Genomic DNA, 221,801 nt, shown 5'->3' with positions numbered 1-221,801 from the left:
CACTTACGCACTTGATGTTTGCTTTTAGTTATTGTAGTTTACCGTGTATGTTGGCCCCCGCTCCACTTCCTTCAACTTTCGTTACGCTAAAACTTTGACGTTTGGCATCAAAAACTTTGGCAAATAAATTAATTTAGACGCTGCAACGTTGCCGACGATGAAGTTCCTTCGCCATCACCACCATCGTGATCGTCCTGTGGGAGTCTGGCGTTGAATTCAATTTGCGCTTGCGGCATATAGTTTTAACCTGACTTGGTGCATACATATAAAAAGTAATAGATATGCATACATAAATTTATACATTAGAAGTAAGTGTTTGCACTCTGTGTGCATGTGGTCCTGGAAGTTTGCTTATTGCTGGTGAAACAAATTTCCGGGAATATCAATATTTTTTTTATTGCCTAACATGTTTTAGATGTCATGAAAAAAATTGATTTATGGGTCCCTATCAATTTTGAATAATTTGAATTAAAAGGGGTTCGAAGATAGATTTCTAAATTCTTCATTTTATCACTTTACGAGTGATTGTCTCTATGACTTTGATAGAAAATTCTTCTGCAGTTGCTACACTTTGGATCCGCCATTATAGGATCTTGAACCTATGAGATCTTTGAAATTCTTTTCTAAATAAACTTTACTTTTCGCTCTCACTTTATAGAGTATTAACAGAGTTGCTTTTGAAAGATTTGAATGTTTTATTTCACATTTTCCCCTTTAGTAAATTGCATTTCTGTTTTTTTGCATTAGGCTTTTGTTTGTATAATCAAGTTCACGTCAGGCGCAGAGAGTAAATTGATTTGTTAAACAATTTTTAATTGAAATGAAAACGCCGCTGGATGAAATGTCAAATTTGTTTGCCATTTCATATGAAGTAAAAGTTGGTCAAGTTGTTGAGAGCCGTCAGGCATTTTGCAGGCATTCATACATGTACATGTACGGCAAACCCCATGCCAAGGTTTAAGGAGGCGGCTAAACTACAACTACACCGTTTGCGGATGCAGATGACTACAACGATGACGAGAACGAGGACGAGTACGAGGACGACGAGTGTTGAATGGCAGCCAACAACAGAGCAAGTGACAGCGAATCACTGTGCTGAGATACAGAGTCGGTTGAAATCAGCATATTGAATTACAAATCAACAATTGCGGTAGTAGTGAGAAAGAGGAGGTAGAGGCGTGGCAGGCCTGCGAACGATACCATTTCAATGGTATCAAGCGAATAGTCATTTTTGGTTGCAATTTTGCATTGGGACATAAATAGAAATTTGCATGGCACGACCAACACAAACCAATCCGATTAGATCATTCTATCAGTAGTGACACTAAATTATTTTATAATTTATTGTGCATAAATTGTGTGTGCATTGCATTCATTTAGCTATCTATACTAATAGTTTACGCATATTGCAATATTTTTGTTTTTTATTGCCGTTCAATTGTGCAAAGTGATAAACATAAATGTCTAATAAATGTTAAAAGAATATTCATTGAAATTCTATGTCTAAGGATGTGCTCCTAATATTGCCTAACTGATTAGTTGGTTGAAACTTGATGAAAACTTTATGAAAATAGTTTGCTATAGTTTTGGGGTTGCCACTCTACGCCACTTTGATGTACTAAGAATATGTATAGCGATATAAATGTATGTGTGTAGGCTCTAGCTGAGTTTGACGCTTGGTTGGATTGTTTGCTAAAGTTTTTCGCAGTTTTCTGTGTTTGCCAAAAGCAGCGGCACGTCCCGTTTTCTATTTTCTGTCTCTCATTCGTTCCACTCCCTCTGTGTATTTCTCGAGTACCATTCACAAATAAATGTCTCAGGCTCGGGCATTTAGGCAGCCGCATCAACCAAGCTGGTAGCAAAATGGGAAATGGGAAAAATGGCGCTTTTACTTTAGTTCCTTCGGTGTGCTCCTTCTTTTAGTTCTTTGAGCTTCTTTGGCAAACAACAATTGGGACAGTTGTGCAGGCAGTCGAGCAACTACAACGCCAGATACTACATGGAAGATACACATTCCCATCAACTCGAGTCGAGTTGAGTCTTCTACTCTAGCAAAGAAATTTTTGCCTCAATGCAGATAAGAATATTGCTTCAGATGGTGGCTGCTGCACAGCCACAGACACAGGCACAGACATACTCACACACACACCCCAGTAACAAAGAAAGAGAGAGGCGGTGAAGTCTCAAGGAAATAAAAGAAAAAGAGGCAGCGAGAGAAAGAGAGAGGCGGAAAGTTTTCCCCAACACAAACACACTGACAAACAATTTCTCCCTATTTCTTTCAATATAGTTTTTATAATTTCTTGCTTCTTCATACCCTTTTTATTGCAAGAGAATATTCATTATACATATGATTAAATTAAGTTTTATCACCAGAAATAGTTATTTTAAAAACTAAACAGTCTAGGACTCGAATTAGCTTCAGCGAGGACAACCAATGAACAATTTTTGTTATAATTTATTAGGCACAAAATCTGAAATAACTTTGAAAGCTGGTAATCAAAATTGAATAATTTCATAAGTCTTTCTGGTCCTCAACTATTAAGGATCTAAATTTGGCCAATATTCAAGGAAACCACTTACTGCCTAGTAATTTAAGTTCAAACATTCAGTCGTAGTTGTAACATTCGTTGAAAGTGTATTATATTCTCGGTTTGTCTTCAAAATGTTTCATATCGTGTTTGGTTTTCTTTTTAATTTGCTGGTGCAGCAGCATGCAATGAAGTAAGAGCAGCAACCGCATCAGCAGCAAGAGTAGAAAGAGCAGCTTCACATACATAACAACAAAGAATGCCGCATTTCTTCCCATTTGGCTTCTTATGTATACGTATGTGTGTTCTATGTACATATACCTAGCTAGTTTGCTTTTGTTTTTGTTGCCAAATCATTTTGAAATAGTATTAATTGGTAACGCAGGTGTGGTACATTTGCTGGATTTTTAATTGCTGCCAGCGCAGCGCAAAAACTTTTTTACCCCATTCCAGTTCCTTTTTCTGTTTCTCCTTCTCATGGTTTCTTTGAGCTTAATAAGCGTAATTTAGGTGCATTGACTTGGAAACGCAGGCGATATGGCCAACGAAAAGAAAAATGCTTGGTTAATAGTAACTAAAAGTTGCCAAAGTCACTAGAGAGAGAGAGAGAGATAGAGGAAACCATGGAATGAGTAAGAGGGGAAAACAAGAGACAGAAGTGGAGAGTAAGTGAGTGAAATGGCTACTTCTTGTTGAAGTTCCGTTTTTATGATGCAGCATAGGCCAGGTGAGTGGGTGGCTGTTTGGAATGGAGGATTGTGTAGATGCTTATGACAGGTCGAAAAGTATTTTCCTACATAAAACTACACAAGTGAAGAGGGTTGAATTCTGAACACTGAGATGCCATTAAAGTCAACTGAAGTGGCATTTATGTGAAGCATTCAGAGATAGATAGGTAAACAAAACACATAGAATTATAATTGTGCTTGAGTTAATCACCTGACTTTTGATTAGACTTGTATTGTTTGTCCGAATAATGCTCGACATAATATTTACTTCGACAATTTGATAATTAAATGAAAGTCCATAGGACTCTGCTATGAAGACAATTCATGCTAATTTAAAGACAAATATTAAGCAAACTTTCAAGAATACCATTGTACTTTGCTTAATTACTCGTATTTTAGAAGGTATTAAGTATTTTTAGTATTCCTAACTAAAGATTTCATTACGTAGCTGAATGGGTTGACGAAATGTCAAAACTTGAGTAATTAATTAGATATTTTATTGCTAAGCATGGGCAATTTTAATTTTAAGCGTAATACCTTTATTCTCATAATTTTAGTTGAGGCCTTAGCAATTTCCAAATGATGTTTGTTAAGCAAATTTTCTTTGTTTTAAATTTTGCCCCTACTTACTTAAATGTTTAAAGTTCTTCCTATTAAAAACCAACTCTTTTTCCATATTGTAGATTTTATGCATTGTCTTATATAAATTTGTTAAAGCTTGCTGATGATTTAGTCCTTTTTACTTTGACATCTCATGCATTTTGTATTAATTATGCTAAACGAATGTTTAGTAGGTTTATTTTTTATGGCAGTTTAAGCCTAATAACACAAGGGGCCTGCCACATGATTTTATATACACTTAACGCTGTCACAACCATTTCCATATCCACTCGTGTTTAAAAGCCGCCTTAAATTCTCGAGACTCTCCTGAGTCTAGTCCATGCGTTTGGGGCTTTTACTTGGTCGTGTTGGAAGGCTGCTGGATTACTACGTGCTTGCCATTAAAACTAGATGCATACCTGTGCACACGTGCCTTTCACTCACAAAACTAATTACATAGCTTACGCAACTATTTTCTCACGAAGAAGTTGACTTTGATGATGGGACGAATGGCAGATATTTGTCATATTGAAATTTTCAATTTTTCAGGCAAAATCGAGAATAAGAAGCTTGCAAATGTATGTATGTTGCTTTTTGTTTCGCTTTTGACTTTGAAGATAGAGAGTTCTTACTTTTATGCACGTAAAATATTTGCCTGTCACTCCATTTGCACCTACCTTAGGGAGGTGGTCAGAGAACGTGTTTATAATTATTTTGGTTAGAACAACTGACAGATGACTTATTGATGGCTTCACCTGAATGAGGTGAAGGACACAGGAGATATGCTCTTAAATTATTTTTAATTGCAAATTTTGAGGTTTTCTTGCTTCTGTCTCTCTCTCTCTCACTTCTGTGTGTGTGTGTGTGTGTGTCGAGGGCAAGCCATTAAAATGATGAGTAGGAATTAGCTTAGCCTTGTGGCGATGATAATGGGGCTGCCAGTCAGCTGAGCCGTGCTGAGTTGAGCTGAGCTGAGGTAACGTCTTGTTGCTGACATTTAAATGGCAACACACACAGGCGCTGTGGCTGCTGCTGGTGCTGCCTGTGACATATATTTTATTTTTGGACCGACAAAAAAAGAGGCAAATATATATACAAAAACCATGTGTGTAGGCGTCAAGGGGGTGCACGAAAGGGGTCTGCCTGTATTGAGGGCACTCAAGTGCAAAGGCAAACAGACACAGTTGCTGCCAAGAGATATGGTAGTAACTATGTGTTTGTTGGTAAAGTCGAAGAGATACAGTCTGCACTGCAAATGCAATGCCAAAACGAAATTAACCCCACAACCTACTACAGAGTAAAAGCAGCATCCAAAATATACGTATGTGTGAGTGTGTGTGTATGTGTTCGTGTGTCGGTTATACTAAAAGCGGTTTATGCCACTCACATGTAAAACCCTTTTGCCTTCCCATCATGGCATTTGCTCCAAGTGTTTTTGCTGTGTCAAACACCCACACACGATTGTTGTGTGGATAGGTCGTGGCTTTGCGTGTTTCTACTCAGCCGTTTCTCCCCCATTCATCCATTTTGCCCCTCATTCCGTTGCTGCCTACCTTGGCTTGGTTACATTTTTTTCTGTTTGCTTTGCTCTGTGGATTTTCGTTACGTTTAGTTGGTAGTTGGTCCAACCGACTTCCCAACCCGCCTCACTCTGCTGCTTACTTTGCCACCAGTTCGCATCCCTCAAAAGTATGCTTCAACTTTTTGTTTTTCTTTTTTTCCGAATGTATTTTGTATTTGCTTGTATATATTGTATATAAGAGCTATTCCGGGGGTGTATATTTGTTGGTTTCTCTGCAGACCTCTTTTGCTATTTGTTATTCTGTTTCTCTCTCTCTCTCTCTTTCTCTCTTCTACACACGCACACGGCATCTTTTTCTCTCTCAAAAACTCTCTGGCCTCGAAAAGCTTTTGTAGTAGAGAAAAACGAAACGGGTTTTTCAGTGTGTGTTAAGTAGTTTCTCTTTTAGTTTATTTTTTTTGTGCTTGTGTGTGTGTGTTTTGCGGCTTTGCTGTGATTGTTTTCAGAGTGGCCAGACTTTTAGTTCATTTCTCGTTACTTTTTGAATAAATTTATCTTGTTACTGTCGTGTACCTTCCATATATAGCAGTTTGAAATCACAGAGTACCCTAGTAAAATTTAGCAAATGCCATTAATTAGCCACACATTTAGTTGTATATGTTATCCATCAGATTTGCAATGGTGTCAAGGTTGTATGTGTGGGTGCGAGTGTTAATACATTTTCACGCCAATTGCGATTAGCTATATAGTTGCAGTTGTTGTTGTTGTTGTTGTTGCTGTTAGCGTCAATCGCAATTAGCTTGGGCCAAGGTAACGCGCTTATTTGCTTGTGGCATTAATTGTCAATAAAAGCACTTAAAAGGTAATTTACCGTCTAACGGGCTAGTCCCAGGCTCACTGGAAGCTTACCTTTGAACCCCTCTAAGCGGCTTATGATACACGCAAGACCAACTTATGCATAATTCAAAGCAGTCAAAACAATGGCATAAACAAACAACAGCATCGTATCAAAACCACAAAAAAAAAAAAAAAAAATCAACACTTGCCTGGTACTCTTAATTTTTTTTTTGGGTTTTGTGTCTACTTTTTGCCCTAAGCTGTGGCCAAGTTCAGCTACACCAGTAAAAATTCAGAATATATATACATACAAACAAGTCAAGAGGAAAATGTTAAAGAACAGAAACCAAGCTCAAAGTACCTACTTACGAGTTTGTAAGTTTTTACTATTCCATTTGTTTAAACTTCTTATGCTGAATCGTTTTTGAAGAGTCTGAAACATCCTATTCGTTGTGTTATTAAACTGCAACTGGTTTTTATTTCGACTAAAAATAAATCAAATTCAATTACGCCATTTTGATTAACAAATTTGGGTCTATAAAGCTATTGATTGTACTTTTAATCAACAACGAACAAAAAACAAAATGAATGATAAGTGAATTGACTATTTGATCAGTTGCCCAGTTTTCATTAGTTGGCATTTTAAATTCTTGATAATAATTGTAAATATTATTGAATTAAAAAGGTCATTCGAAATTTAAATGAATTTTCGTGATGTTTGTGGGATTTTGTACGCTCTGTTGACTTCTCTTGAGGTATTTTTGCGGCATTGCCAGCCAAAGACCCGGTATGCTTTTCATTATCGGGACACACCACAAAATCAGAAAAGCAAAGCGCACAAGTTGATTTCTTTTTTTTTTTTTTTTTTTTTGGTTTTTTGGTTCTTGCTTTTCGAGGGTCATTTCGCTGGTGATTTTGATTCGCATTTACGAATTGAATTCCGTTTCATGCAGTGCCCTGAGAGCTGTGAACTCAATTTGTTTCGCTTGACAAAATCGAATGACAAAGAATTTTTCCTCTCCGGAAGTTTGTTATTAGCCGCTCGCATCCGGCTGCGTGGGATGGATAAATTCAATGCCCAGTATCGAGTATCGCAGTTCTATCCTCATTCTCTCTCACTCTCTCGCTCTGCCCCATTCAAGCTCTCTCTTTGGTTTGCTGCAATTTATCATAATAAGAGTCACAGTCACTCCGAGAGAACACTACCGTGCGCGTCAACTCTTTATCCGCGCAGGCGCCATACATTGCGTATACGTAATATAGTACGTAGCGTGTTTTGGCTTTTTAGCTTGCGGCGGTTTTGTTATTTGCCTTTGCTGTGGTTGCGGTAGCTGCCACTGCCGCTGCTGCTGCGGCTGTTTCTGCTTCTTGTTAAATGCCTTGAAAACCATTTTGAAAATGCATTTATTTAGCAGTGTTTTGGGGCATGGGGCATATCGCTGTGACAGTTGATTGCCTGTCAGCGGGCAGGCGGTCAAACTGACCCACATAAATGACCATGTGTGTGTCGATAAATGAAACCGCTGAACCGCATATTCTACGCAAGCGAGTATGAGCATGAGTAGGAGTATGAGTATGTGTGCTGAAGTTGATGTAGCTTTTGTGAATGATGATGGCCACACTCACTCACACACACACATACACGTCATTCATGTCAGGCAAACCTTTAGGCTTCGCCCGCTCTCTTACTCACTTACTAACTGCTGGTTAGCTATTCTGCCTATCTTGGCCGCCTTTTTTATCAATTGTAATGCGTTTTTAATGGCAACGCTTTATCTGTTTATGTCATCGGGGTCAGGTTATTAAAATTATTCATAATGCCTCTTTTGAAGTGGTCAGCCCCTTACCCCCTATGCTCTTGTCCACCCCTTAGTCGACACTTTGATATAGACAAACATTTTTCACAAACTGTGTGAGTGTGCGTTTACCTTTTGTCTAGGCTAAAAACTTTCTTGTTTTTGTTGCTTGTTGGCTGATTCTAACCATTGCTAAACCTTTATCATTCATAATGTTTGTCTGTCATGCCAGTTGGCGTATATTTTTACGCTTCGTTTTATTTTTTGATCTAGGTTTCCCTTTCAGGCGGGTTCGCTTAAACACTTGCACATGATTGGCATTTTTTTCATTTATTGGGTATGGCATGTGGGCTATTTTTTGAGGGATCTATTGTATTAAAATATGTTCCTATATATACATATGTACGTATGTATATATTGTATATATAAGTGCATTATATAAGTTTATTGTTATCGCTCGTCGACAGAATCACACACAGGTGAAGCTGAGTGTGTGATTGGATAATGTTAAGGCTTAAGTGGTTTTAATCAAAATAATTTGAATACCTTACATTGACACCATTGTTGGCTAAGATGTGCAACTAATTCAGCTAGATATTTGGCTAATGAATTTCTGTCCAAACCTTATATTTCCCTAATTAGTTTTTCCATCTTATGAAATCAATTCTAAGCTTAGAAAATCGATATTAGCCCAAAAAAGACAAGTTTAGAGCTAATTAAATTTAAATCGATGTTGCTATCAATTATTGTAGGATTTTAAATACGTTTGGTTATAATTCTAAACTATATTGCTGTTATATGGGTATCCATTAGAGTCTCATGTCCTGGATACTCCACTCTATTGACAAGTTCAAGTCCGGGCAAAAATGAAATTCACATCTGGCAATGCTCTGACAGTCCACCCAGCAGACTGACGTCCCAGCAGCATAAAGACTTTTGCCAGCGTCAGTAGCTGAGGCAGAGACAGCAGCAGCGACAGCGGCAGCAGCTGCGTTTCGTTGTCGGCGGCGCATCAAACACAATTCCCTAAATCCCGATTGCCAATTCTTTTTTTTTTTTTCTTCCTTTATATTAAATAATTCAAATATATATGTATATACACATTGGCATATACACACACCCACACACACACTCATACAGATGTTCGTACAAAAGGAAAGCCTGTCAAAGTTTTCTCAAACGAAAAAGAGCTTTCGCTCCCGTAACATTTGAATTTTCTTCTTTTTTTTCGGGAGAGCCGATTGTGCGTTGCCTGTGTATATGTGTGTTGACTGTATATGTGTGCGTGAGCATGAGTTTTTGTGTATGTGTGTGGAGGAATTTGCTCCAATTTTGTTAAAACTTCGGCTCACTTCGTTCTTTGGCACTTGGCTCGGCCCGTGTTAGCCCGTTTATACAATTTCAATACGCAAAGTTCAGTTGAGCGCATCGGACGTTGTTGTCGTGGTCCTTCCATACACCGAAACACTTTCAACTCTCAACTCTTGTACGTCATTATTGTCGTTCTTTGCCCGTTAACGTTAAATATCATCGTCATCATCGTCGTCCTCCTCGTCGTCGTCGTCGTCGTCATCATCGTCCTTTGACTTTTTGTGTGTGTCTGTGTAACTGTGTGTGTGTGTGTGCGTAATAGTATTTCAACGCCGACATTCTGTATATACCTGAAAAACTCATGGTTGGCGTGTAGTAAAAGTCATTAAAAAAAAAGAAAAGAAGAAACTTATTCAATAGTATTTCATGCCTCCTCCTACATACAAAAAGCGCGCGCTCTCATCTAACCAAATTTCGCCACGCATACGCGAGTTGCCCTTTGAATTTATTACACAAAAAATCAACAAAACGAAAATTGCTAATAAATTTTTTAATACTGCATTAAATTGCTAAAGAACCGCCATCAAAGCACTCGATCAATAAAACCATTGAAACGGTAGTCAATTAAATCTTTCTTGGCACACAATATACATATCTACAAATATATATACACATACAAATGAAATCATTTGATTTAAGTCTAGATACAAATGTCGATGAAACAAATGAAAGCGCTTTGTCTTTCTCTGTGTGTGAGTGTGAGTGTGTGTGTTTGTTTATGTGTTAAACAAATCCAAGGAAAATTTATAATAAAATAAACCCATTACTCTAGGACATACACACAATTTACTTGGATCCATGAGCAAAGAGAGAATCATCATCATTTCTGCATTCTTACTCATCTTCATCCGAAGGCGTCTTGAGCTACAGTTTTTCTTAGTCCTTTTCTTATTTTTTTTTGGGGGGAAGATGTTCTGTAGTAGAAGAATGGGGGCGACGGTCTGCCTGTCATATTGTCCCATATAGAGAATTTTTTTTGTTGTGTTGCTAAATGCGCGCGCTCACGCCCCCAAACACTCACACACTCTCACAAAAAAACCCACCTACCCACACCCACACATCCACACACACACACTCAGATACACGTATACCCAAAACGTCAGAGTAGCAGACGCACACACTTAAGGTTCAACAGCCCGACGATTGCCAAGCGGGTGGCCAGCGGAACGGCAGAGAGAGTGTAGAGGATGAGACAGAGAATGGAGGCAGTCAGTCAGTTAGGCAGCCCCCAAAGCAGCCATTATCTTCGACAACGTAACCCCACGTAACTTGGGCCCAACAGCAGCAGCAGCACCAGCAGACACATTGCGTATACGCCGCGTTGTGTTCTGTGCTCTCGCTTCCAGCTCTTCTCCTGGGTTTTTCGGAGCTCATCTTTTGTCTGCAAAAGTGGCAAAATGTAATTTTTGGCATTTTCTGCTGCTACTGTTGTTCGGTCTTATCACGTCTGTAAAGTCCACCCACTGTTCTATGGTTTGGGGATTTGGCCAACGCGTAACTAGAGAGCTTGCTAACGGTATTGTTTATGAATTTCTAGCGAAATGCGTTTTGTTTCCTCCCCTCTCTTCAGAAAACATTTCGTTCATTTTATGCTGAAGCTATGAGAAGATGCAGACCATTAATTGGAAGGAGAGAAAGATAAGATGGCAGGAAGAACTTTTAGCCAAGAGTAATTACTCTTAGCTCATTGTAAAGCTTTAATTAAAAAAAAACCCAAAATACTTAAGAAAAAGAGGAATTTAATGTTGAGTATTAGTCTTTGATTAAATTGAAACTTCATTTAATTTGAAAGTACAATTTGTAGACTTTGACTTTTATGGCTCAAATTAATAATTCTACAAATGCTTTGGTTCAACTTACTCAATTGATGTGAGTAAAGCTTGTGAATTTCAAACACACACAGTGGAACACTTTCTGTTATAGTACAGTGGGAAATCACAGAAAAACGTCAATTGTTAATTGCTTTTCTTTACATTTTTGTACTGAAAAGTAATTTCTTATTACCGACTATCCAGGTACACAGTGAAACCAAGTCCTTGCTTTTGCTTACTTTGGATATGTATCCTTAAAATTTGATAAAAATTTCAATATCTAGACCATTAATTAAATTTTGCTGTTGGCATTAAGTTCAAATATCGTCAGCCATTCCGTTGGTGTTCTGATTCTGGGTTTTTAATTTCAAAAAGCCTTTTTTTATGTTGTAATATGAAGAATTTTTCAAAGGGAGGCCCTTGTGGAAAATGGGAGTGGGGAAATAGAAGACAGAGGGAGTATAGAATGCTTGCCAGACCGCACTTAAAGTGCCGTTTAAATCAATTGTGTAGAAATTTTCAAAACGTTTGCCCTAAACTGTTTGGGCCATGACAAGTAAGATAGAGAGAAAGAGAGAAGGAAAAGAGTGAGATGATGCCCCGTTTTAGCCAAGTGAAGCGTGAAAGGCAAACATAAATATTATTCGCTTGGCAACAAAAGGCAGCTAAAAAAGGAAATCACAATCATGTATACACACACAAACACACACACACACAGATACAGATAAAAAGAGTGAGTGTGGGTGACTGAGTGAGTGGGAGCATTGTATATTATATGGTTATCATAGCTTTTGTATGCTTATAAAATAGAAATCGGATAAAATGAAACAATTGGTATTAAGCCGTAAGACGTGTATGGGAACAGCAACAACAACCAAAAACTGAAACATATCAAATTATAACTTAAGTAAGAGTTACGAAACCACCGAACCAACACCACCTCTACATCATTACCAACTATAACCACATCCTGACACAACGAACTAGAAACGAACTAAGCGAAAATAAATAAATAAATAAGCTGCGAAACAAAAATCGAATACGAAATCGTTGTTGGAGGCGGCACAACGCGAGGGCAGAGAATCGTCGTGGGAGGCGTGAGGTGCGGAAACCATCATTTAAATTAGAAATATAGCCCCCAGACATAGGGTCAGGTTCTGAGACTGTGTGAGCTCCCCCAGCTACCGCTTGGACTCACTCACGCAACTGGGCCACTAGTACATATACCACAGATACATCATTTATATATATATCTATATATAAATATATATACATATATATATGTTCATATGTTTGCCACGTTAAGGCAAACGGAAAAAATTATCTCGAGTAGATTTTGACATTTGACTGAAACAAGAACAAGTTGGCTGCAACAAAATTAATGTGTGATAGAGCCACCACAGGATGTTTCCTGACCCGAAGCAGCAATCGCAAGGTGAGTGTGACTATGTGGGTGTGTGTGTCGAGCTTTGATTTGCACAAATTTGTTTATTTATAGCACATTAACAAATGATGCGAAGGCATTTCGTTTTTTTATTCCTTGGCGAGACCTTGTCTCTTATGAGAGCAGACATAGTCATATACATAAGGTCTTAATTCATACATACATAAGCATATAAACGTTCGCGCTATAGAATACTGTACTGTTCTCTTCTTATACATAGGCAAATGGAATTTAACATATTTGTTTGAAATGCAAAAATGAAATGTCCAAGCAAACAGTCTTAAAAAAAAGGGTAGATGAAAAATAGAGAAAGAGCGACATAAATTTGATTTTTAACTGAAGCAAACAAAAGTCTTTAAATTAGATCGCAATTTAAGATTTCTTTTGAAAGGAAATTGAATTCTAGAAGTTTGTTTTTGTCAAAAATATTTCCGTCATTTGATTGTGGAAAATGGCAAAAGTTTAGTCATAGTATTACGCATCATAAACCGCAACTAAACTGCCATAAATCCGCTGGCCAAGCACATCACATCAAAGGACAAATATATGTACATGAATTTCACTTCTTCAACTTTTTTCTTACCCTGTAAACAGCGAAGAAAATAATATGGATTTAATATAAACTAGGCTAGTCTGTTCAAGTGAAGGTATTTTAATTTATAGTACACAATTCTTGAGTCACTTAAACACCTCTTAATTAATGTAAAATCAAATACATATGTGAAATCTATTTTGAAGTTGACTTTTAGGAAGCAACTTGCAAGGGTAACTTAAAGGTCGAGGCTCGTAGACAATTCGTTGTGAATATATTTCTTTTTGCATTTCACTTGAATATTTATATGCAAATATTGCTTTGAGCTACCACTGTTTGCCGCCATAGCTTGCCACATTCTCATACATTTATTTTTTCTGTTGCTTTTTTTGTTACATAAACGATTTACTCGCCCTCTGAGCTTATTTCATTTTTCACTTTCTTTTTGTACATTCTTTTTGTTGTTGTTAAAAACAACAAACAAAATATGTATTAATGTATTTGTTTCCCTGTGTGTGTATGTGTGCACATTTATGCGGATGAATGCATAAATAAATATGCGTAAAATAAATAAAATTGCATATTTTATAAACGAGTAGCAAGGGCAACGAACCAACGAAAGAACAAACCAATCCACCCACTCAAAGTCCATGCCCACTGGCACAAGCACTTCAATCCGCCCACTTCATGGCAAAACTTGAAAAAAATAAAGTTGAAACAAAGTCGAGAGTGGAGTTGAGTCGAGTTGCGGCCACGGCATAGGCGGGACCAACGTAACGAAAACCCACTTAAATACAAATTATTAATTTTTTTCATATACCCTTTAAAAAAAAGGACTATTTTCTGTTGGTTAAGCAATTGGTGACAAGGGAAACAATAAGTAAAAAGTCTACTTAAAAAGTTGTTGGATTTCTGATCTTTTTACCTGGTTATTCTTATTCCTTCAAAGATGTTTCAAAGTTGGAATAATTAGTTGTATTAAACTTTTAGAAAGAAAACAGAAATGAAGGGTATAAAATATTTGCATTTATGGTTCGGTTTTTCGTGTAATAATTTACTTGAAATGTTGAAATTAAATTTCATTTAGTATTCCAGTGTAAAGCAATGGGGTGAAGATTTATTTAGCATCCGAATATACTTATATATAGAGCTGGAGGGGCTTGAATTAAACTTGAAGGGATTAGTGGAGGCGGAAGAAGTGGCCACTTCTTTGCTCTTTACGTTGAGAGCCTGGCAAATAATCGGTATTTTTTTCTTTTTGTGTGTAGACACATTTAGCCACTCAACAGTTTTGACGTCACGCTAAACTTATTTGATGTCCATGTGATAGACATTGATCCTGCCTGGGTCCCTTTGAATCTAATTGCATAAGGGGCACTCAGATTGTCTGTGTGTATGTGGGTGTGTGTCTGTGTGTGGGAGGGTGTGCGTATGTGCATTGCTTTTGTTTGCCAACGTATTTAAATTTAATCAATACATCACGTATACGCCTTGTGGGCCTGTTTGCCTCTAAGTGCGGGTAATGTGTCCTGCCCACAGCCCTATTGCTGTTGTTGTTGTTGCCGCCTTTGTTGTTTGCCTTAATTTGTGGTTATCTTAACATTGCCCAGTCTCCAGACAACCCAAACTTACTACCAGCCATGGCACGTCCTTGCCATGGCAGTGTCTCAATTGTTGTTGGTCTGACATGTCCACCATGTCTTCGGTTGGTTTTGTGTGCCATATATTTTGACATTAGCGCAGCAGCTGCAACTGACAACTATTATTAACATTTGCTATTGTTGTTGTCGCTGTTGTTGGTGTTGTCTGGTGGGTTTTGCTCGCTCTCTGACTCTGACTATGGCCATATTTGCTTCTTCTTTGCATTTTGCGTTCTGTGCTGTGCTGTGCTGTGCATTTGGCATTTAATTGTTGTCAGTGAAATTCCTGAAATTCCAACCAAGTGACATGTAATTGGCATGGAGAGCAACAGCAACAGCAACAACAATGGTAACAGCAGCAAGGACATTGCCAAGGGACATTTCGCTTCGTCCCATTTGTACAAAAGACATTTAAATTTATAATTATGTGGCTTGCGCTGCTGATGACGTTGTTGTTATTGTTGCTGCCTGTTCATTCTTTTGGGCCACAAGGTGAAACATGTAAAAAAGTGGAAAAAGGCTTAAGCCTAAAGCTTAAGGCCAACCAATTTGTTTGTGCAATTTAATAATTTCTTAAATTCTTTCAACAAATTACACGAATTAAGCAAATTTCAGTCACATTTTTAGTGCAAAAGTTGCTCAAGCACGTCAAGACCATCAAAAAGTTGACCAACTTCTAATTATGTTTAAGGAAGGAAAACTGTGGTGCTTGGCAGCTTCCACCCAGCTTGGGTGGTGCCGATGTTAGGGGGCGAAGGCGAATGCAAGTTTTTGGTGACATTGTGGTACTATCGCTTTAAGAACCATTAGACAAATGGCCTGATTTACAAAAGCAAATATTTATTAATTATGCCAAAGTCACAGCCGATTAATAAATGAAACCAGACAAAAATGCAAATGCCTTTTAAGCCTAAGCAATTATTCACTTCAGCCTCAAATGGCTATCAGTATCTTTCTATGTACATATATATCGGCGCAAAAACAAAGAAAAATAAAAAAAGAAGAAATGAATATGCCAAGTCACATGTTCCAACAATCAATCAATGTATGCGATAATCAATCACAAAGGACATATAGAACCCTCCTAATAGAGCGAAGTGATTGGTGGGTCAAAATCAAAGACGATAACAACAGAGAGAGGGTACATTAGGGGTTAGAGGAGTAACAGCTGGAGATTCTGGTAAATTGTACCTATTTAGGGTGAAGCCTTGACTTGGCCGGTCATTACAATTATGGTTAGTCAATTATTGAAAAATGAATTCACGATATTTTTTCATTGTTGGTTGTTTTGTTTGTAGTTTTACTTAGCTCGAAGGTGTTTGCGTGTGTAAATGTGAGTGTGTGGGAGGGTTCTGGGTTCCAGTGAACTGGAAACGAATCAGCTAAAACTGAAATGGCCGCCATTAATGGCGTCTACGCTGACATAATTACAATTCAACTCAATTTCCGTTTTGGACTTGGATGGACGTTTATTTCAGTTTTAGTTTTTTGTTTCGTTTCATTTCGTTTTGTTTTTGTTTTGCTGTTGTTGTGTTTTTGGGGGCACTAAAAATGATTTTATTGATTTGTGTTGTCACGCAACTTCCGCTAATGGTTCTCTTAGTGGCAGGTTGCTGCTGCTTTTCTTCCTCTCTCACTGTGTCTCTCTGTCTCTCTTAAACCTTCTCTTGCTTGCTGTGGGCAAGAAGAAAACTCATCAATAATTAGAAAGGAAAACCACCATGTCTTAACAGAAGAAGAAAAAGAAGGAGAAGGAGATGGAGTCGTCTGTAATGTGTTGACTATTTTCAATTAGTTGTCGCAACAGGGTTGAGGTTGAGCAGCTGCTTAGTCAGCAGCAAAAAGACAGAGCCATAAAGTTTAGGTGAGTTTAAACAGGCAGTAGTGTTAGAGCCGAGGGTTGTTGTTGTTAACGTGGCTCGAACATGACTCACATCACATGTGGCTATGAATGGGTATGTGTGTGTGTGTGTGTGTGTGGTGGTGATGGCAAATTCAACTTGTCTTGCCAATTTGCATATTCTCTTAGCCAGCGGGAGCTTTCTTCTTACTTCCTACTTTTCACCCATTTCCAGCTACTTTAACTTATTGGATTTGCCGGTTAATAAACTATGCACTTTCCAATTAAGCTAGCGATTCCCCGCTGCACAACATTTAAGCATATGCCTCCCCTGCCACCCTGGCTGTCTGTCTGCCTCATAACTTGCTCTTGCAGGCCAAACATAATGAATTAATAATTATATTCTAAATTAGTTAGACAAAACTATAACTACGTATACATGTATTTACATATATGGCAAAGAATTTTTTAGGTCCCTGACACTTTCTGGGATAGTTATATAGATATTAAGTGCTGCCGGAAGCTGTCATTGTGTTTTCTTAGTCTATTTATAATGTTTACCAAATGTTAGATTCGTAAAATACAGGCTAGCCAAAAAGCTGAAATGGTTATAAAACTTCTGACAACTTTAGATAAATACTAATTAATGATGAGCTTAAACTTTTAGATTTGTGATTATTTTGAATAAAAATGTTCTTGCAACTTCTGCTAATAATTATTAAGCACTAATAGAACAACAAAACTAGCAGCTACTAGCTATGTATATAATAACTTAAAATAGTTTTATTTGCTGTAAAAAAGAGAAGAGAAAAGGAGACAAAAGAGAAAAGCCAAAATACACTTCTCGCCTCGTATATTAGTTTGGGAATGATAGCTTGAAATTACACTTGAATATATTTTGTGAATAGTTATGCATTTCAGAGTTGGCCAACAGTGAAATGTCATTATAGTAAACACACTTTAATAGTTTAATGCGAATATACCCAAAAAAGTTGACTTTGAGAGCAGGAAGCAACACAGAAAAGAAACAACAAAAAAACTTGATACACAAGCCACAAGGACTATGCATAAAATAAAGTCTGTTTTGTTAGGTGAAGAACAAAAAGGGAGAGAGAAACGGAGAGAGAGAGAGAGAGAGAGCTGGGAGCTGGGCCGAAATGGGGGGATAGAGACAAACTTCAATGACAGCTGCACAAGTTTGACAAAGTTCCGCAACAATGGCTGAGAAGAGGCTGCTGCTGTGGCTGCTACTGCTGCTGCCGCTGATGATGGTGTATAGAATGGCTCTTTCTCCTTCCAACTCTCTTCTCTTGGCCAACACATGTCAAAGTTTGGCAATTTCATAGATTTTGTTATTTTTTTCTGCCTTTTTTTGTTGAAGAGATATTTTGTTGTTGCTAGCCAACAGACATGAGTTTTTAGCCAAAAGTACAGGCTGCTCTACACGTTGGCTGACCGCAAAAAAGTGTTGGCTTACTCTGTAGTGCCTTGTAGTCGTTGCTTGGGCATTAATCCATTAAAAAACTTCGTTTTGCTTTTGGCCAACAACTTCATTTACAAGCAATTTCGTGGAAAATCAAAGTTATACATTGTGGCCAGAGGCGTGTGACATCATCACCACCACCAACAACAACAACATCACGTGCCACATAAAGTGGGTACAGTCGCCATCACCTTTTGAGGTTGACAGAAATTGCAGTTGGCGTGTGCTGCTTGGACAGAAATCCAAGCAAGTTGAAAATGATTGCCTACTTTTCGGGGCGTCATCATCATCATGATGCATATAAGGATAAGGAAATTCACTTTGATTGACAGTGGCAGCAGCAACGAGGTGGATAGCAGCTGTGAAATTAGCTTAATTAATGCAAAGCTAAATCTTTTAGCGCGGCTTAAGTGGGTTGTTGGCTGGCCAGCTGGCTAGTAGTTTGCCACGTCACACAATTAGTTTAATTTATGCAGCAGCCACTCATTGGCACTTCACTTAAGAATATTTGCATTAAAAGCGCGCTCTGGCGTAGTATAGAATAATTTAAAACTGAAATCAACTTTTATGCATTGCAGGAGAATGGCAGATCAGTTCCTGATGTCACCGCCAGCCCGGGACGTGCTCCGCCGGGCCCGCTGCCCGCCAATCAGATGTCCTCGCTGGGCAACCAGCAACAGGGCCAACAGCAACATCATCATGGCAACCAGCAGCAGCAGCAACATCATGGCAATCAGCACCAGAACCGCGGTCAAAGCGGTAGCATATCAAATGCGGCCGGCGTTAAGGATCCCGTGCTGCTGCAGGGTGACTTTCGTAAGGTCAGCGGCATCAGTTCCGAGATCTTTCGCCAGATAGAGGCTGTTGAGAATGATCATGATCCGAATACAGCCGCCGCCCTGGAGGCGGTTGAGCGGCGGGGGAGATGATTGTGCGCATTTTGGAGCCACGTTGCATGGGCAGCAAACAAGCAGTCGATGCGGCCCACAAGCTGATGAACAAGGCCGATGGAAGACATACAGTGCAGTTGGTTGAAATTGTGAAGCGTCCGGGCCAGACATTGGGTCTTTATATACGCGAAGGCAATGGAGCTGATCGTACCGATGGTGTCTTCATTTCCCGCATTGCTTTGGAATCGGCAGTCTATAACAGCGGATGTCTAAGGGTAAGATAAAGAAAAGATAATCAAGTAGACACAACAGAAATAATTTTGTGTCCATTGCAGGTGGGCGATGAAATACTTGCCGTTAATTTGGTGGACGTCACCCATATGTCGCTGGACGATGTTGTTATCATCATGTCAATTCCCCGTCGTCTGGTTCTTGCCATACGTCAGAGACGAGGCAATCGGGGCACTGGCTCGCCGGGACCGCCAACGTTATCACGGCCAGAACAGAAGCCGCCACCGGTGGTGGTCATTAAGCGAGACCTGAGGGACGAGGATCTGGATGAAACGGATCGAATGCCGCGGCCGCGGTCATCACGTGAAAGACGTACAGGTAGTTTAAAATGGAAGCCACATTTGAAATGCTAATCCGTTTCTCCTCTCTTTCTCTCTGTGTGCAGGTGATGGCCGTGAGATGACCGAATCGCGCTCCCGTCTTGGTCTAGGCCTGAATAATTATAGTCCGCAATCGGAACAGCTGGATATGTACTATAATTCGCGAGGGGGACCACCAGTGAATGTGAATGCAATGGGAGAGCCACCGAATTGGGGCTATAAGCCGCCGCCACCGCCATCCTCGGTTATCACAGAGCAGCCCACTAAGGGTCATGGTCATGCCTTTGCTCCCTCACATGCCTACTATCAGAATGCTGGGACCTTGGAGAGTCTGGCCGAGAAAGTGCATTCGTTTTATCCGGGTGCACCTGGACCAGCTGTAGTCGGAGGTCCTTCCCGCCGGATGTCCACAGGGACTGGTAATGTGGGCATTGTCCAACAGCATGCACGATTTCCCCGTTCCGGTTCGGATCAACACTTGCCGCGTGTTGAGTATGCAGACTATTCCAATTCCCTGGGCAGGCATTCGTTACTACGTTCCAGCCTGAAGCCAGGCACAGCCGGAGGACCACCAATGCCTGTCGCAGTGGGCGGTACTCTAGGTCGCTACGGCCGTTATGAGCAACAACGCGGCGGTGTCTCCAAATACGGTCCTCCAGCGGCTGGCGCTCAGTCGTTGACCCGTCGCTCGCGACCAAATCTCGACTACTCCAGCGATACAGAGGCAACTATTGGATCTCGTCCAAGTTATTATTACTACAACAGACCCGCCATTGGAAGCATGCCTCGTGGAGCTGGCCATGTGGGAGCCGGCGGAGCAGTTGCAGCAGCTGCCATGTTGGCGGGCGCAACAGACCTCAACAAATTCAATTCACTGCCGCGGGAGAGGCCTGGAGTAAGATTACAGGGGATACGGTCACGAATCGGTGATCGCATTATGGATGAGAATGATGGCAATACATCCGCTCCGGAGTTCGATGCGAGGCGTGGACGAGATCTCAGACAGCGAATTACGGCCAGCCCCTCAATCTTCACGGCTGATGAGTATCGCGCCTGGTTGCGAAGGGCACCAAGCAGCTCGGCAATTGCGGAGCAGATGCGCATGACCCGTGATATGTTTGCTCAGCCGCGATCACATCGATTCTCCTGTAGTGCCGAGAACATTCACGATGCCCTGCGGAATGTAAGTCACCAGTTTGAAATGCTACGCCTTTCTGTACAAATTTACTGAACTATTCAATCTCTTTCTGTTTCAGACCGAAAGCATCTACTCTAGCAGAACGGGAATTCTAGGTGCTGGCACTCTGGATCGTAATATGGGATTGACTCGCCCCATTTCCGCTTTACCAGTGCGTTCGATGTCCTCGCAACATATTGGTGGAGCCGGTTCTATCCGGTCACCTAGCATACGACGTATGCGACAGCTCCTGGAACTATCAGCTGGTCCGGCAAGCCCAAGTGGTAGTATTATGAGCACTGGTGGCCATCAGAGTCCAGCGCCAACGCCCAGTGCAACTTTGCCGCGTCAGCATCGACAGATTGACATTAATCCGGCGGAATTCGCCAAATACAAGTTAGACAAACCAATCGTAGACATCGGCGGAGTATCGGGAATGCTGTGGATTCATTTGCTGGCCGGACGGGGATTGCGAACGGCTCCAGAGATGGCTGCAGGTGGCCAGCATGTGGGCGTGGCTCCCGGTGCACCGCCACCAGGACAGACCAGAGATCTGTACTGTGTCATTGAATGTGACCGTGTGCACAAAGCTCGCACAGTGGTCCGTTCAGGTGACTTGCAATTCGATTGGGATGAATCCTTTGAGTTGGATTTGGTGGGCAATAAGCAATTAGATGTGTTGGTCTACTCCTGGGATCCACAGCATCGGCACAAGCTCTGCTACCGAGGAGCCATCTCACTATCGGCTGTCTTACGGCAGTCACCACTCCATCAGTTGGCTCTGAAGGTGGAGCCACGGGGCACCATCTACATACGGATGCGGCACACAGATCCATTGGCTTTGTATAAGCGACGTGGCCTGCCCAGCTTAAGGGCCGGTTATCCCACACTCTTTGGAGCTGATCTGGAGACAGTCGTCAATCGGGAATCCAAGGGAGCGCCAGGTTGTGCACCAGTGCCCATTGTGTTGCGACGCTGTGTGGAGGAAGTGGAGCGACGTGGTCTCGATATAATCGGATTGTATCGGCTGTGTGGCTCGGCCACGAAAAAGCGCCTATTGCGTGAGGCCTTCGAGCGTAATAGTCGTGCCGTGGAATTGAGCCCGGAACATGTTCCTGATATAAATGTCATTACCGGCGTGCTAAAGGACTATCTCAGGGAGCTGCCCGAACCGCTCTTTACCCGTTGTCTCTTCCAAATGACGGTGGATGCCTTGGGTAAGTGTTTCCCCGTATCTCCACCAGCTTTCTCTCTAATTGTATTCCTCTACTTCCAGCTGTTTGCCTACCAGACGATCCTGAGGGTAATGCGAAATTGATGCTTAGCATACTCGATTGCCTGCCAAGGGCGAATAGGGTGAGTGCAGCGCATTGTTTGCCATCTTTAAGTGGATGACTCATGTTGTCTGTTCCACAGGCTACTCTCGTTTTCCTGCTAGATCATTTGTCGTTGGTCGTTTCGAATTCGGAACGCAACAAGATGTCCGCCCAGGCGCTGGCCACAGTGATGGGTCCACCGCTGATGCTGCACTCGGCTAGTGCGCAGCCGGGGGGCAGATATCGATCATGCCCAGCCGATAGCGGTATTGAAGTATCTACTACAGATATGGCCACAGCCGCAGACGCAGCATCAGCAGCTGGCGCAGCACATGACCACAGCCGGCAGTATGAGCAATATGGCTGGCGTTGCTTCAGGTAACGTACTCACTGCCCAATTACAAATATGATCCATTATATCCCAGATCCATCCACACACCAAAAAACACACAAACACTTGAAGAACTAGCAGTACACACACACACACACACACTCACACGTTTTGCAAGAGTTTCCTTCTATTTTTCTGCTTTGAATGACCAAAAATAAAAACAAAAAGTGCAGCAATTGCAGCAGCCGCTGTTTTGAGTCCAATCTATCTTTCTCCATCTCCATATTTCTCTCTCTGTCTTCACCCCACCGTTTATGAACACTTTAACACAATCTGACCCACTAAACCACCCCCAAACCACCCACCCACTCACCCTGCCTCCTTACCCGCCATTCACATTAATATTGATTAATACAGAGTCCTATGTAGACAGGTCGGCGCGGCGAGTCAACAGGGCAGCGTGGAAGCAAAGTCAGTGCGTTGCCAGCGGACAGACAGCAAATACTACTGCAGCAGCAGCAGCAGCTCATGGCGGCGGGCAATCTTCTACGCTCGTCCACTTCGGTAACCAACATACTCTCCCAAGGCCATCATCAGCTCTCAGCCACAGCCAACACTCATCTGTATCAATCAGTAGTGGGTCAGTTAGCTCAATCGCATCGAGCCTTGCAACAAGCGGTGCAACAGGTAAACAACAACAACAACAACAGTAACTGAAACAAGAAACTACAAAACAACAACAACAACCACAATAACAGCAACCACAACATTAAAGAGAGACTAATTTTTGTTTTATTAGGATCATCAGAAATTAACATTAAAACTAAACAACTAACTCATATGCATTTTCAACACTAAACTAAACACAAACTAATACTGGAATGACAGAAATATTGTTTGGAAACTATTTCGGCCATTCTGTCTAAACACACACACACACACACAAACAAACACTTACACTCACATATAACACACACTCACAGAGCAAATCAATGAAAATGAAACATGATCATAACGATTTTTCTTGCTCTTCTATTACTCTTCCTGTTGACCGTTTGCAAAGCATAATTTATATATACATATATACTTGATATCTGCTGAATTAACAAACTCTATACATATATGTATATTGAAGTCTTCTCTGTTGTTCATTTGATTTGTACGCTTCAATTCAATTAATTCATTATTTGCCCATATTGACGTTGTGTAACTGTGAAAATGAACATATATTTACTGAATATTGTCAATTAAATTGTATATCGAAACTCTTTCGATACAAACATTGTAATCGCGAATGGTAATGATGATGGTTTGAGCGATGTGATTAATGTTAACGGCGTGTTGAAAGCATGATTGGCCCACTACTGGTAAAACTATTTAAAAAAAACTAAACTATACATAATGACCACACCCTTTCCCCCCATTTTTGTATCATACATATAAATATGTCTAACATTCGAATCAAAACTATGTGTATATACCATTCCACGGCCCCCAGCCCCCGTCCCCGTCCACATACGATTAACTGTATGTTAGAGAGTTAACTAACACATGCTAACAACTATCAACAAACCCAAATCGTCCACCACACGCTAATTGCCTCTATGTATCATTACATTGTACAAATGCATACATACATACATATGTATATCTCTTGAAAACCATCATTGTACAAACTTCATCAATCATTGACCATTCTTAATCCCGCCATTAGTCTCCCTACCCGTCCCCAACTAGGACAAATTCCTTAGTCAGTCGGTTGTGTACAGTTGTTTAACGATGCAAAAAGTTTTGTTGTTGCTTTTGTCCACTTTGAGAATATTAAGCACATCACCACTAAAAGCACCAAAAATAATCAATCCAACTAGCCTAAGTCTTATAGTCTTAAGCGGAGTAACCAGTTGAGTACATTTTTTGCTTAGTCACTTGTCTTAAATTGTTTTATTTGCATATATATGAAACCAATCCCAGTCAATATATAGTTTTCTAATAAGCTTTCTTAAAAGTTCTCGAAATTGATAAAAGAAACTTAAAAAATAAACCTTTAAGTTTTAAATATATTAACTGTCTATATATAAAGCATTTATTAATATATTTAATACATTTTGATAATTAATTTCATTGTGTAGATGAATGAATATTCAGATCAAATGTTTCGAATGTTCTTTCTAAAGTTTAGGTCTGATTAAAACTTAAAGAATCACACAAATTATGTAGAAGTTTAAAGATATGAAAATTGAGATACTGATTTGTAAGAAAACAAAAAGATTAGAGTCAGAAGAGATTTGATTTGATTTTCCCACTAAGCTTAGACTTACTTTAAGAATTAAATTACACAATTTTAAAACAGGATTGTAAATAATGAATTACAAAATGAGGCAAGTTTGTTCCCTGTCCCTTTTGAGACATGTAACTGTTATTTAGGACGATTTTTAAAAATTAAGTATTGTAAATTGTTTAACTGCTTTAACTAACTTCTACTTGGTCACCCGCACCCTGCATGTTTAGCACAATTCACTTATATCCATTAATTCACCAACAATCACAATAAGTATTCACATAGAAAACATGGATCAGAGATTGGTTTACGAATTGGCCGCACCCCCGAATCAGCACCAGAACACCGAAACAGTTTTGTCTTTGTCCTTTGAATGTTCGTCACACACATACACAACATCACCTACTAACACACTCACAAGCAAACCCACACAGCCAAGAAATTTTTGTGTCAAAATTGAAAATTCCATTATATACACTGCACGTATTGTGTCTCCTTGCTCCCAAGAAACCCCACGACAAATATTTGAAAATAACAATTAAATAATTTCCATGCTTTGTAGATTAAATTTTGACCAATTTTCTTTCTTTTTTGTCTTGTCTTTCGTTCCTTCCCTCTGTTCGCCTTAACGTTTATTGCAGCCCTATCAATTGGCGGGCTCAGCGGGCTCAGTAATTCCCGACCAATCGCCACTGCCACTTCCAGGCACACCCTCCCCAGGCAGTAGCTCGGCTTCGACGGGCTCCGGCTCGGGATCGGGTTCGGGATCGGGTAAAAGTAAGTAGCCCAAATGATGACTCTTGACACTTGTGATTATTAATAACGATTGTTACCCCTTAGGCACTGATACAATTAAGCGAGGTGCTTCACCTGCATCCGTCAAACATGTGAAAATTATCGATACTGCCAGCCCCTATTCGATTGTGCAGAAGAAGCCGCCACTACAGAAAGATGTTCACATTGATCTGACAACGCCCACCACCCAATCGGATGCTCAAGGCAAGGGCCTAAGTAGCACCACAGCAACTGCAACTCCACTTCGCAAGGGCAATGTCGATTTCTATGAACCGCACAAACGTGATGACTCCAACTCCAGCTATAGCTCCTCCAAGTACGCCAGTCTGGATGCCAAAAAGACCAGTTACGGCAGTAGCAACAACAACGGCATTAGCAGCAGCAACAACTACACGCCCAGCAAGTCGAGCATTTCTACTGAAGATTACAAGGCCATACGAAACAAGTCGAGTGCCACCTCCAGTTCGAGCTCATCTCAGGCCACAGTGCTGAGTGCGGCAGGATCAACGGGTACATCGGCACCCACCACATCCTCAGATGACTCGGACGATCTCGTTTCGTACAAATCATCGGCCTCTACCAATGCTCTGCTGGCCCAATCTCAGGCCATGACCACCAGCCAGCTGATGTCCAAGTATTTGAAACGTGAACCGCGTGTCCAATTTACACCCATCAAGTCACCGGAATCACCATCACCGCCAGGAGGTGGCGATGGTCTGCCCAAAGGTACCTATCAACTGATAGCATCAGGCGGCAGCTCCTCTTCCTCCCCTTCCGTGAAGCCTAGTGCCACAACGGGAGCCATCAGCAAGTACACAACATCATCATCCGCTGATACCAGCAGCCAGAGAATGCTCTCGTCACCATCACGCCTGTCCAAGGATAACAACAAATCCAATACAAGTGCAGCAGTGAGTAGCGCTTCCACCTCGTCGTCCATTGTGTCGACGGGACGTCGTCTATTCGACAGTCTGGCCTCGTCATCGTCCTCGGAAACGGAGACCAAAACCTACATTGGCGGCACCACAGTGGCCAGTTCGGCAAGCACCACCACAACCTATACGAATGAGAGTAGTAGCCATAAGTCAGGTTCGGGTTCAGGTTCGGGGGCGGGTTCGGAGCACAGAAGTTTCGGTAGCACACTATTTGGTAGCAGTGGCTTGGGCAACGGTTCGTCAAGCAATCATTCTAGCAGTAATAACCATCATTCTGGCACGAATGGCAATGGCACTCACAATGCCATGCATCTGTATGGAACCCTGCCAAAGAAAGATGGACCAAGTGCCGGAGCCGCTCTCTTTGGCGGCACAGCCAGTTCCTCATCATACCATTCCGGTGGCAGTGGCTCTGGTACGGCCAGCAGTAGTGGGGTTAGTTCCATGACTGGTTCCACCAATAGCTATGATTTCTATACGAGCAGCAGCAGCTCCCACACTAGCAGCAGCTCTCGTCCCTTTGCCAACGGGGGGTAACAATTACCATACACTAGGCACATATAGGGCTCAGTATGCGGCAACCAATCCATTTCTCGATGCCTTTGACGAGAAGCCCCACAGCAATGGAGGCGGCAGTGGCAGTAGTAACAATGGACACCACATCAGTGAGGATAAGCTAGGCGCTGCATCGGTTGCCGCCGACAAGCGAACATCCGTAATGTCTGCTTTTCAGTCGTCGGGTGAGTCGTCCAAGAACGGCAGCGATGAGTACGATGATCTCAAATGAGTGAACCGTCGGAATAGGACAGAGTATCATTCAATGCCTATAATGCTATAGCTTAACCGTTATTCATACATAACAAAACCATGCTGAACGTGTTCTTTTGGAGTATTTACAGTTTACAAATTTACACAGAATTAAAAAAGAAAAACAGAAATTTAAAAAATAAATAAATATGCTAAAAAGCTAATAACAAAACAATCTAATAGAATACTATTAATTATGAATAACTAAAAGGATAATGAAATCTACATAATATCATAAAGAAACCAAATGGCAATCCACTGAGAGACCGATAAAAAAGCGAATTTGCTTCAATAGCTTTGCCCCTAAATAAAGCAGCTTCAAAAATTTCAGTCAGTTGCCTGAAACGAAACAAAATAAAGACCCAGGACATTATCGAACAGTATTTTATAAACAAAAGACATAAGAAACTAAAACAAAAACGACAACTTTTACAAAACATAATAATAATAATAATAATAATGCTAATAGTAACGATAACAATGGAAACAGTTTAAACAAAAGGTTGAACACGCATTTAATTTACCAAAACAAACAAACAAACTACAGACCCAGAAGACCCTCCCAATAAATACAATTTGACCCAAAATATGGATATATAAGGATTCAGCAAATTTAACAACTACATTTCCAAGATTTCAACCTTCCTCTCAAAAGCATATGTACATATATACACATCTAACATATACATACATATATCGATTGTATATATGTTTTGATGTGTGACCAATTCTTGACTCTCTCGCTCTTTACTATCGAACACTTATTATTGGACAACTTTTCGAGCAATATATACACTCATTATATATGTATTTGCCTACAATCTTCAAGTCCTCTTATACATAATTATATATATAATATATATAGCCCTATATATTTCTATACAGACACATCATCATCGTATGAATGAATATATATAAACAACTGAAACTAATTCAAATCAGGCAAAGCGAACGCTAAAAAGTATGCTACTAAAATTAAACAAACACTAACTTGGACAAAGAAACGAACATACACACTCACACACACACACCCACATAGAAAGACACACCCAAACATACTAACAATACATGAATTTATGGACGAATCAATGTGCTTAGTTTTTTTGTATGAAACAAAGTCTGATATACACACTAATATACAACAAAAAACAAAAAAAGACAGTATAACATTTAACAAGAATAAAAAAAAAAAACAAAAACGTAAGATAACAAAATATACAACAAATAAAAAACCAAAAAAAAAAAAAAAAGAACAACTAAAATTATGATCTATATATAATATATATATATATAAATTATATGGATAACAAATTAAAGAGGCTTTGCAATTAAGACAGTTTTTACAGGCATTATGTTTGAATGAAGCTTTTTTTTTTATACATAAAAAACAACAACAACTACATACTTACTTACATATATGGCCAACTGTGCTTAACTCGATATAGAAATCAATGCGAAATCAATATATACATACATATAACAACTCTGCTACATATAAACCATTATTAAATTGATCTTCGATAACAAAAATCTAACATAAAAGAAACTGTAAATACCCACAACGTTTGTGCTTTAACTATTGTGTCAGTCAGTCAGTCAGTCAGTCAGCCGATCGGTCAGTTAGTCAATGTTTGTCAGTTCAATATAGTTTCTAGTCAATCTAGTGATAGGCTTTGGGCATATATCTAGCATTATTTAGAGTAGAGTTAATTAATTATTATTTATATTTATAACTTAGTCAGCCAGGGAGCAGAGCATATAGTAAGCAATAAATAAACTAGCCTAAACCAATTAATTACAAGCTATTCGAAAACACCAAATTAAACAAAAAGGAACGAAAGAATCGAAACAAGAGCATTAAGCATATAATAGATAATATATTGGAAAATGCAAACATAGCAAACAAAAAGAAGAAATAATTATCTGATTTATTTTAGTTACCGAAAAACCACAAATCATAATCATTCGTCTTCATGAAAAAAGTACAACTTCCTAGAGCAATGACACACACAAACAGACACCAAATCATATTCACATTCAACTTGAGATTCAAATTCAATTAACAAACCATACATATACATATATACATACCTACCTACCAATATATATACACACATATATATATTTATAGCCAAAATTGTGCATTATTTGTTTAAAAACTATAAAAACAATTAAATGGATAAAGGACAAAATAACAAATGGTAAAGAAAGCGCAGCCAAGTTGAGATTTTAAATAGCAAATTATTCAGTTAATTGTTGTCAAAACTTTTATTTTTGATTTTTAAATGGAAAAGCTAAAAAAAAAAAAACAAAATAAGTAACCTTGAACGTGTTAAACATGATATATGATTCTCGAAACCAAAGAGTTAAGAAATTAAAGGCTTAAGAGCAAAATGATTTTTATATAAAACAAATAGTGAATTGTTGATTAATACATTATCTAGAAAGTAGAGTTTTTAAAAGTCGCGAATGAAACAAACGTAAACAAACAATTATTGTGCCCCCATCCTAAATGATTTTAAGAATTTTCAAGAAACCAAAGAGAAAACAAAAAACATTGTTACTACAGCTGTCGCCTTCTTGTTTACTAAGATTTTTAACTCGTTCCCCTTTACATAAATATAAATATATGTATCCTTGCAAATCTAAATTCAGCTTAATCTGACATCATGTCTGTCCGAATCAAAAGCTTAGTTAACTATACTTAGAGTCAAATTAATATCGTTTAACCATATCATCAAGCTAACGACGGTCCAAACAGTAGTTATACTTGGAGAAAGTCTTCTTAGACTGGAGTTGGAATAACGATTGAAAACAAATCGGTCTTAACTATATATAATTTAAGTTGTGCTTATTGCTGTTTAATGTTATTTGCAAGGATATCAAGAAATCAAAAAATACTGCGGCTTAGTCGTCGAAATCTCCCTTTAGTTTTCGTTTCCCTGTTTTTATGATTTGTTCCCCCAAAAGCTTTAATCGTTGAACGACCCTAAGAAAACAAGTTACAAAACGAGCATCCAAAAAGTGTATTCTAACTAAAACAAAAAAAAAAAAAATTCGAAACATATAAAAATATAGAGCAGCAACTTTTCAATTGGTTTTGCAAAGTGTTGTGGCTTTTTAGTTAATGAATATATATACTTATATACATACACATAGTTAGCATAGCTTTAAGACAAAGGCAGAGGTGGATTCGTAGTGGATTTGTGGTGGTGGTGGTGATGGTGGTGATGGTGGTCGATAGGGATGTAGTTGTCTGTAGGTAGTGGAAATTTTTGGTTATGGTCTGGGGCGGGGGGTGCTTGAATTGCTGCGTGGGAATAAATGCTGCTACTGCTTGGGCTTGGGCTATATGTGTTGTGTTGGCTTAATCCTGGCATTTGTACTTGTACTTCTATATGTATGTGTATATATAGAAATATATATTACTTATAAATGGAAAATATATCACTGTGTCATATCGTACATTTAAACCTAAAAACAGAAAGCAAATTCGACATTAGAAGTGCAAAAGAAATTAAACTTAAATAAAAAACGATAAGAAAAGAGAATACAAAACACAATAATTAAATACATAAATTGTTAAAAAGAAAAAAAGCAAAACCAAAGTATTCACATAGCGCGTAAACAAGTAAATTAATAGCGGCAGAGCAGCAACTATAGTTAAATAAAAAACCAAAAACCAAAAAGAAATGTCAAATTGATTGGCCGTCATACCAAATACTACAAATTGTATATGCATTTAACTTAGACTTAATAATGATGAAATAATTAACTAAATTAATGGACAAATTACAAGGCAAACTCACAGACACAACCACACACACACACACACACCTACAGAAAAACACTATGTTGAAAGCAAATTTGGCAAGCAAATATGAATTGATACATGAATAATACACAATTTAGGATTTAATGTTAGTTAAACAAAAACCAAGAAAAAAATAAATAAATAAATTAAAAAGAACCGACGACAAAAACGAACTAATTTACTGAAATGTATTGCACAATATCGTACACATTATAAATACATAAATAACTACATATTTAGCGAAAGGGAACTAAACCAAACAAAAAATATAAAATAAAAACAATGTAAGGAAAGTAAACACGATAGTGACGCTAGCAGAAATTACACACACACACACTCACACACACACCCACATACACCCATAGAGATATGTTTCGAATTGGTTTTCATTTCTCACCAGATCGGTTGTATTAAGGTTTTGGCTAAGTTGCCCATACATCCCATACAGTAAAACATATGTATGTATATGTGACGACTTGATGCACATACTAAAATGTGCCTAATACTAACTAAACGTTTACTTAACTCTTTGCGAACTTACTTACACCCGGATTAATTACTCATTTCTTGTGAGAAACCTTTGATACACTTTTCGGGGATTGATTTTCGGTTTCTTCTCCCTTTTTTTTTTGTTCCCAAGGAATTAGTAAAATTGATGAACTTAACACAGTAAATGGAGACCAAATGCTCAGGGCTTTAGCGAGTTATAATAAGCAAGAAAACAAAAACCAAGAAAAACAAAAATATACAAAAAAAAAAAAAAAAAACAATGTATACAATGTATCAAGAAAAACTGAAAACAAAAAGAAAAACTAAGAACTAAGTATTACACTTATCATGAGCATGCTCCATCAATGTTAATACATAAATTTAGTTGAAACTTTTAGCTCTTTGTCAAAATACACACACACACACATATACACATACACAAGCAGAAACAACAAACAAAATAAAGAACAACAAGAACAATCCAAGCAGCAAACAAATTTACAAAAGCAAGCAATCAATTTGTTAATAAGACTGAAATCACCATAACAACAACAACAAAAACAACTCCCTATGCCAGACAGAGAGTTTTCATCTAACACCAACACACACACACACACACACAGACAAAACATCCACAGCAAGATGGATATCTTACTATTTTCGAAAATCCCCAATATGAAAAGTATTTAATTTCATTATTTTCAGTATGAAATTAAGTTTTCAAATTTAATTTACATTTGAAATATTCTAGCGCGTCATACAATTCCTAAAACAAAACAAAACAAACAAAACCAAAATGTAATAGAGAATTATTAGAACAAATAATAAAATACAATAATGAGAAACTATTAAAATGAATACAAAAACAATATTACCACCAGCATTTTGCTAACTACTTAATACGCCAGTTAAATAAATCGAATGCAATAAAACAAATGAAACGAAAGAGGAAAATGTTTAATAAAACAATAAATAGTTTACAATTAAATAGTTGAGAATCGAAACAAAAATCGGAGAAAATAAAGAGATAATGGCGTTATTAGCTGGAATTTTGCTAGTATACAAAGTAGAGGAGAGTAAACAAAAACAAAAAAAAAAAACATATTAACAAATTACAAGTAACTAAAATCTATTTAAAAACAAAAACAAATACCTTATTCTAATTGTATTTGAAAATCATTTTCTAAAACCCACCACACATATACGAAAAACAACAACAACCAAAATGAAATTATTGATGAGAATGTATTTACCTTTTTTCTTAAGAATTTTCACCCTTCCCCCCTTTTAATCCTTATTCCAACTAATTGCATATGTATGGAAACCTTGGCCTGATTCCTTAAACGCAGCAATATCTCAATGTTAGTTATTTAAATAAAAAACAACAAAAAGAAAACCAAACCAAAATTTCAACAATTTCAGCAGAAAAGGCGATCAAGAGAGGGAGATAGAGAGAGAGGAGACAAGTGTATAATGAATGTAGAAGGACAAGACCAGATAATACTCTGATTTACCACTGCCACAAAGTAAAAAGTAATTGAAGTAACATTAATCTAGACATAATACCAACAAAACAAATAATAAGGATACATTCATAGACACACACACACACATACACACACACCACATACATTATATATGTATAAATACTTTGCATATAGCGTATAACATAATTATTAACTATATTGAAAATCGACAAATATTACAAGAAAAAAAAACAAAGAAACTGCATTCGTGTTTGCTTGCATACATACATACATACATACATAGGACAGCGGTAATATTGTATCTAAATGCATAAGTAAACAAGAAACAAAAAACCTAAACAATTATTATTATTTATTCCGAACAACAAAATGATAATAACAATAACAATTATCTTACAAGAAACCCAAAACAAAAACTAAATCCGAAACAGTTCTTTGCGTGAGAATAAAGCGATGTTACATTATTTAATGAAAATATATACATATAAATAAAAATGATCATACGTGAATTGAGTTTTTATTTCAAATATTCAAATTACTTTCAAAAATGAGAAAAGTGTAAGTATATTTAACTGAAAGCTAAAGCTATCCTTGGCCATGTTGCTCATACGACATGTTGCATAGCCACCAACATGTTGCTCAACTGACATGTTGCCGAGTGTTCATGTTGCTAGATGGTTTAACATCTTACATCCAACATTCTTTCTCCTCTGGGCATCAGGAGGATAAAAAAAACAAGCCCATAACATTAACGCCTTCTGTTAAGAAAAAGTTGAGACACATTCCATATTGTTGAAAAGCTAAAAAGCTTCTTGAAGCTTTACTTTCTCCATGTTGTTCTAGTAAGACTTAAAACCAAGTAAAAGTCTTTTATTCGGGTGAAACACATTCACCAAAATATCTTTCAAGTCTTTTGTAGAGATTTGACAGGAAGTTTTTGTTCATTTTCCAAGAACTACTTATCTACATATATTTGAATGATAACTGTTTTTGCAAAGAAACGTCTTTGTAATTTTTAATGATTTTTGTCAACTTAAACCTTTGGTAAGTTAGCAAGAAATAGAAACATATGAATACCATGCATCGGAAGTGTAAAAGGAGTACATTGAAGTCTCCAAAAAGGCTATAGAAAGCTTTTCCAATCCCATGTTCATAGGAATGTACAAATATGTATATTCTCGATCAGCTAAATCGACCAAACACCTAGATTTAAGAGAGTATAAAAGCAAGTAGAGACTTGATAATGGATGTGTCTCTTTAAAAGGTTTTTTTTCAAGGAGTCGTGGTTTTTAATCCTTGATTGAAATTTTTCTACTTTTTATGTATGTATGTAAGTGTTTATTAAATTTACCGTAATTATTTTATTCCAATTCCCCCACAGCTGAAATTTAAAACAAGCAAAGTTTGTATTATTTTCATTTTACATTTTTCTGTATTCGATTGCAAAAATTATTTCAAATAAAAGTTGAAGAGAAAAAGTACAAAATTATAAATTAAATTATAGATTAAATGCGACAATGATTGTAAGTGTGTGTGTGTGTGTCTGTATGGGGAGTGTGAATGTGTGTGTGTAAACCTTAAACTATATTTATATAAAATTTAGTTTGTCTTTAAACTGAATTACAATAAAAGAAAAAGTTTAATTAAAAAAAAAAAAAATTGTTTCTTTTGTGTGTGTGTGTTCCTCCTTCTTTTAACAAAACTTAGTGGCTAATTAATATTATATAACTGATAATAAAAAAACTATGCTTAAAGAAACTGACAATTAAAAAATTAAATCATATAAAATTAATTGCTTAAAGATTGAAGAAAATAGCATTCTATGTTTGTTTTTGTTGAATGATTTGAATCATTGTTTTTTTTTTTTTTTTTTTTATATTTATTTCTCAAATATTTTCAATAATAATTAATATTATAATAATTAATTAATTAATGCTTGTAACATAACAAATATTTTTTTTTCTCATTTTCTTTTTTGTTTCTCTCAATTTTTTATTTGCAATCTCTCTATAATGCGCTCAATTGAATGGATCGGCGTGTATGTGTGTGTTTGAGTGTGTGTGTGAGTTTATGTTTGTATCATTTTCATTCACATTTTGATCTCGCTTCACATTGGTTTTTTGTTTAAGTTCTAATTATCATTTTTTATCGGATCGGCGGCTTATTTAATTCCCTTCCGAATTATCAATTTCTAGATGAAAATGTGAGTGTTTAATATTATTATTTTTCCTTTTTTATATATATATTTTTTCCTTTTTCGTTTTGTTTACAAATCAATAAAGATACGCACATAGCAGTTGGTTGATTTTTCTTCTTTTTTTTTTTGCTTTCAATTGAATGTTTTGTGACAATTTTTTGTTTTGTTTTTGTTTTTGTAATATGCCTAAACTTTCACATTTGCAACACACATTGAAATCTAGATATATATTTAAGATGTATATATATATATATGTATATATATCCTGTTTGCTTGATTTATATATACAATACACATAAGAGACTTGGTTGTAGTAAAATTTGGTGAGAAAATTCTAGCATTTTGCGTTTTTCTTTTCATTTTGTTGTGGTTGTGGTTGTTGGTTTTGCTTTATTAACCTTTATGTTGTACAATTAGAGAGCACAAAAGTTAAAAAGTATTCCATAGCATTTTTTTTTTGTTTTTGCTTTTGTTTTTGTTGGGGGTGTATAATTAAAAAATATTTGATTTGATTTAACCAATGTTTTTTTTTTTTTTCTTTGATTGTTTCGCGTGTTTCTCCCGTCGTTCTCTAACTTTTAATTGTTTTTTTTTTTGGTTTTTGTTTTTTTTTTGTTATTAATTAATTCCGTTTATTATAGAAATAGAAGTTTTAAAAGTCAAGGGGAAGTGAGTGGAGAGAGTTTAAGTAAGAAAATGTTTTTGCTGATTTAAGTTTAAGTATCGATGAGAAAGAGAGTTTATTGTGTTGTGTAGTGTAGTGTAGAGAATAAGTGTTGTGCTGTTTAGTGTATCGATTATGCATTACCTTTTCGCTTTTGCATACTGACATTAAAGATCTGTTCGAGGACTTTTTGGGTACCAATCTATCAAGATAGAAAAGACAAAATCATAAGCCATAAAATTTTCTTGACCCTTTTTGTTTCATTAAGTTTTAATTTAGTTGTTGTTGTTCTTGTTGTTGTTGTATTATGTGTTTCATTTTATGCATTTATTTTCATTTTTTGGTTTTTTTGTTTTCTTTTAATATTTAAAACTTGGACCCTAGTTAAATTTTGCCATAATGTCTCTTCTCTGACTAATGTTAAAGCCGCTCATAATATACGTCACATATCAGATAAATATATATATGTATGTATGTATATAGATCGATCTGATGTTTTCATAGACGACAACGGACCAAGAAAATGAAATTTGTTTGGTTTTCTTTTTTTATATTTTGGGAAATTAGGAAAAGAAATGGAAATTAATAGTTGTTGTTGTTGTTGTTGTTGGGTGTGTAAGTAAGTTAAATTCACTGTTGCAAGTATCTTTTGTTGCTTTCGTTTTCTCTTAAGTTGTTTTTATGTTTTGTTTATTAAACTTTAATAATTTTTGTTGTTTGATTTTTACTAAAAAGTAGGAACTTCTGCCTTCTGCTATCAACTTTTATATGCTGTTCACTATTATGTTTCTGTGTGTGTGTGTGTGTGGTGGTGTGTGTGTGTGTGTGTGCGTAACCTAAAATTTAAAAAACAATTCAATATCAAAGAAGTAGCACATAAAACATACAGATTTTGCTAACTATATATGTATATATATATATATTGTATATGTATATGTATAAGTACACCTATTTGTATACTTGTTGTCCTTCATATTTGTCTTGTCTCTTTTCAATAAAACATTCTAAAAAACGATAGACAAAATCAACTAAGACTAAGCATCCTAATGCAAACATAACAATTTTTATTTTCCCTTTCTCTTTTATTTAAATTCCAAACAAAACAAGGAAAACAAATTTTAAAAGCGAAAAGAGCAAAAACATTTAAAAATTGGCATTTACTTTTTAAAATTTCAAACATTTATTATAAAAAATTTCAATATTTTTGATCTTACTCACCAAAAAAAAAACAAAGAAACGAAAACAAACAAATTAATTTAACAAATTTTGCTAAGCTTCTTTTTCTTTTCTTTTTCTTTTCAATATGACTATTTTCGATCTCGATGTGGGATCTCGGTCCGTTTTAGCCTTAATTTAAAAACTTTAAGTTTGCAGCTGCATTTCAATTTTAGTTTTCTATAATTAAATTGACTGATTACTGAAATCAGTTTCAATCTTTCTCTGTGTGTGTATATAATGTGCGTGTGTGTGTGTGTACTGTTCAAATTACCAAAACAACAAAAAAAATGCGTTTATAATGTTTACTCATATGTCAAATAATGCTGTTGATATGTTGTTGTTCATGTTTATCATTTATATATGTATGTATATGTTTGTTGTGTGTGTGTGTGTATGTGTGGGTGTTTGCGCATAATGGATTCGATTTCATTCGATTCAATTTTTGATCCTTTTTTTTTTTTTTTTTAGAATATTTAAACAAAACCCGTTCCTGTTTTTGCTTTCAGTTTTCCAACCTCTTGGCTCTTTCTGTTTTCAACTTTGACTCTCTCTCTTAAACTATTTTTCTAATAATTTTCTTGGTTTTCCATTTTCCCCATATATATATATATGTATATTTTATAACTACAATTACATATAGTCCATAAACACACACACACATACATACGATATATGTATATGTATTTATTTTCCTCTCTTTAACCAATTTAGTCAATTCATTTGAGTGGGCTAAAAGAGAGACAGATCGTCGTCTTCTTCTCCTTCTGATTATGCCTCACTTGCATGTATGTGAATATGTGTATGTATGTATGTGTATGCATGTATGTATATGTAAATCCATATTTAGTCTTGAATTTATTTATGCTTTAGATTTGCATTTTGGTAAAATCGCATTTGAATTTTCTTTTTGGTTTTTCGTTTACTTTTAGTTTCGCTTTCTTTACAGCTCGAAATTTACAACTTATCTAACACTTCTTTCCCCATTTTTGTAAGATTCTTTTGCGATTGATAACAACAAAGATAATGAGATCCGATCATCATTTGTTGGCGGTGACGACGACCTAAGCGATTTTTGTGTTTTTAAGGAGGGGGCGGGATCATTTTGAGGAGGTTGGGGGATCTATTAATTATTACTATTATTTCAATTAAATTGTAAATTATTTAATTAGTTGCTGTATCTCTTTTTGTTTGTTTGCTTGTTTCTCTACTTGGTAAAGTAATACTTTTTTCCATCATTTTGTTTGTTAGTTCTGTGTGTGTGTGTGTGTTGGATGCATTTGCTTTTGTTTCTTTTGTTGGTTGTTTACTTTAAGTTTTAGATCTATTAATTCTCGCTTGCTGCTGAATCGGTGTGTCTTCTTCTTGTTCTTATCGATAATATCAATAATTGTTTAATTAATCATCAATATGATCAATATTTACACGCTTCTTTCATTCTTTCGGGGAGCGTAGAAATTGTATCTAGATTATCGTTGGGCTAAATATTTGATTACGCTTCATTTTCTTATTTTGTTCTTATTTAATTAATGTTTCAATTAATGTTCTATGTTTGTATCTCTCTGTGTGTGTGTGTTTGAGTGTGTGTTTGAGTGTGAATGTTAGGTGTGGGTGAGAGTGAGAGTGTCTCTAGCTTTACAGTTATTTATGATTCGACTTGGTTTCTTTTTTGTTTTTCTTATACATTTCTCATTTTGTTGTTTAGTTAGTTCTTGTTTTTGTTTTGTTGTTTTTATAAGTTAGTTAGGTTTTAGTTAGTTTAATACTTGTATGAAATTTTGATTTGTCAAGAGTTGTCATTTGAAATTCTAGCAGTCGTGGGTTTTATCTTCTGTCGTTCAGATTCTCGATTTGATATATATCGTGGTTTACCTTGTATCATTGTTTGATGCGCGTAACAAAACGTGTATATATATATATATATACATATATATAGATAAGAGATATATAATGATATATATATATATATATATAAAGTAGACATAGACATAGAGCACATTTGAATGTATGCATGGTTTGTTTCATTTTTTGTTTTTGTTTTCTTCTTGCCATCCATTTCGAGTGATTAGTTTAGTTATTTATGTTAAGATAGTTAAGTAAAGATTAAGATATAAGATAGTTGTTCTTGTTGTTTTGTTTGTTTTGTTGTATTATGTATATGAAACGCTAGAGTTTTGTGAGTTTTAAACATGTTCTTTTCCTCATTTTGTGTTTGATGATTGGGTTTGGTTTTTTTAAGGGGTTTCTGATGGGTTTGAGCAGAATCCGGGGTGTGGGGTGGGGGAGTTTGGGTGTTGAGATTTAGTTGCCAATTTCCCATTCCCACCTTTCCACCGCCAACGTCTCAAACCTCCCTCTGTTGCTTTCTACTTTTCTTGCCCATATATATATATAGTAGTTGTAGTTGTTGTTGTTGTTGTAGTAGTAGGTATGTATGTATATAGCTGCTTGTTTTTTGTTTTTGACTTGATTTTTGATAACTCTGTAAATATAATGCCTTTAATAAATTTTACATTTTACAATATAATTTTACTGTTGCTTTTCATACACGTTTCTTTGCATTTCTCTTTCTTACTATTTTCATCTGCGTTTTGGTTTTTCTCTTCTCGTCTCATATAATTTTTTGGGTTTTTCTTTTGTTTTGTTTTAATTTTAAATTACGATCACTGCTACTTGTATGCTTAATTAGCTAAATTTATATCAATTAAGTTACAATTATAATTAATTTTTGTTTTTGTTATTAATTTTTTGTTTGTTCTTTTGCGCCAACGTATAAATAATTCCATTTTCTAAATATATATAAACTTTTCCCTTTTCATATATATATATATATATATATATATGTCTTGTCTGTCATTGTGTGTTAAAATTGATGCAGGTGTTAGTGTGTGTGTGTGAGTGTGCGTGTGTGTGTGTGTATGCATGTGGTGTGGGTGTTTGCTATTTTGTAAAATTATCAAAAAATCATCATTTTTCTGTTTTGCCTTTTCGCTTTTGGTTTTTCTTCTTTTTTTTGCTTTTTGCTTGCTAAAACACATATACATATATGTATATATATTCATATGTATGTCGTCTTTCTGCTTATTCTTAAATAAATTTACCTTTTGTTAGTTTTTGTGTTTTTTGTTTTTATTTTGTATTGAGATTTTATTTGATTTATTCGTAGCTTAAAATTTGTTTAATTTCCTGTTTCATGGTTTTCTTGTAGTACTTACATTAAAATACATATACATCACTAAGTAGTATATATATTTTCTTTCATTTTCTTTGTTTTTTTTTTTTTTTTTTTTGTTTTTTGTATATTTTTTGCTAGCTTAACAACATTTACATTTACATATACACACACACATAAGAGTTTTACGTACGTGTTTTTGCTGCTGTTGCTGTTGCCGTTTTTTTGTTTTTTGTTCTCTAAACAAACAAACAGATATACAATTAAATTTACCATTTGTTTTGGGGGCGGGGGAGGGGGATCAAAGGGGGCGGGAGATGATATATCAGCACATTAAATTAATTTGTTGTTGATTTATTCAATAAAAATTTAATACATTTAAATCTTACTTAAGACTCTGTATGTTGTGTGGATGTGTGATTGCATGTGTGTGTGTGTGTGTGTGTGTGTGTGTGTGTGTGAGTGAGTGTGGGGGTTCTGTGTGTGTGATTGATTCTTTGTTTGTCGCAATTTTTGTATTTTTTTTTTTAATTTTTGTGTGTCTCTCCTCAACTTTTAAACACTAACAAAACTGAAACGTAAAATCATTTAAAATCTACATATTTATGCACTCGCAGTTTGTTTCTTCTATTTTTTGTTGTTTTTTGTTTTCTTCTTTTGCATTTATATATATAAAAATCATTTAAATTTAAGTTGCATTCATTTAAAAGTATAATATATAATATAACAGCATCATATACACATACATAGTAAAAAGTTGGCTTAATTCAGGTTTTATTTTCTTTTTTTTTCTTTCTTTTTTAACATAGTTTTATTTTTTTTAATTTCCATTCATTATTCATTTTGTCTTGTTTTTTGTTTTGTTTTGTTCTTTTTGCCGAAACACAATACAGTGCACACTAATGTATATATATAATATATATGTATATATATATATATAATAATAACTTAAACTAATGCTTCGTCCTTTTTGCTGTTGCTTTTCTCAATGCTCTCTCATGCTATTCGAGGGCATTCTTCTCTCTGTCTGTCTGTCTGTCTGTCGGTCGGTCTGTCTCGTCTTCATCGAGGCAATTTCCCCTTTCAATCTATAATCTTCATCTTATAATCTATAGTATTAAGTTTAAGCTTAAGTTACAGTGTTACTCTCTGATTGTTTAGTGGGCTCTCTTCCATTTTGTTTTTTTTTTTTTGTTGCAGTTGCAGTTGCTGCAGTTGCAAATTGTTTTTTTTTTTTTCTGCTATGTTGCAGTTGTCTGCGTGTGCGGCATAAATTGAAATGCTATTTTATCGTAGGCTATAATTGTAGTCCGTGTATTGGCATTTTGCTTCAGTTTGTTTGTTTTTTTCTTTTCTTTCTTTCATTTCTTCTTCATTTACATGTACATAGATTAATTAAATTTTCTTCATTTTCTTTTGTTTTTTCGTTTGTCACTTCATTAGAATTAAAGAGTTATTAATATACTATAATATATTGAAAACAGTTTACAATTAGTTTATTTGTTTGTTGTTGTTGTTGTTGTTATTCAGTTTGTGTTGGTGTATATTATAACTGCTATATAGCTCTTGCATCGATTGTTGCTGCTTGGTAAACGGATCGGTTGGGTTGCATTTGAGTTGATCTTTTAGATTGCTGGGTCTCTGTTTGTGTCTTGGGGGCCGGGGGAGGGGGGGCTCTGCCATTATGCCAGTTATGTCGAGTAGTGTAGTCCATCGCTCAATCAATTAAAATGGACATGACCAAAACGTTGCATGCTCCTTGTACTACGTATTATAGATTGTATCTGTTGCTGCCAATAGAATTGTAGCTGCTGTTGATTGCGGGCGAATCTCATGTTGTTGCTGCTGATGTTGTTGCTGTTGTTGTTGTGGAAATTGTTGATGATGGTGTTGATGTTGTTACCACTACTACTGCAATGTTGCTGGTGATGGATGTTGTTGTTGCTGCTATTGTTGGCACTCAGGCTCAGTCAGGTTCAGTGAACCTGACCGCGAATCGGATTCTAGATATTCGACTTGGAGAAACTCACACGCAAATGATTGGATTCAGATAGCTGGTGATTGTGCATTTTGATCAATGCCAGAACTGCTTCCTCTACGGATGACAATTGCAGCAGCGCCATTTTGCGGTCCTTGCTGTTGGGATAAAGAAGGGAAAAATCTTAGCATAAAAGAGAGAGAGATGGCAAATTTTGGTTACTTACGGGAAAAATTTGAATGCTTTGACTTCGAAATTGTTCGAGGTGAAGGCCTCTTTGATGTCATCCTCAGAGCAGGATGAGCTGTAAATAAAAATTGGTTATAAATTAACAGCTATCGATTTACGTGAAACAGAGCTGGGTAAGGATGGAAGGAGAGTTTCGTTGTCCTTTCTTCGATCTGCCTCTCGATGGGGGGTCCCCCGTCTAACAGGAGGAGGCTCATAAATTCATTCGGCATACAAAGGCGACGTGGGGGGCGCTTTGTCATATTTGGCAGACAAAGCGCATGGCAGGGTGCCTATTGCTGCTCAAAACGGTAATTGTAATTGCCTTGCACACCCAACCATCCACCTACCAACACCTCAACTCCCCCCCCATGGTGGGTGTGATGGGGAAAAAAAATAAGTTTTCCTCTCCAGCTGTTCTTTAAACACACATCTCATGGAAAAGATTTCTCGCTCAATACTTACGGAATGTTACTTAAATGCAATGTGGCCGATGGCGGATATATATTCTGATAGTTCTTGCTGCCGGGTTTCTTGAAGCGATGCAATGGGTTCTGTGAATAGTCACGTGTCAGTCCTGCGTCTGGTTGGCCCTCCTTGGGTAACTGCACGGCCTGATGTTTGCTGGCCATGACACGTATCGGCTTGCCCCATAAACGTAATTTATCAAGGTGAGACATGGCTGAAAAGAATAGAGACGTGAAAGTTTGTTTAAAATAAAGGCGCGCATAGATGCCAAACTTATAGAGACAACAACAAGAGGGAGAACTGACACAAGTGTATCTGCCAATGCAATTTATATGCTCATGCTACAAGCCATAAAAATTGTTTTTGGCGTCCCTCTCCCACACCCACACACACACACACATGCACATACAAACAAACAGCAATAAGTGCTGGCAAATATTTACATACTAAAATGTAACTGCAACTTTATCAATGTCGTCTGCCTTTGGTGATTTACAAGCTGCAAACGGTTTCCGATTTCTTTCTTTCTATTTTTTTCGCCCTGCCCTCCCTCCCCCGCTTAAAAGTTGTCTTCAGGCATTCTGTAACTCTTTTTGCTTATAGCTTCTTTTTCTCTACCCCTCCCCCCAGCCCTTTTGGCAAAAGGCAGCACCTGCGGCTCAATTGCATTGCTCCTTAGCATATGCAATGGTTAAATACAGTTTACTACAAATATTTCCATTTCGATTTTGTTTCCCTTCAATTTCAATTTCGATTACATACTCCTTGTTGTATTTTATTTAATTTTTCTTTTTTTTCGTCAAGTCATGGCAAGGACTTAGCACAACTGTCCATAGGACGAAAGCACTTGGGTTTTTTCTTTGCATTATTTTAATAAATTATATATTAAATTCATTCATTTTATCATTGTGGTTTGTGTGCGCAGTTGTCATGACTTGAAAGGACACGGTAGAGCGTCTGTTTCATTGTAAAATAATATGCTTACTCAGCCGTTTATTGTTTGCCTAATGGATTAAATGATTTTCCAAAAAAAAAAAAAAAGGAAACACAAAAAAATATAATAAATTGTAAAATAAAAGGGCACCACTTCAAAAAAAAAAAAAAATAAAAGGAGTCACGAAAATGAAAGGTGGGAGCAACAGCAACAGCAGTGACAAAGGCTGCTGCTGCATTATTCGACCCTTTTGTACTTGAATGGAATGAAAGGGTATATTGAGTTAACATTGCAGATGAAAAATATTCTCAATTTCCTGACTACAATTCTTTGTTGATTTCAAATCGTTCTATAGGCAAAATCATGGCATGCTGAAATGCCTTTTAAAAGGGTAACAAAGTAGTCGACTATTCCATTCCATCAACTGTCTCTTTCTTTTTATTTTTTTGTTGGTTGTCGTGTATTATGACAAACACTTGTAATAAAGATTAATGTGCAGCCGAGACGACACTTTTCTTCTTTGTGACTAGGCACCAAGCAAAGCCGTGGAACAACTTTGCCTACCGATTCCTTTCCCTTGTCCACATTTGTCGTCTATATACCCAAAGAGTGTTGCAGCTGCTACCATAGATGATGGGCTCGATGGGCAACGCCGTTCCCAACTCAAAAAGTATCTTAAAGTTTTAATTACAGGGCTGACCAACAGCAGCAGCAGCAGCAACAACAAATCATTATTAACTTACAAGGCATAAAAAAAAAAGGAAACAACCAAGACAAGTGAGAGAGAGAAAGGTGTGAGGGAGGGATAGACGAAGTGTTGCACAGCTGAGCGCAACCCAAAAAGGAAGAGAACCTTTCCCAGTGCCTTTATCTTCTGCTCTTCCTCCCCTTCTCTTTCAAGTCTGTCCTAAGTTCTTAAGCATATTTCCCCACCCGAATCTATGTGAGATTCTCTTCATTCCGGAAATGTGACACAGGTGAAATGGTTGAATGTAACTTTCATGATTTAGTTTAAACGATTAATGCCTTAGCAAATTCCTTGACTATGATCTACTGCAAATGTAGCTGCATGATGTGGGTGTGTGTGTGTGTGTGTGTGTGTGATGTTTTTGGTTGTTGGAGACCCACTTTATTATCTAAACTATGCAAAACATCCTGAGAACTTTTCCAACATTAATTAATTGTAAGCACAATGCCAGGGCGAGCTTCAAGTCATTCAAACAGTCACTTAGCATAGTCAAAATGTAGCAAAACTTTTACCAATACAGACACTCACACACATGGCGTATGCGTAATATATGTAAAGAGAGAGAGGAAGAGAAATGAATCTCTACCTTCCATACATGTGTGTGTGTGTGTGTGTGTGTGTGTGAATGTTTTTGTTTTTATTGTAAATGCCTTTATGCGTATATACGCTTATGCAAAATATTTTGTAGTAATTTTGTATGGAAAAACAGGAAAATTTATTTACGCAAAATTCCCCAATAGAATAAAATTCGGTGCGAAGAAGGAGAGAGAGAGAGAGAAAGACAGTTGGCAGTCAGATAGAACGATTGGGCAGGCAGCAGCTGTTTGGCCTTGTATGTGTATGAAATGACTCTCTCCTCTCTGGGTCTCTGTCTATAGAGTAGTTTGTAATAAGTTCAGCAAAAACTTAATCCCGCCCTGGCAGTCATTTCCCCCCACACAACCCGAACAAATGTACCATTACAATAACACATACACACAGATAGCAGACACCTCAAACTGCCCATCGAGTGAGTAACATTGGACACACTGGACACGGGGACGAGAGACCAAAACCAAATCCGAGACTCAGACCTTTTTGCTTATGGGCATTTCTCTCTATTCATTTCCATTTCCATTCCATTTTCCACATGCTTGGCCTTTTGCTTATTGTTTTTTCATTGTCTCTTGTCTTGTTGTTACTGTTGCTTTGGTCAATTTTTCGTTTTGGCTTTGCTTCTTGATTGTCCTCTCCCCCTCCATGCCATCCTCTTACAGCACGCAAAAAAAAAAAAGCAGGAAAAAGTTTTGTTGGCGCCTTTACGCTGTAATTCGTATGCTGAGTGTGCAATTGTAGCCGTATTTTGTGTGGACCCACCTCCCTCAAGCCTGGGCCAACTCCATCCACCATCAAGACACTTTCATATGCATAGGATACCATAGTGAGGGTGAGGGTGAACCTGGCCAGCTGCTGCTGCTGCTGCTCCTCCCAACCTTTTGCTGTTGTTACTACTCTTGTAATCGTCTTTGTCGTCGTTGCTAGCAAACAGAAGGAGGAGTAGGAGCAGAAACAGCGGAAGTTGCTGAGAGGAGTTTGGGCAAAGTAACGAATGAATTTGTTAATATTTTATGAGTGCATAAGTGCGCACTCCTCCACCCAACCAACCAACCAACCAACCAACCAACCAAACAGTCAACCAAAGTCTCGCCATATCTAGGATGTACGTATATGTATATGTATTTTCCACCTGGACGCTGGTCGTGGCGGAAGTGTTTGCCATTTGGCAGCCCTTGCGGCACATTAGTAGTCTATATGTTGCGGCACAGCCATTAATATTTTCACAAGCCCTAGAGAAAGACAGGGAGAGACATAGGGGCGTAGACTGTGTAGTAAAAGAGGGATTGCTGGGGGGTGAAAGAGCTCCAACTCCTAACATAATTCCTGGCACTAGAGTCAAATGACTGGCTTTGCTTTTGGTAAATTCTGACAATAGTTTTATCAACTGCTATTAATGTTTTACCATCTCTTCACCCTCTCGTTCTCATGCCCTGCGTGTAAATTCAATTAACATTACGCATACGCCATGTTGCATATGCTGTTTCTGCCATTGACAGTCGTTTGTGACCCTGCGGCAACAATTTTGTGCATCTCACACAGACAAAAGCAAAAACGGAAAAATGGAATAAACATGTTCCTAGATTAGCTTTGTCAAAAACTATGCCTGAAACAATCAACGAGGCATTACAAAAATATTACATACATAGGGGTTGGCGTTGGGGTTGGGGGGCTGTTATGGAGAATGGTGGATGGATGGATAGGTAGCAGACCAAAAGGTTTTTACACACAAAGTTGGAATGCTATTGACTTGAATTGCAAGCCCCCAAAAGGAATGCAAATGGACACAACAGACAGCGACAAAGAGTTTACAAGGAAGACAGATAGACAGAGAGGGAGAGAGAGGAAGAGAGAGATGCAACAAAAATATGCAACAAATATGTGTCTTTTAAAATGACATCGAAAAAATATTAATTGAGTACAGCACACAAAGCATATTTTCCGTACAGGCAGAGGCAACAATATCAGCAACATATGTTGCCTGTTGCAGGGCATATTTGTTTGGATTGAATTACATTTTTTGCAAAACATATTCGTACTCATTCTTTGCTTTATTGGCTCATTTATTAATTGGGCGTTTAATTATCGTTAAGCCAATTTTCCTTAAGACAATTCTCAGGCAACGGGTATCAATGTGTTCGCATATTCCCTTCAGTTACTTAAAAGCTCTTATTACTGATTTTATTTGTAATATTTATTTCGTATTTTTCTTCTTTTGTTGTTGTTGTTGTTGTTGTGTCTGTTACGGTTGTTGTTTTTAATTTAAATCAATAAACAGTTGATGGCATTTATAATGCATGTAGCTTTACGTTTTTGTCGCCTGCCTGCATGCAATTTGCTGCCAATTTCCGTTGCGATCGCGCGCACATTTCACGCATTTATTGAGCAGATTAAATTTATTTAAAAAAGAAATGAAAAACTATATTAACACCAGCACAGCAGGCAGAAAATATACATATATACTTACTATATCTGTATGTATATCATAGTATATGTAAATGTGCGTTCCATAACCCACACAACAATTGGTGGCCCAAAGCGGCTTATGGCCTTATAGCTTACATCATCTGTGCATCATTTTGAAATGCAACAGCAGCAGGTCGCTGCTGCTTTCATTAAGCATAAGCAGCTAATAAATTCAATGGCAACAGAGATTCCGATTGCTTCCTTCTGTCACACCTTGCTGCCCCCTTCTCCTATGTGACACAATCAGTTGCAGTGGCTTTCAATTAAGTTGCCCATGGGCAGCAGCAGCAGCAGCAGCACGAGCACTTTGACAGCTTTTGAGTTATTTTTTCAATGAATAAATAATACAAATGAACGACAGGCAGTCGGTCGGTCAATCGTGAGAGTCCATTGGTTCGGTTGGTCGCCTGTGGATAGTTGTGGGCTGTGCGTTAAATGGCATAAAACCGAAACAAAATTGAAAAAGGTGTCGCTGTCAGCGAACTGTCAACGGTACTTTCAATCGCCTTGCAGTTGCTGCTGGCTGGCTGGTCGGTGGTGGTGGTGGCTGCTTTTGTTTTTGTAATAAAGTGGAATTTGGCACGTCACTTGGTTACCATCTCCCATCCATATCTCCCCTTACTCCATCTCTCGCTCTCGCCTAAAAACGCATTGCAGGTTCTCGACGATTTTCATTTCGTTTAATGCTCCAGCACAAATAGCCTCAGGTGCGACCATTGCCCACCCGCACTCATCTACCTCCTGACAATGGCAAAGTGCGCACAAATAAATGCAATAAAATGATTGGCATGTCTCCCGCTGAGCAGCCTTTGTTGCTGCTGCTCTTCTTCTGCACCGCACACCATGTCTTTTTGCCAGGTGTTGCGTCCTTTCGTTTACTGCTGTTGTTGTGCCCCGTCCAGGTGGGCAGCAGCAAGGCGCTTATAAAATTTCATTTATGCGCACGGCCAGCCAGCAGTCCTTCTACTTATCCCACTCTCTCTCTCCTTTTGGTTATGGCATTTGTGGCTCTCGTCATGCTATCTCTTTCGTCTTAACAATTTTTATTATTAATACATTTTACTGTTTGCTGCAATGGTAACATGCGCTTCGTTTGGCAAAAGGTATGCGATACTTGCCTCCTGTTGCTGCTGCCGGCTTGCCATTTCGGAATTTCATGTTTCTGGAATTTTCATTTAAACAAGCTGCAAATTGCAGTTGTGCAACCCCAAACCATCCTCACATCCCCCCACATTTGATATTTTTTTGACCCTACCCACCCCCCTTCATGTTGTTGTTGTTTTCGTTTGTTGCTGATTTTTTCATTACTTTTGGTTGCAGAGTGTGAGAAAGGAAAAGGTGACTTACCCAAATAAGCTTGCTGTGGCTCCGCCATTTGTATAAGTGCCGAGTCCTTTTTGTTGTACAAAATCTTTACACGTTGCACATCGCCGTATACACCTGCGAGAGAGAGGGAGAGAAAGAGAGACAAAATGAGAAAAAAATTATAGGACTGATTACCAAGAGTGTATGCAGGATTCACTTTATTATTGCATTTGCCATTAAAATTATAAGCAAGAAAATGAAGGTATATTAAGAAAGAAAAACAAAGCAATTTTCATGGGACAAATATAAATGTCAAGATCTTTATGGCCAACATTATTCAGATAGGCTTATTATAGCAATGGTAACCCCCTGCCTCCATTCCCATTGGGGATTTATTCTAAGCTCTCTCACAATCTACAAAGTACATAGATGATTCTCTTGTTTGGTTCTTTTCCTGTAGTTGAAGTAACAGAGAAAACATTTTCGGACAGCTTAAATCGCGTTTTATGCAACGCGCAAATGTTGCGGCCGTTGCAAAAAGTTTTACACGCCCCAAACGGAAAAGCTATAACACGAACCACCAAAAGATATAGTCTTGCTGTTTCTTTTTTTTCTTCTGCCCACCTCATCTGCAGATGCTGCTGCTGCTGCCTCCTGCCTCCTACTGCCTTCTACCTTTCCTTGCCTGAGTATTATTGCCGTGGGCGACGCCGTTAGTATCATGTACGAGAAACTCATAACTAGCTCAATAAGTTTTTGCTGTGCTATTTTTTACGAGCTTCAACTCCCAGCTTCAGCTCTATAACTGCAGCCGCCATGGCTCTGTATCTGACTGTATCTTTTTTAAGGCTGCGCCATGCCGCAGATTTTACAACTGTCTGACAAGGTGTGTGTGTGGGGTCTGTGTGTGTTTTGCCTCCTCGTCTTCTCGCGTTATTGAATTGTATTTTATGACTTTACTTATGCCGCAAAACTATGCAATATGGCCACAAGAAGAATCAGTAAAGGGAACTTTAAGGAATTTAAGTGGCAAGCAAAAAGAAAGGAAACGAAAAGAAAGTCCAAAATAGAATATGGAAGGAGATGTTCTCTCAATTTTAATTCACAGAAGTCTTGAACTTCTGTTGCTTTGACAGCACCTGAGTGTTATCCCCTCTCGCTCTCTTCTATGGCCAATCAGCAGCGAATTTGGAATAGGGCGCAAATTGCCATCAAGCATAAAAAGTAGTTGCCAGAGGTTCGCCCAACTAGTAGCCAATGCAAACAATGTAAAGTGCAGGGCCACCAACAAACACGTCTCACCTCCCAATGTCTACCAATTGCTATGGTTGCCCAAGACAACAAATCGAATAATGCGAAAAGTAAATTTTCAACCGGCACAACGACCAGCGACCCACAAAATACAAGTGCAGGAAGGAGAACAAGCATGAGAGATGTGGCCATAAAAAGCAGGATGGGGCAGAAGATGGAGAAGGTGGATAGCGCAGACGAAGCGTAGCATAGCAAGCGGAGCGCTAACAAGTTACAAAAGTAGCAATAGAAAATGCAGGTAGTAAATAGTGCGGGAACCAGAGCCACAGTTCAACAGTTGGCAGTAAATCCATTTTATACAGACGACTGGCTACCTGACTGAATGACTGTTTCCCAGATCAGAGCTCAGCCCACCTTCTTCTTCCATCCATTCCGCACATCCTCGAACATAGTTGCGATGCCATCGTCAATTCTGCAGCGGGGGAAACTACCGAGAGGAACTAAGAACTTGACTTATGCCAAAACACCGAAAAAATTTCCTTTGGGCAAGAGAAAAGAATTTTGTAGTAGCAGCAGCAACAATTGATGCAATGGCAGTGGCACTGCAGGAGCAGGAGCAAACCAAATCCAGCCAAGCATGCTGAATGGCAGGCGCCTGCTGCAACCAGCATAACTTGCCGTCCAACAGGGCGTATGAGCAACAGCAGCAACATCTGCTGGTTGCCATGCAAAGTGCCTGCTGCCAGTTAGCTTCAGACAGAGAGAGCAAGAGAGACGACGACTTGATAATAATTTATTATCGACTTTATTTGTACTGCGGCTACAAAATTCAGTTCCCAGCTCGTTTTTTGTACTTTCTCTTTGTGTGCCAGCGCGACAGAAACGTATGTAGACAGCGGACAGCAACAGCAGCAGCAGAAACAGATTCCCCGATGGCCCATTAGTCGTGTGTTTCGAGCATATTTTAGATGAAGAAATATGTGGCGCGTGCTCGACGACCATTCTCAGAGGCTGACTGGTTGGTTGGCTGGCTGTTTGGCCAAGGCAATATTTGAATTTGCATAAAAAGCAAGAACAAACTTAGCCGCTTTCCCTTCATTCTATGTCTATGAAGTTTATTTAGTTGCCAATTGGAATAAAGTTTACTGATATTGATCAAGATAAAGGTGAACGACGTTCTTTATCCGCGTATCTGAATGCTAAACAGCAGATGGCAGATTATTGAACTTATATATCATAATGATTGAAGATAATAGCCTCTCACTCTCTCTCTGAAGACTAGAAGAATCTAGGCGTAAAGAGTTTTTGTGGTAATTGGTTTTCGCTTTAAGTGTCTTTTAACTATGGAATCGTTTTATATTTTCCATTTGGCTAATAGAATCAATCGTTCTGTGTGTGTGTGTGTGTGTGTGTGTGTGTGTGTGGGTGAACAATAAAACAATTGATGGCAAATTATTTGCGCATATATTGGCAATATGCTTTCATTCCCACACTTTATCAAAAATTGCTGCATGTAGCGCATAAAATTTTATGAAATTATTTTCCGCTTCAGCAATAACCAAACACACAAATACACTCAATACTTAATCGCAGCACGCCCACCCACCTCTCACCCAACGGCATGCACTCTCAGTCTCTCTAAACGCATAAAAATTCAATTAAACACGTATCGACAATATTTTTGGGGTAATAATATAAATTTTTAGCACGCCATTACAATTACATAAGCAGATTACATAGCCTGATGGGTGATTTTCTCTTTCTATGTGTGTGTGTGTGTGTGTGAAAGAGAGTGTGTGTACGCGTTTGTTTACCAGACGATTTGCAGACTGATTAAGTTTTCTTTTATTGTTATGCAAAAAAGAACACAGAGCCAAATAAATATCGAACCCCAAAAAGTAGGCAACAATTTGTGTACAGTATACGATGGAGAGAGAGAACTAGTTGAATGCTAGGATAGAGAACCCAAACCTTTATTGAATGCTTGACATTCTAAGCGGGATGTGTCAAGTGTTTAAAGAGCATGCTCTAGAGACCCAACCCCAGCCCCCTCACCGCCCTTCCACCATCCCAACAAGAAGAGGCCGTTTTCAATTGAGTTGTTGTTGTTGTTGGGCCACACAAAGCGCTGTCAAAACTAATAAAATGTCTGACTGGTTGGCACCAAACAAAACGAAAACGAAACAAAAAAAGAAAGTGTAGCAGCAAAGGGTTTAGATTTAGTCCCTTTTTAGGCTAGATCAATCTTTGATGGGTGAAGGGTGGGGCACTGGAGTAAGGGGCAGCAGAATTAGAAAGCCCTGCGTTTGAAGTGCGTTGAAGCGTAGAGCTGCTGCTGCTGTTGCTTGCCACTTTTATTATTTGATATGCAAACAACACACATATCACCTCTGGCTCTCCACTAGAGCTTTAAGCAGAGGAGTTAAATTTGCCACCTAAATGTGTTCGCGAATGTGGAAATTGTTGTTACGTGCCCACAACCAAGCAACCAAACAACACCCTCCTAAGCATGTGTGTTTGTGAGTGTGTTGGGGCCATTAGCATAACAAAAGGAACTGTTTGCTGTTTTGCTGTTTGCTGTGCTTGTTGCCAACCAGCCTCAAGTGTCATTGGCTTTGCTATCCTCTCACCTACTTGGAAATTCAAAAGGTTATTACATAAAATTTTAGCTTGCCATTTGGCTGATTGCTCGTTTAGAGACAGACAGATGGACAGACAGCGCTTGGCTGACTACCGACTACCGACTACTGACTACTTGACTGGGCTATTAAAGGCAAAAAGTCAAGAAGCTGACGTCAATTACGCGGTGGCAAGTTTATCTAAATCTATTGGCACCCAAGCCAAGTCAAGGCAATACGCTAAGACGCTTAGCACGAAGCTTTATCAACTTATCGACATCTTTTATCACCCCTCCACCTCTATCTATCTCCCTCTTTGTGTGCAACGTGGCGTATGATGTATCTAAGAATTTTCTACTGCCAACGAACTGAGCGTTAAATCAGCTATCTAAGCTTTATTAGCACTGGTTTGGGGGCAAAAGGGATCGAAAGGGCAGCAGCTGCCAAATAAGCCAACCAACCAAGCAAGTAACCAGCCAACTTTGAACTGTGGAGTAAACTGATGCACTGGGCTGATAGGATTTACTCTTGAGCTCAGCTTAAGCCCTTGCCACCGATGGACTTCGTCTCGGACACAGACTCGCTCTCTCTCTTTCAATTTCTATACTGTCTCTTTCACTGTGTGGTTTTGCAATTTTTAAACAATTAATACGACAAATTTGTAGTTTAGGGCAAATGCCCCCAGTTCATCCCCGCACCGTCAAAAACACAACTATTTGTTCTCTGTTAACCTTTCTACCTCTGCCTCTCTGTGTCTATGTGTATCTCTTGTGTTTGAGTTTTGTGTAGATTGAATGTGGTTACGTTTGTTTGGCAAAAGTTTATATTTGGGTATTTAAACTCAAATTAAATACATTTGCATGTAAACAAAAGAGAGAAACACAGAACACAGCACAGATGCAGATCTTATCCACGTGTGTGTGTGTGTGTATATGGTAGTGTGGGCAGCCGCAAACAAACCGTTTTATGTCATCAGAGACAAAAGCAGCAGCTACATACATATAGAGAAGAAGATTTAACATTGTTGCAGGCAAGACATTTTAGGGAAAAAGAAACACCTACCACACTCTAGAGATATGCCTCTAAATGGGAGAAAGGGAGATAGCAAAACGAACTATTGTGGCAACAAATCCATTATGTTGCAATTATGTGCCACACTTGGCAAAAACTATGGCAATCGATGTCGTTTTGGGTAATTGAATCAACTCTAGGTAAAAAGACCTAAGGACTGACTTATGCAGCGTAAGTGAAAAGTCAAGTTACAAGAGACTATAAAATAATAAAACACATACACACATATAAAAAGAGAGAGAGAGATAGAGAGAGATTTTAAAGGGATGAGAAGGAAAGCTGACAGAGCAATTCAAACAGCAAACCCCATTAACTTTACAAAGTTAGTTAAATTCATTTGGCAAACAGACGACGGCAACGACAAAAACCAAACCAAACGAAACGAAACGAAGCAGCCCAGAGCCAACGAAAAGTCAAAAGTAAATTTTATTTCAATTGTAAAAAGCCAGCAAAAACTACAAACTACGACTTTTCTATTGTGTGTGAGTGTGCAGTGGAAGGAAAAGGGAAGTAGAAAGGGCAAACTGAAGCAAAAGAGAGTATAGAGGAGACCACACACTCACACACACACACATACACACACCACAACAACACTAGCAACAACAATGGCGACAGCAACAAGCGCAATGATAACTAAATAAATGGACATTTTTATAGCTATGCACTTCCGCACTCAATCTTTTGTTGTATGCGTGTATGTGTGTATTTTGTGTGTATGGTAGTCTGGATGAGCACATGTTGAGCATGTGTTCTCCATATATGTATATGTGGGGACAAATCCTGGCCCTTAGACCGAGATGCCGCAGCAACTAAGCTGAACAATGGAAAGAGGCGCCCAAGCCACGAGCGCACTTAATTCATGTAATTTTACATACTCACAAAACATTCACACACACACACAAAGAGGAGAACGTGCTGTAGACAACCAGAAGGAGCAACAGGATGCACAAGTGTATGCGGTTTCACTTGTTGCCGCCGCTCTCTAACTGTGTGTGTAGGGGGATTTTATATGGCTTTCTATATATGTATATGAATGAATATATATTGTGTTTTTTTATGTAAACGAGAGAGAGTAAAGTATATTTTCATTTTCATTTTCATTGTTTTACAATTTGTAAGCACAACTTATGACAGGATAAATGCACAGGGACAACAGCAGCTGCAGAAACTGCAACAAGGCAATGCAAAAGCAAGTGGGATGAGATTCCACCAAGATTATGTTCTCCACATATACCACTCACACACACTCAGATGTGTGTGTGTGTGTGTGTGTGGGAAAAACTATTTCAATTTCATGGCTGTTGCTGATGGATTTCTCTGCTTGGCCCCTTCAGGCAAAAAGCTATTAGAAATCTATTTCGTGTTCTCTACAACTTGAAATAGAAATGATGTACCAACTACACTGTGAACCGAACCGGTCCGAGTACAAATGGACAAACGTTGCCATCATTTCCGTTTCTCCCTCCCATCCCACTCTCTTGCTCACATAAATATGAAGACATTATGTCGTGATCTGGGGTTTATTGGCTTTGGAATAAAGTTGATGCCATCTCAAATTGGCTAATAGAAATTTGATCGTTCCCAAGAAGATAGTGAGAGAGAAAGTGAGCCGAGTAAAGGAAGGAATTTTAAACATTTACATTTCAAGCAATTCCTGCAGCTAAATGTCGCTGAGAAGTAAAGTGGCACATTTTTTTCTGCTTTTCTTTTCTGTTTTTTGTTAACATTTTCCCACACACAAAGATTGAGAGAGAGAGAGAACATATATAAATAATTCATGCCACTTTTGCTGATTGCACGTAAATGGCGTAAATTTCAAACGGAAGTACAACAGCATCTAGAGATCTATAGAAAAGGAAAGGAGGCGTTGGTGGTGGGCAATGGCTGGATGATTGTGTAACTTTTTGGTAACAGTTTCATTTTCATTTCGGCTTTTCTATTCTTAAGGTGTAAAATTCAATGAATAAACAAGTAAACTAAAAACACTTATAGAATGGTCAAGGGATAGACATATAGTAGATACATATTTATATAGAAAGTGAGTGGTAAACTGTGGACACAGGAGCAGGGGGAGGCGCATGGTGGGTGATAGGTCCAACTACATAAAAGGCAAAGTATAAAGACAGAATAACAGGGAGAGAGATAGAGAGGGACAGTGGAGTGGAGAGTGCATGTGTGTGTGAGAGATAGAGACAGATCTATTGATATATGTAGGTTAAAATTGAGCAAAATTAAAAGGTAATACATTTCTCGATCTCACACTCTCACACTCTCTCTCGCATACTCTCTTTCTCTCTCACCCCGTCTTGATTGCGCGCTCCCCTTTCTCTAGTTTTGCCCAATTTAGCCATACGAAATAATAATAAATAAATATAAGAAAAAATCATACAAGTACTACTAGTATTACGAGGAGTATTTCGCATGTTTTTTTTTTTTTTTTTTTTTTGTGCAGACGTACCAAAGAGGGTAAAGAGAGCATCAGGCGTGACCATCTACAGAGAAAAAGAGAAAATAGAAGATTGTTGTCAGTTAGCGAAAGTTTTGTTTTAGGTGTGTATACAAAAAAATGAAAAATAAAGTAAAAAATTAAATGCAAAATAAAATGAAATTAGTTAGAAATGTTCGAGAGAAACATAAATGGAAATTTACAACTTTTAATTAAAGTTCTTAATTTGAAAATATTCACAAATATAATTAAATTAAATAAATAGCTTTTTAAGTAGAGATATTTAATGTGAAAAATATTGCTCAACTAATGGGAAAAAAATTTATAGACGAAATATGCAAACTAATTTTACTTTTGTGACAGACAGTTGGTTTAAGTTAAGGATTACACAGAGGAGAAGGAGGAGGAAGAGTAAGGGGCAGCAGCTGGGTCGTGGTCATGGTCGGGGTCGGGGTCGGGTTGTTAAGGGCAAGTTGTTCAAGGAAAACTTCATTATGTATATTAACTGAATTGTATACTAATTGATGGCAGCACATCATTTGGGGCTGAACTTACCTCTTCATTTAAATTCGAAACGAGCAACACATTGGAATAACCTCGCATGGCAGGGGCTGAGGTTTGTAGAGCACCGCTATTGGCCAATGAAAAGGCGGCCAGATTTGGCAGGGTATTGCTATAGCCACCGGTTAGCGGTGTACCCAATCCCAGGGCAAATGGCGGCAGTACACCAGGAGCACCCAGTCCATTGACTGCAAAGAAGAACAAAACAAATGCACCGGAGATACACAAAACAGAGATATGATTATAGTCTTTATTGAGTTTAGATTAGTTTAGTTAGTTATTTGCATGCGGCGAATGTTGCGAATCGATAGCAAGTGGTAAAGGCAAAAATAGTTGAAACATAATCAATAGATTTCAGTCGAATTGGTCATATATATGTAGTATATATGATTGTGTGTGTGAGTGTCTTGAGATTGTGTGAGAGCAACTTTAAGCTTAGCATATACATAGTATAAATGATAAGTGAGAAAAAATTGAGGAAATTGTTCCGATGTGTGTTACCTATTTTATCACCTGTAAGTGAGGGCCTCTGCCGGGCGGCTATTAATAACAGATCATTGGTATTCATTAGACCGCCGGCAGTGGGCATTAGATCCACGCCCGGTTCACCTGGCGGCAGCGCCGGATTCGTAAAATCGCGAGATTTATCATTATTATATTTAACATTCAATGCGGTCAATTTGCTATTATCAATGCGCAAAGTGCAGCAGCCATTATAGATATTTTGGCCATCCAACAAGGATTTGGCATGCTGGGCGGAGTGGGCATCCGGATACTGGATGAGAGCCTGTGGAAGGAAGAAACGGAAATGAATGAGCATACAATTAATCCCAAACAATCAACCCTCGCTCGCTCTACTCACCTGGAATGAATTGTTCTTTGTGAAGGTGACAATTTTCAGCACCTTGCCATAACGCTGGAATATCTGATGCAATATATCCAATGTGACGGGATACATCAGCGATTCAACGATTACCCGAAGGACCGTGTTTGGACCGCCGGCTGCATTGGTATTATTTGCCGATGCATTAACCGCATTCGTGTTATTTTGCAATATGCCAACGGCACTGCTGTTGCTGTTGTCGCCGCCGCTGCTTGTATTGTTGGCGTTGTTGCTGGTGGCATTGGCAGCATTGGCAGCGCACAGAGGCAATGGAGAGCCCCCGGCAGGTGACTGAATGCGGTAGTCGCTCTGGACAACTGAGTTTTGCTGCAAGCACAAAAAAAGAGAGAAAGGAAAAGTGTGAGAAATATCTGTGTGTTAAGTCAATTTTCTTCTGGCAAACTTTTATTAGTTAAACGGGAAAAGTTTTGCGCATTAATCAAAGCAGAACAACTACAGAGAAACGAGCAATGCACAAAATTTATTTATGCAGCTTTAGCAAGTTTTTCAATGTAGAAAGGTTCGCGGGAGAAGCGGAGGTAAAAGTGGGTGGGCAGAGTGATATGCTAAATATATTTAAACGGCATGCCAAAGTAACAACTTTTTGTTATAGCACAAACACACACACAGACATCCCATATAAATCTCAATCAAAATCAATAATATCAAGTATCGTAATAATAAGAAGAGGATATAAGACAAGAGGGAGGGACAATGGATGGATGGATGGCGGTGTGTGTGGGGATGGAGGTTGGCTTCGTCCACCAAATAGGTAACATCTACAGGATGCTAAACGTTTGAGAAAAGAAAGAAGTAAACTTCTTGCGTGAAATATACACGTTCTATCGGAAAACAATTTAATGACATTCGGAAGTAAATTTATTCCTATTCGTGCTGAATTTTGATTTCGAAAATCATAACGTAAACACATTCAGCAGCCCTCCACACAACCACCATTCTCACCCACCACCCTCCCCCACAACAATACCATCGAACATTTGTCAAGAGGGTGGGTAAAGGGGGGGATGGAAAAAAAGAAACTTGCTCCTAGATGCTCGTCGTCTTCGACGTCGTCAATCCTCCCCAGGCGTGCTATTTGTTTTTGCTGCTTTTTGCTAGATAAATTCTAGCAAACGAAACAAAGACAACGACAACCACGATGAAAACGAACAGGAGGAGGTTGGGCTGTGTTCTAGGAGCAGGAGCAAACGTGAGGCATGACTTTCAGTCGTCGTCTCTTCGCTTTTGGCCTGCCAAGTTTGTAAAAATAATAAAAATTGATTAGAATTGCCAGCGTGCGCGCCGTACGCTAGGTACACACTCACAAACCTTCACACAGTCGGCTTGATATGTTAGGTGTTCGAGGTGTGTGTGTGTGTGGCATCTTCGATTGCCATTCCAGGTTTTCCTCTACCCACTTCTGTGGCTGTAATTTGATACTTCACTTTGGCTGATTATTATGATGACGACGACGAGGACTAGAACGATGACTACGAGAGGACGACGATGACTACGAAGACTACGAGAGAAAACGTTGATTGTGTAAAAATTGTAATGTAATTGCATCGCTTGAAGAAAAGCGTTACATCATATCAAACAACAATCTATGAGAAGTATTTTTTCTCTTTCTCTCAATGTAATCTGCTGTCATGGGTTTAAACTTGGTTAACATTAACTGACTGCCAAGTGGGCAATTGCCTAACGCTTAGGCAATCCTCTAACTCGCTTTCTCTTCCCGTCTCTCCCTTCTCAGTGTCTCTAGTGGGTGGATTTAATTCTGGGTGGTCAAACATTCCCGACAGTTGTCTGCTATTTATGGCTTTATAATAATGCCATAGCAGACACAGGCATGCATGCATATTAGTCTAAGCTATTCTAATTATCTAACAGGGTGAGAGAGAGATAGAAAGGAAAATAACCAGAAGGCGAGAGAGGATTTAGTGAGAAGGTGGGTGGTAAGGAGTCCAACCAAAGCTACCACTACAGACACTGTAACAATGCCACCACCACCAACAACAACAAGAGGCGTAGGCAACATCATTAAACATTACAAATCGTTTGGTTGTTTGGTTGTGTGTGTGAGAGGTCAGTGGTGTGTGTATGTGTATGAGTCCGTCTGTATGGTCGCCTTTACTTGTCGCGGTTTTGCCTGTTAATGAGTCAATTGTGCAATATTGCCTTGCCCCTTGTTATTATTGTTGCTGTGGGTTGATTGTGGCATTGATTAGATATACATACACACATAAGACACGCACACACACACACACACACCTACAACACACAGAAGAAAACTTTACCACATTGTTATATAATTTAATATATATGTAAGTATATAGTTATGGGTATATACCCATGTATGTAGATGTATGAGGTATAAGGTCGCGTTTTCACAAAAGATAACGTTTTTGAAGATAATAATGATGATGATAAACCGCATTGATAAGCAAAATTATCTATCCCAAAATGTATATTAAATGCTGATAAGTGCAATTATCGATCGATTCATTCATTCACACTGTCAGCAACAAAGTCATCATAATATGGACTGTCGATTAAAGTTTTTGCAAGTATTTTTTTTTGACACATTTGCCTTGAAACGGGAAAACGAACATTTGGGGGATACCCCCAGAGAATTGTCAGACCCAACTTCCCATTGTATCCCTATAGGCTGCTTCTCCTCCTCCTCCACCTCCTGACTGAGCATCGTTTAAATATGACAAAAGCTTTTAAGCAAACTTTTCAAATATTTACGTAAAACGGCAACAAGAAAGAAAGAAATATATATATAGACAAAATAAAAGTGAAAGAAAAAGAAAAAGGGCTGCCTGCTCGGGGGATAACTGCCATTTTTTCCTATGATTTTTATGTGCCCAGGTGATGGAGGCAGCCAGTCAACCGTTTCTACCTACGTTCCCGTTGGTTGCTTGGTTTGTAGTCAACTCTATAAACCCACCGGTTTTTGCATAAGAAATAAAGTCAGCATAAAGTGGGGGAACTGTGGAAGAATAGTCTGTCGCCGTGCTCTCGACAGGCGTTAAAAAATATTGGCGCAGCTTTCACTTAGAGTTTTGCATAAATATTTTTGTTTCATAGATGCTTTTTCTTTGCATTTTCGTTTTTGTTGTCTTTTTTTTTGGTTGTGGTTCCACTAAAGTTTATTTTCATTGCAATGTCACACTGAAGTGTAGTGCAGCCGCGGCGCACTCTTTAAAACTGCAAAAAAGAGCTCTAGGGTGAGAAATGAGAGCATCTTTGGTTTGGTTCTTACTTTTCGATGTTGTGTGTTGAGTGGTTGACTCTGAGAAGCGGACAAGTTGCTGAGGCTTAAGTGGTGCAGCAGCCACCAAGTGGAAAAGAAGTAAAGCAGCTTCTTCTGCTGCGGTTGAAGACCCCAAGCCCATCTCTGAACTCACTCTTCCGTGTTCCTTTCTTTGGCTTGCATGCATGGGCCAAGTCCCCTCGCAAGTAGCTTCCTTATTCCTGCCGTGTGCGTGTATGTGGTGGGAGGAGGGAAAAGGTGGAGGGAGAAAAACTTTTTTGGCAACTACAAGTTATGAACTTGTGCAGTTAAGTTTTTAAAGCTAAGCTGCGGATTATGTATTACTTTTGCCATGGTTGGCCAACTGGCTAACTGGTCCAGCTGACTGACTCACTCTGTTTCGTTCTCGTTTGTCTGTTGTTTGCGTGGTTTTTATGGTCTGGCCAAAAGCCGGAACTTGAAGCAACTTGCCGTAACAGTGGGAGGAGGCAGGGAGAACAGTGAAACACAGCAGCCAAAGTCAAATAATATTTGCCTTATTTATGTAAAAGTGAGCAAAATGTTAGTATCTACAAACCATGCAAAACCGTGTTAAAAGCCTTTTTAGGGGGAAGGGAGGAAACATTTAACAAAACAACAAGAAAAACTTTAGATAAATAAATACCCAAAAGTAAAGAAAATCCAACCATCCATCCATCCACAGCTTTTTGCTTAAAACTAAGTAAATACGCATTAAAAAAAGAGCAACCAAAGTGAACCAAGTCACACCGAAAGGCAGAAGGCAAGGCAGGGCAAAAAAAAGAAACAAACAAAAGAGGGATATATGGTAGGATGGATGGAATAGAGGGAATATTTGTGTAGCATACTTTTAGGCAATGATAACACAAAACTAATCAATACAATGAAAATATTGACTCTGTGGCTGGGAAAAGTCACTGCATCAAGTTGTCAGTTGCCACAGTTGACAAGTTGCCGCCGAGTTGCTGCCTCACGTATTCAATTCGCGGTGGGGGCAAACATATACGTATCTACGCGTGTGTAAATGTGTGTGTGTGTGTGTGTGTGTGCTTGTGTATCTTCTACGAATCGTATGTGAAACAATGTAATTTAAATCCATTTTCCAACACGTCACCAATCAAAATGGCAAAAAGCTTTGCAACAACCAACAAGTATAAGCAAATATGCCACACACAAGAGGCAACGGCAACCGGAGAGCCATAACTCAAAGGATCAGGCGCCAGAAGAAATTGCGCGGCGCTGTTGTGAAAACAATAAGATTAGCTCTTGCTTTCAACAGACGACGATGACTACGAGACTAGAAGGAGTATGGTGAAAAGTAAACGTGGAAATAAAATAAGAAAACAACAACAACAGCAGGCAAAGCTAAAGAAAAACAAAAGCAGCGCATAGAAGAAGCAAAAGCAAAAAAAAAGAACAAATATATAAACAAGGGGTAAAGGATAAGACGTGGAGTGAGCGGTTGGGGTGGTTGACACGCTGAGAGATAGAGCCGCATATGTGAAGTTATTTGCCTTGGCGAAATCCTTTAACTGCACACGCCTGAGAGTTAGACAAATAGCGTGCGAAAGAAAAGGCTCTATAAGCTGCCACCTTGTTGCTCCTATAAGAGAAAAGCAAGAGCTATTCGATGGAAAAAGGAACTGAGTCGATGGGGTAGGTATGTTGGCTATGTCACACATCGACAGGCTGTCAAGACAGGCAAAGACACGCGGCATTGGCTAGGCAGCAAATTAAATAAAACATTGATGTCTTTGTCTCTCTCTATCAACTTCTCCCTTTCTCTGTGAGCTAGGCTCAAGCTTATTAACACCAAATCAAATAAACAGGGAAACATATTGTCACCTCACCTCACCAGATTGCTGCCTGACCCTATATGGTTTAGGTTGAATTCCAAATATAGTTTCGTGGATCATTGCATTAAAACCTTTCACTAATCAGTTTAATTCCTTTTGCGGCTTAATCGTCGTCTGACGTTTTGTATTAGTTGTCGCCAGCAGGCAAATGTCAAATGTATAACAAATTAATCTCATTTCGTGTTTCGCCATTAATTTCTATTTAGTTTTTCTTTCTCAGCTATTGTTTGGGGTAAGAGAGGGTAAAGAAAAAGAATTTATAGCTATCTATTTCACAGACCTGTTTCAGCTTAGTCCGTGTCACTTTTTCTTTATTCTAGGCAAAAAGAAAGACTATCTAGAACCCATTTTCCCTGATGAATGGATATCTTTTTTTAGAGTTTGAAAATTGTAAAAAGAATACAGACAAAAAAAAAAAAAAAAAGAAGTGCGTATGAATTTTTTGCTTATCTATTTTAATGTTTATATCGTCCTACATGATCTTTTACAGGGATATCAATATAAATATAATGAGACCAGCATCTGATTTTCTGTTCTCAACTGTTTCAAACAGTTTCTGTAAATAATATTACAAATCCTTTAATGATGTTAAACTTTCGAATCATTTTTGTTTTACATTTTCAAACGCAATTGCAAATGAAATGTGAAATCTTTTTACACCAATATTACATAAGGGTATGGTCATTTTTGTCTGTTTGGTGTTTTTCTCTGGCCCTGTAGCTTGCAATTTAATTTAATTACAAGGTAACCTTACCCCAAAAGGGAAAATGTGCAGCTGCAGCAACGCCTTCACACTCCCACTATATCGGGGCTGCTACCTTTCAGAGTTCAGAGTTTGTAATCATTGCGGCATTTGGAGCAGCCACAATGGCAATCCACCGCTCCAACCGAATAACTGCTGCATTGCGTCCAGGTCTCACCTATTTGATTGAATATTACATTGCATAGTATATGAAGCATTAGCCATTGGCCCTGCCCCGCGCATTGTTTGCCAGCCTGCCTCGGTACAAGTATCAATTATGATGATTACCTGAAATTACTGTTCACACACATTGCCACCACTGTGGCCGCTGTCCTATTACCTCATTTTGAAGCAGCAATGGAAGGAAAAGGGACAGGGCAACATCCAGCTGCAGCTCCAGCTCCAGCTGGGCATCATCAAGTAGATGGGACAATTGTCCCAAGTTTACCAATTGGCAAACAACAATTAATCAATTGCATAAATCTAATGATGGTAAAATGGTAGAGGAGGATCAAAGCCTCGCAAATGTTACACAAGAGACACACACACAATGTGGCAGAACTTTTGTTTTGAAATTAAATTTCAATCTATTTCATTCTTTTTTTTTTTCTGTACGTTTGTTGTTGCGGGTTTCCCCAAGTGGCTGTCAACCCTTTTTTACGGGCAAAAGAAGAGCCAAGAGCCTAAAGAGGGGGGACAGCTCAAAAATTAATTTATCAAAATTACAGAACTCACACCTACGCCCACATATACAGACAAACGTACAGCATTGCGGCAGCTGTGCTTACTCTTAGCGAGATGTAGACAAAAACAAAACAATCACATGTCAAATTTGAGCCCAATGGGATGGGCGATGGTTGGTTGTTTGAGTGGGTGAGTGGTATCTAGTCTTGCGGCCAGCTTGTTGTGGTTATAAAGACGACAACGCCGCCCGTGAACTTTCGCCAAGTGCATTTATCTTCATTTTTGGCTCGGCATTCTCTTCTAGTCAAGGGTCGCCGAAGCGAGTGACGCAAATCGCTAAGACGCTAGATACCAAGATATCAACACAAAAACAAAAACCCAAGAGGGAAGGTCAAAAGGTAGAGGGAGAAAGAGAGAAACTGACAGGAATACATACATAGATAGATAGACAAACAAGGGCAGCAGCGGTAAGAATGACTAGGAGCGAAAGGTGAAAGGACATCCCAACACGACATGACATATTAGAATCCTGTTACGCAGCAGTAGAAGCATTGCCGGTTGACTGCCAAATTGCCAACATAAATGTCAGAAAGGAACACACACACACACACCAGAGCTGAGCTCCTTTAGCGCTCGAGCTGAACGCTGGAAAGTATGCTATAGGGTTTTATTTCTGTTGCTTTTTGCCAGAGGGTTTCTTTTTCTACTCTTTCTCTATTTGATTCTTTTCATTTTGGTTTTCTTTTCCTTTTTTGTGTGATATATTTCTATGCCGTGCAATCACTCAGCCGTTGAAATCTCACATATGTAGTTACTTCGGTCTATGTGTGTGGATGTGTGTGCAAGAAAATGATTTTGAAATCTTGTATTGCTGATTTGGAATCGTTGTCGTCGTCCTTGTCGTCGTCGTCGACGTCGCCGCAGTTTTGTCATCAGGTGAGGGTTTGTTACCTATATTGGGGTTAAAATCCCCCAAGGCAATACATTGGATTTTATGTTCGAATGTATTTTGAAACATATTAAAGCAACAGAAACATTTGAAATTGTTTAAGTATTCTTAAAATTTGATATAACATATAATAAGGATAACGGAGTCAAGGTAAATATAGCTAGCGGACAGCTGTTCTTCTTCCTTCTTTCTCTGCTTTTCCTACCTCTCTAGTTGATTTCTTAGCTAGTTTTTTATGTTACTTTCTATCTTCGGGGTGACGAATACAATTCACCAAGCATCTTATCTAAGGCTTTGCACATTGCAGTAATACAACAACAAATGACAAGCAACGAAATATGAGACACACACATCTAAAGAGGAAAAGGACGACGATGAGCAATCAAGGCAAAAGCGATGCTGTTGCTGTTGCTGCTGCTGTTGATGTTGGTGCCCAGGTGAAGAACCGTCGACGACGACTACGAAGAAGAAGAAGGAGCACAATGAAGACAGTTGTTAAAATGCGAGGCCAAACAGCAAAGAGACAGCAACAGCAGCAACAACAAACAAGAAAAGACATTCACACAATGGGGCCAAACACAAAGAAAAAAGACAGCAACAGAAAAAATAACAGAAAAAAGTGAATGAAATGAGAAATTGTATAAATATGTTGGCAACCAGCAGCAGCAGCAGTAACAACACATACACATACGTGGCAAGCACACATACATATGTAAGTAAATATATATGTATATGTAGAGACGACTAGAACGACGACTGTCTACGGAATCCCTACACACAAGATTAAGTCGCACTCGTACTCACTCTCATGCATTTTAAGAGATTTTCCACTAGAACAGCAACGCCGTTGACTTTTCCACTCGTCTGCCTTGTTCTTGTTGTTGATGTTTGTTGGGAGAAGGGAAATCGTCGGGGGCAGCAAGCAGCAACAAGGCCTTTTACTAGGATTAGTAGTTAACAAGAGAAATCTGCCCACGCCCAGCAACACGTACACAGAGAAGAGCCACAGCCAAAAGGTAATCAGTGAAATGTAACTGTATTGTTTGGTTTGCTTGTTCTCTGTTGTTGTTGTTGTGTCACCTAAGTCATAGAGAAGCTACATACATTTTGCTGCAGCCTCTTAACCTTTTTTTCTCTGTTTTTGTGTTGTAGCTGCTGCTGCTGCTTTGTTGGCTGACTGACGATCTCTTTTTAAGTAGTTTGCTTTTGGGCGTTTCGGGTTACCCTAAAAACCCGAAGCTTGGCATTGGGTGAATGTGGGAGGAATTTAAAAAGACCTTATGTGATCCAACCAACCAGCCAGTCAACAACCAGGTGGCACATACCATCGCCAAGGTGTAGGAAAGGTGACAACATGGGTTTTTGTTGCTGCTGCTACTGCTGCTTCTGTTGCTGTTGGTGGTGTTGCGGTTGTTGCTGCTACTTTCATTTAAGTAATCAAAATATGCTTTTGACTTTGTGTGCTAAGCAGATGGCGACTGTCTCTGACTCTTTCTCCCTCTGCTGTTGCTGCTAGTCCGTTTGTATCCAACCTCTTACTACCTTCTAATCATCATCATACTGTTACCTACAGCCTGCCTCTTGGTATGCTTGCGGTTTTCATTTGTATTTCGGTATGTGTGTGTGTGTGTGTGTGTGTGTGTGTATGTATATATGGGTAACCCACAAAAACCCCAAAAACTATGCATTTCACTGCTTTTGTCAGAAATCTAAATATATATATGTGTGTGTATCTGTGTGTATGTGTATGTATGTGGGCGACCATGTGAATTTATTTGAAAGCTTTTTAAACTTTGCCAGTGACTTTGTGGCTTACGAAATTAAAATTAGAAATTGGTTTCGACCCTCTTTTGTCTCTTATATGCGGCCTCTGACAAATATCTATGTATTTATGACTGGCTATCCGTTTGTATACAAAAATACAAAGGGATAAACAGAATGGTGGTGAAGGGGTGATTAAGTTATCCAAATAGTGTGTAATTAATCAGAGAGTCCCTCGACCCTCCCAAAAATAAACCATTTGCATATAAATCGCTAGAGATTGCTAGTTTTCATTTGTGTGTGCTTAAGACACAAACTTAATTGCCGCATTAATAACACTTAAGACATTGGATACACTTTTATAAGTAAAAGCATACATATGTATGTGTGTATATGTATGAAGATTAAGATATTTTGTATTTACTTACATTATGACTTTGATCTGTCTTTAGCTCACGATGATTGGAGAACTGCACATAGACCATACGTCCACGCATTTGGGGCGGACTGACTGTATAGCAGGATACCATTGATGTGGCTGCCACTTCATCGGCCATTTCGATAAATGCCTGATTTTTGCCTTTAAGAACAAGCACGTTTGTCACACGTCCGAATGGTATGCCCAACGAAATTACATCCGATTCACCAGATTCATTTGGAATGTTCCGTAAGTGTATGACTTTTGAGGCCTTGGCTGTAAATAGAAATAAGAACGCAAATGAAAACTTGTGTTTAGACCAATTGAAATATTTATAAAGCGAGTTGCTTTCGTGCTCTCTTTACTTCACCTTAATTTAGTTTCGTTTCTCTCTCTCGTTTTCTATCCTTTTTTCTTTCACCAAATCAAGGGAAAAAGCAAATAAAAATGCAGTAAACACTTTTTGTCTCATCCAAAACGAAAAAAGGCCATGAATAAAAGAAGTGTGGGAATAGGGAGAAAAAGGGTCCATAAATTCATTCATTGCACACTTTCAACGGCTGTGAATAATCCACACAACAACACACGGCGGACGGCAATGGGCAAACGAACATTTGAGGCTTTTAGGCCAGTGAGCAAAAAGCGAGTGTCCTATGTCCTTATGCTGTTATTGTTGTTGTTTTTGCTTTTGCTCTGGCTAGCCGCTTGTTTGTTATATTTGCATAAATAAACCGACGCCAACTCTGTGCAACACAAATGGGATTTGTCCCGGCCATGGATGGCAACAACAGCAGTAGCAGCAAAAGCGTTTCAGGGATTTGCCTCTCTACTTTTACTTCCTTCACTCTGCAGGCGCTGGTGGCTGCTGCTGTTGCTGCGGGAGTAGTGAGCAGTGCCTTAAATTTTTATAAACAAAAGCAAACAAATTTGCCACTCTTTTATAACCCACAAAATATTGTGCACTGCAGAGGAGCTAGCCACATGTGGAGACACAGTAGAGAGGGTGGAGGAGGATCGTGGAGAGTTTGGTTAAAAGTGGGAATTGTCTGCTTTTTCATCCATCCGTTCCTTCCGTTTGTCTGTTTCGTGTGTCTGTGGCGCTTAGTCAACACCTGTTAATGTGTTGGTTTATTTTTTGCGGCAATGCCACGGAATGAGAAGGAGAGTGAGAGAGAGACAGTCGCTGTGTGTGTACGATGTTCATATGCAAATGAAATGCAGTCGCCTCTGCATCCCACCCCCTTTCTGCTTGTAGAATTTGGCAAACAACCAAACACAACAAGAACAACAATATTTGCCAAAAAATATATTTTCTGTCTTAATGGCAACAGACATTGCAGTTAGTTGGCCATTTGGCAGTTAGCCAGTCTTTAAAGCTGACCCTAAAAAGTATGCTATGAATGCTATGAATTTCAATGATTAGCAAAAATTACTCAAAATATCTTTGACCCTTTTCTCAACTATTTAACCTTGCACATATCCCTCCCCTCTCGTGTTCTTTTTTTCCTTCTTTCTGCTCAGCCACTCAACTAAACTACAAATGTTCTTTCTCCTCCCCTTCTTTTAACTAATAATTCATAATGTTGAGAGACGAAAAAAGGGTCATTATATAAACCATTCCACCTTTTCAATCACTGCTACTGGCAACTACTAGAGACCCCAACCAAACGACACAACCTCTAGACGACCGACCCCAAAGGGTCAATGTTCCGATTTGTTATACAATGAGCAGCAAAATGAAAGCTCCTATAGATGGGGTTGTGTCGTGGGCACAGAAAACTGGGCCGACTGCTCTGAACTGCAACTCTTCAAACTAAAAGTGGCCAGTTCACTCCTCTTTTGGTCAACAGGCTGCTCTCGCTTTCTCTCTCTCTCACTCTTTCGCTCTCAATACAACTAATCGGAAATTACACTTTTTGATTAGTTCGAAAAGGAAATGAAGTTGAAACGAAATTATGCAGAGGGCATGGCAGGCAATAGAGGCGGGGTCCAACACTCACCAACCTTTTGGTAGTAGTTACTACAACATAAAAAAAAAAAATCACAAGGAATTTATTAAAAATCAATGGTTTGGCCTGCTGGCTTTGCCATAAATAACAAACCAAAAAAATGAAAAACCTGAGAGAGGGTGGGGGATTGGGGATAAAACGCAACCAAACTAAATAAAAGTGAGCAGCGGCGGAAACGTTCTGTACAAGACAAACAACAAATCAACTGTGCCGCTGGGCACAGCAGCAGCAGCCGGAAAAAAAGAATCCATCGTCGAAATCGAAAATATGTAAAAAGTATCTATCATGCATGATGACGTTGTCAACGACTACGACGACGACAGCGACAAGACCGACAGTGCGCGAGAGGACATGAGACGATGAAGGACCAAACAAAACACTGACAATAAAAATTGCTGAATTCCCGTGAACAACTCAATTCGGATTGTCCTTTTTTGTTTTTTTTTTTTTTCAGTCACTAGCATTGGTAGATTTGTTGCAAATCGCAACAAACGAAAAGCGATGGCTGCTACTGCTTCTACTGTTTGATGGTGTGAAAAGGAAAATACGTCAGGGCAATGAGCAAATCGACGACAACCAGAACAGAACCAAAAAGGGGAGCGGAGCGAGGAGACCTGAAGTGCATTTGTCTCTGGGGCATAGTATAGGCGGCGGCGGCGGCGGCAGGGGCATAATTGAAAAGGATGAAGATGCCAGCCAGCGATGAGTTGAGTTGAGGCCGGAAACACACAGCAGCCAGTCAAACATTCCAACTACGACCAGAGCCCTTGGAGCTTACACAGCTGCAACAGTCGAGACAGAAGCGAAAAAAAACAAAAAACAAATGGGGGGATTGGGAGAATGGGATGGAATGGGAACAATAAAAACTGCAGTTCGCCTAGCCAGCGGCCAAATTTGTTAAAGTTTGTGGTAAAATTTTGCTTTTTAATTAACATTCGTATATTTGCTGGCAAATATTTGTTAAAAGCCAAGAGCAGAGAACAGAGAGAACAACAGAGAAAAAAATGGCAACGTTTGGTCGCGTTTCAATATGAATTAATTATCAAATTAATAATAACTGCCGAATGCAATTTGTGTAAACATAAAAAAATGGGAAAAAGAAACACCCATTATCCATTGGCTGCTGCCTTCACCACCAAACTCCAATGGATTCCTTTACTCAGTTGCAGAGCGCAGGAAGAAAGAAAAAAAGAAAGGTCAGCGCGATAAAAACAATTTGCATTCGATAATGATGATGCTTGTTGTCTGTCAATGGACCATGGCAATGGATATGAATAGCAATCATATGCTCTGTTGAGCATTAAAATGAGCTGCTGCTGCAGCGCAAGGACATGGCGACGCTAAAGCCCAACAGTATTAATGATACGCCCTGTGGCAAAGAGAGAGGAAGAGAGAGTGTTTGGGGAATTCACTACTGTGTTTGCCAGCAGGCAGCACTTTTCAATTAAACTCTCACATGCAAAGTCATGGTGGCTTCTCTTCTCCAGTCTGTTTCTCACGCTTCTCTTTCCCTTTCTCGCCCTCCTCTTTCGATGAATTGCATGAAAAATTATACATAAATAAACTATTTATAGCTAATTGAAAAGTTTACAAACTGTAATTGAGTTCGGACAACGATGGTCAGCCAATAATATTGCCTCTCTGCTAGCCACCGACCCCTTCCCGGTTGAGTTCTTTTGTCCATATGCCAGATACAATGGGGCGTATGTGTAATAATTTGCCCAACCAACGGAACACACACACACACACACACGAAACGCGCCCGAAGTTAATTAATGACAATTTAAATTCATAAAGCAAACAAAAAACTCTTCTCCTCCCTTACTTTTCTCACACACACACACACACCCTGCAATGAAACGAAAAATGTAAATGAAAACGAATGGAAAAGCGTCGAACAAAAGGCCACATACACAAAAAATGAAAGAGTAGGTAAGCTTGGCATCAGGTGGAAGGGTTTTTCTTTTTTTGTTGTTTTTTTTTTTTGGAGGGGGAAGAGTTGAGGAGTTTGGGGAAAATAATACGGTTAACATGTTGTGGTGGGCGGTAAAAGAAGTGCTGATTGTTAATAACAATTAAATTTATGCTTACATGGCGGCATTTAATGATTTAATGTGAGCGTGACGCCAATGTTTGTTTGTTTATCTCGTCTCTTTCTCCCCTTCTTTGAATCGAAAGTTTGACTCTCCTCCGCAGCTGGAGTTCTTGTTTTTGGGTGTGCCCCAACAATTCGAATATATAATTTGAATATGCTAAAGGAATCACACGCGCTGTTCCTTACTGAAACGCTCGCGTCTTTAATTATGCGACAGTAAATTAGGTTTTTACAAGCTCACACATCATAAATTTTAAATTGCCGGCCAAACTTATGTCGTCTCTTCCCATTTCCCTCTCTCGTTATCTTTCTCGTCTGTTTGTCTGTCTTTCAGCCTGTGTGCGTAACAACTTAATGATATTTGCTTTTGGCAGCGTCTTGTCTTTAATTTAAACATTTGCCAGGCGCATAATCAATCATGGCACACATATTTTTTGGCAGCAAATGAAACTCAATGCCAGCGGCCTTGTTTTCTTTTTGCATTTTCACATATATAATTTTCAACAGGCCCCCTTGCCCACCCCATACAGACCCACCATCTCAGCTTTAGACCCAGGCCCAGGATATAATTGAAAATAACGATTTTTTCCCGTCATAGCTGCTGCTGCTGTTGCCCGAGCGAGCCTAAAACCCGCAAGAAATGTAATTCATTAAAAATTTGTCGGCATAAACAGAGAGGAGAAGGTAAAAGGGAATGGATGAGGTGGTAGCCAAAGCGTGTGGCCGGGGTAGAGAGGTGGCAGAGTTATTGCTTAAAAGAGACCTCTAGCTAGACATGCGTTGGGGAAAAAAGTCAATGCACCAAGACTAACAGAACTCCTGGCTGATGCTGACGATGACGACTACGATGATGATGATGCTGATGTCGTCGTCGTTTACAAATTTTAATTGCATTTCAATTATGAAAATAGTTCTTTTTTTTTTTTACTGTGCTGTAAATGTGTGTGTGTGTGTGGAGGGCGAAGAACTTCATGTCTGTGTGCAGTCAAGTGGCAGCGACAAGTAACATAGAACGATACAGCAAGGAACTCTATGTTATAGAGCAAACAGACGCCAGTCAAGAAAAAGAAGGACGAGTAAGAGAGTCTAAGACTCCAACTCTGAAACTGCAACTGCCACTCGAAAACTGAGTGGAAGTATATCAATTGTATAAATTATGAGGCAGCTAGAGTAGAGCAGCAAGAGCAGTCGAGTTTGTTGCCACACGAAAAAATAAAAACGCAACAGAAAAAAACTTTTTCCACTTCATTTGTGTATTATAATTACTCTCTCTCTCTCTCTCTCTCTTTCTATCAGCATCACTCTGCTTACTCGTCGGTCGAGTTAAGGTTGATCCTTTAGCCATGCAGATACACATATGCTTAATTAAATTGCAAAAAAATATCATGGGCCAATTCATTGCGGTTATTTCCAGAGGCCAGAAGTCAAATGTGAAGAACCGTATTAATGACCATAAATGTTAAAATGTTAAACTAACCACACACACATGCAAATACTTATATATATATATATATATAATACTATGTACTATAATGTCAGATAGAGAGTGCGTGCAAGCTGCCATAAATAACTCAGTCACAGTCAGTCATTGACAACTGTGTTTGCTGCCATTGACCAAAGGCACATCCTGATTTTCACTTTTCTTTTTTTTTTTTTTTTTTTGTCAATCTCCTTTCAATGCTGTCTCAATATTGACACAGACGGCGCCACACACATACACTCACATACAACAAAAAACGGAAAGAATATATATGACAATATTATTTTATTGACTGCGAAAATATTTACACGCAATGCCAAGCAACAGCAACAGGAGAGGAGAGGTCGTGTAGGAGCAAGAGAGCTGAGAACGTGAGGCTCCTGTCCTGTTCTATGGAAGGGATATGCGCAACGGGAAGGAGTATCTGCCAGGCGGCACGCGTTGGACACAAAAACTGTCGCCTTATTGGTTATGGTCAAAAAAATAAAGGAACGCAAAATAAAAGCATTTAAGTGTTTGACTTTGACCAAGAGATTGGCTTACGTTTCGTTATGACAATTGACGAAGAACGAATCAACAATAACTTGACAGTGCTTTAAATTGATCCCTCACCACTTCTTTCGGCCCCCTGCCTCTTTTGCACTCCATTTCCAGGATGCGAGAGAATTAGCTATGGTCGAAAATGAAACCGAAACAAAAGAAGAAAAAAGAAAGAAAATTATTCATTGCATACTCTCAGGCAGCGGCAGAAGTGGCGTTTTCTGGATGATGGGAACAGCTGTGTTGTCTAGCGCGTTAAACCCCCGAAAATCGGTCAATAAACAAACAGAACGTTGGTGGACTATACAAACATCACACGGTATCGCCCCACCGCCACTCCGCCTCTGTGAGAGACCGAGAGCTGCATGTGTGAGAGCTGTAACAATAAACAACAAAGTGCCAGGCAAGAGAGGTAGAAACGACAACAAAAGCAATATATGCCCAACATACACACAGCTCACGGAGGGGGATCTGCAACACACGGCTCGACTCGGCTCACAGACACGCGACAATGAATGGCTCTCGGCCAACAGTCACAAACCCTCCTCCTCTCTAATTCTCTTGCACCCCCCAACGAGAGTCTGCCTAATCATAAAAATAAAATAAATCAAACGCAACTAGCAAAAATTGAGCCAAAAGTAAAGTTTTTCTCTGTTTCGGTTTCCGGTTTTTCACGTTTTTACTGTATATTTTGTTATGGTTTTTTTTTTCTTCTATTTTTTTTTTTGTATGAGGCATAGAAAAGAGACGAAACGTAGCGTGGCCACTTTAGTTGAAGTATGCTTCACACACTCACACCAACAAACATACACGCATATCAATGCTTCAAGTGGGTGGGCGTGTCCTAACTCCCCTTCCCCCCTGCCACCTACAACAAACTCCGATTGCACATGCCAAAGTGTTTTTATTACATTTACGTGAAAAATTTGTTGCATGTTTCTAAGCGCTAAGCTCGTGTAACGGAAACGAATGTTAGTCTCTATCTGTCTCTCTCTTCTTTTGTGTGTGAGTGTCTGGGGGTATTTTATATGTATTGGTATATTGGTTTAGTGGCATACAAATACAATTGACAATGCCCGGTCAATGTATTGAGTCTTCGTTCTTCTTGCTTGACCAGGATCTCAAGTCGGTCGGTCTGTCGGTCGTTCTTTGGTCCGTGCGTGTGTTTATCTAAGGTCCAAACCATACACGCGCGCATACTCACACACACACATACACACGTAACAGACAATGCCTTTTGTTGTTGTTGTGTGGCCTTTGTATTGGCGTTTGCAGTGCAATAAAAGTGTCCTTATACGTTTATTTAGCAATTCCTTTTGTTATTATTTTTGGCATTGGCATCGGTTTTTTTGCCTTTGTATCATTCATGAGAAAGTGAGGGAGAGCTTTAAGTGGTTACCCCAAACACACTCACACAAAAATGAATTCATTGGATATTTTTGCACCCGACACATCGTTCAGACATTGGCCCAAACTCGCTTTAAGCTACCCTAGCGCGCGACTTTAATAGAGTTGCACACCAAAAAAAAAAAAAAAACGAAACAAAATTTGTGCTGAGTTTTGTGTTTGCACAAGAACTTTGCGTAGAAAATTAAAATGGCCGCAGGTGGCAGGTGTCAAGTGGGCGCAAAGAGCTGACTGACCCAGCAGCTCCATACCTCTCTGCCCGTTCTCAGAGCCAACATTCTCTCTTTCTGGCCGAATTGCCCTTGGGGAGGCGTCTCTGGTGGTGTGGTGAGCCATCGACAAGCGGGTTGGACTACAATGGTAAGCGCTTGGTGAGATTTCCAAGCGAAGGACCAAGAGAAAGAGGATCCCATATATATGTATATATGTATGTATATGGTCGGTCAGGTTTTGGTCGAAACGGGTATGCTTTGGTTTTGGTGTATTGGTCTATGATGGGCTGGCTGACTGGTTAACTGGCTGGTCGGTGGTGGTGGTGGTTGCTTGTTGCTTTTTAATTAATAGAAAAGTCCTTTGTAAAGTAATAAATAAATATTATGCTTTTGCGTTTATTTTTTTTAGCGCTCTCGTTTGCCGACATTCACTCCCTGGTCTAATGGCTAATGTCAATGCAATGCCAGCCTTTTGGCCCCCGTTCATAACCCTTTCCCACACACTCTCTCTCTTCGTCGATCCCTCTCTGTCACTATCACTCCTTTTTTTTAATGACTGGTGGCAAATCAAAATAATTAACACATTCGCTGCGCTTTAACAAACAGTAACTAAGTAAAACCTATTTGTGTATTGTCTTTAGTCAGTCGATTACTTTTAAATTTGAGAACATTTATTGAACAATACGCACACACGCATACCCACCGAACTCTACACACACACGATGAACCCATTGATTTGTTTGCATTGGCAATCATTTTGTGGCTAACTGAAATTCGTTCAGGTTCTGTTTTTTGTTTTCTAATTTTTGCTTTCAACGAAACATTGCTGCCTGTCAAATATTTGCCTAATATGCGGTTGGTTCTTTGGTTATGCGTGGTTCTGTGCTCTACGATTCCAGAGAACGGAGTGAGGTGGCGGCTGGCAAGTGGGGTGGAAGGGATTTTGGTTTGTGGGTGTGCGGTTTTTGATTAGCTTTATTACTTTGCGGCCGCAGCAGTTTGGAATGCGTGCAGAGTGCGGGCTAATTAATGTCCATACATACACGCACCATCCGTACTCAGCACTCACCTCACTCATTCACTTAGTTTTTGGCCATACTTTCAGAGAGCTAACATAAGCAACAATAGGCCATGTTGTTGTTGTTATTGTTCCCGCTGCTGTTGTTGACTTATTTTCCATGCTAATTAGTAGGTTAATTGGTAGCAAGCATTCGCATACACCGAGACCTGAATTAACTGCTTTCAATTTAGTTTCACAACCAACCAAGTTATGCGGATAGCAGAAGAAACTTATTTAAGCCGGCTTTAGCTTTTAAATGCACTCGTCGGAGAGCACAAAACCAGTCTCGACTTAGTTAATTGGCTGTATGGCTGCAAAATGCACTTAAAATAAGCGTACGACCCAAGAGGCATCCCAATAAAAAAGGGCTTTGGATCCCTTGCCCCAAAAAAAAAAAAAAAAAACTACCAAAATAAAAGGACAAAGGGATCCGAAGAGCTAAAGCTACATAAGATAAAGGAAAAATGGTGCTGGTAGGTAAAAAATAGGCAGGCAGAGAAAGAGAAACAGGTGAAAGAAAGATGAAGAAAGGCAGAAGAAAACTTACCAATTCCGCCGGCCAGCACGGTGCTCGAGTCCAGTTTGGCCTTCTTTGTGGCCAGATCCTGATTATTATTGTCGGAGGCGGGCGCCATGACTGCTGCTTGGCTCAAAAGTTCGTCGCTTCCGCGCTGATTATACATACGCATTATGGATACATATATATATATATATACAGAGAGAGATAGATATGTATATATATAGTAGAAGATGCAGGCGGAGTTGTGGCAGTTTTGTTAATATATATTTTTATATTTTTGTAGTTTTGCAGGCATAGAAGTTGAAGATGGTTTCAGTAGGCAAGTTCAGTAGAGTTGTGTGTAGTTTTGTAGTAAATGAAGTATATATATATACGAAGAGCGGTACATAAAAAGAGAAAAATAAAAGAGAAGAGAACAATATAAATATTTAATATTTACGCAAGTTAAATAAATTACAGCGATTTTTCTTTCATTTTTTTTCTTATTCTTTTTTTTGGGTTTTGCTTTGTACTTTGCTTTTTCTTTATTATATTTTTTTGCTCAACATTTTTTCCCTTCTGCTATTGCTGTTGTTGTTATTTGAGTAGAAATCCAAGTGGTGCTTTAGCAAGCATTTGCATTGGTTTACTAAGAGACAGACAGCAGAACGAGAACTAGAGTGAGAGAGAGGGAGAGAGTTTGGAAAGAAGAGGGTGATGAGTAGGAAGGTAGGTCGCTCGTCGTCTACACCCTCCTTGGACTTCTGTTTTTGTTAAGTCAACAGCCAGGTGGGTAGATAGTAGATATAGGTAGGGTAAATGGAAATTAGAGACAAACAGCCAGGGGAGCGAGCAAGTGAGTGGCAAATAGTAAGTGAGAGTAGGGTAAAAATAGGAGCAGCAGTCAAGCATTTAGAGAAAAGAAGGTGAGAGAGGGAGGTGAGGTTCAGTTAATCATCATCAGGTCGGCAAATTAAATATAGCTTATAATCATCATCAAGGAGCGGAGGGAAGGCCCTGCTTCACCCTTTTCCTTTCCATATTTTCCCTCTGTATTTCTTTTTTTCTTTTTTCTAGCAATCTTAAATTAGATTCTGCAAGCGACTAATGCAAATAATTGCAGCACTCAACGTGCTGGGGTAAATATTCATTTGAATTAGTGGGGTAATTTTTGTATGTGTGGTCTTTGCTTCCTGGTGTTGTTGTTGTTGTTGCAGCGCGGTAAACTCTAATTACAAAAGCACATGAGTGTATTGTAATTACATGTGACACTTAATTACCGCACTCACAAGAAAGAGAAAGAAATAGCAGAGTAAGAGAGACAGAGAGATGGAGAGTTGCCTCTCTTACGACGACGAGTGTAACCAAGTTAAGCTAAAGCATTAAATGTAATGTGGCACATAAAAATAAAGCTGCTACTCTTCTTACTCCTGATGCTGACTGTATCACTAAGCAGGATACGTGTGTTTCTGTGTGTGTGTGTGTGTGCATTAGCAGGAATGACAAAAAGTCAATAAACGAAGTTGGTAAAACGAAAATGGGATACCCTCCATCCAACCATTCTTTTGGCTCTTATACGCTGAGCGCAAATTGAAAAGGGTAATTTTGTGGCAAGTAGGCACCTTTGTGCCCGTTACCCCCTTCTTCTTCCTTTCCTCTCATTGTTGTTGCTGCTCTCCATAGCACTTCACCATTCCACCAGCATTTTGCTATCAATGCTGACTACGCTTGAATTCGCCACTTGGCTTATCATGCTGCGCTTCGCTTTTGCTTTTTGCCTTCTTTTTCTCTTTTGTGTTATTTGTTGTTTGGATTTTATTTTTATGTGGCTGCACGTTTTATATACATAAAAGAATTAGCTTAAATACAAAAACAACATGTGGTAATGGCAATAATAAGAAAGCCAAAGCACACATACACCACACACACACACACATAGATACAAAGAGAGAAACAGCAGAGGCAGACAAGGTAGAAGAGGGGTGTAATAGACAAAGCTACAGCAAAAACCGCAAAAGCACTTCACTTGATAATATCACTGAGACAGGGAGAGACAGAGAGAACGAGTCCTCCCAAAAGCGGGAAAGTGTGTGCGGTGTGTGTGTTTGTGTATGGTTGAGTAATGATATCAAGAGAAGCTGCTCATTGTTGTTATTTTTTTTTTGTTATGTTGCTGTGCGCACAACCGACATATGTTTTCGTGTGTTGCGTGTAGTCAGAGAGTTGAAATTTGTAGCCCATTTTTTGGGGCATTCGTTTTTGTTTTGTTTTGTTTCGTTTTGTTAAAGAGCAGGCAAAGTCCTGGCAGTTTTTGTGTGGGTGGACGGGTGTTTGATAGCTTAGTGGATATGTAGTAAGTAATTAAATTTTAAATGCCCTCCCAATGGCAGCAGCAGGCAGTCGGCAAAAACCCTTTTTTTTCTTCTTCTTTACGAAACGTAACTAACTAACTCTTGGCTCAGTTAGAAACAACTCTCTAATGCATTCGTTATGGCACATTAACGCTCCCCAAGTGCCCAAGGACCTGGCACATGCTACAGGGATTTGTCTGGCCATGGGAATGTATCTTTCTCTCTCTCAGTGTCTATGTGTGTGTGTGTGTGTGTTTGTGTGCATTACACGGTTCATGTACTCGGGCTAATGCCCTCGGCTTGCTGCCATGGCAACGGGAACGGCGATTACAACGACTCGCATATGCCAAGCTGACCGGAAATGTTATTTTAATATGCTCCACTCTAAAAAGTATGCTAAATATTTGATTAGTAACTCCCAACTACATATGAGTGTGTGTGTGTGTGTGTCCTTTGCATGCACATATGGCCAAGTCGATAAGCCAGCTAAGCATTTGGACCCAAAACAGTACTGGACCGGACCGAAGTGGACCATTTTCATTGTTGTCCACTCTGCCTTGTCCACTTTCATTGTGTGTGTGTGTGTTTGTATGTGTACACCTCCTCTTCTCTCCTATCTTGTCTGTGTGCCATTTTAATGAATTTTCCCAACACTCGCCTCCTTTTTTTTCTTCCTCTCTTAACTTTTCATAAGCAAACGCCTGCCCATTTTATAGCCGACGGCGTGGGCAGTGTTACACACACACACCGGAGAAAAGAGTGGGGCGAGAAGTGAAGCAAAGAGGACGCTGACTGTCCAGCAGCGTTCACTGATTTCTATGATGACATGTGCCTTTTTATACTTGGCTCGCCTTGTCGTCGTCGTCTCCTTTTCACAATGTTTCCTCTGCTTCCGCCTTTGTTGCCGGGTAACTGGGTCAGCGCGCAATTGTTAGAGGGCTTGTTGAGGGTTGCTGCTGCCTCATGATGCTGCTGCTGCCGCTGTTGTTGGCCGACAACAGAGGCGAGAGATAATCACGCATATGCCTAACGGTTAAGTTTTTGAAGTGCGCGACATAGATAGTGAAAGGGAGACCGATGCACAAAGAGAGAGAGAGAATGATACGAAGACCAAGGCAAGGGCAGAGGCGTCGACGGAAGTAAAAGGGTGTCAAAATGTGTCTGTCCCTTTTTCCTGCTGCTGCTGTTTGCTTTTGTTGTTGCTGTAATGAGCAATGCGTCGCCGCCGTCTGTTGGCAGTCGCCGCTGCCCCTGTGCCCCTTTCTCTATTTTGTCCCTTATCGTTGCAGTGTCTCTTTGGGGTTGTTTAATTTCTTGCCCATGTGCTCTACATTTGATTTTCTACTTGAAGGCGCTTTAAAAGAAAATGCCCCAAAGAACAGATACTCATGCATAGACACACACACATACGCACACTGATCATATGTTGTAATTGGAAAAAGCATAGCAAATGATATGTGATTACCAAGTCAAAAAGGCTTTAGGTATTATTAAAAGGGGATTAGAAGAGAGCAGCCAACGAACCAACCCAGTTGCCTGGACACTCACAAGGCCATCATGTTATACAATTCGCATACAGAAAGAATAAAACAAGACGGGATGGGGGAAAGAGGTGGCGAAGCTGGACAAAAAGAAAAATATATATATATAGGTACACACAAATTACCAAAACCATGTGCACATATTTCCCATGTCTAATGAGTTCTTTTGCCATGACATGTGATTTCTTTCTCCTCTAACTACATTTTTTTTCCATTTGAATTTGTTTTCGTGTGTGGGAATTTCATATGCAGTTCTTTTGATACCGATTGTTAAGTTTGCTTTGTGGGTGTGTATGTAAGGAGAGTGTGTAGTCGAGTGAGTGGGTATGTATGTATATCATCCAATATGACCATATCAACGCCCTCATATATTGCACAAACTGGGCATGACTGCTGCGTTATGCTCTTTCTCTCTCTTTCTTATTTTTGCCCCCTGTGCTGTTGCTGTTGTTGTATTATGAATTTATGACGGCATATGAATATTAAAATCGAATATGTTGCTGTCGATTAAAGGCTTTTCATTTTGTCTGTCTGCCGACGATGACGACAACAACGACCCGTGGGTCTTCCTCTACCCAATATCCATATCCATTTAACCATAACCAACCCGCACTTTTTCTCTCTATACACACAACACACCCATCCAGAGATACACACACTCACTTACACACAATACAAGCCGCGACACAGATACGATTCCGACATTTCCGCTGTGACTGGGTGCTGTTGGAGCATGAATGCCATCGATGCCATTGACGAGGATGATGGCATCCTTGAAACTGCAGGCGCATGGTGCAAAAAATTGCATATGTATGTTTAAGAATAAACATCGCGTTCATCTGAAATGGCTTCACCAAATCAGATTGAACAACGAAATACACAAAACATACAAGAAAAATAAGTCATAAAGATTCCTATGACAATTATTGCTTAATTCCAAAAACAAAAATAGCTGATACAAATTCATATTTCAAGTATGGCTCAAAAACCAAACAAAACATGCATCCACACTCTGTGGAAAACACTTAAGATTGTAACAGCGGCGCGGTATCAAGTAACCGACGCTGAGCATGAAATATAAACATTAGAGTAAGCATTTTTAAGAACAATTGTCGCCTCTTAGAGTCTAAGAATTCTTTGATGTACACAAGACGTTTGTTAATAAAATCAGTTCATATTTTGAATTCAACAGATGAAGATGGTGTTTTAGTTTGCGGTGCTAAACTCCTCTTCATTTTGGTCCTTCGAGAAAAAAGGAACTCTGTAGTTTTCCCCCACCAGTGGTAAGAGACTCAGAGAATGAATCAGCTCCTTAAAGTCTGAATTCTTCTGATAAGATCAGCTAAAGGTAGCAAAATAAATTAACTCTTGTTTTCCCCCACCAGTGGTAAGAGACAGAGTATAAAATAAAAGCAAAATATTATTGCTTAATAAATTAAAAGTGCGTGCGTTCGAATTTAAAGGCAGTTTGGCTAGCGGAGCAACTGTAGTAATTTCGACGGCGGAGTGTTTTTTTGTGTGTGGCGTAATCGAAGCCCAATAAAAAAAAAAAAAGTGCGTGCGACCGAATATATAAAGGCAGTTTGGCTAGTCGAGCAACTGCAATAATTTCGGCGGCGTTAAAAAAAAAAAAGAACAATATAAAGTTCGTGTGTGGCGTATTCGAAGCCCTAATATCGAAAAAAAAAAAACATCCTCGCCTATATATACACTATAGGCGGTTACAAGTCGACTGGCAACAAGAAGCAGATTAACGAGGCAGTTGCAAGTCGGCAACAAGAAGCAGATGAACGACGCATTTGCAAGGCAACAGGATAGTTGCAAAGAAGAGGCTACTGAAGAACAAGGAAATCTGGTGCACTGACCGGCACCGGTACCGCCTGAGCCCATAGGCCCAGGACAACAGCAGCAGATCAACAGCGAGAGGGGCAAACCGCCACTTTCGCCTGCGAGGGAGCGTCAGTGCAGCCAACCGGCGACGACCAGCTGATGCAGGAAAAACAAAAAAAAAGCAGTTGCAGCAACCGAGATTGAAGTGAACCGATAGCGCTACAAAGAGCGCCCAACAAAAATTAATAATAAAACTGTGCGCTGCGTCGCATAATTTTTTTAATGCACTGCGATGCATATTTTTTTTATATAAATTATAAAACAAACTATGTACAATTGTGCGGCATTAAAGCTGTTCAATTAGAGTGTGGCCTGAAAACCACACGCAAAACTAGGCAGGGATATATGTAAAAAAAAAAAAAAAAGTAATATACATTCATATATTCTAAGAGACAAAGTAGGGAAGTTAAAAAATAATACCCAAAATTGGTGATAAAAAAAAATATATAACAACATTTTTAAGAAAGTTGCCCGTTAAAAAGTCAAGACCAAAAAGTAAATATACACAAAAAAAAGTGAAAATTTTTCATATACTTAAGTAAATACATATTAACAAAAATAAATAGATATATTGTCGCATACATATACAGACACCATATAAAAAATGTTCCCTACCAAAATTGAAAAATTGTTAGCGAAGCAGCACGAGTTGCATAAAAGGGTGAAGAAGATAGAAGAAATAGACGCTAGTAAGTTTACTAGCAAGATTCTTAATGAAGTAAGAGACATACAGAAGCAATGGATTAGTTACAATAACCAAATGCTAGAGAGTGGAGCAACCGAACATATCTATTTTACAGATGGAAAATATGAGGAAGGCTTAAATATGATTAATAGATTAATAGCCAAAGGAGAAGCAATCAGGCAGGGCACTGTTGATTCGGAGAACATTGAAGCAGATGCAACGATGTTAGAGAATTTTGAAGACAGCAGCGGAGAGTCGCGGGGAAACGCGACCTCCAGTAATGAGAATGCTAAGGTTAGCCAGCAGAAATTGCAAGAAAAGGTTCGTCAGCTGCAGGAATATTTAGACATGGTGAGCAAAGATTTACGTACGATAGATAATAGAACAGGCGAAATGTATGTTAAAAAAATAAAATTCTTGTTCAGGAAGGTACAGATGTGTCAGGCTTATACAGTTGAGTTTATAGGTAATGATACGTTTAAAGAGGTCATAGAAGAATTAGAGTTCGACCTTCAGAATACCTTGGTAGCATTAGAAGAAAAAATAAACGATCAGAAAAGTTTGAAAGTTGAGAATGTTACCGTGAGAGGCGAACTACCGGTGTTGCCAAAGATTCAGGTACCCACATTTTCTGGAGAACCTAGAGAGTGGGACCTGTTTGTAGAATTATTTACGGAGTTAATTGAAAAAAGAGAAGATTTAAGTCTTGCTCTTAAGTTTAATTATTTGAAATCCGCGTTAAAAGGCGAAGCTAAGAGCATGGTAGCTCATCTATTGTCAGGTTCAGCTACCAATTATAGTGCCGCTTGGGAACTGTTAACCAAGCGGTATGAAAATAATCGGAGGGTATTTTCCGAACAGTTAAATCGGATCGTTGATTTACCGATGATCGACAATGAGTCCGCAAAAAGTATAAAGGGAGTGATTGACATAGTTAATGAGTCAGTGCACTTAATTAAAATTAAAACAAATTTGTCCGATGAAGTGGACATAATATTTGCACAAATACTACTTAGGAAATTTGACAGAGATACTCTACAATTATATGAGAGTCAAATTAGAAAAACAAGGCAGATACAATTGCTATCTGATGTCATGGAATACTTGGAGCAAAGATATTGTTCGCTAAGTGCCATGAGCAAAGAAGAGAAAAAACCATTACAGAAAACGTCGGGTTCGGTGTTCCAAGACAATTGTCCGATTTGCAAAGTTGCAGGGCATAAGGCGTATAAGTGCTATAAATTTAAAGGTTTGACACCAATGGAAAGGTATGAAATGGCCAAAGAAGTACAGATTTGCACAAGATGCTTGAACCATTCAAGCAATAAAGTATGCACAAATGAAATGGTCTGTTCATTGTGTAGTAAGGGACACCATACCTTACTCCATTTTGAAGAAAAACAGGAGAAAGTTAATACTTGTGTAACGGCACAATCAACACTGTTGGCTACAGCTCTAATACAAGTAAAAAATGTAAATGGAGGATATAAGACTCTAAGAGCCCTTATTGATAGTGGCTCACAGAGTACCATTTTGTCTGAAAAGGCGGCTCAAATACTAAATTTACATAAAATTAAACAATATACAGAAATAAGTGGCGTGTCATCAATAAAGTCCACAAAATCAAAATATAAAGTAAAAATAGATGTGAAGACGCGGAATCCACGGGATAAACTTCTTAAGGTTGAGGCAATTGTATTGCCAAAGTTAATGAAAGCTCTTCCATTAAAAAGGGTAAGCGTGGATATGTCGAAATGGCAATCCTACGTACTTGCTGATCCTACCTTTAATAAACCTGGTAAGGTTGATATAATAATGGGGGTAAACGTATATACCCAAATCATAAAAGAAGGAGTTACAAAGATTGATGGCCTACTAGGTCAAAATACTCAATTTGGTTGGATCGTCTCGGGATGCAATAAATCAAAAAGTAATAAATCTGTAGTGGCAACAACAATAGATGTCACAGGTTTAAAAAAGCGCTGGGAAAAGAAGAAGAATGGTAATAGTGAGGATAAATACAAGACAATTCAAAACAAACTCAACCACAAAACTCAAGAAACAAGTCCGCATTTGACTCCCCCGGCAGGACCTCACCTTAGAGGTAAGATAAAAGCTGAGGTAAAAGAAATAATTTTTGAAAGTAAAAAAGAAATAAGTTTATGTCCCCCGGCAGGACCTCACCTTAGAGGTAAGATAAAAGCTGAGGTAAAAGAAATAATTTTTGAAAGTAAAAAAGAAATAAGTTTATGTCCCCCGGCAGGACCTCACTTTGGAGGTAAAGTAAAATGTGGGGAAGAAAAAGTATATATCCCAGAGCCAGTACAAAATGAAAATCTTCAGATGGCAAACGGTAAATTAAATAATGATCATTTAAAAAATAGTGTTATAATAAATTCAGGTAACAAATTGTCCGAGTCTATAGTACAAAAAAGGCAGATATTGCAAAATGTTCAAAAAGGGGCAACATTTAAACAGAATAAACGCTCAAAGGTCAGCTATCAGCGAAATGTCAAAACGGTGGAGCAAAAGCCGAGAGGTAGAAGTTGTTGGTCTCCAAAGTCTCCACCGTATAAAAAGGCTAGAAGTCAGCACAGTAATACACATCAGGAGTGGGTAGATATCCCGAAACAAAAATTGTTAAGCATCGGGCGATATTAGTAAACAAATTCGGTAAATCATACAAAATAATAGGAAGTCAGTTTATAAGAAGGATAACATTGATTTGCTACGGTTAACTTCTCTCATGTAGCTCGTCATGCTTCTTTAACAAGAGTTATCTTACTAATGACAATATTAAAATTAATTTGTATAAGACAACTAACTATTTAAATCAAAAACCAAAACGTCACATTTGGCGGCCCTTTGGCAGAATGTTTAAGAATAAACATCGCGTTCATCTGAAATGGCTTCACCAAATCAGATTGAACAACGAAATACACAAAACATACAAGAAAAATAAGTCATAAAGATTCCTATGACAATTATTGCTTAATTCCAAAAACAAAAATAGCTGATACAAATTCATATTTCAAGTATGGCTCAAAAACCAAACAAAACATGCATCCACACTCTGTGGAAAACACTTAAGATTGTAACAGCGGCGCGGTATCAAGTAACCGACGCTGAGCATGAAATATAAACATTAGAGTAAGCATTTTTAAGAACAATTGTCGCCTCTTAGAGTCTAAGAATTCTTTGATGTACACAAGACGTTTGTTAATAAAATCAGTTCATATTTTGAATTCAACAGATGAAGATGGTGTTTTAGTTTGCGGTGCTAAACTCCTCTTCATGTAGGTAAAAATAACAACGGAACGAAAAGCGGCAATCTCCGCCTGCCGCTCGTTGATCCTCTTTTGAAATAACAATTATTGCAAAAGCAGCAGCAGCTGCCGTCACATCGTCAGCTTAAAGCTAAAGCAATGGATGCGGCGACGCTCTTTAAAGAACCTTGAAGCAAAAACTCTAATTACAAATGGTTGTATCTATGTCCTTTCTCCTTCTTTTTGCTATTTGTTAGCTAGTTGTCAAATGATAAACGCACAACTTGTAGCTGCGGCCTAGTTACCAACCACAACAGACTCTAATAGACAGACAGATAGTAGAAGCGCAAAGCGAATAGCTCAGAGGCAACAAACTACCTGCCGATGTTGTTGCCGCCATCGCTGTCTATCCAACAGAAAGCAATAAATTACAGGAAAAAGCCGCCAAAGTGTAACAGCTGCGGCAAACTCCAACCGCAACCAGGAAGGCGAGTCACCTGCACAGTTAAGTTTTATATGAAATGAATAAACATACGCCTTCTCTCTCTCTCTCTCTCTTTTTCTCTCATCTTCTTCATACATATAGATACCATATATATCAGGGTATACATGTATATGTATGTATATATGGGGGGGCTAGTGCTTGAACGTTTTATTTATTCTGTGCTGCAGCCAGCCTTCAAAGAGTTTCATACTATATCTCTATCTATATATACGTTTTTATATATATAAATATTTACGTTTGGCTTTTATTGCTTTCGAGAGTCAAGAACTCTTTTTATTTCAATTTGTTTGCATAAATATTTGAAGCGCAGCTAAATTAGAATGTCGAAAGGCGAGAAAAAATGGCTTCTACTTCTCTTTATGCATATGTGTGTGTGTGTGGGTGTGTGTTTGTGTTTGTGAGGGGCAAAACAAACTCGTGTGCAAGTTTGGCCAAAACGATTTGTAGCAATTTCGCTATTAGTACTTGGAGAGCTAAAGCAGGAGCTCATGTCTGCTTTCTTGCCCTCTGCGAAATCGAAAGGCAGGCAAACTTTTTCTGCTTATGCATTTATCACCTTTTTGGCTCTTTCTCTCCCTATCATATTCTTTCTCCGTTTCTCTGCTTTCAAGCAAAAGAGAGATGAAAAAAAACTTTTGCCTGGCCTAGTGCCAAGCATTTGGAAAGGGCAACGACGTTTTGAGAAGGAAGAAGACTGAAGACTGACTCAACTCCTGGCGGGCACATTTCGTGCGCCCGCCCGCATAAATTATTCAAAACATGTGTTCCCGGAGTGTCTGTCTTCCTCTCTCTCGCCCTCGCTCTCTCTCTCTCTCTATTAGCATTTCTCTGTGTCTGAATCTGACTGCTTCACGTAGCAAGCAGCAAATGCAGTAGAAAAAGTGCTTGGCGCACAAAGGTAGGCAACAGTTTTGTGATTGTCTCTATATATACGTTTGTGAGTGTGTGTTTTTATCTCAAGCCATTTACTTGTGTATGACATTTTCATTGATATTTTTCTGCGGCAGCAAGCCGTTGCCCCCATTCCTCTTTTACCCTCCCCACTCCCCTTCTTACCATCATATCTTACGCACGGCCGAAAGTTTTGGCAATTCCCTTTTTTTTGCGCCACGCGACTCTTCTAACTTTGACTTTGACTGTCTATTAAGATATTCAGTCGCCTGTAATGCGACATCATATACGAGTATATACATATCTAAAGAGTTGTGTGTGTTTGTGTTTTTGGGTACTGGTATGGGTAGGAATGTATGCAAACGACAAGCATTTGCTGTTTGGCATTTCTAATGAGCCAAGAGGATTTGTAGGTTGTTTTTTTTTTTTTGTGCTGGGGATGTTGGTTGGTTTGTTGGGTCGTCGTGACCTTAACAGCGATTACCGACAGCATAAATCTCTTGGACTGGATATTGATTTTGCGGCCGTTCCGTTTATACGGTCCGTCGCTTGGATGGGTCTTTTAAAATAAATTATATGTTTTTAAAGCAGGATCGAAGCACGTGGGGGTCAGGTCAAGCTCTGGCCTTCCCATGGCCTGACTCGGCCTAACTTGGCTTGGCTTGGCTTGGGGTTCATACAAAATTCAATAGCATTGAAATTTATTGCGGCTGGACACTCTCTGGTCATAGGAAAAATATGCTGCGCCTCGCACTCTTCTCGAATTGGTGGGATAACCGTGTTAATATGGCATCACCGACACAACCTATTTCCCACCCATCCACAATTTCATATGCTGTTGCTGCCCCGTTGTTGGCTGGCTGGCTGGTTGCTGGATGCTGCTCCTGCTGCTGCTGTGCCTTATTTATTTTTATGGGCTTTTCTATTTGTCGTTTTGTGTGCCAGTCCAATAAAAAATGCATTAAAAGCGTCTGAGTCGACAAACAAACATTTTGCTCTTTATTTGTCTGCTCCCACTCTATGCTGCTGCTGCTGCTGATACTTCTCCTCTTCAAAATCTCTTTAAAATGTAGCAGTTTTTTCCAGTTGTTATTTTGTAAATTTGTTTGGCAGGTGATGTGCCCTGTTGCCTGGTCTGGGGTAGTTGCAATTGAATGAACACAAACACACCAAAACTTCCTTCCCCTAACACATTGCCAATTCTCAAATGTCTAATATTCACGTGAAATAGCTGTTTATATATTTTCTTATTGTTGTTGTTTCACTTTTTTTTTGTTTTTTTTATAAATATTTGAAGTGTGTATATATATTTCATATAATATAATTTTGCAGCAAAGATATTTCCTGTTCCACTGCACGTGTATTTTATACTTTCTATTCACAGCCTGTCTATTCGCGTGTCTGACATGCCGTCAACCCGCAACAGAAACAGACAACTTCTCCTCTCTTACCTTATTCTACTCGCAACCCTCAAAAAACCCCAGCCGCCCCTTGCGCGTTGTTGCCTCTCCTGTTTGACGCTCGCTTTGCTTTCGTTTGAAAATTTTTAATGCCTCGCCATTTTTTATAGCGCCACACTTGAATGCGCTTAAATATTTTATGTAATTTTTCGCAATTTATTTAGCGCATTATTTTTTGGGCTGCCTTCCTTTCGTTGCTGTTTGTTGGTTGGTTCGTGGACAACATTTATATCAATTCAGGTCCCAACAAAAACAACAGCACAAAATGCTAGTGACAAATTTGACCGTAAAAATGTTTCATCCTGCCTATTCTAGCCTATCCTCTCTCTTGTATCTGGGATGGGATAGATGATGGGGGATCCTGTAATGGGGCCCCGAGCGTCCATGTCCGTTTCAATGTTTAAGCCAAGCTCCTGCTCTGTATGGCATATCTCAATTAATAATATCATGTCACTTAATTCGATTTTGGTTTTTGTAAAATTTTCCATCAGGATTTTAAAGACAGAAATTTAACGTAATTAAAAGGAGTATGCGCGCGCTGCTAAAATATTGACCCTAACTAAATTAGTTAGGCGGGATGGAGAAGGACTACACAATAAGCTACAAATAGGTGGACATTAATCGAATTGTGAAACAATTTCAATAGCGCGCTTTAATGGTAAAAGAAAGGGTTGTCCTAGCGTATATAGCATGTCAAACAAAGTTCCAGCAGTTCACTATCAAAATCCATTGCATGTTCTCCTTCTCTGGTTTTAGTTTGGATCCTTTCTGTGTATGGGTATGTGTGTGTGTGTGTGTGTGCGTCACATGTTTGGTAAGTAATTGATTTATATATAAAAACATGTTGCATGCCAAACGATTGCAAGCTTGTTGCTGTCGCTCTTGCTCTCACTGGTTGGTTTATGTTTTGGTTTTCGTTTTTCTTCTTGTTTTTTTTATTTTGTTGGTTTGTCGGTCCTGTTATGTTTGCTTCTAAATTTATACATACTACTCCGCCCTCCCGCTTTGAGCCCACATCTACTCCAGTTGCAAGTCTGTGTATCTCTGTGGATTTTGGATTGGTGGGCTGGCAGCAACTCGCATGTTTACATATCGATTACTGCGCCTGCTGCACGTCGCTGTGCGGCAATAAAAGCACAAGCAAAACGGTTGCATGGGCGGTAAAATGAAAAACGAAGTATAAAAAAAGCACACACACTCACACCAACAGCACCTCTTGGTATTTTTAAAGTGGTTTGCTATTGATTTTGTAAGTTTGGCTTTAAAGTGGTCGTCTCTGCGACTAATTAAAAGAAAATGCCTAAACATGAAATTTTGTCTGCGACAGCAAATAAAAAGGCTTTAATATTCTAGCCCCGCGTTTCGCCCTTCTACATGTCCATTTTAAGCAGTGGTCGTGTCGCTAGCTCGTTACATTTTCGTTTTACGACGCGCCCATCAAAAGAATGGAAAAAAAAACCATAAACCTAGAGGCATAGCAAATGGTGAATGGTCTGGTCATGGGCAAAAGGGGGCACCCGAAAGAAAAGTATAAAAAATTATCTACATTTAATGACGAACCTTAAAAATTAGCGAGAAATGCACAAATTAAACATAAAAACCAAGAAGCGACAGGTCAAACGTACACAGAGGGGACAATGTTGGGCATGAGGTAGAAGAATATATATTGGTCGGGGTGGAGAGGAGAGTAAGGGGAAATGGGGTGGATGACCATGGACATGCGTCTGGCGGAAACATCAAAATGACATCCATTAACACACCTATTAATCACGAAAAAATAGAAAGCCAAAGCAAACTGAGCGTAAACCGAGACCGAGTTGAGCTGCTTTCGGCGCTAAAAAGTAGGCAATAGCTCTCTGCCTAGATGGTGGCCAGGTGACAACAAAATAGAAAAAACTCGTAATAGAAAATGGCCGGACCAACAACAAAAAAGAAACAAAAATGTAGAATAAAAATGTCAAAAATGTGACAGCCGAAGCTAACGAAAACAACAAAAGTTGCCTCAGTTGTTGTTTTTCGTGCTTTTTGGTTTTCTCTTCACTCTTATATGGTGGTTGGGTCACAAGTTGTCCGACGTTCTCGTCGTCCTCATCCTCGTCGCCATAAAAACCCGCAAAGTGGGTGGTGATGGCCAATTAAGTTAACGACAGCGAGCGCTAACTTTGTGGTAGAGCAGCAGCAGAATGGCTAGAGGAGTGAGGCTAATGCGACCACACGGTTTGGCTTGGCTCGGCTCGGTCCGACCCGACCTGGCCTATTGTAATCTAAAACGTTCATTGGGTAACTTGGCAAATGGGCTGCCAAAAGCTGCTGCTGCTAGGAGCCCAGGGAGCGGCGTTTTTTTGTTTTTTTGGTATTTTTTTTTTTTTTTGTTGAAGGAGTGAGAGAAAGAGAAGACACACCGCTCAATGGCGTTGGACTTCCTTCCTTCCTTCCGCTCTCGCCTGGAAACATCGTCCGGTTGTGGCGGCAGCAGCGACGGCGGCCATGGGTCGTGTGCGCTTGACTGGCAGATCATGAGACAGGTGACTGAACCAATTAACAAAGAGCTGCCAGACGACAAAAACAAAAACTGAAAACGAAAAACTTCGCCAGCAGCAAAAAGTGAAAATTACTGCAGGTGACTAGAAATTAGCACACCAACACACACACACACACACACACACACAAAAAAAGCACACACACATTTATTCAAGGCAAAAAAAGAAGAAGAGACAACAGCTGTGGCTTGCCTAAAACATAACCTCAGTCAGAGAAAAAGAGAGAGAGTCAGAGTCAGGGCGTATACGTAATATATACAATGTAAATAGACGCCAACGCCAAATGTCTCGCAAGTTGCAAATTAATTTCTCCCAGGAATGGCCCAGAGCAACATAGCTTCTTTTGTTGCCGCCTGTGGCAGCTGCCTCCAAAATACACACAGACGCATACACATATACATAGATGTAGCCAAGAAGAAGAAGAAACACTTTGTAGTGGGCCGACGTTACCGCCAACCATAACCACCAGGCGGCCACATCGGCCCTATAAACCTCTCCTCCATTCTCTTTGCCACTTCTTAACGCGGATGTCGCAGCATATTCCATTAGCAATTATGAATATGGAATGGCCGTGACTAGTACGAAGAAGTAGTCATCGTTGTCGTTGTCGTCGTCGTCGCCGTCCCCTGCTTAATCTCTCTCTGGCAACGACGCTTGACTATGACTACGACTACTTAAGCCATCGTCATCATTATCATCATCATCCACATCATCGACGAAACGATGAGGCTTGGCTGCTAAGTGCTTATGCTTGGTGGTTTTCTGTTTGCCTGGACGAGCCTCACCGTACAACACAGCATTTGCTCTATATATTTCTAATGAGTGCTTTTTGTCTCATACTGGCGCAAAATAAAGCGATGAGGACGACAATAGTTGCAACAAAAGTGCAGTCAACTTAATAGCTAGTTTTTGGAAAGTGCCAACCACTAAAGGCAAATGGTAAAGGGCAACAAAAGCGAATAAAATACTCAGCGCTAAGTCCTCAAATCTTGTATTAGATTTTAGTTTAAGTCAAAATATCTCTCGAGCTATATTGAGATAGATGCCATTTTTCGAGTACTTAATTGGTTATATCTTTCCTTACATGAATTTTTTAACAATAAGCAAAACTTCTAAAGACTTGCAACTTTAAGAGATGAATCCTTGTTTTAAGATGAACAAGCTTAAATAATTATGAAAACTTGTCTTGAGAGAATGCTGTGTGTATTCTTCTTTGCCTGGTCACACTTATCATCGAGCACAAATGTAGTTAAACACAAGCGTTAAACATACACGCACATCCATACACACAGAGAGCAGAGGCCGGAAAATGGGTTTTCAAGCAAATTATCTGCCTGCCATGGCAAAGCCAAAGAGATCCAAACATGCAACCAGGCCAAGAGCAATTGCAGCAACAACAACAGCAGCAGCAATAATAACAGCAGCAACAACAACTAAACAGTTTCAATTTCAGTTTTGCATATGCCTGGTGTGTGCGTGAGTGTGTGTGTGTGGTGTGCGTGTGTATAGAGCAGAGGCAGCAACCGCAACGAGCTGGGGCTCTGTATGACAAATATGCATAGACATTGTCTATGGCCACACGCTTGCGGGATGCCTCTACCTCTGCTGCATTTGCTTCTATATCTCTGTCTCTGTCTCTGCTCTCTTATCCTTCACATTCGACTGACTGACTGCCTGTCCTGATGATTGCTGCATGTGAAATGGTTGGACGCTTCCTTTCGCTGTAGAGGAGGCTATCTGGTTGGATGGCTGGTGCCAAATTTAGAACGCGAAATTTGCTTGATGACAACCTCGTTTGACTACGCAGAGAACGGAGCGCCACACAGCAATGGAATGAAAAGTTTCTAGTGGACTCGTGGTGTAATACATCCAACGGATGGCCAATTGCTCACCCTCTTTCTCTCACTCACTCACTCTCTGTGTTATTTGATACGGTAATCATGTGACAAATATGCTGCTGTTGCTGCTGATACTCCACCGTCTCTTCCATTGCAATTGCCGTTTTGATTATGCGCATTAATGAGCCTTCCCCCACATAGGTTTGTGAAGATAAAGAGACAGATGGTCGGCTGACTGGTCGAGGCATTTGCATTTGCTCTTCATTAGTCCCATGCAACACACAAACACACACACTTTGATTGTGTTTGTTGTCTCTCTCTCATCTGGTGGGGCAAAGGAAAACCCAAAGCCGCTTTTCCTCGTCCTGATTTCAATTGCCAAATGCATTTATCAAGAAATCCCCCACCATCTCCCCTCCATCACTTTATAGGTAGTCGAATAATTAGTGTGCAACCAAAATATATAGTAGAATCGAATGTCCAACAAAAGTGCAGTGGAGAGGGTTGCGAGTTGTGGTAGGGTAAAACCATTGTTACTGCGCTTTTACTCCTGCTTCTGCTCATTCCACGATTTTTTCAGTGTCTCCTGGTGCCATAATGATGACCGACGACAGCAATGGCAAAAACAGAAACAGTAACAGCAACAAAAACGGAAATGACCAAGGCAAAAAACAAGCAAACGGCCCAGACCAGGCCATACCAGACAGATAGACCGACAGACAGACACAGAGTGAGAGAGAGAGACGACGAAAAGAAGCGGTAGGGCAAGAAGAAGACATGTCGACAGGGTCATAAAAACCATGCGGGGTGCTGGAAATTCTGTACGCAATTCGTTGTAATGACCACAGCACACGCACACGCACAAACACACACGCGCGCATATGGCAGCCATTTGTAACTGCATTTATATTGAAGCGACCGCATCTGTTGCGGTTATGTTGTATGCAAAAATGCATTTTCGCGCACAGATAAACATACAAAACTGTTGATGATGTCGAGGACGAGGACGAGAACGGCATTGCGCACGGTAGTGTCAGGTATAGAGGTGAAGAGAATGTGGGGCAGAAGCAGGGAGAGATAGAGCAACCAACCAAGCGAGCAACTTTGTATCCAACTAAAAGTAAAACCCTTTTTACCCCAACCCACATATAAATACATACGTACATATCATATGGTTAGCCATTTGCTATCCCCCCCGTCTCGTTCTGTGTCTGTTCCTCTGTGTATGTGTGTTGAGTTTTTGCTTCATTTCCGTTGAAGCTCGGACTCGTGCTGTGCTTCCGGTTTATTAATGTTTTTCCTCCCCAAAACAAAAAACAAGCAAAAAAAAAAAAAAAACAAAATGTTTTTACACAGTTTTGGGATTTTCTCTCTTTGGTTGCACAATTAAATTATTAAGAGAACAAGGCGAAACTCAATCTGAACGGAAACTCAACTAGTAAATTAACTGCTCAATTTCACTTGCTTGATGTTGTTCTCTCACACAATTAATGACAATATTGAAATGAATTAATAAAGTATGACAGCAGGACGAAATATAAAAAGAAATCAACATGAGCACAAAACAAGAGAGTAATGCAAAATTTTATGCAATATTTATAATTGCCATTAAAAATAATGCAACATTCATGACGACATTCATGTCGATGTCGATGTCGATGTTGATGATGATGATTATAATGAGAATGGATATCATGATGATATCTGTGGCATGGCTAATGAGACGAAGTCATGAATTATTATAGCCGGAATTTCTCTGCTCTGTGTTTGTTCGATTAAATTTATGATATTTAAATTGATATTAAATCGGGAAAGTGGAAAAAGAGTTAATATAAATAACAACCAATTGATGACCCGTATAAAGTGTTTCGCCGTGTTATAAATGACTAAGTGTTAAATGATTTTTGTTTTTTTTTTTTTTTTTGTTGTTTTTGTTCTTTAACCAGAGATAATGAAACTCTACACTGCATGAAAAGAAAAGAATCCAAACCCCCGATGGGGGAAAAAATATGACAGATGACACAAGTTGACTGAAGGCAAAAAGGTAAAAAGGTAAAATAAACGGGGGGCTGCTCTCGGAAAGAAATGATTCATTGCTGATGAAGATGACATTCATGGTTTTATTCGAAAAGCTTACAAATATTTGTTAGAAATCAACAAATCAACAGGCCAAGAGAAAAACTTTTTGCAGTGTGCTAAGTGAACTGGAAATTTTTGCATAAATCAAAGTTAAAAATGTGTTAAAAATAGCAAAGCAGACAAAAAAATCAGAAAAGGGCGAAAATTCAATTTCACAATTTAACAGAGGCTTGCCTTCTCCTCACCATAGTCGTCCTTTCTCTATATATATATTTATATATAACTCTCTCGTTTGTTACCCTTTATACCCTTTTTTTATCCGGTGTACTTGTGTATTTACTTGTTGGATTTCATGCGCAGTGGCTTTCAGTGTTTTTTTTTTTTTTTCTTTTTTGTGTTTTGCGTTTTGTTTCTTTGTTTGTTGTAGAGCCCTTTGGGCGAAATTTTTGTCTGTTTTGTTGGTTTTTGAAATTTGCGGTAAATCGGAAGCACGCCGTAGGTTAAATGAACTCCCGTCCACACCCGGACCCAAAACCGGGGATTGCAGTAGCAGAAAACCGGAATCACAGACCCAGAGACATAGCCATAACCATAGTCAGAAAGCCGGAGAGTCGTCGTCTAGTTGTCTTTCCGTTTCTTTTACGGTTTATTTACATCTGGTTTTCAGGGTGATTTTTCTTGTTTCTTTGTTGTTCTTGTTGTTAATCAAAGTGTTGTTGTTATGTGGCACACATACACATACATACACACACAAGTAAAGACGACTTTGATTTTTACCCTAGACAAATTTGCTTAATTGCGTATAATTTGTGGCCAGAAAGGTCGCCAAAAAGGACCCTCGAGAATTGATTGAAAATAACCATGGAAATTAATTTATATACCGGAGAATATATGTACATGCTTTAAAAAAAAAAATGAATAAATAAATCTCTTCTTCGTCCTCTTCTTTTACCCCGTTTTTTCTTCTTTTTATACGAATCACAAGCAGTAAATAAATCCCCTCAAGAAGAGTAGGTAGACATTCAATCAAATTCCGCATTGAATTATATTTGGCCTCACGCATTATAAATCTGATCTAGGAATAAGAATGATGAGGACAAGTATGATGAGGATGATAAGGATGATGACGATGATGATGATGGCAATGTCAAAGACATGAATAGAGCTCAAAATTAGAGTATGAGGAGAACGGCAGGGAAAATTTCTGCTATGCATTGAATCCGAGCAGCAAGAGAATTGCAGACAGATTTATTGAAAATGATTGAGGAAAACGCATATTGCAAAGCAGGCAGAACAAATATTTTCTCCAGCCACAAACAATTTTTCCTTCTTGTTGCATACATTTTTGGTCAAAATGCACAAAAAAAAAGGGAAAAATGAGAAAACCGAAAATAAATATTGATGATTTTGCAAATGTGTGTGGCGAAAAGGTAAAAGCTATTGAATTTTCTGTGCAACGCAGCAAGAGGAGCAACAACCTGCAACATTTTACATGTTAGAGCTCATGAATAAACTATCCAAACTTTGAACATGAAAAGCATATTAGTAACACGAGCTTATTTTTTCCCCTCTCTCAAAATTATTATTCTGAAAAATACCGAAATACATACTGCTGTGATGCTGATCTGTTGGGGTATTGCTTTAAATTTCAACATCACATCGGATTAAAATGCGCCACATTAAGCGAAGAAAAAAAACCAGAAATGTTGAAAAGGAAAAACCAGATGCAGCAACACAGAGCAACAGAGACAGGAATAGTAGCATCAGCGGTTGGAGTAAATAACATGGCAAAAGCAGAAATGAAACGCAGAAGCAGCAGCGAAATTAATCTAAAAAGTTTTTAATGCGCTTTTAAATGATGATGCTGGGGTCGTTGTTTTTGCAACTGCAACACCAGCAACACCAACACCGTCGCCTCCTTGCAATAGCCATTCATAACTAAGGTGCTACTGGAGCAAGTAGTGGGCAGGAAGTGGAGGAGTTTTTGGGGGAGAAGAAAAAAACTATCATTGCCGTTGTCGTTGACTGCTCGGCAAATTACAAGACCCCGACATCCGACCACGAAGCGTTGCAATCTCAACTCCATCCATTCTATATCTCTCTTTCGCCCTGGCAGCTATCTCCTTAGTCTCCGTAGCCAACTGTGCGGCAACCTGTTGCGAGCTTTAATTTTTGCAAATTTAAAAGCAGAAAAACTCCCCCCGGTTTTTTCCATGAGACTATAAAACGGAAAAGCAATGTGGAGAAACAGCAGCAAAAAAGCACAGTCGGGAAGCACACAATTAAGTTTTAAGTTGGTGAAATTAAATGAAAACAGTGGGAATATTGAAATTGATGCAAACTTGATTCAACTTGTTGGTCTATATTAGGGATCGGGCATCGGGGATTGCTTGCAAAGAGACGGCGACCATGGAGGCTGGTTGGCAAACAAAGGAGCGCTTGATTAAAGTTTCTAAAGACAATCATAGGGAGCGGAGGAGTTGGAGGAGTGGGAGAAGCAGCATCAGCAGACAGAAGGAACTATTATACCAGGTTGGTTGGTCGGTCGGTTGCTTGGTTGGTTAGATGATGTGGGTGTTTGAATGTGAATGCCTGTGCGCTTTTGCTATTTACCTTTTAATTTTCATAGCATAAATCTAGGAGCAGCAACAGCAAGTCAGTTACAGCAATTCATTAGCATGAAGATGGTTTCCATTTTGATGCAAACTTTTCTGGGTAAATTTCCGAAAATTCATTGAAATGTTTGAGCAAACTTTTTGGGTTCTACTCCATTGGTCTCTCTCCCTCTTCGAATGCATGGCATACCTCTGTGCCTAACTGCTAATTGTGTAACTTGTCAGAAAAAGAGAAAGAAGAAGAGTGGATTCGCGGTTCGTTTCAGTGTCAAAGAAAGGTTGTGCAATTTGGCAGACATTTAATTAGTTTCGGCCTTTTTGTCTGCCTGCCACTAAGAAGTGTTGATGACTCGAGTCTGAATAGAACATTATGGTATTTTGTAAAGATTGCTGCCGAAGACCTAATGTCTCAATGCTGTGTTGAATCCTTTGCTGGACATGCTGATAATTTGAAGCACTTAACAAAAATAGCAACTATTAAATATGCATAAACGGTGTCGGGTCGCGAGCCATTAAATTGCCACGAATACACACAGACACAAACAGAAGATAAACCTACAACATCATACATACACATATATGACACTTTAAACAAAGCTTTGCATACATTTAGGGGCAACATTGTCGTGTGTCTGCCTGCCGAGTCAGCTAGAAAACAAAAAGCCACAGCCGGAAATTCCTTTGGGCAAGCCTTAAGCCAAAGTGAGCGCGTGCTTGGCACAATGTCACATAAATTTGCATATATGTGAGGACCGACGACCAAACTCTTCTATATCTATACCAACAAAACACCTCACATCACCCGCCACACCACGCCACGTCGCCAGAGTGTGCTATCTTACTCTCGCTCTCTCTCTCTCTCTCTCTCTTTCTGTATCGTGTCTCTGCCTTCTTGCTTTAGTTAAGTAAACGCGACAAGGAAAAGTGGAGGAGCGACGGGGAGTGTGTAACAAAAAGCTTTTAAAATATGCCGACGCGACACCTACAGTAAATTTTATATGCTTAAATATTTACACACACTCACACACTAGAAGGAAAGACAGGCGGCGGGATGGGAGCCAGCTCTAAGCCAGCCAATGGCGGCCTCATGATAATAAAATCTTTATTTAATTGTAAAAATTGTAGGCAGCAACTAACAAACCGAGTATGCAGCATACTTTTAGGCGTATGTGTAATAAAATGAAGTTAATTTTAATTAAAATGCATGAAAAGTGCGTGCGTTTGCGGGCAAATAAGCAGCCGGAATCATAAAGCTCATATACTGATACGTTTACCAGAGTGTGTGAGTTTGTGGTGGTTTAATTTAAATTGTTAACCCTTTGGCTGTAGCTGCTGCTTTTATGTTCTCGTTGTTGCAGCTACCGATGAGTGTCAAATTATAGGCCATAATTGTCAATATTTGCTCGAGCTTCTTTTTTATGGCCGACACAAACACACGAAAAGAACGGCATGCAAAAGGTGACAGCAGAATGGGTGGGTGGTGATGTAGGTTGGTGGTGGGGTTGGCGGGCGTGCCCAGACCATGCATAAAATCTAATAATTACAGTAAGCGAACGATCAACCCTTTGCCATGCTAATCAACTTTAGCTACTTTTTGCAGCCATCATCGTCAACGCTCAACGCAAATAAGTAGGCAACACATTTTCAATGTTTTTTTTTTGGTTTTTTGCCTACGTCAACGAAGAGCGAGACCGAACGAGAGATTATTTTTTGTACTCTCTCGCTTTTGTTTTTATCTAACAAAAAATTTATGACAGATGCCGTTGCTTCGCGGTAAATGTTGGCTGGCTGGCTGACTGTGGCGGATGCCGCTTAATGCGTGCGAGCAGCTGCCATGGCACGCGCTATATAGTAAAGAGTGAGAGGCAGGACGAACGGCGGACGAGGCGGGGCTGACGTCCAAAGGTAAGCAACAGCAGCAGCAAAGCAATGGACAAAATCCTTTTAAAAAACAATTTATGCCGACATTGTTACCTTTTTTTTTTTTTTTGGTTTTTCGTCAGGGTGTTTAACAAAGTGCTAATTTAAAAAGTTCTCCAGCAACAGCAGCAGCAACAACAACCACAATAGCTGTCTAAGTGGGTGTTGCTGCACCCTCCTCTAGCTTAAACTCCTCCTATTCCTTAACAGCAACAGCAACAGCAACACACTGCTAACAAAGTAGGAAAATAGCAAAAATTGCTAATTAAAAATTTATATGAAGCTTGGCAGTAATAGCATTTTTAATTATAGCCAACTCATGCGCGCGGCCAACAAGATGAACAGCAGCAAGAGTAACAGCGAATGGCAGCTACAAGCATAAGAACAATAGCTACAGAGCAAAACAAGGGAACCCACACACACACACACATACACACAAACGGAAGTGTGGCATAAACATTTTTGAGGTCATGGGGCACAACCTTTTTGCTGTTCGATTTAGGTAAAAAGTTTTATCTATTATCAAAGAGAAATGGCCGGCCGACCGAACCGAGCAAAAAATTGATTAAAATTTAATTACAAAAATTTAAAAGACTACACGCACACACACACACACACATTGAACAATAAATGAAGTAAAATATTTTAGATATATGCATAGGTGATATGCGCACAAAATATTTGTTGCAATTGTGCAACAATTATGGCAAATTATTAGGTTTGTTCATTTGCCAGTCGAAAGAATTCATTTTGCAGAGATTTAATGAAATATCTGCTAACAAATATGTAGATAATAAACGAAGCAACACACACACATAAATTACTACTCAAAGAGTCGAAAAATAGAGTGGGGAGGGGGGACTGGGAAAAGTAATATGAATAGGAAAACCTAAAGCCTAGAAATTTGCACAAAGTGTGGGTATTGAAAAAGCCCTATAATAAATTCTTTGTTGCTTTTGTTTGCTGCTTTTTTTGCATATGGCATATGGCAGAGATTTAACAATTCATTTATTTTGTTTCAGTCGGTCGGCCTTTTGTTTTTCTGTTTCAGATTTCTATTGATTCGAATTTGAGTGTGTTGTGTTGCGGCTTGTTTTCTTGATATTTCTATGACTTTTTCTCTTTCTCTGTACTTGACTGCTGTGGTAGTAGGAGCTTAAAGTCTTGAATAAAGTTGTCTGAAGTTCAATTGAAAACTTTTGTCAAATTAATTAATTAAACTATACAAGAGCAACAGCAGTCGGTGGCAGCAATACTACACAACAGTAGCAGCAGCAGCAGCAGCACAGCAGCCACATTAATAATTGAAAGGCGTCCGGTTGAAGTCATCTGAGGACATGGCTCAAAGTTGGTCGACCAACCGACAAACAAACAACTGACTGAAATGGCGGCCAAGTATTGCAAAAGTTGTAAAGTTCAACGTGCAACTTTTGTAGGCCGACACAACAAGGATGTGCTCTCCTTTTACTCCCCCTCTTTCTTTTTCTCTCTGTCTATATCTCTTTCTCTTCCACTCGATCTTTCAGTTCACCTTTCGACTCACTTGGCTCCATCTGAACGTTGCTTTAAGGCATCTTTAAAAGCGTTTAGTGGTCCATTTCAATTTTTTGGCCACATCAAAATCAACGCTCGAGCGTAATTAGTGTTGAGTCTTTTAGGGGTGGTTTTTACCACCCACCCATAACTACCCCACCCCCTTTTAGGCGAGCCACTGTTCCTCCTACTACTTCCGCACCATCCATTTCCGTTCGGCTGTGTGTATAAACCTCGACAAATAGTTGAAAAGTTGTGAACTTGGGTTCTGGCTATCATTTTCGCATTGACTGAGTTTTCGGTTATGAATGCGCGCGGTTTTGTCTGCGCTAGGGCAAATCAACTGATAGAGAAAGCGAGAGTTGGCAAACTTTCTTTATGGTGTGCCGGAGAGGAAGGGACATCAGCAGAATAGGATGATGATAAGCGCATTTGCTTGTTTATCAAGTCGAGCGATGCGACGAGGTGAGAGGATAAGAGAGGCACAGACACACAAAGGAGGAGGGAGGCAGGCAAAAAGCTGGTAGGCGGGGCAGCACTTCAAGTCATTAGGCAAGTAACTAACCTTTTGTTTATGGCTGCTGAATTTCTATAATAAGAATTATGAAAATTAGGCAGAGTGTGCGGCTCAGAGAGGGGAATTCAGTGGTTTGGCCTGGCTTGGCTGGCCATTGTTTTGCCGGCTAATTAAGTTTCTGCCAAATAGGCAGAAAAGACGACGACGATGACGACGTCGCCGCCTTAGTGCAAATATGCCTTGAAATTAAATTAGTGGAGCACACTTAAAGGCGCCGCAGAGGCATCAGTAGCAGCAAAGTGACTGAGATTGACAGGCGACCGACGGACGACTAACCAGACTTTTGTGTGAAATTTATTTTTTTATTCGGGGTTGTTGTTCTTGTTGGAGAGTGAAATTCTTTTACTTACTAATTGCTGTGGCATTTGGCAATAATCCTGGGGGCAACTCACCTGTAAATAAAATACAATTTGATTAGCATTTTCAATTGGTTTTCGTTGTCAAATCTTTTTGAGCAATCAAATCTAATTAGAATGTCCCTAATCAGTTTTTGTGGTCATTCATCATCATCGACAACATGAAGATAATTATCATCATCATCATCATCATCGTCAGCAGCAGCAGCATTTGCCTTTGTCTTCGATAAAAACCACATTGAATGCCATTAATTATGGAACTTAATTAGCAAAGCGATAAAAAGTAAAGCATTTCGATGCGATTTTCATTCGATTTGTTGTGGGTTTCCAATAAGTGGGTATATGCGTATTTATTTGCTCATGTGTATATGTGTGTGTGTGTGTGCAAATAAATCCCTTTTAATTAAGAGATAAACAGAAGCAATTAAATTATTAATTATGAACCCAAATAGAGAACTCGATTCACCAATCATACCCATACTCCCGCCTCTGTTTTGCGGAAGCCCCTGTCCATTTGCATAGAATTATTGCATAGTTTATGGCGTGAAAGCAGAAACAAAAACATATTCACTAATCCATTTGCAAAATATGTGTATGCATATTGTAATATGCATGGCTTGTAAGCTGCTAATTGTTGCTAAATAAATAAAAAGGGTGCGCGCATAAAAACCGCATTAAATATTTATACGTCGACTTGGCGATCCGCCCCGCGTATCCCCTCTTCTTTTTCCACCGTTCAAGCGTTAACTTGTAAATAAATAATTACTTCTGGTTGACCAGAGAGACAGAGAGAGAGAGAAAGACAGAGGCAGATTTAGAGAGGTCTTTGGGGTCCCTCTTCTCTGACTAATTTATCGGATCTAAGCGTCAAAGTCTATGCTCCTGTTAGCGCCCTGCCAAATGTGTTTGTCCTAATTGATTTTGGGGCCCGCTCTAATCACCCATGTCATCTCTGCAATGCCCTTTCCCCGCTCTCCCACCACCTTGTGGCCAGTAAGTCATGTTGTGACAATTGCATTTGGCAAATTTTCCAAAACAAAATTTCCGTGAAATTACATTTTGATCTCGTGTTTTCGGTGTTCTGTGAAAATTTATGCAATGCATATGCATTATTGAATTGTCACTAGTCCACAAATAAGCATAATGAGCAGTAGCCTCCCATCATTTGCGATGGGCGTCGCCCCTGGAGATTACCTTGTCCTTAAAAGGGGTAAATCGGACTCAACTTGCTTTAATAATATCAAATAACTTTCTGTAGTAACGAAAGCGTTTAATCAGTTACTAAATAGTTAATACTTTATTCATTGTGCTAAACAATTTTTAATTTATAAGCAAGTATGTGCCCGTTATCTACGCCCATGCTAATTGGACATATGTGTACATATCTATTAGAGAGGAATTTATTTTGTGAAAATTTGTTGTTTTGCTTTTTGGGTTTTTGATAAATCGCGGCTTATTTGTCAGCCAACTGACAAACCAACCAAACACAAAAACAACCAACACACAATCAGTTTGCTGACCAACTTACTCGAATGTCATTAGAGTTTGGGGAGACTGGGATACACACATACATTCTAACATACAAAAGGCGCGCACAAGAACCCCTACTAGTCATTGTAGACCCTGATCCAGACCGGATGCTGACCCTTTGCATAATGAAAGTAACATTGTGGTAGCCATTTTGCGGTTTGACAAATGTTGTGTCAAATTTGGCTACATAGCCGCAAACACGGCAAGGGAGATAACTTTGTCAAATGCTAATGGACTCTCTCTCTAGCCCCCACAAACACACACACACACACACACAAACAAACACAAAGGCACCGAGAGAAATTGCAAAAGAGAGCGAAAAATTAGCTATGGTCAGATGGATGCATGGCTGTTGAGAAGGATGAGGAGATAGCAGGAGGTGGAGTACTTTTGGTCAGGACACGGTGGCTCATGTTTGACTTGACAACAACAACAACACAATTGAGCAGCAGCATTGCAGCTCAGTAGCTTCAAAAGCCAGACAACTGACCAAAGTGTAACCGCTGCTGTCGACAGCAACAATATCATCATCAGCCTCAAGAGCTCCTGCTGATGCTGCCATTGGTGCTGTTGCAACATGAGCAACATTAAAAAACATTAAACCAGAAATCACTTTGCCGGCAACCACCTCGTTTGTTTTGGCTAACATGGGACCGCGGCGCGTTGACTCGTGTGAGTGCTGCTGGTGCTGCTGGAGCAGTGAATCCACAAAATGCGGCTTAGGCATCAACAGGATAGGACCTGGACTGGAATGGACTGATGATGATGTTGCTCGTTTGCTAGCCGTTGTCCTGGCAATGATTTGTTGGCATTTTCGCGGCCAGAGCAACAACAGAAGCGGCAGCAGCAGGAACAGGAGCTTCATCACCACCACCACCGCCACGCAAACCACCATCATCGTCGTATTACCAAAGACTGACTGGGTGGATGTTGTTGGCTGGCTGCCTGTCTGCATATTTCTCTCTCTGTGTCTGTGTGTAAATGTAATCGTGCTTGTTGGCCGCTTTTCAGTCCTACAGACACACACAGACAAACACACAGCTTACACACACCATTTATTTTTCACTCCTTGGCCTCGTTGGCAAACAGAAATGCTGCTTGATGCTGCATACTAGAGGAAGGCGCAGCCACAAAATGCACTCTCCTAAGCAGATTCTGGCTGTCTAGATGCAATTTTTGTTTTGCTGTTGCTGCTGCTGTTGTTCTTGTTGTTGTTTTTTTGTGGGTCTAATGCTGTTGCCGGCATAGTCGCCGACGCTTTCAGAGCACTTTACATGGCAGTCAGCCAAGTCAAGTCAAGTCTGGCCCCAACTCATTTGCATATTTAAGCAGCAATAGAGCAGCAAAGAGAGCGTGGGCGATACGAATCCGAGAGGGAAAGTAAGAGCAAGATCAACTTTTCTTGTTCATGTTTTGCTACTGGCTAATGCAAAAGTTTTGTTTTTATTCCCCGCACTCTCCAACGCTTCTCTCCCTCTTTCTCTCTCTCTCTCTCTTGTTTTATTCAATATTTGAAAATTTGTCTACAAAAACTTTTGGCGACTATCATCAAGTGAATTGGCCAAAAATTAGCAAATATTTTGCTTAAGTATTAGAACTATCAGCTCAGCAGAAAGGCTCCTGCGTCCTTTTGTCTGGCCATTGGTCTGGACTTAAGAACTTGAAAACTATGTGTGGATAAATTCATAAAAGACTTTTTCTTCTTTTTGAAATTACCAAACATGCAGAACTTATAGAATTATTTGAAACAAAGCTTAGATTAGGGAACATATTATAGACATACATATGTAGTGGATATACATTTAAAACACCAACAAATAAGAATGTTTCATTTTATTACTCCTTGCAGAATTAAACTAGGTAAAAATTGTCTATAAAAAATTGCCTTACCAGATTTGACTGGCAATTGAAAATTGATATTCATAGAAGTAAATCGAGAGTAAATCGATAAAATATATATTTTGAAATATTTTAAAAATTAACTAAATTGGATAGACAATTTTCATTGTCTGAAAGTTGCTTTCTATTATTAAAATTTTGGTTTTTCTTTTAGTCTTAAATATTCTCTCTCCCAATTCGGTTTGAGGAATGCCTGAGAGCCGAATGAATTTATGAAATTTTTCTTAGATTTCATGGCATAAAATTGAATATTTGTATCAAATTAAATAAGATTTTGTCACATTCTTCCGCTTAAGAAAGTCAATGCAAAACATGAGTGGCAATAAATTTGCATAAATTAAGATTGATTTGTTGTCAGGCCGGAGAATCTTTGTTTAAGTAGAAGAAACAAATAAACAAATATGAAATAGGCAAACAATGAACAAGTAAACACACACTCCACACACACACACACACACATACGCACATTCGCAGTAAGCGCAAACAAATATAACAACAAATATTCCAAAAATGTTTTGTGCATTTACAAAAGCCAAAAGCAAATTATTTAAATCAACAGCATGAAAAATTGTGAAAAGGCAAATATACATAAATACTTTGCGTACGCACACACTCAAATACACACACACACACACACACATGTTGTGGTGTGTTTTATATGTGCATAAATGAAAAATGCTGAGCAATCCGGTCAGCCAGCCAGTCAGCATCCTGGACAAGGACCTGAACCAGCATTCATCACATTCACATCCATCTCTGAGTTTGGAGGTTGAGAGGTTGCTGCTGAGGAACAAGGCAAAGGCAAAGGCCGTGGACGAGGCGGAGGCGGAGGAGTTGCTAGAGGTCGCAAACTTTATGTATGAATGCATGTAAATTTTTGATTTGTGCCGAAAAATGCATAAATAACTGTTAATATTTAATATTGTTAACTTGTAAATTTTAAATGAAATATGTGTGTGCGGCCAGTCAAGGCAGGAGCAGGCCAGAAGACCAGGCCAGGTCCGGCTCAGGCAGCGTCGCCAGTTATAGCAGAAACAACAACACAACACAAGGACAACCAGCAACGTCAACTCGACCCGGTCGGTCGGTCGGGTCAACATGGAGAAGCAGCTTGATGATGCTGTCGTCCAGTTGCCACAGTTGCCCTCTTTTCCTCTTTCAGTCTCTATCTTTCTCTCTTTCTCACCATATGAATAATGCAGTTTTTAACAAAAATCCCGCAGCAGGATTCTCATGGCTGACTGACCAGGACATGCAGCTGTTGCGGCATTGGGATAAGGCAAGAGGAGAGTATAAAATAACAGCTCAACTCCATCATCATCATCAGCAGCATGATGATGATCCACACACACAAGTCCTTTGTCCCAAACAAAAGTTTAATTGTTTTTTGTTTTAGTTTATTTTTCGTTTATAAATTTTACATGTGAACATTTCGGATAAACTTTATGCATGCTCACACACACACACACACACACACGCCACGCGGGTTGTAAAAATTAGAAATGACATTTGTCATTTTCTGCTGAATTTTAATGTCATCAACTTTGGAAACATATAATCTGACCGAGCCGAGGAGAACAATGACGACTTGTAGACAATGAATCACATATGCAAAGTCATAATTAAAATGTGTCTTTCAATGCAAAATCTAAGCAAAACTAGAAACCTGCTGCATAATTTGAGGGATTCCGCAAATTCCTTATAATTGGAAAAATGTTTTCGAACTAGTCATTTTTTCCATTACCAGAATGCAGTTAGTACTCATAATTCTGTAATGTTTTCTGTGAGTTTTTATCAATTACAGTTTTGTATTCAGTTTCGATTTCATGCCTTGCTCTTTACACAAAATTTTATTTATGGCGAGTCAGAGAGGGGATGCTAAAAACGAAATGTTTGGGTGTTATGTCAGCTTAGACTTTAAGTGCAATTCAATTAAAAAATTCTATATGCGGTGGGACTTTGCCACTGCATAAGCCAACCAACCATCCATGGATATATTTTATTTATATATCTACGTACAGAAAAAGTCAAAGAGAATTCACACACACTCACACACAAAGAGAGAGAAATAGAAACACACAGCGACACATACACATACGTAGAAGAGTGGAAAGCTGTTCAATTTCAAACGTGTTGCGCAAAAAACAAACTGAAAACAAACATCAAAAATTGTTCAAAGTTGGTCAGTTTGTTTCGGTTTAATATTTTTTTTTTCGTTTCTTGTTATTATTTTTTCTGGTTGTTGGCTTGGTTTCTCTATATTTCTAGTTGGCCATTTGTTGTGCCTAGGCAAGAAAAAGCATTTAAAACTCATAAGCACGCCATGACGCCGCAATGTATGCAATGGCCGCCAAAGCTTCACCGAATGCCAACTGCTGAGACTCACGCACACATAGCGTACCTTTCTCACTCTATATCCCTCTTTCTCTATGGTTCGCGAGCTCTCTCGCTCATTCTCTCTCGCTGTGCCAAAAGCCATAAAGTTTTTATTTATTTGCATTTGCTCACGTGTGCATGTTTAATTAAATTTGAAGCGCCTGAGAAGCCACCATCGAGGCTCCGACTACGGCTACGGCTCCGGCTTGGGAATTTTGTTTGTTTGCAACAAAAATATATGTACATGTGAGCTAGATGAGCGGGTGGAGTGTAGCCACAACCATCACTTCATCCTGTTCCATAAAGTTATGTCTAACAGCAAATGGAGGAGGCAGCATGGTTCTCTGGCATATGATGCAGTTTACGTAACGAAAATTGAGTTGGACATGACCAAATTGCGGTTAGGTTGAATTTGGTATATATTCCTTTTTTTCTGCCATTTCTATTTTTTGTGCGGCATGCAAAGTTCTGGTACAGGGTGGTAAAGGGAAGAGGCGTAACATGCAAATTGGAGCGTGACATGCATTTCGACAGGTATTTCCCTTCTATTTTGTTTTCCCTTTTTTTCAAACCCATTTTGATGCACTATGTCCTTTCCCTCTTTATCAACCAAAAATGGATGATGATTATATCTTTAAGCACTTAGAGCCTTCTCATTTTCGACCTCTTGTTTGAGTGGAGACGATTTAATCGATCAACCGAAAGAATCTATTACTTGTAGGAGTTTTATTTAACAAAGCCATATCATATTACAACAATCTTACCATTGTATCTCCTTTTTTTTACAGTTCTTTTCTTATATTACCAATGAAAGACGGTAACAGCAGCACGCGCATGACAAATGACAGAAAAAGGGAGACGAGACGCGGCAAATGGTGGAGGTTAGATGATGAAGAGAGGTATGGGCATAGGGCACAGGCACAGTCAGCTAAAATGCGTTAATTAAATTGTCTAACTGCTTGAATATACATACGTAGTAACAGACAAGCCCAAAGGGAGTAAAGCTGACGACGTGTGTGTGTGTGTGTGTATAGAAGTTGTGGCTATATTATATAGCCTACTTCTAGGCAAAGGCAAAAGCTCATATGGCCCAGCTCATCAAATTTGCAGTAGCTCGTGTGTATGAGTTGGAGATTTTTGTGTAGAATTTATGCGCCTCATTAGTCGGGGCAGCGCCTACTACCTGAACGTAGATAGCAAACACCGTCTCACTCTATGTGAGTGACTGGCAGCACACACATCATCATCATTAGTCACAAGTTGCGCCATAAGTTTTGCGCCTAAAAATATGCCAAGCATTTGCATTTGGTTCACTGAGACTCGCAAGACAAATTAAATGGTTTCGACAATGTTTGACATATTTCAACACTTTAACCGTATCCGACAAGATGAAAAAGAAGAAGGAGAAGGTCTCCTGAACGGGCAGCAGCAGCAGCACGTGCCGCGTGTTGCCAAATATAAACGGCAAGAAAACATAAACACACACACGCACACACACACACAGACACACATGAAAAAGATTTTTCATATTTCGAGCCGCATATTTCATACTGACGACTTACTGCAGACTCTGTTGTTGTCCTCGTCAGTTGTTGAAAGGGTTGTTCAAGTGCCACCATATGGAAAAACAGGAGCCCGAGCAGGTGGAAGGGCGGCAAAATGAGAGTAAAAGTACGCGCCAAGACGAGGCGTCGGCCCTCGCATTGATTTTTTTCTTTCCTTGCCCGACTATTTGTTGCCTGCTTCTCATCATCCTGCTTCTGCTGCTCTCATTCATTTCATTTCTCGTCTTACGTTTTATTTTATGCTTTGCTTTTCATTTTTATGTGTATGTGTGTGTTTGTGTATGGCTTGCTATAAGTGTGTCTACCTCTGCTGCCTGCCTTTGCCTACTTTTTATGTGTTTTTATTTATTTGCGCCTCTTTGCAATTTGAAAAAGTGTTCCACCACCCACACAGACCCGACCCCTACTCCCTCCCTTCATCGCCTTGTAGTCCCTGGCAACGGCCAAAGGCTTAGCCTCTCTCCTGAATGCTGACTGCTGACTATTTCGTGCCGCATTGAGGCTTGCGTGTTCGCCAGCCTTATATTGCAAAAGGCGAGCATAATAAATATTTGACGCTTCATAAATCTTTAAAGAGTTGCCAAAAGATCCAGCAGCCAGCAGCCGGTAGCAGGTAGTCGGTAACCAGGCTAAGCAGTCTTCCAGAACGAGTCGCTGACTCGTTTCAATTTTGTTACGTTTCATCTTTCCCTCCCCTCTCTGTCTCTCGTTTCAAGGAGCTTGACGCTTAATGGATTTCCTACTTTTCGCCGCTCTACGTTTATGCTAATGACTTGGCCTTGCTGCAATCGAAAGATGTGCCAAGCGAAATTTAACAACAAAATATGTATATATAAAACACACACAGAAGAGAGGACAGAAATCGAGTGGTTAAAAGGAGAGTACGGGGGAAATGGTTTGGTTGGACTAGCCACTTGGGAAACCCTTGCAAATTGCATGACCAGCAGAAGCTTCAAGGAAAAATCTTTGCCACACTTTTTCACTTGCACTTGGACGCGTTTGTTGCTGCTGCTGCGGCGCCACCATTTTTGATTTCCCTCAAGATTTGCATTAACATTTTTAGATGTACGCATTTGTTGTTTCACCTCTGCACACACACACAGATACACAGGCATTTTCCAAGCAATTTAAAAGCCACACATCGACCAACAACAACCATCGACCGATGAACATTATGCGGGTTACTACTATTTTTTGGTTCTGAGGGTTGAGAGAATGTATTTTCGGGGCACACCCTCACACAGAAAACACCAACGCACACTCACACACTCATACAAATGAACTATTGTTTATAAACCTTGGGCATTTGCCGGTTTGGTGTGCCCGCTGGGCATGTGTGTGTATGTGCATACGTATGTTGGTTTCTTTACGTAGATATAAATATACATACTCATGGTATAATATGTAATTAAGGGCCATGAAAATGTAACAGCGAGAACGAGTGAACTTTAAGCCGGCTCGCTCTTTGCAGCCATCGACCCAGTTCATTTAAATTTGGCTCAGTGCCAAAGCAATGAGCATTAAAGTTATATGCTCATAGTTATACCCATTAAAAGGTAGAAAAATCTTTAAGCATTCAGTTATTTTTAGAGAAGGAATGTAAAACCTGAGATTTTTCAGTCTTAAATTGCTAACAGTTTCCATGTACTCTCTTGGCTGCTGTAGGGTATTTTGTAAGTCAATACTTGGCAACTGAACTTTCGTTGGTGTTGTTGTCTACGTATCTGTTCATGCGTGGCATGTAGCTTTGTTTGTTGTTAAGTGTGTTAACAGGCTTTATATTCCACATTCACACATACACACGTACGTAATACGTAGATAGAGGGGCACACACACACACACGTTGCTTGGCTATACTTGTCTGTCTTATTAGCGATCTCAGCATAGCCGAGGCTTTAAATTGAAGCTGCTTTAAGAATGCCAAGCCACCGGCGTACACAATTGTGTAGCATACTTTTCTGTGCGACGACGTCTGACAACTTCCGACAGGCTGTCCTGCTGCTGTTGCTGCTGCTGCTGCTCTGAGGTGCAGCTATTATTATTTTTGTGAAATAAAAACCGCAATTACCTGAGAGTAAAATATATGCTTGTGTCTTTGTGTATGTGTGTGTGTGTGTGTAAACAAGTGAACGTGTGTGTGACTGACATAAAGCAAACAATATGGCGACACGCAACACTAAACGAAAAAAACGAACGAAGGGAAGCCCCCAGACGTTGACGACTTTTGTTCTTGTTCTTGCTCATGTTCCTTCTTGTTCTTCTTTCTATTCTTGTTCATGCTTGTCGCGTGCTTGCCCCCTGTGTGTCAAAGTGTATGTGTGTGCAATGTGGCAGGGGCGGTGTGTAATGTGTTGTTGCCAGCAACAATGTTGCCTCAACATTAGTTTAAAAGTCACTGAACAGAGAGCCAGAGAAAGAAAAGCAAGCGCGCCAAATAAAATTATATTAACGCGTCAATGTGAATGACGTTGCCAAGCACCCGCTCGCCCCGCCCTATCCTTCAACCGTTCATTGCCTTTGCATTGCCGCAGCTGCCACCATTAAGTTGCATTGTTTCTCAGTCTCATTTTCCCTTTTTCTCGTTAAGCACAAAAATTGAGTAACTGCACGTGAATGAAAATGAAAACAAAGCCAAACACAGTAGCCAAAACAACAGAACCAGTCCAGGACGACGAGACCGAAACCGGGACCAGGACCGACACCAGGACCCAAAGACCAGGCGAACTTTCACGCTTAAAAACTTTTGCATTTTCTTAACTAGTTTTGTGTTATTGTTGTTGCTTTTTTTCTGTTGAAAAAGCGGAAAATTAAATTGCCCTCACTAGAACGAATGCTCGTCTTTCGCCTTCACACCGTCAGCCCGAAAAAAACAACATACACTCAGCCAAACAATAATTGAAATAAACACTTAAAAACTTTGACTGCAATCTCTCTCTTTCTCTTTCTCTCTCTCTCTCTTCTTGGATTTGTCTTTACTTTCGCTACTTCTTTCTGGCATTGTTTCCATTTGGGTTTTTGCTTTTGATTTTGTTGCTTTTCTTTGAAATAGTTTTCACTTCTGGCATGGTTGGTTGTTAATGCAGCAGTTAAATTTTATTAAGCAGCACAAAAACATAAAGTTGAAAAACAAAAGACAGATTTTTGTCATACTCTTGCATAGTTTTGCATACTTTTGTGCGCTTCGTTTTACTAGTTGCTTGCTGTGTGACACGTATTTCATTTGTTCTGCTTGGAATTGTTAGTTGTTAAATACAAAAAAAAATGTATACATAATTAAGTCATTGGAACACACAACAAAGTCAAGAAATACATGAACAAAATAAAGCGTAGACCGCAAAAAGCAATAAGTGAAATGAAGCGACAACTGAACCAAGTTTTTGCACATAGCCCAAAGGCCAGAAAAGCAGGCAGGAGGCAGGCAACTTGTCGTTCTGTTTACATTTGCCCATAATATTTAGCACTCATTAAGCCTTAATCCTTAATTCGTAAACCAGAATCTAGTTAAACGTAAGGCTTTGTCAATGTCACATTGATAAATAGCTTCTGTTTAGTCACACACACACACATATAGGGAAAGAAAGAGAAAGACCACTTAATTATAGAGAAATCATTATGTGAGATATTTGAATTAATGCAGAAGGAACATTTTCTACAAATTATGGAGAAGAATTTGTGATTTAAGGAAAACAAATGAACAAATTTTATTCCTTTAATTTACATGTACAACTCTATCTTTTCTTGAGGGTTAATAGTATTCGATCAACAGGATGTAAAGAAATCTTATGTAACATATTTTTGTCCCTTTTTCCTAAGATTTCAATAGATGTAAAGGTTTTAGCTAATTTATAGATTATCTTAGTGCTAACACGTTTAACATCTTTTTCGTTAGGCATAATTGTCTAACAGAAAGAGTATTAAAACTTCAGTTTGGCCGAACATTTGCGTGGGGAATTTAGCATATAATTGGACATGGCCATTTAGCTTGGAAGATATTTCAGTGCTTTGGGGCCTCACTTAGGAGAGGTTTGTGTTGCAAATAAGATTTTAATTTATCTAAATTTCTGTTATGTCTCTGCTGTTGTTGTTGTGGTTGCTGCTGCTGCTGGACTAGCATGACGACAGCAACAAAGCGATGCTAATTAATTTGATATTTTCTTTTTACCGCCAGCGAACAACGGTCAGGCTGCTAAATAGCACAAATTAATGCTGAAGGAGGAAAAGGCAAGTTGAGGGGGAAAAGAAGAAAACCAAGCCAAGTCTAGGCCGAATAGCAGTAGATGGGATAGGTGTAGGCGTGGTTACAATATTACATTGGGGGTATGGGGCGTAGTAAAAATTGCTCATTACATTATGATGTTATGTTCCTCTTTTTGCTCTATTCTGTTTTGTTTTCGCTTTTTTTTATGGGCATTCCATGAAGCAGTGATCCAGGAGCGGGAAACAGGGACGAGGGGCTAAACAACAAAAAATTAATATCAATTTTCGAGCTTTGTTCATGGTTAGCAACCCTCATGGTTGTTGTTGTTGTGGTTGCTGCTGCTGTTGACGTAGATTATAATCAAATGTCCTTCTCTTTTCTTTTTGTCGTTTTTTATGCATATTTTACATAGCGTGCTTTGGGGCGCTCTCGCTCACTCACTTCCTTTGGCCTTTAGTCGATTTGCTTTATTAGATTAATAGCAATTAGTCATAATTACTCGCTGTCTTTACAATTAAGTTGAATGGTTCCCTCTATGACATTCGATTTGTTGTTGCTACTGCTGCTGTTGCTGCAATGACCACCATCACCCATTCAACCTCCTCACTGCCGTTATTAAAGCCAACTTTGAGAAGAATTCGTTAAGCAGCCTGGGGGAGTGATTTTGTTTTTGGAAGTAAAAGATATTATTTTTCTCATACGCGCACACAACACACAGTTAAAATAAATCCAAAAAAAAGGAACCAAAGTTATGGCTGCAGGAGAAAATTATGCGTCCGTAATGTGAGCTGCCAGCAACGAGGCAACGACGACAATCTGTGTCAGCAGCAGAAATTTCTCAGTAGGACTCTATATGATGCCAAGGTTGAGCTCACCATACACCCCAAAAGCCTCCGCCTTCTCTCTCGTGTGTAATTGAAAAGGCCAAAAAAAAGTCACAGACCGCCACAAGAGTGAAAGGTGAATGAGTAATATTATCTCTCATTGACGATTGACGAGATATTCAAAAGCTTTTTGCCATCCAACCAAATCGACTAATGCTAACGAGACACAACTCTGACACATTTGGTATCTCTATTGCTGTTGGTAAGAGGCAAAGCGGGGGGCGTGGCATCACATGCGAAAATTAATTAACAAAATTGCGTTTTAAAAAATGAGTAAAAGGAGAAGACGACACAAAAAAAGGTTGCAATTACCGTTAATGAGTTTAGTGCCAAAGGCTGGGCGCACCACCGTCAAAACGCATCTTGTTCTGTTCTGTTCTGATCCCGGCCACCGAGTCACCCACAACCACCCATTAACTTGGTCCTCTCACTCTTTCTTTTTTTACCTCAACTTTGGCATTTTCTTCTTAATGAGCAGAGCCCTTTTAGAGTAAGAAAAACAACAATACAAAAAGTTTTTCTTGTCTATTTTAACTTTTTTCTGTGTTTTGTTCCTTTTTATTTTTGTTTTCTTTTTTTTTTTTTTTTTTGTTAGAAAATATTTAACTTTTCTTTTTTTTTTGCACTTGACTTCACTTTGACAACGAGTAAGAACAAGAGAGTGAAGGTGCCGTTGATTGGGGTGAAAGTAGGGGAAAAAAAGTGAAAAAGGGCGAAGAAAAAAATGCAGCAAACACGCAACAAGTCTTTTGGCCAGGACCTTTGACGTGGCCTAAGAAATTACCCTTTTTTACTTGGCACATTAATTTGAGCTGGTTCACTGACTCTGTGAGTAGCAAGTCAACCAACACACACACACAATAGAAAGAACCACTCTAACATATACACAACACACACACAGACACACATACACCTGGCTCCGACCTTTTTTCCTACACATTTGACCAGTTCATTGAAGCATTTTGATTTAAGGTTGAAACTGGCCAAACATGAAAGAGCTAAAAACCTTGACTTGACTTGCCTACGACCATCAGGAAGGAGTGGAAGAACCTAGAGGGCATAATAGACAAGTCCTGTCACTACTAGTTGAACCCTTAATGTGCCGCAAATAGCATTAATGACTCGCTCGTTTGTCTGTCTTCCTTCAGAGATTTCAATCGGTTTTTTTCTCTTTCGTCTTCTGCTTTTTGCCTTTGCTTTCTTCTTTTATTTTTTTTTCTTGTGTGTGATTGAATTGTTAAACGAAAGCCAATTAGTTGGCAAGTGCTAAATTAATTACCTAATGGCTGCTTTAACCATCTTCTATTTGCTCTTTGAACTCTTCAAAGAAATGCTTATGACATGGACAAACACACATACACATGCTCAATTCACAATTTTCCACTTTTGCTTTACCTTAGATTTATTTAATTATATTTACTAGGGGAAAAAAATGAAATTGCTAGTAATCAAAGTTTGTGAAGTAGTGCAGAGATCGGATAGTAAGCAGGACAATAGGAAATCCTAACAGCAAATCCAGTTATAAAAATGACCAGCCAGATAGCCAGACAACAACAGCTCATGCGATGCAATGAGCCACAGCAAAGAAAAACTCGCTCTCTCTATATAAATATATATAGAAAATCTTCGTCTTCAAAGCAGGCAACACACACACACACACACGCACAGGATGTCTTTTCTGTGCTGTAAGGACCTTACGTTATGTGTGTGGTAAATGTAAACTTAAATATTTTATGGCATTAAAGCAACAACACAAATAGTATGAGAGAAAACGAGAGAGGACGTCGAAGAGGCAAAAGTGTAGAGAAAGCTCTGAGGCTCGAGCTGAAGCCAGTCAACCAGGTAAGTGCCGGGCTCGCATTGAAATAAAATTGCATACTTTACGGAGATGCAGCAGCAGCAGCAGCCAAAGAGAAAAAGGACTCTTGAAGAAGACTTCCAAGATATACGTTGAAAATTTATTTACAGTTAAAACGTAGACAAGTTGCAGTATCTAACTGAAAGAGAGATTGCCACAAAAAGAAAAGCCCCTTTCGTGCAACTAAGTTTATTTAAAATTCAATTATGTCCCAAACTCACACACACACGCAAGCAATTGGCAAAATATTTATTTAAACAGTTCTTACCAAATAGTTTAGTTTATATATAAATTGTTCATCGATCCTTACCTGCAATAAAACAGAGAATCGAAAAATGCATTAGTCTATCGTTATTTAAAAAAAAAAAAACATTTGGATTATATTTGGACATTTAATTTCAATATAGTTTTCATCTAGAGACGTACACAATGTGGTTTTTTTTATATATATAGATACGACAATTACTATAGGATCTAAGAATTACTTCTATATATAGAATATGTAAGTGTGGTGGGTGGTTTTGTGGTGGGTAAGCCAAAAGAAAATTAAAAAATAAACGAGTTCTAGAATTACTTTTTGGTTGCCTTTGAATCATCATATTTATTTTCGATTTCTAATGATTTACATTTCTGGAAAAAGCCACAGAACATAAAGGCGAAGATGGTGAAGAGAAGATAACGTGAGGGAGAGCTTGTCTGTGACCTTCTTACATTTCAAGATTCCATTGACATTGCTTTGCTCCACTTTGAATCTAATTATAAATGATGCCTACTTATCATTTTCATATTCTATCCATCCCACCCTTGGTTGTGACACCCAAAATCTTGTTAAAGAAATCTCAATTATCAACTTTTATTGATTTGCCGTGGCAAGTACAAAGCATAAATGGTAAACAAGGCCTATCTCTGTCTCTTTCGTTATGCTATTTACGCTCCATTTTGCTGCTTTTCACTTTCCTTGGCAAGAGCTTGTAGAGGGGCAGAGAAAAAAAATGCACGAAAACAATTACGATAAAAATGCTGGGTAGGTGGTTTAGGTAACAAGCAGCAACAGCAGCAGGAGAGCTTGGATAAAAGCAAATTATGATAACAATAAAGATTTAACTAGAGGAAGAAGAGCAAAAAAGAGATGGAATAAAGGGACGAATACAGAGTGAGACCGAGAAAGAGAGAGAGCGAGAGGACTGTGAAGTGGCATCTCAACATCGACGGCATGCCGCTGCTAGACACAAAAGAAGCCCATGGTCTGGTTTGGGTCTGCACATAGCGAAACAAGGACAATTTAAATAGGCATTTATCTTGCGAAACGACACAGCGCAGGTTGCGTTCCCACACATACACACACACACACAACACTCGTGCGGCTGATGCTGATCCATGACGATGATGATAATGTGCGGGCTGCGACCCTTCGCTCTCTACTACTACTCTACTTCTGACATTGATGATGTGTACGGGAGCGAGAGGAGACCGGGAACTAGAGAGTTTGGTTTCGTTTGGTTTTCTTTTTCTTTCCTTTGGGTTTTTTTTTCTGTGCCTTACTTCCTCGTAATTTTTTTGTTTGATTTTTATTTATGCGCTTTGGTGTAAGAGAACCACAAGATTTGGTGGCGTGGCGTTCAGATGCCTTTTCCTTGCCTACTTCTATACTTCTACTTTTGCTTGCCGTTGTTGTTGTTTTGTTTTCTTTACAATTTTTAGCTTGGCAAATGTTTTTCAAAGCATAAAAATACTTTTACATTAACTTGTTCTAACAACACACACACACTCACTACGAGACATATATATATATTTGTATATACAAAGTTGTAGAACATTTTTGTGCTACGTTTTGGGTTTTTGCTTTTAACGCTCAACGACTTTTTGTTTTTGTTGTTGCCTACTTTTAGGCAAAAACGAAAGTAGCGCACAAGAAAAACAACAAGTTGGCAAAACAACAAAGAGCACAGAAAAATGTTCGTTATAAAGCGGGCGTTATGCAAAGTGTGTGCTTGTTTGTGTGTGTATGTGAGTGAGTGTGTGGGTTTCTACCACCCACACCTCCCCCTCTCAACTTTCATCGTCTTGGTTTGTCGTCGTCTTGTTGTTGTTGTAGTCGTCATCATCATCAACCTGCTACTTGGCTAATATCAACATCATTTGCGTTAAGTGGTTTGAAAGCAATGCGCGAAAAAAGTTGCCAACATTTACGATTTGCTTAATGCGTTTGCCTATCTATCACAGTTTGCCACTTCCTTGGCTATTAAACTGCAATAAAGGCAGTTGGCTTGCTTGGCATGTTGCCAACCAGCCTGGCTGCCAGCCGCCAGCAACATTGCCCGCCCCACCACAACAACCAGTTCAAGTTGCCAAAGGAGTTTGTTCCAAAAAGCAACAGTTTGGCAAAGCCTAATTGGCTCTGACTTGCTTGTTGCTAGAGCTTCTGTGTTCTACAATCTCCCCCCTACTCACACTCTCTCTGAGTATGTGTATATGTGTGTATGGCCTGTGTCTAGCCGCCAGGCGCACGAACAAAAAAACTGTTGCATGCTTACAGGCTGCCTAATAAAATTTCGCTGCTAGCTTCTACTGATAATGCTTACAACAACAACCAGCAGTAGCAGCAATAGCAACAAAATAAATAAAATTGGCTACACAATCTGCGTCTCCTTCATCTGAGTCCTTTGCTTCCTTTTTCTACTACGTGCTTTCCCCACTCCTCCTCCGCCGCTGTTGCTTATTGGATCCTAGCCAAAAGGAGAAATTTTCTATGCTCGTAGATTTTGGCATATCGATAGCATACGCATATTTGCTTTTTGGCCTGGGTAATACAAGTACAAAGGGGGGAATTGGGAAGTAGGAAGAGAGTGATGGGGAGCATTTTTATGGCTCCTGGCAAAATTTATGATTTCTTTTCATTACCCGTGCTTTGTTAAAAAAGGATTTGCTTTGTATTCTGCTCGTTACCTGAACTGAACGACTTTCCCTCCTACTACTTCTACTCTTCCACCTCATACTCCACCTTTTTCTCTTTATTTCCCTAACTCTGCGAATGTCTGCGTGCGTGTGTGTGTGTGTCTGTGCGTAAGTAGCTTTAAATTTGCATAGAAAACCAAAGTAACAGTAGAATAGCAGTGAAAGCATCAAGAACAATATTCAAATAGGCAAATTATGGCAATTAAAACAAATTAACCGAGTTGAGAATAAACACAAAGCGTTTTGTTAAATCTGGTATCAAAGTTCAAAAAGCTTGCCAATAAAGTTAACTAAACAAAGTTACAGCCAAGAGAGATGAGACTAATGAACTTGCTTTCACAGCAGGTTCCCTTTTCACACAGCAGACAGGCAGCAAATTGATTTGCATAGCAACCGCCTACACCAGCTGCCCACTCCTCACCTCTTATTCCCGTTCCGATTCCTATTCCAATTCCATAGCCATATGCCAAAGTCCGGACAAATCGCAAGACATTGGCGCCAATGTGGCTCGCTAAGCAGTTCAACTATTTAAGGTACCGACAACAACAACAACAACAAAAATAGAAATAGAAACAGAAACAAAAGCATTTGGTATAGTTGGCAACCAACATCTATGGTAACTTCAACTCAAAGCCGATGCCGTAGGCAGAAGTGTCAAAGACATTGGCCATTCGACCCAGAGAACGAAACTGGGAACGGACTTGAGTGACTCGTGCTCCTCCTCCACCTCCTTCATACAAACAAAATGCTGACAAGCTAATGAAATGTGAGCAGGTTGTCGTCGTCGTCATCGTCATCGTCATAGACAACACCGACATGGATGTTAGAGATGACGATGGGGGGCAAGGCAGAAGAGGCTGGTCCGTCTGTCGGTCGGTCGTTGGTCCGTCTGTCGGTTATTCTGCCCCTAAAATTGTTACACTAACTTGCCTCTCTGTGTGTGATGATGAACTGTCGTTTCTGCCATTGTCAGGCAAATCCCAGGCGATTGCCATCATGCCACTTCACCCTCAGGCCCGTAGAGGGCGTTTGTTAAATTGTTGCTTAGACATTTGCTTATGCAAATCGAAATTATAATGAAATCAGCTGCTATATAAGAGAAGGCTGCTGCTTGTTCTCAACACTATTCTGAATGACAAATGCTGGTCAGGTGAAAAATTGATTGATGACAAGAAAGTAAAATGACTATAATGGAATATGCAAATAAGTTTAAGAATCTCATGATTTTCATCATTTTAAAAAGTAGTTCTCAAAAGAAAGAAAGTATTCCGTTCTGTCAGTTAGAGGCACGAGTATTTGGTAACAAATTGGCAACATGTGAAATGAGCGATGTGAACTGACTGATTTTTACTATTTTAACAAGAATATATGCCTACACATATATCATAGCAAACAACTTACACCGATACACACACTCACCCACCTGGGGGGATGTGATGCTTAATTCAAAACTGAATTTCAAACAATTTGCACAGTAAACTGTTGGATGAAGGCCCAAAGACATAAGTGGTAAATCACATCAATATGTAACACAAACGGCAAAAGATGTTTATCTAAGAGCAACGACGTTACCAACCAAATGGGTACCGAGAGTCAGAACACAACGCATACACACAATATATCCCATGGACTACGATTTGCTATGCAATTTTACACACTTGACCATTAAACGTAGCCATTGGGAGCAGTTTGCATAGCAATGAAGCCAGAAGGCAGCAATGGCAACAGAAACGGCAGAAGCAGCCACAAGCCAAAAAGGAAAATAGAAAGAAAAAGCATAAAAAACAAGAATAAAACCATAAGCTAGCCATAGTCGGTCAACTTGATGAAGTATGAATGATTACGTCAGTAAAGAGAGCATAGAGCGAGCTATAGATTCTCAGCTCTAGCTCTAGGACTTATACCATCATCTTCATCATCATCATCATCATCGATGAGATGACCAAACCGCATTGAAAAGGTGTAGTTGACTGTAAAAACTTCAATGAATAAATTTTTCCTTTTCTTCCTTCGTTCTTTTTTTTTTCCATGTTGTTAGTGTTGTTGAAAATGGGTTGTGCCATAAAAAAGCATAAATAAGTCAGTCAGACAGTCAGTCAGTCGAAGTCACACACGCAAAACACATGAATGGGCCAGAGAAATAGTAGCCGAGTAAATTGATCGAAATGAAAATGCTCATAAATTTGCATAGACCTCCCAAAAAAAAAAAAAGGAAATATTGTAATTGAGCTATGGAATTTATGGGCCTCTAGCTAAACGAAACGAAATAATCAAACAGTTTTCTAGAATCGAAAAATTCAATTGAAAAGCAATACAAAATTGAAAAACAAAAATTGGTTTTATCTAACATATTTTCCAAATAAGAATTCCACAATAAGCAGAGAAAGATGAGATTGTTCATTTATAAAACCAGTTAAAAGGAGAATTTAAAATTCACCAGGTTGAAATTAAATAAACGAAAAACTGTTCTTTGTGCGACCAGACAACGATGACGATTTGTCATGTTGGCACAATAAAACACACACACAGACACACACACACACACTCTGAAGCGGGACCAAGACAAGTAGATTCTATGGAAATTATGACAAACTGTCTTAAAAATGCTGAAAATGCTGTTAACGTTTTGACTGAGAGAGACAGGAGAAAGAAGGAAAAAAATGAACTGAAGCTTGGCTTTTGTTGACTGACTGACGAAAGTGGCGTATGAGCAATGTGTCTGTTGATGCTCGTACTCCTGCCGTTGCCGCCGCTGCTCCTACTGCTGATGATGATGAAAATGATGAAACAGCAGAAAAATATGCCAAGTGAAGAGAAGACAGGAGAAGGAAGGAATGAACAAAAGTCGACGACAGATGAGTTTGGGTCAGGCAAATACAATGAACTAGAGTAGATAAAGAGAGAGTGGATTTAAGAAAAGGAGAATAGAAGATGAGGGGGGTGCATGGAATGACTGGTGCTGGTTCTGTTGCTGCATTTATGAGCATAAAAAATTGACGCCGCATTTGAACACACACACACACACACACAATCAAACAGTAGAATAGACTTTTATTTTTCGTTTGCTCTCTTCATGTCTCGTGTCTCTTGTGCCCTCTTCTGCTTCTGAGGCACTCTCCTCCTCTGTCTGTCTGTAAAGCGGGAATCGTTTAAACGACAAGTGACAATGGAAGGTAACAGCAAGTGCAGCCAGTTTTTCCTTTTCTATTTGCTATTTTTTACTCAGACTCTGCCTATTCCTTTTTTCTTCTTTTTTTAAGGACGAGATGGAAAATTGTGCAACTCATCAAAATAGTCCTGAATGCAGCCGCCTTCTGGCAAGGCATGGAATTTTTGCATTTATGCATATAAAACTAGTGGAAAATTTCTTGTTGACAAAGGTGACAATTGTTGTCAGCCAACTAGTTGGCCAAAGAGCTAACTAACTGCTTGACTGCAAGCTCGCTGACAGTCTCAGACGAGAATTTTAGGGTACATCAACCTACAAACCACAAAATATTCATCTAAATATTTAATTCAATGCAAATAAAAAACTTTTGCTTGCACCCAACACAATTTCTTGTATTTGTGCCATCATATTGAGTTAAACGAGAGTTTTGCAGTATGTAAATTGCCTTTACAATTAATCAGCCCTTAAAAGTATGCTTCGCAAATGTGCCAACTTTTCGACAAACTTATTTTCAACAAATTAATTTTCCACTCACGCAAAAGAATTGAAGTAGAAAAGCGGGGTGGCGAGAGAAAAAAACGATGGAAATATGTAAACGAAGCCCTGTCTGCTGCAACGCATTTTCATACTCGACTTGTTTGCTCTCGCTAACTTAACTTTGCTTAACTCTAGTTAATGAAATCACCTGCATTCATTCAGAGATGAACACGCGAGTGCCAGAGCGCGAGAGTTAACTTCAAACTTAAGTTTCAAATAAGCAAAGAAAAAAAAACCGGAAAACAGGAAAAAATACTTGTTTTCGCAGGTCTGCCGCCTGATGCAGATTTTACACATTTTTCTTTCCTGGTTAGAAGTCGAAGTAGATGGGTGAGAGGGCGAGAACCATTTGTTCAGTGCAAGCAATTTCCAGCTGCCAGACACATATCACACACACACACACAGAAGAGTAAATTTCCAGCTTATGGTCGGTCTGGTTGAGGTCTGGAACCTGCCGTCTCTAAGTCCAACATGGGGGGTTAGGGGTGAGAATGTAAAATGAGAAGAGTGCCACAAAATTGAGTTCATTTTACCGGCTACAAAACTTATCATTAGTATCGCTTTTCAGCATACATGCGCTGCATGCCGAATGAAGCTACACACAGACACATCCACACATACATACGCTCACATGAACGCGGACCACGTAAACATGTAATAATTACTTGGTGCTAGATGAAACTTTGCTACAACTTTTTAGAGCACACTTTGCAGCAGTGCGAAAGGACTCTCTTGCCAGAATGGCTGGTGGCTAGGTGACTGGCTGGTTGGTTGAATGGCTGACTGAGTGACTACTTGGCTTTTTGCTAAGCGAGTATTAGTGGAAATTTAATATTGCAATTAATACAGCAACAAAGTGTGCATTGCATATTAATAAGTTAGTTTTGGTCGTTGACAAAAAGTTGGTCAACTCGTTCTCTCTCACACACTATGTTTTGGGTGGCTCTGGGTAGGATTAGTGAGCACTCATACATACACACACCACCTCTATATGTAAACGTATGTGTATGTGTGTACCATAGGGCAAACATTTGCGGTCGTAAAAGCCAAAGTTACAACCCCATAAGTTGGCTTAGGGTTGAAGAGCGCGCACCAAAGCGTGTTAGGTTTTAATGGCAACTTCGTTTTGGACCCTTGCCACTACTGCCTGGCCCTCCACCCTGTTCACATTCAATATCTATACTCATATTCATATTTTGCTTGGTCACATTTAAGCTTTTAATGATCTGCAGCAGTTGCAATGGCACAAAAAGTTCCACTACTATCCATCCCATCTCCCTTTCTCCAAAAAAATAAAATAAAAAACAAGTAAGGCAAAACTTTTTTAATGCGCTTAGCCGTGGCCGTTTAACTGCAAAACTTAATTCGCGCTCCAACATTCAAAAGAGAAAATCTCGTATTTTTCTTCCTTTTTTCCTGTATTTTCAATTTTTTTTTTTCTTTCTATATAACTATTTGTGCAAACAACAAAGAAAAGTTGCAAGCGCGAAAAGGAGAATCATCATTATCGTCGTCATCATCATCATAGTCAGCAGCAACTGAGAACCAAGTGCAGCCAACTACAAAAGCGCAACAAAAGCAATTTAAATTTAGCCAACGGCAGCTGCGCGTTGTCCAAGCGAACACAACGAATTTTATTTCACTGAAGAAGCAAAACGAACCAACGAAAGAATGAATGTGAATGAAAAGACTGAATGAGAGTAGAGCGAGGAGAAGAAAAAAACAACATGGTTTTTAGTTATAACTTTTTAATTTGTTTGTCAGAGGCAGAGTGCCGCACAACGAGAATAGAGGCTGAGGCTGAGAGGCAGCGTCAAAAATATGGATCACATTTTTGTCTGCTGATTAGCGCAATTGTATGAAATGTGAGACTCCACTCGCACACACATACACAGTCACTGACAGTTATATGTATGTACGGGACAACAATGGGTCTTTTTTGCCCAAAATCGATAGGACCATTTTGTGAGTGTGTGTGTGTGTGTAAATCATAACAATGCCTAAGCGCACATCTTGCCTAGTATTACCAGCATTGCCCAAGACCCCCAAATCTATCCCATCAGGCTACCCCACCATCCCCCTTTTCGTCTCCTCAATCTCCTTGGCAGAGCTTTGATCAATGCAAAAACGTTTTGGTGTACATGTCTCTAGGGTTGATTTATCTATTTACTCCTCCATCGTTGTTATTCCTGTTGTCGTCTGTCCAATACCATCCAGTTGCCAGCCCATTCTCTTCCTTCTTCAAAGCTGTCAATATTTAAAACGTTGTCCTTGCTGTCCTGCTAAACAGCACGCAGCTGCTGCTACTGCCCTCCATCCTTCCCGTCATCATTCTCTTTCCTCAATCAACCTACTGGCCTCCCCGTCCGTCTTTGTAACGCGCTGCGTGCTTAACAAGAGTTTATTGAATTTTATTTTCTCATCTCAATTTGATGTGCTTGTTGCTTTTCCTTCTTCATTTTCATACCCCACACCTCTTTTACTCTACGAGTTACAAGGGTATATCTATTATTATTGCCAAAAACGATGTAATATTGGTAAGAGTAAGGAACGTGCCATCTAACTGCATAAAAATGGTCTGAAATTGCGTCACCAAATCTCGAATGTATTCTAAAAGCTATTACATATAAGAGAAAAACCTTCTTAATCAGAGGCTTTCACTTAGAGTATCCCACAGTCACTCAGATTTACTACGGCCTAACATCTTTTTCTTTTTTGGCAAGTTTAATACATAATTCGACCTATTTCGTGGGCTGTTTTGTACCCTCCTGCTGTCATTTCCCAAACCCTCCGTCTCTCTCTCTCTCTCTCTATCGCTCCCTTTCTTTGTTTTACTCTAGTGCATTTAAATTTCAAATATAAAATAATTGAAATTTTAGTTGGAAAAAACACTTTTCTTATTTTCTTCTTAAATTTTGTTCACTCTTGTTGTTGCTTGTAAATCGCTTATTATAAAAAAAAAAAAATAAATTATAAATTTCTACGCGGAAACTTTTTACGCCTGTTGTCTGTTACGTCAAGTTTTTCGATTACGGATTAATGTAATTTTTTTACTTTTATTTTTTATTATTATAAATTTTCTCTTTTTTTTTTTATTTTGATTTAAGTTAGAGGTGGTAGAGATATCTGAGTGACCTCGTCAAGGCGCAGCCGGCTGTGTTTGTTTGACTTGGCTTGAAAGTTTGATGAATTTTTAAATTTAAAAAGTTATTTGTGCGTTTGTAAGTTGGCATCGTCGTCGTCGTCGTGTCCGCCGCCTCTAGCTTATTAGGAAGCGCACTTTGCACAGGGGAATGAATGCCACAAAGAAACATACAACAGGATTTGCGGAAAGTCAGTCGAAGGATACTTCAAAGCGGGACACCATGACACTTTCTTGAAATTTACAATCTAATATATGTTTATTTGAAATTGCGTTTTCTACGCGAGAGTATTTTGTGTTGCAACCACAAAAACAAAAAACAAGTAAATCCCTGCGTTAAATTAAAATTGTGCGTATTTTTTCTATTTACAAGGTGGATCAAAAAAACAGTTGCTTTCATGTTGTTCTTGTTGTTGGAACTGTCAATAAGTACATATACATATATACGATGCCTGAATATGAGTGAATAGAAGTGGAAACCTCAGGGAAGCCATCTCGTCGTCTCTTGTTTGTCTTGGCTGTGGTTTTCACTGGTTTTATTAGCACCTGAGGGCTTGTCTTTGTTCCTTTTTGGTGTTTCTCTTTTCTTTTTTTGTTGTTTTGTTGTGTTTTTGATTTCATTATGCATTTTGTTGACACACAACAAACACACACACACAGAGACAATAATGTCAGAAAGTAGCAGTAGCGCTTCAAATTACTAGAGGGATCATTACAGTTCAACTATTAGTTCACAGAGTTTAAGAGAAACTAAAGCTTCAACTCAATGAAATGAAAAGCCTTTCCAATCTAAAGCTATTCCCTTTATACAAGTAACCACATTAAAAACTTTACCTTATTATGGGCAAGTTCGCTTTTATTTTCAAATATTATTCCCATTTGATGGGATGGGCTCTGTCCCTGGCCAGGGACCACACTGCCATCCATTGGTGGCAGTAAACCCTTTTTTTTTTTTTGGTCCGTTGACATACGCATAACAAAATGCGATGACTAATTATAAAATTATATGTATGACATTTGCTATGTTTGGTTTAGCTGCAGCAGCCGCGCACAAAGCACATTTACATATACATAAAATAAATAATTTAATGCGATTTCTGGCAAAACAAAAATAAACAAACAGCAAAAAACAGAAACTGCAACATTTCCATTTGCAGTTATAAGGATGGAGACGGGTTTTAGTTGGGTGGGTGGATTGGTTGGCCCATGTCAAAATTATTTAATAACAAAATATTTTCATGTTCGCCTCCATTTAATGACTGTGGCAATTTCTGTACAACTGTAAAATAAAATCAACACATTAAATGCGTCGATGGATAGGGACAGCAGGTGGCAGGGGGGTGATGACTGGTATTTGTTTGTTAAACAAAATCAATTACAGATAATTTGATGGCAGGCAGGCAGGCAGAGAGAGAGTCAGTCAGAGGCAGTGCCCACCGAGTGGACCGCCCCCGCTGTTCCCAACAATCATTATTTGCCATGTGGTCGACTTATAATAGAGTCATTTAAGTGCAGTTTAAACTTTAACGACAGCCGCGCCAGTCATCGACTGAGTGACTCTGTGTCTCTCTTGGTGTCGACTCTTGACTGTGGCAAACGATAAATCGATAATAAATGTGAGAGGACACACACACACATATATGAACGTGGAGACGTTAAAAAAATGTGACTCTGCTGCTGACCGCTCTGGTGTTAGAATAACAAATAAACAAACACACAGGATACGCAGGAGACAGGATACTAAGCACACACGCACACACACAAACATACTCTATGTTGTTTGACTCGCGGCCACAACTGGGGAAATACAACTAAAAACTGTTGGCTTACTACCTCGCCTTGTCTATGTGTCTATCCTTTTAATCATTCTCTCTCTTTCTAGCTATCTTTCTCTTCATGACGTGGCCAAGGAAAAAAAGCACAACGAAAAACCAAACACACACATGGCTATGTGTGACTTTTGCCGTTGTTGTTCTGTTCCTGGCCTTCTGCTGCCTTTTGCACAAATTGCAGCGGCGACATTTTCAACGCCAACTAATCAATATGGGCGACATGTGGCCAAGAGACGAATATGCAGAGGGTCACCCAGCACCACCACCCTCCCGCTTACTCCCTCCGGCCATATGGATGGGAATGGGATGGTGGGTGTTGGTAGGGAAGGTAGTAAGTGCACACCAAACAATTGCGGTTAATGCTTGCTCGCATGCACGATAGTTATGACTGATAAAATAATAAACTTGCGGGGCTAATAAAGAATCAGACGGTTTTATGGTCTAACAGACGACGAAAAGGACAGCGGTATTAAGGATATAAATCCATTTAAGTTAGAAAGGCATTTTATTAATGGCAAAACAAATTGTAGAAGGAGAAGGATTAGATTACTTTTAGAAACCGTAGATACTTTTACTATTTATTCGAATTGATTTACTGCCGCCTTCTCAAAATATAAGAAATCAAAATATAATTTAAGTATGTCTTAAGTTGAGGTTTTTGTTTTTTGTTTATCAAATTTATAGAGGATAAGCCATTTGATAAAAAATTCAAGTTAAATGCGATTTCAAACTCAATGGAGAGACTATTATATGGCCGAAGGACACATTGCCAGGGACTACTACTTTTCACATTCCCACAACATTTTTCAAAACGGCAAGACTTGGCGATGGGGGATAAAGAGTACTTTTCTATCGCCAAGCCATTTCACCGCAGTGTCCTTGGATGCCATGGGTGGTATTTGTGGTGGTGATGGCGATGGGTTGAGTGTTCGATACTACTCATTAATATTCTAGTCGTCTGGTCAAGTGGTTGCACATTATTTTATTACGCACAATTGACTTCGCATGAAGTGCCCAACAAATACGTGTATCCATAAAAAGAAAAAAAAAAAACCCAAAGGGGAGGACGACCCAAATCCCAGAGAAAAAAGGACGAGATATGGCAAAAAAAAAAAGCAGAAAAGGCAAAAACAGTATGTATGGATATGTGGTCTTTTAATTGCTATTTAATTGCAACCATGTGGCAACAGATAGGTTTTCTTTTGCAATTGACGTTTGTGTGAAAATAACTTAAGAATCGTAATGTAAATAAATGAATTAGTTATAAATCTTGGCTTATAATTAACTTAGTTTACTTGGATAGATGTCAAAATGTGCGATGTTTCTCAAGGATTGAATGAGTTTGGGTAGGCGGGTTAAAAAGTGGGTTAATTTATAAATAAATGTGTATATACAACTAGAAAAACAACATTAATATATGATGAAGAACAACAGCAACGACAACAGCAAGATATCCAAATGCTAGATATACAATACAACAAAATGAAGGGAAGTTAGATAGATAGATAGAGAAAGAGTTAGATAGAGAAATTAGTTATTAGCTATTTTAAATGATGTATGAAAGAAAGAGAGCAGAATGTGTCAGTTAATTAGTTAGAGGCTCTACAAGGCTACTTGGAGAGATGAGAAAGATTTTAGAGTAAATCGGCACGCAAAGCGAAAAGGAAGGCAAAAAAGGAAAAGTATCTCAATCTACGCGACAGGAAAATGACTGAGCGAAAATTTAAGGAGTTCGTTCATTTTCATATCGTTAATGAAAAGTTTCTTTTTTTTTTTGGGTTTTCTTTCCTTTTTCTTTTTTTTTTTTTTTTTTTGCTTTTCATTTTCTTTTTTGTTTAGCGTTTTTTTTTTTTTTTTTTAGTGAACACACAAACCTTTTTAGGAGAAGATAAGTGTAGTAAAGTTGGCGATGGCATAGAACAATCAGAAGATGCAGAACTGCAGCCGCTGCTGGCACTGCTGCATCCAACGGCGCTAAGCATCGATGCCATTGTCAGCGACGAGGAGCAGGAAACAGAGCCTGCTGATAATTCTGGCACTGCGCCTGGTCCCGGACCCAGCAAGGACCGGGAACGGGTGGCCAGCGGATTCCCGAAGCTGCCAAGGCTAAGGAGTGCAGCGCCGCCGATGGTCGCAGTTGCAGCTGTCGGCTGCTTAGTAGTAGTGGTAGTAGTTCTAGTTACGGCAGATAGATTAACTGTATTATTTACATTGTTGGTCGGTGTTGTTGCTGCAGATGTGGGTGTGGCGGCTGTCGCAAACATGGCCGAGGCGGCCACCGCAGCGGCCCCACTGCAGGCGGCAGCCGGTATGATTGTCAGCGGTGTACTGGGAGCAGCAAAGAATTGCGGTGGCGGTGGGCCAGCAGCCACTGCTGGCACCCCAGCGCCTCCGGCCTGGGCATATTTGGTGGGCGTTGCCGGTGTGGCAGCAGCAGCCACATTGTTCACCTGCAGTTGCATGTATGTCTGTAGCATGGCCTGGGCCTGCACCTGGGCCTGGGCTTGATAGTGATACTGCTGCTGGAGCTGCTGCTGATGAGCCTGAACTTGGGCTTGCTGTTGTTGCTGCTGTTGGGCGGCCATGGCAGCAGCAGCAGCCGCCTGCTGATGGTATACCGCGGCCTGTTGCTGCTGCTGTTGTTGCTGCTGCTGCTGTTGCTGCTGCTGCTGTTGGACGACTCCGACGGCGTTGGTCTGTTGCTGCATTATGGCCGCTGCAGCTGGCGACGGGTAAGCCTGATAGGCAGTCGCCACAGTTGCCCCTGCGGCCGGATGCTGCAGATGATGCGGATGCGTGGACGGCGGTGCGTGCAACAATTGCATTTGCTGTACGTAGTGTGAAGGTAGGTTTTGTCGCTTTCAGATTATTGTTGTATATGCTGTGTTTTAAGTTTTGGAATTTTGTTTGTTTTGCATTTTGTTTTCGAGAGTTTGGTTTTGAATTGGCCAATTTGTTGTAAAATCATAAAATTCAGTTTGATAACATAAACGAAAAAACTAAACAATTTGTTTACTCTCAGAAATGGACAACATTAAATTAAAGAGAACTCAAGAGGGGTAAAGGAATACGTGTGTAAATATATTTATATTCTAAAGTATAAACTTTTTGTTGCTATATTTTGGGGGAACGCGGAGAAGATATTTTTGGACTCTGTTCCAAAATTATAAAGCCAGGAGTCGACAGAGAGAGAGAGAGAGAGGGGTGGAGTAGTAGTAGAGGAAAAGAGAAGTTGAAGGCTAGCAAAAAAAATGGCATTTAGAAGGCGTTTAAGCAGTGGAGAGCACTACAAGTCGATAGAATTAAAACTACATGGAAAGAATAAGGAGAGCAAGAAGGCAGAGATAGATAGAGAGAGAGAGAAAGAGGCAAAAGCATTTTGTCATGAGGTAGTTATATAAATTACAGAAATCGGGCAAACACTTGCGTTTATCAAATATTAAAAGCCCCTGTTTAAAAACGAAAGTTAGCTCTCTATAAATAATTAACAATTGTCAATGGTTAGCGAGCGATGAGTGACTATATACAAAGGGCATAAATGAACAACCCCCTTCCGCAGAGCTAAAAGAAACGAAAAGTTTAACAAAATCATAAGCTAAAGCCACCATTGACATTTCACAACTTTTCTTTACCCGATTATCCGTATTTGAAATATAATAATATATAGTAGAGATATGTTATAACCATAAAGATATTGGATAGATATGTAACAATAAAAAAATCATATAAAATATATATTTATAACAGATAGGTGGTAGATGGGTAAAGAAATAGTAGGTGGTATATATAAGGAGAGACAGACAGAGAGAAAGAAAGACAGAGACAGAGAAAGAGAGAGAGGAGACAGACAGAAGTTGGTTTTTTGCATAGTAAACTGTACAACTTTCATTGAATGTGAGAACTTTTGGATATATGTATAATAAGTTAGCAATTGGTTAGTTGATTATTAATTAGTTAATTCGATGATATGTGATAAGTAATATCTTGAGTTATACAATTTGTTTCTTTTCTTGTGTTTGTTTTTTTGATAAGATCAACTTTTGATACGAGTTTTTGTTCTTTGCGTTTTTTTTTCTTTCTATTTTTTGATTTATTTGGTTTTTGATTCAAGTGCATTTTCTTGTTTTGTTTGTTGGATGTGGAACGGCGCTTACCATGATTAAATCTTGTATAGGGGAGGACTCGGACTCAGCTGTTGAATCTGATGTAACAATTTCGCTTTTTACCGTTAACGGTGGCGACGGATTTGGTGTTGGTGTTGTCGGTGTCGGTGTTGTTGAAGTTGTTGTTGTAGTTGCTGCTGCTGGCGGAACGGTGGCAGTTGCAACCGTTTGCGGCGGCGTTGTTGGGGGGCTGCTGGCAAGCGATGCTTGTGAGCTGCTGCTGATACTGAGCGCTGCAATCGCTGCTGACGCCGTGGTTTCTGTTAACGCGGCAATGATGACAATTTTATTGGCAACAAATGTTGATTAAAAAAATTTTCAAAGTTTGCACTTTTTTGTCAGTGGGGTTTATTTGTTAATTTTTTCTTATTTTTTTTTTTTTGGCTTTGCGTTGATTTTTCTTTGCTTTTAATTTTCAGTTATATTAGTAGTTGTTTGGCGCGTCTCGTTTGTTTTATAAGGATTTCTTTGATTTCGTTTTTGTTGTTGTTGTTGTTGTTTGGTATTTTTCTTCTTGACAAGGGGGAATTGCACGGGTTTTGGTATTTGGGTTGTTTTTGGAGATAGAGATGACAGAAAAGAGTTTTGTGCTTGTGTGTTTTCTGTGTTTCTAACGTTTTTAAACTGTATAATTAGATTAGATAATGCCAATAGGGTGTTTTTTTCTTTTTTTTTGGTATAATTATTCTAATGCCAATTGTGCTTCAAAGTTTTATGCAAATTGTTGCTAATTATTAAATGTTACTACAGTTAATTGAGTTAAGTTCGAGTTTTGAGTTGAATTGAGCGTCGCTTAGAGATTGTCTAATCCTTTCTATTTATGTATATCTATACATACATATATATCTATATCTTATTTGTATGTTTATTGAGTATTGCAAGATTTATACATATCACTACTGACTTTTTAACTAATTTGTGTTTGATTATTATTAATATTAATTAGACACGTGTATAAAGTTTGAGTATACATATAAGTTTGTCAAGTGTATAGCATAAAAGTTTTGAAAACCGTTTTGAAGATTGTTTAAAGTTGATTTGATTGATTGATTGATTTGATTGTTTAAGTATGTTTCAAATAGATAAAGTGGGGGAGATTGTCGTAGAGTAAAGTCTGAGGTTTGAGTTTTAAGTTTTTGAGTAAAGAGCAAGTTGTAAAGTGTGCTAGCAAAAGTTGCTCTATAAAGTTCTGTATAAATATATGTCTTTATATATGTATATATATTGTATAGAAGATAATGCCGATTTTTGCAAGAGATATGATTATATTCTTATTATATCAGCGAATAATTATTATTAGATGTGTGTGTATATGATATTTATACACTTTTTTTCTTGTGTGTATTAAAGAAAATACGCTAATTTCGTTTGATTGTCAAAACGCGTACTCTTGTCGTTCGAGGCATTTAAATTGCCCGGCGATCCCTAAGTTTTATAACTTTTATGCAAAAATGATGACCAAAAATCGTGATTTGTGACTGATTGATTGATTGACTGTTCTAAAGAATTGACCAATTTTCGTATTTTAATTCAATTGTTGCAATCTCTCCACAATACACAGATACACAATACAATAATATAATATATCTAATAACTACACTTACACACACAACACATGCGACTGTTTTTTATTGCGGTATCTCTTTGAGATATCTTTCAATACTTTTTCTATTCTGTATATATATATATATATTTGCTGCTTTATTTCATTTTGCACTTTCATTCATCTGTCTCTCTTATATATGTATATATAATTAAAAAATGCTAATTGATTGTTTGCTTTTGCCTTTGGTTTTCACTTCTCTTCTATTGCCAGCACTTTTGATATGTTGCTATTTAACGGTTGCTTTTGTAAATATTTAGACTTAATTTTAATTTTAACAACCTCTTTTTTTTTTATTTGATTCTTTTCGGAAAAGCCAAAAAAGGATGGATTTTCAAATTGGGAATAACCAAATAAGCAAAAGGGACGCTAGATTTAGATTACTCTCTGGCGTGTATGTGTGTTTGTGTGAGTGTGGAGATGGATTGGAGCTAAAGGATTCGTCTCTTGTAGTCCTTTTCCTTATCACCTTTGTGCTATGCCCAATTTGCTATCTACCTGTGATTCTTTCAACTCCTAATCTCTCGGCTGTCTTTTTATATTTTTTGCTTCACTTCTCCTATGTCTCATCTACCTTTCGTTCTTTTTTTGCGTTAATTGCTTATTTGCCTGGCAAAGTTTAACAACAGACTAATAAATTTATTGTATGTTCATTTGTAATTGTTCAACAATTTTAAAATCTTTCAAAATCGACTCTTAATTCGAGGTCTCTCACTCGATCTATTTTTCTCGTGTTTAATACTGTTTTCTTAATTCTTTTTTCTCGTTATTTTCTTTAAATAGTTAATCACAATTGTTTGTGAATCAAAGCAAGAGTTAAATTCTTCTTTCAGTTAGCAACAATTCGCCACTTTTGTTTGAGATTTTGTATATTCTTTTCTTTGTTTCTCTTTAGGTTCTGTTCGGTTTGTTGTTGTTGTTTTGTGCCTTTTTGGAATTTTTATGGCGTTAATGGGTTTTCGAATGCGTTTTTGTTTTATTTCAGATTGATCTGGGATTGTTGTAGGTAGTAGAAATAGGCGACAGAGGTATTTGGAGGGTTGAGGGTATATTAATGGAGGATAAAGGAAATACCAGACGATTCTCGAAGATTGACGTTTGCAAAGAATTGTTAGTTGTTGCCTTCAGTTGTTAATTGATTGCATTTGATTGATCTTTCTAGTTTTGCGTATGAAAAACAAACAAAGAGTTGGCTACAGTTGATCGAACCATTTGTTTTATGAGTACTAAAATAATATTAGTTAATATATTTTGGAAAAGATTGTGTTGTTGATTATATAAATGAAAGTTCACACAAATCAAAAGAGATTCATAAAAATCCATTTAATTTTTTTTTTTTTGTTTTGTTAATTGAAAAATCATGACCATTTTTTGTCATCTCGAATGTTTTTTGAAATTGCCAATTCAAAGCCAAACTTCAAATTTAAAGTAAGGTTTAACAACATAACTGAAAAAAAAAATTAAAGACAAAACAAAAAGGGCAACTAAATGAAGTGCAAACAATTTTTAAAAAAATAACAACAAAATGGCACTAAATAACGACAGAAAACAAAAGGCACAAACAAACCAAGAAAAAAAAAAAAATTAAACAAAAAAAATAAATAAATGCGAGTGGGAGAGAAACACAAAAAGGAACAACAAAATACACAAACACACAATGGGCATGAATATTTAATAATAATTTGCTCTTATTACCAATTAAGTGTCGGAGTCAAAGTCGTTGAAGTAGATGAAGTGAAGTTTTTTATATTTTGTTTTATGTTTTCTCTTATTTCTTTTTTTTTATTTGTTTGATTTTTGCTTTTGCGTATTTTGTGGTTGAAAAGTTTCTCGTTCTCTTTTGTTTTTAATTATTATGATGTTTTTTTTTTTTGCTTTTGCTTTTGTTTGTTATTATTTAAGTTTATTCTTGTTGTTCTGTTGTGGTTGTTGTTGTTGTTGGTAGTTGGTTGTTGGTGTTGCTGTGGCGGATCTTGTAATTATGATTCTGGAACAAACAAATGAAATGAAAAATCGCGTTTGAATATGTTTTGTGCTCTCTCTATTTATTTTTTTTTTTTTTTGTACACTTTTTACTTTATTTTCCTTGGCCAAAAATATAAATCATATGAATTCAATGTTTGATAGTTAACTCTATAAATTATTCTAAATGAGTGTTATAATTTTCAAGACTTCGAAGAGTCACATTTTTTTTTTAACACTCAATTTCGCAAATTTTATAAATTTTCTTTTTCCGAGTAAATGAAACAGGTTTTTTTTTTCCTACTATGGCTCTCAAAAATAAACTCAAACGGAGTATTGAATGCTTCTGAAAAATTTTAGCGCCAATTCTCTGCCAAATTCATTCATATAACAAACAAATTAACGAGCTAAAAATAGTTTTTGGCTAAAGAGAATTTCTGGTTTTTCTCTACATAAAGGAATTCCATGAAAAATTTCTTGTGTCTTTCAAAGCTTGTTAATGGGTTACAAAATAGTTTTCAATAGGCACAAAATTGAAAACTTCACTAATTTGTAAAAGTTTTATATAATAGTTATATAATTATAATTGAACGTTTGCTCAAACTGCCAAAATTTCTGGCGACTGAACTTAACCTGGCCCTCCAAAATAATGTTGTTGTTGCTTTCATTTTTGGGTGCTTTGGTAAGTAAATAAAATTTAATGTGATCACAAAAACACGTTTTGGTCAAGGGAATCTCTGAGTGACCGAAGACTGAGGAGAGACCGTGGATTGTCCAACTCTCAGAGCACTTTTTTTTTTTTTTTGGCTGTTGTGGTTCTAACAATTTCGATGAGGGAATAAACGACTCGGGCGGCTCGGCTCTCTGGCTTGATTAACACGCAATGAAATTTCTTTGGCTTTACCGGTTTTTTTCCTCTCTTTTTATTTGTTGTTGTGCAAAAACCAAAACGAAAAGAAAAGAAAAGAAGAAACAATTTTTTGTTAACTGCTGCTGGCTCCTTCCCCTTCTCTGCGTAAGACGTGTAATTACAACAATAAAAATAAACTACGGGAATTATTTTCTATGCGTACTTAGTAAGCGAAAGGCGGCGACAAGTGGCCGGCTAGAAAGAGAGCTAGAGAAACTGGCCAAGACAGGAAAAGACAGAGAGAGAGAGAGAGAGAGAGAGAGAAACGAAGTTTGAGCCAGAGTCAGTGTCAGATCCATAGTCATCATCAGAGTCAAAGTCAGACAGAGTCGGCTGAGTTTAAGTCAGTGCGGAGCGGTGCGGTGCGGTGCGATGTGTGTGTGTGTGTGTGCGGCCTATTGGAACGTTGGCCATAAGGTTTTATGGTTAACTCGTGAAAGAGGAAGACTCGCTACGTCTGCGTTTTGTATTTTGCCTGCTATTTTTGTTTCGTTGTTTTTTTTTTTTTTCGTTTTGGTTTGGTTTTGCTTTTGGGCCTGCAAATACAAAAACGTGTTTCTCGATTGCTTCTCTCACACCCACTTGCTCTCTCTCTCTGTGTATGTCTTTCTCCCTGTCTGTCTTCCCTGTTCTGTGTGGTTCTGGCTTATATTTTTTGCCGGCTATGAAATTTCTTTGCCTGTTCGAGCCTACTATGCCTTGACTTGACTTGGCCAAGAAGAGAACTTGGGAACTGGGAACCAAGAATTGAAACTGAACTTGCTGCTGCTGTTGCTGGCCGTGTTTTTGTTTTTTTGTTTTTGGTAGAGCTTATAAGAAACTGATTCTCGCACAATCGGCCAGCCAGCGAGCAACGAACTTTTGCCAAGTAATTCTTCTTTTTATTGTTATTTGTGTATTATATATATTATTTATAATTTTTGGTTCGTTTTGGTATTTTTTTTTTTTTTTTCATTATTCTCATTTTTTTGTTTCTTCCGACGAGCACAAAATATATTCTTAATTTATTTTTCATTCCTGATTTCTGCTTACATTTATTTTGATGCTTTTGTTGTTGTTGCTGTTGTTTTTTGTAATGATGGTAGAGTTGCAAGTAAATTAAAGATTAAGAGTACACACGGGCAACTTTTTGATTAAGATTGTAGAACTTTGCATAGAGTTTTGAGTTTCAGCCAATTTTCTTTCGTTTCTTTCTCTTTCTTTTTTTTTGAAGCACACACGCAAAGTGAAAACTCGATGGGCCGGAAAAGAAACCGTGTAGAAAGAAAAACGTAGAATCTTTCGCGTGATATATTTTTAACTTTAAATTTTTTGTTAAAAAATATAATTATTTTTATTTTAATTAATTGCCGTTTTATTTGTTATACGCGAAATTGGACTATTTTGTTGTTGTTGATGTTGATGTTGGTTGGGAATGGTGTTAATGTTGGTGGTGTGTGCGTGTGTTGTTATTTTTTTTGTTACTTGTAACTTTTATTTTTCTTTCTTGTATTATTATCCGCGTGGTATTTGCGATACGTTGTTGCTGGTATTGCGGCTGTTTTCGATTTGAACTCAACTTTGATTTGGATATTGAAATTTTCGTGAGTGAGCGAAAAGTGAGTGTGTTGGCGTTGCTGCTGCTGCTGCTTCTGATACTACTATTGCTGTTGCTTTTGCTGCTGCTGCTGGCCTGGCTGATGTTGTTCTTGTTGTTATTATTATTGTTGTTGGTGGTGGCGGCGGCGGCGGCGGCGACGGCAGTGATGGAGATGGGTGATGGTGATATTGGTGGTAGTGATGGTGGTGATGGTGGTTGGTTTGTGATGTTGCTCTGATAGATGTGTGTGTGTGTTGTATGCTGACTGCGACGGCAACGACGACGACGACGACAGCGACGGCAACAGCGGCGGCGGAACGGCTACTCGGGTTCTTGACGATGATGATAATAATGCCGATGATGAAGATAACTGGATTGAACTGTGAACTGGGCACAGGAACAGGAACAGAGAAATTGAGAGGCTACCGACGGCGTGATAATTATTGCTGCTGTTGTTGTTGGTTGTTGCTTTATACTATATATGATTTCCTATAGAGCGAACGAGCTAGCGAGCGTACGAACAGCGGACAGAATTGGAACGGGTTAAAGCAAAGACTGTACGAAGACTGAAGTAAGAACGACTGACATTCTAAGGTAATATACCTTTTTGTTTCGGAGTGCCGTGGTGCGTCGTCGTCCGCGTCGTCGTCATCAGATTGAATCTGTTGCGTTGCCGTCGACGTTAACGTTAACGGCAACGGCAACAGCACAGCAGCGACGCCAACAGAAGCAGCAACGGCAACGCGCGTGTTAACCAAAATAAAGCAACAGTAGAAGAAGGCCCAAAACCGGACCGAGTGTTCGAGAACGACCAACACGGGATGGATGCTTGCCTATTCTCGTGTGTGAGAGACGACGACAATAACGACGACGGCAGCGATGACGACAACGACAATGACGACGGTAACGAAGCGTCGTCGTCGTTTGCGGCAGCATTTCTCCTGCCTTTAGCAGAATTAACTCCGAAAAATGGGAAATGCTTTCGGAGCACGTAGCACACCTTTAATTTGGCTCTCTCTCTCTCTCTTTGTCTGTCTGTCTCGTCTACTCTCCTCCGCTCTCAGCTGTTGCTGTTAAGATTTGTTACCTGCCGGTCGGTTGGTTATGCGTTTTAGGCCCGGCTTGGGTCTTCGATTCGTCCGCCACTTGAGTCGAGTTGAGTTGAGTCTGGTCTTGGCTCTTGTTTTTCTGCCTCAGGTGCGCAATTATTATTGAATGTCTTTTGGTTATTGTTCTCAGCATTATTATGATGATTTGGCAATGTTTGGCTGTGGTGTTCTATGCTGTCTTTTGTCTGTGGTATAACACCTGTATAAGATGATAACTCGTGCAGAAGGAGGATCGTCAGATATTTCTCCTCAAGCGGCACGTTCGTTGTGTGTAAAATCTCACGAAAGCATTATTGGAATAGGGGGACGGATCGGCCCACCGGTTTGTTGTTTTTGTTAACTCTATTGTTGCAGTAAGAGAATTACTGCGACACACACACACACAACACAAGCACACCTTACAGACCCACCACCCACTCGCACCCACAACACACGTGGACCATGTGAGATAGCAAATGCATGCGCCATGCGTGCGCGCCCCTTTATTTGCCAATTGGTGCGAGCGAGTGCGAATGTGGGCGGTGCGAGTAAGATAGAGCGAACGGAAAATCATGAAGGGGGTTTTCTCTCAAAAAAAAGCAATGCGACGACGACGACGACGACGGCAGCAGAGAGACAGCGACGGCAAAATCAACGGGAAAATAATAATTGTTACACCTGCTTCGGAAATGCCCGCATGGGGGTTGGAAATGGGGGCGGAAAGAACGCACGATAACTACGACTACGACTACGACGACGACTATGGCTACGAGACGACGATGATGAATACGACGAAGCGTCGGTCGCTTTCAGGTAAACATCGGCATTTACCACCCCCAATGTATTAAAGGGCGGACGCAGCAGCAGCGAAATGCCGAAGCATGGAAAACGAAGCGCAAGCGAAGCAATGCGAAGGCCCAACGAGCCGATGCCGCCGCCGCGACCAACCCGTCGAGTTTTCTGTTCTGAATTTACGAGACTCCGAACGGGCGCAGCGCGCATGACGCCAAGGTGCAAATTTGGGTGTAGAGGTGTGCGGTTGCAGGCATATCCATACAGCAGGGGAAATAAACTCCCACTCACCCCCTTAATAAGGGGTAGAAGTAGTATAAGTCAAAGTTGTTGTAAGGGGTAGTTTTTTATGTTATCGTCTAGGGGCAACATACAACAAGCTCTAATAGAATGCTAGGCCAAAAAGCTTTCGGAATTTAGCTTTTTTCGTTTGACATACTTAAAAGAAAAACTGCCGCAAGCAACAGTTTAGAACTTGTTATTAACTTGATGGACAATGAGATTCCTAATAATTTGTTTATCTAGGCAATACCAAAGTATCAATGGAGTGCGTAAAAAAGCTTATGCTAAGCGACTCTCAGAATGACTAAAGATTATGGGTTCTCTGTTAAATAGATTATTTCCTACACAGAAACAATGTTGGGGACTTTTTTAGTTACTACAATAATATTTGAGAATATAGAGGTAAAAGGCGAATATCACTTTCAGTATTTTAATAACGAAAACTTAAATATAAAATAAATATTCATAATCAGAATGCAATTATATATTTTTTATATCTTCTAATGCAAAAACATGTTGTTGCTCTAGAAAGGCCTTATATTTATCAGCAGTGTTTCTTTTCAATTCAATTTTTGATTAATTTTCCATATTTTTTATCTATATTTCATCGGAAACTAGTTTCATTATATGAATGTGTCGAAAGTTGGTAAAGATCCCTTTTGGAAACATTTTAAGCTGTTCACTATGATGTACCAGATATACACACACACACACACACTTTCACTGGAGAGACAGACTCTCAATCAAATCCCTTAATGCACTACCCTTTAGCCGTTCCACATCCATTCTGCCTTCTCCTCCCCGGTGGCTCTTGACGAGACATGCAAATGATTGTTGTATAGCTCAGCTTTAGGGGGTATGAGTTTTCACTAATAAAAATAAATTTCATTTGCCAACATTTTCCAAAGGGGGACGCGGCTGTTGCTCCACACTTTTTTTTTTTTTTGAGTTTTTGTTTGATTTTATATGTAAGAGAACCTTTAGCCTTGCTAATCCGAATACCAACGGACGTTTTAGCTTTGTCAGCTGGTTCATTCCGCTGACGCCTCCACCGTACTACCCGACCACAGTCATAGTCAGTCTATCCGTCAGTGTAGTGTGTGTGTCTGGGCAAGCATTACCCAGTTACCGTCTCTTTTAGCGGTGTTAAATCGCCCAGCCCGTTGCCCGTGTGCATAAAAATCGCTTTGTTATTGTTGCAGGCGGTGGCATTGGCATGTGGAAATGTGGCAATGTTAGCGGCGTCATCGATGACGACAATATGCCCCCACCACCCCCTTTCTACCGGCCGCCTTCCCAGCTTGCTTGCTGTGTTCCTGGCTGGGCTGTTGTAGTTGTAAACGGTTTATGGGATTTACGCGCAATTTGTTGGCAACTTTCATTGCTCTTGTTGTTGTTGCTATTGTTATTTGTGTAACTCGCCTCTAAATGTTGTTGTTGTTGTTGTTCTTGTGGAGGAGTAGAGTGTAAAGGGCATATAAAACAATATGCGCGATGCGTTCAGTCTAAGCTGAGGCTCGTTAAATGATTTGCGTTTACTTTTTTACTCACGCTCTCTTTATGCTGTATTAGCCTTGGCAATGGGCTCTTGTTGTTGTCGTTGTTGTTGTTGTTGGTGGTGCTGATGTTATGGTAGTTGAACAAAAAAATGTAAAATGGGGCTTACCTGCAAAGAGCATAAAAAAGAGAAGAGAATCATATATATGTATAAAGTATTATTTACTTTTTATGTACAAATATTGATTAAGCTGTAAAATAAAAAATCCGTTGCCAAAAAAGTATAAAAATTGTTCAAAATTGCCTCGTTTGTTTCATTTTTGTTTTTGTTGTTGTTTTCGGTTCTGGTGATGAGATGATGATGTTGCAGCAGAAGCACTACCATTACCAATACCAATACCAACACCAGCAGCAACATGTTGAGAGAAGACTGTCTACACGGTTAAGGAAAAAGTACAGCACGACACAAAAACAAAGCGCATAGGAGAATGCAGTTTTCTTCAAGATTCAAGCTTAAAGAGACTCACTACATATATTTATGTCTCTCTGTATGTGTGTGTGTGTGTGTGTGTAAATCGCATAATTTTTACTAGCCAGCTGCCCCGTGCAGGGCAAAGAAGACATGCCAGAGGAAGAGGCAAAGGCAGCAGTTAGTCGAACGGCTCAGGCATGCAACAGGCAATGAATCTCAATCTCGGCAAGAGAATAACAACAACAACAACAACAAACGTTGGCAATGGCAATGGCAAGGAAGGAGCGTCCCAATGCCGTTGACTTTGGCAATTCAAGTGCAACATGCAGACAGCACTAAGACAACAACAATAATAACAACAACAGCAACTGAGAGCCGCAGACGACACATCCAACTTTAACTTGCAATGTTTTGGCAAGAAATATGCGGTAACAACATTGCTAGTCTCAGCCCAGTCCCAAGTCACCAGTCGCCAGTCGCGTTAGTACCCAGCAACAGTATCGCCCCTTCCTCTCAGTTTGTCTTGCCCCAGCCAAGGCAAGCCAAGCGAAACGCACGAAATAGTCAACTTGCCACATTTTAATTCACTTCAATATTTCCTTCTGTTGCTGCTGCAACTCTTGGCCAGTTCTCATTGCAAATGGCATAAACGGCAACATTGCATGCAACTCACACACACACACAGGGAGAGCGAGAGACAGATGTCAGTGTTGGCTTTGGACTCGGTCTCTGACTCCGTTCATGCTCTTTCGGAATGTCTTCTTCTTTTCTATTACTTTGTCTTGTGCTTAAAAGTTGGAGCTCTCTGACTGGATGGTTGGTTAGTTGGTTGGTTGCTTGCTTGCTTGGTCCGTGCCACATTCCACTAAATGCGGCCTGCCTGGGCCATAAGTCGCCGCTGGCTGGCCCAGACTCTGTCTCTGTCTCGGGTCTTCTCTTTGGCCAACAATGAAAACCGGCAATGGCAATTGGAATTATTATTGTTGTGCGTTGAAGTCTTTGGGTTTATTTTAAGTTTAATTTATTGCTATCAAGGAGAGAAAATTGCTTGAAATTTATTTACTTAATGTCACATAAAATTATAGAGTTTTCCAGTTCTAATTCAATTTGCTTGCAGTCAAAAAAACAATGACCGAACTAGGGGGAGCTGTTTAAAATGTGTTGGAATATGCCGCCTCAATCCTGCAAGAAGATAATTGCAAAACACAAGTGTTTTCACCCTCTCCCTTCTTTTAGCCCCAAGTTTAATTGGGCTCTGACTTCAGTTCTTCAGTTCACTGGAGCATGCAACAAATTTGGATCTGTCTCTCTTTCTCCGGTTCCCTTCTCATTAAGATAGTCCAAACATTGCATGCTTTGCTGAAACATTTTTCTTCCATCTTTCTACCTCTCTCTCTCAATTGCTTGACCATGAACTTGCCCACTTGTTTGGTACTATGTTCTTCTTGTTTTTTGCGTCCCACTTGTAAAAGCCACTTTGGAGTTTGTTTACATCGTTAATTATTCCACTGGCCCTGCTGGTAGCTTCCCCTCTATCTCTCTCTTTGTCACTCTATTTCTCTTTGGTATTGCAATGGCAACAATTCCTCTTAAATACATTTTTTAGTTTATTATCGCGCCACATTCCTGCAGTGCTTGGCCATTTGCATTCCCAGTGTCTTGGTGCAGCAATCTGTGGAAAATGTGCAAAATAGTTGGCCCTAGCAATGCAGGGACCAAGTGCAACCAACCCTTGACCCACTGGATTTCAAGAAAATAAAAAAAAAGGTATGTACGTATATGCTCTGCAGGTAGGCCAAAAAAGTTCGGCTTGAATTTCGTTCGATTTACAATCGAAATGATGATGGAAACATTTTCAATAACGAAAATTCCAGCCAAAAAAGGGCGAAGGCAACATAAAAAAAGTGGAAACAGAGCCACATCAATGAGGAGCTGCACCGAGTTGAGCTCAGTCATTTTGCCGACGACGCCGTCGCAATTATATTTCGACCGCAAATGAAACAAGTTTGGCAACTTTGGCAACGACAGGCATTTTGTGGCCATTGCCGCGCTCCTGCCTCTGGAGCCAATGCTGCGACCACAACAGCTTCATCATCACCAGGCACCACCATCACCATCATCATCATCAGTGGGGAATCGGGATTGGCAGCAGCAACGGCAACGGCATCGGTTTCAGATTCAGAGTCTGGCCCTACTGCATTTTTGAGATTCCGCCGCCATTTAACAATTCGCTTTGCATCGCTGTACATGTGTGTGTGTGTGTGTGTGTACGAGTGCGTGTGTGAGTGTGTGTAGTAAGTCTGATTGCATAGGGTGCGGGGTGAACCATATGTAGAGTAGTGTGTGGGTGTGGCAATTGCAAAAAATATTTCACAATTGACGACCACAGAATGAAGAGAAAAGTGGCGGCGGAAAGGAAGAAGGAAGAAAGGTAGAAGAAATATCAAGCTAGTGCTGCAGCACGTCGTCCATTAGTTGAAGTGCTTTTCCTATTATCGCCAGCAACCCGACAACCGCGACGCTAATGGCGCGCATAAGGCTCGTTATGATTGCCACCAGCTTGTAGGTCCCTGACGGCGCGTAATGAAGCATAATCTCATTGTAACCACTTACAACCAATAAGGACAGCTACGACAACAACAACAACAACAAGAGAAAAGTATCAGGGAATGCCCGCTAAGCGGATTGGGTCACAACACGCAAGTAGCTCGCTCAGTCAGTCGGTCAGGTCAGGCGAAGAAGAAAAACGGAAGCCAGGCGTCAACTACTACGACTCTGGCATATCCTGGGCACACTTACTGACTCGGACACCAACTCTGACTGAATGACTGACGGCCGCCAGAGTCCATAGAGTTCGAGAATCCTCCCTCGGCTGCTGCCGCTGCTGCTGCCTTACCATCCATCCATATCGAGTGGCACTTTTTAAGTTTATTTACTCGCCACTTGTCCTTTGCTGAGCGCTTTGGCATTTGCAATGTCACCTATTGATGTTGATGTGAATGAATGTGAAACGAGGATGGGAGGAAGGCAGTCGCCAAAGCTTTTCATTAGCGTGATTTGTACAGAGGAGAAGGCATAATGGTTTTTTTTTTTTTTTGTGTGCCACTTGAGCAAAGGGGACACAGGGATAGGACAGGACAATACAACAAATAGCGTATCAAAAGGAAATTCGTTATACGCCTAATTTGAGGCTAAGAAGTGAGAAATTGTAGCTAAGCATATTCAGTTTACGGATATTGGTAACAAGTTCCAATGAAAAAAGGATACACACGTGACACTTGTTCGATATATCTGGGCCAACCATTTTATCATGCTCAAAATGGAAAAAGGTTTTACTTTTGTTTACCAATAATGAAATTTTTTTAGCCTATATTTGAGACATTTCTTTAACGATTTCGGAAAGTTATATACCCAAGTAGTAAATTTTATTAAATGATTGGGAGTTGTCAAGATTTTGTCTCAAACTTGCCAGAAGGGGCAAGAAAGAATGGAATGCTATTAAGTAATTTTTATGACTGATAAAGCTAAGATTAACATTTATTTTCATGAAGTTTAATTGCTTATTGTTTCTTGGATCATCGGACATACTAATAGTGAGCATCAAAGTGAATTTTAAACCATAAAGTACATTAACCAAATTATGGTTAAGTAGAACTAATAACCCAACAATAATCCTCAAAAGAGACCAAAGGAGAAATAAGAAAAGCCACAAACTAAGTGAATCTCTACAACAATTGCCTCAATCTTAGTACAGAAACGAAAAGAAGGGATAGAGATTCACAGTCTAGAACAAAGCAAGGTAAAAGTAAAAAGGGTTTAACAAATTTCAATTTTAGTTTACCAAAGCAGCCAGAAGCAAACCACCAAAAAAGAAAAAGAAAAGCTAAATGCAACGAGAAGGAGTCAAAAGTCGTTGTGAAATACAATTTGGAAGGAACGCACTGCCCAACAAAAACAGCAGAAGAGAGAAATAAAAAGAAGAATCAAGTTTTTGTACAACGGCGGCAGCAACAGCAGCAACAATGGCTCACAGATAATAAGAATCTGGTGCTCAGAAGCATTGCTACCTTTACCTTTTGGCGACCTTAGCTATCCGCTTGGTCTTGCATGAGGCAGGCTCCTCTTGCTGCTTTGATTAGAATTATTTAACCAGCATACTGCAAGAAAGGGCAAAGGAAAACTTGAGTACGGTATCCCGGCTCTAGTGTTTAAATTGCGATTTATGGTACTTACAACAAGGAGTTTCTTGTTTTCTTCTCTTTCTTTCGTTTTTTTTGGAGAGGCTAAACGAAACTAACGGCTAATGAGCTGCATGTTAAGCTGCCAGAACTTTCAATGAAATCAAAAGGAGGCAACAAGCAGCTCACGCACACACAGGCACAGACATACAGACCGACAGACAGGTACATATACAGGTAAAATAAGTGCAGACTGAAAAAGAATGAAAGCGAAGGCCAAGCCACATTTTGATTTCATGCCAGGCAAGAGCTCCAGCAGATAATAACGCGATTGCCACTGCGTTGGCCAGACTAAACTAAAAGCCTGTTTTGGCCAAGAGAAAAAAGGCACAAAAAGAAAAACAAAATATAAAAAACCGATACGAAACAACAATTTTCGTTAGCAAACCCAGCGACGAATACTCCATTTAAGGGCCTCAAGGCCAAGGTTTAACGAGCGTGCCGTCAACGCCATTGCCGCCGCTTCAAAACCAGGCAAGAAAACAAAAGCACAAGAAACAGAAACTGATCGCAATCAGTGGAGTAGCCCCTTAGAGGGTGCAAAAGCAAAAGCAAAGGCTAAGACTTTTTGGCACACAAACCAAAAAAAAAACGACCAACCGCGTGCATCGCACATCGCGTAGCAATATCCTACGACATCCTCTTTGGAGAACCCCACAGAAGCCGCTGCCTTTCGAAAGAGGAGCAAAGGCATGCATAATAAATGCGCAACTGGTGTGCGAAGAAACCGGTTTTAGGAGAAACGGAGAAAGATAGAGAGAGAGAGAGAGGCAGAACTGTTATACATTGGCGGAATAATAAGGGGAAATGGGTAACAGAAAAGCTTTTAGTCTCTGTTAGCCAACAGCATATTGCCAAAAAGGATAAGCCAAGGGGAAATGAGCTTTTCACATAACAGAGCCCAGTAGTAGAGTTTCCTCGACTGCTACTACTACTACTACTAACAGCTATAGAAAGTCAACAAACGGATGACAAACTTCCGGCGGCAAATCAGCGGCGCAGCAGACGATAAACCATCAACTGATGCGCAGACTAACTGGCTAAGCTATCAACTTGCCAGGTCTAGCAAAATTCCATCAACCGTTTGCCCACTCTCTAACGTAAGCATCATCATCGTCACCATCATTATCATCATCATTATCATTATCATCATCATCATCGAAAGCAGCAGCATTTAAATGGCCTCGCAAGAATGCAGATTTTACAGCAAACGCATGCCAATGTCTGGAGCAGAGTCAACAATAACAGAGAGGAAGAGAGAGACAGGGAACACAGTAAGTAATCCAGTCAAACAACTTCACAATGGTAAAAATCTGAAGCTCTGGAACAGTGAAGCTAGTGTTGTGGATGTCGAGTACGTTGACCATTTTGGCAATACCAACACACACACACACACATAGACTTCAACTTTTATGTTAACTCTTTGAACATTTAGCTACCTCCTCCAGAGAGACACCATGAGAAAATTACAACACACTTGTGTCTATGTTCGTCGCGTTTCTCATTTCTCATGAATTGCAACTAAATTTGTAACAAAACCAGACAACAAAAACAACAACAAGAAAATAAACTGGTTTAGAGGAAATGGCGACGTCATCAAGCAATGTGTGTGAACTAGACACAATATATTGCATGCATTTGCCATTTGGAGTCGCTGCCGCTGCCATCAAGAGCGAATGGGAAATATTTTTGTAAGAATGACGAACCTGAAAAGCAGAAATCTCAAGTAGTAATAATAAAAGACATTACATGGCATTAAATTGAAACGAAAGTGCATTTTAAATACGCAAATGCAATATGTGAAATCGAAACTACTCAATCTTACTATGCCTTATGTATTAATATCAGAAGGATCTGACAATTTCTACCACTAAACCTACATCCATTTGAGCTTAACTCTTACCCCACAAATAGAAAAAATGTGGCACGTTTTTAACACAAATGTTTGGAAATTCTTAATAGTTCTAAATCAATCACGTTGTCCTGCCGAGTTTATTTTCTTTTTTCATGTCTGAGACTTTAAGTTATCTAAAAATACGACCTTAAAAAATTACAATTTTTTACATTGAGGTCCGTTTTTATATATAAAAAGTTAAGTATTCTTCTCCAAGAGGAGGTTGTTGTAAATAAAGGATATAAATCAAGTAAAAATCGATCAGTACCAATAGAGAAAGTTTTCTTTTATTATTCATAAAGTAAGTAACTTTTTTTATTATCAATAAGCAGTATATTTTAATCGTCAACAAGATCCAACACCAGAAAACACACACACATAGAATACAAAGGCAGCCAAGCAAAGCTTTTGTGAGTTGTGCGGAAATTAAAGTCACGATCTTGCTTATATTCATAGAAGTGAAGAAACCAGGTAGCTAGAACACACTAGTAGCATTTAGCTGGCGTTTATTGACCCTAATGAAGTTGCAACGCTATAATACATTTTCACATACTTGTATCGCGCTCGAGCCACAACAATCGCATGCACTGTTTTATCTATTAACCCAGCCCCCTTCCTTTCTGCCAATGAACTGCAGGCATATTCAAATTTCAAAGCCAAACAATGCGCGTGTTGCCAAACAACAAATCAGCTAACAAACAAGCTATAGTCTAAGCGACAGTGCGCTGGCGCACACGTTTCGCTTTGGGCCAAGTTCAAGAAGCAAAGTCACAGCCAAAAGGCAAACACGCACACACACATAACCAAACATACCTGGGGACTTTTTGCACTAGGGAAAATATTTCATTATTTGTGGTTGCAAAATAAAACCTAGACTATAAACCAGTTTCCCAGTTGTTGCATGACAAAAGAGTCCAAGAACTGGAAGAGGAGCTGCTCTTGAGAAAAGTGTACGGCGAAAAGGGGGATGTTGGGGTGGAAGCAGAAGGGGGAATGAATACCAACCACAAAAAGCATTTAGGCAAAAGTCTTCAACTAAGTTTTGTGGCCAATATGATGAAATTTATGTCCCAGCAGCATCAACACGGCATCAACAACAACAGCAAGCAGGCAACATTTCATTTGGCATTTTAATTGAAATGCTTGAAGAAAAGTATTTTTCTCGAAAGTATTCAAATTTAATCCATATTCCATCATCATATCGAGAGAGAACCAGAGCGGGGGATGGAAAGCAAAAGCAATGATTGGGGGAAATGGTTGCTAAAGAGGATGATATGGAGAGTCAAGGCGAATATCAGCAGCCTTTGGGCCTGCCAAAGCTAATAATAAAGTTCACAAAATATGCCAAACTTTGCATCAGCAGCAGGAGCAGCAGCACAACAGCAAAAGTTTAACATAATAAATAAACAAAAGGCAATCATTTAGCGGAACAGGAACAACCCATAACAACATAATGAAAATATATTTATTATTTTGAGTGAACAGCAACAGAAGCCAAAATACGAAAAACCGAACGAAAAAAAAAATCAAAAATGAGAGACGATTTCTTTCTGTGCATTTTAACGGTGGGCAGGGAAAAAAGTAGGCACAGCACATAAATATTTTATCATTTATCATAATTATCAGAGATTCTGATTTATATTCTTTAACTCACTACACTACAACAACTACACTACTTAAATTTATACTCACGAAAAGCAAACGTCAATGAAGAGAGTTGAAAGAATATGAAAATCCAAATATTAACTCACCTGCAACAAAAAAGAGAAGAATAATGAAAGTTTAAGCGAAAAGAAATTATTGGAAAAATACTGCATAATAAAAGAGAGCAGCGGAAGCTTGTAAACAAAATAAAAAATTAAATAAATTTAAATGTAATTTCATTTAAATGTTGCTTTAATTTATTATGGAATTCAGTCTGTTTCTTTTGCTTCTGCTCCTTGCTCTGCTTGTTGTTGTTGTTATTAAGGTGATGCCACACTTTAGTTGGCCTGATAAATTTGCCACTTGCACTGGCGGCATCAATTTACCAGCAAAAGCAACAGCAGAGAAAAGAGAGAGCAAGCAAAAGCAAAAGGGCACCCAAAGCAGCATTTCAATTATTAATGCGTTTTTGTTCATTGCATACTTTCAGGCTGGCAGTGAGAAATCAACGCACGCACACACACTTGCATATATGAATGTACTACATATATACTCTCATGGAATACAAAGAAAGCCACTTTGATTTTCTTTAGCTTTGCTACAACCAAACAGTCGGGAGCGTCATATTAGAAACGAGCTGGTAGCGGAAAATGTTATATTTTATTTGAAATGAAGGAAAGTTTATTTTCATTTGAAAGTTTTGACATCTATTGAAACAATAGGAACAAAAAGTCTTGTCAATTTTCCTTCCTAGTTGATTTATTTTGTATTTTTTAGCTTTATGATACAAAACATTAAGAATATTTGCTTGCCAAAAGAAAAAAGTCCTGTTGATTTTATAATTTTTGGTTCCAATTTCTGCATCTCTTATTCAGATAACATATTTACAATGTTACATTTAATTCTATTCATTATGATTTGAAGCAACTTTTTAAGGTGAATAGAAAGACGATTTGCACTTTACAGAGATTCTAAAAATTGGTGGTGGTTATAACAAATCATTGAATTGAGTACAATCTCATATATTTTCTTAGATGAGATAGAAAATTCAGTACAGTCGGCGAATCAAATTCAATTAAGTTTAAACCTTAGGCAGGACTCCTTTAAAACCCCTCCACACTCATCTAGAACTCTAAATCTTGATTCTATTGAAATGACTTAATCTGTATGAAATTTGCTGCTCTATTTATAACTGTCACACTTGGCGGGCTTTTTTGTCTCTTTTTTTGCCACTTGGCATGAGTTTCACATTTCAATTTGGTTGCCCTACTCCCCAAAATGCCATCCCATCATCCATACACACACACACTCACACCCGGCACCTGGCAGCAATCTAATGTCTTGGGTGTTTTAGCAAACAAATTACTTTTAATTTTCAGTGACTTTGATTTTTGTATTTCTTTTTTTTTGGCATTATGAAGCTGCTGTTTGTTGCTGGTGTTGTCATTACCAGTCGCCTTCATTCTCAATCTGAAAACACAGTACACTGACTAGTCATCTCTTCATTTGCAGTCTTTCATTGCTTCTTTTAATACACTTTTATAGAGAGTATAAAGGAATTTATTAGATGTTTGTCACACAAAATGAGAGAAACAACAGACACAGATCAGACTGATTTAAATCCTTCCTTTGGAAATAATTTATTGAAAGGATTCTAAACTATTTGATTTTCATTTGGATCGATGTACACAAAGAAAAGAAAGTTGCGAAGAAAACTTCTCTTGATTTTTTAGGAGAATTTCGCATATAAAAGTTTTATTGGGCGTCCAAATTAGATCTCTATTGAAAAATGTCGTTAATCTCAAGAATCTCGTGAATTTTTCTGATTACTGATTGTCCCTCAATTGGCATAAAGATAAATAGATGCAGGGCTTAAAAAAAGTTTAATGAATATTGCGAATAGATGGCATACTCAAGGATTCAAAGTAAGGACATAAAAACTTCGGCTCATCAAAGCGAGTTTATGGGATATCTTTTGTTTTCTGGATGCCTGTCTTTGCCTGGGGGGCACTTAGATACATTTTCTGCACTTGTCATTTATGCTTTGATTTTGCTTTCTGTTTTTCGGTATTGCTCTCCTTTTGTTTCGCATTTTCATTTTTGCACACGTGAAAAAGGAGCAGAGCAAAAGGCAAGAGGAAGAGTAAAGAGGACGAAAATGTGGTTGATGGAATGGGAATGCGGATGAGGAAGGAGCCAAAGTGACTTTTGAGTGACAAATTGTTTTCAAATTTCGGCTGGCTGCTTATTTGTGTTAATGGCATAAATTTGCATAAAAGCATTAACTGTTTATTTGCTTTACCGCTTGTCTGCCCCTGCTCTTCGTCTTTCTCTCATTTGCCACCCTTTTGTGCATATTTGCAAATTGGCAAAAAGGAAAGAAACAAAAAACAATACCAGGCACAGAACTGGCAACTGGCAAATCTTTTGCCTTCACATATGCATGAACGAAGAAACTTTCCGAGTGAAAGTGAAAAAAGTAGAGGAAAACAAGGGTAAAAAGAGGGAGAAGAGGTTGCCGTTGTTTGTTGTTGCCTGTTGTTGTTAGTCCCCTCGGGGGCAAATGTAATTTTCGACTCGTATTTATTTATTAAAGCCTCCCCGATTGAATTGTGACAAACTTCTCCCCCAACCACATCCTCGATATACATATATATTCACATGAAAAGGTAACTAAGAATGCAAATTAAAATTGAAGAATCTCAGAAAGAGCAAAATAGTAAGGAAATCCAGAGGGTAAAATGGAAAATTTGTTCACATGCATAAAATATTACCCACTAATAGCCAAAGCGAGGGATGAAAAAAAGAAAGAAATAATATTCACTTATTTTCTATATAAAAGCCGTTAAATTGACATTCAATGAAATTAGGCAAATCTCATGAGAGAAATATCATTTTTATTTTTTTGAGGCAAAAAGCAACGATTTCTGATTCCGTTTCCCCCTGCCACTCTGCCGGCCTAGGCCGTTCAGCAGTTTGAGCCTGGCCAAGGGCACGCACGTTGTACTGGCAAAGTAGAGTAAAGCTTAAAAGGCTTACACGAAATGCAACCAAGAGGCAAGAGCCAACTGCCAATGATGGGCATTAAAACGGCTTAAAGGCGTAATATGTTGTGGCTGAAATTACAAACTGTTTAACAGGGATGCGGGAAAAAGAAAATGGGGAAAGGAGCTGATACTGCTGCAAACAATAACAAAGCCAAACAATAACCGAAAAAAAAGAAATTTCTATGGTTTAAAGTATGGGGAATTCATGGCTGCCTGTAAGTTTTTACTTTTACTCAGTGCCTTTTTAATTATATGCAAAGAAATGTTGGACGAAGCCGTCAAAAAGGCTTACACGCACACACACAGAGAGTTGCTGGCGGCGGCGCCACGTTGTTGCCTTCTTCGAAAAGGGACTAAACCCGGTCGGCTTACAGCGAGTCGTTGTGCCGTTGTTGCCTTTGTTGGCTTTTATCATTAACATGACTGCAAAATTAACGGGAGAGAAGCAAGCAGAAAAAAAAAACGCAAACGAAAAATAAAAAAGCATATCCCAAGGAGATGCTAGTGAGCCGGCAACGCAGTTGGGGAATTTTCACACTTTTCTTCTGAAGGCGTTGGCGATGACGATGACGTTGCAACAAGGCCCAGTCCCTTACTCCTTACATTCCCTCTTCCATGTTAGTCTTTTTGCCGGGATAAAGTTTTTCTTTTTGAGTCACTTGAGCGCCTTCAGTCTCATGAGGAATGCATGAATATCAAATTAGGTTGAAAAGTGTTAATTTCAAGGCGTTGCCAGCGGAAAAGTAAAAGAGAAAAAGAACGAGAATGAATGTTAAAAAGAGCAAGCGGGATGATGGCACTTTCTGACGTATTGCACAAATTGTTGCGACGTGCCTGCCATTAAGTTGCAACATTATTTATCCCAAAAAACACTTGACTGCAGCCAACTAACCAGCCAATTGCACACTTTGCATTGCAATTTCGAGAGTTAATCGTGTCATCGTCGTAATTATCACTCTGACAACAACTAATTATCTAATTAACAAATTAACAGTTGAACGCATTTTGCTGACAAACTAAAATTATAACCAATTAACGACTTGGCAACAGTGAACATATGTTCAAAATCATCTAAAAACTGACTGATTTGCACTATTTTATTTAGAATTAGTGTATTAATTGTATAGTATTTATCTAACAAATAAACATTTAAATTGGACTTTTGACAAGACAAAACTAAAATTCATAATTAAATTGCACTTATTTTGTCCAAGCCAATTATTTGGAAGCCAATTCTATGATGTCCTTCAATAGTGTAAATACCAATGTCTGTTAGATACAATAAAATTCTAATCCCTAAAAAGCAGTAACTACATAAAAGAAAAATTGTAATTCGTCGAGAAAGTATTACTTTAAGAAATCTAATTTTAAATTTTAAAAAATTTTATCCATATTTTCAATTAACTTCCAAGACACATCGACCAATTAAACATATATCTTTTGAGATATTTTGACAAATTAAGCGCATTGAATTGCCACGATTCGAGGCGGTTACCCACACATTCGATAGACCCCACAACAATTGCTTAAGCTAGCTTAACACGCCCAATTACATGGATTGATAAGATGAGTTCTTATCCTCAGATCTTTTACTGATGGGTTCATTCGTTTCATCGTTCTCAGACTGACTTGCTGCGTCACTTGCTTTGGCTCTTTTGCTCTTGGTCTTTTACTCCATAGAGTACGGCACTTTAACGGTCCCATTGCACGCTCGTTACTTTTGCATATGTTTACCATTAGAGGAAAGCGAGCTGCTAATGCAAATCCCCAGTGGCAGCTGCTGCTCTTGCTGCTGTTTCTTTGGCTGGTGGCGTATTTATTTTGAAGATTTTGTAAAATTGCAGTCACACCACACATATCGCACACACACACACTTTGCCACACTTTGTAGTATGTAATTTCTCCCTCAGTTAGACACTTGAAGCTCTTTCTGTGTGTGTGTGCGTGTGTGTGTTTAGTGCGTGCGTCTTTTTGATGCCGGCTGGGCTTGATGTTCGGATTCCTGCTGCTCCTTTTCTCTGGTGTTGCCTTTGTTGTTGTTGTTGTCATTGTCACGTGTGAAGTGCCATCGAGTTACACAAATGAAGTGGCTGCTATTAGCTTTAAAATGGATGGTAGACAAGAGACAACAGCAACAACAACGGACATCATATATTGTCATCCAATATATATGTACATATATATACATTCAAGTAGTGGCTATAGAAAAAGTTGGCCACAATGGATAGACATATATACGTACATACATATATGTGGCATTAAGTCCATTTTCTTTCGTCCTGGCTGGAGAGGGAGTAGGGCAGATTGGATTGGATTGCCTTTTTCGCTTTTATGTGCGCAAATTAGCTTATCCTATACATCAGGAAATGCTGTTGCATAATTCAGCAACATTTTTTCTGCCACTTTCATTCAATTTGCACCCAACAAATCTTTTTCGGGGCTCTTCTTGGTTGAGGTTTCGAGAGACTCCATTCGACGCAACACAAGTTGATTCTCTCTTGACTTTTGGCTTTATGTAGTTATAGTAAGCAGCACACACATACACCCACACACACAAAGGGCCAAATAACAGCTAAAAGGGCTGAGACTGTCTTAGCTGGTTTGCTCTTCTTGTTAGTGTGGCTGTTGCTTTTGGCTGCTGCTGTCGACACCATGAAAAATTCACTTCAATTGTAATTTACTTGCAATGCTACGCAGAATTTTCCCAGCTCTCTCTTTCTCTTTCTCTCTCTCTCTCTGAGTTGTTTAAAAATTCTCTTTGAGAAATTGAATCCCTGCCATCATCATGCTGGACCAATACAAGAGTATTTTCGGTGTGTCTGTGTGATGGTGTACGTGTGTGTCGGCACTTGTTTTTCACTTCTGTAGGCTCCAATGGGATTTCTTGCTGCTTATCTCATTTTTAGCATATTTTATCAAAACATAAATATATTTTGCGCTTCACTCTCTGACGTCCTTAAGGATTTGCCTTTTGCCGCCTCCACCATTCCACGATTGTTCTGACTGTCTCATTTTTGACTGCTTGACGCTTCGCTTTTTAAGCTGCTTGATTGACTTGAAATATTTGGGATTAAAATGGTCGTGTCAGAGATTTTTGTTGCTATGTCAAATGCATTATGATTACATGGATTTTTTACATCTCTCAGCGAGACAGACAGAAAGACAGACAGACAGACAGACAGATAGGTAGACAACAAATGGATGAGAAGGTAGACTAATGAATAAGCTAGAGATATTTCAAATTAAGCTTTGAAAGTCTTACTTTTCAACTCTCAACCTCTTTTTCTGTGTGTTTGTGTGTTCTTTACCTAGGAGACACCTAAGCAGTTTTGAAACATGTCGAAAATCCGCTTAGAAGTTTAGTTTGTTTGACTCGGCAAAAGTGCAAAAGTCAACATTACAGTGCACACACTTTATGTGTGTGGGTGTGTGTATAAGTCACTTAAGTGCACAATATGTCAGCCATTTGACCAATTAAAAGTTTTGGCTTTAATACGCTTCAATTGACAAAGTTGCACACCGAAATCAAGGCAAAAGGGACACAAAAAGAGAGAAGCAAACCAATATTTTATACTCCGTCTTGCGTGCAATTAAATTTCGAAAAAAGTAAGGAAATCTGTTTAAAAGCAAAAACGAGCAGCAAACAGAAAAAAACAACAAACTTTGGTACTTTTATTGAAATTTATTGAGATTTATGCATAATCTTTCTGAAAGGAAAAGCAAAACTTTGCCAGCTGTCAATCACAGAGCAACGAGATGACGAAGTTGCCCCCAATTCTCTCTGAAGCGACCTCCACAAAGCATCTGTTTCTTGCTACCTCTCTTCATTCTCCAGTGACCAATAAAAATGACACAGAAAGCAAAACATTTGACGAAATGCGACGTAGTCGTTTGTCCGTTCGTAGGCCAGCTGTCCAGGAAATAAGCGCCAATTATGCCACCAGCCAAATGCGTTCAGCCCAGCAGGAAGCCAGCTGGTTCTCTGTTCGCTGTCCAGCCAGTTAGGCGAAGCAGTCAGCACAGTAGCAGTAGCAGTCATTGGAGAATTCATTTTCGTTTCGCCTTCGGTTTTTTTCCATCTTTCCTACACTCCCTCCCATCATCTTCGTCCTGCGTACCACCCTCTCCACAACCAATTCCAATTTCAATTTCAGCTTGCATGCTGAAATGGTCATGTCTTAAAAAGCGTTCAGAATTCAGGATTTTTTATGCCCATGGCCAGAAAGAAGAAAAGTGTATCTGCTTGACCAAGCGCACACAACAAAGCAAAGGAACAGACACACAGACGGCGGACTGGGGGGCGCGTTCGCTCCACCTTACCCCTACATCCTGTTACCAACCCGCCGCCCCTTTGCCTCGCCTCTTTCAATCCGTCAGCCAAATGACCCACCTCCTTAGAGCATCGTTTCATTTTCTACGCATTTCCTTTACCGCCCTCCATCCCTCTTGCCACTTCCTTCTCTTCTGAGCTTGTCGTAAAGGGATTTTCTCTGTATGCTCTCCCTTCCTGCTGTCATCTTGCGCCATTGGGTCATCCATCTCTCATTTCATCCTTTGGCCAAGTCCGCAAATGTTTTATTTATGTGTGGACATCTCAGGTGTGTGTGTGTGTTTGCCTGTATGTGTGTGTATTGATATGTGTATTTTGTGGGCCGTTTTTAGGCGCAGTCTTTGATTGAGTGGTGCGCGCAAATCCGCAAAATAGATTTCCCAATTGACACATTTTTATCTTATCTGTTTTCGCTTTTCCCCTTTTGGGTTAAATTTCTCGATTTTAATATTTATAGCCAGGTGAGGGTGGTACTATATACATATAAGGAAGTGCATGTAGGAAAAGTGAAATCAATGGAAATTGAACCAAAAAAGAATGGAACACGGAATGACTAAATAACAAGAAGCAAGACAGTAATCATTCCCCACAATACACTTTCTAAAATAAGTCAACTTAATATATAAAACTCTTTTAAATTTCTGCTCGATTTCTGACAAATAGCATGACTGATAAATATAGAGTTTTGTACTGACTAATGTTAGAACTAGACCTAAAATCATTAGGAAGTAATTGGATGATAGTTGAATTACCCAGCTAAAGCTCATTAAAACGTGCAAGTCCAGTTATTTTAGTCCCTCTCTTTTCATATATATATTTTTTCACGTTTAGAAAATGTTATCTCATAAATAAAATTAATTTATTTTAAATGGTTTGAATTAAGCGGCTTCTTTGGACCACTTGAACGCGAATAGAAAAGGAAAGAAGAGCTTAACAGAAAATAAAACAACAAAAAAACGCCTTTATTAATTCCTAAAACATAGAACAAACCAAGACAGAAAAGGGGTAAGGATACGGGCACCCGCACCACCATCACACCACACCAGCAACAACCACCGACCACTTCTTCATCTTGGCCCATTTTATCTAAGACGCATTCATTCATTTCTCTCATCGCCTTCTACTTTATTTGCCTTGTTGATTGTCAACATCAATTATTTAACTTTTGCGTGGCAAGGACTTAGAGACGGACAAGAAAAAAAAAACGCACACGCAGACAACAGAAATGAAATAAAAAAGAAAGGATAGGAAGAGACTCCTTGGCCCTTGCTCTGCTTTCGTTTCTGGGGGTCTATTTAAAAACAGTCAAATAAGCGCACATAAAACTTATCACGCCTGAATTTGTCAGCACAAAAGCCAGCCTCAGCCTGGCCGCTGGCATGAAAACGAAGGGAAAAAAACACCGTTCATGGTTGAGCCCTAAGGCATCAGGCAGCAACCCTTTTTTTTCCTTTCTATGCATCCTTTTTGGTTGATACCCTACATATTCGTCCAAAGACGTGGGCAAAACGCTTTGTTGAGAAACTATGCAACAATCATCTTTGTTTTAATTGCTGGACCAAAATTTCTATGGCAATTTTAAAATCTTTGTGCATAAATTTTTGTATTTGACTCTTTAAATATACTGCCCTGGTGCATATTTAAGAGTATTTTGTAGTCGTAGTGCCTTAGCTAAATTACTTTTATTTTCTTTGGTTCGGTTTGGTTTTGGTAGTTGAAAATTTGTCGCGGCTTCTGGCTTCGCACTTCATTTTGTGTTTGTCTTGTTGAATGCTAAATGCAAATGCTTTGCATACTTTATAGCTTTTTCTACGCTTTTTTCACACTCTTCATTCTGTTTTCCCATTTTTTCTTTACTTTTTTGTAGGCCTGTGTCGCGCAAGCACGCAATGAATGGCAAAGTATTGGCCGTAGCGGATGGTACTTGGGGTGTGAGTAAAGTTCGCTTTTTTTTTTTTTAGAACGATTTTTGCCACTTAAGACAAATTGCGGGTAACAAACACAAGACCCAAGACACAAATAGGCAAGGACACGCTTCACCCCCTACTCTACTCTTTGACAAAAGAATCTGAGGATGCCAAAAATATATATAAATAAATACTGCACCAACCCACTCACCCTCCACATTTTGCTTCCCTTAGCATACAAAAAGTTGAGATACAATGAGCAATAAGCGGCGACAACACCAACAACAACGAGAACCAGGAAATTCGCGGTGCCAGAATCTGCATACAATTTCTATAGAGAGCGCGGAAGAAAAAGGGTTCTTCTTCGTTTTCACCCAGTTTCCTATGCTTTGGATTTTCATTTTCAGTTTTTTTTTTTCCCCGTTTTCCTTAAGTATGCGCAAAAAGTTTTCAATAATGCTTAAACTCTAAGAGAAGAAGAGGTAGATGAGGAAAAAAAATGGTTTGTTGGCTGTTGCTGCCACTTGAACCCACAAGTATTTCACGCCGATTTCTGGCTGTGATTTCTGCACCCAACTCAATTGCCAAATTCTCCTTCTCTCTTCGCTCATTTCTCTCTATCTCTCGCAAAAGAAAGCAAAGTTGGCAAAGTTATTTTCCTTCTGAATATTATGGCTAATTTTCTGCTGCTGCAAGTTTTTGAGTGGCTTCTGAACTTTTGCAACCAGAATTTGAGTAATTAAGCAATTATATAAATCGACGCCATATGGCCTCCTCCTTCTTCTTCTCGTGCTCTTTCAAGTGATGACAATAATGTAGCTTCGAGCAACGTTTTGGGCATATATTAGGATGACACTTTATGGGCAGAAGCGTAGCAAAGGATGCTGTGCAATAATCCTGCATTGCGCACTCGCCTTCCCCTATGCAGGTTCACTAAAAGGGGCTAAATATACGGGTGGAGCTGAAGCAGCAGCAACAGCAGAGAAGAGCAGCAAATGGCTGTCATGCGGTTTTATTAGAAATTGTTATCGCAGGCGCCTGTTGCCTGCCACATTGGCTGTTGCATCCACAGGGCCCACACGCAGCCCCACGGCCCATTGCGCTTAAGTTCGATTTTTTATCTGCCAGGACGTTTTGCTCGTTACATTCGCTAGAGCTCGGCCTCGGCTTATTGCTCCATTTTTCGCTATTTGCCGCTATATTTTTTTTGTAGTCTCAATCCTCATTGTGTGGCGGGGAATCTAGGAGGAAGGGACTTTGCCACAAGTGCTTTTGTTATCCATGGAATTAAAAACGTCGCCTATGTATATTGCTCTTAGAGCTTGGTTGCGAGACTTTTCCCAACTAACCCAAACCAGCAGCCAGTTGTTGCCATGCTATTTGAGAGTGCTGCACTCTTTGCGTCATAAATCAGAAAATTGTTTTTGTTGCATCATCCGTGAGCCGCATCGCATCGCATTGAATGGCCTGGCGCTGTTGCCTTTGGCTTTTATTATATGTAATGTAAATACAAATTTATATTGACATCGTAAAGGTAAAAATCTTTGCCACATTTCCTTAAGTGCGTACAAACACACACACACACACCCACAGAGAGATACTCGCATTCCCAGCCTGATACCATCCACTGAGTGAAGGGATAAAGAAAAGCCCAAGCAACGCCAATCGCATAACCAATGTCAATATTTGTGTATTTCCTTTCTATGCTACGAACGCGAATATCGTCTGCGATATATATATATATATATACATACATATATATATAAATATATGGATTTATATGTGTATTGCTTTTATGATTTCCACTTTTATGTTTGCATCATGTACAGTGGCAAATTATATAAAGAAAAATTCGGAAATTATGAATACTGATAAATGCTTGAAAATTCTTAGAATGACCCTAATTGATAATAGCTGTGCTTTGACTCTAAAAATCAACCAATTTAGTATTAGTTACATTTTTATTTCACTCTCGATTGCAATTTCAAACTAATTTGCATCTAACTAGATGCATTAGAAGCTGCAACTTTTGGACCTTTCTAGTTACCTTATTGAAGAAACTTTTAAATGGCTTATTTTGTTGCATTCCCACTGTGCACTGTTGCTGTTGGCCAACCATTTGAAAGTTTTCTATTCCATTTTATTGTTACACACACATACTCACACACACTCATCCACTTTGTTGGCCATGGCTTGGCTTGACTTGGCCTCGGCTTGTGGTGACATGTGCCTTTTCAAATGATATTTATGTATGGCACAAAAAAGGCACAAGCAAACCTAAACTCAAATTCATATGCTGGCCTAATCAACGGCACAAAAACAACAACCCAAATAAAAGTCAACATGAAAACCGCATTAACTATTCGACGCGCCATAAAGGTTAACCAAAAGTGACAGAGGAAAATGCAATAAAATGTATTTCCATTGTTTGGCCTACTTTCTGAAGTTCAAAATTTTATGCCACAGAAAAGGAGGAAAAACACCTTGGCAATAAACGGTGAAAGATTCTAAAGATGCCTCAAATCATAAACCAAAATAATAATTACCCATAGCTTTGTGCGGGACTTTACAACAAAAGACCCATACACACACACAACACATGACGCGAATGGGGACTCACATCCGTACATGGCCACAGGAGACACATGGAAATTTATTGATGTGCATGCGTGATATGCCTAGAGAAGAGGACGTAGCATCAATATGCTTACCAGCTCAAAGGGAGAGGGGCGAAAGTGGGTAGGAACTCATTCACTCACTTGAAACAGAGCCACTGGCACTGACACTGAAACTGGCACTCGCACGTTGATCCTTGCCAGCCATAAAAGTGTACATAATAATGTCAAATGAGTTACAACAAAAGCCAGAAAACCCCATCTCTTACAAGCCCAACCCAGGTTGGCTTTCTCCTTTTTCTTATTTTGGGTCACACCCTTTCACTGATGACTGTATTAGAGACAGGGATGGCTGGTTGGTTGGTTGGCTGGCTTCGCCGTCAGTCTTTTCGGTCGTTTGCAGTTTTTATTACAAATTTATAGGCACACATGCAAATAAATCGCAAAGCAGCCAGACTAGATGTTCAAGGATGGGCAATGTAAAGTTGGAGACCGGAGTGAAGCCAGAGACATTTTTGCGACATTGTCTCAAGGTGCGCTCATAATTTCTCCATCGTTCACTGACTGGCTGGCTGAAATTTCAAAAACTTTCTCTACTCTTGTCGTCTCTTCTCTCTTACTTAGTTTCGCTTTCAATTGAAAAGTTTTTGTAAATTTTATAATGCTTATTTCGGTAAAAGGCAATGTTTGTCCTTGCCCAACACTTTGTACAAAGCAAAAGTTTCTCTTTCGGAGTCTGTGTGTGTGTGTGTATGTGTGTCTGTGAGTGAGTGTGTTTATCTTTCAGTTTGGTCAACAAGTTTTTTGGCGTGCACCTGCAGACAATGCTGCCTCATCGAGAAACACACACACCCACACACCAAGGGAGTAAGGGGTGGAAGCGAGGGACACTTAAGCCCAACTAATGCATGTGTCCGTTTGTTTGTCATGTCCACATGCGATGAGAACGACAACGACTCCTTTGTTGCCGGCTTTCACTTCGTTTTGGGAGCCATCGTTGCAAAAGAAAGCAATCTTTCTGATGCCCGGCGTGAAAATCGCGAAAATAAATATTGAACTGTAAAGCCAAAGTCAACAATGGTTCGAAGGATGTGTATATACTTGGTTGTTGTACACTAGCATACACCTTTTGGTCTGAGCCCCGAGGTGGAGGGTGCAGGAGAGATGCTGTTTGCCACCAACACCTGGTGGTGGGTGGTGGTATGTAAAGGGTTTGCCAAGAGAAATTCGTTTGCTTTGAAGGGGGTTTACCTGGCTTAAAGCCGCAGATGTTTGCCCATTGTTGAATGAAAGAAAAGGCAGCCCGCTCAACAATCTTCAGTAATTGGCTTGTTTGTTAACAAGCTTTAAGACTTCAAATACAATATAAATGATTTTTCTAAAAGGAGAATACACAATTTATGATAATTTCTCAACATTCCTTAAACTTCATTTAGACAGAATTAAGAAAAGTTAGAGCAAAACTATTTGTTGCTTTGGTCTTTGCTAGTTTTGGTGGCCGTGCCCTTAAATGTATGCTATGGTTTTTGAAATTTTAACGAGGCATCTGGGAGTTGCATCATTTCGTGTAATATCTGCCACTGCGGCAAGACATTGTTCTTCTTGTTGTCCTTTTCGTCGTTTTTGTTGTAGCAGCAAATACAACTATAATAAATAATGCGCGCCCTGTTTGTCCCACTCACATACACACTTATACAAACAAAACGCATGTTTAAAAGCAGAAGAACAACAAGAGGAGCAAGTAAAACGGAAGCAGCAATGACTTCAATGCTGCAGGGTAAGGATGTGGCAGGACAACGATTCAAGCAACATACGACAAGACGACAAGTAGCTAAACCAACAGAACAACATTCGAAGGCAGCACTATCAACAACTGGCGCTTGAGTATGGAGGCGTTTCAATTGGGGGGGGCAGGCGGCAACGCCTTAATTGAAATTAATGTCTATCCCTTTTCGATTTCTATACCACAACAAGTTGTTCTGCGTGGTGTGTCTGTTCTGGAAGATAGTTCTGGAATTGACTTATACTTACACTAACAAACAAGGCGTGGTGGTATCATCAACCAACAAAAAACAATACAAAAAGTAAAAACAACAACAAGAAGAAACATCTTACAAGTATTTATGCTCCTTTCGTGTTACGTTCGAGTATAATATGCCTTCTTGTTGTTCTCTCACTCTTGGCTAACTGCCACAACTGTTAACTGGGTATAACTGCGTGCGCCTTAATAGTTTGGACACGCACAAAAGCATGCTATAATATTTTTCGTTTAATGATGTAGACGGGGGAATAATTAGGCGCCTTTTTGCCCCTTACTCACTCTTTCACTCACACTCCTCCGCTCTAAGCTGCTTCTTCCAGAGTGGCCTAATGGCTCAACGCAATTTTCATTTTAAAAGATGGCGTGTGTGCATGTCAAATGCGGTGGATACAGCAGTTTCTTATTATGCTGAAAGAAAACAAATTACACCTAAACAACAACAGTAACAGCAGCAGCAACAACAACAAACAATCACACTAAATAACTATAATTTTTAACGCTTGCCACACCACACCAACAGCCTTACAAAGAATGGAGCTGGCAAAAATCAAAACCAAATGGTCGGCAAGGACAACAACAAAAGGACACACACACATGCTAAAACTCATCATGCGGTGGGCGCGCTCTAATCCTCTCTCTTGGTATTGTGCTTCTTAATGTGTGCGGCACGGATTTCGGCAGATTTCAGTTTCCCTTCTTATGCGCTTTCCTTTTTAATTTCTCGGAAAGGTTTCTCTCTCCTTTTACCAAGGCAAACAACACAAAAGGCAACTACTGTATTTTTATATGAATTACAATAATAAAGAAAATAACGCCGAGACGACGACGACGACGACGATGAGAAAGAAATAAGCAAACCGAAAGAAACGAAACGCATATCAAAAGTTTGTAGGAAAGTAAAAACGGTTGATTGGTGGGGTTGGTTGGGTGTGTTGAGTGGCAGCAGATGAGTTTGGCTTGGGTGGAGAAATAATATCATAAAAATTACAAAAGGTACAAACGAGCGAGCGGTAAAGCAAGAGGTAAAAAAAGAGAAGAATAAAGACACACCTCGACCTCGGGCCATAGTCTTAGCTCAGCTCAGTTCAGTTCACGAAATGCGTTCAAGAAAAATCGCCGTAATAAAGCCAGGCGTCTGGGGTCTGGGCTGCAAATAAAACAATTTGAGTGGAAATAAAAAACAAAGCCAGCCAACAAAAAAGTACAGAGAAAAAACGAAGAAAACACTAAAGAATGGTGGTTGCTTGTGTATGCTGGACGAGCGCAGCGCTTAACACAACGCTCGAAAATGTAACTGAAACGCAATCCTTTGTAAGGATAAAACACAGACACAGGCAAGACTGATGGACAGACAGACGGAGAGACATACAGACAGTCAAACAAGAACAATGCGTCGTCGTCTTACGTAAAGCGTAACTTAAATTATTAATAAGAAGCATAAGGAAAACAAATGTATGCGTATGAAACAGAAAGACATGGCAGAAGCAACAGCAAAAGTACACAGCAGCAGCCAAGGAACAAGGAGCCGAAAGCGGAACTTCTGGCTGGCCATCCGGGTCAGGTTGGAAATCGAGGTTAGTGCAATGGACGGGCTAGTGCCATGACAGGGCCAAAAGGCTACTTAAAGGGCCTGAGTGCGCTGATGTCATAGTCATGCGTCGTTTGCCCGCTGCTTTGAAACAGAAAACTTCTTGGCTCTATTCTGTATACCGGAACTTTTCAGGACTCAAAGGCCTGTCAACCTATCAAAATCATTGCTACACAATATCGGAGAGATTGCTAAAATAAGAATAACTAAAAATTAAGACATTTTCCTACATATTTATCATTCCCTAAACTGCTTAAAAAACTGAATTGTAGAGTTGGATTGTGAAAATTTAAAATTCCAAACATAAAAAAAATGTTTGGCTTCTCATTTACAAGATTTGTGTTTGTACATAATGAAATTAAGTACTTTGCTCTAGTTTTGCTCAGATATTTTATTACCGCTGCAAACATAAATTGTTAATTCCAGTATAATTTCATTCAATTTGCACAGCTTTTCCATTAAAAAAAAAAAATAAAACCAAGCCATTTCATCTACTATTTTGAATATTTTAGATGCGGATGCTAACCGACCGACCATTGTCCTCCCTCAAGACTATAAAATGTAAAATTTTTTTGTGTTTTTCTTGCATCATTTTTTTGTTTTCTGTCGTTTTACCGTTTCATTGTCTTATTTTTTTTGTTATTAAATATAATACTTTTCAGCGCACCTTTACGCGGTGTTTCTCTTTATTTTTGTTTTTTTTTTTTTAAACGCCCCCTCTTTTTTATGACCTAAGAAGATGGCACTCTGGGGCAGTTCACGCCTCCGCCCCTAGACACCACCAAGCCTCTTCACCCCCGCGTCCACCCACATGCACCCTCTTTCTCTTTGGGGTTGTGCCGCCTCAGTTGTGATTTATGCCGCGCGGTCAAGTGTAAGTTTCTACCGTTTGGCACCTCGGGGCGGGAAATTGGATTTAACAGCCGCGTCGGCTGGCAGCTCGTTAAATTGGAGGCTACTTTTGTTGTCTGGCTGGCGTTTTATTAAATAATATGAGTTTTTTTTGTGTGTTTTTTTTTAATTTTTTGCCTACTCTTTTATGAACTGGCTATGACCCATCACCGGTTATCACTGGGGCCAGGCCTGTGATTTGCCTTAATTAGCTGCGGTAGATCAGCACGTGGCCAAGATGAGTCAAGTTGAGTCCAGTCGAGTCGAGCTGGGTAGGATTGGTTTTGTTTGGTGGTGTGGGTGGTTTGGGTTGTTGGCCAGTTCATTTGGTTCATAATTAAAGGGCTGTCAACGATTAAGCCGTTGCTGTTACATCAGTTTTTTTTGTGTTGTGTGTGTGTGTGCTACAATTTTTAATATAAACAACAATTTATTGGCTGCTCATTAACTCTTTTGAACCTTTTGTGTCCCCGAAAAATAAAACGATAAAAATGGGTGAAAGGAATTCGTTTTGATTGCTGCAGATTTATTGGCTGGTCACAAAATCATAGCATACTTTTATGCATATTTGTTTATAGGGAAGGGATAGGCATAAAATATTTGCAATTATTTGGAATTTTCAATTAAAAATAATTTGCTTAAATAAAATGCATGAAATTGTGTTAATAAATTGTCGCATTTCGAGAGCAGAGCAAAAGTCAGTAACAAAAACACAATCAACAAAAATGCTACCGCAGGACATGCAGCAACAAGTTTTTTTCTTGCCCACAACAACAAATGCATTTTTACCCCCTTGGCTACAGTTGTCTACTCTTCTCCTCGCTGGTGTTGTCACCACACTTTGACGTGACTTGTGGGGTTTTTGGTTTTGCTTTTGGGGTTTTTCCTGCTGCTGCTGCTACACAGAAATGTAATTTTCCATGAAAGGACATCAGAGGACATCTCTTTTACTCGTTTTGTGCTTGGCTTGCTAAAGGATATCATTTATTAAACCCAAAATGACAAAACAAAAGAATAAAACAAAAGCACACGAATGGACAGAGAGATCCAGATAAGCAGACATACAGAAAGGCTCGCCATAGGCAAACCTAAGAGAACAAATTAAAAGCGCATTTATATTGGTTAAGCCTTGCCTTGCCTTGTTTCCCCCCATGGGGCATGACACTCTTTTTTTTCTTCACCACCATCATCATTCAATTGCAGTGGTTAAAGTTTGTTTTAAACCCTCAAAAAATGGAGAAACGCAACTCCTGCCGTGTCCTTTCAATCATATCGCAGTAGTAGTACCCCCAGCGCTAACGAGCGTCCATTATGCCCACAATAAGCACAGTTTCCTTTAGATAAAAAAATAAATACAACCAACTCGCACACACAAACACCTCGTGGGCGAGGGGAAGAGACGAAAAGACGGGAGCCCACCGAAAAATATTGCTCCTTCATTCAAAAATAGATTTATGTGTGGCATTTAAACGAAAGGACACATCACACACAACAAAATAAAGAAAAATATGCTGCAGCATTTATCAAACGTGACGCATTTTGTAGAAAGCTTTTGACATCATTATTCTCCAACAGCGAGCGAGCGGCGGGCAAACAATGTGCAGTGCATTTTGGTATCATTAAAATGTGATCACTTCGTATTAAAGTTGTAGTCAAATGAGGCGGAGCAAAGCAGAAGAAGACCAAGGAGCAGCAGCCGTGGGAGCACCACGTCCTCTGCCAGAGCTTGGCAACAACAATTTGATTTAGTGCCACACATTATATTGTGTGTGTGTTTGCGTGTGTTTGTATGTTGGGGGTTTCTGTATATGTTTTGCAATAATGTCAACAATGGGCCAAACACCACAGCCCTCTCTAGCCTCTTTTTCTCTTTTCCTCTCTCTCTCTCACTCTCTTGGCCATCCCGTGTGACATGTGTGTTTGTGTGTGCGGGGCGGGAGGGGTTTTGTGCTCCAGTTTTGTTGGCAACATTTACATTTAGCATTTGACGCTTGCAACACTTGTTGACTTACTCTTGCCATTGGGTTGGACGGTTGTCGTTGAGCAGATTTGCCGATTTGCATGATTTTCGCATTTATGCGCTTAATTTACTATTTAATAATAGAACACAAATGTTGCCCCTTAAATACCGCTTAAGTAATAGCTATACAGCACAGAGGAGCGGCGTTTGAAAAGTTTGCCTCTTTAGATTTACAGCTTTGTTTCCTTACCTTAACTCCAATGTGAACCGGTGTGAATTCTGATTTATGATTTATTGAAGATATCGGTAACGGTAATGTCATAGGAAGAGGGCAGGACATCATGGTCGCTACCTGTGAATGCAAATCAAACAGAACACAGAGAAAGATAGAGACAGGTTAGTAGATTGTGTGTTTAGGCGGCACTTAGTTAGGATTTTTAGGAAATAAAAAATATAAAAATGCATTAATTAATAGTGTAAATAGTAGTAAATTAAGGCCGGGAGAAAGCAAAATTATAAAATGAAATATAAATATAGGTTTAAAGAGCTTAACGGCAAATAATATTGCAACATTTTAAGCGAAAGAATAGAAATCTGTATGATAAGCAGCAATATGTCTCTCATATTTCACACTTCTTATTGCTCAGGTCAAACAAACGAAAAGCAAGTGATCTGACAGGGGTCAGGTCATATCAGAGACCCCATCGAAGCCATCAGTATAGTTGAATGGTAGCGCGGATGGCCTCGCACATAAAGTGTTTTACAGTCTGCAATGCATTTATGCTGCTTTTGGCAATGCAATTTTTCGCCTTTTCAATTTCACGCGTTTTAACGGGCATCCTGTGCAGTTCCACACCCATTTCATCCTCTTCCTCCCACACACACACACACACATACGTTGTGGGGGAAATCACAACTGCATTTGGTGCCACGTCCATCAGCATTGTCATTTCCGTTTTTGCGTAACGATCCCAACGCGCTTTTGATGGCTTCATTTCGTTGCGCCAAATAAATCATAACCTTCTTCTATGTATAGCTCCCCATTTTGGCCCTACGTGCCCTTTTCGTTTTTTTTTCCCTCTTTTCTTCCCTCTTTGCGCCCTCGTTCAAACCAATAAAAACTTTTCAACTTTGTTAAAATACGAGCGGCGACAAAAAAAAATACTACCCAGCACAAAGTACAAAATCACAAGCAGCAGCAGCCGCAGCGGCAGTAGCAACCGGGAAGAGAAATTGGTTGAAAATTAAAATTGCCATGACAAAGTGGCAAATGTTTGTCAAAAAACTTTTGCATGGCCCTGGCAACATGGAGGCAAACAAAACAAAACTAGTCATACAATAACTTAGCGCCGATACATAGGCCAAATATAAATAGTTGCAAGTCATATGCACTTGCCACAAATATATACATACATATATTATGCACACATCTCAATTTCCGGCCTTGTTTATAGTTTTGTGTGTTCTCTTCCAACTTTTCCCCCTACCAACACACAAGAAGACAAATTTTCATATTGAATTTTGAAAACAGATTTCCTATCGCATTACATTTACAAAACTTAAACAGACTAAACCGATTGTTCCATACCCTGCAACGTGTTAAACAATAAGTATATGAATCTTATTTTCCTTTTCTAAATTAAAGTAGAACTCAAGTGTCAGAAGTGTTAGAGATTCGACAGATTCCCTGATTTCTTTGTCTTTTCAAGAAGTTTATCATACACATTTACTTAATAAATACAGGGTATACCACACGTATTAGACCAAGGTGGTCCTCAGTAATGACAGCAACACAAAATGACTTGTCAACGGCATCGATTACCACCTCTTAGTCAAATAAGAATTAGGAATCGAATAATTTAGAACAATATTTGGATATTTCTATATACTTGTAGTAAGTAAATATGTATACTTACTTGCTGACAGATACTGACTGACTGGCGGCTGCTGTCAGTGCTGCCTGTCAGTTTGTTTACGCATTTCACAGCAAATTGCTTTAAGTGCTACAAAAGTGTCACTTACACGCGCTGCTTGGTAAACTAATTAATAGAATTCCGCATAATGGGACTGATGTTCCATTTGCCCATTCAAAGTCGTCGTAGTTGTCGTCGTCGTCATCATTATCATTATCAAAAAGTAGTGGCAGCAAAGTGCAGCCAGCCGTGGTTGCGCGCTTGCATTTTAATGACGACAACAAACGGAAATTGATGTTGCTTGACTTTTGCAGCCAACCGACCAACAATGTTGCTGCTGCTGCTCTTGTTTTCCGTTTCTTTTACATTTGATATGCTGGCTGTTGCACTGCTCCTGCTAGGCGTGACACGCGACCGAAATGGAAGGGAGACAGGAAAGTGACTCTCACATGTGCCAGCCATATGCTTGGAGAGAACATACAGAGCAAGTGCATTTGTAATGAATGTCCGCCATCGTCCGAACTTCGGTCTGACAAGCGACATTGATGCATGACCTGGGTACCACCCACCCAAGCGTTAATTTGTCGAGCTTTACGATGCAGCAGGCAGGATAATAAATGTAATATGGCACATAACTGAGCGAACGATAGACAGATAGATAGATAGTTTGTGCAACAAGCGCAATTAGGCCTAGGCAACATCTTACAAAACTATGATTAATGTGCAGTTAAGTTCAGCAGGCATGCATCATTCATGCTCTTGAATTAAAACCTCTATATATCCACCCATACCACCCATAGCCTCTGCCGCATTTCGAAGGCAATAGGTTGCAAGCCTGTCACGATATGTTGTCATTGTACCAAGTTCATGGCATTTTGTGCCTCTCGGTTGTCGATGTTTTCCACCTCAATGAGCATGCGCGGCATACAGCTGCAGGCTGCCCCCTCATTCAGAAGCAGCAGCTGTGCCAATCGCTTAGCAAATCAAGCGAATATTTTTGCACTAACATTCAAAACCTGTACATATTGGTTAGAGGCGACGACACGCCCTCAAGTCATTGGCACATAAACACACAGACACAGCCACACACACACACGCAAGCAACTGAGAATGAGGTGCAAGTTAATGAACAGGTGGCTATGCTAAACTCTCCACCTGCAATGAGTCACACACAAAGGCCCAGAGCATTGAACCCAGAGTGGCGATTGTGTAAATTCAATCACGGATAGATAGATAGATATTTTTAATGCATTGTGTACCTACTTTAATCTTATATTTACACTTAAATATTAAATCAGTTTTAAGTTTTCACATATCAACATACGGCATTTTATGGTCAAAGAGCCAATGCTTAAAAAAATCGAAAGAAAATAAATAGGAATATTTTCATTTGCAATTCAATTCACATGAGAAATGTGCAAAACTCATATTTATACATACATATGTATTTGCCACAATCTCGGTGATTTCAAACACAACCTCCATAAGCACACCACCCATCTCTGCATAAAGATGCAGCAGAGGAAGAAAAAGGAAAAGGACTGCATCAATCAAAGACCCAGAGCAAATCGCATTAAAAAGCTCAAATCGTTTAGATTTGTGACACTTACCAGCAGCATTGGCAACAATAACAAGAAATGAAAAGAAAAGAAAAGAAAAGAACGGTAAAGGAAAACGAAATGTAACCAAGCTATGCTGCAAGTGGAATTGTGCAGATTTTGCATGACAAGTGAAAGTAAATAGAAAGAGGCGACCATCGGAGGTGGAAGTAGAGGAGGTAGAGATAAAGTCGGCGACAGCGGCAGCACTTTATGCAAAGAATGGCACCCATATTTCTCACAACACTGTTTGGCTTAATGCGCAAGGAAAACACGCCAAGAAGTTGCTCTAGAACTGCAAAATTCTAGAACTTGTTGCCACACCGTCCTCGTCGTCGTCATCACTAGCACTGCAGGACGCAGGACAAGGAAGAGCAGAAGAGCGGAAAAAAATGTAAAGAATGAAAGAGAATTGTAAGGCAAACGAAATTGAAAAGCAAAATGCGGCATTTGCATAAATTTAGTTCAGAACGCGCTAGATGAAGGAGAGAAATGTCGTTGATGTTGGCTATTGAACGGAAGCAACATGATAATGATAAGGCAAAGACCAGACGCCAGGCGAAGCACCAACAGGCAATGGTTGGCAATGAAATGCATAGACTGTTTTATGGATAGAAGAAAGGAAAGGCGGCGGAACAAAATAATAGCATGGTTTTGTGCGTCATGCATTTTTGATGACGTTGCCGAAGCCGCCGCCGCTTTCTTGGCGCAAGTGCCTGGCTTACTCTACTGTGGCTGTAGTATATGTGTGTTTGCATGCAAAGTATGGGGTAACGCCTAAAACTATGCAACGCACTGCATGAAATGTGTTGAAAATCCATTTCTGTTAAGGATTTACCAAACGCCCATGACACCTGCTCCCTTTCTATCGCTGCTGCTGCTGTTGGTGGGTGGGTTTTGTTGGCTCGCAAACCAAATTTGCACATGTGGATGTGGCTGTGGGCTTGTGTGTGTATGAAGAGAGAGTGGTTTTGTTGCGGTTTTGTGTGGCATCAAATTGCATTAGTGTGTTGAAAGCTGCAACAAGACAAAAAGAAAAGGCCGCCGCCATTGCTGTGCTCCACTGCCTCAGCCACAACTCAACACGGCTCGAATCATCTCGTCTCACAGAGTCGTCGGCTGGCTTGTCCTTTGTTTGTTCACATCACAGTAGTAGCGTGAGGCATAGCCCAACAGTCGCAGGATTTTGCCTTTTTGCACTCTACTCTACTACTATCACTTTTTTTTTTTTACTTCCTCGCTAGGCAACCCAAAACCTTGTAATGCTACTTTTGCCTGGCTTTGGTTAAGCCTCTCCTCTTGCACCATCAGCCTTGCGCCAACATACGGAGGGCGATGGCATTTCAAAGAGACAGAGGCAGTGAGAGACTGCATATGCATGATGCATGCCACATACTGCACATTCTACGTTGCATAGAGAAAGCTATCATTCATCATTTAGCATTCGCCACCAGACTAGCAAAGGGCTGGGAGACAAACTGACTGACTGGCAGCCTGGTTAGAGGAGGCCAGTCGGCATGTAGTAAGACAAGCCAAGACACCTCTCCCCGTGTCTGTTTGTATGTAATTAAAAATGTCAACGCACAATGGTTTAGATGACAATGCAATCAGGTGACAAAAAGATGAACTTTCTGTTACGTCTGCTGCAACTGCAGCTGATGCGTTGCTGGTTGAAGTTGGTTTTGTTAATTAACTTTCCAGTGTAGCATACAGAAATGGCAAAATCAAAGAGGCACAAACAAATATTTCTTCTCTCTTTACAATTGTGAATAACTCAAACTTCTAAACTACAACTTCAATCATTTATATCTCTCAATCTCTTTCTGTCTGCAACTCCACCGCCCTCCACTCGCCCTGCCCATTCATTTATTCCTTCATTCATTTTCATCATCTTGGTTAGAGCAAACATTTTTCACAAATGAAATGAAAACACCTGATGATAACTACCACCAGGCGGACACACAGTCGGCACTTGGATATATTCGCGCGAATTTCACCATGTCTGTGAAAGATTTGCTTTTGATACCCATTAGTCATATTGCATACAAAGGGTATATAAAAGACGAGTTAATGTAGCTGATAAACTCGATAAATTTAATAAGAAATAAAAAAAATGAATTTATGCCCTTTCATTGCCAAAGAAAGTAAAAAGGCTTTAACTTTATTCTGTGGATTTAACTTAAGCAGAGAGTAACATAAAGTTTAATATATACTCTATTTCTACTTTTTTTTTTGCATTTTCTTACAGAAATAACAAATATTGTGCAAATGCATTGTTGTGTGTGTGTGTGTGTGTGTGTGGGTGTATAGTGTATGTAGCAGACGGTCAGGAAAAAAAGAAAACAAAAACCAAATACAGAAAACAGAAACAAAAACAAGTAGCCAAAGGCATCCAATTTCGAGCGTTAAACAAATGGCTACACGTTCACATACAGCATTTGCCTCACTGCCTCTTTCTGCCTGCCTGCCTTTTTCCTGGGCCTGGTCTAAAAGAGTTCGTGTGTTTGCTTTGGCCAGTATTGAAAAATTAGTTCAAAAAACAAAACATTTTAACAAAATTAGTTTGCTTGCCTTCCACTGTGGTGCTGCTGCTGCCCATTGCTGCTTACCTCCGATACATACTAAAGAGTAAGAAATGAATGACAATAAACAACAGCAATAAGAAGAGGGGGAAAAAACCATATAAAAATAACAACAAAAACCTAGCTGGCCTTGAACTGGAGAATGCGACTGCGCAGCCAGCCACAGCCCAGCAATTGAGCTGTCAAGTCACTGTGAGGCCTTAAAAAAAGAAAACCATTTCAAGACAAAGGCACACAACGAAAACAAAGAGAGGCATCCGTCTACACTAAAAGCACAAAAAACAGAAAAACGAGGCAAGAATTCAACAGCAAGCTCCAAAGGCTTCTCGTTGCTGTCATCGTCATCATCATGATTATGGTTATAAACGTTTGTTTGTTGGTCACCATTTCATGGCCAATGTGGCCCAGCAATAAATGGTCTCCTTTTATTATGGTGTGAAATTCAATGCCTGAGGAGAGCAGCAACCACAACATATCAACTTTGCCATATCTATCAATCTAATGCTAAAGAACAACACGCATATATGTAAACATATCCTTATTTGATCACAGATCATGCAGTGAATTGTGCTAGTAATTCATAATTACATACATCTGAAGGCTAAAAGTGTAGCACAGACTTGATCATGAACCGTGGGATACCCATTAATTCTTGGGAATAACTATTTAAATTAAAAATCTTAAGCATGAAGCTATAAACTTGTGTAGAATCATTTGACGATTCGATTCGGCATTTATTTTTATATTCGTCTATAAGTTTATCGTTTTCTATAGTATGTAATAGTATATGGTAGTCCATATATTAGCTTAACTATTTGTTAATAACAATATTGCACACAATAACGAACATCTTTTCAAAGTATTTTAAGTATTTTCTAGAACCACATTAAAGCAATTACAAATCTTCTATCGATTTCAGAGCTTCAGTCACTTTTAAATAGTCAATGGGGAATTTTTTATATGATATGTGGAGATAAAACCGAATAAAGAAATAATTTTTCAATGTATATTTGTGTGTACATATGTATATATGTACAATACGCTGTGTTGCCTTTTAAGTAAGACAGCTTTCAAGCAATTTATTAATAAATTTGTTAAACGAAGTGAAGCCTAAAGCAAACCACGCACTCACAAAAAACGACTTTGACTCAGCTCCATCGTAAAGTTTGGTTCATTTTGAAGTGTTTGTTTTCGGTTATTCTTATTCTTATTTTTTTGGTCATGACGAGTGTTAATGACATTTGTATGAACGAGTTTCTGGCGACTCAGTCTGTCTCTGGCTTGTCAGAGAGTTGAAAAATGTTTACTTTGGGTCTCAGTTTTGGGCCTGGCCCTGGTTCAGAAAAAGTCGGTTTTTTTTGGGGGTCTTGGTTTTATTGTTTTTTTTGAGGATTTTAGGGAGCTCGGGGCCGCTTGCTACAGACACATAAATTCTCATTTAGCATCGTCAAAATTAATGACTGCAAAATGTCTTATTGCCCAAAAAGTAGACGAATACATATCGCACATACTGTAGGCGGTCACGTACTATGAACAACAGCTGATCGACGCGCACTCTTACAGAGTGTGATGAGCTCATAGCCCACCAAACAAGTTAAGAGAGCAGGGGAAAAACTTGTCCAAACAACTTTACACCAGTTGCCGGCCGGCACGACATGAACTAAAGCCACAGTGAATGAAATTATATAATATACATATACATATACACATAAGGCCATTAAATGGTGTTTATGTTGAAGTTTTCTTGTGACACATGTGAACCAAAAGGAAACGAAACGAAACTTGTTGCCTTATGATTTCGAAACCTTTTTTTTGGGGTGAGCGAGCTTGTTCATTCGTTTTTTTATACATAATTATTGTATTTTCTAGTTAATTTTTTTTAGTTTCTTTCAACAAAACGAAGTTTCGTAGCCCAAGGAAACTAAACACTTGATGGCCGACCTTGCTGTTGGGAGTTTTAGCAATTAATCAAAGCGTCGCGTCGTTCATTTGTTTTGCGGTTCGTTACTTTGACTCATGCCCAGAACGAACACAAACAATCCATACACATGTGAATGTCTAAATATACATACATAAATGGATACACATGTATGCATATAGACAAAGTAGTTAAAGGCAATCTTCAATGTTTATTTTTAAACTCTAGACACCTGGGTCTCTATTTGTCTGTGTGTCTGTCTGTCTGCTTGGCTGCCTGTTGCAAATTTGATGTCAAATGTTTAATGTCTGATTAGCATGAAGCTATTAAGGAAAAGAACCTCCAAAGAGGGACACAATACCACCAAGTTGTAAGTGATTTTGAAAGGCGTCATTTAACACGTAGCTTGGACTATGATGATGACACTTTTTGGTGTGGCTGGAGGATTCGTGGTTGGACCCACCACTAGGCAACAGACCACACAAACACACACATACACACAAAATAATTAGCAATGAAATCACGTGCAAGTCGCCCTGGCCCCTAACAACGTTGGCTTAACAGCTGCCAATTTTAATTACAAAGAATCTTTCTCTTCTTCCTCCTCCTTACCCACTTTACTTCTCTTGCATCTTGTTCTTGTTCTTGTTATGTTACAGCTCCCTTGAGTGGACGCCGTGACTAATTACAAATTAAATTGACAGAGAACGTGTTTAACTAGCAGCATTTTCAAATTTTACATAATTTATTTGCCTTAAAGTTATTTCCACATCCAAAGTTCTCTGTAAGTAACTTAAACTAACCTCAAGTCAAATGGTCAATCCGAAATGCATTCCAGATTGGTCGATACCCCTCCATCCTTTGGGGCAGAGTTTGTGCAACAAGTTAAGCCGCTGTTGATGTGTTGAATGGTCAATGTTTTAGTTCCTGCACTTTTGACATGTGCACCCCGATAAGCTCAACAGGACTAAAACCCTTACATACACAGGCATGGTAGGATTTCTAGTTAAAGTCAATTCACAGGGCCATGCAGCACTATCAAAGCTAACCAATTAGTTGGATTAAACATTGAATGTGCACTAAATTGGGTTTAAAAGCACATTTAAGTGCGCTAACTAGTAACAAGCAAGTAAGCAAGCACAATCCGGCCCAGAACCTACAACCATACTCAGTACCTACCAACGAAGCAACCAAAAGGCCACATGCCACATGTCTGACTTGAAATCTAATCTAACTAGTTCATTTGCAGAAAATCTCTTTTCAACATTTTGCAGAAACCTCTGCAGTAGTCGTAATATGAGGAATTTATGTTCAAATTTAGCTTTTGGTATTAAGGTAAATTTCACTCGGTTTAAGACTTTCAACAGCCATGGGAAAATCTCAGCACATCAGTAAAAAGCAGAACAACCACTGAAACTTCATTTGAATGAAAACGTTTAAAATAAAAAGTTGTATAATATTCCATTTGAAAATATTAGCTAAAAAACAAGTATTAAGGCTTAATAGTTTCATTGTTTCATTTCATATGAAACACAATTTTGCTAAATTTATCATGTTAGTTGAGAAAATACATATTGGCCCGCCTCGTGCCACGGGGCCTAATGATGAATGCTGCTTCTGCCTATTAATAGTGGCTAACAGAATTGGTTAATAGATATACTTTCATCCTTCATCAACCGTAACTACTCCTATAGTTGGGAGTTACGCATGTTACCAAACTTTCTCTATTTACATATGTATGTACATAGATGATTAAATTTAGTGCTAACATCACTTTGCTACAAAAAGTTAAACTTTCTTTTGCAAAATGGCAGTTTGTTTGGATCTGCCAGAGAGCAGCTCCACCCTTACAATTTGTATGGCCCTTTCATTATTGACCTTATCTTTAGTTTACTCGCCGCCATGCGAAGACACCCACAACCAAAAACCAAGCTCACTGAATGCCATGGCCATGCTATGCAATGCTATGCTGCGCCATGTCATGTGCCACGCCATGCACATGCACACACAATCTAAGCATTATGTGGTGCCCAACAATAATAACAACAAAAACAACAAGACTATGTCACATATTGCCATTAACCTGGGCAGCCAACCAGGCTGGCAACTAACTGGGCAGACAATGCAACGGTAAATGGCAACTGCTGCTTGCTGTTGGTAGCCAGATCTCGCTTTCATCGGACAGGCAAGACGGCAGACAGGCAGCCAGGCAGGCAGGGTCATAATGGCGGACAGGGGTAAAGGCACGCACTATACATAGAAGCGGAAAATCAGAGTCGACAGGCAGCACAAGTTGGCAGGCACCTCTACCCACCTACTCACAGAATATGTGTTGTGCACAAATTTTACGCTATGCCCGAGAGTTTTGGCACGCCCCCACCTCACACACATATCCGAGTGTCTCCCAAACAATATAGCCTCATAGTGAATGTCCTTTTTGCTTTGTTCCTGACAACACTATAGCGATGCGACTACGATGATGTCGTGTAGTTTTAATTAATTTAATTTCACGCTCATAAAATGCCAAACAATGTGAAAAAACTCTCTCACACACACACACACAGAGAAAGAGAGATATCCGCGCAACGGAAAAACAACTTTCCCAATGGTGGTAAGGATATACTGTGAAAGTAAAGTTATGTGTGGAAAAACTCTATGAAACACCGAGAAACGCTTTAAACGTGTCAAAATGTCAGCTCGCATCTGCATTTGACAACAAGCAGCTTAATTAACTCTTACAAATTGTCATAATTTGATACTGCAGTGCAGAATACATAAGAACTGGAGCAAAAGTGCAAATATGCAACGATCACTTGGCAAGATAGCGAACAAAATGCTCGCCTCGGGTGTAGCGTCTGATAGTGATAGGTAAATAGATTTATCTCATCTATAGCCACTTAATTAAAAATGTCATAAAGCGATCACTTTGTTCGACAGCAATTGAAGCCACTTAGAGCGCTCCCTATCCCCAACATTTACCCACTCTGCTATTGCGTGTGTGATGGTATACGGTGTGGCATGGCGTGGTGTGGATTAGTGTGCCAGTGGATGATGGATAACGATCTGGTATTTAGACTGCCTATCTGGGTTAGAACTCGAGCAGCAGCAGCACATGCACGACTCGAATCATTTTGAAGTTCACATTTCACATGCGATGGCAAAATAGAGAGACTTCTTTTAGCTTTTGCTTTGCTTTTTTTACAGTGTATCTCTTTTCTCTCTATCTCTACGCTGTTGGGGCTCTGTTTAAAATTAATTGCTGACTTCCCTTTTTTCACTGAATCCGCCAGCCAACACCACCAACACTCGCATATGGCAAAATTTGTGTAGATTTTGTACGTCGCGTCGCGTCTTTCTATATGATTTGTTTTGGTAATTTTTTTCCATTGGCATGCCTACTGTTTGCCTATTGAACTGCTCTTTTTTGTCAAAGCAGATCCGAATCTCTAGCATCTGTCAATAGAAATTGTTTTTGGTGAATATATCGTGGAGAAACAGACAACCAAATGGAGGATGAAGCAAGAGCAAAGCCTTCCTGGCACAAAAGTTCTAAGAAATATCTAATGATCATCCAAAATGCTGATTTTGTTTGCTGACTTTAGAGATTTCCATTCTCATGCATAAATATTTAGCTGACGAGGCCAGAGACGACGACGAACGAATGAGTTGAGTAGTGTGATCTGCTTTCTGATCAAGAGGTGCCCCCCCAACATCTGCCCCTTTTTTTTTTGGCCTCTCTGTTTTTTGCCGTCTTATTGTGAGTGGGTCGATGTGCTCTTCTTTTTTGCACTTTTGTTTATTTGCCCAGGTCTCTCCTCTTTTGCAAAAGTCGGCCGTCATCTGTTTATCTTAGGCACAAAATCGTAAAATTCGAAATAACGAATTCGAGTCTTGCACAATGTACAAACACAGAAGTAATAAAGTTGCAAAGTCGATAATGAAGAGAATGATGATCACGTTGAAGACGACGACGAAGACTACAAAGACGATGGCTTCAACAAATCACAAAGTCTTCCCCCTCCACCAGCCTTTCCCTGTTAAAGCAATTTTCTTATTAAGATCTGTCATCATCGTACACGACACCAGTTGATATAATTTATTGCTTCTATTTGCGGTCAATTAAACATTTTAGCAACGCTCCTCGCGCTCTGATAGTCCCAAAAAAAAAAAAAAATAACAAACACAAAAAAGAGAAACCATGATGTCGAGTTTTGATTGAAGTGACGTAGTTGTCGCTGTTGGGAAGAGCCCGAAACAGTCACATTGCATCCTACAAGCAGTTGGCATGACTCCAAAAACACAAGAAAAACAAAAAACCAGAAATCAAGAGAAACCCGCCGACAAGGCAGGCGCAAGCACAACACGTTCAATCGCCAAAGTAGCTACACCTCTTCTCGTCTGCATCTGCAACCTGTTGTTGTTGTTGCCTTCTGTCCTATCTTGCCCTGCTCACGGCTCTATTTAGCCTTTCCTGCTGGCCACCACTCTTGGCCATAGTCCCCAAGACAGACGTTATCACCATGCTCATCGCACCCATCATTCTTTCCATCCCTGTTGCCCATAGCTGGCTGGGTAAGGAGAAAAATACTACAAATTTTGGCTGGCAAATCACGCAAATGAAATGCACAAAATATGCGCCATTTATATATACGTATCATGATGCTACAATTTGCTTAACCCACCACTCCCCTCCTGGCGCATTTCTTGCCACAACACGATACGCCACGGCACGCCTTGTCTGTGTGTGATGACTACACTTCACTGCTCTCTAGAGAGAGGAGGACACACAATGACTCTTCTGCCTAGAAATGTGGCTAAAATATGAGACGAAAATATGAAACATCAGGCCACAGGCAGTCAGACTGGCTAGCCGCAAAAAAGACATTGCACAAGCTGCACACAAAAAGTTGTTGCCATTCTCATTGCCCAAAAAAGAAAAACATCTCTTCCTCACCTCATCCACACCGCCCTCTCTGGGCTACACTCAATTGCGCGCTAATTTAGCGCAGCTCGCACTTAATAATTTCTTTTCATAATTGAGTAAAAGAAAAAAAGTAAAATGAAAAAAGAAGGAAAAGTGACGGAAAAGCGCACCACAGTAAGGTAAGGGCGGTGCAATTGCAATTACCCGGACAGGGCAACAAAAGTGGCATATCAATGATGTGACACAGCGTGAAGAATGAAGACAGTAGTAGAATGCCTGAGAGCTAACGAGGGGCGATCGATAAGAACTGTGCTAATTGGTACTAGGAATTCTTTGAGTCAGTTAAATATTAGATGTTGTTATTTCTTCATTTCTTTTTTAGTTTTTTCATTGACTCTTCCTTTTATTTATGTTCTAGGCAAAGCTCATGCCATTTATTTAGTCATTTCATTAACTGTTCTCTTGATGTACTTCTAAATTATATTATCTACCCTCGCAAATTGTCATAAATTTGTTTTATTTTCGTTCTACAGTTCATGAGAACTTTATGAGTCAAAGAAGAGAATTATTGCAAGGCCACAAACCAAAAAATAGAAATAAATGCTATGAAGTAAGAAGTGGGGAGTGGAGCAGCCTCCACTGACACAGCTTATTAATATCATAAGGAGAATCACTTTGAAGTTTTGCTGAAGATGCAAAATGGTAAGGCAAGTTGAGTCAATTAGCTTAGATACTTGGGCAATAATTGTCAAGTGATTTGATACTTGAAACGAGAAGCAGGACAAATTCAATGGATACAAAAGTATACCTTTTGGTCAACAGACGACGATAAACGATATTTATGTAGGCGGGGCTGACATTAGGTGGCAATTAATTTCCAATTCTGGGCCCATTGATGACACTTTGAGCAACGACTTAATTGGTTTCGGTTACACACAACAGCAACAAGAACAGAACAACAACAACAACACCAACAACAAACTCACCATGTGAAGAAAAGGCAGCTTAACACGAATTAGGGAAACATAATGCGTTTGGCGATTAATCAACTGTCTAAGTAGCTTGGTTTGTGGCGGCTTTAACTAATTTATAAGATTTTATCATGATAGCATATGTATGTGTATGCATGTACATATATGTTTGGTTCTACTGTAGTAACGTCTCCTACTGAACCAGGGCGTGATAATTGCACTATCAAAATGCGCAACTGGGGAAAATAAATTAACAGTTTTTGTTGCTGTTAATGTGGCAGTCTTCTCCAGTTCATACACCCTCTATAGTCAGAGAATGAAGGGTATTTGTGTACATATGTCGAAAAGGATGTTGTTGTTGATCAATTAATTTGATACTTTTTCAAATAGTTAGATCCTTTTGGAACTACAGCAGAAAGGCAAATGAAAGAGTCTTTTGATTAATTTGAGTTTAATCTTAGATAAGTGACTGATATAGGGTATTATAAAGTCCAGCTCTTGTATTTATTTGAAAGATAGTAACTTTTTTCTCATTTTTTGTTTGTTGTTTTCTCCCTGGGGACCACAAAAGCGAAATGGTATAAATCTCAATTTATATGAAAATCGATTACCTAGCGCATTATTAATTATTTAAAAGGTCAGGCGGAAATGAGCAGGAAGTTATATAGTGGTAGCTCGAACCAACTTGACCAACTCGAGGTAATGATAAATAAATAAATAAATTAATTAATAAATTAATTAATGAATGCAGCGGTTAATGTGCATATATATAACTTACGTTTTCCTTTTCGTCGTAGTGCAAACTTACCTAAAACGAAAACAGAGCAGAATGGAAAATAACAAAACATTATTATTAGTCATACAGAGAGATATTAACAAGAAACAAAAATAAATAAAAATGACACATAAATTATTAAAATCGAAAGAATATAAAATTGAAATTAAACATAAATCACGAATAAGGAAAATGTGCCCCGCAAACGAAAAGTTGAAAATTAATTTTCAATATATAAAAGTTTTTGCTGCCCGTTTAATTTATTGATGTCAAAAGGCCAATGAAGGACCAGCGACTACAGCCCGAAAGACCTGTAGGAGTGGCCACCGGTCAAAGGATGTTGGGGCCGAACACAAAGCAAGAGTTCTCATTCTTCTTCATTGAGCATTTAACATTTATCACAGAAATTCACCCGCCCGCGTTTTCTTTGCCTTGGTCACATGTAACAATGATAACATGACAAAGACAGGGGACAGGACTTGCCACAGCACATCTGAAGGATGGTAGCCCATTGTGCGTTGTGTATGAGTTTCGTATCCTGCGTGCTGTGTCCTGTGTGTCTTGCGGCGGCCCAGTGTGTCTCATAAGTCATTTCTCACAACTCAAATAATTCATAATCGATTTTCAGCAAAAGAAGTAGCAGCGCGGCTGACTGAGCTTCTATTCTATGTTTACCCGCAGCAAACACTGAAAATTCGCTGTGCCATTCGCTCTCAGAAGGGAAAGAAGTTCGTTAGCTCTATGTAAGAGCTAGGCTCGGCTCGTCTACTTTAGTTGGGGAACTCTCACACAACTTTGGACCAACATTTACTTATGAAAATCAAAGTGAGTCCTGGGAAGGAACTCAGGTACAAGATAAATACGGCACGCTTGCTGAATTTCTATTAAGCCAAATAACTCAAAAGTAATTGCCAGGCAACATTGCAGCCAACTCCCTACGACTTCTTGGCCATCAATGTAGTCTTTGTAAATGTGTGTGTGTGTGTGTGTGTGTTGGGTGTGTGAGTTAGGGCAAGGGGGGAGTGGTTTATGCTCCTTAATGGATGCTTAAATAAATTATAACTTCAAATTGCGATTGGTGATGGTGCCCCGGCCATTGGGGCAGCACGTACAACTAACTAAATACATTACGCTCGGCTGCAGTTGTGCGCAAAATATTTACACGTGATTCAGAGCTAGCTGTTAGAGCGGAAAAAAATAGCCACACCCACCCACACACACACACACACAAAGCCAACACAAAAAGTTCCACTAGTTTCCGAGTGCTTAGTTATCTTTATGTTACCGGTGTTCTTTTTCCTTACCCCTACCCCCCTTAGTGGTTTGTTTGTTTGTTTGTTTCCTAGTGTTAGTGGTAAGTATCATAAATTTTTAATTTTGCACATTTGCCGCTGCACACTTAGTCGAATATCCTGTTAGCTTGCTCAGGGCCAACCAATTCAATTAAAAATGCATTGATGTTCTCATATGTGTTTCCTCACATTGTGCCATTCCCCCCTCCTCACACCCACGACTTTCTCAGTTTTTTTGTGTGTGGGTCAATAAATTAGAAGAAAAGAAGGACTGAAAAAAAATAAAACTATAGCATACATTAGAGAGCTATAACCACTAATTGGTCTGCGCAAACGCAATTAACTGTGAGGTCAAGCGAACGTCCTTCTTCGATTTTTTTTGTTGTCGTTGCACTTTAAAATAATCTGCAACACGAGGGTAGCAAAATCTATTCAATATTATGAATACTTCATACTCATATTTGGACGTTAAGCCTGGTCTTTTTTAGTTTTTAAACATTTCAACACAAAAAGAGTAGGAATATAGTATATCTTACTATTTTTATCACTTTAATACATATTAAAAACTTTGGAAAAGCTTGCTATACACAACCTATACTTCCAAAAATATGTATTGACTTAGGTTATAAACTAAATTTGCTTTGAGTTTCAAAAGAATTTAGAAAACCTGTAAGCACTGTCTGAATATAAACCAGTAGCGTCTTTTCAGGATAACACAATATACGTAATTGACATGGCTGGGGGTAAAGGAGGAGCAGCAGATTCTTGAGGGCAGGCAAGAGAGTAGATCATCAGAGGAAACCGTCGGGGGTCGGGTGCCCGCTAAAGTTTGTGACTCAGTGGGGCAGCTCTTTAACGAGGTTAACACAGCGCTAAGCAGCTTTGGTCGTTGCCTGCCACACACGTCGCAACCTCAGTGCACTCGAGAGCGCAATCGTTCAACGCGCAGCAAGCACAACCAGCATTGCATACAAATTGCCAGGTAAAGAGCAGTCACACACACACGAGAAGAAGAATTGTTGAAAACTTGGCCATACGAACATCTGTATATACAGGTGTACTACATACACATGTATGCATGGGTGTGTGTGTGTGTCGAATGGTAAAACGTGAGCCTTTCAAATGCTAAATGGACATTGCTTAATTCCATATTCCATGACTGGACAGAGACGTCGACGACGACGGCACAGACCAAAAGAGAATTTCCTCTGTGGGCTAACATACATACATATAAGTAGCATACGTTGATTTAATGCAACTCAGCCATCATAATAGGTCATTATGCTGCAGGAAACAGCACTGAAAAGTTCATTAGCTAAAAGGTTGCACTGTAAAATGAGCCACAACTAACTGGCTAGGCATTCTACGAGGTGGGCAGCATCATTTTGCCTCAATTGATTTAGTCTCGCATCCGACTAATTGATAGCAACACATCGTCTGTGCCAAACTAAACCATTTTTTTTGTTTTTGCAGATAAATTTAAATCAGGTGAGACCAGCGAGCACGAAACGTTCTACACAATTTAATACATCATTTTGTGAGCGCATAAAAAATCAACGTAAATTAATTAAGCATTATATGCAGATATGTATCTCTGAGAATGGCGTCATTTTTTTTAAGTTTCACCGCATTAAAACAAGAAGACATAAGAAACACATATATCAATTTTTCATTTTATTTGTTTGTAACACGTAGCGATTTATTTTTGGGCGCCCCCAAGAAGTGCATAACTTGGCCACGCTCCAACGACCCCCACGCAAATAAAATGAAAAGACAAACACTGCTGAGAAAATGGTATAAATACATATATAATTGTATATACATATCCCATAGATACGAGTATACACAAATATATATACATATATTGTTCCAACAACATTTAGTTTTGAATACAATATTAAAAAAACATTTTTTATGAGTAGCAAGTGGCCAAAGTGGACATAAAACAAAAAGTTTTTGAAAAATGCACTCATATTTCGGAATATAATATATATTTGTCTCCAATTCTATGAATAGGTAATCAAAATCAAATGTATCTCGCGGTCATTTATGTATTTAAGTGTCTACATAGGCGTAGCCAACAACAGATATCGGTTTACAATCAAAGATCTTTCCAGGATGGAAGAATCAAGTAATTATCGAATCCATATACTAATCTAAAATTCCGGACTAAAGTCTGTATTTGGATTCTGTATCCTTTGATAGCAAAAGAACCCTTTTCTTTCGCTTGTAAATGGTTTTCACATTGATTACCAGAAAACACGACAACACCTGCACCTCTGTTTTTGTTGTTAGCAAACAAGAAGTAAAATAATGAGGCGAATATTTAGCCATTTGTCGGGTTGCCACATCAATCTTGGACGGGAATTAGCCAAAACATTATGGTTTTAATATAGCAAAGTGCCTTAGGCCAGCCATAAATCTAAGGCTATAATTATAGCTATACTAAAAATATACAAACGAATGAATTCTAGTTTTCACATATTGTTTATAACACAAACAGAGAGCAGAAAAAAAGAAGACGCCATCAAAAATTCATTCCGACTGTTTCCGGTGATTTGCAAAATGTTAAATTATAACGACACAATTTTATAGATATACACACAAATAAAATATAGAACAGTAGTAGGGAGAATGAACATTTATTAGATTAAATTTCTTAAATCAAAGAATTTTTAGCAAGAAAAAATTTGATAGTCTTTTGTGGGATTATATTAATGGTACAGTCAAAATCTATTGCATTCAAATCAATCTATATCTTTGATTTATTTGTCTAGCATTTGAAAGAATGTATTTTAGCTTTAAGATTCGCATATTTAGCTACTTAACTTACTTCCTATATTTTATTGCTAAGAGAATTCCCCAAGAAACTTAAATCAATTAAGAAAACATTATCGCCGCCCCAGCTCAATCAAAAAGCCGGACATTAAAAGGCAACCACGATGTAAAAACAACCAAATGCAACCACAATTTTTATAGTCAACATCATCTACTTGGATAAATACAAAACATGAGCAGGAACACAGAAACATCCTATAAACCGTCGTGGGGCGCATTAATACATTTTCGCGGAACATGCAATAATAAACATGAAAAATTCTTTTAATGGCCTCTCCTCTTTCTATAAGTACGCACCTCTAAACTGACTGTGTGTCTGTCTATCTGTCTTTTCGTAAGAGGATTCTGTTGGCAACTAAAACATACAACATATAAATTCATAATTTTTCATTAGCGCAAAGATTTACACAAGAAAAACGCCATTAAAATGTCGCCAACTATTGACTTATGACCGGCAACAGACAAGAAGATGAGGGCCACCAGTTTGCCACTCCTCCTTTCCCCTTATATCAGCTAATTATATGGCAGTGTTGACGGTGTCCTAAGAGCAGCATGCAAACACAACAACAACAGAGAAATGAAATAGAATCGTAAATATTATTATTTTTAGATGATGGCACACGAGGAGAGTGTAAAAAGAAATAAACAGATGAAACGGAATTTCCAAGTTAAGGCAAAAGATGAGGAAATGGTTAACCTATTTGCTGAGAAGGGGAGGGGGGTAGAAATGTATAATTATTTCAAAGTCAGAAAATATGTAGCTGGAAATGTGCGCGGTTTTATTCATAGTTCAGAGGTAGAACTTGGTTTAATTGGGTTATTAGCATTTTGCGAACAAGATTCTGTGGTTTTATACACTGAGACGTTTCATTCAGGTGAAAGCCAAAAAGTTCAAAAGTTTCTCAGAAAAATTCTCTTCTATGGCATGTGTTTTCAAGCCACATCTTTCCTCTCTTTACCAAAGAGAGTTTTTATCATGTAAATGGTACTTTTCTGTCCATCAAATGGATACCAGGAACTAACGACCTGGCACCAAATCCATTAATTTGTGAAATATGCTAGAGGAAACATATTTTGGATGCAAAGTTTTTTGTTGTATGTCATAGTAATAGCTCTCATATGAGTGTTTAAATGCTAGAAAGAGCTTAATGAACACTTATTGCCGGCTTATACGCTATAGACACAAATTGAAACTTTATTTACTGTTTATTTGCCAACTAATAAAATACATTCGAAATTCATTTATTTATCTGTGGCATGCTGCGAGAAATTGTAGCACAAATATTTTCAATTCAATTGCACAGCAACAAAAGCTTGAAAAAAAAAAACAAAAAAAAAAAAAAAAAAATGAAAATAAAAGAAAATCGAGGGAAAAGGCAAATCAAATAAAATAAAAATGTATATATGTATCTATAGAGAGCAAGAGAAATAAATACAGAGGGGGCTGCGGGGGCAAGAGATCAGACTAGTTCGAAGCTTTGCATTCAAATTGCAAATGTGAAATGGCATGAAAAATATTCGAGGAAAATTCGACCAACTGACAGCCGGTCGAACAAAAGGACAAACGAGCAGTCAGACATTCAGGACAGAGCGACGGACAAATGGAATACCAGCAGCACACTAAAATAAAACTAACAAATACAAATAATAATAATTCTTTTGTTGAACAAATGTTTAGCATTTTTGTTGCTGCCTGTTGCTGTTGCTGCTGCTGCTGTTGGCTATTGACACTCGCACGACATTTGGCTTTAGCTTTAGCTGTTTCGCCCACATCAACAACATGATGTGGCCAAAATCTCTTTTTGAGGGGGAGGTGTGGCGGGTGCTTAGGACTAGTTAGAATCTATGTAGCAGTAAAAAGATTTACACTTACAGCTTGACTCATGCTAACGACTGTTTTTCTGTCTCCCTCTCTTGCTGTTTTGCCCCTAGACCGTAGAATTTACACACACAAACTTACCTAAAAAGAGAAAAAAGAACAAAAAAAAAAAACATTGATTTTTGTTGTTTTATTTGTTAAGGATATCCTTAAACTATTTTGAGTCTTGTTTTTTTTTGGAGGGGAGGAGAATGGGCGAGAGGTTGGCATGCAAACTTCCGTTGCTAAATCGCTGAAGATAAATTATCAACTTGTATACTTATCGAAAAGTGTAAATAAACAAAAACAAGAAGGGGAAAAAGAATTTGTTATGCCCATTTAAAAAGAACAAGCAACCAAATTGTGTTAAAAACAAAACAAAAATAGGGTGAAGCACTGAAGCAAAAAAAATTAAAGTCAAATAAGGGAAAAGTTAATGTGTTATTAAGCTAATTTAAATATATAAGATGAGGAACTTTAAGGAGAGCTACCAAATTACGTTATCAGATAAAAAAAATAAACTTATTTTTCTACAAATAAACATGTTGCAACCGCAAAATTTACATGTTAAAGATGTTACAATTTGAACTACAAAAGTTCAAGACACATTTAGCCATACATCAGGTTCTTAAGAAAGATATCTAAAGCAAAGGACAGAAAAGAGGATAAGGCTAACTTCCGAACCCCCAAAATATTGTTGAAAGATATTCACAAAATTGTAAAGATCCTTGAAATTCGTTTTGGCATTGAATCATTATTTATTCACACATTTGTGAGTAATTTAGTTAGTAAGAAATATGACTATCAATTGAATACCATGTGAAATTGGTTTGCCAAATGTCGTGAATATACTAGATAAACATACAGACTACATTGTAGTACAATTCCATGTATATTTTGGTGTTGTAATCTTGTATGTTGACCAAGTATAATTGTCATATCGTTGCTAATGTGTATAGCTTATCTAATTTGTTATAAAAATTTGTTGTTATTTATCTATTGTTAGTTCAACAACAGACACGAACGAATGTTTCAAAGCGACCACACACACTGACACACACACAGAGCACTCTCACGCACTGTCCACCTATCGCCCACTTCCTCTCTGCCCACCCGTTTCCCTTCTCCATTCACGATTCTATCGAATCTCATTCATTTCATTCGCCTGGCTTATCTTAAACGCACCTCGCTCTATGCCCATTATATGGCACGTTTAAAATCTGTGAATTATTATTGATTTTTACGAGCATTTAGCAACAACGGCAGCGGCAATACCCTCCCTTTCTCCAGCTCACCCCACGGTCATTAAGCGGCCTAATGAGCGAAGCAACAACAATGACAATATTTGGAACAACAACCACAATAGAGAGAGAGAGAGAGAGAGAGGGAGGCATACAATTTATTAGTTAAATTGATAAAAATTTATGAAGACGCCCAGTAAGTCAGTCAGTTGGCCAGCAGGCAGAGAAATAGAGATAGAGAATGATATTGAAGTAGAAAACAGAGAGAGAATCGTGACGATAGACTCATTGACAGAATTCTGAATCTCTGCTCATTGTAGAATTCCAATTAAATGTGTGAGTCTCATCAAATGAATCATTAATGGTTAAAAAAAAAAAACTCGTTAGATCATCAATGCAGTTTAATTTATAGAAGCTGGAAAGTCTGGACAAAGTTGGCTAACTAAGTCGTGTGTTTTAGTTATTTCTCCTAATGTATATAATGCCTAACTCCATACACTTAAGCTCTGTAGCCTAAGGCAGTTCATTGCCTGGTCAAGAACCGACTAGTCTAGTATAAAGTAGAGTCTACACAAGACACTCTTCAACTAAATATTTATATAGCTTGTTGCCCTGCTGCTACTTAGTACAAAACTTTTTGCATATTTGATTTTTTATGGCAATTAACGTTTTCCCCGAGGGGGGGCCCACACATAGACAACGAGTATAAGAACAATGGGCTAGATGAGATGAATACACTGAGTAATGGAATTGAACAACTAGGGAGGAAAAGAGGGCATGGTGTAGTGCCCTTTTTTAATATGATTAAAGTGGCGTCGTTTTCTGGCATTATGCCAAAACAAAACCAAAAGAAAAAAAAAACTAACAAAGTTTAGTGTCATCTCACAAATGCCAAAATGTACACAGAAATCTCAATTATTTAGTTAAACATGTGTTAGCTGTATGCCCGAATGGCGGGATGCTGCCTGCTACTGAATGTTCGGCAATCCGTCAGATACGCGTGCGACTCACTAAACCCAGTCAGTCGACGACGAGAAATGGTTGCCATCTTGTAAAGCGACAAGCAGCCATAAGTCAGATGAAACTTAAATTGAAATCTTGTCAGCAGACCAAGAAATGATCTAAAGAACACACCAACAAGAGCGAGGGAGAGGTAGAAGGGAAATGCACAAATATTTTGTTTTTTTTTTACATTTTATGCAATTTTCTATCAAATTCAAATTGAAATTAAATTGAAAATATATGTATAATAAAACTAATGGGAAAATTCTATTGATGAATGTCAAATAAATAAATGTGCAATAAAATCAATTTTTCACAGAATTTCCCATTGAAATGGCCAACTCAATTCTACACTTGGCAATCACTTCAAGTGCTCAAATGGCAAATCACTCTTTGAGTTTCTGCTAAATATGGAATATAAGTAGGCATAAAGAGCAAATAAAATAAACAGAATTTTTGCAATCAATAATTATCATTCAGTCTTGAATTCTTTTGACACAAGAGTTAACTAAAAGTCACATCATAAACATTTTTCTTTTAAAACACACACACACACACACAATCTCACACAAGATAAATTCTTTGAATATTTTTTTAACACATTTTTCCTCCACTTGGCCAAAAGGCAAAAAAGCAAGTTAACTACTTGACCAAAAATGCACTGCATTATGCAAAAATGGGCAAACTGGAGATGGGCAAAACACAAACTTAATCTTAAAGTGCCACTGAGTGGAAGCGTAGAGCAAAATCTCGGAGATGCAACAATGCCAATGCATATAAAAGAAGTAAGATAAAAAGTATGCGGCGGAGGAGGGGCAGCTGGAGGGCAGGCAAGCAACAAGAAAAATGTACCAGGAAATGCTCAACACAAACAAAAACAACAACAAAAACAAAAAAACAAAAAAAAAAAAAAAAGAAAAGCAAATTCAGGCAATCCTCGGAAAATCCACGCCAAAGACAAATGTGGGTCGAAAGCGCAAAGTGCAACAACTCGCACGCACACAGCAGACAACAGACACCATACCAGATACCAGAGCCAGAGACACACTGGAAGATGAAGAGGAAGAGGATGTTCGAGGAGCAGCAGCAAAGATGGTACAGAAGATGCTCGCTGGCAAAGTGTATACAGTGCGGCAAATGCGGGCGTCGCACGCGCCGGAAAATGTGAAAAGCAAGAAAACTAAACCACTCTTTTTGGCACTTGCCGTTGGCTGGAGATTTTGGCTTGGACTCCTCATCTTCTCCTCTGGCCCTAACCCCAAACCCCTCACCTATCTCTCTTGCTGCCGCCTGTCTGTTGTTGTCATCTTTGTTGTCGTTGTTGTCGACTGAAGTTGGCTGGCTTGACTCTCTTGCACAGCTTAAGTGAAATTTAATGATATTTTTTACAGGCCAAGTTGCTGCTGCTGCATTGGTGGTGCAAAATATATAACAACAGGTGGTTCTGGCCAATTTTTTGGCACATGTTGCTTTTAGCTTGCTAATTTGTTGAATTTAACTTTTAATTTTTATTGTTTGCCAAAACTACATACTTATAAACAGCTGCGGCAGCCGAGGCGGCAATTTGTGCACTTTTTACAACATTTTTTAAAATCACATGGAGGTTTATACTCCCTCTTAAATTTTGAGAGGTTTTCTGGGAAATTCCTTTTGAGTGATGATTTAAATAACTATTATTGGGATACGTTGATTCCATTAAAAGTTCTCGAACCTGTTAAGATGCTATTCTTACAGTTATTTTGGATATTTTTCTTTGTGTGTACAAAAAGTTTTTGGGTTTTTTTTTTTCATTTAATATTAATTGTTTGTGCAGCTATCATTAGAAGCGCCATCTGTATTATGAATATATAATATTCTTTGCTCATCGTTTAGCTTAACTTGCACTGGCAAATTGCCTCATTTAGTTGGCTCTGCGTGGGCAACTTTGCTAATCACTTTTCTAGGTAATCATGAGAAGAGGAGATGATGATGATGAGATGATGATGATGACAAGCAACGTCACCATTCCATATATTCCATTCTCACCCACAGCAGTCTAAATTTTGATTAACAGCAATTGAAATGAATGCTTAAAAGCGACGACAAAACTGAGCAAAGATGATACTAGAGTTTTTCCTGCTCATTCGTTCATTTGAGTTTTGTTTTTAGATTCTACTAGTTTCTTTATGGTTTTTTTCTCTTTTTCTTCTAATGCCTAATGTTCAAATGCACTTAAAGCTGCTGCTCTAAGCAAATGGGTCTTTAGTGGTCACAGAGATACACACACACACACACATTGAAACCAAATTCTGTCATATGTTTGCTTCAACTATGCACTTAAGAGCAACTTTGGGAGAATCATGTATGAAATGTATGAAATAGGAATCGCGTGGGAGCATTGTGGAGCACATGATATAAAATAATTATAAACCATTTTGCTATCATCTCTCCCCTGACTCGCCCCTTCCATCTACCACTGCTTTGTGCCACAAAAAGCAAAACAGCTGATCTGTCATTTCCTCGCCTCTTCTAGCCCCCAAAAAGTTGTCCAGTGCTAAAACTTACCCAAATAATTTATCTAAAGCTTTGCGTTTATTTGTATTGTTGCCGCCGCCGCCGCCACCGCTAAAACCACGTTGTTTTTCTCTACCCTCTCTCTCTCTCTCTCTCTCTCTCTTTCTCTTTCTCTGTGTCTCCCTCACTGTCTGTTCTCTGTGGCCCTCTCTTCACCATTGTCTGATTTCTGCTGGTCTGGCCTGCTCCAAAAATATCGCGTCACATATATACATTTAGCATGAAAACAACAACAACAACAATAATATAGCAACAGCTATGGTGAATAAAAGAATGAAAAATGTATTAATTGGTCTTTGCCAGCGACTTTTGAATACCCTTTTAATTATCAAACACATGTCATCACCGTCGTTTTTTATCACTTCACATGCCACATGACTTTATACTTTGGGGGTAAAAAGGCTTTTACAATGGAAAACTATTCACTTTTGTTGTGCTGGGAATAAGTAAGTTTTATATATTTCTCTTCTATATTTAGCACATTTAAGGAAAATGTCTCGTAATGAAAGGCGCACCTCTCAAAATCTCTGGAAACTCTAACCCTATACAATCCCCTCCAGTTCTTTCTATTATATTAAATGACATATGTATGTATGCCCCGTAAGAACGTAACAACATAACATTTGTCATTTAACCCATTACATTATAATTATAGAGTATGAGAAAAAATAAAAACAAAAAAATGTGAATTTTATTTTTGCGGTTAGTTTTATTTTGAAGTGCATGTGAAACGTATGTCGGAATATGATAAAATAAATGGAATAAACACGAGACGAACACAGATACACACACACACACACAATCAGGGGGAGACACGCACACTTAAACATATAATTTATACATATGTAGGTGGTTATATACATATGTAAATGTATATGTGTTGTAGGTATACATATACATAAGTAATTTAAAATTTCGATGAAATGTAAATTAACACGATTTCAGCAATTGTTTCTGCCAAAGTTTATTATTTTAACGAATTCTTCTTCTTAAAAATATCAGACATTACACTTTTGTACACTGAGAGAAAGCTGTCCATTTCTTATATGTATGTACATTCAAACTTAATCTTGTCTTTTGACAAGTATTAAACGAAATTTATGATAAGAAATTTCTAGGTTTTTTTTTTCGGTAAAAATAAGAATGGAAATATAAATTTTTTTATCAACAATTTCACGTGTTGCTTAAAACTTTCATTCATTGGCTAAGGCGGGAAAAGAAATAATAAGTCAAAAGCATTATAATGATTGCAACTATGTTATAACTGATTGATAATAGCTGTTAGCCACATTAAAAAATGGCTTATAGCATTTATCTGGATATTACGAATTCGGCCATGTATTTTTCTATCTATATTTCTGTGTATCTCTATTTGTGTTCAAGATGACATGGACATAAATTAAACAAAAGTTTTTCATTGGAATCAAATTGCTGCCAATTGCAACTTGACAGTGATGATGGTACTTGAAACCGTTTTTTTCTTATCACAATACGATCAAATATCTCCCACATATATAAAATTTCTACTTAAAAACTTGAGACAAACAATTAGATAACAACAACAAAATTCAAAAGAAATTAACCGCTTTTAGTTTCTGATTTTGCAGATTTGTTTATGTAAGTATGCTCTTTGCTTTGATTTAAGAATTCTCACCGAAAGTCACAAATTTAATTCCGAGACAAAATATTTTGGTTAAAATTTGGCTTAGTTTTCAAGTTTTTGTTTAGATTTCATAGAAATTCTTTTATAGTTTCAGAAATTTTCCATGAATATTTTAGTTTTAGATTTATGAGGGATATTTATAAACTTTATATTCCCTAAGGCATATTAAAAGGCACAAAAGTATTTTTAAAGGCAGGGAATAACAAGAAAAGTGTTTTTAACATTTTTGGGTATTTCCCAAAAATAATTTATAGAACAAAATTTTTATGCTTAATGTATATAAGTATATAAACTTTGAACTCCTCAACTAAATAGGAACTTAACATTAAACTGACTTGTTATGATTAAATTGACTTTACTCCATTGCTAGCTATGTACATACATATAATTCCCTTTATTTTGAACTCTCTTTTCTCAATCTTTGTTGGTCTTTACAAGAGGCGGGGTTTTTCGTGGCTCACGCAGCCACCAAAATGCAATTGCAATTGCACTGGCAGCTGGCAACAGATGTTGGCTTAAGACAGCTTCAAGTTGCAAGTACAATAATACAATAATAATAATGATCATGATGATGATGTTGCTAAGCTAAGGAAGTTTAACTACTTCTTAGCATTCAGGGGCGGCAGCCACCCAAGCAAATGCAGATATATGTATATGTACATCTACTCATCCAAGCCAACTCAACGCGATTCAACTCAACTATTTAGCATGCAAAGGAGGATGCCGGCTGCCTGCCAAAGGCAACTTTTACCCTGGCCAAGACACGACAAAGCCAAAACCAGAAGCCAATGACATGTTGTCTGTACGAGAAGAACAAGTATATATATGTATATATATATACATATGATTTTAATAAATGCCATGCAATGTTAGTTCTTCTCTCTGTTTCTCTTCTACTGTGTCTTTCTGGGCATTCCTTTCTCTTTCAACTTATTGTCAAAGTCAAATGCATGAATGAAATTTGATAATAATGACAAGGATTTTGGATTTGGATTTTTATTACTCACCCACTTTAAAGGAGGCCACTCATGCGAGTTGCTTTCTGCGCTGGCGCCTTCTTCTATTAACAATGATGAATTAATTGTAATAGTAGTAGTAATAATATGTTTAATTGTTTATTCTTGTTTTTTGTTGCTCTTGTTGCGGCGCTGCTGTTTGTTTTGGGTTTGTTTATAACGCGATAACACCACACGTAAACTATTTATAGATCATCAAATGAATATATATATGTATTTAACTATATATGTATATATAGTAATTGGTTCCATATGGAACGCAACACACGCACAATACACACACACACTTGCGCAAAACAGAAAGAGCACTAGGCTATAAAATGCAAGAATCGAATATCGAGAATAAAACTAAAAAAAATGTTTAACAACATTCTTCAGCTATATAGCTTCAGCTATGATTTATCTCTTTTGATAAATCAGATTTAGCAATATTTTTAGATGGAGGATCTCACTTCAAATTTGTTAAGAATTTTGATGGTTTTTTAATCAACCAAACCAGAAACAAAAAAAAAACAGAAACGTTTAAACAAAATATTAAAAAATGAATATACAAACTTTTATGAAAATTTGCATGTGGCAGAGATCTCAAAATTATTTAATTTGTTTGTCAGAATTGCCTTATTATTTGATTTATGCTAGATTGGATCTTTTGACTATTTGGAGGATTATTATCATCATTATTATTGTGATTAATTAATTATTTTATGCGCTGAGTTGGCATTCTTGTAGGCGCCAGACAAGGCGAGGCGGGGCGTGGTGGCACAGATAGAGCCGCCTGTAAAAATCGAAAGTTTGTATGGTTTTATATAGACTATATATCATCATTGACATAATCATTGAATATTTAGACATTTGGATAAGACAAAGCAAATAGAGAGAGAGAGAGAGAGAAAGAGAGAGTATTTGGCTAAGCTTGAAAAGATTATAGAAATAGAAATAGAGACAGAGAGAAAGAGACAGAGATAGAGCAATAGAGTTATGGAGAGAGAGAGAGAGAGAGACAGAAAGACGTACAGAGAGATTTGGCAGAATATTGAGTTAAAGTTAGACAAAGTTTTGTTTGACAGTTTGAAATAATAAACAAAACTCAAAAATGATGTGAAAAATGCATTTCACTAGCTTTCTTAGAAGGATATGGAATGTAATTGTACAATGTGTGTGTAAGTATGTGTGTGTGTGTGTGGTGTTGCATTGCATACATAAGTGGACGAAATATATATATTTTGATTATGAAAAATGGCATTTAATATTAGTAGTATATAAATGTTTAAGAAAACATTTCAAAATAGCCAACGAATGACAAGCAAAAGAAATATGCTGAAACAGTAAGAGAAACAAGGACAGGGGCACAACATATAGTAAGAATATAGAAAGGTGTGGAGTGGGTGGGGGGTGGTGGATGATGTTGGCGGTAATGTAGAACAAAAATTCACAGCGCATAAAATAGAAAATAGAATAAATATTTTTCTTTTTGTTGCTTTATTTGTTTATACACATGTATGTATGTACATATGTACATTTGTACATTTGGAAAATTTATTTGGTGAAGAATGTATTTTTCTATTGTTGTTGCTTTTATTTTACCAATTTATATTAAATGATTTTTATATTTTCTTCTTTTTTCATTTGTTTGATTAGTTTTGAGCTCATAAACAATCAATAGATAAATGCATATGTATGTAAATGTGTGTGTGAGTCTGTGAGCGTGTGTGTGCATTGAGTAAAAATTATTGAATACGCTGGGTTATTTGATTTGAGTGTTGATTGATCAGAGATGGAATTAACAATTGAATGGATATCCATAAAAAGACAAGACGAAAGAAATAAAATTCATATTCCATAATCCAAAAAGAATATTGAATTGAATATTGAATTTTATTTGTAACCAACCCATTCTAAGAGAACCTCTTGCCATTAGAATCGAAACTCTTTGAACTTTTCTTGAAGTCAAAAGTCTTTATCAACATTCAACTATGTAGTTTTAAATCATTTCCTACTTCTAAATCAATTTATGGGTAAAAATGCTTGTTTTAGCACGACATCTTAAAATAAATTGCCCAAATGAAGCTCTCCAGTGAATATTTAGACAATCCCTTTGGGTAGTAGCACTTCAGGAGACTCTGAAATGATAGAATCACACGCTCTCTTGACACCAACGAAACCAAGCGAACGAAAACCGGCAAATGCAACCCTAATTACATACAAATAAAACATCCTTTTCTTATCCTGCCGTCCTGGGGTTAAGGCCAACCCCTTTTTTCGATTTCTTTTTTTTTTCTTCGTGTTTGGCCTCCTAGCAACCAAATATCTTGAGACTCAACGAAACAACGTCATAGAGAGAGAAAGGGGACGCGGGGGCAGGGCAAGGCATTCCCCGTCGCACAGCTGTCGACTCATCATCTTATCAATCAAATGGCAAACACAACACGCAGAAAGGCAGGGAAAGAGGGGTTATTGGGGGGAGCAGAGGAGTGAAAAGAGTTGAACACAATCAGAACAACACAAATTCCATTGAGCTTATGTTTGACATTTACGTGCGCTGTGATAAAAGAAATGTATATTTATATATGTATACATATGTACATATGTATGTATATAGCCCCCCTTCTTCAATCAGTGATACGAAGACGTTGTCGGATTCATTTCATTTCATTTCGATTCGGTTCGATTTGGTTTTTAGAGCAAAGGTAAGTTAAATGCCTGTCTGTGTCTAGGTGTATGTGTGTGTGTCTATGTCCATCATCATTCTGACATGCCACATGCCACACATAATTCGCCTCATAACTAATTTGACAGCCGGAATCATCATCTTCATCAGGGCATTAAGCATTTGCATATTTCAACACCTTAACAAATTGCCCCAGACACCACCCACCCACATACCCCCACAATCCTATCCTCTCTCACCCTATCTCTTGTGTGGCGTTGAAAAGTGATCAATCATGTCAAATATCAATAAATATTTAGATCTGGCGTCTGTTTTTTTGCCTCAATCCAATAATAGTTTTTCTTGCTTTTGCTTTTTGTGTATTTACCACATGTTTTTCATTTTCATCTCAAGGAAAATAAACGCAAATTCATGATTGGAGACTTTCGATTTTAATAAAGTTACATTTAGGTTAATTAAATTACTCATTCTAACACTTTTAGAATGAAAACACTATTAAAAAATTGTTGTTTACATATCGAACCAAATAAAAACATAATTATAATATTCAATTTATTATTTTCCATGATTAAGGATTCAATAAAGCTATTTCCAGATGCATAATTTTAGATAAGAATTTGGCCCTGTCACAATTTATAGTTTTATTCATCATATTCTTACTTTAAAATCAATTTGATTTCTAGTTGGACCCCTTAAACTAAGGAAAATTTTAGGTTTTTTAAGTACAACAATTAAAGAAAGATTTATGACAATAATTGCCCAAGTACTTAGCAGTTAATCGCCAAAAAAGAAAACGTTTAAAGAGCCTAAAAAGCAAATTCTACAACGTTTACTCTTCACAACAATGAGACGTCTTCATGAAGATTTCATCACTCATCAGTTAATGTTGTACTATGTAAACTTTAATTTTTATTTTCGATTTGTAAAGACTTGGTAGGCGTAATCGTCTTGACCTTTTGAAAAACAAGACAATCTCTCATTAATTTCAATTGCCAAATTCAAGGGCCAAAACTGGTTTCAAGTTCAAAAGAAACCAAAACCAAAAAGCGAGCATCATTAATCATGTTTTTTCCTCGTTTTTTTTCGTATTTTTTTCCCCATAGAGTTTTTATTTTCTGAAGCCGTACCATGATTATTGTTACGCACATGCGTTAGTTAATTTGTATGGCTGCCTTAATTAACCAAAAGACACAAACAAAAAAATTACCAAAAATACAACAAAAAAAAAAAAAAAAAAAAAAACAAGACCAAGAGAGAGCCGCGCACTTGTCAAGAGATTTCCCTTTATGAGAAACAGAGTGAAACTTGGGCTAGGAATCATTCGTAACGCATCGCAGCACAACGAGCCAAAGGAAAAAGAAACTACCCACCAAAAGAACACAACTCAAAACACACACCACACACACACACTCACATGACGACACAACAAAAGCACCGAAAATTTTTGTATGTATGCCTCTCAAGGTCAGGCATGTTGAAATTTCGATACTGGGCATTCAACTTGATAATTTATTAAACGCGTTTTTCTGTATTCACGATGTCTAGGGGCAAAGGCAAGGGAAGCTAAAGGAAGGGAGGAAAAAGACCCCAAGTCAAATTAACTCAAATGCGCAAGCGTAGCTCCGAGAACTTTTGCGCAGATACAAATTGTATGAATGTACTCACAACGTGTATGTGTGTGTGTGTCACTGTGTGTTGTATGTGCGAGTCTAACCAAATATGGATCAAAAGATCTTTTAGGGGTAAGATTGTCTCAATGTCATGGGCGTAGACAAAATGTTACCCAGAAAGAAATTCGTACACTTCTTTTACTTCAGCAATAGCCAAATTAACGATCAAGTCAAATTTTATTTCAATCTTTTTCTATTGATCTGCATAATTTGTTCAAGCCCTTTTTAGGCTTGTTATCAAGAAACGCAAGTATATTCGAAAATGATTCTATTTCTCTCCGCTTTTTTTTTTTTGTAAGATGAATATAGAATTTAGATTCTGACCTGATTCCAAATTAGAACCCCTTCTCACACAATTGTTCAGACCATGGCATAGAATTATAAATTTATGTGCCAAGAACTCTCAATCTTTGTGAAATGAATAACGATTTTGCTAAACATTTATCGACAATCAGAAAGTTCTTTCAACCCAGTGACTCAGTCAGGTAAAACGTGTTCTCACAAATGCTTTGATACATTTTATTTATGTTTTTTATTTTATACTACAACAGCCTTGGCCGTGAAATTAAAAAGATTGCAAATATTGCTTGTAAATTTGTTGTTATCTGAAGAAACTTTTGATGTAGAGCGCAGCAGCAACACCCAGAGATAGAGATACAAAATAAGTTTTTACTGATAAGATGAAAAGGCGAAAAAAACTAAAAGATAAAACACGCGAAGAGTAGACAAATGTTTTTTTGTCTGTGAACTCTCTTACTCTCACCCTTTAAATTTCTACTCAATCAGTACGTTTACTTTCGATTAGTAACAAAACAGAAAAAAAAATCATAAAATTTCCAGTCATGCAATTCGAGTTCGAGGCAAAAAAAAAGGGGTAAACAATGTGAATGAACAAGAAGGGTTATTGGTGGGGGTGGGGGGGATGGGTGTTCATCACAATTGGCGTCAACAACAATAACAACAATTGGAGACGAGACGAGTCACTAAATCTCAGTATCCAGCGAGAGAGAGAACCCAAAGCCAGACGCTAATTTGATATTTTAATGACTTTTTGTGTTTGCAAATTACGTCCGTCTGACTGGCTGTCCGTCCGTCTGTTCCTCCCGTCTGCTTTTCCAACATCAAATGAGTCGAGTTTTTTGTGTATCTGAAATAACGGCTATAGTTGTACGTAGAACACGGGTTTTTTCTACAGTGAATTGGAATCAATAGAAATCTGAACCATCACTTAAAAGTGTCTCTGAAAACGGTGAGATAATTATATAGTCTTTGACAAATCAGCCAATTAATAAAGCCCATAGACAACAGAATTCTTATTTTAGGCAATATTACATTTATTGTCATCTCAATTTTTCACATTGGATCTTGGAATTCAGAGTCTAATTCCAATAAACACCAAGCCCAGATTATATCAGAAAGTCACTTAAAGTTCAATTAGACACTATTAATATTACAAAATTTCTCTATAATTAAGAACATTGTATACTTTTCATTGCTTCTCGACATTTCATGGTAATTAGTTTTCCCATAAGGTTTTTCCCCAAATGTACTCTTCTATAGCAAAGTGCCAGACAGTATCGTAGTTAAAACTTGTGAGTGAGAAAAAAAATCACTTCAGCGAAAAGACATATGCAGAAACAAATACAAGCAATGGTAATTAAAAACAGACCGGAAATTAACTTGGTCAAATCGAATCGCGAATCGAACTAATTATTAGTTATTAAAGTCTTTGAGAGTTTTTCAACTATTTTACCAAGAATTGAGTTATTTTGTAGGTAAGTCAAGCATTTCAACCGATCACTTACGGAAAAATTTAACTCAAAATTCCTTTTAAACAGTTTTTAACTGCAAAAAAATTTGATGACAATATATTTATGTATTTTTTTAGCTCTTAATGTGTAGAAATTATTGAATAGAGACGGGATATTTCTATATATGTATGTATGTATTACATATATGTATATAATCTATTACTCTGACTTAAGTTAAATTCCAGCTAACTCAGGCCTTAATTGCTATTCATAGTTTTAAAGAATTCTCTAAAAGACTGACTTGCTCAATAATTCTAATCAAGAATTTTCATTGTGGGATCCTTAATTGTGATTGTAATTAAAATACCCCATCGTATCCTACAGGGTATCGAATTATAATAAACCGACATTAAAGAGAGTATTGTGAGAGCATGGTACAGTGAGCAAGCAAAGAGAGAGAGTGAGGAAGAAAAGGGCGCAAAAACGAAGTTCGAAATGATGAGGTAAAAAATATATTCAAGGTGGAATTATTATTGTGGTTGTTGGTTGTTCGATTTTTTTTTGGAATTACACAATAAGAAAAAGTGAGTAAATATATGTATATACAAAAGACCTTTGTAGGTATGTATGTGTGTATGTAAATATGTGTAAAGAGGGGTGTGTGTGTGTGTGTGTCAGTATGTAAAGTAAATAACGGCACAAAACAAAAACGAACAGAAGTAGGAGGTGGGGGAGGAGAAGGAGTAGAAGTAAAAGGAGCAAGAGAAGTAGGAGCAACAGGTAGATGAACGCACAAATAATACAGAAACAGAGGGTAAAAAGAGGCATGGGGGGAGGAGCAGCACAGCATAGAAAAATAAATAATTATAGTTAAATTAAAAAATAACAAAAAACAAAACTTACAATTTGTTAGCAGGCAAATTTGCTGGTAGCTGCTGTTGTTATTGTTACTGTTTTCGTTGTTGATGTTTATTAATTATTATTATGATTATTTGTTTGCTATATCCACGTGAAATTTGTGTAACTTTTGAGCACTTTGGATTGTATTTTGATTGATTTGCACTTGATATAAATTTGGGATTGCATTCATTCAAACAATCTGCGTATATCTTGAATTTATGTGTTGGGGACTGTAAAAAATGCAACTAATTGGAAAACGAGTTTAAACACAAACAAACACCATCAACTTACACTCTCCCGAAGTATTTTAAAAGAAAAAAAACATATACACTACTTTATATACACATGTGTATATAAAGACTTGAGAAGGAAAATGTATTTGCTCCTTCTTGCATTCGAAACGATACGCCAGAAATATGCAGAAAAAGGATACAAATCCAAAAAAAAGAAGCAGATAAAATTTAAGAACAAAAAAAATAATAAAAGATGAAACGAAAGTAATGAAACCGAAGGGAAATGTGAAAAATGAAGCTGATTAAAACGAATTTCATATAATTTAAACAAATTGACAGAAAACTCAAATTGCACTACACAGCAACAAAGCACAGACACACACTAACACACCCACACGGAGAGAAAGAGAGAGCGCGACCAACACATGCATGTAAGCTTTTTTTTCACTTTTTATTTGTGTTTTGTGTTTTGTATTTATTTATTTGTCATCGGCGCTGCCGGCTTTTTCTTACAGCGTTGATGCAATTTAATAGCCGAACACGCACGTAATTTCTTTACTCTCTCGGGATATTTGTTTAAACAATTAAACACACATGCTTACATATGCATACTGACACACACACAAACACACACACACACTGATGCAGGGCGGCTTCAGCTTTGCCGCTTATTTGTTGTTGCATTTTGCGCGTTGCTTTTTACTTAAACAATTTTTAATTTTTAACTTAACACACATACACGTGATTTTGGCGTTTTGCATTTACCGTTGTTTGGCTGCTTTTATTGTATGCTTCATTTAATTAAATCAATTTATTTCGCCGTCTTCTTTCCGCACGCCGACACAAACAACCGTTACAATTCGACTTTTCTTTCGACAAAAAGGAAAGGTGAAAAGGTAAAAACCTTCAGTCTAATAATGTCTTAAGGATGAATTTTGGAAAATCTGTGTCACAGGAATTCTCACTAAGAAATTTGCACCCATAATCCTTATATTTAATTTTTTGCTTTTGCCTTTTGTTGCCGTTCGGTAAATTGTTGACACAAATTAGCACAGCACTTTCTTAAATCTATTTATTATCATTACATATCAGTAATTTTTGCCATAGATTTTCACGATTTTCGAATTTTTTATCATCAAATTTTTAGCAACAGCCGATCGCGCAACCGCTCACTTCAAAAACAAACCAACAACAAAAAAAAAAAAAACTTCGCCGCGGCTCTCTTCAATTCAATTTAATTCGCTCGGCGCGCTCATTCTTCTCTTAAATGCAACAACAACCACAAGGCTGAATTCGCCCGAGCGGTAAGAAAATTAATATTCGCCATAACTTTTTGCCCTCTCGCCGTAGAAAATTTAGCGCGAAGAAACAAACATTTCTCTCTTTTCGCCGCTACTCTCTTCAGTTCGCTTTCTCGAATTCGCCCGATCTGTTAAAAACCTGCGTATTCGCTGTAACAAAGTGAACATTCGCCGTAAAAAGAGAACATCGCTGCCGCTTACTTTCGCCGCATTTCGGTGATCTCTAGCATACTCTCAGGTGCTGCATTTTGGTCAGCTGTATCGGCGAAATTATCGGTTATCGATAAATGATCAGTTATCAACATCTTCAAAAGTAGTAAGCTTCAGTCAGTGTGCTAACTGAGCGCCAAATTTGAAAATCTACAAGAAATATATTTGCAATTTCTAGACAGGGTATATTAATTTATATGCCCTTGGCAGACTCTTTCATATTTTATTAGGATACGGCTTTTTCTAACTGTTATCTATGATCATTGATTTTATTTACATAATTAAGCAACATTTTGGCAATTTGTCTAATTCCCAAATCACTTTGCAATGATATAAAAACCATAAAATAATAATGTTTCTGGACTAACACTATGAACATTAAAATTAATGTATATTTAATGGATTCTTACTGGACTTCCCCATGCCGATTAGAATTTTTGTATGATAATCTACACCCTTTATACATTTACAAGCTTTAGTTGTAGTTTTTGACATAAAGAGTATAGAGAGCACACTATTGAAGCGCAATAAGCCCTACATTTTGCTTATAGTAGCTAGAAGAACTCAGATTCAACGCCTTGTTATTGTTATTATAAACACAATCTGTCTGCCTCTCACTCACTCGCTAGCTCTTGCTCTTTCGAACACCCTCACGATCTGTCTGTCTCTTGTGGCTATAATTCATTGGATAACTTGTCCCTTAAGCGCGTTTTTTCTTCCAATTGTTATAAATTGATTGGCGCACTGCTTACATTTCGAATCAAGTTCATCTAATTTCTAATTCACATTCGAGCGAACAAAACGTTGGGAGTAGTTGTGTTTCGAGCGCCTCACAACTAGTAAATGAATACGAATCGAGCGCAGTGCACAAATAGAACAAAAAATAAACAATAACAACAACAGCAACTACAACGACAACAATAAAAAACAAAAACAAAAAAAAAGCGCCCAAGCAAATAGAAAAAAAGAAAAAATTTAATTAAAATTTGTTATTAATAGAAACTATAGCTAAAAACCAAAGTGCAAATAGTGAAAGATTTTTGCCTGAACATTCGGCTCGGCTCTAAGCAAATTGTTTGACTTTTTTGTTTTCTCTCCAATTGCAACAAAACAAGTGAGTGTTGGCTTTGGCCATTCACAAATTCATTATTCATAACCGGATTACAATATATTTACATATACATACATATATACAAATACCCCGCTCACTTACAAGTTAAATGGAAGTGTGCCAATTGAAAAGAAATAATAATAGTAATATGAAAACGAGGAAAAATGCCTGCAATAAAATTCAAAGATATTGTAAAATTTAAATGAAATAGAAACATGCAAACAATGTATTTTGTTTGGCATTATTTTTACTGCATGTGTGTGTGTGTGTGTGTGAATGCAGTCGTGTTCGTGTGTAACTATTGTTGTTTGTTTTTTCAATAAATGCGAGACAAAAATGCCAAACATTATTAAGACTTATTAAGTGGCTGATGCAAATGGGGGGAGGTATGTGAGTCTCTTCTTCCATTTTACTTTACCTTGGCATGAATTTTAGTGACCCCAATCAGTGTAGCATTGTTGACAGTGTGACCGTTTGTTTAGTGCGACCATGCTTTAATGTGATTCTCGTAAACATTCAATTGTAATCGAAGCAAATCGGCTAAATTCTAACCTCAAACAAATGGCATGAAATTTAATTTCTGAAAGCACAATCTCAACACTCACTACCCGTAGACAATGTGATGTGAGTTCTAATTTTGTCATTTCTTTTCTCTTTTTTTTTTTGGATGGGGGGTGCCAAATACGTATGTGGGTGGAGGTCTCCGACATCCATACATTGTGTCTCTCTAAGGCTATTCGAGTAATTTACAAAATTTGCACTAAAATGTAAACAAAAATTTGAATGTGCAAATATTTGCATGGGCCCAAAAAATATGCTTCGAACATTGCATTGTTTTTAGGCGGTATAACATACTGTTGGGTAGGTAGGTAGTAGATGGTATCGATTAACGCCATGGCTACTCTGCACTGCACTAACCATTTGTAGTGCCACGCAGCTTCTGGTTTTGGCACATTTAGAAACTTTTTGAAACAATTGAGAAAGTAGAGAGAAAAAAAAAAATAGAAAAGAAATTGCATATAGAATCTAACAATAATAGCAGCAACAGCACAAACAACGAACGGCTTTGCATTCAAATGTGTCTACACTTGAAAAAAAATAAAGTGTAAAATCATTTGAAACTTATGAATTTTGATTTTGAATCCTGAAAAAGAGAAGATGTTTCAAAGAAACTGCTTATCCAGACAGTAATCTTATCTCGCTTTTCTTTATCTAAATTTTAGCTAAGTATGATTATTTTTGAAATAAAAAGATTTAGATGGAAAATATGGCTTTAGGAAGTGTAAATGAGAATTTGGTCTGGCCAATCTATTCGAAGTGGATTATTTCTTCGAGTGTCTCTGAGTTGACTGTGCATCTGCATCTAGCACCAAAAAGTATCTTGTTAGCTGCGCAGATACAATTGTAAATGCTGAGATTTGAATTTCTTCTTTGTTTTTGTTATTTTTTCGTCCCCATACTACCCCCCATCTCTGCTCTTACCCAATCTCCTTGATATTATCGACAAAATTTGCACACTAACATACAGCGTGTGTGTGTGTGTGTTTTGCAAGTGTGTCCAGAGCACAAATCTGTAACGGGCTCAGGCATATTGGCAAAAAAAATAAAGAGGGGAAAAATGAAAACAATTGTTGAAATAACAAACAAGTAGGATTTCAGCAGAAGAACCATCTATGTATATGTATGTTCGGTGTCGGTGTCCCTTTAACAGGAAGTCCCTAGTTATTCTCCATTCATGTCTTGTTTTTCTTCAAATGTCACGCCTGAGTAATCAAAATATACTAAATAATATGGATGAATAGCTCCAAAATATGATTAGATTGATTTTAAGTGGATATCCAATCAATCAGATTAGCCCTGTTGACTTTTGGATGAATATATAAATTTTAATTTCAAAATTGATTTTATTAATTGAAGATTAGTTGTTATTTCAAGAAAACTGTAAGATGGGGTTGATAAAATCAATAATGGGGTTCCCAAAGAGCTTACAACAAGTTATTAAAACCTCTCGAATTCGCAATGCTCTCATCGTTAAATATTGAAATTTTTGTCAGGTCAGCTTAGAATTCGTCACTCGTGATTGATTGACTGACCCACAATGCAACGAATTTGTTATTCTGTTTTCAGTGACCATTAGGAACATTTGAATTACAGACAAGAAAAGAAAATAAACTAAAATCATACGCAAAAGAATAGGGATCAAAATCAGCTCCACTTATGGCAGTCATGGACACGGCGAGTTCCAGAGAACTTGATGTTGAGGCAGAGAAAGGTAAGTGGGAGTGGCAAACTGGTTAAATCTCTTTCAAGCATCTCATAGCAAAATATACAATGTCCATCGTCTCATTGCCGTTAGTACCCCGAATTGGTCTACGTCATTTACAGGCACTGCTGCTGTTCATTGGTCTGGTGGTCAACACAATCCTCCAATTCAATGTGGGAGTGGCCGTGGTGGCCATGACAAAGGCCACATCCACAAATGTGGAAACGCCCGTAAGTAACTAGTGACTACGCCCCCAAATCCCCAGTTTGCTTTCACGAACGAACGTTTTTTGTACTGTTTTCTTTGCAGCACTTCAACTGGACCGAAGAGGAGAAGTCTTACATTTTGTCTAGCTTCTATTGGGGATCGGCGCTGACGCAGTTTCCCGGTGGCTATCTATGCAAGCGCTTTGGTGCCAAACTGGTGCTCTTCTTGGGTAGCATTGGTTCAGCTATGCTGAGTGCTGGAACTCCACATGGCGTCTATGCAGCCGGTTGGCAAGCCTTTTGCGTGATTCGTTTTCTGCAGGGTCTGTGCCAGGGTGTGACGTTGCCTTGCATACATCAACATCTGGCCAACTGGGCCCCGGAGGTGGAGCGAACCCGTCTAGGTGCCTTTGCCTATACAGGATTCGATTGCGGAAATGTTTTAGCCATGTACGCGGCAGGCGTGATAGCCAGCTCCTCATTAGGTTGGCCTGGCATAAGCTACTGCTCGGCGGGATTGGGTCTTATGTGGTCTTTACTCTGGCTAGTGTTGGGTTCAAATCGAGTCAACGAGGCCAGTTGTATTAGTACAGCCGAGAAGCGTTACATAACCGGCGACTTGCAGCGTTGTGCTAAGCGAGAACGTAAAATGCCCATACCCTGGCGAGGAATATTCACCTCGGCTCCAGTCTATGCGTTGCTATGTGCCCGTTGTGCAGATACTTGGGGTCTGGCCACCATGCAGGCCGAATTGCCAGCCTATTTGAGTGGCGTTCTGGAACTGAATATGGAGAGCAACGCCTTGTTTTCAGCCCTGCCGTTCCTGCTGATGTGGGGCATGTGCTATGTCTATCTCATCGTGGCCGATACGATCCTCAAACACAAGTGGTTGAGTCTCACTGCCCTGCGTAAGGTCTACAATAGTATAGCTCTCTGGTCACCAGCTCTCATTATGCTGATTCTGGGTTTTGTGGGCAGAGATCAGAAACCGCTAGCCCTCGTCCTGTGCACTCTGAGTGTGGGCGTTAGCAGTGCGGCAACAATTGGCAGTGAATTGAACACCATTGACCTTTCGCCCATACATGCTGGCATTCTTGCCGGCATAATGAGCACCTTCACCAACCTGGTAGCCCTGATGACGCCTCTTGTCGTGGGCGTTCTGGTACAGGATCCCACACAACGTAGTCAATGGCAGGTGGTCTTTACTATTGCCGCCTTCTTTCTATTTAGCGGGAATGTCATCTATTTGATATGGGGCACAGCAGAGACGCAGCCATGGAATAACTGGGGCAGGGAACAATCTCATCTGCCAGAGGAGGAGCCATTCGAGAATGCCAAACTCGAAATTGCAGGAGATGGAGTAGCATTCAATGGTGATTTGAAGCCTGCATAAGAATCATTTAAAACGATCAAATGAAAACATTATTTTTCAATGTACTTAATTACATTTTTATAAAAACCATTTCGAAAAAAAATAAATCATTCAATTTTTGTACTGAGAAAAGTAATAACTTTGAGTTTGTTCACGACATTGTCATAAAAAGTTTCCTATTAGTGACTATGCCAAATTTTATTAAAATGGGATAACTATATTATATTGACAGGTATATTTTTCACATTGAAGGCAAATTGAAGGACTTTTTGAAGAAAGGGGATACACTATCTCTGGTTTTGCCACATTAAAGAGGACAACATTTTTGTATAAAATTTATCACTTTCAAGTCTAAGCTAATCCAGTTAACTTAGAACAGAATCATGAAAGAGTTAGTTATTGTTTTAAGCAAACAATAAACTTTAAGAAAGACAACTTAACAAAATTTAAAATTTTTCTTTGAATAGATTTTCAATGTTCCATGAAGAGACATTGTTTGTTTTGACTTTAAGCCTTTTGCATAAATATTGTGTGAAGAGTAAATAAAAGCAATGTTCTAATCATGATTTATAATGGTGAATTATAAATATATATATGTGTGTGTGTGTGTATATAAATACTTTTGAGCATTGCATTTGTATGGGGGCTTATTGTTCGATTCAAAAAAAGAGGCATTCATTTTATTAGCCTTTCTGTGCACCTGGTCAGACATGGACCATGGCAAGTTGATGGCCATCTACTACAAGTTTTGGTTTTTGTTGCTGCATAAAGAAGACATTAAAAACTGTGCAGAGACAACGGCAACAACAATAGACATAAATAAATAACAGCTGCTCACTTTCCGTTTTGTGTTGCATATTTATAGGCGCATAAAATATTGTCGTTTATTTTTAATTTAATGACAAGAAATTTGTGCGCGTCTTCTCTTGGCTAGAAGGTTGCTTTTGTCCCACGTAATTTCCATTTGGTAATGGGCAACTGCCTGTGGCAATTGTAATCTATCTTCCGTTTCAGTCCCCCCTTCTCGCTATCCATGTCACCCCACGGCCCTCTCTTTGACACTCTTCTGGCATTTTGTGCAGTAGACAACAACGAGAAACAATTACAACAACAAATATCACTTCACATGGTCGAAACAGATAATAAGGGGCCAATGTGGTCAGAGGAGCCATCTGTCAGAGGGTAAGAGAATGGTGTGAGACGGCATCGGATGGGGTGAGGGTCCTGGTGGGTTGAAGGGGGATGTTTAGTGCGCTTGGCACGTTGATAAAACATTTCATTTCGTTTCGTCTCGTCTCATTTCGTTTTTATTTTATTTACAATACGCACGCAGTTTAGGTTTGAGCTTTTTTTTGTATTTTGAAGAGCGCGTTATGTATACGCCATGTTGTACGGCATGGTCATCAGCATCATTTGAATTAAACGCAATCATTTTGGGTCATTATTTGGATACGTGCGCTAAATGAGACGCGACGCAAAACGCCCACCATTAGCACTTCCCTCCCAATGTGGTCATAAGGGAGGGCTTGGGGGACAGGGGAAGGCATTTGAGTTACGTGCGTAAAGATTGCGTTATTTATAACTGTCCGTTACATATACCCCCCACTCTCCTCGTGGCTTCGTTACAAGTTACATATGCTCACTTTGGAAACAGGAGGCGGGACGGGGCATGGTCATGGCTTTTAGCAAAATTAAATGTTACGTTTAAAAGTTAACACCTCATCGTGGCCAAGCGAAGCGATTGCTAATGATGCCAGCATAATGCAACTTCATATCTACCAAAGCTAAAGTAGCTTCTACTGCTGCCGCCTGTTTGATTCTTCTTGATTCCTGGCACATGCCACCTGCCGCCTTCTGACTGCAGACGCTCAAACTGATGCTGACAGCGTCCTTAATTAAAAGCAACTTGCAGCTTTATTCGCCAAAAATAAAAATAAAAATAAAAACAAAACAACTGCAACTTCAAACTCAAACGCAAAATGCAACTCAAACCCAGGAAAAAAAACTTTGACGTGTGCATGTTGCCTTTTTTTTTTCGCTTTAGCCTTACTATTTTTGGCCAACTTTTTGGCGCCCGGCGCGTGTCTACCAAGCGTGGCAGCTTCTAATTAATGTGCTTTACCCCGTCCCAACACTCATCCTGCCTGCAAAAAAAAAAAAGATCCAAAAGTTTTTTCCCAACTACGGGAAACTGGCAAGGTAATTCCTCTCTAACTGCAACGTATTCCACTGCCTTCAGCACAACAAGATACTCTGAGCCATTTTCAGAGTTGACGACGTCTGCATACCCTTTGCAAGCTCATAGATGATCTAGGCTGAGATCTGGTTTTTATTTATAAGAAAGCAAAACGCCTCCTGGCCTGGTGATTGGAGATTTCGCTATGCTGTTATGCTGTTATATGATCCTCATCTTTGGAGAATTGCTTATTACTGATAAATAAAAGTTCCTTTATGTCAGCAAAAGGCATTTTTTTTTTTTAAATGTCCTTAGAGTATGTACCCAAAATATAAAAAAAACTAAAGGAAAACACAAATATTAAAGTGCCAGATTCAATTTGACAACACTGACAACAATCTGAGACTCGGAAAATGCGAATCGTTATGGTATATTGAGTTAAAAATTTTATATACAATTTTTGCCACATGTGCTATAATTGCCTGGAAGCCAATCTAAGGCAAGTGTGTGGCAAAAGTTTCAAATTGAATTACCCTAATGCTGTTGACCAAATTTGTTCAACTGTTTAGTTTGCTTAGATTTCTCTCTCTCTTTCTCTCCTCCCCTGGTAAATTGGCTTCTCGACTCAAGTCGGATGTGAAGAAATGGAAATATAATTGTTTTATCTAGTAATAGTTTTTGGCAAAAAGATAGTTCAAATAATTTAAAATTAATCAAATTGAAAGCAGTTGATAAAAACTTCTAGGTATTTATTCCTTTTTTTATTTCTTAGTTTTTAGCACATTAACTTTTCAGTTTGCACTTGAAGTGCTAAATGGTTAGATAAATAAATAAAAATATCAAATTACAAATAAGATTGAAAGAATGTTTTGATGGAATTTAGAGGTTAAATTTTGTATGGCTTAATGCTTTATCTCAGTGGCAGGATACCCAATATTGAAACTAAAGCTAAGTCATAAGTCTTGTCAAGTATTTTTTGAGCCACTTTCTTTTGTAGTTGTTATATGAGATTTTGTGGTCTCTTTTTGTTGTCTACTTACTTAGAGTATTATCATATTTTTCAGTTGCATTTTGCAGCCAATTTATTTGCCTCGGCAAATTGAACAAAACAAAGTATGAAAAATAAAATTAAATTGTGAATTCGTATACATGATTCATGGTATAAAAATTCTTGAGCATGAGTCTAGATGCGGAATAAAGTGAAGTGGAGTTTGGCTTTTGTTGTTATAACTGAATATTTTATAATATTTGCCTTTTGCGTGTGGTGGCTGCCAATTGGCAGCATTGTCACTGTCACTCAAAAGCGTCAAAAAAGTGGAGGGAAAGAGAGAGAAGAAAGGAACGACAGCAACAACTCTTTGCCACATACGACAGGCAACATATTTGTAATAAGAGACCGACCAATGGTTGAGGCGGGACTGGGTTTGGGGTGGGGCGGACGCGTAGCCAGAAACAACAATGTATGTAATTCAATATGCAAATTGGCGACAACAATTTTCTACTTTTTTTCAGTGTACATGAAGCGCACACTTTGCCATGGTCTGATTGCAGAACAAGGACGAGTGGGAGAGCGTGGAGCTGTGGATGCAGCCTCATGGTTATGGGCCATAAAACTGTGATATGATGCTTTTTCCTCCTAACAGCAGATAGCTGTATTAAACTTGCGAATATTTAGCCGCTAACCAAAAATACCATTTGGAGTATATCATTAGACTGACAGGCGTCCAATAATTGCAACTCTATTTAATACTTTGGCTTTGATAATGATGTCGCTGACAAGAGAGAGACTGAGACAGAAGGAGCGAGTCCTAGTGAGATGAATGAGGACAATAGTAGAGGGCTAACCACAAGGACAGAGTTTGGCAACAGCCAGCACAATGATCTTGTGATTAATTAGACTCGCAGGCATTTTATATGTACTAAGTGCAGGGGATAGGCTCTAATTGAACATGAAATAGTGCCTACTAGTTGTCCTATGACTACGCTACAGTGACTACCATTTACGCATGCATGTGAGTAACTCCATATAGCATATGTATGTATGAATGTATGCATCTGTACAGCGTGTGCGTGTGTGTATGTGTAAAGTAGTTGCCCGAAAATTCATCAGATGATGTCTAAGTGCAGACGACAGCACTTGAAAACTGCACAAGGCACTCTATGCACTTTGGCGAAAGCAATAGAGGGGCAAAGTGGTGAAGTGTGTGAAGTGTACGGAGTTGGCCATAATGCCTTTGGCTTGGCGAATCATACCCAAACTGCCATCTATCTAAATCAGTTGAGTCTCTCAATAAGTGTGTGTGCGTCTATGATGATGATAGAGGGAACCTGCGGTTTTCGGCTTGACTTCTCCATTGCCTTTGCTTGGGTCCATGGCTCTGTCGGTATGAATTTGGATTTAGGTCTTGAGTATTTGGGTCTTGGGCTTCTCTGGCATGCGTGCACAAAATTTCAAATTAAATAAGCACAAATCAAATATTTTGCAATTTCTGTCACTGCATGCCATTGCCGACTGGCGGCAATGGGAATCGGAGATGGCATCGAAGCTTAAATCTTGCTATAGCAATGCCAATGAGCCTGAAGGTGGTGGTGGCCGGGATGTACCATGTAGGAGTTACTTCATAGACATTGATTTATGTGGTTTCTCTGGTCGGTTGCTGTAGTTGTACATATGTATGTATATGGTAGATGTAGCTGTTGCTGCCATTCAGTTTATTTGTTGTGTAGTTTTGGTAAAGAGATGACTGAACGAACAGGCGGATGTGTGTGGAAGTGGTGCTCGGATATGGGTCTGACTCACAACTGGCACATGGTTTGGTTTATTGGCTGAAAAATTAAGTTGCTAGTGGCATGTGTTGAGTGCCGCTGTTGTTGTTGTAGTTATTGTTGCCCCCCAAAAGAGATTATGGTCATGTAATACATAACCGCTTTCCATTTTGATGAATGAACGTACATTCAAAGCAAATGGTTTTATCAATGGTTTATCGAGACGTTTTAACGGAAACTTAATGGTAATAAATATAAGTAAAGTAAAGATTGAACTGGACTCTTTTTTTACATTTTACAGCACTAAAATTGTTGATTTGTTGATCCATTAAATATTTGTTCTCTTAAAGTTATTCTGCCTTGGAATAAGGTTAGTTAAATCAATCGACGTTGGAATTAAAGTTATACACTATTGTACTTTAGAGCATAGCTAGATACGTAAGTATATTCTCATTCAATATAGTTTCTAGTTTCTAGTTAGCAACTAAGTCAATTAACGAGATTGTGCAGTAATTAGTTTAATTGCTTGACGATTTTTAATAAGAAAAATGTATTATGGATTATAGTTTTGTTGAGATAAACAAAAACTTTGTAAACTATTAAAATGATTGATAAAAAATTATGTTGATTGCTTAGTTTTAAGTGCTAGTTTTTTCCAGTGTCGCAACAAAAGAGTCTTTTGACGATAATCATCAAGTAAAATGGCAGCTGGTGAGTGTGAGAAACTAGCCAACTAATTAGTCAAGCAACACCACAATACTCGAAGGGAGAGAGGGAGAGAAATGAAAAAGAAGGAAGAAAGTGGTATGCATAGAAAAAGCGACAAAAAATTATGACAAATTAAAAAGCAGCTGGTCTGTGTTGGACACAAGAGAGCAAAGTGGCGGAGGGGTAGAAGTCGTCTATAACAAAGGCAGGTGGAGCCCCCACCTTCATAATTACCAGAGCCATTGCAATAACAAAAGCAGCCAAATGGCCACTGACCAAGTCAATGTGAGAGTGAGAGAGAAAGTGGGACCGAGGGACTGGTGTGTGATGAGACAAAAGGACTCGACCATCAGCAGGCTGGTTATGCTGTTTCGTCACGGCCATGTCTGTGGTTCGGCTCATTGGTTCGCCCCAGTAAAAGAGTAGTCAGTGCTTGGGTAATTTTTCATGACCTCCACTGGCGCCCCACACCTTTCCTTTCCCTCTTTGGCTTTGGTTGTCCCCATTTGCCCCACATAAATTAAGCAAAACGTATTAATTTCTTTTTACTTCCACTTCCTGGTGGCCCTCTACCAGGACCTTGCTATGGCCCTTTTTTCTTTTATATGCGTGCAAAAATTTATGCTTGAATTAAATATGATGACCGAAAAAGCAGTCACTCAGTCGCCGTGTTGTTGCCAACGTGTTTCTTATTTACACATGTACAACACGGCGTATGCGCATTGTAATGTACAACAGCGTGGACAATTAATCTTTTTTGCCACGCTTGTTTTATGTGTGCGTTTTCTTTTAACGCAACAGAGAAATTCCACTTCCTGCCGCCAAGTGGACAACCATCATCATGTGGCTGGGTTATAATTGAATTTTCATAGCCATTACAAGAAGTTTCTCTCACTCGCTCGTCGACGTCTCTGATGATTCCAGCTTCTCTGGTCATTATTTAAATGTAACGACTCTTTATTATTATGGCAATCGAAAGGCAAATGATTCCCTCTCTTTATAAATATAAATCAAATTAGAAAACAGCTAAAAGAGAAACAAGTCAAAACAATTGCCACATGTTGCATGGCCATTTGTCCAAGGAGAACATCATGCCACAGGCTTGGACCTGGCCTCTGTTCATAATGTGCCATACTCCGCAACTAGGACCCCAGACAATCAGGGGGAAACGAGACCAAAATGTGACATTTATAGCAAAAGTGAAAATGTATCCTCAACCATCAGACTCAACTTAAAAGACATTACAAAAGACATTTAAAATTTTAATAAAGTTGGTGAGTTGGTTTGGTTTTTTTTCTGCTTTTTGTGTGTGTATATGTATATGTGGCCAAGAAAAGATTTATGTTATGACAGTGTAAGTCATGAAAGTAGAAGAAAGAAGGAAAGTAAAGTGTCTTAGCAAAGGATTGTAATAGTAGAAAGACAGTCAGAAAATGAGAGAGAAAAAGAGATAGAGCCAGAAATCGTAACATGCACTCCAAGTACTTACCAATTGTAAGAAGGGATGTAACGTGTAAGTTAAGCTGAAAGTAGATAAAATAAATCATATAAATCTTCTGTTACACTTTAGGTAATTGATATAGCAATTTTTGGCAGTCTTGAGTCTTGTATTCAAGTGTATGATTATGTGTAAGGTACTCATGTCAGTTAAAGAGAAAAGAGAGAGAGATGGCTCTTATATATACTTAAAGGATTGACACGAAGATATAGTAGCTATTTAATAGATTTTAAAAGTAAAGATTGTAGAAATATTAAAATAAAATAAAGGTTATGATAGTATCTAATCCTGTTACTACTCTTCGTTTAGATTTACCGTCTCAATTGAAGGAACATTTCACCTCTGTCTTATAGAGTCTTACCCCATTTTCAACAATTTGCGAAACCGTTAAGGCTGTCCGCGTTCACCGTTAACGTGAGTCATGGACATGGACACATTCCCTGGCCGGTACAAGTTGATTGACAAACACAGCCCGCCACGCCGGTTTGGGAGAGTTCACATTGATGAATGACAGCCATTGCTTTCCATAAACCGAAATTTGGCCGTAAAATGAGCTGACCAAGGAACACTTTGTCACACGTCAAAACCTGGACTATGTGGAGGAATTTCGTTGAGCCATTTTCATAACAGAGCGCATACTTGGCGACAACGTTGAGACCATTCCCGTGTCAATGGAGAATATGCACATAGCACACAGATGTGCCAAGGCAGAATGCACTTGCAGGTTCTGTGTGTGATACCCAGTTTTCCGACGGTGAAATTGCGTAACCATCTTGCCGTATGCCAAGAAAAGTATGCAGCCGCCAAAATGGCTTTCAAGCTACCATGTAAACAAGAGTTCACCCAAATGGTTTTTGGCACGCAATTTCCAGGCTGTGTCAGTCCAATTTGTTTCAACTAACAGCCCAAAAAGAGCATTTGAATCCCAATTTCTCGAGAATTTGGCTAATCAACATTGGTTTTTTACCATCAAATAGATAGACATGGTAAACTTTACAGACAAAGCACAAGAAGAACTGGACATCTGGGTATGGGGAATATGTATTGTTACCACTAGAAAACAAACAGCAAATAAATGCCAAGTTTTTTCTTTGTTGTTTAAATAGAACGAGAATGTCAAGATTTATGCGATTGTGCAGACAAGTCCAATTCGAATGTCGACTTATCAATACTCTATTACCTTTTACTGTAAAAGATCACAAAATATCATTTCTAAGTTAAGATGGAAATCACTCTACATAAGATTACTTTAAAGTAATAGTTCCATTTTTGGTAACGCCTTTAATATATCCTTTAACAATTTAGCTTTCTGGGCATAGAAATGACAAATATTGTTTGGTGGAAGCAGGAAAATAGGCGTTGTTTTATGACAAAATCAACAGAAACCTTAACATAACCGAACCCAATTCCAAGATGTTGACGCAGGGTAAACATGACATAGGATGTGGAGATAAACAATCGATCAAAAAAATCGAGACAAATCGTTGTTGTATAGTAAACAAAAGCCAAATGTGTTCACACCTTGACAGTCTGCCACACCCGCACACACGCACACACACACATTGAGAAGGGGCGGTCAAGCAAACAACATTTCACTTGGCTGGCAAAAGGCTCTGGCAAAAAGGCAAATTCAATTTGAGCTGTCAAAAATCTGACCAATATTGGCTGCGAATGTGACTCTGTGTGTGAGTGTGTATGTGCGTATGTATGTATGTATGTGTGTCTGACACAATAAATCGATTGAAAACGTAAATGAAATTGACAGTCAGCATGCCAGGTGACCAGGAACCGTGTGAAAAGCGCTCTACCCAAACCACGACAGCAACGACATCAAGAGGAACCAACACCACCATCATCATGAAGGAATCGTATCCAGCTTTCTGTTAAGCAGCTTGACATTTCGTACCGTTTGAAGTTGCCGGCCATTGTCAGTGAGAATGTATGGATGGATGGATGGCTGGATGGATGGTTGGCTGGTAGCAGGAGGAGGAGGAGACAAAGCAGGTGAGAGATTCTCCGGTGGGTGGGTTAGACAGGTTTTTGGGGAGTACAGCCTTAAGTAAGGCATCAAATTAATTTGACATTTGCTTTGTCACTGTCAGCTCAACGCTTGGATTTTCGTTAGCGTGGGGTTAACAGCCAGGTTAACCGGCCGACTTGAAAGCCATTGACCAAAGCGACCCACAGAGACCATACGCCTCAACCAGACTGCAACAATTGATGATGATATATTGCTGGACTTTGATTGGAAATATTCTCACACAACACACACACAGACACCACCACATCGCATACTCACACACAATGCAGATCAAACGGCTGTAAAGTGTTTGGCTTATTGACACTTGATTGGAGTGGCCTATTAGCCAATTCCTTTGCCTGGCTCGCTCTCTGGCTTAACTTTGGTTATCTTTAAAGTGCTATTAAGCAAATTAGCGTAATAAAATTACATTCAATTTGCAAACATCGTTAGACTAAATGTATTTTTTGAAAAAAATAACACAGATTGACATACGTCGGCACCAACAACGGAATACAATAATATCAAAAGTAAGCTTGGTCATAAATATGAAAGCAAAAACTAAGTTTCACTGCAACGAAGTTTTAATACACTTCCTAAATATGTTATAACTATTGAGTTCTGAAGATGATTGTCTCCTTCTATTCTTTCATTTAATACTTCACCTTAGGCAAAATAAAATGAACTTTAGTTTACAAAAAATTTAAAAATATAAACTGAATCGTCAGTAAGAATAGTTTATTTAGTGAATTTGTTTAGTTACTTAATAAAAGTTAAAATAAACATTTAACTTGTTATTTTATTCATTTTCTTTTTTGGGAAAGTGTATAAAAATAAAAATAATAATGTTATTTTTTAATTTACCTAAAATGTTGTAACACACACACACACAGAAGCACACTAACAGGCACTCACATATACACCCACAGACACACATTTTTATGAAAATAACAGTAGCAAATCTGAGGGGAGGTCGGTGAGGAAATGACTTGAATGTGTCTTGAAGCACGACCTGAGGCACAGTGGTTGGTGGTTTTATCTGTTGACGATGATTTATACCAAGTGAAACTTTATTAAAATGAAATGTCAAAACGAATTTCTTAGCTGTCAAATGACCAAGATCATTCCGTAACGATAGGTTGGTTTTCATTTCCCTCAACTAAAACTAAATATAAACCTTTTCTAAATATACGACAGGACTTACAACTTTCTAAGTCAAAATTAGGAAATCATGTTACAAAAATTAGGTAAATTATATAAATAAAACTTAAACAAATTTATGTAAATAAAATATCACTGTATAGAGAATTTACGAAACATACTAATTAAGTAACGTTTAACAATATTGACTTAGTTCTGATACTTTTTTGAACCACTGTGGGGCAAAGCTATTATGCCGTAAGCACCGCTACTTAGTGGCAGATTTTGTTTTTATAGCATGCACTGTCCTGGGCAC

The 221,801-nt window shown here is 38.7% G+C and overlaps 3 protein-coding genes across 17 annotated transcripts; 2 read left to right on the top strand and 1 right to left on the bottom strand.

Moving 5' to 3' along the window:
• Nucleotides 1–12,559: 12,559 nt before the first annotated feature.
• Nucleotides 12,560–33,574, top strand: RhoGAP100F (Rho GTPase activating protein at 100F). The gene is given in 13 exon segments (XM_068298093.1): nucleotides 12,560–12,631; nucleotides 18,714–19,050; nucleotides 19,053–19,300; nucleotides 19,361–19,628; nucleotides 19,702–20,819; nucleotides 20,893–22,030; nucleotides 22,090–22,169; nucleotides 22,230–22,361; nucleotides 22,363–22,507; nucleotides 22,894–23,147; nucleotides 25,380–25,515; nucleotides 25,579–26,996; nucleotides 26,998–33,574. Coding segments are annotated over 13 exon segments (5,586 nt in total). The 5' UTR covers nucleotides 12,560–12,577; the 3' UTR covers nucleotides 27,256–33,574.
• A 1,457-nt stretch (nucleotides 33,575–35,031) lies between these two features.
• heph (polypyrimidine tract-binding protein 1 heph) lies at nucleotides 35,032–205,878 on the bottom strand. 12 transcript variants are annotated; one of them, XM_068296824.1, is made up of 16 exons: nucleotides 205,480–205,877; nucleotides 204,485–204,726; nucleotides 190,033–190,119; nucleotides 184,033–184,062; nucleotides 169,599–169,700; nucleotides 102,895–102,936; nucleotides 76,902–77,025; nucleotides 67,562–67,827; nucleotides 57,844–58,191; nucleotides 57,483–57,768; nucleotides 56,976–57,169; nucleotides 56,433–56,466; nucleotides 49,077–49,169; nucleotides 42,985–43,201; nucleotides 42,518–42,595; nucleotides 35,032–42,449 (listed from the first exon to the last, which is right to left on the bottom strand). In XM_068296824.1, the coding sequence occupies exons 3-16, from the start codon at nucleotides 190,042–190,044 to the stop codon at nucleotides 42,317–42,319; spliced, it is 1,959 nt and encodes a 652-aa protein (XP_068152925.1). In that variant the 5' UTR covers nucleotides 190,045–190,119; nucleotides 204,485–204,726; nucleotides 205,480–205,877; the 3' UTR covers nucleotides 35,032–42,316. The 12 variants fall into 12 exon arrangements, 11 of the variants coding, with proteins under 11 accessions (XP_068152925.1, XP_068152931.1, XP_068152928.1 ...); XM_068296830.1 differs by lacking the exon at nucleotides 102,895–102,936 and having other exon boundaries at nucleotides 57,495–57,768; nucleotides 205,480–205,878; XM_068296827.1 differs by lacking the exon at nucleotides 190,033–190,119.
• Nucleotides 195,638–211,310, top strand: LOC137582337 (putative inorganic phosphate cotransporter). Of its 4 annotated transcripts, none has more exons than XM_068296839.1 (4): nucleotides 195,638–195,658; nucleotides 209,464–209,608; nucleotides 209,693–209,829; nucleotides 209,909–211,310. In XM_068296839.1, exons 2-4 carry the CDS (start codon nucleotides 209,554–209,556, stop codon nucleotides 211,196–211,198), a joined length of 1,482 nt encoding a protein of 493 aa, XP_068152940.1. In that variant the 5' UTR covers nucleotides 195,638–195,658; nucleotides 209,464–209,553; the 3' UTR covers nucleotides 211,199–211,310. The 4 variants fall into 4 exon arrangements, with proteins under 4 accessions (XP_068152940.1, XP_068152938.1, XP_068152936.1 ...); XM_068296837.1 differs by lacking the exon at nucleotides 195,638–195,658 and adding an exon at nucleotides 196,359–196,430; XM_068296835.1 differs by lacking the exon at nucleotides 195,638–195,658 and adding an exon at nucleotides 207,008–207,339.
• Nucleotides 211,311–221,801: the final 10,491 nt, after the last annotated feature.

Source organism: Drosophila tropicalis, unplaced genomic scaffold (genome assembly GCF_018151085.1).
Source record: "Drosophila tropicalis isolate 14030-0801.00 unplaced genomic scaffold, ASM1815108v1 contig_859, whole genome shotgun sequence".
Lineage (NCBI taxonomy): Eukaryota > Metazoa > Arthropoda > Insecta > Diptera > Drosophilidae > Drosophila > Drosophila tropicalis.
Note: the sequence above shows the minus strand (reverse complement) of the source record. Positions and strands in the feature narration are given on the sequence as shown.

Excerpts from the sequence above, each read along its gene's own strand:
- heph (XM_068296824.1), bottom strand. Across the intron at positions 77,026-102,894 it reads GCCAAATGCCACAGCAATTA|CGCGGAAGCGACGAACTTTT; the intron begins GTAAGTAAAAGA and ends ATGTATAATCAG. Across the intron at positions 57,170-57,482 it reads ACTTACAGGTGATAAAATAG|TCAATGGACTGGGTGCTCCT; the intron begins GTAACACACATC and ends TCTTCTTTGCAG.
- LOC137582337 (XM_068296839.1), top strand. The coding sequence starts at position 209,554 with ATGGCAGTCATGGACACGGCGAGTTCCAGAGAACTTGATGTTGAGGCA. Across the intron at positions 209,609-209,692 it reads TGATGTTGAGGCAGAGAAAG|TACCCCGAATTGGTCTACGT; the intron begins GTAAGTGGGAGT and ends CATTGCCGTTAG. Across the intron at positions 209,830-209,908 it reads CCACAAATGTGGAAACGCCC|CACTTCAACTGGACCGAAGA; the intron begins GTAAGTAACTAG and ends TTTTCTTTGCAG.